The sequence below is a fragment of the Nesoenas mayeri genome (assembly GCF_963082525.1).
Source record: "Nesoenas mayeri genome assembly, chromosome: Z".
NCBI classification, from domain to species: Eukaryota; Metazoa; Chordata; class Aves; order Columbiformes; family Columbidae; genus Nesoenas; species Nesoenas mayeri.
In genome coordinates, this window is record NC_137542.1 from 40,669,151 (window position 1) to 40,911,257 (window position 242,107).

General features: G+C 38.1%; 1 protein-coding gene across 2 annotated transcripts; it reads right to left on the bottom strand.

The window, feature by feature from the left end:
* Positions 1-35,634: 35,634 nt before the first annotated feature.
* EFNA5 (ephrin A5) lies at positions 35,635-241,890 on the bottom strand (the record flags this gene model as incomplete). 2 transcript variants are annotated; one of them, XM_080362218.1, is made up of 5 exons in its annotated part: positions 241,550-241,890; positions 71,661-71,953; positions 40,927-40,992; positions 40,452-40,532; positions 35,635-35,756 (listed from the first exon to the last, which is right to left on the bottom strand). In XM_080362218.1, the coding sequence occupies exons 1-5, from the start codon at positions 241,672-241,674 to the stop codon at positions 35,635-35,637; spliced, it is 687 nt and encodes a 228-aa protein (XP_080218344.1). In that variant the 5' UTR covers positions 241,675-241,890. The 2 variants fall into 2 exon arrangements, with proteins under 2 accessions (XP_080218344.1, XP_080218345.1); XM_080362219.1 differs by lacking the exon at positions 40,452-40,532.
* Between the last annotated feature and the right edge of the window lie 217 nt (positions 241,891-242,107).

Below are 242,107 nucleotides of genomic sequence, written 5' to 3' on the forward strand. Positions count from 1 at the left end.
TTCATTTATTTCTACAATATTTTCTTTACTCCAGAAGCAGGAGGCAAGTATCTTCCACCCCCGTGTGAAGCAACCGGATGATTTATAAAAGATCAAGGGATCAATGATTTTTCAATCCACTGTTCCAGGTTTGAACCAGGTAGTGAACTGGGACTGTTGATACAGGAATGAACTGTTCATATTGAGTCATTATAACTTATTAATACAGCATTTAATTAATCTGCTTTACATTGCTCAGGGACAGTTAGGCATTGCTATTGCTATTCTAGAGAGACACAAAGAGCAGCTGCAAGATGATGACTTGCCCAGGGCACCCAGCAAGTCCAGTGACAAAACAGTAATCAGGACTTGGAAGCTTCTATCTCTCTGCTGCCAAGACCATACTGCCCCACGAACAACACTCTACACTGGTTTGCTTTTGTAAGGTTGTTCATTGCTCCAGATCCCTTCTGTTGAGGTTTTCTCTCTGCCACAGTAGAGAAAACAAAATTAGCTTATCATTGAGCATTTGAAAATGCAATGGACAAGCTGGTTGCTTTCAATAAGAAAAATGTGACCTGTTATACAGTGCTGAAAGCAGAAAGGTCACTTCAATTTCTTTAGCACCAAGAGCAGAAGAGCAGCTCTAATTTCCCCAGTAGTGATCAGCTAATACATCAGCAAATACATGTCCTTCAGACTGGTAGTTAATCACTTAGGAATTGGAACTGGATTATTACATAGTAAAGCAGGAGATTCGCTTATTGTCACTTAAATACCTTCATAATATTTTGTTTCAAATCAGTAAATAAACCATCACTACCAATTGTTGCTTTAAAACAATCTGCATGAAAAACATTCCAGTAATTTTCTGAAAATGTCTGCCAGAGAAAGCGACCTGGTTAAACTTATTTAATTTTAAGTTTGCTGCTTCAGGGTTACACTTTGTGTGAGTCAGTGTCCTAGTTTTGTTAAAAACAAGACCAGTTGTCTCTCAGTGATTTTTACTTTCAGATAAGTTCTTCTAAGTACCTTCTAAGTAGCTGCGTATTTTTTGAGATGTTGTTCAGTCTGGAACAGGCAAGATGGCAAAAGGAATGCAGAAGCAGCTCATGTTTAGATCTATTACTATGGTAACCAAGGTTAACTGATAACAGGACATATTTGCAAGGAGGGGCAGGACAGAACAGGTGACTAAAACTGACCAACTGAGTATTCCATTCCATATACGTCATACACCCTATAAAAGAGGGAGATCACGAGGGTCTCACTCACTTCAACCATGGCCAGCATCCAGAGAGGACCCTGCCATCCATTGCCTGTGATCCAAGGCCTGAGACCCTGCATCCCTGAATCCAGTTCCAGTTTGCTGTGAAGTCCCGCCCCGGACTTCTGGGTGCCTGCCCTGCAGCTGCAGGAGCCACACCAGTTCCCAGCTCTGTCACCCTTGGAGGCAGGCCAGCTTCACCTGGGAGAGGTTAAACGCTGCTCTACCATGAGACATTCAAGATTGGTTTTGTACATTTTTTATCATTTTCTCTATCTATTAGTAGCATTAGTAAAGCCTTTAAAACATTTCTAATTTGAAGTCTCTCTTCCTTCTTATTGCTTTTTCCTATCTAAGGGCAGGCTGAGTGAGGGAATAACAGAGAGCATCAGCCACGGTTTATTGTCACATTGCAATTACACCGTGACAGTCAGACAGTTTTTATGATTGGGGCTTTCTTTTTCTTTTTTCTTTTCTTTTCTTTTCTTTTCTTTTCTTTTCTTTTCTTTTCTTTTCTTTCTCTTCTTTTCTTTTCTTTTCTTTTCTTTTCTTTTCTTTTCTTTTCTTTTCTTTTCTTTTCTTTTCTTTTCTTTTCTTTTCTTTTCTTTTCTTTTCTTTTTTCTTTTTTTCTTTTCTTTTTTCTTTTTTTTTTCTTTCTCTTTTCTTTTTTTCTTTTCTCTTTTCTCTTTTCTTTTCTTTTCTTTTTTCTTTTCTTTTCTTTTCTTTTCTTTTCTTTTCTTTTCTTTTCTTTTCTTTTCTTTTCTTTTCTTTTCTTTTCTTTTCTTTTCTTTTCTTTTCTTTTCTTTTCTTTTCTTTTCTTTTCTTTTCTTTTCTTTTCTTTTCTTTTCTTTTCTTTTCTTTTCTTTTCTTTTCTTCTTTTCTTCTTTTCTTCCTTTCCTTTCCTTTCCTTTCCTTTCCTTTCCTTTCCTTTCCTTTCCTTTCCTTTCCTTTCCTTTCCTTTCCTTTCCTTTCCTTTCCTTTCCTTTCCTTTCCTTTCCTTTCCTTTCCTTCCTTTCCTTTCCTTCTTTTTTTCTTTCTTTTTTTTTCTTTTTTTATATTTTTTTTTCTTTTCTTTTTCTATTTTTTTTCTTTTCTTTTTTTATTGGTATCAGTCACACAGACATCCCACCAGAACAATATTTTAGGAAAGCAAAGATTTAAACATCATTACTTACCTGTCATCTTAGGTTTAGAAAGTGATTTTATGAAGACAAAAGTTCCTATTTCCTGTCTGGTTTTAAACTTTTTTTTCCTTCTATGAAACATGAAGAGTATATTTCACAGCAAGTCTGTACAAAACACAAAAGAGCTACAAACTATGTGAAGTATGGCTACATTTGGGCCAGACTTTTAACATTGTTTGGATAGAGAAATCTGGAGTATTTCGTCTTGATTGTAAAACCCCAAGGAATGCCCTGGGTGTTTCACAGAATCACAGAATGTTTCACTGCATGCTAGGAGAAGTGACAAGAGAAAACTGGTAGAGGTTATCTCTTCCCACCCAGTTTAACTGATTGAGACAGGATAATTTATTTGGAAGAGTCCGCTGGCAATCTGTATGTCTCAGCTTGCTCCTGTGTGCCTTGCTGAGGGAGAGAACTGTTGGAAGAGAATCAAGACATGAAACTTTCTCTACCCTAGTGGATGATCTCCAGGGTATTAATCCTTTCACCTTGGTAAATATGCAATGAACCTAAATGAAAGAAAAACAGAAGGACTCCTCCCTCCTCTTCTTCTTCTTCCTCCCTCTCCTCTTCCTCCCTCTGCAGCAGCACTGAGTCTTCCCAGGCTGTGCAGCAGTATCTGTCTCGCCAGTCTGCTGCAGCTACCCTGTAAAGCTCAAATTTGTATTAAAAAAAAAAAAAAAAAGGAAAAAGAGAGAGAATATGAGAATATTCCTCGGTCATTTCTCGACTAAGTTTTCAAACAAAAAGCCAGTACCTTGCCCAACCTGAACAAGTACAGGTTTAACAAAGCTGAATCAGTTCAAGCAGCCTCTTTTTTTACTGCTAATGACAGGCACCCATCATTCTCCTGATCGGCCTGCACCAGCTCCAGAAGTGAAACAGCTTGACTTTGAAAAGCACACCATTAGAGATTTTACTTATTCCTAAGGAGTTATTTAGCGGTGTTTATTTATTGACCAAATATTTTTTTACATTATATAAATAAACCTGTCTTACTGAGCTCAGAAGGCAATATGCAATCAAGATTTTCATTTGAGGCGTTGCCTTATTTACTTAATAACAGATACCCTTTGGAAATATAGGATCAGGTCTCTTTGTTCCACTAAGGACCAAATTGTGTCCACAAAAATAGTATTTTGTGTATATTCTCCTAAGGCTAAAGTGAAGCAAAAGGGCAGTGAAATTTACAAAAGCTTCAGTCAAGTATATTATATTTGGTCTTTAATCAATCACACAACACCTTTCTTCACTGGAGGTGTATCTCTTAGCTAACTGTCCCTTCCTGTTTAAGAGCCAATTCTAAGAGCTGCCAGTCCACTTTGCTCTGTTTTTTTTCTAAATCCATTGATTACTTAGAGAAGATGATTCAGTATCAGTTTTTTGCTGGAAATATGCTATAGACAAAGAAGACTAGATGTTCTGGCTTAAGTCACCATGGGCTGACTGTGATTGGAGGAAACTGAAGATCAGGCCCGAGAGTTCAGTGCCACATGAACAGGAGATGAGATGGAGAGTTGAATTAGCTTGAAATAAAATAATAAGTCATTGTCCAATATTTTACAGGATATCAGATCTATCACCTTTTTGTTCTTGGTATTAGTTAGTGGTAAACCATTGATTGTCATGGCTTAAGATAAATTCCTCCACACTCTGTTATTTTTCCTTAAAAAAGATGTGTCTCTGAGGGAGAAAGAAATGTTGCAAAACTACTACATTTATCTGCTTCATACTAAACCAGGTAGGTGGTTACACTGATGCAGCAGGCCAAATTTAGCAAAATCTGGCTGATGTATGGTAAGAGGCACTACTGTGCACCAGATGTATCCTGGTGAAAAGCTCTTCTCCTAATGTTCTGCTGACAGGGAGCCTGAGGAGCTGTAGGAGATTTCTGGTTTTCTGTTACAAGGGTCTGGTTAAGAGCAGTTTCAGATACTCTCTCATTATTCCCTTGCACCAGTCAATCCAATACAAGGATTTCATTATCCCACTGCTGTGGGACTATGTCACGTAGTGCAAATAATGAAGAACAAAAAATGGGGAGGCATGGATTACCCCCAGTCCCTACATATCTCACCTTTCACCTATGCTACAGGTAGGTTTAGCTGCCTCACATTGCTCCCTCAGTGCCATTTCCATGACTGGTAGTTTAGTCCAGAGTTTCAATCAAAAAGCATAGCCTGCTGTTTGAGAAATGTGCATGTGTTTTCCCCTTTAGATATTTAAAGAGTATAAATTTGCTGGTGCAGAAAGTTAGTAAGAAGTCCTGTCTCATCTGAACTTCATACGTGGAGTAACAGGTAAGAACAGGAAATACGTTCTCCATTCACCTGCACTACATATTTGGTTAGCTAGCACAGGTCAGTATTCACAGTATCACAGTATATTTGGGATTGGAAGGGACCTCAGAAGATCATTTAGTCCAATCCCCCTGCCAGAGCAGGAAGACCTAGATGAGGTCACACGGGAACATGTCCAGGTGGGTTTTGAATGTCTCCAGGGAAGGAGACTCCACAACCCCCCTGGGCAGCCTACTCCAGTGCTCCGTCACCCTCACTGAGAAGAAGTTTCTTCTCAAATTTAAGTGGAACCTCTTGTGTTCCAGCTTGATCCCATTACCCCTTGTCCTGCCATTGTTTGCCACTGAGAAGAGCCTGGCTCTGTCCTCATGGCACTCACCTTTTATATATTTATAGACATTAATAAGGTCCCCCCTTAGCTCCTCTTCTCCAAACTAAAGAGACCCAGCTCCCTCAGCCTTTCTTCGTAAGGGAGATGTTCCACTCCCTTCATCTTTGTTGCCCTATGCTGCACCCTCTCCAGCAGTTCCCTGTCCTTCTTGAACTGAGGGGCCCAGAACTGGACACTATATTCCAGATGGGGTCTCACCAGGGCGGAGTAGAGGGGAAGGAGGACCTCTCTCAATCTAGTAACCACCCCCCTTCTAATACACCCCAGGATGCCATTGGCTTTCCTGGCCACAAGGGCACAGTGCTGGCTCATGGTCATCCTGTTGTCCACCAGGACCCTCAGGTTCCTTTCCCCTACACTGCTTTCTAATCAGTCATTCCCCAGCCTATACTGGAATCTGGGGTTGTTCCTGCCCAGATGCAGGACTCTACACTTTCCCTTGTTAAATTTCATCAGGTTATTCCCTGCCCAACTCTCCAGCCTCTCCAGGTCCCGCTGGATGGCAGCACAGCCTTCTGGCGTGTCAGCCACTCCTCCCAGCTTAGTGTCATCAGCAAACTTGCTGATAGTACACTCATTTCCCTCGTCCAAATCATAAATGAATATATTGAATAATATTGGCCCCAGTACTGACCCCTGAGGCACTCCACTAGATATTGGCCTCCAACTAGACTCCGCACCATTGACTACCACTCTCTGACTTCTCTCCTTAAGCCGGTTTGCGATCCACCTCACTACTCTATTGTCCAGACCACATCTCCTCAACTTAACAACTAGGATGCTGTGGGAGACTGTGTCAAACGCTTTGCTGAAGTCAAGGTAGACCACATCCACCGCTCTGCCATCATCCATCCACCTTGTTACATTATCATAAGAGGCTATGAGGTTGGTCAAGCATGACTTACCCTTAGTAAAGCCATGCTGAATGCCCCTAATAATCCTCTTATCCTTGATATGCCTTGAGATGGCACAGAGGACAAGCTGTTCCATTACTTTCCCAGGGACAGAGGTGAGGCTGACCGGTCTATAATTACCCGGGTCCTCCTCTTTGCCCTTTTTGAAGACTGAAGTGACATTTGCTTTCCTCCAGTCCTTAGGCACCTCTCCTGTTTTCCAAGACTTGGCAAGGATGATGGAGAGCAGTCTAGCAATGACTTCAGCCAGCTCCCTCAGCACCTGCGGATGAATCCCATCTGGACCCATGGATTTATGGATGTCCAGACTATTTAATTGCTCCCTAACCCAGTCCTCACCGACTAAAGCAAAATCCTCCATTGACCTGGCTTTATCCGGGGTCTCAGGGGTACAGGGCTCCCCAGGACAGCCTCAAGCAGAGTATACAGAGACAAAAAAGGCATTCAGTAATTCTGCCTTCTCTGTATCTTCTGTCACCAGGGCACCCACCCCATTCATCAGTGGGCCTACATTGCCTCTGGTGTTAGTTCTATCCGCTATGTATTTGCAAAAGCTCTTTTTGCTGTCCTTGACCCCTTTCACCAGGTTTAATTCCAAGGAGGCCTTGGCTATCCTAGCTGCCTCCCTACATCCTCTAATAGCAGCCTTATATTCCTCCCAAGTGGCCAGCCCCTGCTTCCATGACCTGTAAACTCACCTCTTCTCCTTGAGCATACCCAACAGATCCCTATTTAACCACACAGGTCTCCTGGCTCCCTTCCTTCACTTCCTGCGTGTGGGGATGCTCTGATCCTGAGCTTGGAAGAAGAAATCTCTGAATGCAATCCAGCTATCTTGGGCCCCTTTACCTTCAAGCAGCCTTGCCCATGGGATTTCCCCCAGCATTTGCTTGAAAAGGCCAAAGTTAGCCCTGCTAAAGTCCAGGGTTGCAATTCTATTTATTGCCCTGGTCCTACTACACAAGATGCTGAACTCCACCATCTTGTGGTCACTGCAACCCAGGCAGCCCTCAACCTTTACCGCTTCGACCAGACACTCCTTGTTAGTGAGGATGAGATTGAGCATTGCTCCTCTCCTGGTCAGCTCCGCCACCATTTGCATGCAAAAGTTATTGTCAATGCACTGGAGGAATCCCCTGGACTGTGGCTGGCTGGCTGAATGGTCCTTCCAATAAACATCAGGGAAGTTAAAATCGCCCCCTACAACCAGGGCCTGAGACTGTGAGGCCACTCTCAGCTGCCCATAGAAGGCCTCATCAACTTCCTCAGTCTGATCTGGTGGCCTGTAATAGACACCTACAACAGTATCACCCCTGCCAGCCTGCCCCTTGGTCCCGACCCATATACTCTCAACTCACTCCTTATACGCTCCTGGGCAGAATTTAGTACACTGTAGCTGCTCTCTCACATAGAGAGCAACTCCACCACCATATCTGGCTGGCCTGTCTTTCCTGAAAAGGGCATAGCCATTCATGACCACATTCCAGTCATGTGAACTGTCCCATCATGTTTCTGCAATTGCCACTAGATCGTAACCTTCTGATCGAACACAGGATTCTAACTCCTCCTGCTTATTACCCATGCTGCATGCATTGGTATACAGGCATTTCAGGGAGCATGCCGAGCACACTGATTTCTCCCTAGGGGTACAGGAGGCCACCTGGAGAGAAGATCAGCCATATGGTTGCAGAACACAGTCACCAGGACTCTCCCCATAAGCAATCTTTCAGGAGCCCAAGTGGACAAGGCCCATAGCACAATCCCAGCCCCTACAGCCTGCTCTGCATTTCTTCTGCTGTGAGCCTTAATACAGTACAGCCATGCAAACCCTGTTGTTCCCTCATCTACACTAAAAGCAAACTAGCTACGTTTAAGAAGACTACTCTCTGGGTAGAATGATATAAACAAGCCACTGGTAGTTTTACAGCTAGTCACTCTATTTCAATGTGTACTTGAAAATATTTTTCTTGGTATACAGGGGCATGAAACCACAACAAAGCTACTCAACATTTAGTTGCAAAGCATATGTACACACAAAGAGCCTGAGACTCCCTCTTAGAACTGTGCTTAATCCAATCTGCATGCTATAATAACAAAGCATGCTTGGACTAGCTGAGAGAGGCAATTAGGAGTTTCCTCACTTTGTTGCTTTATCAAGCACCTTAGAGGAATTTAGCTTTTTTTTTTTTCCTCCTACAGAATGAAAGTGATTCTCAAAATTCATATAATTACCTGCTTTCAAGAAAAAAATGCAAAGAATCAGTTCTGGAACACAAAGAAATTTGTCTGCAAGTCATTTATAGGAAAATAGTCTGTGACATTACTATTACGATAATACTAATATTACAGTAGACAGAAGGGACTCCACCCATGATCTTACTTCAGGGCAGAGCACTAACACATAATTTTTTCAGTGTAACAGTGATCGTTTGTAATAGCTAACCAAAAGATTTTATTCGTTTCACTATACTTGGGGCAGGAAGAAGGATATATATTGTTCAAAGAACTGCATGGAAGCAAATGTTTCTTTAGTATTGAAGAATTAACTATTTAGATAAAGCTGTATTTAGTTAATAAAGATTTCATCTATCATATCAGAAAATTTAAGAACTTCCACATAAAAAATAGAAATGTGATTCATCTATTCAAGTATATTGTCTCTACAAGTGGTCAACATCAGAAGCTACAGAGGTAGGCAGCTGTCAGATTATCTTCCCCATGACAGAATATCTACTTCACGTCCTCCTGGCATTCAAGATTGTATTCTAATCTTGATACTCAGAGATAAACTCTAAGATTTTCTGTTAGTATTAAGTCTCTGGCTTTTGAATTGTATTTTATATCCTTATCAAATTAGTTATTCAATTCCAAATTGTCTCTGAATTCTAGTTCTCAACAATATTTGTGGTAATGAGTGATAACTGTGCGAGACAGAAAACAGTGTGCTTTTTCTGTGCTGAATTTGCTATTTTTGGGAGACATCAAGTGGTTCCCTGGTATTGTACCTTTATCAAGCCCCTTCAGATTTGACAATTTCCCCTCTCTTTTTACCCAAAGATTTCAGTATCTGAATCAAATGACAGACTTAGTGGTACAGTTAATGATCTGGAGCCTAGCAAATTAAAGAAGGAAAAACAGGGGCAGTATACCTATTTACTGCATCACAAATAGGAGTTGAAAGACAGCAAAACTGAGATGCCACTAAGTAGCAGAGAATTAAACAAAGTGCAGGCAAGGCAAGTTGATAGACAGCATATTGCCAGCAGGGGCAAAATAACTCCAGCCAAGGCATGGGCTCTTGCCTGCTTCACTTCTGCTGACAGAGGAGGTAGGCATGAGAGGAGATGCAGGAGTTCTCCCCCAGCCTGGAGAGCTACAGCTCTGCTTGAGTCAACATGCAAGGTGTCATCTATATCTTGAGCAAAAAATAGCAATAGTCAAAGCCAGCTGGTTCTCTACCAGTGGACCCTGGGGTCATGTGTTCTTCTATCAGAGACTGACCCTTACACATTGTACTTTTCCAGCACTCAGTTTTGCCTGCATCCCAGCAAACCTAGAGCAACTTTTGCTTGCCAGCATTCCCATTTAAAGACTCTACAGGATAGTCATAATGATGTATTACATAGCCTGCTCTAAATGTATTGTCATGATTTCATTTTTGCACAGAAATATAAAAACCCTTTTAAGTATTAAAACCATTATTTATATAAAAAGAAAGGTAATGGCTAGCCTAGATGACTTATCATTTTTCTAATTTGCATTGAAAGCAACAGTCAAGCTTTCAATATATTACTCTTCCTGCAGTACTCACTACAGTTCAAGCTAGCATTCATCAATGCTTCCAAATTACTGGGAAGGCTGTAGCTAATCATCCATTTGCTTATGTTTTTCAGCAGCCATGCCAAGATCATAAGTTGAAATAAGTCCCTTAAAACTACAGAACACGCTGCAACTAGCAGAAATTTTTCGGAAATCAGAGTTCAATTATCAGCTAAGAGACTGCAGTACAGACTATGTGCCAAAAGGAACCTCACATTTGAGTGTAATTGATGATGTGATGAAGGACAGCTCACAAATCATCTCTGAGGAACAATTTCCCTTCTACTGAAGTCAATTATAGCATAGGAAGGCATTTGAAGAATCCATTCCTTGCTCAGTCCAGTTTATGTAGTGGCAAAATTAATGTTCACCGTGTATTTTTGAAACCCCAAAAATGCAGACCAGGTACATTGATCACATGTCTGTTTACCCCGGGGCTCTCTGCTCCACCAGTCTGCACAAATATTTGCACATTGTGAAAGGTTGCTTACAGATGATAGCTCAATCAGCGCAGGTGTCACTCTCAGGCAATGTCGTCCACTGTGTGGGAAGGCTTGTGTGTCTCTTCTGAGCATATGTCTGTCCTCTGGCAGCATTCCTTCTGACAAACATGGAGGAGATATCTCACTGGCTTCTCTCTCAACAAGTCTGTCCCACCTCTGCTCATCTTCTTACCAGGAAGGGCACAGGGGGCATAGGAGAAGCCCTTCTTAACGATGTTGTATTGTGAAGGGCTACACAACCAACATTTTCCAAAGAATGAGAGGTTAAAACTTGAGTTCCCATAATTGTGTCCTGTAGATGGGTAAAATTACAATATTTAGATTTTTGATGGTGTAGATAGCGGTGTCTCAAGATTTTCAAATGCATATGGGTGTTCAGTTCCTCTTGATAACACACAGATATAAGCAGCAGGATGTTACTGAAAATTCTACTGCCTGTCTGTCTGCATGTTTAGCTGATAAGTACCTTTAAATTCTGGTTCTTAAGAACTAAAGCTAAAATCCTACCTCTATTTGAATCTGTGACAAATTCCCATTCACTTCCACAGTTTGAGGATTTCATCTTAAATCTGTATTCAAGCACCTAAATAAGTAGTCTGGTTTATTCAGTATTTAAATGCTTAACAGATCTCATATTTATGCAAATATGGGTCCTGAAGCCAAAGTGTAAACTTTGAAGTTTAACTTCGGACACATATTTTTAGAAATCTTGCCTCTAATTTTACATATGATCCTCTTCATTGTATTGCTCACTTTGAAGATATAGAATGCACAAATGAAGACTAGACTACCATCTTTGAAAATAAAAATATGCTCAAAATGCTGTGTGTTGTATTCCTGGGTATGTCATTTTTTCAATGGGTAATGTATGATAGAGAAAAATATGTGCTGCAGCAAAGCTGCATCTGCAGAGCCTTTGAAAGGTCCATTTTAGAACATACAGGGAAGAAAAACAACATGTCTGAGTGCAAGTATAAGAAACTTATCACCTGAGTAGCCAGAGTGTTATAGGCCAAATGTGAAAACATGTTGGCAATATTTTATCTAAATCTGAGGCAGTACAGGAAGACCTGGTTTTATAGCTCACATCACTTCTTTCTTAAGACAGTAAAACACTCCCACAATTAAAAAACAAACAAGCAAAATTATACACACACAAAACAACTGTGGAACATCTGAAACAACCAAGCTACTCCAGTAAATGGTTATTGCCATTTGTAAATTAATATGATTTTTTAATAACTGATTTTTTAAATTGCATTTGGTCTGAGACCTTGCAGTTTCTATCCAGATCAAATTTTGCAGCTGGAATAATTTCTGAAATACAGAGCTTATAACAGGGCCAGTGACACATTCTAAGCTCTAGCCCTTTGATCAGGTTCTACTATAAAGGAAAGTATATAACTCTCTAAGATTACTGCATTTTCCTTTGTTTACAGTCCTATACAAAACAAAAGCAGACAAACAAAACCACAAAACCAACAACAATAAAACATCAAAGCTAAATTCATTACTGTTGCATTCCTCTTGCAGAGTATTACTAGGCTTTAGAAATTAAATTCTTTTATTAATTTTATTAAGGCAAATTAAAATCCTAAGATTCCCACGAATAATGCAGATTAACATCATATCTTCAAAAGTCATAAGTAAAACATTGTTATACCTCAAAAGTCACTTACATTCTAACACAGGTTTGGTTTTCAATGACATTGATTTATACTTTTATAAAGCAAAATAATAAATAAAATAAATTGCCCCTGTATTTCCAGACCTCAGACAGTATAACACAACTGTTGTAGTTTTACATTTCCAGTGTGAAATATTTAATACATATATCAAAACAATGTTATTTTTCATCTGGAGCTGGAAACCAGTTTCTGAAACTGACAAATTCATTTTATGTAAAATGAATGTTTTTACTTTAGTAAAGAGATCTTTCCTGAGTCCACAACAGCTTTGAAAGAAAAAAAAATTGCATTCTACTATCCTGATTTGTTGGCTTCCCCATAACAGGCATTGAATCTTTCAAATGCAGTGACTAGAAGAACCTTCAAGTTTCTCAAAAGCATTGTCCTCTTCTCCTTGCCAGTATTCTCCTCTCTCTCTTTGCTCAAAGATCATTTTCTTCATGGTACACAGCCACATTGCTGCTAAGTTGATATTCTTCTTGGCTGAAATTCTTGGTAGGAGGTGTTTGTATACATGATATATCTATTTATGTATGTATGTGGGTATTTAATCACCTCTAAAAATAATTGTTTATCAAGAAGAATGTTAGGGAATAATAAGAACTACTCCAGTGAGATGCAGAGTTTCTAACACGTAAAAGCAGATTCAGTCATTTTAACACACATTTACTGTCTCAACTAGAAGTTTTATTGAAAGCTAGAAATACTGCTTTGCATCATTGTTTAAAAAAAAGTAAATCTAATTATATGGCATCATTATAACATTAACATAATTTTCAGCTCTTAGAGTGCTTAAACATTCAACCACAAAAAGCTTTCAAAAGAAGGGATCATACTCGAATACTAAAGAATCTCAGAATACTGCGAGAAAAGGCAAGAATGAAAAATAGAGTCTATCTGAGGCTGGACATAAGACAGTTCTGGAAACTTGAACCATATTATCAACTAAATGCTCTCTCCTGGGCCTTAGTTGAAACCTGTGACAGATCAAATTTTGGTAGCTTCTTTGTGTTGAATTCTGTTTGTTGTCTACACACATTAGCTTTTTCTTACTTGCATTTTAAGACAGTTCTATGTGCAGTAATTTTACACTAAAAGTACACATCAGCAACAATGTATGCAAGAAGCCTATCAAATAACACCTTTTGGAGTTCTGTCCTTGCATTTCCTTCCAATGAGATAATAGTGAATTTTCCTTGTACAATATATTCAGGAAGTATTCCAATGAATACAAAGAATAAAAGTTCATACAAGAATGTCTCTGTCACAAAACAGTTAAATGTTTTAGCTTGGACTTCATGTTGTTGTGGTTTATTTATTTATTTTTTTTTTAATTTCAGCCTGATTTCTTTAATTTTAAGAACTAAGGAAAAAAAAATCTGAAGCTCATCTAACCTGCTTGTGGAGTCATATATCACAACCATATGATAAGATCATGCAGGGTGTCCCATAACTGACCATTACCATGGCCTAGTTGCCTGGAACGCTGGTTAATAGCTTTCTGCAAGATGGCAATACACACAGAGAAGTCTTCTAAGTTAATATTTGTATTTTTATTTACCACTGCTAAGAAGATAGTGATAGGAAAACAAAACAAAACAAAACAAAACAAAACAAAACAAAACATAGAATAACATTGTTTTATTGAGTTTGCTACTTCAGAAAGCACTAGTATTGCCATTAACATAAATGCTTCTTCATGGTAATGTTACTTTTCTTATTGCAGTTTACTTCCTCAGTTTCAACAGCTCTGCTGCTAGCTGCATTCAAATTCTCAAGTTAGTATTACTCTTCACAATTGCGAACAGAACTTACAGGAAATTAACTTGTATTTGCAGCATTTCAGTATTAGGAGAGCAGATTATTCTCTTCCAGTTGGAATGACCAGGAGACAGAGACAACTGGACGTCACAAATTAATTAAACTCAGACAGCCAAGAACTTCATTACTGGTACCTGTAACTCTCTGTGTTCATTAAGAGCCAAATCTCAAGATCTTTCTTTGGCTCTCATTAAGACAAAAAATCACTGAGGTAACTATCAATTTTATATGATCAAGACCTATGGAAGAGTTTCAATATGTCATCTTGTGGTTTCAGTCCTTCAGCCAAACGCTTACAGTCTGACAAGGCAATGAATCTTGATACCATCCAGTTATTTTCAGACTAGTTTGATTTGACAAGATAGTTGGTATGAAATCTGGACTAAAACATAAAGAGCAATGCATAATATATACTGGCCAAGAAGTCTCTTTGTTCATAAATATTTCACCACTATTTAAAACTTTTTATTCTTCTGGAATCAAAGTGTTCAGTAAACCATGAGCAGCTTGCTTGCAGAAAATATTTAATGAATAACTATAGAAAACTATGACCTAATAGAGAAAAAAACGGATGCTGGCTATTAACTCTGGCAAATCCATCTTAAGCTAATATGAAAAGACATAGCCATTAACTTCAATTATGCAGTCTTGGACTCTTGCTGGATGATTCAAGGGAGTCAGGGATATCACAGGGGCTGAAAAAAGCCAAGCATTCACTGCCAAGGCAGACATGGGGCATGTAAACGACCTGAGAATCCAGGCTTTCACTGTCTTGGGTTTCTCTGCGTGCCATGAACTGTGTCCCTTTTCTGTCATTTCCCAGCAGCCCATCTCTAGAGAAAACATGACATTTTCTTTTACATAAAGAGAAAGTCTACCTCTACTAGTCAGCCATTACCTCACAAAAGCAGAAAGACAATGACAATGTAGAGGATAAAGTAAATGCATTGACAAAGAATCATATAGATTTATAACACCTTTAGTATCCTAAAATAAGTTGTCTAGTTGCTTCTAAATTCACCCAAGTGAATTTAGAAGCCCTCATGGTGAGGAGAGGAGAGGAGAGGAGAGGAGAGGAGAGGAGAGGAGAGGAGAGGAGAGGAGAGGAGAGGAGAGGAGAGGAGAGGAGAGGAGAGGAGAGGAGAGGAGAGGAGAGGAGAGGAGAGGAGAGGAGATCAAAGCTGATCGCAGGATATTTCACTAGGGAAGATATCCCAATGACGCAGCTCCAGAAGGTACACCTCTCTACCAGGACAGGCTGACATATTCTCTGAAAGCCTTATACCCACCATGCAGAGGGTGTTCTGTATCTCTCACAATGGCCCTGTCTTGTTAGGCATGTTGGTCATAAAACTAATTTAAACTAGCATGGACCAAGCTGCTGTGGTTTACAGAAAGGTGAGTGCAACCCAGATATAAGGAAGAATGAGTTATTGCACCATGTGGAATGGTGCCATGTGCCTTGACAAGTGACTTTGGTAGGGATGGACAAAAACCTATTTACTCTCGTGTACATATATCTTATATGCGTGACTAATATAGACAGATAGATAGATAGATAGACAGACAAACAGACAGACAGACCTATATAATATCAAGAAATCCATTACTAACATAAAAACACACAAAGGATAAAGTCTTACCTGAAGTTCCTCTTCATATGTTACTATGATCCCACTTTACCTGAAAAGAAGTCCTTTCTAGGGGTTGCATTTGTAAGCAGGGCTCAAGATGATTGCTTGTGAGATATCTGTTTTTGCCTTCAGACTTTTACACAGCTCTTACAGACTCCATTGGGTGATTCAGCTGTGAGTTTTTTCCTGTACAGGAATTGCCAACATCCAAGTGTACCGCTTTCACTTCAAGAAGTATGGTCTGTGCAATGTCCTCAACCAAGTGTTTTGCTGTACTGACCACATTTAGTCTTAGAATAAAGTTTCTTAAAATAATAATGTCCTTATTTCATCCATTAGATGAGTTAAAAATAAGGGGCCTAAATTCAAAGAAAGAAGGCATCTAGCTCCAGGAGGAGTGACAACTGAATGAGGCTTTTTGAATGAGGTTCAAGGCCCTTAGACGTCTGGTGCCATATCAGATGTGATGCTGTATCCCAATTGGGCTCCATCTGCCTCTCCAGAAAGCTGCAGGCCTCCTCATGTGTTGTATCTACACTTCAGGCAGATGTCTTACATACTTAAACACCTATGCTTACACAGCACAATAAACTCCCAAATTTTCAACTACATTCACTTAAGAGTGTGATTTGGCTCCAAGACATACAGTACTCAGAGCTAAATGTGAGCCACAGCTATGCAGGAGCCTTATTGTTGAGAATTCCATCAAAGTGAATGAGAATCTGATCAGCAGAGTCTAGAAAGCCACATACATACTTTAAAGTAGGCACCTACACTAGGTCTACTGTAGAAGAGCTACTGAAGATACCTAAATTCAGATATTTTAATCTGGATATTAATCCCATGCTAAATATTCAAAGAAAAAGACGCAAAGACAATAGAAACTGATGTACAGGAACCTAATCAGAAACATGAAACTAACTCATAAGAATTCAGAGCGCAGAAAAGATGAAGAGTGTGTCCAAAACCAAATGAATAACATTCAACCCAAAAATCATATGTGTTCAAAATTACTGAAGTAAACAAAACAAAACATGTGCCACTGGAGAATGAGAGAACACAAGAACAAAAAGCATGATCTGATATCCATCAAGTTCTCACCATGTTTCTCAACCATTTCTAGTTTGTGAACTTCAATGGTTTTGCTTCTGTAAGCCTATGAACGAACTGCTTTGATCTCTGCCTATAGATCGATTCCCACACTAACTATATAGGATATGTAACAATATCATTTCCTAATCATGACACAACATGAACTATTTCATTAACTAGGCGTAATCTGATTACCAAATAATGCTCACACCTATTTAGACAGAAACCTAAAACCATAATGAGGTGGAATGCTTTAAGGATTAAAAATGCAGATCTAAAGGGCTGTGAAGATTTTAAATTAGCAAGTGAGCATCTCACTGGTCTAAGGAACACAATGAATCACTGTGAATCACCTGGCAGAAACTACAACTCAATTTCAAAGCAAAAATTAGTGGCTTGGACCTCTGGGTGGAGGGAGTCATAAAACGGTAACATCAGCTTTTGTACACAGGAAGCTCATTAAAGAAAGCTAACCCTGCCCAGCATCTTGTACTACTAACCTAGGGACTCTTCTCACAACTCACCTTCTCTTCCTATGCTCTCTTTCGATGTAAATGCAAACACAACAGGTAACACTACTGTAGTATGTGAACACAGTTTCTCTCTCTGCAGCAATATTTCTGTTATTTGCTTTTTTCTCTGCAGCAGCTTTCTGAAAATTCCTGTTTTCAGGCACAGAAGTCCCAGAGGAGCTTTCCAAAAGTATTCTCTAGGATATTCTTCCCCTTCCTGCTATGTTCGGTCCTCTCATAATTTTAAACTATGAGCAACTGAGTTGAGTTCAAAAGATTCCCTGAGTTTGAGCCTATGAGAGGTGGACAAGGGGCACAAGGGCCTATGATAGGACAAGGGGCAATGGGATCAAGCTGGAACACAAGAGGTTCCACTTAAATTTGAGAAAAAACTTCTTCTCAGTAAGGGTGACAGAGTACTGGAACAGGCTGCCCAGGGGGGTTGTGGAGTCTCCTTCTTTGGAGACATTCAAGACCCACCTGGACATGTTCCTGTGCAACCTCACCTAGGCGTTCCTGCTCCAGCAGGGGGATTGGACTAGATGATCTTTTGAGGTCCCTTCCAATCCCAAACATACTGTGATACTGTGACATTTGGTGGAAAGCCACAGGAACTACCCACCTCTCCTACACCCTGCTCTTCTACTTGGTCTGCAAAGCAGTTTTTCTTCCACTGTGTCTTTTGGAGACCCAGTACTGAAACCAGGCTAGACGCAACCATACCACCTAGAAGCAACACAACTGATTTTAAAATATTTCTCCAAATATCAGAGAGCTAAACTTCTGTCTGCTACTAGACTTTTTTAGAACTCCGGCATGTGTAGGTTGAATCCTAAGGATGGTCTTAAGCACTTTATGTGGGAAACTGCAGTGGGTCTGTGGAATCCTTGACAGAAAATATGAGAGTAGAGATCAGCCTTGAGATATTAAGATTTACCCTTGAGAAGGATGGGAGTAAAGGAGTATCCGGAGAGAGGAGAGATGTACCCGTGGAAGAGAAGGGGATAGAAGAATAACATGGATGATAGAAAAATTAACCAATCAGATGTTAGTGCTGTAACTTGTAACCAATAGTGAAAAGACACATGAACTGGTAGAATTGTATAAAAATGCACTTGTAGCAATAAATGGCATCTATTACTTTCATCTTGAAAGAATTTGGTGCATGTCGTTTGTCTGTCTCAACTGCGACAACTTTACATTGTCAGAGTAACATGTTCAGGCCTTCAGTATAGATGAGAATCAGATCCAGGATCTCTCATCCCTGTATAACTCAGCTGTGGATATGTCTGCACTCACTAAGACTTAACTAAGAGTGAAATTGGTTGGAAAAGATACCTCCCTACTTGAAGAGAACTAATTAAAAATTGAATTCACAACAAATCAGCTAACTCATCTTAAAAGGCAGAGAAGCACAGTCCATGCAGGAGAAGCAGGCAAACTACTGCCATCCTCCCTCCAGGAAATGAAAGACATCTGTGAAAAGTCCTCCGATTTCTCCAGAATAACAAGTGCGGGAGTCAAGAAGACATTAATCACATTCCACCCTTTGTATCCAAGGAAAAAAAACCTCTGTGGGAGGAATAATATGACTGAGAAAAAACACCCAACTTTGGGATCAGGTTTCATAATGAAATATAACCACCTCTTTATTGGAGAGGTTTTGAATCCCTGAGTCTGTGTAAGTAGGAGGTTAGTTGTGTTTCTCTGTTTTACAGAGGGAAAAATTCCCATTGAATCTCTGTCTCAGAATACCTTCAGGCAAGGAAAGGGAAAATATACGCAGACTTCTTGCAGCCTGAGTATACTCTTAAGCTGTCATTTCAGACACTATGTAAATTCAGACCTTTTATGGTCAGTGCTGGTGACACCACCCAATTAGTGCCTATGTTATTAAGGCTCTCAGATGTGTGGGTGCTCTGTAATAATTTCATCTGAACACAACTAATATTCTTTACTTTCTAGTTCAAGCTGTTTTATTGTATTGCTTTGCACAAATAGTTGATGGTCCAGTGATGGCTAAAAATTGCATGGTAGGTGAACGGATTCATGCATATGTATTATGTCTCGAAAACACTTTGAGATCCTACAGGTTAAAAGAAATGCAAGTCATTACTAGCATCAATAAACTGGATGTTGGAGGCACAAAAGCCAAATTTGGATGCACAAACTGTTGTTGTTGTTGTTTAATTTTTATCTAAAAATATGGGAGATACACACCACAGTGCCTATGAAATTCTTCAAGGTGATTTTAATAACAGTAGTTATGTTTAAAAATGAGATTTCTGCTTGTGTCAGAGATGAACTGGGAAGAAATAAAGAAAGATAAGCAACTCCTGCAGCACCTTTGTGCCCTTCTAGAATTACTGTTCATCATTCTTTCTTTCAGTACTGCCCTTGCATCTTTTGAGCAAAAGGTACCACCATCTAATGAAACAATTAAGACCTGACAGTTTTAATATGCTATTCTGTTCTTTCCAAGCATAAGTGCCAGCCATCAAGACAAACTATATCCACTGCTTCACTATCAGCAGAGTCATTGTTATCTGAGATAGAGTGCCCTAAAAATAAAAGACATTCTGTAAGTGCAGCTTCATCAAGTCAGGTCATGTCAGCCCTGCAGGGCAGGCAGCACTGTACTAATTTTATTATTCTATTTTTAAACATGGCCTCCTTAGATGTTTTAGTGTGCCCTACATAACAATGCAGAATTGACAAATTTTACTAAGGTTCCTACTCCCAACCACCCCCAATTTCTGAATATCCCACACAGTCAGTATGTTTGCTGTCCAAAACAATGACAAAGTGGTCACATTTGGCTTAATGTCACCTGTTGTGCATTGCTTGGCTGTTCAGGGGTCATGAGATTGAATCAAAATCAGTATCTGCAAGACTGATCAGAGCTAACAATTTAGTGCACCAGGCACTATATTTCACAGAGGGTTCCATCCCCAAAAGCTGAATGGAATTTTACAAGCCCATGAACACAGTTGCAGTGTCATTCTGAATTACCTCAGTTACATTAATGGCTGGAAGCCACCCTATGATGGTCTCTCAGAGATAAAACAAAAATTCTCATATATTTTTGGTATATGTGAGGAATTTAGTTCCCAATAGCTGTCTTCACAAAACACCAGGGTCACTCAAGGTATCCGAGAGTTACAATGCTAGCCCAAACCACAGAAATAGAGGAAGAATTGACTATATTTTTCAAGGTGAATTGAAGGAACTCCATTGACTCACAGATTTACACCAGGCTGTGGTTCTTAGGTTACCTTTCATATATCAATTTTTTACACCAGTTAACACTGGACAGGTAAATACATTGTAAGGCAGCCTTTTAAAACCAAGAGTCAAACAAGAAAGTACTTTTCCTTCCCTTACACCTACTCCTGACAGCAATAAAAATAAAAAACCTATTTTAGTCACACTGAAACTTATAAAAATTCCTACCCTACACCTGCAATTTGGGAATTAGCACTTAGCCTGGTGTTGACTAGAAGCCTGAAGCAGTTTCAAACCAAGACATTGCAGTTGATGACATGGTGGTAGTTTTAGAAGATAACAAGAATCCATTCAGTGTTCAGTATGCACACAATAACAAATTACAAGGTCATACTCTAGAGAAAGATAAGGAAGAGGAACCATGATGTTTGGTTTAGCAAGTTCCTTAGATATTCAAATTGTCATTTTTATCATTATCAATTTAATATTCCCAAATGTCAGATAGGCACATCTTTTAGGAGCTTTAGACTGAATCTGTGGACAGCAAGCAGCTCTCAATACTCTGTCACAGTATGCCATGAAATAGTGATACACTTCCCTTGCAACGTTGACTGGTAATATCATCCTGAATATCTTCCGCACAAGATAATGAGATCATAGTATTTACCAGGTTCTTAGAAAGTTCTGATGTCTGCTGCACTGTATTACATGCCCAGGTTTCTTCAAAATTTGTAGGGTGCTGCATGGCTTTTTTCCCTTTCCTTTCCTTTCCTTTCCTTTCCTTTCCTTTCCTTTCCTTTCCTTTCCTTTCCTTTCCTTTCCTTTCCTTTCCTTTCCTTTCCTTTCCTTTCCTTTCCTTTCCTTTCCTTTCCTTTCCTTTCCCCTTTCTTTCCCTTTCTTTTCTTTTTTCTTTTTTCTTTTTTCTTTTTTCTTTTTTCTTTTTTCTTTTTTCTTTTTTCTTTTTTCTTTTTTCTTTTTTCTTTTTCTTTTCTTTTTTCTCTTTTCTTTTTTCTTTTTCTTTTCTTTTTTCTCTTTTCTTTTTCTTTTTCTTTTCTCTTCTTTTCTTTCTTTTCTCTTTTCTTTTCTTTTTCTTTTCTTTTCTTTTCTTTTCTTTTCTTTTCTTTTCTTTTCTTTTCTTTTCTTTTCTTTTCTTTTCTTTTCTTTTCTTTTCTTTCTTTTCTTTTCTTTTCTGCCTTTTCCTTTTCCTTTTCCTTTTCCTTTTTTTCTTTCTTTTCTTCCTTTTTTTTTTTTTTTCATTTTATGCACTTATTTTATGCACTTATTTGGAGATTGGGGGTTTTTTGTTTCTTTGATTTTTGTGGGTCTCAGCCAGGAAGGACTGAACATTGGCCCAATATTTGAACTGCAGATTGCAAATTATTATGGAATATCTCTCCCCACATACCTCATAAGCTAAGAAAACAGTACTGAAACAGAACTTAGAGGTGGTTCTCATCTCATCTACTTGACTACTTTGACAAAAATGTATATACCTTAGTACCTGTAAATGATCATCTAACACAGCCTTGTTCATATGGTTTAGAAAAACTTTTCTAATAGAATAAAATTGGCTTATTCCAAGAACAGTGGACTGTAAAGAACAAAGATCATGTCATTGTAGAAATACAATGTTGCGAAAAATCACCAAATCTAACTGTGTCCAGAACAGTTTTAAGCACTAGTATGTCTGTGTTAATACAGCATCCTGTCTGACACACTTGGCTCCCAAGACATCACAAAGGTTTTCTCAGGTGATATTTTTGCTACCCTAGCACAGCTATGCTGTTGCCATTATCCCAGTCAGCCAGATAGTGCAGAGGCCAGTGTCATACCACTCAAATATATCCACAGAGCCAGCGTTAACTGGTCAGATATAGAAATCTAAACGTGACAAAATATCTATGACCTACTGATTTATCTCAGTTGGTTGTTCTGTCTGTTTTTATTTTGTATTTTCTATCTGTCCCTTGAATTATAAAGGCGACAGTGAACAAAGGAGGATGAGAGACCCAGGTCTATGTTTATCAGAGGCAGTGTGAAAGACATGCAGCCTACGAAATGTTTCTCTCCATAGGAGGCAACCCTGATGTGTACTCCTGCCATCGGGCAGATGAACATGCCAGCTTCATACTTGTTTCACACAAAATTTTCTTAACTTCTCAGAGAAATGAAGAAGAGACACACCAAAATCTTCTCAGAAACACTTTCACAACTTCTCTTTTTAATGCATTTTGTAGGTGGGAAGAAGAAGGCTGAAGAACAGCAAGCTATGGAGAGGATAATAAATGTCTTTTTTTTGGAAATCTATATTAAAAGCTGAGCTCATGCAGAACACGTGAAACAGTGGAAGTTCCACACAAATCAAACTGATGAAAAAATATTTTTATCTGTCTCACCAATGTATGCTTATCCTTCATGTCCTGACAGGCTGAGATGCTTTCCCGACACAGTTTTTGGAGTTTGAAGCCTTCACACATGGTTTCCGAAAATTTTCTTCTGGCAATCCCCGTCAAGACATCTTTGCAGATGTAAGCTTTGAAACTATTGGTAACAGGTAATTCTACTGGAAAGCAGTGAGAGCTTAAATCCCCCCAAAATACAAGATGTAGTGTAATAATCTTTTCTTCTGTTTGTTCTGTTGTAGTGGTGTGTTAATACAATGATTTTCAGGCCTTGTAGCTTACTATTTCTGCAGGACGTTGGTATTCAGTGCCTTCTTTGTTTCTGAATGAATATGTAAAAAGAAAAGTGTGATGTTGTTTGACCAGATTTCTGGTCAGGCTCAATTTAGAACGGGAATGTGTTCACATAGTTGGCTATTTCAAACTATTAGTCACTCCAAAAGGTTTGCTTTGTTTAGTTAAGAGTCAAAAAACAGAGGCTGAGTGAGGCTAATTCTTGACGGGTGGAATTATCATGTGAAGTAGTGCTCTAAACTTGCAACAACGCAATGTCTCTTCATCTGGCTTGCACTTTTGGAACAAACAGCGCATGACTTAGTTTTCATACGCATCATATACTGAAGCCAAAGGGAAAAATAAAAGGAGACCCTAGTTTGTTATGACATGGCTATAAATGCAGACAGTAAATTAGAACAGTAAAACATTATGCAAATTACAGCTAATTTTAAAACATCCCAATCTGACTGCTTACAGAGTCAAGAATTATATAGGATTGCTCAAACTATTAGTTCATTTTTTATCCCTTTGAACCACTCCTATTCCTCCAAGTTTTTAGTTTTAAAAGCAAATGCAAAAGGATTTATATTGCCACATAAAAATAGCAGTGGGCAGAACGGTAAAGCACTCAGTTAAATTTTTTTTCTAATTAACTTTTCTGATTTGCTTCAGGTTGGAAGCTAGTCATTGTTTCTCCTTGTGGACACAGAGCTTCTGCTGTCCGCTCCTTTCCATGGTGTTAGATAGATTTACAAAGATGACATTTGGCAGAACATTTGAGAGACACTTGTTATAAGATGATTGTTTCTTGAGTGTGAGGCATCACAAGTGGTTTTTTAGCCTCCCAGCTGTGTTTCCCAGCAAATGGGGCCGGTAAAAGCTGCATGTGATGTGACAGCACAGAATTAAGTTTAAAACAACACTGAAAGAAAAAGTTTGAAGAACCAAACAAGGTTGCTGTCTGATGGAAATCACACTGGATAAACAAATTTAGCAAGAGGTCAATGAATTCTGGTTAAGAAAACAAACCAACATAAAACTGGTCTTTGGACTTGAAAGAGACAGTGCCTAGGAACCATTTAAAGAGACTGCACTACTTGTCACTGTCCTTTTCTAGCTCTGTCTGTCCTCTACTTCAGGCAACATATTACAAGGAGAGCATCCTGATTTGGGGAATATCTACTTGCCAGACAAAATGTTCCATCCTTCCCTTCACCCTCACAAAAGCCTGGCCAAGGCAGAGTTAATGACTATGTATAAAGAGTTTCAGAGAAACAGGCCTGGGTGAGGGGAGGACAAAGAACAGAAAAATTGTAGATTAAAAAAACTTCTTGGGAACCAGATAGGGAGCAATGCCAACCTCTGATCTTAAAGCTAAAATATGTTTGTCTTCAGGGTCTTTCCTCTCTCCCTGTTTCTGTGTGGAGGGCCAAATAGCATTCATAGGTGAAAATCTCAGGTTGGGATAAACTGGAAACTCAGCAGCCTCTGGAGTGCCTGTTGCCTCTGCCCTCACCATGTCAGCATGTCCCAAGTAGATCCACAGCCTATTGGAGTTTACACTGCCGGGCAAAATTGAACTCTATGCCCTCTGTTCAATAGCAAATCTCATCACAGTCTGACAATCTGTTTACAATATTCCTTAGGGTCTGGAGCATTCTTACTTATGAATATGTAGTTTATCATAGTCATGGTCACTTTCCTCTGTTAAAAATAGTATGTCATGTGAGTTTTTTCCAGTGCAAAGGCCTTTCAACCATATATATGTACCCACACCTAGGAGTCTGCCCAAACAAGTTTGTTGCAGTATCTCTCCTGGCCACCTACCCTACAGTACTAGGTAATGAAGGGAATGCTTTCAAATTTATTTACTAAGAAATGACTGGCTACTGGGCTTGGGCAAAATGGAGAGAGTACACTCTCTCACAAGGAAGGACCAATGTATTTCCTTAATTCTATTGTAGTTTCTTACCCATTCTTTCCCCCTGTCCACTCAACAACTGTGTTTCAAGAGATTCAACTTCTGCCCCAAGGTTTTAATTTTAATGCCTAATGGTGTAGTTACCAACTCCCTGAAAATAAATAAGCAAATTACATACAGCACAGTAGTGTGTATATTCGGTAGTAGCTGGACTAGGAGGACTAAGTACAAGATGCATTTTGTGTGATAATACCGAGTTTTAATTCCATTCTTTCCAGCATGTCCTTCAGATTGCTATTAGATATGCTACCTTCTCCTCTAATTTAGTTGGAGACAGACTAGAAATTAAAAGGCAGGGATCACAGCACATCACCAGGTGCCCAATTCATAAAGTTCCTCTCTGTTTATTGCTAGATGTCAAACACTTGCATTGTTTCTCACTTGCTCTTTTCAACTAAGAGTGGATACTCTGAGGGTAGATGAGAAATATTGGTTTCCAGGCTTGGTATCACTCACTCTGTATACGCAATAAGCAGTGTATTGTGTTGATGTAAACAGCTCCCAAATCCAGCATGTTAATGTTTATTACATATTTTTTCCAAATGGAAACTGCTTGCCCAGTGAGTCACTGCATGTTTACTCTGTTCTTCAGAAGACTCTTCTTTGGAGTCTCCATGCCCTGCCGCTTTACCACAAGAATGGCTTTCTTTTTTCATTACTCTGTAACATGCCCAATTAGGACATTTTTTTGCTTCATTGTGGTGTGTGTGTTGTGTTTTTTGTTGTTGTTGTTTGTTTGCTTGTTTGTTTTCCCTATCAAACTATATTGCAAGACTGAATGTATTTTATTTTCTCCATTTCTGAAAACATCATCTTTTTCAGTTCCTCAATGCCAGATTAAGTGTCTGGGATACATATTTTGAGGACTTGTCCTGGGTTAGATCTGACCCTGTTCCTGCAGATGCAACAGCTGCTTCACATGGCTGAGGTATGCGTTTTCATTGTAGTGTCTTTCACAGCAACGTCTTCAGACTTGACAATTTGTTGAGGAGAGGAAGGGGGAAATGCAGAGTTCTTGTACTCAGTCTCCTGAAGCACAAGCTGCTAGCAAGCTGCATTACTCTCTAAATAGAAGAGTTTTATTATTGTTCAGTGTATTAAAACACACATTTAGAACAGTTATCTGTTGCCTGAGAGACATGAAACCATGATAGTGGTATGATCTTTAGTTTATTCCTTTGTGATTTTCTTGTTTTAATTATGTTTGAAACAAAGTAATCAGTATTCATAGTTGCTTCTGGGACAAGTTTTCACTGGAAGTATGCAAAACAAGCAAACACTTGAACAGTAGCAAGATACCTAGATAATACTATCAGGGATGACTTGCTCCATGATACTGGTTGTGTGTCATGTATAAACACACAGAAAAGGATCTATCTGTTTCATAGTAAGATCATTACCCCTTGATGAAAGTTTTTTTAAAAAAGTTAAAACTCTGAAAGAGTTTTTCTTCTGATCTCTTTGACAATGATAAGATATAACACCAAATAAATTCCCATATAGAGAAGATGGCAAGAAAGTAACATAAGATCTATGTTGATTTATTTTAGGCTGTACTGAAGATCAAAAGTCTTATTTCCTTGAGTATGCATCCATGCAAATTAAATACATCTTTTATAAGCACTCAACTGTGACTTCTTTCAAGTCACTGTTTTATTTATTTTCTTTTTTAAGAAAAGTAGTTTTACTATAACAAGTTTGTATCATTTGCCTCAAATGCATGTGATGTCTGTTTCTGTGACTCACATAAACCTCCAGTGCCTAGCCCTGGGCAGCTTTTCCAATCCAGTTCTTACATGAAGCATCTTTTAGCTCCTACTTTGAGAGCTAGGCTGCTACCAATATCCCAGTTTGAGGCCTGATCTTCATCAGATGTGTAGCGAACTGTGACAGGCAACCTCAGCAATGAGCAGTGGGGCAGAGGCCTGAACATCAGCCTTGAGGGACAGGTTTGTCCAAAGGTCAAAATTCAGGCAAATGGGCTTTGGTATCTCCAACTGGAAAAAAATATAGAATTGGTAACAGCTGCCCAGGATCCAAACCAATCCCTGAACTGAGCATTTTTGCTGAAAGAGTGGCATCAGAGATGGCAATGAAACACTCTGACAACAGAACACTGTATGGAGGTGCTGGCTAAGAGTGAAAGGGTGAGCACACATGCCTTTTAAGTGGGTGTTTGTTTGCTTGTTTGACATCCGTTATCTACATGTAGTTTGCCTGACATCTGCTCCCACAGGTCCAGCACATGTAATTAACACGTGCTCTAAAATTCATCAGAGAGTAAAAGGCTCAGTGTCCCTTCTGAGCATACCCGTATCGTGACCTTACAACACCTCACTTGGACACTAAAGAGATCAGGCTTTTAGGAGTTGTGACTATAGACAAAGAGGGTTGTGGTCTTTAGGACCTTACAGCTTCCCTGTACCTCACCAAAGATGAAACCTTAAAACAATCTCCCTTCAGTATCAAGCAGCTGGAGGAAGGAGGAGAAGGGATTGCCCTTTCCTACCTCAGTTCAAGAAAACTGTGCTGCTTTGACTTACGGCCCCCTGTACCTTGTAAACACTTGTCAGTCACTTGCTCCCAGACTGACAAAGCAAAGAGGCAGCTTCAGACTCAAATGCAAACACTGCTGGAGAACATCTGAAATAAACATAGTGTTTAAAAGTGGAAGGTTCTTTTTTAGTTAAAAACCTTGAGCTTTCTCAAATGAAGCATGTAAGAGGTGGCTGTGGCACAAAGCATAGATAAAACACCTGCTTTCTGGAAAGCTATCTGGAAGATCTGTGTGTCCTATCAGGTTAATTTTGGTGCTAGAGGAAGGGGAGGGAGGCATGCACTGTCTGCTGCTCTCAATGGAGTCCCCATTGCTGTATTAACCACTTCACAGCTTTGTGCCAATCTCATTACCTGTTTTTGTTAAAATCTTTGTTATGCATGGATGCAAAAATCTCATCATTAAAACAGCATGAATATTCATACTGTGTACATTTAATTTAGCCACTTGGCAAAACTTCTCTGGAGTACAAGAGTTTTGAGGAAATCTTGCTAATGAGACCAGAGCACAGGAAGTGTGCACAGTTTTCCTTTCTTTTTACCTGTAAATAAATGCAGAATAACCAATTAAATAAACAACAACAAAAGGGGCTTGTCTTCACTAACAAGGGTTATATGCACACTTGTTTTGGCTTCTGTGTCAAGAGGTATACAGGTCTTTTGTAATGCAAATATGTGTGAGAATAGGATATTGTAAAACTAATGTGCAAACCTGATAAACATCACTGCATGGGTTCATCGAGCTTTGCCTCACATTTCATGTTTAACCATTAACATCATGCAAGATCCATGCTCTTGTTTAATTCCTTTCAAGGCAGAGCAGCCATTCTTCTGTTTGCAATCACCCTAAACCAAAATATAGCTGTATTCTGGTCCCTGAAAGTCAATTTATCTGTGCTTTGCACTCCTGATTCAGCTTCAGGATCTTTTTGATGGCAAATATAAAACAGCAACAAAAAAATTTACTCCCAAGGCCAAGTTTAAAAACTACCACTAAAGTATTCGCTACAAAGAGTGCTCAGCAATGGAGGGAGACCTCTCACAAAGGCCTGATCCTTCAAAATCCTGAGCTGCCAGCTCCATGTTGAACAGCTCCAGAGACAGCCTTCAGATTCCAAGTTTTTCCTGTTGTAGAATGGCAAGATGAGGTGTATGTTTTTAAACACTGTTGGGATTTCAAAACTGATGAATGGTTGGCCTACTTGAATGGTAAATCTTTCCCTGGCTTACACAAGCATAGTTCTTGACCAGAGGATGAATTCTAGAGAAAACAATCTGGTACTTTGCAGGTTTTCTAGTTTATGTTTCTATGAATTTCAACGAATAAGCAAGACATTTACACATGGACAGTTTACACCAGTACTTATTTCCTTCCTCAGCGCAAAATCTGCTGTACACTTCCTGCTGCTGCTTACCCCTTTGTGACTGAATGAGCTCTCTCTTCTCCACCCCTTCTGCAACCCAGTGTAGCAAACAGTAGCATGGGGATACATACATGCAGTGCTATGTAATGCACAGCATGCCAAGGTTTCCACTGAAGCTTACACCAGGTCAAGGGCCTAATTCCTCTGACCCTCCTCAGGTAAGGGCAGCTGCTGCAGGAACACAGCTGGTCATTTGCACTATGTAGCACTCCATTTATTCCCAAGTATAAAAGGATCAGAACTTCTGTAGCACATCAGGGTTGTGACTTCAGGCCTAAAGATGCTTTGCTTTCGTTGCAATGTCTAGACTGTTTATTCCTTTGTTTTGCAATAGGTAAAGTGACAGTGAAATTAAAAAAAACCAAAACAAAACAAAACTTGACCCTTCCTTCTACAAAGGAAAAAATCTTCCATTACTTCAGAATAAAAGGTAGACAAGCATCTAAAAATCACTCTACGCTGATCATTAATAGAGTGTATGTTTTAATAAAGTCATAGGCAAAAGAGAAAATTCTTTCCCTCCAGGTAGACATTTAGCTTGCTGTGCTGCTATTTCTTGTATTTGTATTCCTCCTTATACAACTAAATGACCTGAGAACTTGCTTAAAGAACCATCATAGGAAAGACAAGTGTTCCAAGATGTGCTGGTGGCTGCAAGAGTTGTGTTGTATTTTAAATTCTTCCAAATTAACTATTAACTATGACTGACAGTCTAAGTCAGCTAACAGATTTACCTGCAGGAGGGAGCCACCAAAATACCTTCTTAGCTCTTCAACATTTTTGCAATATCACTTCCATTTTGGTATTTCTTTAAAGGATTTTTTTGCATCTAACAAATCCTTTTCTAAAAAAGCTTCTATGCAGTCTAAGAGAAAATTTTAACAAAATTTTAAACTGGTGGTACTTCAGCTTGCTTTTATTTCTTGCAGCAAATCAAAATGCTAGTGAAAGCAGTCATAAAGAGCCATCTCATACAAGAGCCACCTGTACTGCAGCTGTTACGGCAAAGACTAAGTCTTGATCTGGACTCTTATGCATATACCTGTGAAACAAATTTAAATCATGTTTTAAACTAAACTTCCTAGAAAGGGCAAATGCTAACAAAGAGTTACCATGAAGGAGGCACTCTTCAATCCTGTGCTGTTAATGGCTGAAAAAAAAATTAAATTTCCTAGTTGGCTACCACATATATAACCTATACAAATCAAAGCTTTGTTTTGAATGAATAAACCACTTCAGCATATAACTATATCATAGTGTTATGATGCATGCCTGAATATCCCTAAGAATGTGAGCAGAATTATTCTCTGTGAGCAGAATTATTCTGCAGAAGGAAAGATGAAGGAGCATAAAGGCCCATTGTGCACACTAATGCAGAAAAATGAAATCAAATACCACTCTCAGCAAAAGCAGAGTGTCTTCTGAGCAAAGGCTATTAAGTGTGTCAGACTGCAGGATATTTTCTGGACATGGCTATTATGTTAAGACATACTGAATATGTGCCACTTATAACCCTGTCCTGGTTGTAACATCACAGCTCCAAAGGAAAAATGTCTGGTGCATCAATTCTTTGTATCACATACTCACACAAACACTTCTCACCAAGCTGTCACTTCTCATTTGTAAAGAAGGTTAGAGTAAGTTATAATTAGGACTTGCTGCCCTGTCAACTAATTAAATGTAATAAAAAGCTTTCAGTGAGTTTAATGCTAACATGGTATAATTACAGCTGAGCTCTGAATGCACAGTGCCTGTATTATAGGTTTTGGTATGTGTCCCACACCTTTAATGACCTAAATTCTCAGGTTAAACCTATCATATGATTAGTGAATGGGCACTGCCAAAGACAGCCACTTCAGATCTAAACACAAGTTGACTTCAATCCAGTCCTGTGCATTTTTAGAGGCATTACATCAGCTTCTCAGGGCAGGGCTGAAAGGAAGGAGGAAAACAGCCAGCCAGTTGCTTGCTTCCCTTCAGGAGGCACCCTTGCCCAAATACTTCCATCCATGAGGCTTCCACTGCTCTCAGCCCTTCTCCTCCCTTTTGTAAAGAAAAACATGACTGAGACTTCAAAACCAATCCCAGGTCACTGTCAGTCAGAGTAGCATCCTGGGTAGAGTTGCACAGTGTGCAACTGCCCTGTTTGCACACATCTGGGGCTGGCTCTATTCCTCAAGAAGCAAGAGTTATACTATACAACCACCTGTTAGCCAGGGGAGTAAGGAAAACTGTTTAGTAGGCCAAAGCAGGTCAAAAGTGATGATGCAAACCATGTAATGCTCCAGCACATGACTGACATAGTTCCTTAATCTCCTAAGTATTTGGAAGAGCTATGAACACATTAAAACAAGATGAAAAGTGAAAAGCCAGGCTTTAGACCAACCAGGATGTTGGTAATTACAGCTCTAGTCAGTCAGTCATTGTTCCCACTGCATTCTTCACACTTTCCCACTCACATTCCTCATTGGTTTCTGTTCCACACAAATATGTAAGGTAGGTACAAAATACCCCCAAGATAAAGACGCAATTCATTGAACAAAAATGAAGTCTAAGAGAACCAATTAAAATGATGAAAATCTTTAATTTTATTTAGGTATAATTGTACAGACACGTGTATATACAAATACAGACCTCATGGGGCAGGGATTTCGTGGAGGTTTTTTGGACATTTTCTTTTAGGTTCATATAATGTAAGCATTTCAAAAACAGCACTCAATGAATAAGTGCAAAGAAACTGCAAAGCAGGGCAGTACAAGCACAGGACCACACTGAGCTGGACTTTCATACCCAGATGCATACACAATGAGTGTCTTCAATGGGGTGTCAAGAGTAAGCATGGAAAGCAGATTTCGCAGACTCATGGGTAACCTCCAACATGCCAGCATCTATTAAACTGTACAGACAATGGCAGCAAGCCTATTGTAGGGAGATTTGTCTCACATCCGAGAAGCTCAAGGGTGAATACATGGGAAAAACTCAGTGATGCCAGACCAGAAACAGATCTGCCCATTCACAGCTCCAAATTAAAAAGGGAGAGGGGTGAGAGGAGGAAGGGCAGGAAGAGGGAAGAGAAGTGTGGAGAGTTGTACATTAAAACTGGAGATTACAAAATCTAAGTGTAATGAAAGGAGGGGAAGAGGTAACACTCTAAGCCTCTGAAAGTGACTGAACCATTGCTTGCAGAAGGCAATGGATCAAGTTCAGTTTTGAGAGTTAGGGGCAGGAATGAACAGGTACAAATACAAACATTTTCCTTCCACAATTATGTAGGAAAGGAAACAATCTACTCATCTGCTCTCAGTACCTTCCAAATTTGTTTCTAGTTCTTTTGGAATCAATACATACATATATCGCACATGACACTGGCAAGATCCTTTCCGGAAAAAAACTATTCATGGAAACAAAACCAGAAGGAAAACAGGAGGAAAACCAAAATGACACAAGGAAAAACAAACAAAATAACAGAAGAATTGTCATATCCCCAAAGCATTTTTAGAAACAAACATGATAAAAAAACTCAAAAAACAAAACTAACACAGAAATCACAGGGCTCCAACATCAGACCTTTAAACACTGAGGACAAAACATTGATCATTAAAAGTCATGTTGTTCCAGGTTTTGACATTGTGAAGTCTTGCAACAGATGAACGATTTTCAAAGATGAGTCCTGTATGCTGCAGTGTCATGGCCATTTGTCTCTCAGTTCTCAGCCATGATCACACTTGATGCTTCAAAGCTCTGTCTTGTAATTGACGCGTGACTTTAATATCCTGAAAGTCTATTGTTCTCACTTACAAAAAGACATAAGAATCAAATTAACACTTTTATTATCAAATACTATATACAACAGAGGTTGCTAATAATACAGAATTTAAAGAACATAGCTTTAAAGTTTTACTTGTCTTTCTTTTGCCATCCAAGTAAGTATAGTACAAAACAATATTCTAAACTAACACGAAATGTTACCTTGTCTATTAAAGGATACACAGTATCCACTAAACTGACTGATCCCTATTTTCCTTGCTTCACGTTGCAATACCCTCGGCAGCCAGGAGTGTAGCTCATGGGGGTGAGCCACCTAAGCTGAGGGAAAATCAGTCCCTCAGACTTGAGCTGGAGCAGACGAAGGGGAAGGGACCAGAAATCTCCTCAATTTGCACCGACAGCTGCATTGAAAGCATCCAGAGATTTGCAATGCAACACAAAGCCCATCAGCGTTTATCCGCTTGGTATGACTGGGATTGCCTGATTCCATAAAGTATCAAGCTGACAGCATTTGGTATGCTCCCAGCCACCCAGGCAGTGCAGGGACCTGCCTTGCAGGTGCATCACTTGTGTCATTCTTCGTCCACCCAGCAGGGGTCTGTGATAAAGTGAAGGGTTGAATTTCACCAGGAGTAACACCAGTGAAAAAAAATTGCTGTGGAAAAACATACATCCTGAACTCTGACATCATTCAGAGACAAAGGATGAAAAATGAAGTCACCATTTCTACCTGAAATTGGCACTACTGGTATGACTGCTTGCAACCGCTATGAGTCATTTTACTATGGTTACCTATCATGCAATACTAGCTGTAGTCTGGTTAATAATCCATTTGATAAGGTGCATTTTGATTAAGCTCACCTCATCCAAAGCTTTTTAATTCCCACCTACAGGAAGTATTAGTGTGTACCAAGCACATCCATATCAAAGAGAGAAAAGTACCAGATAGCCTGTAATGAGATGACGACTTCTTTTCACCGTTTGAACTGTGTATCTTTACTTTGTCCACTTCACACTAGAGGAAATTTCCTACATTCCTCCTATAAGCACAGGCCCTGCATTAATGATCATGTTGTATGATATCAGGCAAGCCCAGATCATAGTATAGCATGCATAAAACCTCCCTTTACATCTTAAATTTATTTCCCCCTTTCCTCCTTTTTCTGAACAGTGGGCTGCTTCAACTTCTGGAAAACTTTTCTTCATTAAAGCAATGCCCACAAAGCGCTGTCCATTAACAGTATTACCCAATTCTGTTGCGGCAGAAGTTTTCTTCAGAAACAATACAGAAAACCCTTGTTTCGTTTGAATGCGCTCTTATATTTTGTTCCACATTTAACATAATTATCACAGTTTTTGTTAGAAAAGCTCTGTTTCAGTCTTTGTCTGGTATTTCCCTGATTATACTTAGCAGGTCAAATCTCATGGTAGCCTAGTTAAAAAATACCCCACGGCTTGGACTTCCTGGCTAATGACATTCTAAAGTTCTATGTTAGACAAGGTTCATATTCCTTCAACAGGGTCACTCCTAATTCCATCAAACAAGACAGCCCCATTTCCTAATCGCATCAAGGGTTACCATTTCTCTCACATGTTTAAATAGGACAAGCATATATACTCACTCTCAGCATAAAGTATATCTAAATAATGTATTTTCTATTCTAGTGGATTCTTAAAAAAATAGTTTGTTAAGTCTTTGGGAGCCCATCTAGTTTACCTCCGGCTGATAAACATGTTTCCTCTACTCTTCAAACTGTGCTGGAAGGGGAAAAGATAAAAAAATTCAACACTTGAATTTGTGTTCCACACTTCTTTTCTTTCCCCTCACCACACAATGCTACTAGACTGTCCTGGCTTCTTCTACATGTGGTTTATTCCCATGATTGAGGAACTTGCAGGAGAGACAAATCAAGAGCACACTGGAAAACCCATGTTCCTAAAACTTTTCCTCTGGCCACTGATGTAATCTCTTTGCATGTTTTAACACTCAGAGCAGCATCCAAGGCTATCAGCTACTAAGTCAGTGTGGGGGAAGGTCACTTTGTTCTCGAAAGTGCCTCTGCATTTCAAGAAAAAAATTGTAGCACCACGGTGATTTGTTTTAAAATAAAATAATCCGGTGTGCATTATCCCCTTAAAACGAAATAACAGAGGCACTCACTACCCCAGTGAAGTTTCCTAAATTTGACTTCGCCTGCTGTGTGCTAACATTCCTAAAGACTAACTTCTTCCTCTCACCAAAGACAGTGTTTCTACTTGTGAGCACAAATTTTACTGTCATAGATGCTTCAAGACAGTCCTGTAAGAAACAATGTCTTTCACTTTCAGAAATCTGTTCATCAGAAACTCCAGGAGGAAATGGTGTTATATCTATTCTTACTATTTCCCCTTCAGTCCTGACATGGTGATACGATGCCTTGCATGATCATCTTACAGTGCTGAATGAAAAGGCATAAATATTGTATCGGAGAGAAAAACTCTCTCAGGCTTTCTCTCACTTTATCCTTCACTGACTGCATCTGTCACTATTCTTCCTTGTCCACATATGGATGACACAGTGAGCTAACAGAGGTGACTTCTTAAAGGAGAATGCAGAGGAAAATAAGAATCACTAGTGTCACTGTTACAGTTTGGCATTTTCATTTGGAGTCCTTTTATTTATATGGAGGGGTTTAGAAAGTCAAAGGGTAGGTAGGGATGGGTGCTGAAGCTAATTATCCCCTTCAAATTTTTGCTGAGTTCAGACTCAAAGGGAAAAGAAAAGGGAAAAAGAAAAAAATAACAATTTGACATCTGCAAAAAACAATAAAGTCCCTTTCCTGGGATGAGCAGTTAGGTGGATCTTTGATGTTCCAAGACCCTGATATTTTCTGCGACAGGTTGCCGGAGCATACTGTGCTATAATATCAAAAGCATTGCCAGGAGGAACAATAGAGTTGCCAAAAGCCAACTGGGTATCCTTGGTGTCTGTGCAGCATTCTCACCACGGGATGGCTCGGCTGACTCATGTACGGTATCATCTGTTCAAACAGAAAGCATACATTCCAATGAGATTTTGCATTCTTAATAAACTCTCACTGAGCCTACAGCTGTAAGTAGACTTCGGTGTCTTTATGAAATAGGGCAATGAACCTTGCACTGTCACTGACTTTCACAAGCGTGTCATACGTAATTATATAACCAACTTGCGGCCAAGTCCTGCATTTCTTACTGGCAAAACTCCCACTGAAGACCAGAGAGCAGAAACTAAGTCTGATATCAGCAGATTGAGGAATGAAAGATTCTTCCTACAATAAAACTGTGTAGTTCTAGCTTTGGATGGCTCATTAGATAGCAATGGCAATAGTGAGGCAGCTAAATAAAAACATTTTATTTTTGAAAGGGCTTGAAGTTGCACATGCTCAGAATTAATTTTGCAGTTAATCCCCTTAGTGAGTTAAAGATTTTGACTCCTGAATTTGAAACGACAGCCTGTAAGCCAAATCATATATTCCGCTTCCATACATAAAATTTCCACTGAAGTATATTGCAGCTGGGGAGATGCAGGGGATTTATGACCTGTCTCCCTTTCTTGAAACAGAATTTTAAATGCTAACATATGACAACCTCTAGTTTTGTGGAATATATACTCAACCTGGAAAGCCTCATAGGTAACAGACTACCTTTCATGGTACACAAATTACAGATTTACATATACACTGCTAAAACTAATGAAAAAAAAAAACAGCTGAGTTGGGAAAACATGCTTATGAATTAGTGGCAGAAGAGAAAACAGTAGAAAACACTGAATTTATGATACCGAATAAAGCTCTTGGTAGATTTTGTAAAGTAAAGATCAGCCTTAAAGCCACAGCTTGCACCATAAAAAAAAAGGGCAGCTAAAGTCAAACTTGACTTCAGTGTTGTTATCGGTGTTACATTTTTCTCTGCAGAGCCTTCCATATCCACAGCTATCCAATTTGGCTACTATAAAAGTAATTTGTCTGATGCTTGCCATAAAAAGGCAAAATTGGGTTTGAATATTCTTAGTAGTAAGTGAATGCTAAAACTTTTTAGAAAGAGTGAAGTGGCCTCAAAATGTATTAATAACTTCTTTTAGAGTGCCTAAGTCTCCAGGAAAATTAATAGTAACGCACCACTTAGTGTAATAAGCTCCCCCATTTTATGAGAGGTGTCACCATACCTATGATGAATCTGTCTCATAGTTCCCATCTCAACAAATTGCACTGCCAAGATTACACTTGGTGTGTGCTGTGCGATTCCAATTAAAGGCACTAAAGGAAGCAGGAGTCAGGACACTGGGATCATCGTGACATATCGGCATGGAGTCTTTAACGTTACTTAGCTTTAGCTAGAAAGAAGCTCCCTCCCCTTCATATCTTTGACAGCACATAAGCAGGTAGAGCACTTAGCATAATTTAAGTTAATAGGCTCTTCATCCCCAGTTCAGTTACACAGCAAGATGCACAGTAAACTGGTTTAGCAATCTATCATGTTTTTTTCCAACACTAATTGATGCTACAGTTGCATAAAGCCTATCAACAGTTTTTCAGTGCTGCTCAAGGTAAAAGTATCAAAAATAAGCACTGATCAACTGTAAATATCTTCACATCTGTATAAAAGGGACATCATCAGATGAAAGTCCCACTGATGTCAGTGGGAAAGATGGACTGGAATGACTTCATTTACAACTCCTCACCATGTATAGCAGGAAGACCCTCCCAGGTCCTAATATTTTTCATCCAGAATTATTCCAAAGGAATATAAGAATTTCAGTGAATGCAGACTGATGTGCATTACCTTCTACCTCTTGCATCATCAACAGAGTTGCAAATAAGCCTGAAACTGCAGTATTTCAAGTTAACAGTTTTGTCTTAATTACATCCATGAGTCAACATTAAAATACAATAGGGCAGAACTACTGTAGAGCAGTAATAAATCCCCATTCTCTTTGACTATCAGATACTGCCACAACTGGAACATTTGCTACTGGTAAGAAAACTTGACAAAAAAGCCCCAACCTAAGAAGACTATTTCTCTAAAATGAAAAACATGGAGATCTTCTATGATGTCATTTTTTAAAAATCATTCTTCACAGGAGAATTAATTTTCATGTAACATTAAAGGGTTCCTTTCAAGAAATCATCTGGGTTTTCTGTCAAAGCGGTCCCAAGGACTCTACTTGTATAATACAGCATACAATTCATCTGCAGTTCTCAAAATCAGTTTACAAATATGATTTTCCTTAGAGGTGCAGTTATGACACTGCACAATCTTTAATGCTTAGGAAAAAGGTTTTGCTATATTTTAAACACTGAAGGCAAGCGATGAAGAGGACATAATTTCTGAGTACAATCTGGAAGGTCACTGCTAAAGACTAAAGAGCAGTACTTAGAAAAAAAATATTTTGTCAGTCATGTATTTTCCAGATCACATAGCTTTACATCATATGCTTCAGGTATAATTTTTCCAGATATGCACAGCTACAATTCTTGTTTGGGGACTTTTTAGTTTTATTAATAATGACGAAGAGAAGGGAGGACAAGAACAGGACCAGTCAGCTTCTTCAATTCTGAAACAAGTGTGATTTCTATAGACCGTTTCCTACAAATTCTTGAACAAAACCAGTGAAATTACAAGGGTTCAAGAATGACACAAATGGTGATTTTTAAAAGAAAGGTGACAGTAAGCAATCTGCTGAACATGACCCTCCTGCCTCCCAGTTCTCCTGTCTACTGCGGAAGAAGACAGTGGCAGGTTACGGGAGAGCACAGAAGCAGCAGATGCACGCTATGGGCAGGTAAATTAGTACATGACACAAATCACATGCAGCAAGCTGTCTAACGGCCTAATGACAGAAAAGTGTGACAGCAGTTGGCAGATCTGGGAATGGCTGGGTGACTGGTGACTGGTCCAAATAATGCAAATATACACAGATGCTGGGAGTGGAAACTTTTTGGTACCAAAAATTCTCATTAAAGCTATTATTTCCTCTCAGTAACACACATAGTATTTCATCTCAGACTGCAGTATGCTCTTTGTATTAATTTGGTTCCCTGTTTTGCATGCTGCTTTATAACGATATGTTTCTGTGATGATTCTAGTTAGGTACAGCCATTGAACAGGAAGTGAGCAGCATGGCTGAAAAAGAAGCTCTCAGTGAGTTCACTAAAATCAGGCATTTATTACTCAGATGATCTCTTTTGCAAACCAGTAACAGGAGAAATATAAATTAAATAGTTTGTGTTCACCAAACCACAAAACATAAAAAAGTGCAATGAAGTTTCTAGATTCATAGGTTTCTAGAGACATGGAAAGATCATCCTAATGCTTTCTGTAGAAGCATACTGTTAATAAATATACAAATATATTTAATGTACATGCACTCTCCTTGCATCTAGATCTCCTTAGAGAACATCTTTGATTCTCAAGACCAAAATTTTCAGGAGAGTCCTGAAAATCCTCCTAAAGAACAATAATAAAATCTAGCATGTATCCACAGGTAAATCATTCAAACTGCATAATTTGTGAAAGCCTTTTTATGGTTCTGTATAAAGAAACTGCAAATAACACGGAACAAAACATTTTATGTTGCTTCATAGGATAAGGGAAGTCTCTTTCAAATAGCACAACGAAGACCAAAAAAGAGCTCTTGGTAATCTGTTGTTCAGGGTATGTACTGAATGATATGTGTGTAATTTTTTTCTGGTATAATTTGTTGATTTAACAGTCTATTTTAATTATTGAGGCTTGAATAGAACAATGTATGAGCAGTGTGTAGGTACGTATAAAAAAAGCAGGTAATACTAGCATTGCAAATACTTTTCCTACATACCCACCTAATCTTAATGTCATGAGCCATCCCATTGAAGTTAGTGGAATTACTCACACACCTAGAACTAAACATGGTTCTATCTGTCATAAACCTGAGCTGTACAAACAATATACATGTACTTTCCATATAAAGAAATATCAGTTTGATTGATGCTGGAGGTTAATGCAACTTTGCCCTAGGCAGATAAAAGGCTTATCACAGCAAGCATTATTCTTATTCTCAAGGCAGTGTTCGGGGGGGGGAAGGTGTCGGGGAACACAGAAAATCCCCTCCCTCAACTTAAATCTGCTTCAATAAAAATGGGATAGGAATTCATATATATGTGTGTGCGTGTACGTTCATCCATAAAAATATTTTGCCTAAACAAATATAAATACAAATGTATATAATTTCAAAGGACTAACTTCTTATTTAAACAATAGGTCTGTCAGTTGCATGCCTGTGTCATGCACTAACATTAAACAAACAGTGATTTTGTTTTTCTGGAAGTCTTTTAAAACCGCATAATAAATGACGTGTGCCCATTTACTTTATTTCTAAAACTTTGGGCCTATTTAGTAAACAGAGTGTCTTGCCAACATGTTGGGTGTTTGGCTTGGTTGGGCAAGTGACTTCAGAATATTGGTGAAAATTTTATACTGGCACACACTGTAATTTATTAAACTATGTCACCAAAAAAAAAGTAACATTGGTAATATTTTTCCTCTCCTGCATTAAACAAGGATACAGAAAATATACCACAAGAGATATTAGCACTGCTAGGAATGTGTAAAAGCAGAGCAGTTGTACCATGCAAAGCATGCAGACAGAAAAGGAGAAAAAGTATTGAAGCGCCAGAGATAGACGGATTTGTTAAAAGAGATTCTCTAAGCATACTAACCTGCTGGTTCTAATGAATTTTCTACTTTGTCGTTAACATCGAAAACACGATCATGAACACCTATAGTTTTCATACAGCTGTCTATAACAAAAATAGAGATAACAGCCAAATACGTTAGTGAGACACCCTTAAACTCCCCACTTTCCTTTGTTTCTCTCTTTTTTATCTCTATTTACTATATGTAATTAAGCATATTCATATTTTAAAGCCTGTGGCACTCGTCCAAATGACAGTATAGTCTTCCATTTGTACAACAGTTTAAGAAACAAGCTAGCAACTGCCATGTAATCAGAACAAAGCTTTATGAAAAATGATAAGAAAATACGATGAAAATCATAACACAAATGTTGCTGTACAACAGTTGCAAAAGATTTAACAGTAAAAAAATATATACATATTTACGGCTGTTTACTAGACCACACATTAAAGCATGTACTACAAAGCCACCCTCAAAAGCTTGATCTGAAGAACTTACTTGCTGGTCGCACAAAGACCTTGAGCTTTAGACAGGATCTCCTTCCATTCTCTGAGATTGCAGAAGCTATAAATGGAGAAGAAAGACAAGTGTAAGAGAATGAAAATGCAAATCATCTTTTGTGCTTAAATAAAATATCATGTATCTTCCCTTCATCTGAAGGCCTGGACATGTTTCAGCCTTTGCATGTAAGGACTTCAAGTGCACAAAGGACCTTGATTATGCAAAAGTGTGGAAAGAACTGTGGATTTTATTCTAATCTATTTTTTTATTACTTTACATGGAAGAAATGAAACACATGGTATGTTCAATGTTTCACTGTCTTCTTCCACCTTTCCACACCTTTTTCCTCAAGAGATTGTTGCATATGATTTCTGCTGTAATGCAGGTGTCTATCCTGAAAAACTACACTTCAGAATAACTAGTGAAAAGCTAGTCTTGAAACACTAGTTCATAGAATTCAGTAACTGAAAAAGGAATGAAAAAAACAAAACAACACTGAAGGTGACAATGCCAAAAATAGGACTACGTATCTACTCCCACAAAATCAGAAATACATACCATTAAATTCTACCGCAAAAGCAGCCTCCATATGCTCCAATACATTTGCTTTTGTTGAAAAAATACTTATCTTGCTTCAGTCAAATAATGATTTCCCTGTGTTATGTAACTAACAAACAAAAAACAGTTTATCCCTCCCTCATGATTTCCCATTCAAAGTATTACATTTTAAGAGTACTTACATATTAGCAGAAAAAGAATAAGTAGAAACATCTAGAACTAATGCAAATGATCATATATATAAGACCACTGTCAGCACCTACTTACTTCCCAGGAACAAGTGGTGCTGTGAAAACTTCCTCTTTAGAACTGCAGTTGCCCCAAAATACATGATCATAGGGAAATACACCTGCCTGTCACCACTGACTGGACTCCCTACTGTATTATCTGCCAATTTGAATGCATTGGTAACTTTTCTCAACGTCTTCAATTTTGAAATGGTACACTGGCCTGCAGTTCAACATGCACACTGGCAACCAAGCAACTTGACTTGGGCATCCAGATTTTCACCTGTAAAATACCATTTGCAGATACATATTTTTGGCCTCGCAAAAACCGTCAAAGGCTATAGCTGAAAACCATTGCCTGAAGAATTTCAAAGTAATTTTTATTTAATTGCCCAGTCTCCTTCATCATTCAAAAAGCTGTATGCTAGAGCAGGACAAGCTGCCTTATGCAGAAAATGGCAACTGTCCTGATTTACAAAAGAAGACTGGGCTGACAAAATATTAGTTTGTTCTATTTATTACTGTTTGATCCACTTCTATTAATTCTGTCCATGTTTTGACAAATAACTAAAATGATTTATACAGAGACATACGAATGCAGACTGTTTATCTTCATGCTAAGCTCACACTTGAAGGCCTCCTCAGTTAACTTGAAATTTATTCTGTTGGTCTTTGATGATGTGTTTCCAAAGCAAGTGTCAGATTTTTCCTAGAAGAACTTAACAAGAAGAGCTAGCAAATTCAGTACAAACACACAAAAAAGCAGAAAAGAGTCCAATCCAGCTAATACTGTGACTCTGCACCTGTTGGGAAGTGCTTGAAAAATTGTTTATCTCTTTAAATCAAAAGACAAAAGTGTGCAGAAATGATGCTCTCCCCTTCACAATGACAAGCAGTTAAGAAGTGTTAACAGCTGGCTTTGCTGTAGGTTCTTACTAAATCAAAGTCAGAAAAACTCCCTCTACTGACATTTACTGTAACTGGTGTAGTATTTAGGGCGTAATATTTGCACCCTGTGGTTATATTCAGGAAATTGTGTCCTTTCTGTGGCCCTCACTGAATATATGCAACTGACTAAATACTTTGCTCAGACTGAACAGGCAGTTGTAGATTTCTCGAAAGATAAGAATCCTATAGCCATTACCACATTGGAAATAACATTTCCAAATTAGCCACAATGGAGTCCATACAGTAATTTTATCACTAACAGATTTTTCCTCCTCAGAAACTATTTCAGAAGTGCATCACAACGCACATTTATGTAAAGAAAAGTTTTAGCTTTGATTCTCACACACTGCTGTTGATGTCTGTAACCTAAGCACATTTGGGCTTACTGCTGTTTATTAGAATACTCTTAGTAATGACTAAGTAGGATACCATTAACTACCTAGGATAGCTAGGAGCTAACAAAATTCTATCTGGAAAAAACAGTAAATTAATACTTTGTATATAAAAAAAATTATATGTGTACATAATATTTGCACACACTTCAGAGCAAACAACAGCTAGTGACTGACAATGTTTTTTAGGAGAAAAATACCAAAATCTGTTCCCTGCTTAAATGTTTTTCCACCAGTCCTCACACAGGTTTGCATACTATAGACATCATGAAATGCAGTCCTATTTTGACCATAGCAGTTGTATTTAACTCATAATCCCAGAAACGAAGGGCAACGAAGATGATTAAGGGAGTGGAACATCTCCCTTATGAAGAAAGGCTGAGGGAGCTGGGTCTCTTTAGCTTGGAGAAGAGGAGACTGAGGGGTGACCTCATTAATGTTTATAAATATATAAAGAGTGAGTGCCATGAGGATGGAGCCAGGCTCTTCTCGGTGGCAAACAATGATAGGACAAGGGGTAATGGGATCAAGCTGGAACACAAGAGGTTCCACTTAAATTTGAGAAAAAACTTCTTCTCAGTGAGGGTGACAGAACACTGGAACAGGCTGCCCAGGGGGGTTGTGGAGTCTCCTTCCCTGGAGACATTCAAAACCCACCTGGACACATTCCTGTGCGACCTCACCTAGGCATTCCTGCTCCAGCAGGGGGATTGGACTAGATGATCTTTTGAGGTCCCTTCCAATCCCTAACATCCTGTGAAACTGTGAAACTGATGCAGTCTTAGTGATAAGTATGAAAAGGTGCTTTTTTCTTTTAAAGGGAAATAGTGTACTGTCAATGTTCTCAGTAAACCCAGGAAGATTCCCCTTTTACCAGTGTTTTATTCATTCAGAAAGAATAATAATTAAAAAAAAAAAAAAATCCAGTGAGATATTGTTCTGCTCTCACATCTGCCTCAACAACAAAGAATAGGGTGGTAAAGTGATATACTGCAACATCTTTGGCCTTCCTGAATAATTAAGAACTCTGACAAACTGGGTGACTAATTCTTTTTTTTCTTTTCTTCTTCTCTCTCCCTCTCCTTTCTCCTTGTCATCTTAAAAGAAGAAACAGAGACCGGTTGCACTATTTGCCTTAAGACCAGGTGTATAACCCACAGGTAAGAGTCAGGTTGACTTGTATCATCTGTCCTCCTCTCACACACATTACAGTAGGTATATCATTATTGTTGTGTTCTCTTTACTGTCTTACTTATTCTGCAATATTTTCACCAGTATCCCATCAAAACGCTGCCTGCTGGATTAAGATGTCCAGCATATGATGGCAACAGCTGGGATGTTATTTTTTCCCCTCTTTCAGCAACAAGCTCAAGGAATTTTTTCCCTGAATGTTAGGCAGATCACACTTGCTGTCTTTTACGGAAAGACAAGAGTCTTCATTAAATTTGTTTGGTTTTGGTTTGTAAGTTAATGCCTCAAAGCCTGAACTAAAGTTGAAGTTTCAAGTCCAAGTGTTCTACATGAAAGTCATTTTAATGGCAAACTCTTGCTGAAGAGGATGAAACTACAAATCAGGGTGACTTATCAACCAACTTTTTGACTAACAGCTACAAACACCACATGACCAAAGCAACACAGTAGAAATGATAAACAGCACATATTAACATTTACTAAGAATAAATGCTAAACATGCTTTTTCTGGAGCAGAGGTAATGCTGCAGCTAGGACCTATCAAAAGCTTAGGCTTACAGATAAAATTCTGGGATATATTTGAAACAAATACCTCCTATTAAACTGCCTGTAACTGGAAAAATTCAAGTCTGACTTCAGGATCTCAGGGTAGGAAAGAGCAAAGTGTTAGCAGAAACTTGGGTGATTTTAAGATGTTTTACTGTCCAGGAGAGGTGGATTTCCAGTGCAGCAGAATCTTGCTAACACCCTGACACTGTTGCATGCTTGCAAGAGAGAAACATTGCTGAAGTCTGAAAAGGAGAAGGAACTGCTCTTTGTCAGGTGGGTTCTGTTAAAGTTGCTTCCCAGGTAAACTATCGCTATTGTTGCTACATTCTACTGAAATTAGCTATAGGATAAGAATATAAGTCCTTTCTATATGGTACAAAGAGAAATTTAATCCTCCTTTCTGCACAAAAATCACATTAGTTCCTAAGGCTTTGGTATAAGGCTTTTCTATTCACCTCTTTTAAAAGTGATATTAGCCATAAAACAGAGGCCAGTTCTGAGAGAAAGGGGCCTCTGATGCTAATGGAACCTGTCCCAAGCAACACTTTCCATTTAAAAAGCAAAAATTCCAAAAGAAAACAAAGGCAACTGAAAACTTGCTGCACAACAAAAAGAAACATTTGGAAAAATGATCCCAAGAGGATATAACAAGTGGTTATATCCTCTTTTTGCCATGAATTATCTTAGAACAGAAGGGTCTAACTGGTTTAGTTTGCATCAGTAAGAATCAAAATGAAATGCAGAAGTTGTTAGTTCCTATATTCTATTGCAATTCCTATGATACTCCACTCCTGCCCTGCCCTATCTCAGCTTTATCAACAACTTCATGACAATCTCCTGGGTCTCTCTTTTAAAGAACATGTTTTAGACTTCACAGTTACATAAAGACTTGGGGTTAGAAGGAAGTGCACACTAAAATCCCTCCGAAATGATAAGATATATGAAAACACTTCAATGATTCTAGAAGTAACTCGTTTGGTCTCTTCTTTAAAAAAAAAAAAAAAAAGAAAAATTCCATGAATCAAAAGAAATTCAAGTAATGATCTCTGTATTCTTGAGATGAAAATACCATCTCTAATAGTCAAACTAGTAAAAAATCAAAACAAAACATGCCATGAACAGCCCACAAAAACAAATTAGATGAGAAAACTTCTCTTCTTTGAATCACTTCTGGCTACCATTTTTATGCTCTGTAAGGAAAGGAAAGACAGTGAAGAAAATTATTTCCTCCTGCTCTAGAGCTAAACCATAAATATCTTAGTATTTGCTAGATATATTTAAATATGGGGGAAAAATAAACATGGCTCCCTATATCCTACTCTTAAGCAGCTCTCTGCTAGAAAACACATGGTACATTATTAATATATTAGATATAAAAATAACAGGTTAGGTCTTTCCTCAGCCTGGTAAAGCTTAGAAGAGTTACACAATGATTGCAGGAAGTCACAGATATAGAACAAAAAGTAACACACACAGAAAACACAGTGACTTTTTTCCTCAACAGTTTTGCAGTTGAATTTACTATGTTAAATCCCTAAAACTCCTTAAAGGAGTCACCAAGGTATGGTCCAATAAACCTAAAAAGTAAGCTAATTAAATAGTGTATGAAAAAAATGTATTAAAATTTCAAAAGTAACTTGGTTATCAGGACCTGCTAGTCACGTGACAAAAGCTGTAATTAAGTACTTTCTTTCCTGAAACATGCAGGAGTTTGGCTGGCAACTATCTGAGGCTCAGTTTCCAACCTAAGAGTGAGTTACTAGGATGGCGTATACAAAAAGTGTTTCAACCATTTTATTCACTGATATTCACATGTAATCAGTGGTTTCCTCTGCTTGTCTTTTCACTCATTCTTAGCTTTCTAATTACAGCATTGCACCTTTTCCTAAAATGCAAGTCCTGATACAAACAAACAAACAAAACCCCAAACCAAACAAACAAAAAACCCCACCACACAACATAAATGCAATTCAAATCCTCATTTAGCACCACAAATACATTTAATATTCAAAGCACAATCCACTATGGACCCTGTTAGCAAAACTGGAATTGCTCAGTGTACAAATAGCACTCCATTTCTCTAAGTCAGTCAGATGGCACCTTTGTTTTAGAATGAGGGAACACTGGTAAAAGAGTATCCTTTCCTTATGTAGGAACCCAATACTCCCCACTGTGTCTCTTCACAGCCCTGATATGCTGCAGATAATTCTCTTGCCATTTTGCATTTCTGGTTTCTATGATCATTCACTTGGAGTAGTCTCTAATTATAAAGGTTTGTGAAACACTGTGGACATAAGTCTGTTCTCAGTATATTTTTGAAAACTGTGATGAATGTTTTCTTCTGGTCTCTGCTAAGATGTCCAGCAAACATGATCTCCTTATAGAGAAGATCTGAGAAATCTCACCAGCATCTCACCTCAGTTTCTTGCAGATATACTACGGCCAGCACCCTCTATGTGTCACACAAATTCTGGCACTGCTAAGCGCTTTCCAACAAGAAGCACTGAACAGAAGTATCGGTTCAGACTGGGAAGCCAATAGAGAATTTCAAACTTCTCCCCAGCATACTAAATAGAGATGTCACCTGCATATAACTGGAGTAAACACTTAACATTGCTCAATCTAAATGGGTGAAATTGTAACTTCTGTAATCACCTGGAGAAACATCACAAAGAGAGAACCTACAGCAACCCCATACACGAGGTGCTGCATGTTCTAAATCAGAAATTCATGTTTATGCAGTCCTTCCACTCTCTTTAGGCCTCTTAGTTACAGACAATCTCTTCAGGAGAAAATATTTATAGCTGGGATTTCCCTTTAGCTCTTTCAGGCACAATACTACTCCCATTAGTAAAATCCAATATCCAGGTAATGTTATACAACCTGCAAATCACAATTCCACCAACCTGAAGTGTTTTAGCATCCAATATCCTGTAACAGCTACAGAGCTTTAAAAAGTTTTCTTTTTAAGAACAGTCATCTGCTTCCTTCTTTGTAAAGAAATGAGTATGTGTGAGAGCATTAAAAATGCAGTTTTCCATTATGTTTGCCACAGGCAATATTTCTCAATTTGTGCAAGTCAAAAGAAGAAAATACCCTATTAGTTGTTAGAAGAGCTGAGCCTTTTCCCTGCAGGTTTTCATGTGATTTACCATACAAAAATGTATGCAAATTAGCCAGGTAAATGCAGAATTAGTTATTAATATTCTTCTCACAGTTTAGATTGAAAAAAGTTACAAATTTGCATAAATGGTACAACTGAAAAAGTCAGCTAGAATTTAATGAATCAATAAAGCACTTCTTTGTCTGCATACATGAAGCAAGGCCCATACCTACAGACAATGAAGAGGTCTTAAAAACTACTAATCAAAAAAGAAGCTAATACTGTCTATGGCTAAATAGAGGCAAAAGTACTACGCATACTAGTAGTTCCAAATGAAGTTTTAAAATCCACAGTATTAAAAGGGCACTTAATATAAATGCATATTTCACTTTACTCCTGCATGTTCGACTAGATCTGTATAGGTGAATGTAAAAACAATAATATCATATTTCTGTACGATCACCATGTACATACATGTCTACACATATATAGACTTATATTCTGCACTTCATGCAAAATATAAATAACAAAGTGCACAGCAACGGAGAAAAAGACTTCATAAAAGCTGTGTGCACAACATCAAGTGGATTGTAAAATACTACTTTTATTTCCTAATGTCTTATACCTAATTTGCACTGCCTTGGCACTGTGTAAAAACACTGGATTATTATGGCCTATCTCACAAGTAACTGTATTTCTCAGATCCCCTAAAAATAGCCTAGTAAATGGAAAAGACTTGATGACAAATGCTATTTTAGTGAGAGTTCTTGGAAGAAAGTAATACATAGTTACTGTTTCTGCATTAGCACTTAATGGTGAATTAAGTGTCCTATTGCAACTGCTTGGCCAGGAAAAACATAATTTTTCTTGCAGTTTCTGATCTGCTGCAGCTAATATATCTGGTTGAAGGCTGCATGGAGGCTGTATAGATTCAAAGTAGGTTTCATATCAAAGTCATACAAAACAAAATCCTGTATGGTACAATAAGTTAACCATGGACTTCCAGTTTTATTAAGCCATTTGTCCATTACTTCCTCTGTAAGGGGACTTAATATTGTCTAGCCCTATATCTCTCTCAGATAGGACCCTTATCTGCTCTAGAGGGTGATTTAACGACAAGACTTCTCTGTTGTTGGCCTGGCTGGTATACTGGTGTCAGACTTTTTTAGTGCAGAACATCCAAAGACCAGTCCCTCACACTGCTGGGCACCTCCAGGTGAGCAGCAGCTGAGGCCTCATATGAGGCAGACAGCATCACTCTGGATCCAGTCCAGTTTACTGCAGCCATACTGTTATCATCTGTCCTCCCAAGTTGTCATATCCAGTTGAGTTCAGATAAACACAAAATTACCTCAGTGCAGAGCAGCTTCTACCCTTCACACCTTCAGGAGGACAACAAAGCAGACATTTTGGCTACAGAGAAACCAAATCCTGTCTTAGCAGTTCCTCTGAACCAGGCCCTGAACCAATATGAGAACTAAGCTCAGCTGTTCTTTGCAGAGACTTTTATTTTTCACAAAAGCAAGAACAGTTATGTTTGTTTAAGGACCAGGGCAAAGGTATCATCTAACTGCAGCCTGAGTTTCCCAGATAATCCATCTTGTGTCTATGGTGTTTGTTCTCATTAAAAAACAAACAAAGCTCAGCTGGAAAGAAATGAAAGGCATATCCTACTTTGAATGGACTTTCAGTTGCACGTAAGCTCCTGTGAAATATAAGGAGGTAGAGATGAAGAATAGATCATATAGTTGCTCCCATATGAAATATTTGCAGGCCTTTCCCTCATATGAGATGGTTTCCCTGTCATAAATTCAAACTGTATTACATATCACAAAATAACGGCTAACTTTTCTGCACTAGAGCAATATAAATGACTGATGTCATACTTTTCTATTGCAACAAAACAACACTTATTAACTAAAATGAAATAAAAACATCAGATCTCATTAAAGTTTTCAATGGCATTAACAAAACCAAATACAGTTATTGTACAACATTAAGACCGTATTAGAGTAAATTGCTAATAAAAGAAGTTAATACTATCAAATAGAGCACTCAGAGAAAAATATATCTTCCTCATACTCTTCATAAGCACTTCTGTTCTTTGATTTTCCCTTGGTATCACTAGAAATAAAATGTTTTTCTTCAAGCAGGCTATTCATTTCGCTAATTTCCATCTCTAAGAACTAGATATAAGTAAATCCTTTGAAGAGATGTTATAGTCTTGTTAATAATGACCTTCTCTTTTTGATCTTTAAAGCAACATGTTCACCCACATGGAATTTGTGGATATTGTATCATGCTACTAAACCTCATATACTTTAATGGACTTCATATTATCCATGTCTAGCTTTACCACTGCTGACATTATTATATAAAGCACAGGCAAACATTCCATTCAACTCAATTTTCATGGTCTGGCCACTATCTTTAAAATATTTAGAGACATTTCTAGCTTCCTACGCCATGCTTATAAATTCAGTCAGTTTACAAAAATACGTAAGTAATGATAAATGTTTTATTGTGCTAGGAGTGTGACATGGCATAGACATGAAAAGTTACTTCTGCTGACTCACCTAAGCAAAGCAATTAAATATCTTTTTCATGTCTTGTGGAGGAGGGAAAAGACATAAAGACAGGAAGAGATCTTCAAGAAGCTGCCTTAGAATCAGGAGAAATTTAGTAAAAAGCACAGAATGCAGACTGTATATTGTTGTTTTTTAAAATTAAGGCAAATAGTGAGAATAATGCAAGTTTGAATGTGTTTGAGTTCACATGCATGCCCAGAAGTCTGCAAATGCACTGCTTAAAGAGAATACTATTGCTCAAAAGATTTCTGAAGGACATTTTCTCTTGTCAAAGCTCTAAAAGCACCCTGACATAGTGTTTACAAAAAATGCCTTTATGCATAATCAGCTCTTACACAGATAAATCCAAACTTGAGCAGGATGGAAACCAGTTATGGTAAAATAGATATGGTAGAAAAGGTAAAGTTTGTAAAACACATCATAGTCTACTGTAACTCACACTCTGATACTGAGAAGATTCTCGGGGCAGAGACCTTCTGTTTCATTACACCTACTATGATAGGGTCTGAGGCCATGACTGAGCAGAGTACTAACACAGTAACAGATGCCAACACTATATTAATAACAGTGCATCTTTATCAGATGAATTCCCAGTTTGCTCAAGTCCTGTAAAAGCACTACTGAACCTTCAATCACTCTACCATACAAGTCAGAAATTTTTATCCAGTCCTTAGAAGGATTTTCTTAGCCCTTCAATTTGTCACCTTTATCATGAAAAATTCTGGAACACATCAAGCTGTAGTTTTCTCTTGGAGCAAAACTTGCCCAGTGTATCAGGTGTTGCAGTTTTATTTAAACTTCTAGATGACTGCTTTTTTCTTTCACTTGTCTAGCTTGTGTTCAGCATCGCAGGTTGCATTTATGCTTTGAAATCCATATATGAAAAAAGTCAACATATGTGAGAATAGCTGCAGCATCATCAAGGACAGCTGTTGCCTTGTCAGGAATTTGACACGTCTCACCTATGCCAGAAAAGGACTGTAGATTGTCATGACTGTAACTGTGGGAAAGTCCAAAAGATCCATAGGATAGCTAACTTCATTTTACTCTGCCACAAATTATTTCCTTCTGTGCTTCCCCTCCTTGCCCCCCCCCCCCCCGCCCCGCCCCGAGTAATGTATGCCACAGGATGTTTAGCCCTCTTTCCAGTGATCATTCCCAGACGAACTCAAAATTAGACAAATATGTGTACACTTTTCCATAACTAGGAGTCAAAAACTCTAGCGGTATGGAAACCATTTCTTAAAAGCAATGAATACCACATCAGACTGTTGCAACACACAGGTACCTCTAGAGCTTTTCTCTTCCTGAATGCTGTAACAATTATTCTCTCAAAACTGAAGCATTTCTCCCCATTCTTCTAGAAAAGTCCCTGTTTCATACTAACAATCTTCCCAAGCAGGCTGGGAAAATCTCATCTCTATTTTCTATCTGGTACTTTCTGACCTAAGCAAGCACCTGCCCAGTGCAAGTTTACTGCTCTATTCTGTACACATCAACCAGTCAAGGAACTCGTGTAGCCAAGTTGTAAGCAGCTTCCAGTGGTTCTTCCCATGAATATCTAAGATCATACATATGGAAAATAATATGAGATAAACCAAAACCACTTACTTGAAACCTCCTTGCTGATGCATATTTCACTTCAAGAGAGATGGACAAAAATGCTGTCAAATTAACTTCTCTCAACCACACAGTACCCATCACTACTTGATTTGAGTGCCTCTAACCAAATGTGCTGCCTCCACTCAACCATTAGAGACCCCAAGCCTAGTCATACTAACTTTGCCACTGAAGTGCACAATCTCTATTCTGTAATCATGAAGATCTACTTACATTTGTGTCTACGTTCCTGGCTAGTTCATATAATGAACATCTGCACTGGATATAGTTTTGGTAGTTGTATAGAACTGCATGACAGTGTGCATCAAATGCTTCTTTCCCCTCACATTTAAAAGCTGGTTCAGTGTACTGAGTTTCTTCAAAGAGGCCCAAATACACTCTGATTTACCTTAGCTAGGAAAAGAATCACCTGAAATACATGTATTTTCTCCTTGAATTACTGCAGCAAAACATGTGGGACTCAAAAAAAACCTCCCAACCAAACAAGAAAAAATCCAGTCTGAGATCAAATAATTCACTTTGTGGTGGGGGGAAGCATCAGTTCTGCAAATAAGTGTGTACTGTTTGATCTGGAGTCTCAAACAAGGGTCAAGGGTGCTTTCATACTTACCTATGAATTATATGACACGGTATTGCTAGCTGGAAGGCAAAAAAGACCCAGAGTATCTCCATATGGATGCTGCAGAAGCAGCTAAGGCAGGCTATACATGCCTGCTACTTGCTGATGCCACTCTCACAGCTGCCTACAGCACCAGCTGTCCTGCAGTATGGATACACATGGGGTCCAGCACACCCCAACAGGACTTCCAGCTGGGACAGCCATAAACCTGGGTGTGACTTGTGGCTTCTTTCAGCGACTGCATAGGCAGAACCAGTGACACAGAAGCATCCTTCTTGTTCTTTGTTTCTAGTTAATTTCTAACATCTCTATATACTTCCAGTTCACCTTTTAGGGATCACTGAATAATTCGTTCTTTAGCCAAGTAAAAGTGCTTGTGGTATACTTCTGCATTTTTCTGTTCTCCTGCAGAGACAATATTTTTTTTTCTTCAGTTAGGCTGGGGGTTGGTTTGTTTGTTTGTTTTGAAGCCCACAAGGTGTGTAATCAAAGCCAGCACCAGAGCATCCTAATTACAAAACCCAGCAAGGAACTTTTTGCACACATTTTTTGGACTTCACATTTCTGTTCACAGAATCTTCTTGCTGGGAAAGTAGAGATCATGAGAAAAGTTCAGGAGACAGAATCCAGACTGGCAATAAATAATTTTTCTCTTCTTCCTTTAATACCAAGATCAAATAAAGAAAAATTGACCCTGTATTTGTAACAAGTCATTCCATTTTTGTTTGAGAAAACATCCTGAGGAGGATGGTGGGGAGGAGATCAAGGTTTATGGTTTGGGGCTTCTGGAAAAAAAAAAAAAAAAAAGGCATCTTGAACTAGAGCTGAAGAAAAATAGCAGGTCTGAAGTGCTATCAAGTGCTAGCTGCTTTCTGCTGAGCTGAAGTGACCATTTTCAGATCCTTTCAATCTGTGGTGAAAAGATCATTACCATGCTGCTCCCAGGAAGTCAGTCCTCCTGCAAGTGAGCTCCTTTGTTATGAATATGGAACAGATGGAACCAAATCTATCTGCTCCATAGGAACAAAAACACTTACAACTTAGTTCTCTCTATTAAAGACTCTACTTAGCTCCTTTATAGCACTGGCTTTCTGTGCACTGCTGTGAGGTTTTGACTTTATAGAAAAAGGCACTTCATAAAAGCAATAGTTCTTACTCTTAAACCAAAAGCAGCCTAAGAACTGGAGAAGATGAATGCAGAGTTTAACCTGCATGGCTCCTTGGAGATATGCAAATTTTCAATTACTTTTTTTCTTCTTTATCTTTTTTTTAAGCTAGAGAAAGGATTATTTTTCTGAGGAGGAAATATGGCCATATGTTGCACTGTCTGTGCATCAATAGCAGTAAAGTACATAGATGGTAATAGACAGCTCACTCTAATAAGGGTGGATCTAACTATGTTACTGCAAGAAGGAACATAGATTTTATTTGTCCATATGTAAGTGTGGGTCAGGATAACACCTGGCGATAACTATAGCAGTCTTTCAAAAATTGACTTTTTTGGTAGGAACCCTCACCATGAACAAAAAAAAAGATATTTAATGCATCAATTTATCTCCAAATATTGCATCTTGTTGGGCATATTTCATAAGACTTTAACAGAAGCTACATTAATATTAGACCAATTGACTTTGCAAATTGAAAAGATGCATAAGCTGCAGCTGAAACTAACAGATGTGCTTACTGACTGCTCATTTTCAGCAGAGTTAAGCAGGTATGGGTAGAGTGTCTTTCACTTTTGCTACTACCAGAAAAATAACAAATGTTTATTCCTAGCCGCACATACACACAGATATGGTTTAAATCAGCTTCTCACAAAAACTCATATAACAGAAGTTAGCAACCTGCTTTACTCACTGTTTAATATGTTAATACATTTACCGTCTGGCTGCTTTTTCAGAAGTAATTGAAAAAAGGATTTTTGTGGCAGGATGCTTTGATTCTGACTAAATCAAGTCTTTAGGCAATTTCCCTCTGCCAGCAAAGGCACAGCTTGCCTGAAGTTGTAACCTTTGTTAGCGGAAGAGAACTGGCCTTGAAACAGATCATGAAGCAGATGTTTTATGCCAAATCAGAGCCTAGAGATATACAGGCTACTGCAAATAAAACTCTTCTCCTGTCTGTTCAATCATTTCAATTCCCTGCAGTGTGAAATATGAACTTGCCAACAAATGGCCAGTGTGCTAGGCAACACAGCAGGGACAGCAAGTGCCACAGATGAACCAAGGGCTGGAAAACTCCTTCATTAGGTCTGATTTTCAGCCCAAGCCTCAGCAGTGACATGTGGGAGACACCTTCAAAAGAAGGTAATGGCATTTGTAAAGGCAAATTTCCATCAGCTTCAATTATAGAAAGTGCATGCACTTGGGTGGTAGAAAATGAGGTTCATATGGCTGTATCTACAGTTCATAGTCATTAGTGGCTCATGACAAAGATGGTGGGTTTTTTAATTACTTTTCTTTAAAATTTTGCCAGCTGAGACATGAGTGTTGATAAAAAAAAATCCCATCAGCTTAATATCAGAGCTCTGCTACACAACTTATGATGAAAGCCCTACAGGAAATCCCATTGTTGAGTGGTGGGTAAAAGCCCCACTCCTACCACCTCTGAGGAGCATGGCAGGACTCTGGTGCTACCTGCGCAAAAGGGCAAGACAGTCCAATGCTACACTTCCATCTTTTATTGGTCTCCCCATCTATGTGTTTCCATCTGACTAAAGTATTACCCGTTTTAGAGACCCACATTCACTCTTGAAAGCTGTCTAAAACACCAGTTAAAGGTAAAAGAAACCCTGTACTTTCAAGTCACTTTCCATCCATGTCAACACTACAGTGACTCTCTCATGTGTTTCTAAGGTAACAGTTGCACTTTGTGTTAAAAGGAAGAGCTGACAATACCAGACTATTTTAGCCCTTGATTATGGGAGAGAGATTATCAGGCTCAAGTTGTTAAGAATATTGTATTTGCACTTAAAAAACAACAACAACAAAACCTGGTAAAACATAAACATACCATTAAAAATAACCTACTGACAAGCTTTCAAGATGTTTACAATCTGAAACAGAGATCACATTTTCAAAAGATGTCAGTGTTTCATGTGCAAAGCATTTTAGAAATCTGGCCAACTATTTGGATAGCTAAGTGACAGCTAACCACTTCTAAAATTATGACTCTAATTGGGAATGCTAAGCACTTCTGACATATAGCCTGTAATATGCAATCTATTTATTTCACCTACTTTTGGACTGAGATTAAGGAAGAACAAGACTGAAGAAGCATATGTGCAATTTACATAGAGTAAATTAGATAGATTGTATCTGCTCCAGGTTTAGGGGGATTGTGTTTTGTTTTGTTTTTTTTTTTTTTTTTTTTAAATTTGTGTGTTCAGGTGCATTTCAGATCAGTCCTGTAAAACCTAAATTAAGATTATACTCAAATGTAGATGCATCACAATCAGTGCTAGTTTCACTGATGTTCCAAATCCAAAAAGGCCACAATGACAAACTAATCTGGGTGTTTCTCAGATTTTTTTTTCAGAAGTCCAGTTAATCAAATCAATAATTTTTAGTATTCAATGTATATATGCAATCTCTACTTACTTTTCAAATCTAATGTAAAACCATGAATGGGAAATTTATGTCTATAAATCAAAATTCATTTTTCTCTATGAAATGGCACAGAAAAAAAATTACTGCTACTTTTATTCTTTTCCCACTGCCTCCCCTCACAGAAAGTTATTATTTGAGGGTCTTCTTTCTTCAGCCTAAAATACAGTTGCTGAAGATCTAGGGAAATGTCATGAGTCCTCCTCTGGCTGCTTTATTTGTGTGGGGTTTTTTGCTGACTTCATTGTAGAATGTACGTGTGCTTGTAAATTTACTTTGTATTTATATGTATGCAGTACAGATTTACATGCACATAATAGCACACAGAATAGCATATGTTGTTCACAAGCACTCTGTGGAATGGCTTACATCCTCTCATGAAAATACAGATGTACTCACACAGGTAGCGAAAGTGTAATTTTCATTTACTTTTCTAAAGCAAAATGTTCCTGATCCTCATAGTTGATACAGTTCAGAAGATTTTCTCTTCCTTTTCTATTTACAACTTGGATGTGCCATTAGGTTCCCCAAGAGATTTATTTTTGGCATAAGACTATTATTCACTAAAATGAAATATTTTCTAGTTCACTAAAATGAAAAAATTCTGGGCAGAAATATCTCTTCTCAAGCAGGCTAGAAATATTCTCCCTAGACAGTCCTTCATAAGGGTTTTTCCAAAGCTAATTCTTGAGGCACATCTTTTAGACCTCTGTAAAATCTAGAACAGATTATTGAATTTCCAAATTATCCCACAGTTTGGTTAGAAGCAATGCAATTGTTTCTGATGAGAACAAGTAGCTGGGTGTGGCTGAGTAGAGAGTGGTTCAAGGGTCTGAGAGTGCACAGCACATTCAACTCATTCCCTCACAGCAAACAGTGACTACTACAAAGAATTAGGTGCCAGGTAACTGCAAAGCTACTGGAAAAGGCAGTTCCTCCCTCAACTAAGAAGGCAACAATAGCATGGTATGACATATAGCTTGGAGCACTCCAATGAAATTGAACATTTTATGGTTTGCATACCAAAGATTTTGTTGGCAAATCAAAATGCTTATTTTCTGAAGAGTGGACGTATTTTCTTATGGAATCTGCAGTACATTTGTAGTGAATCGCTCCTTCGGCCATCTTCTGCAACAGGAGAGGTTTCAGTGGTAATGTTTCTCCTCTAATTTACATCCATTACCACAGTAGTTACCAGGAAGAAGGGGAAGGGAACTAAGCTCAGCAGAGAAGTAAATTTAACACCTCACATAGTCACACTTCTACCCTGAGAAGTATTGCAAGCAGTCCCTTGGGCTGAATAGGGCTGAATTTACCTTTAACCTCATTTTCACTTACAAAAGCATAAGCGATGTGTAATGGTCATAGCATGGTTATGCCACATTGAGGACAAGAAAGAACAACTGGTCAGCTTAGCCCATAGAGGAAAATAATTATGTAGTGAAAGTACAATAAAATGCCCAGAAGGCCCTTCACTGGGATTTTATATTACAAATATTTTATCTTTCAGTAGAGTTAAAATTATATTTACATTGACAAAATTAGCTTTTTTATAACCACAACAGCTAAAGCCTTTAAAACAAACAAATTTTTTTACAAAAAATTTAATCAATAAGTGGCTTTTTCATACTGTTATTTTACATACATTGTGTGTGTATGTGCACATATAACAGCATATAATCCATATACACACAAGTGCTAAATAAATACATGATAAGTACAAGAAAAAAAGGTCACTGAGTAGAGAAGCAACCATTGTTACAAACACTTTGTCATTTTTGAAAGAACAGTACTCTAACCCAACACTTGGCCTCAGGAAAAAGAAAACACACCCACAAACAAAATCCAACCAAACCAAACAGTAACAGATTCTTCACTAAACAGTTTCACTGCAAATTTCACATATGCTTGTATTAAGCCATGGATATTTTCAAGTTCTCAGACTTCACTGAATTCATCAGCTGCCCTGTACTGATTTTGGGGAAAGAGGGGTACATTAACTCTGTGCCACGGGACTTCCAAAACCTCCATGAAACAGAATCAGCCCCGCAGGTATCTCCTAAGTTTGATGCTGAACAAAAGCCTTCCCTGTTATAGTTTGAGTACTAGCCATAGTAAGTTTCTCAGGGGAATAACACTACCCCTACTGATTTTATCATGTCCCTTTCTTGTGAAATATTTCACTGAAAGTAATTGGAACCTAATGATGCTTCAGAGGAGTCTCCATATGACAGAATGATATAATAGGAAATGTTATGTTTGAGACTATACTTTCTTTTCACAGGATCCTTAGACATCCAATGGGAACTGTCAGAGCCATCAATCAATTAATTTTCTAATCTCTCTGTAATGAATTTTTTCTCCTTCGACCCTTGTTTGTCTCTTTTGTAGCAAACAGTTGATTTTTCACTTGTGTTTCGATTTCCTTTATTTTATACCACCCTAAAATACAAAGTGGAAGAAAAAAAAGGAGCTAGCCATAATGGAACAAAATATAGCATGTTCTGTTCTTTAATTCCTTGGAACATGATAAGCTCAAAAAGAGGTATGCTAGGAAATTGGTTTAGTCTGGTAAAAGCATGTCAAAGTGTGAAGCTCATGCTGGCAGTTTGCCTTGCATTGCTGTTAAACCGTGCAATATTTGTTTTGACCCCTTTCTCATAATTCTAGTCTTTTTCTTCACATAATGTACTGGGTTCATGGACTGCTGCTACAGGACTCCATAGAAGTACTTGCAGATGCACAGAACACGAAGTGGTCACCTGTACTTTTTCACAGAGATGTAAATAGGGCACATGAAGCTGTCTTGAGGAACAAAACAAAACAAAACAAAAAAAAGGAATGATGCGGGCAAAGAAAGAAGAAAGCATGAAGACAAAATGAAACAAAATGTGCTAAAACAGCAGTTGCGTGGGCATCTCACTTCTCCTATTGGAAATATGGACCCACCAAAAAATTAAGAAATGTGTGTCTGGTTTGCTTTTTAACCCCATTTTGCTTTGTTGATTAACCCATTTCTGTTCTTAAAATGAATTACACCATCTTGTACCTCCACTGTATAATTTTATCAAGGAGGCAACATGTCATGCTGGCAGTGACGGTCTGCATTGAAGTGAAATGTATAGTAAAATTCAGTTTTCCTCAAATGAATTCTTGAAACTGTTAATCGTTATCTAAATGCCCACAATAACTGTTTTATTCTCTGTGGCAGCTGGGAGAAAAAAATGTCTTCCAGGAAGCATTTTGGCAGCCAATATGCTCGTTAATAAAACCTGAAGAACATTTGTGATTAATATAAACTACTAATTCCACTCTTAATGCTTAAATGTGACAGTGACTAACTTACATAGTTTCACTTGAGCTGCCACTGAGTATTTCAAATGGGACTACAACCAAAAAATACTGTTGCATTGGTGTACATTTCTAAGCAAACCTACCACTAGTGCGGTGCTACACATGAGGAACCCTATCTCCGATAACAATTTCTAACCATACTGGCTAATAATTCTGCTTGAGCTGGGGGGGAAATGGTCAGCACTGAAAGCTACCTAACACCCTCTTATTATAAGGTAGAAGGAGCACATTTTGTACAGATGTTACAACAAACTGTGAGGTTGTGAGGCAGCTGTTGATTCTGCTACCTAGTTGGCAACATTTTTTTTGTGCTATGATGTGAGACAGCTAAAATCTTCACAGTTTAAGTTCAAAACTCAGTACTGCAGCAAAGCGTGTAGGCTGCAATGTCGGTGCTTCGCAGGACACTGCCAAGCAGCAGTCAAGCAGATGCTTGATTCCTCAGAGGTGATCTTGTGATTGCATAGATTACTACAGCGAGACCTAGGTAAAGAGATACAGCACTATCAATGGTGCAAAATAAATAGCATCCATATTTCAAGGCTTCAGACAATTGGTTTGACAACTAATACCTTTTTACGTTATAAACATGCTTTACATGTATTCTTACACATGATACTTTGAAACTCCAGTAGAGTTATAATTTGCTTGCTTATATTCAACAGCTAATAAAATAATTTTAGAAGTCTTGTGTAATGTAAGAAAATTCTAAAAAATAAATTGCTAAACAATAACCTATCTGTATCAGTTGCTTATGTCTGTGCAACGCTGTCAACAGCCTCACTGTAACATACCTTTACTTCTGAACAAACATATGCTTTCCTTTTGCAGAATGTCTTCTGCAAAACCTTAAAATACTACAGAGTAGTAGTCCACATGCAGTTTTTAATGCTACAGCCATCAAGATCTGGGAAGATGACTCAGTATTACTAAAAGTAGATGTGTCCAAAAAGCACACAAGAAATCCAAGCTCACATCTGTGCAATACCCCCACCTATAACTATTAAAACATAATGTACATTAAACCACTCTGGTGTAGTTTTCCCTGAATACATTTTAAATGCCACTACAGCTGAATTGTCAGTGTTTTTTAAATTGATTAATATACTGCGATTCTGAATATCTTTCAAAAATTAACATCATTTCACCCCCAGAAGATCAGCAACAGCAACCGTATTCCCCGCATCCATCATCAGGAGCCTGGTTACTTTTGTGCATAGAATGAGTTTCTGATACACCTTCAAGCCATTTCTAATTCACTAAAGTAGTGCTGTATCTAGCTGGCTGTATCACTTGATACTTTAAATATTAAATATCCATGATGTAAAATGGAAGACAGAGAGATTTTAGAGGCAGTAAAAATCTCATTTGGCCAATAATGTAGACCTAAGGATGACCTACTGCTTTCCTGAGGGAAAGTGGAAGCATTTGCAAGTCCAAAAAGATTTTTCTGTAATTTTTCAGAATAAAGAACTTCTGTGCATTTCTGAATACTCTGTAAAAATCTTATTCCATATGATTTATATTGACTTGTCAAGAATCTTGGAGATAGGAGTATTAACTGCATGTGCCACTTTGAGCCTAGAGTCTTGGCCATCTTGTCTGAATAGTAGGTACTGAGGAATAAAAAGTCATTGAGAATTTCACAGCATTCTCCTATTTTACAGCCTCCTCTAATATCAGAGGGTTAGAAAACTTAGAAACAATTTGTATCTTTTAAATCCAACTACTTATGAGACTACGGAGTTGAATGTTGAGTATTAATTTATGAGGCAAGATCAATTGCTTAACATGTGGAAGCATTTTTTCATGAAGGGAGTTTCGTTTTGGTCTATTGGTTGCAGGCATGCATATGTACACTCTGTATCATGACACTATCAGCAGAGAAAGTACTGCCTTCATGAATTACTCTGAAGAACAGAGCGACTTAACATGCTGATGACACAGAGGCAATGAAGTACAACACTGTTATTCCAAATGTCACTGCTACATTATTTCCACTTCTGCTGGCATCTGCTCCATGTTACAAAACACATACTTCCAATACAACAGCTCATTAAACAGGTTTCAGTTTGCTCAGAAATCAAATTAAGACAGTGTTACAGAGTTATAAGTCTTCAGATAATCATTAATAATGAATGCTCTCCACTTCTATGAGTTTTTTCATCGAAGGAATCTACATGCTTCACCTTATTAATCTCATACCATCCCAGTGAAGTACCACTGCAAAGAGCCTCACCTGCCACTGAAGTGCAGCCACCTCTGAGACGTTAAGTTGTAGCTGTTGAACACCAAAACTGATTTAAAGCAAGGAAGATGAATGGTCCATCAGGATTTAAAGGGCTGTATGCAACTCATTCAATTTTATTTCCAGCAGAACAGTGAAATTTAAATACTTTTAAGAAAGTTGCAACGGGATTTTTACAAGAATCACAGATGATAAAAATTACAGTAAGCAATAGCCACCAGTATGAAACATTTAATCACCATTTCCTTTAAAGGAGATAATGTCGCATACGGCCTTATAAAATTCCTAATGCTCCTTGGAGGTCTTCTATGCAAGGTATAACCAATCTATCTTTTTAATGTTTCTGATTTAATGATTACATAGCAACATTAACTACATGCTATAAAATGAACCGGCCTTTGTTGAGCATGTCAGAAGGAGAAAAAAGATAGAGGAAAGAAAATCCCATCCCTTATCCTTTCTGTCTGTGGGCACTCCCTCATTTTTCTAAAGTCCAAAATCAGTACTTCAATTGAAAGCAACACAAGGCACTGGTCTTCCCTACAGGGGTGAAGACATTATACAATATGCTCATGAGACAGTTTTTAAAGTTGCAGATACATAGCATATCCTCCCCCTTTTTATATTTCTGTTGCTATCAGGATCTTAATGGTACTTGAAACTTGAATTTTTGAAGCATATGAATCCAAAACATCTTCTTTCAACTTGTTATCTGAAAGACATTCATTCCCTTTGAAAAGTTCAAACAATAAAGACCAGCACTTCCGTGTGTTCTCTCTTCATTTTCTTACACGGATTTCTCCTGAGTCCCAAATATTCAACAGCTTTTAACACTCCCTTTGAGGATTCTAAAAACACTACCAATGTCAAAATCTATTAGACACTGTTTCTGCTTTCTTTTTAGCAGCACCAGCACTTAATTCTTCTGATGCTTTCTAACAGAAACAGTCTTTTAATCTACACACTAGGCTGAGCATGAATTCCCTTTTAAAGGTCACTTTCCTTGTCTGTCTAATGTTATCACATATTTTTTATTTTTTTTTTAAGTACACATTTATCAAACCCTTTCAATTACTTTGATTTCATTCAGAACAGCTGGAGTGGTTCTGGTAAACCAGTTATCAAAGCAGGATTTGTATAGAGTGGCATGTCTGAGTCCTCTGCTGTCAGAGCAGCATCAGTGTTTACGTTGATCAGATCTTGATTGAAAGGTTAACAGGGGACCTGGTAATAAATAATGTTTCCCCAAAAGAAAAGGGCAATTAACAGACTAAAATGTTTGTAATTCCCTCAGCATCCTTTAATAATGTTCTTTAGTTAACCTTCATTTTTCAGCTTCTGGTATGAACCAGGATGTCTGGAGAGAGAGTTCCAAAAGGGATCTTCTGACCTCATGTCTGCAAAAAGCAGTGAGAAAAAAAGAACACCAGCAGTACCTGCATTAACTAAAAGCTGCTGAATTGAACACAAACAGCCTTTTTTCACTTGCTGGAAGTCAAAATCAAACCTTCACTTTCAGAGCATAATATCTGCCATTAAGTCAACCATTTCCCTGAGTAGAAACAATTTTTTTAAAAGTTTAGCTTATGGAGAACACACAGTGCCTTCACTGCCCCCAGTAGTAAGCTGAATATGGCATGACCATCAAGCTGCTCAACTCATTTCTCTAGAGCTTGCAGAACTCTGTAAACCTAAAGTTCAAACTTTGCCCCAAGCCAAATCTTTGACTTTCAGTCCCAGTATTGAAAGATTCAAGGGGGGAATATATCCAAAACAGGCTTTCTATAGCATCAAAAATATCAATATGAGGGAAAAAACACAGCCAAATAGGGGGTTTGCTGAAATAACTTTTCATATAATTGCAGACTGTACTCAGTGGAAAAAGCAAAACAATCTGTTTTCATGTATGGATAGTCTTATTTTTTCCTACAGAAAAATCACCATGGGTATTGGTCAAGAAGCCAAACAGAGATTTAACCAAGGACTCTGTGAGACAAGTAGCACTAGAATTGTTCAAAATGACCAACTCCCTGAACAAGCAGATAGACAAGGTACGCAATATGGGGTTGGAAAAGATATCCAGTCTTTATTGTAACTACAAATGGAAGAACAGAAACTCCTAGAAATACAGAGTATTACTATTAAAATGGAAATTAATTTCTTCCCCCAAAACTGTGAGGATGCTCTGAAGAAGAATTAGTATTAGGTGCACTGGTGAACTGGTGAAATAATTCTCTTCTACATAAAGGCAACTTTAAAATCAGGCTGACAGTCTCTTTAGAGTTACATTGGTAAATGCACAGATAAAACACCCACTGTGCTTACGTCCACTGTGCTTTCTTTACATTTCCAAGACGGTATAATTTGCCACTTATGTCAAGGTCAGTTTTCTTGTTAAGACTGGTCTTTACCAGCATGACTGCTTAGAGAGAAACCAAATATTTTAAGTGTTGGATGAGCAAATATTACTGTGCTATCCCAGCTGTGATACAGTAACAGAAGTAGCTGACTTCTACTGTGAGGGTGACAGACACTGGAACAGGCTGCCCAGGAAGGTTGTGGAGTCTCCTTCGCTGGAGGCATTCAAAACCCGCCTGGACATGTTCCTGTGCAACCTCACCTAGGCGTTCCTGCTCCAGCAGGGGGATTAGACTAGATGATCTTTTGAGGTCCCTTCCAATCCCAAACGTACTGTGATATTGTGATACTGTGACTTCTTCAAAAAAAAGTAAGTAACCTAAACATTAGCCAAACTGTCTACAGTAACCCTTGATTGATTCTAATACTCCTCAGGATGCAACTGACTAGGTCACACTGGTTTCTTTATATTATCTCCTTTTCCAGGAGGAACTTCCTCAGACTCAAAACCTGAGAAATACTCTATTACGCCCTCAGACGGCACCTCCTACCAGTAGACCTACAGTCAGTGGTATAAACTGCTACGCTAACAACACCAACTGGTTCTGAAAAAAGCAGAATTTCCAGGTCTATAACAGGATGGAAAAGAGAGATCATTGTGTAGATTTTTAAGGTCTCACATTTACCTTTCCTGATAGGTCAAGATTACAGTTCACAGTCTTTCTGTTCTGTGCTCCCATTACATCAAACTAAAACCCTGGCAAACACGCAGAGATCCCTAAATCAAATAATCATCATATAGTGAATTGTGCCTGTTCATGAAAAACATTAATATGCACTAATATTAAGCTGGTGCTTGAGCAACAGTCATGAGCTCTATGCAGCTGTTTAATACCATTCTTTGAGCACATGAAAAATACCAAGTAACTATTAAGAAAATACAGTGGAAAGATTTCTCAGAATTTTTCTCCCATATAATATCACAGGCTAATCAACCTTGTGTCTGTGAAGTCCCCTTCCTTAATTTTTGCTATACCAAACCAAATCCTAAAAGAGCAGAAGCCAAGCTGGCATTCTCAGAAGCTATTCCAGGCTCTTAGTCATGGAAAGCTTTTGTTAGGTCTGTGTTAATTTCCATTAAAAACGGACAGTGCTCTTCCTATGCTCACTGCCGATTTGTACAGTTTGTACAGGACATGTACAGTTCCTCCCTGTGAGTTAGACTTCTAAACTCTGTCAATAATTCTTCATTAATAATCAAAAAACCTTAGAATGACCATCACCACCAAAGAGTGCTGGTTTCGTGTCCATACCCATCTCCAGGAATTCAGTGTCACTTGGAGAAAGTATTTCAGTACAGGTTCTAGGGAAGCATCCCAGTTGGAAAGGAAGGAACAGGAACAAAGCAACTTGATGATAATTTTAAAATATGCTTACAGCTTTGTCGCAAAAAAATAGTAGCCCTCCCAAAAATTAATCTGGTCATGAAACAAGGAATTGCACTGGACACAGAAACTGCTAGAGGATTGTAGGAGAGACTGAAGAAAAATAATCACACAGACAAATACTTAACACCTATACACGCACTCACAAAACATGGCAGAAAGGAGAAGAGAAAATAAATTCAGCTCAACTGTCATCAGAGACTGTTACTGCCTTAGCTAGAGATCTTATTCATAATATATCTACCTAAGTAACAGGCAGAAGACAAAAACAAGTGGACATACTATAAACACTTGTTTTCTACTACTGTTTTTTCCTTAAGATCCTTTGACTCAAATAAGACTCCAGAGGTACGCAGATGGTTGCAGAGAGATGGTCCAACTACCTGGCAGCTGTTAGGAAAAATGACAGCAGGATTCAAACAGTCACACAGTTTTTGGAACACGGTGAGGACAACCTCCTGTCAGAGACAGAACAAAATAAATGAAGAGAGACAATTTTACATTTGAAATCACGAAAACCACCATTTCTCCTATAGAAGCAGCAGCTAAGACCGTTAGGGTGGAATGTCATCTGAATAAAAGCCCTCAGGAGCTAAGAGTCAGAAATTTCAGAAAAATAAGGAATTAGTACAGACAAGCAAGGATGATGAGGGACAAAGGCAAACATTAAGAAAATAAAGGGAAGAGGTAACAGCATGTTCCCTGGGAATATATTCTAAGAGGAAAAGCTATACAGGAGAGCTAGATGTTATTAAGAAGTGTATGTACCACTGTAAGTACAACTTTACAAATTCAGTTCCTTAATTTAATCCCAAATTTAAGAACAATTAAAAATACTATTTATAACCACAATTAAATTCTCATGACAAAAGCATATTATCCTGGTGTGCTCAGGGGCAGTATGGTTACAATGAAAGCTTCCTAAAATTGACAGTCACAAGCTTCATGCAAATAAATGGTGACAACAAAGATACAGTGACAATGATACATCATTAAAGGTGATATAAAGAAACAGCATAAGTATGTTGAAATAAAATCAGAAAGACTCACGCAAGAGAAGACTAGAAAAAAACAGTAACACAAAAAGGTTACAGAAATAAGCCACAGGTAAAACAAGAGGAATTTTAGAAGATGAAAGGAGCTCTTTTCTCAATAAGAATGGAGAAAAAAAACAATTAAGCTTTGTTCAGAGAAATTATATGTAAAGCCTGCTAACTGCTAGCAAGCGCCTTCAAGATCTTGCAGAGAACAGCAAGAGGACTGTAAAGAAGAGCAAATCTATCTGGTCTCTCTAGGACAAATGTTGTTAGCATATATAACTGACAATATTCACAGTGATCAAACAACTAAATAGATAATGCATATGAAAATCTCAGACAATAACATCATAAAACCAGCACAGATTTCTTAAGGAGAAATAATGTCAAATACCAAATTATTTGATGGAATAATAGGACTGATCACTCAGAGAAAAACATATGCTACAGCTCAATATTAGTACAACTTCTAACACTACATATTCATTGATTTCAAGAAAAGAGCAATATGGTCTAGCTTAGCTGACACAGGAGCTTGGTTCAGAAACTGCAGTCAGGATTCTGCAGTAATCTGTACCAGTCTTGATTCTAGTAATGTCTTCATAGTTTTATTTCAACACCTGTGATGTTTATTTGACAGTTGTTACTATTATTTTATTCAATACTTAGCACATTAACAAAAATAAAACACCACTAAGTAAGGAAAATGATACCCTCATTTTGATTTATATCATTTTAGGAGCTTTTTTTTACCCCCCTTCCTTGCTTTTGTGTTCATCTATACTTGCACAATACTCCTTCTGTAACTTCCATATCCCAACTTATTTTCCCTTCCATATGACATTAAAATGTCATACCACTAAGAATTTTGATCTTGCTTTCTCTATATTTCATTTGCTTTTGTTTCAGTAGTAATACTATTTTGTCTGATTTTAGGTTAACATACACTAACCTGAGGTGAACACCTGCTAAAAAGTAAGTAAAAACTGAGACTTCAGGTCATGATCTGTTACTTACTTTCCCTAGCCTACCACTTTGCACTCCCTAATTAAAAAGAAGTTAATTTCCTGTAACTATTTAATAACTTTTTCTTTTTTTCAAAACTAAACTCAATCAGTACTTGCTGATTATGTCTGCAATGTTGAATTGCTTCTTCAATATGAATTTTGTATCAGAAGGACAGATTTTTTTTTTCCTTGTATTTTTCTAGAATGAACATGAAAAGAAGGGAGATCCAAGTTCATCTGAGCAATATAAGGTGGCAATGGCATAACAAAGGAAAGTGGCATTTTCAAAACCAACAGTTCAGAAAAAAAGAGACAATGACTGTTATAAAATGATTGCGTTCTCAGAAAATAATAGAAGCAAGAGAGGCAAGTCACATCCTTTAAAGGTAAACTGAAGATTTTCAAAAAAGCACCAAACAAGGCAGTAATTGCATTAAAGACTAAACCAACCACTTAAATTTCTGTCTTTCCAGATGTCTAGACCACATGACACATTTTGTAACCCTTAAAAAGAATATACCAGACCGGTGCTACATAGTCAGCCTTCCCCCTCTCCTGCAGAGAGGGCAAAGGTTTCATGTCTGCAGAGGAAAGGAAACCTTCCCTGGCAAAGCAATAATTTAACATGCAGATACAGAAAGGTAACAAAGGTGGTCTCTGTAGGCTGGACTAGAGCCTGCTTACAATTTTGATGTGGAAACAATGGGCAACATCTCACCATCTTGTTTCATCAGCAAAAACTAAGAGAAAAACATTCTAGGATGGAAAACTCTCCCCTGAGGTTTAGATTTATGTGTTAACTTAGTGCACAGTGCTTTCCTGCAACTGTTGCATTGCCAACCTTGCTACTGCCCTCAGCAGAGTGAAGGATGAATGCAAACGATACTTAAACTACAGAAAAGGAGGAAAAATACTTTTGTGTCTCTGAAACATGCCTAAAAATTTAATTTCTGTGAATAAGTTACGGGTGAATGAACATCTCTGCTGCTAAATTTTCGCTATTTTACTTTCATTAAAAAAAATTCTATCTAAACACAGTTGAGTATCATAAAGCTCAATTATTTTGAAAGAAGCCCTTGATGGTTAAATGACTCAGTTAAATGAATTTATAGAAGATACATAATGATTTTTAGTGAAATACTGAATTTAACCACAAATGGGGCAAGTCAGGCAGAAGCAACCTCGTGTACTTGAACAATAACGTGTTGCTTGAGAGTTTAATGGATTTTGTATGTTCTAACAATGAAACTATTAGCTGGACAGACCTAGGTGAGATTTTTTTTTTTTTTAAATTCACTTTTTGTTTGGTTTTCACCTTAAATATTTCTTTATTTTTTAATATTTATAAAGCTTTTGTTATTGTTTTTAATGCTTGCAGCTACTGATGCCATCCCCTGCGCTACATTTTATTGTGACGGTGCAATGGTAAAGACTGCATTCCTTAGCTTAAGTACTGCTGCTTGGTTTAGTGATGACGCTCAGGAACTGAATAAAAACCCAACCCAAACAACAACAACAACGAAAAACAAAACAAAAAAACTCCAAACAAACCCAACAACAATAACAACAAAAAAGCAAAACCCCCAAAACAACAAAAAAAATTCCATTGTTCCCAGGAAGCTTCATATCAGAGTTCTGAATGACACAAAACTCCTCTTGAAGTTAATGGCAAGTTTTTGTGAGTGATGCCAGCAGGACTGGGCCTACACAGTACAGATTTATTTATCCAAGAACACCATCCACTTAACTCTGATATCTTTATGTGATTTCTTATGACCATATTAAAAAGTTTTAAGTAACATCACTGCTTGCTTTTTAAATAATGTCGTTACTATTATTATGCTTCAGCACAAGAATAAACCTCTGTTATTCTGATGCTGAACAACCAGTCATTAGAGGTTTTTATTTGCTGGAATAAAAAGAAATGAACAGAACTATCCACTAGGAATCTATTTCCCTACAGATTTAGAAAGGGAAAAAAAATATCTCAATGCTGAAGAAATGAGGCTGAAAAACAGGGATCATGCATACTCAGTTCCTTTGGTGAAATGAGGTGGAATGAGTGTTTCACAGTAAAAAGGCCAGCTAAACATATGAAGACAATATCTACAGCCTGTTGAAAGATTTCAACTCTCTAGTCTAAAACCAAAAACAGAAAAAAAAAAAAAATTGCTGGAAAAGCCAAAACTTGTTAGGAACAGAAGATTCGGGAGAAGATTCGGGTACAAAACCAATTGATGAAATAAGATCTTTGTTGCAGAATTAAACAAATGAAGTCAGCTGAAGCAGTATCAACTCTACAGTGTGGCCAGGGAACAAGTTAGCTCAACCCACTGAATCACAGAATCACAGAATGTTAGGGATTGGAAGGGAATTCAAAAGGTCATCTAGTCTAATCCCCCTGCAGGAGCAGGAACGCCTAGATGAGGCTACACAGGAATGTGTCCAGGCAGGTTTTTAATGTCTCCACAGAAGGAGACTCCACAACATCCCTAGGTAGCCTGTTCCAGTGCTCTGTTACCCTTACCAAGAAGAAGTTTCTTCTCAAATTTAAGTGGAACCTCTTGTGTTCCAGTTTGAACCCATTATCCCTTGTCCTACCATTGGTTGTCACTGAGAAGAGCCTGGCTCCATCCTCATGACACTCACCCTTCATATATTTGCAAACATTAATAAGGTCACCCTTCAGTCTCCTCTTCTCCAGGCTAAGGAGACCCAGCTTCCTCAGCCTTTCCTCATAAGGGAGGTGCTCCACTCCCTTAATCATCTTTGTTGCCCCGCGCTGGACTCTCTCCAGCAGTTCCCTGTCCTTCTGGAACTGAGGGGCCCAGAACTGGACACAATATTCCAGATGCATCTCACCAGGGCAGAGTAGAGGGGAAAGAGAATTTGTCTCGACCTACTGACCACACCCCTTCTAATACACCCCAGGATGCCACTGGCCTTCTTGGCCACAAGGGCACAGTGCTGGCTCATGGTCATCCTGCTGTCCACCAGGACCCCCAGGTCCCTTTCCCCTATGCTGCCCTCTCATAAGTCATTCCCCATTCACTGTTTTTTAACTTCCTGATGTTATTACTTCCGTAGCCCCAGATGTTATTCTAGGCCTCCTCTGGTTGCCCAGGCCAGCTCCAGTGCAGGCCTCCATGAAGGTGACTGCAGAGCCTGAGGAGGCGCCCCCCACTGCTTCAGGGAGTGGGCGTGAAGGTGTGTGAGGCCATTCATGCTCCCCTGCATGCGACCTGCTCCCATGGTACCCCACATCACCCACACTGACAGAAACAGCTCATCTGAGAAAGAAGGAGAAAAAAAAAAAAAAAGGAAGGAATCAAAAAGGACCCACTTAGCTTCACGTTAGGAGTATTTACCCTAAGAAATTAAAACTGTAAATTCTGCTGGACTACTTGACATCAGGACCCATACCACTTACCAACTACACAGACTTCACTTTCCTTAGGTGATAAAATATTACAGAGACAAGATTATTTCATCTAAGCAAATAAGAAAACCAAAGAATTTCACATCCAAAGGATTAATTATTTTTCCTCATATTTGGGCACAGTTTCTACCATACCCTTCTTTCTCTCTCCTCCTCCTGCACCTCAGAGTGCTGGAATAAACATAATAGTGTGCTTTGCTTTAAAAGTCAGCCATAGTTCAGTGAACTGGCTGACAGGCTATTTCATGCGAGAAAAGAAGCTGTGATTTAATCTCATTTTCACTAGCTAGATTCCTAGCTAATGTTGTATCTGGGGGTAGTTAAGCCTGCATTCATTGTAAGACATCTGCATCGTATACCATTTGGTCCTCTGTATTTCCACAGAGCGTAGGTGAAAAATTAGCACTTGCTGTGTAACAGTGGTAAAATCTCTATATACTCACAGATGTAGAAATACTCCCGGCCTGGCCTGAACTCAAATCCTAGTGAGAACGGCGTGAAGAGCTGGAACTTTTCTGAGAACTTCAATGGTCCATTTGGGGAATGTGGCCGATTACACTCCCACCTCTTGAACCCTTTGGAGGTGTGATCGCAGGAGCTGTAGCCATCAAAGTTCACCATGTATAGAACGTAGCGTTCAGTCTTCTCTTCCGGCACTGAGTCTTCATAGTGAGGGCAGAACACATCCAGGTAGTCATTGATGCAGACGTCGATGTGATAGTCACCTCGCTGGAATCTGAAATCACAGGAAGAGTTCAAATGTAAGCACAGTTAACTCAAGGTGACCTTGTTGCAGAGTAACATTCTCATAAAAGAAGCATCACTAATGACACTTCAGGTTGTTCCAGTTTTGCACATTCAGTCTCAAAAACAACTCCTACAATTCAACAGAACTATCAGAGCCTGCTTATGCAGTACTATGATCCAACAGCCTTCTGGATAAAGGTATTGCTTTCTTCTCTTACAAAATGAGTCTCTTGCTAATGCACACCAAGTTACGGGCTACCCTTCCCTATGGTTTGTGGAATAAACAAAGAAAGTATCTGCTTTATTTGGTTGTGGTAATTTTTCTTCAACTGGAGAAGGAAGCAAGATGCAAAGCCAAAACTGCATCAGCCTCCCCAAATCAGTGTCTATACAAACATCTCAATATGCATGCAAATAAACAACCCAAACACATCCTTTCCTCTGAATTACACAGTAAACACCCCTGTGCTGAAAGCTGATTTGACTGCAAGTACTTATAGTTACTACAAGAGCACAAACAGCTTTACTCTTTCTTTTTGATTAGCAGCAGTTTGTCAAGATTCAAAGAAAAGCCTATATTGCTTTTTCTATATATATTTGAAAAGCAGTGCATCTCCTTTCCAAATATACATGGTGGAGACATTGCTCTGTTCAGATAAAAGATTCTGGGATAGGAATTACCAGCATTCAGGCTAACGTGATAGTCCTGAATGAGTGCCAGCTGAGAACTGCAGCGCAAGGTTATCAGCCCAGATGCACCGTATTATTACTATTATTATTACTGAGGAGCCCTTAGAGATGTGAGATTCTTGTTTTGTTGGGACTGGGAAGGTTGTCAGGTTTTTTTCCTCTCCATGCTTCACTTACATTACTTCTCTAATGCCTACCACAGTATCTGGAAGAAACCATGGAGACAAATTCACTGATGGCCTCCATGGGAGCTTATACTATGATGGATTTAATGATTACATATACCAGGTCTGTACATCTATCAAACTCCTTGGGGCAGCCAAAGAAACCAACCACTGACCTACTCCACTTCAGGCTGACAGGGCTACTTGTAGCTTCTCTCTTTCACGGCTGCAGTTGTCAAGTGTACCACAGAGCAATAAAAAGGCCATGACAGATTTAACTATAATACTTCTTTTTAGCCGAGGGGCATATTTTAAACACCTGATGGGCCTGAAATCTGCCATCTGGATCCTTCTATCTAATTTCAGAGAAAAAGCAATGATCTGCTGGCCCTCTAAGGATAAATTCAGAGCAAGCTACACCTTTCCATATCCCTACAATAATTTAACTTCAATAAAATAGCTTTTTAAAGGAGAAAAACTGAATACGCATCAAAGCATGACATATCTGTATAATTTCAGCCAGTGCACAGACTCATGGTTCCATTCTGTAACACAGAAAATACTCTCTGAGCCACAGGTCTTCCAGGAGAATTCACATTTATCTAAATCTTTAGTTAAAAATAAATTTTTGTACTCCAGTGGCTTCAAAACCAGTCACCTGAACAGACATCACAATAAATTTTCAAAAATGTATTGTTTTCAAATTGGGGTCTGTTCTCTGTAACAGTTAACAGTATGCCATTTCTTACAGGTAATGAAAAAGAGCATCTTATAAGGTATGAATAGGAAAGCCACATTCTGGCAATGATAGCTCTATTTTTTTCAATTACAGTTTTAGGTAGTAAAAATGAATATATATTTATTTATGTGTGTGTGTGTGTTTCTGCCTGCACACACTTTTTAAGCATGCAAGTGACAGACAATGCAGTTTTATCAAGAGAATCTCAAAGTTACTTTTTATATCAGCCTATGCCTTCATAATAGTGTCAAATTATGTTTCTGTGACAGAAGCTATATGCTTTCAGAACTACACTTAGGTAATGGTAGACATTCAGGATCAGAGTAGTCTCTTTAACTTTACTCTTGTAACAGCACCTTATGTGAACTGCTCCTCCATATTCTCTTTAAGACAGAGATAAAGAGGAACTTCCCTAGTCCATTCATCAGGCCTGCTTAGGCACAAGGTACACTACACAGCTATTTCTCTCCTTTAACCAAAAGGAGAGTCTAGACAGATATCTCCCAGATTAACAGCTATACTGTTAATTGCTGAATTTGAAGGAAAGAATCTGACGACACCGTTAATGATAATTGAGATAACAAATACATATAGATGGGTGACTAATTTTGAGATCACACCTTAAATCTGCATTAGCAATGAAATCCAACTTGTAATCTGCACCAGTGACCTGTTCTACCCAATACTGGAAACAAAGAGCTCATCTGACTCCCTTTTGGCAAGTCCTCTGTTGTATTCTTGTTAAATAAACAAAACCACAACACAGCCATCCTCTTTGATCACTGGTACTTTAGTAGATTCATTCTTATTTCTCCTTCCCTAAGTGCTGAAGCAGCTGAGTATCTTAATTTGTCTCAGCACACCCTTGCCTGTCAAAAAATGTAAAGTTACATGGAAAGTAAGAAGGAATGGCTGCATGCAAAGCAGGTCTGAGGGCGAAATACACATCCAAGTCTTTTTTATCCCAAACGCCTCAAAGCTATTGAAAGAAACACTTCAGAAAGACATATCCAAGGATTTTAAACCACATCCAGGAGGAAAACACTTAACATTTACAAGCTGAAAATCTCTTGGTAGTAGTGTAATGTCAGATACTAGACTGAAACATTGATCAATGTTTAGCCACTTACATATGTTGAGGAGCACAATATGTAGAGGGAAGGTGGAATCTGTTAGTAGATATATTTGTAGAAATAACAGGAATAGCAAATCTTCTGTTGACTGTATTTAAGGTTTAACAAGTTTGTCCCTTTTTCCAGTCCCATTTGGAATAAAAAGCATGCTTTCCTACACTCTCTGGTAATGCTACAGATGTTCATTTCTCAGTTAGGTCTTCAACCTGTTCTGGCATACCGTCATCTGGACTCCCATGCAGTAAACAAGAACCATGCAGTAATCAGGATTCTTTCTCTAAATCTCACTACTACAACCGGTCCTATTTAGATTTTATCTAACAGAACATTGTGGTGATGTAGAAAACAACCAAAAAGGCTTCTCTGAAACTGACAGGATCTACAAACCTTCTTGCAAATGATGTTATGTGTCTCCATGCTCTCTGGCTTACACACAGCAAAGCAGTGCTATTCTTCAAACATAATTAACCTATGTTTTGTGTTAGGTGGCATTCAAACCATGTCTTGGAAACCCACATACTACACAGCTATTAGTAGCAGGGCTATAAAAGCCATTTTGAAGACAGAGATAAATTGTAAGCTACCTTCTAAATCTAAACATTTCCATAACCAACAAACATAGGTTTGCTACACAAAACTTGCTTACTTCTTCCAGCAAAGACAGTCATATGAATGTTTCTGTGCTTGAGTGCCACTAATGAAACATTCAGGTATTCAGGATGCAGAGAAAGAACTCCATGGTAAGTTTAACCACATAAACACAAGACAAGCTAAACATTTTCGAAGTAATTAATGCTTTCTGTATCCTATTTCTCCATTAACACAAGTGAAAGTACACAGTCTATGGGCATATTTCTCTTTACAATTTTGCGTTCTGAAGCATTTGTGGCTCATCTAGAATTTAATAACTTTGCTGGTTACTGAAACAAGTAACAACTTATTTAAATAGATACTTTAAATGCAACAACAGTTTTGTTTGGTTTTGTTTGTTTCTTCCTTTCTTTCTTGGAATAAACACTATAAAAATCCAGTTTAAGAACAACACAAGTAACACTAATTGCCCATTATCATTTAGAAAGATAAAAAAATGCAATAGCTTCTGCTCGTTGCTTCCCATACAAATCTTACTAGTTATATTTTATCACTCTTCCTGTAAAATCAACACACTAGATGCTCTACTTCAAGGTAAGTGTACTGGAAAAAATTTTTGCTTTACTAGGTCAGCCTTCCTTTATTTGGAGACTGATCTGTCAAACGCATGTGGCAAGCCTTTGTTATAAAACAGAAGAGACTTCAAGTAGCTGCTCTAACAATTAATTATGAAATTGTGGTCTTCAGTTTGGTGTCAGAAGGGACCAAATACAAACGGCCCCAATTCTGCCACATGGAGTCTGCACAGACCGTTACACAAATGTGCAGAGGACACTGCCACTGCTGAATGCATTACACCACTTGCCTTCCCCTCAAGTGATAATCTGAAATGCAAAGCAACATCAACAAAATTCACTGAATAAATACAAACCATTATTACCCATAGTGCTTCAGAAACAGCACAGGAAGAAGTTATTTGTGTTTCCTATGGAAAAAAATACTTCTGCAAGCATCAGATGGAATACTACTATAACTGCTGGTCGCTCAGCTCCTCCTTTTTACTTTTCTTGCCACTAAGCCAGTTTTGACTAAATTTAATGGAGACAAAGAGGTCTCAGAGAAAAGTCCATTCCTACAAGTATAATGAAAAAGGCAGCCAGGTGAGAAGATCCCATAAGTATCCCAACAAAGGCTGAACCACCAGTAGATTAGTTGTTATCAGTCAACAGAAACAACTCTTACAAATACTCTAGACACAGGAAAATCTTCAACTGGAAAAATAAAGGAATGGGTTGAAAAAGTAAGTTTATTTCTATTAGCTAGTTATGAAACTATCTGCTTAAATTATTAACAACAGCTAAATGAGTATGAAGTAGGTATTTATATATGCAATAATACACAAATCCCCATCATTTTCTGGAAAACATTAGCATCTTTTGAAAAGACAACATTTTAATTGCTCTTAGGATATGATGATATCAGTTATTTATCATTGCACACTACTGAGCTTGCCTCTGTTTAGGTGGCAAGTGTAGTGCATTAGACCATCGCAAGCTCCACTCACATGCTGTGACTGTAACACAGCAGGCTAATCTGTGACTCATTATTCTTTTGGACAGCCCAAGCCTCCTCATATCAACTAACTTAAAGATGTTATGTGTGATGTGGGAAATCTTGTGGTTGTTAATTATCTGAGGGGTTGTGGGATTAAGTTTACCATTTTACTGCAGATAATTTTAAAGATGCTATCTCTGTGCTTTGTGAAAATAATCTCTTGAATACTTCTCTGCTCTTTTTACTGGCTTTGTCACAACATTTAATAAACTCCATTCCCATAGCTCTGCTGACATCGACAATGATTCTGATGCACAAACAATTAAGTAATCAAAGAGCTATTTTAATTTTAGCTCTATTCAAACCAAAAGAAAATTCAACATTTTCCAGATGCTAAGAGAAGTGGGTTTGCTACCAGTCACAAGCCAGTGACATTTTAGATCTCTAGCAGAATATTGCTACCCTGAGCAAGAAAACAAAATCCCAAAACCCACTGTAATATAAAGGAGGTGTCTATGACCTTTTTAGTCCTTAGGCTGCAATTTCACAAGTAAAGACAAGTTCAAAACACCACGAGAAAGCATTATGTAGGAAGCAAAATACTGACAAAACAAAGAGAAACAACTAATCAAGGCTGTTGTTCAAAAACACTGTATTCAAAATTTATGCCTAGAGAAGACTGTATGTTAAGTACACAATGCAGAAAGAAACTTATTCTCTTGTCATTAAGTCCTCTATTCAATTACCATTTATTGGAGCAATTAAACACTGGGAAAGGATGCCAGGCTAATTGTTAGATTATGATAATTACACAGCTTTGCTGTGCTACGGCTGATCAAAATAAGATGTGGTCACACACACTCAGCTAAAGCTTCTCTGCAATCATTTGGCTTCCATGGGAAACTTATTACTATAATAAGACTACTTATTACTAGTTCATTATCAATCAGGCAGAGAAACTTATTATTTGTAACTTTTGTTTTACTTTCCCACCCACTCTGCCAAAACCAGCCTCCCAAAAGGTTGTGTCCAGGTCTCTGCCTTCAGCTGTCTCCATTCCATCACAATTACACAGCTGAGCAGAATCAGATTCCTGCACTTGAAAGGGTTCATCAGACTTCAAATTACTGTTTCACAACCAGCTACAAGAGCCTATCACATTTCTTGAAAGAGTTGCATGATCTCCCTGCATTTCACTTCACATGTATCTGCCAGAGATCTACCTTTGCCTTTTATTCCTGCTCTGTCCGTCCCATCTGGGAGATTCTTCACACTGCTTGGATGGGTCCAAAAGCAAAACTTTAAACAAATGAAAATCAGAAAGAACAGAACTGTATTAAGCTGGACTTCATGACAAAAAGCATCAGATTTACATGGCTTGTCTCCCTGCAAAATCTTATGCCTTTACCCCTTAACAGCCAATGGTACAAGAGTGACATTGTGCCTTCCTATTTGAAGGGTTGGGCTTTTCTTCTTGTCAAATAACAGGATTCTGCTCAGTTACCATTGTATCTGGTACATCATACTGCCTACTTAAATGAGATAAACAAGTGATCTACCACAGGGACTGGAACATGTGAAGAAACATAAATCAGTTTGAGCTAGCATTTAGGCTTTTAATTAAAAGAACACATTAAGCAGTGAGTAATTCTGAAGAGTCAGAGAATGTTTGGGCAGAATAAAAGAAATTAACCCCAAAATACCACACTACTGATAATTGTTTTTATTCTATGCTGATACAAAACTTTGACCTTTTGAAATGTTAGAAGCACCTACCTCTGCATAGGCAATTGATCTGGAAACTATCCTTAGATAGGATAAGCCGAGGTTTACAGCACTAGTGAAGTAACTGCTGAAGCATCACTTTCTTCAGCTTAATTTCTGCCATGCTATGAAGTTTACAGGTATCTTGCAGGTGACCACTTGCAAACTTTTAATTCTCTTAACTTCCTGAACCAAGAAACCTCCTCAAAACCAGTCTGGTAAAAGCCTTTAACTTTCTGGAAAAAACCAAAACCCAACCAAACAAAAACAAAACCCAAACCCCGGACTTCGTTTGTGTTTTTGTTGTTGTTCTTTTATTTTGGTAGGTCTTTTGTGGTTTTGCTTGGTTGTTGTTTTTACTGTTGTTAATAAAACCTGATTGTTGAAGACTTCCTAATGTGCCTTGAATGAAACACATCCTTTGCAAAACAAAGCAAACCTTCATCCAAAAGGAGGCGGCTTCTATTAGCAGAATCATGACAAAAAGACCACAAAAACAAGGGGAACAGAGTATGTTTGAAGTGGGAATGGGATACATAATTTTTAAAATGTAAGAGTTCTTTGAATGACATGTGTAGATTACACTAATGTGAGAGACAGGAAATGCCCTTTTTTCCTGATTCTATTGCTGAACAAAAATTTCAGTTGCATCATAACAGTTAGCAATGACATTGAATTTAAATATAGACACATCTTTTATTTATTTTCATGTTTTAAAAGCTCTTTAAGAAATACATTGTGTAAAAATGTGTTTACTCCACTTACTGTTAATAATTTACCACTTACACTTATAACTGTGTTTATTTGTACAGCTGTGTCCTGTATTGACTGTTATAGCTAGCACTGCAAAAAGATACACGCACCAAGATAAAGCAAACTTTAAAAACCAGAAACTAATTCTTCTTCCCTGAGAAGATATGAGAGAGGGAAGGAATAAACAAATCAATATTTATTTCTCACCTACTGCAACACTGTCACCCACTTAACTTGCCATCATTCTGCACTTCCTATCTGATGAGGTGGACATTTTTCATTCTGTTTATTAAAACTGTATCCTCAGACCCTGCATTTGCAAAATTTGTTCAAAGCTGGCACACATGGCATTCACCTATTCTCTCACCATTTCTCCTTTGCTGCAACTTCTGAAGCACTCATTGCATCTTGAAGTCTTCAGTGACAGTCATGATGTGGATGATAAGGGTGATAAAAGGGTACAACATGTCTAAACATTGATCCCGAAGAGGTCAGGCTCACATTCTCAGATGTTCCAGCTCCAATAGCTTTAATCCTCATGACTACAGATTTTACTTGGCTACTGACTTTCCATTGCTGTGGGCATTTAACTTGCAGAGATGGATGAAGAGAAGAGGGAGAAGAAAATAAAGGTAGACCTACCATTCTGTGAAAGATATCACTTAGACATATAGGACAAATTTCAGTGTTGAAGACACTAGTAGTATAATCTGAAAGGTACCACACCCAACCAGACACTAAAGGCAGCCTGAGATTTGTGTTTGAAGCCTCTAAACACACCATGAATCCAAAATGTCTGGTCTGAAGCCAGTTGCTTTGTTAAGTTGATTTATGGACACAAATTCATTACTTGTGTTCACATTAGTACTACTCTGGAGTTCACCAGTAACATTTATCCTACTTTATCTGAGGTGGAAATAGGAGATCTGGTAATTACTACTCACATACTTTTAAATGGGGTCATCAATACATCTGCTTTGTTTCCCTAACTTTTCCCTTCATCAAGTGGAAAAATATCTTAATTGTTTTGTACACTAAATATGTCAAATGAAAGACAAATAATGGTTTTATATATATCATCAACAAGTTTTGTTTTATTTTGATGTTAACTTAAGTATGGTGTTGTATCTATCTTAGCTTTTAAATCAAAGAAAGCAAGCATCCTGAACCTTCCAAATCCTTTAAAGAAGGTTAACAGTTCCTTGGATTACAGGAAGAAATAAACTGACAGAAAACTGCTGCCTTTTGCTAAACTATTAGACTGGTTTTTTGCTGAGTTGTTCAATCAAGCTGTTTAACTGTTTGTGTATTTTTTTTTTCCATTTCATCAGTTATTTTGCTTTTGTTTATGAAATAGTTCTGTTAATGAGCAGCTTCTTCAGCTTTTCAGTGCATTTTCCCCCTTACTCACACCTTAGCATGTTTTAACTCAGGCATTTAAATGCACTTAAACATAAGTTAAGAGATCTTCTGTTAGGTTACAGAATGGTCTGAGTAACAGTGCATGAATATTTATTCTCTATTTAAATCATAGCTATGAATGATGTTAAACATGCTTCCTGACACAGTAGCTCCCAAGTTCCCAAAAAGTTACAGATATGTGACTATTAAGGTCCTCTGTTCTAATAAGCAGCTCTGTTCAAGGGCAATTAAGATGATGCTTTAGAATTAAGTGCATACTAAGCCAAAGGATTTAGGTAAATGGTTAAGTGCTTTCCTGAGCTGAGGTCTAACTATGCAGAAAGCATCCAACAAAGCATGGACTACACAGTGATGCAAAGTTATTGTTATGTTGATGTCAGAGGAAAACTACCTCAGCCAAAGAAGAACATGTGCACACAGCATTTTATGATATGAAACACGATAATGAATAACTTCATAATGAGAATCATTCATTACCAATATTATTATTACAGTAATTCCTCTTTATGACTTTCATTTAATTATTCTGTCTCCAGGAAACTGAACTACAGAAATCTTAGCAGTCAATACTTGACTCTTAATCCACCAAGGGAAAGAGTTAAAAAAGCTTTTACTTTAATGACCAGGCCCCTTTTATGGCATAAAAGAAAAAATTCTTACCAGGATTAGCATTTTAAATATGGTCCTTTGGTCCATTAAAAGGTCATGACAACACCACCACTATCCCCACACTAAGCAAGATAAAAAAGGATCTAAGACTTTATCAATATGCTACCATTGATTTTACCAGTAATCTGAACATAGGTGGCAGCACATAATTCTTGTATGTTCAAACATTAAAGACTAATTCATTTCACCTGTGTAATTTTCCAGCTTTTATGTGCTGAGACGATGCTCTTGATTAAATACCCAGACAGCAAAAGCCTACACCAACTCCACTGGTTAGTATTAGTTATGTATGTGTGTGTTGCACAGAAACACAGAGTCTGTTCAAATGTGTGTGCTAATAACACATGGGGTATGGAATATTTACTCTTGTTAATGCACTAGAAATTAGCAAACTTGCATTAAGGCTAATTGAAACCTGTTCTTCCTTTCAAAATAAATTATTTTAAGCTTCTCAACCTGAAACACAGAGATAATTTTCCAGTGAAGTAAAATAGAGAATATGACTTCTTAACATGTTGGGGTTGATTGGCTAAACATTGTTTCACTCACTTCTATACCCTTAAAATTACTATCGATTTTTATCTCCTGAACATTATTATTTAAATTCTTCAAAGTAGACAAAACTCAAGAATCTCCATACTGCTGTCTAACACTACAAAAAACAGCTCCTGTTCCCAAAATTTTGTTCAGTCACAGTGACAGCAAGATAACATAGCTGAAAAACAGCCGCTTATTGAGCTGAGTTCTTCCATCAACAAATACGTAAGACCCAGGTTGACATGACTAATTACTTCTAAGAATGGATTAAATTTGGTGTAAAACTCCCAGTTTTTACCAAGAAGCAATTTTTCTATTCAATAATAAATGAGGGAATCCGTATTGTGAAAAAACAAACAAACAAATTTTTCATCACTCCATACTGATTTGTGTGCTAGAAAAATGTTATTAAATTTATATTAATAGTACCAATAAGCTTCAGAGAGTCATGTGTTGAGGGGAATACCACTTCCATCACTTTCCATGCGCTGCTTTGCCTATGTAAGGTATAAGATAAACATGCTTTTTCTATTTTAAATACACTGGGCTTATTTAATTTTTTTTAACAATGGTAAATCACACACTATTAAAAAAGGAGACCAGAAGCTAAAGAGAGGCATTATTGAGTAATTAGGGGTTTTTAAGAATACAGCAGAGAAAGAGGACAACTAAGTTAATGTGACAGCTTGCAATTTACTTCAGTTATACACAATCTGTAGAGAAAAATGTCCACCCCACAAGAGCTACTGGATCAAGTTTCATCAGTTGCAGAGGGGCAAAATATGGAGCCTGGTTTCAGCATGTAAACACATGGGATGAAAAGGACAAAACCTGGCCTACTAATTATAATATTTAGTTCATTTAGATATCAGGTAGACCATTTAGGTACATAAACTCCAGCGAAGCAGAATAGCATCAGCTGTGTGCAAAAATAAGAGGGGAAATGAGAATTAATGACTGAAGCAGATTGCTGGCAGAAGGGGCATTGCTGCCATTCAATAACACAAAGGTTCATCACATGGCATGCCCAAGTTGTGTATTTGATTACATAGCCAACTGTTTAAATACATGTGTTTATGTATGAAAATAAATGTTACTGATAAAATACAGAATTAGGTACGTACTCGCTAACATACACACAGTATATCAAAATAATGTCTACAATTCTACACTACACACTAGAAACTTAAACTTCGTATCTCTTGTCTAGGCTAGCAAGCTTTTTCTTTTGAAGGACAGCTAATGCCTTACAGTATCATTGTAATATAAATAAACACACACACAATCAAGCACTTTAATAGAAGAAAAGAGGGTCTTAATGACAACAGGTGGAGCAAAACAGGTATTTCTCAAACACTTGTTGATAGGATTCAAGAGTGCTCAAGGCGATCTGATGCGTAGGGCCACAGGAGAAATCAGCAGAGACCTAACCTAGCTAATTGTCTCCCTTGATTGTGATGGTTCTGATTAGAAAAACAATCAGCTCAGCAGCCCTTAGGCAAAAATGACAACTGAGGGTGATTTTTTGTTTGTTTATTTGTTTGATGATGATGCATTGCAGAATGAATGCCAGGTCACATCATTAAACTACTCTTCCAAATATTAAAGGGATTTCTATATGAACAAAGTAAATAATTCCCTTCGTAATTAGCTTGAACATTCTCCTTCTGTCACTTTGAGACGGCTTTGATATAGACTAAAAAAACGTTGACCTCCAATTCTCCTTGGATATGGAGAACCAGTCACACTTTGTGACCAAAAAACAAGAATTGTGAAATTCCAGCAGTCTCTGGATCAGCAAAAGGTTATCTAATGGCAAGTTAAATTGTTAAGAGCTGGCTGTATGCGACACAAACTAATTTGAATTCCTTTTAGCAGTTTCTTGACTGGTATCATCTAAATATGTCCATCCACAATAAAACTTCCATTTTCCTTTCTGTAATTGACTACACCATCTCAGTTTTTTTCCAGCACATTATTTATGTTCCCTGTTACCAGTCAAGCCAGACATATTAAAAACATACTACGTTTTCTCCATACTGCTCTCTTCCGTATTGAGACTTTTAGTTTCCGACTAAAATAATTTCATCCTTCCATTAATTATTTGCTGCTGTGAAAAACTGAGTATTCATTTGAATGCAGAGTAAAATGTATTGACAATAACATTCCCAGGCTAGTAATTTTAAGAAGCACATCTTGTCACCATTTTTGCACCATGGTAGATTAGCTCATTTAATAACTTCCAAAACTGTTACACATATCACACACAAAAAAGCTCAACAGTAAAGGAACGAAGAAGCTCAAAACAGTTACTAGCTATCACACACATGGAAGGAAAGGCTTAGGAGCAGCTTTCACTGCTTAAGTTATGCAAGGTGATCTAGGCATCCTTCCACACGGTCAACTAAGAAAGCACACCACAAGCATGTCTTCAAAAGAATTATCCACAATGTGATACCGGCCATTTCATAAGGGAAAGTGAAGTCTGAAACAAAAAACAATCTTTCACGTTGTGCCTTTAAGAATCTCCACATTAATAAAAATTAAATACCTCACTGAAAGCAAGGTATAAAAGTCTGAACAGAAAAAAACAAACAAAAAAAAAATTAAATCAACAATCACTAAGTACATTTGACACTTGAAGGTAATTACATGTATGGGAATCCTGACAGAAGTGATTTCTTCCGTGTCCATTTTGAGCTATCTGTCTTCCAGAAAGTTCACCAAAAGAATGTGTCAAACCATCTATTACAGGGACAAACAAAAAAATGCAGTAAACACATCCATATTTTACCCTCTGACCCTTGAAAGCTGGCACATTTTTTACATTCTTCTTGTCAGGATAAGCAAGAATCAGCTAGCTATGCATATCTCTGCCCAGACCCGCTCACATTGCTAACAGGTCCTGTCTGGGGAGAGATGTAAGGGACCCTTACATTTACAGCTGTCAAGTGTGTTGCCAGAAATCATTTAACCAAAGAAGGAATGAGTAAATGTATGAAAGAGCTTACTGCAGGCCTAGTTTATAGAACCTCTATGTGTCAAGAGACCATATGTCTTTGCTAAATACAAATTTTCTTGAAACAATAACCATCTCATGATTTCAGAATGCTGTGCGAGTACTGAAAAACACTTTTTTTTCCCGAACTCCCTCCATTCAGGCAAATGTGGACTGACATAAGATCAGCTGTCTCTCCTCAACAGAGTTGTAGTTCATGTCAGAGCGTTCTAGAAATAGAAACTTTTTCAGATGGCTCAGTGTGAACTGCTTATTTCACCAAGACTGCTAATGAACTGTAAACCCAACGTTTTAGTTCAGTTAACATTGGCATCCCAGCTCCCATAATAGAAGACCACACCAACTTACTGAAGCAGAACCTTCCGTTTTAGGTCTTCAGCAGGTAGATTTCACCTGTATATTTTCAGTCAATTTTTAATGGTTATATACACATGCACCTCCTACACTTTACCTTGGTAAACATATATATATATATCCAACTACTCTTCAGATATAAAATCCAGCAAGGCACTCAACAAAACTAATTAAAAACAATGGCTAATTAGACCATCTTTTGATTGCACTGATTTTTTAAAATTTATTAACTTTGTTGATGCTTTCTGTTTTACATTGATGTGGCTGATAGCAGCAGTCAAGGGCTCCTACAAAGCTTGGCCACTGCCAGGATCTCAGCCACCCCACAATCTTATTCCTCTGCCTATCACCCCGCTCCCAGCCTCCACAGAGATGCTGGTGGACCTCTTCCAAAAAAGTGTTTGTAGCCCTCAACTCCAAAAATGGGTGTCTGGATTTAAGTCTTCCCCTATCCCTCAAAAGCAGTGTACAGTAGCAGGAGTAAAAAGACATACTACAGGCAGCAGAAAGCCAACTACTCTCAAAACTGCCGTGTAGCTAAGAAGGGTTTGTTTGAATAAGTAGAGCATGAATTTGCACTGCTTTGAAGGTTTGTAACAGTAGCAGAATGTAATCAATGTCCACTTCAGCTAAAAGACACATCCCAGACCTTTTAGTACCCATTAAGACTGCAAAAAATTTAAACAGCCTCTTGGAACTAATAGTAAAAATCTCAGTGTAAACAGGTGTTCCTGTGAGCTTAACCAAACCCCTGATGACCCAAAAGCAGTCTCATACAAGGGTCAGTGCAAAAGAGTTGCCTTCATCATTAACTTACTACACCTTCCAGAATAACTTTGATTCTTGCACTGTAAATCCCCCTGTCTGTAAGCCTTAGATTTACATCACTGATAAACATTCTGCAGAGATGGTTTGGATTGGGCTGGCAGAGTTACATCTAGCATCTATAAAATTGCTCTCATTTTTGTTTCTAGCCTACTCTTAAGGATTTTGTAGATCAGCATGAAACATTTTCATTGACACTAAATCATCAGAATATCTGTGTAGAGTTCTACTACTTCATTATTTACAGCTAGGAGCTTTGAAAATACTGTGTACAAATCTTAAGATAGCGAAAATAGTTCTATATTATTTTCTGTTCTGGTCTAAGGCTTCGGCAACTCAAGCCTGTGTTGTTTTCCATCCAGATGGCATTTGGAGGGCAGATCTCATTTGACTTTGTAAACAGAGTTCCCACATCAGGAAAGGTAAACAGCAGAAGACAGCTTTTAATGCTCAGCCCCTCTAAATTACCAACTGACAAAGTGCAAAGACAATGTTTCCCCCCACCTACAGACTTATCAGGAACTTGAATGCACTGAAGACTGCAGCTCCCAGCCATTTAACATCTGATTACTTATTACTCTGAGAGCCATCAGCTGATGAGCACAGAGTGTCACAGAACCATGAGGAGATTGTTACAACAGGGACTTCCTGTTACCTTGTTTTCTCCTTTGAAGAAACAAATTTCTGCAGTATTTTAACATAAAGAAAGAGCTCATCAAAGCATTCTGAAACTCTGGAAAGCGGGACGCATTAATAAATACATAAAGTTAGACCCTACTATGACTATCCACATTATCTCCTTAATATTAATCATTCTTGTTCATTATGGCTGCAACAAAAAGAAGGGTAGACAGCCTCCATGAGAGAAAACAAGGCATGGAGCAGTAGTTTAGGGACATGAGCAACTTAGTTCAGTGTTGGCTCAATAACAGATTTCCTGTATTCTGTATCCTACCTCAGGTTTTCCTTGGTAAAAACAGCAGTATTTCACTGCTGTGGGAAAATAACCACTGACAACCAAGTCATTTGGATACTGAGGCCACAGGAAGATGAGATGAGTGGTGCATCCAACTTTCAGATTTATCTGCTATTCCTGCAATTTCAACACCCAGCTCTGTTTTCTGCAATGAATTTCGAGCAGCTGTACAGGCAGACCTGCCAACACCAGGAGTAGCTTCTGCCACCTGAACTTCGCCCAAATCTCTTCATACAGTCATAAGATATAGGGGCTTTTAGAAGGTCATTTCCTCTCTGAAGCAGTCACCACAGGAATTAGCTGGAAGGGACTAGCTGTAGTGTGTAGGATGAATAAAAATGTAACCATTACTGCTGTGCAAGTAACTTTTGGTTCTGGGATATGGGAAAGTCTTAACTCTGATAATTTAATTAACACTTTTTAAAAATTATATTTTCTTTTTAAATGCCAAGTGACCATTTCACCTTTTGCAAATATTTTCTGTAAAACCACTCAATTAATTGAATGTGAGTTTTTGAATAGCATTAGTCCACCTGAATCTGATCTTTTAATAATTATTTTCTTGCAAAGAAAAACAGCTGAAAAATAGACCTCAATGAAACATACCATTTGATTTTCTTTCTCTCTCTCAGTAAATCTTAAACAGACACTTCAGGTGCCAAACATAAAAGAAGTCAGCTCCTTTCATAACAGGCAGAACTCCCTTGATACAAGTTGAGAATACAGGTGAGAATTTAATATGAGAAATAACAAAAAATATTAAAGATCCATCTTACTGGATCATAATACATAAAAGGAGCAATGAGAAGCTGGAACAAAGAATTATTTTAATAAAGGACTAGAACTTGCTGTGACAGATACAAGTTTCAGCTGAGCAAGCACTTAAAGGCCAAAAGGAGTCCAAAGCAACCTCCTTAAAACTGGAAGGAGCTGCTGACAACCTCAAGGGCAGAGAAGCCCTGCAGAGGGATCCGGACAAATTGGAGAACTGGGCAATCACCAACCACATGAAGTTCAACAAGAGCAAGTGCCAGATTTTGCACCTGGGACACGGCAACCACGGCTGTACATATAGACTGGGGAATGAGATGCTGGAGAGCAGTTCTCTCTGCAGAGAGAGGTCTGGGGGTTCTGGTCAACGGCAAGTTGAACATGGTGAGCCAACAGTGTGCCTTGGCAGCCAAGAGGGCAACCATGTCCTGTGTGCATCCAGCACAGCATTGCCAGCCAGGTGAGGGAGGTGATTGTCCCGCTCTGCTCTGCACTGGTGCAGCCTCACCTGGAGCACTGTGTGCAGTTCTGGGCAACACAGGATAAAAAAGATATAAAGTTACTGGAGAGTGTCCAGAAGAGGGCTACAAAGTTGGTGAAGGCTTTGGAGAGGAAGCCGTACATGGAGCATCTAAAATCACTTGTTTTGTTCAGCCTGGAGGAGACTGAGAGGAGACCTCATTGCGGTCTACAGCTTCCTCATAAGGGGAGGAGGAGGGGCAGGTGCTGATCTCTTCTCTCTGGTGACCAACGACAGAACCCAAGGGAATGGCAGGGGCATGTGCCAGGGGAGGTTTAGGTTGGACATTAGGAAAAGGTTCTTCCCCCAGAGGGTGGTGGAGCACTGGAACAGGCTCCTCCAGGAGGTGTGACGGCCCCAAGCCTGACAGTGTTCAAGAAGAGACTGGACAACACCCTCAGACACATGGTGTGAACTATGGGGTTGCCATATGCAGGGACAGGAGCTGGACCCGATGATCCTTGTGGGTCCAGCTCAGGACACTCTATGGTTCTATTATTCTATGATTTCTCCTCCTCTTTCTCAACGCCTGCTTCTTTACTGTGTTTCACCTCAGAAGTGATGCCTGGGGCTAGCCTCTACTACAGCTGTCTTGCTGCTGCATAGAGTTGTCTTGCTGCTCTATAGAGCAGTGGCATATGTCCCTCTGCTGCTCTCTCCGCACTCCCCGCTTTAGCACAATGGCTGAATTCAGCAAGTGGAACAGCACTGTTTGGTGGTCAGGATGAATCACAGGAGAATACTTGCTGCTTCCCTGCAGATTGCATCAGAACTCCAGGACGTGCTTGCCAAAATGATGCCCCATCCCTGGAGACATTCAAGGCCAGGCTGGATGAGATTCTGTGCAACCTGATCTAGTTGAAGATGTTCCTGCTCATTGCAGGGGGTTGGACTAGATGACCTTTGAAGGTCCCTTCCTACCCAAACTATTCTATGGTTCTGTGATTCTATGATGAATGCCTATCACCAGGAGGATGTTGCATGTGCAACTTCTGCCTAGAAACTTGGCGGGAAGAGTTAGCTCTATTTTAACCTGTTTTTTTACTATTATTTTATTTTTATTTTATTAACTGCATGTTTTCCTCAGTCACTTCACAGCCCTGCTGCAACACTGTAAAGCCTCAAGTGCGCACAGTGAGGTAATGCGTCAGGGAGCAGAACATGAGGTAACACTGGCTTTGTAATTTAATTTTCAGTGCATTTAGCACAGCTGAGAATTATAAATAAAATCTAACTTTTGGAAAGCAAGTTTCATCAGGCAGTGAGGGAAGAAAATAAAAACACCTTTTGTCTTTTAAATATGGGATAGTGAAGCCCGCTCCAAAGAAGGAAGGCATTAGCTCCAAGCATCAGTGAGGTGAGTGACAACTGACAGTGAAGGACTACATTGGAATTTGCACTCAGTGGATACAATTACAGCATCAGCTGCCAAAAGTCCATGACTGCACCTGTGTACTTTACAAGGAAAGCAAACAAGGAACATGCCAGAGAGAAACAGGAACTGCACTGCATCTACCTGCACTCATGCAACTGCAGAAGTCATTCCGACTTCCTTTTCTGGTTTGATTTAATATTCCGCCCTTTCATGTTTCTGTCTTACTTCCAGCGAGACAAAAAAATGTTTTTGAGATAAAAGAGGGAACAGAACTGGGCTGTAAGAATATGAAATTACCATAGAGTAAGCATTGCCCACTTCCTAAACATGTGCAACACACCACCAACTGACACCTTCTAGATTTCTTTTTCTCCTTATTTACTAAAGCTTGTAGCAACATGTTGCTCCTTGATTCACTCTATTAACTGCATCTCAGCAACACAAGAAATACTCTCTGTGTTGTTTTACACCAGTGTGGGCTCTGGCAAGACTGGCCTGCCATGTCAATGCCTTTGAACAGAATTACATCCAATAAGCAATTACAGCTAGGTATAGCCCTTTTCTGCCAATTGGACAAGATAGTGACCTTTCCCTACCCTCACTTAACTTTCTGCCTGTTACAATGTAAAAGGATTGATTTATAAAGAACTAGGAGTGCATCTGCTTTTTGAGTTAGCATCTGCTTTGTACATATTGATAAGATGGGAAAAAATCAGTGGATGAAAGAAGGATCTACCGCCACACAGAAAGAGGCTGTGGACTCCATGCATTTCTTCCTGTCTCCTACTATTGTCAGCTAACTATTATTGCTCATAAGGGAATGCAAACTATCCATATGCGCAAAATGGATACTGCACAAATTGATTTGGTAACATCACAGACATATTGTATGAAGAATGAGGTTCAGTTGCAGCCCGTCACACACAAAGCAAATCAGTGTAAATAATTTTCTGAAAAGTTGACTAGGTTACATTTAATTCACCAAAGGAAAAATAATAATAAAAAAAAAATACATCTGCTCTTGATAGAACTTTCCTTTGCACTTCGAAGAGATTATTTGCTGGAGTTGTGGTTTAACCGAAGCTAGCAATACAGCGACAATAGCCGCTCATTCACACTCTCCCCCGGCCCCCAATAGGGGAGAGAATCAAAAGAGAAGGAAGAAACTTGGACTGAGATAAACAAAATTTAATAAGATAAGAAAATACTAATATACTAGTAGTTAAATATACTAGTTATATTCAAGTTCCTCTGAAAGAACTTCTTCACTGGTTTGAAACACTCCAGAAAATGCAGTGGTTCCATCTGAGTATCTTCAGTCTTTGATTTCTGGTTATCTAGATCCTTTAAAGCTCCTTCTAAATGTAGACAAGGTCATTAATCAAAATGAGAATGGCAAGCAACATTACTTCCTTCTGACGAATTCACAGGCTATGCTCACTGGATACCAATTTAATCTCAATCAAGGATATAGTCCTTTTACATACTCATGGTAGGTATTTTCCTCTGACTAACCATTCAAGCTCTTCACTACAACTGGTCAAATATTGTCCTCTCTGAATTAACTAAGGTAAGAGGCAAGCAAGTGCTATGAGTAATACAAAAGCCTGGGTAACATAGGATATTTTACTTTAATATATTCACTTGGTTTCATAAAATTGCACTAGATATGCATTAGCATGGTTCTGTCAGCCGTGCACTGACTCCAGAGGCACTTTAGCAGGCATTTTATCAATCCCTTATATCTTAGTCACATTAGATAGACTTTAATGTAGAACAAGAGACTTTACACTAGCTTTCTTCCTCAGAAACATTGTTCACTTGAGAGCTCATGTTTGGAAGTACTCCCTAGCCCCTCTCCCTCTCCACTCCAGAAGGCAACCCGCAACCCAGTGGGGTGACAATGGCCCAGGGTAGCACAGCTCCTGATCAGCTTCCCTGTCCTGCAGCGCAGCACAGCTCTGCTGCTATCATGAACAGCTGATGGCACAGCACCATGAAACTAGCTTGACTGTGACCCACTAAGCTGCAACACCAAGAGAGCAGCTTCTCTCATTCAACTCCTGCACCAGTCGGAACCTCCCAGAAAAGAAGGGATGTCCCAGGAGCACGACAGCTACTTGCTGCTCAGCTAGGTGTCCATGCCAGCATGCAGGCAATTTGCACTGACTTCCTCATCATCCCATTGTATTAGCTGTCCCTGTAGCTAAGAAATGTAGTACTACTCGAAAGTGTAGTTACTGCTGATAGAATCAAGGCTGCCTTCACAGAAGACCAGAGTAATCATCAATATAAGGCACAATAGAAATTAAACAGATACAGCAATGATCTGATTAACTGATTTAATAAAGGTGATTTGTTAAAAAATTAATTATCTAATATAGGTAGTACATATAAATAACCATCTGTAACTTATGCAGTGGCTTCTTCAATACTACAGACTCAAAGAAAGCTAAAATGAGTTCTGAATTCCTCACCAAATACTTTCAGAGGTGTGCCAAAAGGCTTGAAAGGAAAAATGTACATTCTCCTTCAAGCTACATGAATTCCAATGTGTCCCACATACTGCAACCTCTCAGCAATTATTTCCCGCAACTTTTGAAAATGTTATTTTTTAGTTTTGCCTTGATATGCCTTGTATGTATCAGGCGATCATTGAAACTACAGTAATTGTACCTCATGCTGAAGATCTTAATTGCATGCAGTTACCTAACAGACTAAGACACAAGCATTTTAGATGCATGCAATGAGCTTCTGGCTGAAGCAGCAAGGCTTGTACTGAAAAATGCAGCAAATAAACAGATAATAAAACATCTACTCCACTGTTGAGTTGGCGTTAGTACTGTAAATTCAATTACAAACATACTTCCAAGCAAGCCACCCACAATGCTGTATAAGTGACAACAATTTAATTGTTTCCATTAATGTCACTAGGAATTCTATCACTATCTTAAATAAGATTCCACAAAATCTCTGTTTTGTGGCTACACGTTAAAAAAAAAATCAGCACAAGTGGCTTAAATTTTAGTCTGGTTTTTTGTTGTTTGTTTTTTTAATTATTTTCTGATTTGTCTCGTGTGCTTTAGAACTCTTTTTTTCTTGCATATTTAGAGTAGCCTCTGGTCACTTCACAGAATAGAAAACTTTTCTCTTTCCACTAAGACTGCTTGAAGAAAAGGAAAACAGAAAACCAACATAACACAAGGAGTTCATTCAAAACAGCTGGACACTAACACTGTGACTACAAAAAACAGTTTTGGTTTGGTTTGGTTTTCATTACAAATACAAGGAAGTATTCACATTGAATTGCTTCCATTAAAGAGCGATCCCCTTTCTGTATCTTTGAGACCTTATCACAGATTTTAATTCTATGACCTTTCTCTGAACAAACCCAAAAGCCTCTTCCCAGCCAAAAATTAGAAAAATTTATTGAATACCTCTTAAATCACTATGTAGAAAGGAAATAGATTAAGCTAAAAATATGTTCTCTAAAAAAGCATCCAGAAATAAAATCACTTGTGCTTAATAATGCAGACAGTGCAAGAACGTAATAAAGATATAACACAAATTGTAACCAATGGAATGACTCAATCTAGAGTATATGGTTGAGAAAACTCCTGCCAGAATTGATCTATGAATGATATATCTGGATATGTCTCCCCACACAACAGCTGAATATTACATTTTATACAGTTTTAAATAAATCCACAAACCCCCCCACATCCTATTTTCTCTTTCCTGTTGAGGAAGGGCGAGGGAAGCAACATTGAGAGAGTAAAGGGACCAAGAGGCTTTTAATCTGAAAATGCTACAACTGTACATGACTCATGATCTGTTCTAAAGGTATAAGGATGCAGTTATTGAGCTATATATCTGCGAATGAAGTGTTTAGCTGGCAAATCTCTTATAGGCGCAGCAGTTATTTTCCTATACAGGATCCACTTTCAGTAAGGCTGGAAGCAGGAGGGGGTTTAAGTGTGAAGGAAAGTTACTCAAAGCAATACATAAAATTTAAAGAGCACTGAAGAACTTAGAAGTATGAAAAGCTTTTAAGATACTGTAAAAGCAATTACTTGCTGATACAGCATCAGTATGAAATGTACTACATGCAGTTTCACTGAGAGACAAGTAAGAGGCACTTCCGCACTGGAGCAAGTTATCACAAAGTATTTTGGTTCTGGCATTGCCACTAAAATGTTGTAGCTTTCCATTTGCTGCCTGGCACATAATTCCACTTCTTGACTGAGACATTAGAGCAAGCCAATACAACTTGGGCTTCTACCACACTTTCAGCTGTCCTAAATTTGGAAAAAAAGCTGCTGCAGGTTTCGTCTTCTCAATCAAACTGAAACAAACTTCAGCTGAAATAAACTTCCTTCTTCAATTATTACTTGTTTCAGCAGAACCTGGGATTAAATCAAATACTGTACAGGGCAGGTAATTATCTCACACACAAAAGAAAGAATGTAAACCCAAGAGACAAACATCTGGAGAACAGTTCACTGCTTCTCATTTCAAGCTCTTCTATTTAACAGGGATGGGATGGCCTTTCATGGAGGCCTCTGCCCCCTGACTGAGGGACAATATCTGTCGGGAGTGTAAACCTCTTTTGTTTTGTCCTTGGTGTCAACTCATGGAACTGTGGGCAAAACAGTACCAAAAGGTTTTTACTTTTAACCCAAACATAGCTAACCCATGTTTTCTTCAACGATAGTTTTATAAGACACATTTTTGCTTTCCATCAGGCAGGCATTTTCACAGGATAAACAGGTGAGTATGTGTCCCCTAAAGAGAAACACAGCTGTCATCTACTGATTGCATTGCTTCTATAGGCTTATCATACTCTTTCATTGGCTTAAGAACTACACAGAAATGAACCAGGATTTCCATCTACCCCTATCTCTAGTCCCTTGGAAACTTCTTCAGCTTCTTTCTCATTTTTTAAAAAGTGAGAGGGAAATGCAACATATTTAAGATTCTTTTATGATAGCCAACTAAAACTGAAAACAAAACCTCTGGCTGAGAAAAAACATTGATATATTCTTTTTGCAAATAAGCTAGCCAAGCCAGACTGCTAACTGTCATGTCATGGTAACTATAGAAAGAATTCAGACCATTCTGGCTGAAAGAATATGAAGCAGATAATAAAAATACTTAGTAGACTGTGTCCCTAAGTAAATTCATCTTAGGTTGCAGAAAAAATCCACTGAACAGTTAATCATGTAGAGTTCCCATAAATTTATATTCTTAGTTTTCTAAGGGGATTTCCACTTAACAAAATGAGTTTGTCCAAACACATCAGCCTCACAGCTCAGGGACAGCAAAGAATGCAGAGAAAAACCAGACCAAGGTCATGGCAAAACAGTCCTCCCAGATTCCTAGGGAGGGAATGCGTAGCCATGCTCTTTATATCCCTTGCCTCCTACACCATCCTCTGGAGAAAGTCACACAGATAATATCACGTGTCTTATGACTATAATAACACTTACGAAACTGTAACAGGGGCCCAAAAAAGGAATTTGAGAGAGAGTGAATGAGCAACCATATGTATACGCATACATGCTATGCTAGAAAATCTCAGGTTGGACTCCCTATAGTTGTTGAAGAGTTCATACATATCTTGTCAGGGGCTGTGAACTAGCCTAAGCACAGCCAAAGTGCTCAACATCCCACTTAGATCTGTTAATCCAAATATGGAAAGTCAAAATGTGCTTGTACTGATCTTTATTTTTGAATATTTCTCAGTGGGGTTTAGTTCTTTTTTATGCTGTTTAGGATATATTGCACTCACATGGGCAGATACACAGCATATTCAACTAGCACTTGCTGTGACAATCACCTGCACAATCTTGAAGCCAGCACAAATTAAAATTTGCATGGATGTTAGCACAGAGTGTTCCAGCAGATGCAATAGTACAGCACAAATCATAGAGAATCAGGACAAAAAGAAATAAACACTTGTTTTACAGCAAGAGATTTGATTTTTTCCAGACTGCATATACTAGAGTAGAAGAGCACATATTACTAAAGCACTGAAGCTGGAAAAATGTACGGTGCCTGCTACTTAGATACTAACTCCATATCTCATGTGGTTAGCATCTACTATTCAACTTCTTTTACACATATTTTGTAAGAAATAGTTTGCTGGGTTGTTGGTATGGGAATATTTGCCTTGCCTGGCTTGAGAAGGATGTGTTTGACTATTTCTCTTTTGGTCTCTGCAGAATTTCAGTTGTGTTTGTCTTGAAACAGAAAATTAATATGCATGTCAGGTGCACACATAGTAGAGTAGATGGAACAAATATATCTAAATAAAATCTGTCTCGAATGATATTTAAAGGAGCATTAAAACACAGATGCTTATTTATTTAAGAAGGAGAATTCCTGAAAATATTTTTTTCTCCTGAAGCCTGAAAGTTGAAAACCAACTTATCATTATATAAAACGGGATCATAACACAGATTTAAACTGGCAAGACCTGTATCATCAAAAAAAACAAAGAATTAATTTTAAACAATCTTCCTTTGGCAGAGAAGAAAAAATTTGCATTTAATGGCAACATTTTTAGCATGTACTTTCAAGAAAAGGGGGGAGAAGGGGAGAAGTTGTTTATTAAAAATAAACTAATGATTGTATTACTATGAGAAAAGAAGAAAATTGATTTTATAGTTTCTAACCTGTCAGCAAACTACTTCATAAGATATCAGCTCCTGCTAGAAGTGATCCTTTCACAGACATTCCCGAACCATAATTGTGCCAATCAACATTATTTAGAAAAGCGAGCTCACTTTCCAAAGGTGTTTATGAAATACTCCAGTATTTAGTTACCACACTCCTACAATACAAGGAGTTCCCTGAGGTCCTACATAAATCCTCTCCTTCTACTCCCTTTTACACACACATGTATTTTGTTTTTAGGAACCAAGTTTGAATCAGTAGCTCTGACAGATCTAAGAACTGAAATTACATGCTAAAATTCACATGACTGAAGGTTAACCTTTTGTACTCCAAGAAAGGTGAACACAGCTTCAATGTGCTTTAGTGATTTAGTTAAAATGGACCTAACGTGAATTGCAGAAATACAACTGAATGCTAGAGATCTGCTCTTTTCACAGTTTTTCCATCTTGGACAATTATGGGAAAACCTCCTAGAGAAGGAAGTTTGAAGAAGCAACACGACAGAAGGGCACCACCTTCAGAGAACCTCTACAGCCAGTAGATAAGGCAATTCAAAGGGGAAGGAAGGAGTTTTTCCAGTCAAGAAATCTCCGAACAAGCTCTCTTTCCACTTACCTTTCTAGTCTTCTACAGCCCTCTCTCATGCTAGAGACAGACTCAAACTATATTCTTGACAAATTTTCTTTTAAAACATCAAATAGAAAAGGGAAACACCTGGTAAGCTGTACTTCCTGCTAGTTTGGCACTAATCTTCCACCCTAGTTGTTCTAAATGACAACAATACACAGTCTACAGACTGGCACAAAAGCATGAGGAATATACTGTTCCACTGCCATCTTCATAAATAATTTCTCTACTGTATTTAGGAAGCGGACTGTGTTAAATGTATGTTGCTTTGGTGTATACCTACTTATACTTGAAGTCTTTCACACTTTTTTTTTTCTCTTAACTCAGTCTCAACAGACAAAATGGCACTTGAACCATGCGGCCATCACGAAGTCAACGATAAGATAATGTTACTACTTTGAACTTCTTTAATGACAACAATCTTTCAATGCTTTCAAGGAAAGTATTTGCTTGTTATGACAAAGTGAAGGACATTTTGACCATTCCCTATTTTTCTACAGCACATCTGAATACATTGGTGCTCAGTGGACAGTCAAATCCACACCGAAAGGTTGTTTTCATAAGTAACTTGAGTCTGGTACAATGGAAAAAGCTGCAGCCATCTGGAAGGGGAAAATGGCAGACCACAACTGTCAGCTTGACCTAACCACAGTGTAATTTTTCTATCCTTACTAATATTTCTTCTGGCACAGGACAGAAAGTACAAACGAGATAAAGAAAGCCACCACCCTTCTCTGCCAGCGGACACCATTATAGTATTTATACCACTTTGGAGTTCCTCTTTCTGTACAATAAAAAACTTCGTCTGTGCAATTTAGCCTCTAAAAGAAGTTTGACTACACAAAAGACAACAGAAACAAATTTCAAGAAAATAAAGATATACTTCTAAATTATACTTTCCCAGCTAATGATATGCTGGTGATTCCAATTGCTCTTCCAATGTAAGAATGTTCTCTGGTGATGAAATATGAAGTGATGATTTCCTCAAACTAGGAGGACGTTAACAATTAAGTGTCAATGTGAACATTGTTACAGTAAGGCAATTATAACTGTATTCCATGAAGAGCAATAGGAAATAATTACTCTTATTCTCAAGTGACAGATCTAAGAGAATGAGATTCCCAATCTTAAATTCATTAGATGGGCAGCTCTCATTTCCTAATCTAAGAATCAGTCTGTCTTTATTGGAGAAGTATCTCCTATCTTTCACTACTGAAGTGTGCATGCACCTTCACTTCTGTTTGATAACATCAAGCAGCGAGCTAAAGATATAAAAGATATACAGGCCTGTCAGCACCTGAAGGGGGCCTACAAGAACAGTGGAGATGGACTTTTTACAAGGTCCTGTAGTGACAGAACAAGGATTAATGGCTTCAAACTGAAAGAGGGTTGATTTAGATTAGATACAGGGAAGAAATTCTTCACCATGAAGGTGTTGAGGCACTGGAACAGGTTGCCCAGAGAGGTTATGGATGCATCGTCCCTGGAAGTGTTCAAGACTAGGTTGGATGGGGCTTTGAGCAACTTGGTCTAGTGGACAGTGTCCCGACCCATGGCACAGGTGGTTCCAACTAGATGATCCTTAATGTCCCTTCCAAGCCAAACCATTCTCTCATTCTATGATTCTATATCCATCTATCTTCAGGTGCAGGTGCAATGTCCTCCTCACCTCCAAGACCTCTTCAGGATATCTCTAAATGCAAAGCTCACCCAGAACCAAGAACTCATGCTCATTTAGCACAAGAGTCTCCTCATGTATATGCAAGTACTCTGCAACTGATGGTTGTCTGACCCAGTCTGAGGGAAAACCTTATGCAGGGACAGGTGAAAATGCACCACATATCATAATCATCACTTAGAATCAGCAATGCAAAGAAGTTGGCCTGTAGCAACTTGCATGCCAATGCTTGGCTGTCAATGATCTTTACAATCTAAACCTCCCAAAAAAGCAAGAATATCATAGTCCTTCCCGTTGGTTATTAAGCTTTGATAAATTACTAGGGCAGTGTGTGTGTCTGTAATCTTATTTGTAATTTTAAACAGCAAAGGAAGCCCAAGTGCACTTTTGGTGCAAAGCAAAACAGAATGCAGAAAAAAAATGAAATCAGCCATAATGGTAGTACCAATGACTCCGACCACAAAACAGATACAGAAACCCTTCAGTCCTCAGAACTCTGCATTCTTTGCTGACTTTTAGACGCTATCACTCCACACTCTCCATATTAAACACAGAGGTACTGCTTGGCTGTTATAATTAAGAAAGCTTGACAAAAATTTGTTAGCACAAGGAATGCATCAGGTGACAGAACAGTCCTCCAAGGACTCTGAGACCTGTCAACCTCTGTAACTATATACTCCTGGCCTGTCACAGTAGAGTTAATTAGAAACATCTGTAGCATAGAGATCAAGCAGAGGCACTGGCAGCAGCTTATTTGCACAAGAAAAGTACAACTCATGTGGGAGGTAAAGAGGGCAGAATCACAAACAGATACAGATCAGTTACACGAACCTGATCACTTATCTGAGTTATATGCACTTCTGAAATGAAAATACCTAAGTAAAGCAAATGCAAGACTGATAAAAGCCTTAATTGTAACACTGGCAAATGGACTTACTAGAGTCTTCACAGTGAGAACAAGTCTCCAATGACATGCAAAACACCATTCATCTGTTCAGACATTATGGCATAGGCTGCTCCACACATTCCTTTGAAAAGGAAACTATGTTGCCTTCACCTAATATTTTTGCTAAAGACATTAGGACAAGCTAAAAATACTAATTTGTTTAATCACAGTTCCTGCTCCTGAAGTTCATGCCAAGCAGATACTTTTAAATGTGAATTCCTTCCTCCCTCCCAAAACGAGATGTACTTTAGGAAAAGTCCCTGTTACAGGTCAAATTAGAATTACGATTTCTCCCATTCCCAAAGCACTGATCTTTCAGGCTATCCAATACACTACAATTTGGGGCTGGATGATTGAGTATTATACACCAAACAGAATTCAAGAAATTCAAATGATAAAATTAGTTTATCACCGGAAAATATGTTGGTGGTAGAGTTGTGCACTTGCATAAATAAAACTCCTCCTACATCCTCATTAGAAACCAAGAGCTTTCAATAAATCAGTACGAGATAGCTGCAGACTTTAAGGCTTATCTCTTATCTTTCCAACCATACATAGAACTTCCATGCCTGAGTACATTAAAACTTGCCAGAGAATAAAACCAAAGTGGAAAAAAAAAAAAAGAAGAATCAATTTTGTTTAATCTGTAAGATATATGATTTTAAAAAACAGCATGCAGAGTCCTCAAAGTGAGCATGAAGAATTGCATAAGGAAATCACGATTGAAACATAAATCTGTAAACAATTTTTGACAGGCATGTTCTGAAGCACTTATTATCTACCTAATTTTAATGTGATATGTTGCTGACCCGTGGGGTTCCAGCTCATGCTCCCCAAAGAAATGGTTGCAGCTGTTTACGTGATTGTTGCCCTAGCACAAGCTGCCTGTTACCATGAAAGTAGTGGCATACAGAAACACTTGCCCACAAATCAGTAGGTCCACACTTTGGGCATGCCTGTCCATAATCTTAGCACAAGCAGATTTCATGGTCTGCCTAACAGGATAAGCCAGAGTTCTAGGGCATGGGTACCTTCTCCCACCTCCACTGCTGCGCCAGGATTGGCAGCAAAGTATGTCGGCCTGTTGTAACAGCAAGACCTCAAATGATCAAAGCTACATTTGTTGAAGGTAATTTCTTAGAAATAGTAATTTCTCTGAGGACTTTTGTGAAAAAAAAGATCACCCCTGAACTACCAGAGGAAAGCCTCATTGCTGACTGGAGTCCTCCTCCCTTACTCTGGTGTCCAGCAGTGTCACTTCAGAGAATCTTCTCTTTCGAAGCTCCAGATGTCCCAGCTCGTCTTTAGTCTACTTGTACCTACTCCTCACACTGCTCTTTTTTTCTTTCAATCCCAATTTCTTCCACTCAACATCTTGGAAATGTAGAAAGATTTGTATTACCACATAGCACATTGCCAAGGAACGATTTGTAGTCATAGTATTTAAACAACTAATTACCAGATTTTGACATATATACACTCTTAAAAAAAGAGACTATTTATTTATTTATTTATTTATTAAGATATTAAAAAAGCTTTCAGCACTTAAGAGCAATACACAGAGCTGCATGAAACAACAGCTGGAAGTAACCACATTAGTGCTCAATAAAGCTGGGGAGCTAATAAGCCAAGACTACAAAGATTTACACACTTTGGTTACTGATAACTCCAAGTGTGAACATTACTGAATTCTGTAGCACAGCTTGCAGCAATGCAAAACTGCAGAATGGTTGAGCAGAACACAAAGATTATGATTTTCACCCACAAAAAGTCATCAGCAGTTTTTTATGGGTAAAATCTCACTAGTTTATTAAAATTTGGAGTCTGTGGCCCTAAAATTCCTGGCAAGGAATCAAGAGTCAAGGAGTCAAGAAGGGCCTCAGTATTCAGACACTCCTTAAAATTCTATTAGATGCAAGATAAATCCTGGAAGAAATCAAATAACCTTTGCTGAAATGGAATAATACTTTCTTTTTCCAGATCACTTTTGCTGATCTGAAATGCGTGCAACATACACCACTACAGAAATACTTAAATCAACAAGGATATCAATGTGTGACTTAATAAGGTATCTAAACAAGACACTTGCCAACACACAGGCTACTTAAAGCAAATACATGCAAAAGAAGGAATAGATTTTTCAGTTTTTTTTGTTTGATTGGTTGGTTTGGTTTGGTCTGGTTTAGGCTTTTTTGGTATCTCCTTTCAGCAAAAAAAATGTGTTTCTTATGGAAGGAAAATCTCTTTTCTTTCAAACCACCGGAGACTGCTGGCTGTTTCAGCTGCTTTCAAAACCACACATGTGCAATTACAGAAAAAAAGAACTGTTGTTAATGTCTTCTTTAACAGTCGTTAGAAAGTAAGCATATATAAATCATCTTCAAAACATGCAGGTACAGGATGAATTCCTGACCAAAAGAAGAATTAAAATTTTGTCAAGTATTCAATTACACAGATTTCTAATTACAAGAAAGTTATCTAGACATAGCCATGGTGCCTAAACCTTTCCAAATCCATACTCTCTGTGTCAAGTTACAGCTGTGTCCACACAGTGTAGGCTGAGCTCCCCGTGGCTTCCTAATTCAGTTTAACAAGCCATCAATTAAAGGCAGATATTTAGAGGAAGCAAAACTGATTGGTTGCAGAGGGATTTCTGGACATTTTAACTGATACCCACTGAAAATACATGAGAAGGATTTCAAACTCAGAAAAAAATGACTGCCAAAAGCCCTTACAGATATATAATGCCATGACAGAAATACTACACATTATGTCATATCTAATAAACCACTTGTGCCACATTACACAGCTGGTTCTGTTACACTGCAGTGTCAAATACAAAGTCTATTCTCTTTCCATCTTCCTCATTGAAAATTAACAAAGAACAAAATTAAATGAGCAGTTTTGTGGACACCACCTCTATGCAGAGCATAAGTTTTATCCTAATGTGAAGTCACAAATATGAGGTCAGTAATCTTCCTGAAATGCAATTTTATTTGCTTTCCCAAACTCATTAATAAAGGGCCTGATTCCCACAGGTTTACCCAGAGTAATTATCAGCAACAAACACTAGTAGGATTTGAGTGTGCAGGTCAGCCTATGGGATTAGTCGCAAAGGTTTTGTAAATTTCAGAAGATATCTACAGAGATGTCTAGGGAAAAACAAACAAACAAACAAAAAACCCAAACCGTAACACTACATAACGGGTGCAGCCAGAACCATAAAGTAGTTTAGAATTTCTAAGACTCACACAACCAATAAATTTTATGGAAAAAGTAATGAAAGTCAGATGGTAAAAAAATATATAGCATAAAAGTTGCAAACTTCTAGACAGCTTTTAAAACAGTGGTAATGCAAGAGGGAAATGGTAAACACACTAACAGGAGTTCATCAGTCTTAATAAATAGGACATAGTCACATATGCTCACTTCTGGAACCTATAAAGGTCCCTAAGTATCTAATTATTTCTGAAAAAAAGTCTGAGGTTTTATTCCTTCTGCTCCTCAACAGATTAGCTCATACCTCATCAGATACCATTTTAAACTGAAATATAGTCCTTTTAGGAAGCTACGGTTTGTTTCTTACTGACCTAATAGAATACTATGTACAGTATGTTCTTCCAAGGGAGTATTACTAACCAGTATGAAACACTACATCCTAATGGAAGTAACACAAAATGTGTTTCATAGGAGAAATACATAACACAATTGGTCATGGCATCAGGCCATACAGTAGTTTCAGATTCTGAAGAAAATGTCGGATTAAGATCAACAGGTTTCACTTCTAAATTCCTACTTTACTGCAGACTACAAAATTGTCTTTTCTATCACCTTTCCAGAGGAAAAACAGGGCTATATTGTCACCTTTATAATGAGGTAATCATCCTCCTCACTAGGCAGATCATTAGTTCGTTGGACCTGATACATAATTGTCAAGTGTTGCTTGTTCATCTTTTTGTGAACAGTGATTTTATAGTGTTGCTTAGATTGGTATCTTCAGAAATCATACGTAACAAATGTTACCTTTGTGACCAACAAAAACAAATAATGAATAATGCATCTGTAACTGCAAGGTGTATATGTAAGCAAATGCAGTGTAAGGGTAATAAAAATAGTACTTTGTTCTTACTGTGGTGCTAATTAGAATCTAATTTGCCTGTTTGAAAGTCATAATTGAGCAGAACCCATGCTACCAAGACTCCCATGCTGGTTTCACTTTTTAGGAGGTAATGCACCGACCTTAACAGCTGAAAAACAAAAGAGCAAGTGGGAGTAAGAGCTCTGTAAATGTACCCCTGCCCTAGGTTTCTTTGGCCAAATAATGATTCATGTTCAAGTGAGGTGCTTTTTTGCTGAAGATGTCACTGCAGAACTGGCTAGGTACTCCTGCTGCCAAACAGGGCATTACCAGAGAGCTTTAGAAAGTAGGACATGACACACTAATTGATTTAGAGAATGTCTTTCCCTCCTGCCTTCCTTTCCCTGGTTACTTTTTTCCCTTTCCAAACCCATCACTTTGTTTTTTGAGCTCCAAATCTGTATTTCATCGTAGCATAATTAAGAAATTAAACCTCAAATACAGCAGATAATTACTACCTAAGACACACAATTTGCAAAAATACTTGTGTTCACTAAAAATGGAACAAAAAACCCCTTTAGAAATACAGATTTATTTTCAAAAATAATAGTGTAAATGTCAGCAATTCCCAAGTTTTTCATTGGTTACATACAACAGAATGCCACATGTATCCCATGGATAAAAAATGTCATTACGAAACCCAGAGGAAAAATCAAACCTCCTCCTACCCTCACCTTCAGAAAACAAGTGATGAGGCCTTAGCTAAATGATGTATCCACTATGTCCTTATTACGTTATTCCAGCTACATATTCAGTGCCCCTCAGATATTACTTAAAACCCCTTGGGCTATTGTCTAAATTGAAATGTTCGCTATCCTCAATATTTCAGTACTATTAAAAATACAACCTGAAGTCATAATGAGATTTCTCGCTCTTTACTTTCTCTAAGCAAATTTTTTCTTATACTTGTGCAGGCACCCCAAGCACTACTCCCTGACGTTCTCATCTGATCTGAAAGTTTATCTAGGGTTCCATATGATCATGTCCTACATACTGCTATATATATTTTTTTAAAGTCAAAAAAGAGGAATCTATATTGCTGTATTTCTGTAGAGTGGCAAAATCCTGGGTATTCTGTCCAATATCAAGAAACAGGAATTTCTTACAAACCTGACAATAGTGGACATCTGATCAAGTTTTTAGGTATACTGCAGAACAAAAATAATAATTTATCAAACTAAATATAATTTATCAAGTTATATTGATAAAATTATAATGAAAAATTATTACATTTATTAAAGCTACTGGCTTCCTAAAGGAAAGTCACTTCCGTACATAGACAAATGTGTGTTCTAGAGAGTATCTGGAACATTTGCATGGCTTAGCATGTTACCCAATTTGTCTGTCAACTGACAGACAAAGACAAAAATCCAAAACTGCTGAAACACTTACCATGCCTAACACCTGTCATTACTATTCCCTCGCCCAGCCAACCTCCTGCAACGCACTCCATCAAAGCCCGTGCAGCATCCCTGTTTGCCTGCCTCCCCCCCAGTCACCTCAATGCTGTGTGAGCTAATTAGCAACTTGTCAGCTCACTTGTGCACAGCTTAGCATGGAGTTGGGCACAGGACAACAACAGAGACATCATTTGCGCAGTGTAGCCTGTGATAGCAGAAAATGAAGCTGGTATTTAAACACAGGCATTAGAAGGGGGCCCTCCTGTATCAGGCTTAAGATGACAAAATGTCAGCTTCAATCATCTGACAGGCTTTGGTCTCCCTCTGTAACCTCTTTCTTTTTGGCTGCTCTTTTTTTATATACACATATGACACTAACAGAAAAATAAATTGAAAAGAGCACTGAGGCAGAGTGTATTTCACGCACTGGTGCCAATGTTTCATATCTCATGAACCTCGGGAAAACAATTCATCGAACTAATTAGTTTACAGTGTTTAAGCAGCTTGTTTCCCATCTTTAATCTTCTTTATGTAATACTGCAAACAAAGCCATATTATATTCTGATTTTTTTTCTTATACAGTTTAACAAATATAATCTTTTTTCTCCTACACATTATTTCATTTAGACATCAAACTACCCTACTCCCCTTTACTATTTTTATTCTTGGGGAGAACAATATAAACAGCACTGATTCATTTGTTTTTCAAAGATCTTCAAGATTATGCTATGCTTTTTCTTCTTTTTTTTTTTTTAAATCTTATCCCATTCATTTAATTTCTCACTTTTAGCTATCCCTCTGAAAGCAAATGTGTTTGTCCCTTTCTGAAAATAAAATGACTGCTCTTCTCCCTCAGGGCTCCTAGTAATCAAAGAGTGTCTCCAGCTTACAATCTTCATTCATTTTCCTGGTGAGGCCGAATCTGGAGCACTGTGTCCAGCTCTGGGCTCCCCAGTTCAAGAAGAACAAGGAATTACTGGAGGGAGTCCATCAGAGGACAACAAAAATGATTAGGGGTCTGGAGCATCTTTCTTATGAGGAAAGTCTAAGAGAACTGGGTCTATTCAGCCTGGAGAAGAGAAGGCTGAGAGGGGACCTCATCAATGCTTATAAATAACATAAGGGTGGGTGTCAAGAGGATGGGACCAGACTCCTTTCAGTGGTGCCCAACAACAGGATGAGGGCAACAGGCACAAACTGAAGCACAGAAGGTTCTATCTGAATATGAGGAGAAACTTCTTTACTTTGAGGGTGCCAAAGCACTGGAACAGGCTGCCCAGAGAGGCTGTGGAGTCTCCTTCTCTAGAGACATTCAAAACACACCTGGACACATTCCTGTGTGATCTGCTCTGGGTGAACCTCTTTTAGAAAGTGTGTTGGACTACATGATCTCCAGAGGTCCCTTCTAACCCCAATCATTGTGTGATTCTGTGCTTCATTCAAGTACTGGAAAAGCTAATAATAACTAGTTTAAAATAAACCAAGTAAACCTTTAAATCTGAAACAGGTTAATCTATTCATTTATATAAGCAATTATTTACTTGAATTAGAATAAAAACTATATATAAACAACCAAACCAAGTAACTCCTATTCAGGAGCCTGGAAGCATGTTTATTTCCTAATTTCCTTAGAAGTGGCTTTGATGATGTCCAGGGCCGTGAGCATGTCTGGAGCTGGCTCAATCCCAGCAGGTGACTACCACTCCTCCTATTTCACACCAGGGTCCAAAAACGTGAGCAAGTCCTTTGAAAGGCATGACCCAGCAGGGACATAGTATGAAACCTGCAGGTGGCCAAGACATTATTGTCCCTACCTGGGAACATGTTTGTTGTCATTACCATGCGATCAAAAAATTCAGCAAAAAACAGCCAGGTGCGTCAAGGCAGTCAGGCTAACTTCAGTGTTGAAGATGGGTTAAATAAACCCATACTGAAAGGTTAGATTTTGTCAGAGAGTTAGTTAGATTTTCAAGTCAAAACATATGCTGTGCTCAAGCATATTAATGGACAGCTAGAGATAGCAGCTTTTAAAGTGACTCCAACCCCGATCATGGGAGGATTGTCATTTATATCCAACACATACAGCTAGGATGGGATTTTTTGCAACACACAGTCATTGCCACTGTTTTTTGAAGTATGGAAAGGGAGATTATAGTTCCATAGTTTAGTGGCATGTTAATAGAATTAATGGAATAACTTCTGGTTTTATACAAAGGCTGCTTGATGTAAAATGCACAAATTACCCTGGAAACAGGAAATGAATACTGTAGCCACAAGGTGAGAGAGAAAAAATATTCTTCTGGACTTCTTAATCGTCTTTATCTCTATGCAAGATGCCAGATATCTCAGTGTTTACTTGGTAAGTGCCTAAACATTTTCTTTGATATCACTCTCTCACAAGGAGGAATACTCTCTCACAAGGAGGAGTCATGTGTGAACAGTGACCAAGTCCTCTACTTGGACACTTACCTCATGAAGATTGTCGAAGCCCACATGGTCAACATTATTTTCCTTTCTGATTCTTTGTTTGCTTTCGAACTGTTTACTGTCCCCACATTCTTATCTACGTTGAAGTATATGCTGTTCTTAGTTGTCAGATTTCCTCTTAATTACTGCAGAGAAGTGACATAGTTGTGGTTTCAGGAGCACAAAAACACGAGCAAGAGCTCCGCCCTGCTCTGCTCAAGGGACTTCTCCTTTCTCCCCCAAGGTTAATGCCTGTAACTCCTCTGGGAGCTGAAGGCTGCTTAACTGAAGATACCTGAAATCTCCCAGCCACTTGGGGATTTAGCAGTGACTGCAGACAGCTTGCGTTACTACTCAGTGTCTGAAAAGCTACAGGAACAAACACTGTAAATGAGTAAAAAGAATGGAAAATATTAATGCTGTTTTAACATTCATTAACCTTCAATTTACAACCTAAACTGCCGGATTAAAACTTTATGGGTTTAATTTTTTCTTAAAAATTTTCTCTTTAAGAATACATGCAATCCCAGAACTGATTAATGTTAAATATACGCAAGCTTTTCTACTGAACACAGACTGGTACCAGTAAATAAGCTGGGAGGAAGGAAAGATGAGAAATGGCAAAGCCTTATAAACACATAAATCTTTAACCATTTTAGTCACAGAATGATTTTGCAAGCTTCTTAATTTGTCTCCTTATTTCATGGTTTAGTTTTGGATTAATTTAATGAGGATCAGAGAGGGACGAAAGATATCTGATTATTCCCACTTACTTTCATTTAAAGCAAAAAGCATGTATTTTTTCAACTTATATCTAATACTTGGCAACATACAAACCAAACCCGTTATGAATCTTAATATAATCCAGCAATGTTGCCCAACATTCTATAGAAAGTTTTAACTTATTTCACAAGGGAAGAGTTTTCTTACTAGAAAACACAGTGTGACTCATGGGAGCTGATGAAACAGGCCAAGTTTTTATGTTTGCCGTACTTTTTAAGAGAATTAGCTGCATACGCTAAGACTGGATAAGGCCAGATTGGCAAGAATTTATTTTCTGGTCAGCAGGAAAATTCATTCTACAGCAGAGAAGTCAAGTCTCTGTAGGCTCATCTTCACAGATGAGTCTTTTAACTTTTTTTTTCAGATTTTTCTGAACCTATTATTGTGACTGACAAAAGATGACAAAGTGTCATACTAAATGTATTCAAGTGCATGAAATAGTCTTATACAATATTTCATATTTTATTTCTCATTTTCATCACATCATATTCCTGATTTTTTTTAACATAAAAGTAAATACCTACATGATTTACCATGGCTAGATAACATCTACGCATATCCAGAAGAGTTCACATGTTCTTCCTTTTCTTCAGTTAAAGTCTATAAACGAGACTTCTCATTAAATAACCCTGTGACAGAAATCCATCCAACTAAATGCAGCCCCTTGACATACCTACTTTGTCATCAACCAAAAATACCACTCAATCAATATCTGTCTCACTTGCATTATTTTTTTTTTTAAATCACTAGCCAAAACCTGACAAGATTCCACACGTATGATGTGTGAGGTCCCCCTTTTCTCTGAGTATTTTTCTATGCATGGGATTTTTGTTGGTTTTTGTTTGTATGGGGTTCTTGTGGTTTTTTGTTTGTTTGTTTGTTTTTTAAATGCACAGTTTGTGTTTTGTTTCTGATGACTGCTTGCTCTGACTGCATCTGCTATCACAGTTTGAATCATAGCGCATGCACTATATCTGGAACTCTCATAGGCCAGCAGTATCCACTGCTGAGACCTCCTCACTTGACTTGACAGTGGTCTGCTTTAAGACTGACCCCAGTAAGAATTGCTAACAAAGACCTACAAATACAGGTGAAGCCCAGAAATTATATTCCAAAGACAGTTGTTATTATTAAAAATGTATCCACCCACAACTATTTTACCTACTCTTATTCAATGCACAAATTCAGGAAATACAACATAAATTGAATGATGGAGAAAACAATTACCAAAAGGAAGGATTTCAGCCATGATTACACTTGAAAAAACTCCACCAGGTTTTTTTCCCTAAGAAATTCTTAGGACGCCTCTGTGTTACAGATGTTGTGTTATAGTTGCTCTTTCCCAAAGGAATTCTCACTTTCTCTTCATGCACTGACATACGGACATCTCTGCCTGAAAGTGCAAATGCGACAAGCTCTGTCTGCCCTTCACTGGAGAAAACCTGCCCGCAGCACTGCAGGACTGTTGCACTATGCACATCAGCAGGTGAGCCTCCTGCTGCCAGTTTCAGCTCTGAAGGGTTTCTTATACAAGCTTTATGCACACATCAATAAATCCCTAAGGATTTAAGGAACTGTTGTCCTCTCTTACTGCAGTTTTATCATAAAGCAACACCACTGGGGTTTGCACTCTGTGTTTATGGGCATCAGATTGTTAATTGCTAATCAAGCTGGTTCACAAGTATTAGTCAAAGGTGTTCGTTGAATACTAATAAATATTGGACACTCTAACAGTCTTCAGCTTATTACAGTTTTACTTACAAGAAAAAATAGATGTCACACACTTTCCCCAAAGGACTACAGAAGTAAAAAGTGTTGCAAGATGTTTTAAAATCAGCTTATTTAATTTGAACACTCAAATTTTCTATCTACTGCTGTTTGTTACCTACCTCTGCAGCCTCATTTCAGCATTTCACTTTGTGTTTGAAAACTTTTTGCTTTTTACCAAGAGAAGAGTACTCCTACAGTAAAGCTTGCTTCTCAAAGCTATATTTTGGTCTTTAAAAACATTACCAAATTCATCCCACCTGCATTTTCAGTAAAATACTGATTTTTTTTTTTTCTTTTCCATAAGGTCTCTGTTGAAAAACATTACCACAAAGAAAAAGTGCAGGACTGTATTCAGATGTGTACACATTCTCTCCAAAGCTGAGAGACCAAAAGATAATGAATTAGACTGAAGTTGCTGCTGTAAGTTGTCTTTCTGGCTGAGTTTATGCTCTGAGATTTTTCAAACTATTCCAAATAAGTGATGGCTGGTACTCTTCCTACCTTGGTAAGAAGAAAACTGTTAGGTCATAACACCAGTGGTGGCTGATGTAGGATATAATGCGTGAAACTGATTACTTTTAACAGCTCATGTAGTAATTACTGTAGCTAAAAAAGATACTGTAGGTCTCAGGAATAAAAGGAACATAACCTAAAACTGCATAGAGAAATAAAGAAGGTTTATCTAAAAAAACCACTAAGCAATTATATGTCAGACACCCTCACATTTGTATTCATGTGAATAAGACCAGTCTTAAAAAGGTTTAAGAACTATATGAATGGAAATACAGAAGAAATAAGCACTTTCTTTACTTGATATGCTTGACAGGATAAATTTAATCAGACTAATGGTGTTACAATATAGTATTATTCCTTATTTTGCCAATGAGTAAGTCACAAGAACAATTATATCCCTACTAGTAGTTATCTATGGATTTAGTCAGTGATAACCATGATCAGAAATAATAATTTTACCTTAACAATCTATGAGGTATAACGCGTAATAATCCAATACTTATTTAGATATGGATACACTTCTAGTGTTTTCTTATACTAAAACCTCTATTGTACATAAAAAAGGTTAAAAAAAAAAAAAGTAAAATATATTTTGTCAATCAGATTAGGATATTGTGAATTTTTTTATAACAGCACCACACTATGAGTTGCTAATTCGGTGTAAAATATTTGATCAGAAAAATTCTGAAGTAGTAATTCTGTAAACTTATTTTCTAACACATAGACTGTATCAACTACAGCCTTTTCTCCAGTATTTCCCCTTCTTGTCTGAGAGTAATAAAAAAAAAAAGTATCAGTATATGAACATGCTCTTTCCTTGTTATTACAGATCCTTTTGACTTAATGGCATATTCTGATCTTTCACCTTCTTTATGTCACAATATGAATTTGAAAGATTCAGCTTGACTTCAATATTCTGTCTCTCTCTTAGTATTTCATGTGATTGAATCCGAACCATATCTCATACATACGACAGACAGCTGAGAAAGAATTTCATCTTTTGAAAGCACCCAATAAGCGTCCTCTCCTTAGAATAAATTAGAACACTCACAACACAATTTAATTTTCAAGTTAACTTTCCAATTATCTGGACTATCTCACTCAAAGGCACTCTAATGATACAGAAAAAATATTTTGGCTCAGCATGTGAATCAGCTGTAAGGTAGTTTTGAAAAATTCCAATTTTATATTTTCGTACGTGTTTCAAGGCCTTTCACAGAAAACCTGAACAGCATGCATACTTAACAAGTGTTTCTACCAGAAGCCAGTCCTGTACTTAGAAGGGAAGAGGTGATCGTTATACCTCAGCCATCATCAGTAGGAAGAAACCGCTGTATGAATGAAAATTTAGCCATAGAAACATTTGTGCATTTTTACTGTGAATGCATAGGTTCTTTTGACAGCAGAAACTTTGAAATAAATGTTAAAACCTTGTTACCTTTGATAAATGCCAGAAAATAATTCAGCTCTTCTCTGGTCCTGCCTGTGTTTGCAAAACTGAAGGCTGGGAGAGCAGATGCACTTAAGTGGACTGCAATACCAAAGAAGATGTGCTTTTCTTTCTAAGTGCAGCTGCACTTCTTAAATAAGCACAACTTACAAAACTACACAAAGAGGAAACAAGGGACATGAAAAATGGTAAAGAAGCAGCCACCACATGCAAAATGGTGGGTGAAAAGGGCCAGCTGAGTGATTTACACTTACTAACCTGTATTGTCTTTCTAGAACCTAAGTACTCCAACAGCCCTGTAAAAGAAAAAGTATCTCAACTCTCCAAGAGAGGTAAAGAGAGAGTTCTCTACGTGGTAGATTAATAAATTACCTAACTGCTTGTTAATTACATCCTTCTACCACTCATCACCCCAAGTACCCCTACACTACCACAAGCATCATCTCATCATGTAAAAAACAAAGATTACATGATCACTATAATCATTATTTTCCAACAATAATGACAAAAAAAGCTAGGTAAGTACTCTTATTTGAAGCCATCAATGTGCAGAGAATCATAATTAATCTTTATGTAGCATTCCAATTTTTCCCCTACTACTTAAGTATCATCATAATTGCAGGTCCAAAACAGGAACCTCTTGGTTTTGCTTAATGATTCTCCATACGCTCTTCTCCCAAGACAAGGCTCTGATCTGAGAACAGAGTTGTGGAACAAAATTAATACGAATGAGAGCGAGAGCAGAGCATGTCCTAATGTACTGTCCGGAGTGGAAACGACAAAAAAACCTCTGGTGTCGTTCCCCTCTCCCCCATTCTTCTTGTTGAGGATCTACTTTATCTACAGAATTGTTATCTTAAATAAATAACTGAGAAGAAAAATAAAAGGGCTCAGCAGTAGTAATTGGACCCCAGCTCCCACACCTTTGTCTCTCTACAAAATCTCCTCTGTCTGCCTCTCTGCTAAAGCAATCCACTCTGAATATCAGCCACAGCTGAGGTTGGAAATCACTGTAGGAAAAAATAAATAATAACAGTATTAAAAAACAAACAAACAAACAACACACACACACAAAAAAAAAAAAAAACAAAAAACAAACAACCAACCAAAAACAAACAAACAAACAAAAAGAAACATAGCCTCCCAATAAAACCTACACCACATTTCCAAGGGCATAATTTTCTCTGGTTTCAACTACTAATTCATTCCTTCATAGATCTATTAAAACCTTCTGATTTACAGCAAATTTGCTTTGCATCAACTCAGAGGTAAGCACCTATGAACATCCTCTCAAAAAGCATCTCTCTCGCAAGACAGCCAACTGATACGTTAATATTTAGCAGGATATACTATTGATCTCAGATATATATATATATTTTTTTTAAAGGAATCCAAAGCAAGTTTCCACAATATGGAAGACTTTTCCAGTTACACAATCCAGAACTCCAGAAACCTACTCCATAATCTTTAGATAGAATTCTCACTGAATTTCTCCATAAAGAATTGGGTACATCTTACCTATCCCAGCTTGTTAAATAAGGGAGAGATCTAGCAGGAAAAAAGAGAACCCCATGGCTCATAAAAAGCTCTGTTTCAGACGATTACATTTGGAGCTTACGAGTTCTTCTCTGGTCTGTGCTTAGATCAATACTTATGAAGTATCTGTCCTGCATGAAGTATTCTGCAAAGAAATATCTTCCTAATCGCATGGCTAAACTGAGCAGCTGCTTCTATCTTCCTTGGGTCTTGTCTACATGGAAAAATTATTCCCAAATACAACAGGCTATGAGTTTGAAGTGCAATAGCTGTTCCAAAATAGCCACCCATAGAACACAGTTACTGCAGACAAAGAACATTTGGCAGGGGGGTGTTTGTTTTTTTTTTTTTTTTTTTCTTGGCAGGGGGGCCTTTTTTTTTTCCCCCTCCTTTGCAGAAGAAGGGGAAAGAAAAGGTAAATTAAAACAACCTTTAGACTGTAAAGATTGTTCATGTTCGCTTCTGAGTGCCCCCAGTAAGAAGCTTTCTCAAGAAAAAAAAGTGTTGCAATATTTCTTTTTCTGAAATCCATGTCCACTCAACTAGACTGTCATAATCAAGTGTTATAAACTAAGGTAGCCATTCCAATGGGATATACTTCCAAATATATACCAAAAAAGACTAATTGCATATTCTTTGCCGCTGTGTTCTTCAGGGTTTGGAGGAGAAAAACTCTTCTGTCCTTTTCTGCTGGAATATGTGAATTGTTTTACCAGAAAAATCATGCATAACACTTAATGTTCAGGCTTTCCAGTTGCTCCACAAAAAAAATATTAGAACAGCCATTCCAGTTCTGTAGCATTTTATCCAGGTAATGACTTCACCCTGCAGGCTCTTCAGTAACAGTTTAATGCCTGGACCTACTTTAAATAAATAATCATACAGGTTATACTTCAGAATACCTGCTGACTGAAAATAGTATAGAGTCAGTCCTAATCTAAATCCCATGACAAAAATCACATGCTGTTAGTGTTGAAAAACTTTTTTCTCACCCACAACCTACCATTCACTTAGAGGGTCAAGAAGGATGCTGTTAGGGAGCACTCAGCAGCATCCAGATTGATTCATATTAAAAAGATACGGTATATCTGCAACCAGTAGTTCATATTTAGCAAGCAAATATAAACCTCTTTGCTTATTTTCTATCAGTACTTGTTTGTACTTCTCTTATTCAGAGGCATTTTCTCCACATGTTCATATCACCCTTACTTTATGCCTTTTGTGCCATAAAAATCCTGACATGTTTTCACCCCGAAGCTGTGATCATCGTCTTTTGAAACTAACAGACACAGACAATGACAAAAAGCCCATAAACCCTAATACTTGAAGTAAATGCCTGGCAAGAGTTTTAGCCCAGATGTATGCTAAATATAGCAGTATCAACTAATGACTACACCAGAATAAAATATTTTTTTCTGTTTTTAATTAAAGCTGCCATAACAGTGAGCTTGTTTCTTTCACACTCACTCCTTCCCTGCCAGTGTTAGCCATTTTATTGTAATGCTTTATTTCAACATGGGAGGAAAGATATGAATGCCCTAAGGTAGAAGTATTACCAACACAGATGGCTCAATCTTCCAAGCACTGAATGATCCAGAGATTGCAAAGCAGGTAAACCAAACAGAGTATCTGGAGAAAGCTAAGTAAATAAAATCAGGTCAGTGACTCAGTTCTGTGGTGCTCTACAGCCACTCTGGTAGAGATAATTTGTCCAGTACTGATCAATAGCTCCAAGGCAGCTGTGACTTGGCTCTGTGACAGTCTATTGACTAGAGCCTTTTTTTTTTTCTCTTAATCCAAGTGCCATACTTCTGCAGTCTGACCCAGGCTGCAAGGTCCCATCAGCAGATGTTGACATTATCTCCTCCTAATTGTAACAGCTCATCAAAAACAACTAGTTTGCTTTTTGAGCTTTGTTTTGGTTGGGTTCTTTGAAAAAAAGACCACATAGGGGAATAGCTAGGGGGAAGAGAAATTATAATTCGTAATTTGGTATGGAATGTATGTTGGCACTTCTATCATGTGTTTCCATTATGATGAAAATGACAAGATGTCAATAAACTTGTATTTTCCTACCCGACCAAGTGTCGTTATGCCCTATTGTATTAATATATTGCCATTTCATTTAACAGACCACCTAAGAAATGTCAAAAAAAAAAAAAAAGGGGGCTTGTGCTGCTGTTGTCTAGTTACATTTCTGAAAGTATCTCTCTTTTCTTTTTTGTATCATACTGCCAGGCATAAAAGCTGAACTCAAATATGTAGATCTTCACCCACGCTTAAGGTCAATGACGCATGCATTGTTTCACTGCTTTGCACTGTTGAACAGACGAGAATTTGAGAAGTGGTCCTGTGTTCCAATCACAATCTTTAAATATGTCAAGGTAAGGGCCTTGCTGCACCATGTAACCTTGACACTAGCATATCAGAAAAGAAGACTTAACTGTTACTCATGGATCACCAAACCAGATGCAGCAGCAGCAGAACAGAGTACCACTGAAACTCTCTCATGAACAGCCAGCTGCCATGACCTGGAAAAAACAATTCCTTTTGATTCAGCTAAGAGACTTTTCAAGCATGGGTTGGTGCACAAATTTATTCAAATGGTTTTATGATTCAGGCTCTTGAGCTACTGAGCGCCATTTCATGAGGATCATTAGCTAGAACTGACCTGAAATGCCAGAGTTAAATCTACAAAGAGCTCAAGACCAGCTTCATCCAAAAATCAGGTGGATTTTTTGTATTGATGTCAATGAAATCAAAGTGGGATTAGTGGGGAAATACAAACCCAGCTAACAGTCACACATATAAATGCCTTGTTTTGGAGTCAGTGAGCAGTTGCACTGTCAGAATCTGGTACCCAGAATTAAGATGAAGAGCCCTACTAGAGGCATTTTGATTATTCATCTAGCTGCTTGAGGTGCAATCTGATAGGAAAGGCACATAATCTGGCAAACTGGCCACTAGATTCAATGTAGTCATCTATTTCTAAAGCCCAGCTTGATTGGTAACATTCTGTATGACCCTGGATAAGATGCTGCTTTACATCTCTGTTTCCTCACATTTTTTTGTGCTTCTCCTGCACATTGCCCACTTCTTAGTTCAATGCAGCACACTCACCACAAATGAACCCTACTTATGATTCCAAAGGATACTGTTACACATATAATTGCTATGATTTGTAGAAACAGTTTCAGTTTGACTTTTGTTTTTAGAATCACTGGCTAACATAACTAAATGTAAGATTTGACTACATTTAGAAAAAATGAAATAGCTATTGAAGAATGAGCTCCAATTCACACATTTAACTTTTGTCTCACTTCTCTTGTGCACTCTATACACTGGTGCAGTTTCTGCATGGAATTATACCTTGTACTGTGGTGCTATGTCAGCAACTGTGGTCATTTTCTGGACTAGAGCAATCATCACTGAAGATTAAACCTTGCATTTGTTAAATTCCAGCATCATGAATGTCTCAGGCTATTCAGAAACCTCAAGTACTTTCACTTCTTATTCTCCTTCAAGAAGGCAAAACACTCAATACTGAGCTAGTGGCAGATGAATACATATCAGCAATCTTCACTCCTTAGTCACCCATTTTACATCAAATATGAAGTCATAGCATTTTGTCATAAAACTAAATAAAATACACGTTCATTAAGTCATTAATTCAGGATTCCAGGAACTTCAGGTAGCAGAAAAGACTTAGTGACTCCCACTACTTTGCTTTTGATTGAACCAGGATACATGGATGTTAAATGTATGCAGTGAGTATAATACAAGAAGATTTTGAGGGATGCACGATTTCTTTCTTGTATCTTTCCCTTGCCTTTCATGGTTCACAGAAGTCAAGAGCTAATGGAAGTGCCCAGATTGTATGGTTCACCAACAGAAACACAGATCAAGTGGAGCCTCCACAGCAGACCCTGCTATCTGAGCAGGACTAACAACACTATCTGGACTGGTAAATTCTCTCTCTACCCTTGCTGACTCAGAAAGGAAATTTAAATGAAGCTGTTTTCTGAGTCTCCTTGCAAAAGAAAGCTGCTGCTCACAGTGAACTGAAGGGAAAAAAAACCTCCAAAACAAACAATCAAGACAAAACCAAAAAAACCCACCACACCAGCAGCAGCCTTAGTGACAGCACCCTTAACAGTCAGCAACAAGCAGCTACAAATTCTCCAGCATGTCAAGGATGGATTTCCTAAACATGACTCCCTAAAATGGTAAAATGGCATATTTCATCTGGCATCTTTTTCATCCAGCATCTTTTTCATCCAAAGTAAATTAACTAGCAGGAACCTCAGTAGTGGAAATGGAATTAAAATAACCTAATCCTGACACTTTGGAGTTTACTCGTTTTGTTACGAATTGCAATGAATAGCAGCTGTATCCTGTTATTTGTGATGCGGGTCTTTTGACAGCCCACTGCTGAAAAGCACACCCATGGTCATGCACAAGTTGGGGAAGAGCACAGAAAAAAAAAAATCCGCCTTTTTTTTCTGTTCACATACAAAACTGTGCCTTCAGAAATCCTCTCCATCAAACCCCAGCAGAAATACTTGATGAATGGGCCCTGAGAGAGCACTTCTTGCCTTCAGCTGCAATGGCTTGCAGGCATAGAGACACTCCATCAATACCGAGATCTGGCAGCTTGAAAGGCGGGAAGCATGCATCTGCTTACTAACAGTATTGGTGCTCCACTCCTTTTCCCATTCATTGCCTGCAGGAATGACTCCATTGAGAGGCTCACTATCAACAGATGGTCCCAGGCTAAGGTGTAATCAGGAGCAGCTTGCTAAATTTAACCCAAATAGAATTACAGGCTTTTGCTGAATCTGAACTGAACTGAGAACTTGGGTGGCACAGAGAGTGTTAACACAAATACATCCCAAACTGATGATCTAAAGTTGTCAGCGAAAATCAGCTCTGCCCTGAAGTTGCATATTTATACTCATGCTGCTTATTGTCTCAGTTCACACAATAGATGCTTATTCTGAGAGAATTTTTAGCTGCCTCCTAATTAAGTAATTTACCTCCTACAGTCCTCTTTTCCCCTCAGGATTTACTCTGCTAAAAAATGTTTTCATGCAAAATCTACACTTTCATCACCTTCAACTTCTGAGTATTTCAATATGTTGACTTTTTACTCCATTAAGAAAATAAAAACTACTACTAAAATTGAAAAAGCATTTACCAAGACAGAAAACGATTTTGTAACATAGGATTGGATGTGTATATGCCTTGAAAGCATCATTACCTTGAAGTTATTTGCAGTTTTGTTGAATGCAACGTTTAAGTTTGGAATCATGCCCTGTTACAATTTACTAATAGCATTTCCAAGCAGAAGCAAAAGAAAGAAAAGTTTGAAATGAAAGTTCTGTATCAAGATTTAATATTAGAATTTACATTCACTGGGCAGAAAACAAATGTTTTCTTTTTAAACAAAAGTTTATACAACATCACCTTATTGGACAACATATCTTATTGCCAGAGTTGTTAAGAACTATCTTCTGACTCTAATGACAAAAATAAGATTTTAAATATGCTAATCTCTTGTAGTCATTTAAACTGATTTAATAAAAATAACAGCCTCTATCTGCTTTAAGAGAATCCTTTAGAAAATTGTACCAGAGAAAAATCAGTTATCTTAGATAGACTGGCATACACACATAAAATAATACCTAGCGTGCAAGTCTGCTGAACTAGTATAACTGCAGATCTAACTTCATCAATGAATTTCATACAGTAATTGTATGCAAAATAATGTGCATTTCTGTGTCAGTGATTAAACAAATTTTATTTATAGCAAAACGAACCACTGTCTTACGTACTAATTTGATCACTTGAAGGGCAAGTTTCCAGGTGACAAAAAAACATGGAATACCAAAGCCATGAGTCTCACTGCTGAAGGTGACATGCCAGTGCTGCTCTGTCATTAAGAACTATATACATGAAATGTAGCATTACCCCATTTTATGTGATACTACCACATTCAGACAGCAAAACCTGGCTTAACAGTGAAAGCTAAATAAAAGCTAATTTCTTTAAACTAACTTTGAAATAATTCAGTACCTTTATTTACCATGTAAAATTTAGGCCATTTACAGTACTGATGAAAACAGCCTCTTGAGGCTGCAGTTCTTCAGTAACACAAGGTTTCCGGCACTGTTATTCAACTAAAGGAGTCCCTAAACTTCTGTCTCAGGGCAATGTACTGCCCTCTAACTGTGTCAAGCAACTGCTTTTGGTGCTAGCTACTGAGGTGGACCCTGATATGTGAAGTGATTTGGTTAAAATAACAACAGGAGGCCCATAGTTATTTTTTATCTTGATCAATTCCTTGATCAATTTCATAGTGTGCAAGCTGTCAGCACAACTGAGAATGATGAATGCAAAACTACAGGGATATCTCAGCAGTCAGCCGAAGAGCAAGAAATGAGACCTAAAACCAGCTGATCTGCCAAAACCCTTCACTCCATGGAACTGTGGCTTAGAAAAGAACATTCGGGGCTGGGTCGTACATCACAGTATCAGCCTTGAAGTTCATACCTCCATTTATGCAGTCACCTGCTTAGCTCCTTTTTAGCACTGAATGCTAAACATCAAGAACTCCTTCACAGTTACTATTTCTACCATGGTCAGAGCTTACTGCCTGTATGGACCAGAAATTCTCCTGTGTAATTACAATCTAGTACGTCAAGTTGATACACGTAACCACACTGCAGATGATTACAACTATGGATTTTTTTTTCAAGCAACCAAAGGTCATTTTTAATCCTCACCAAGATCACAGCTACATTCTTTTTCAGTTCAGTTATATAACAAAGACTGGCTTTGATCTAAATATTTGTCAATGTCAGAAATATTTTTTTTAATCAAATCAGAAGTGGCACCCAGTGCAAGACTTCTTTTTATCTCATAAGTTTTTGTTTTGTTTTGTTTTAAAAAAGGTAGTTACAGATACTCATCCTTAAAAACCCACCAAGGTCTAAGTGCTATGATTTAGCTGAGAATTAATGCTTATCAGCTTATAATGGAAAGTCTGGCAAACGCTTAAGTACTGTGATAGAAAAGGAGAGCTACATGCCAAATCCTTCACATAGCCTGTGGTCCTTCATGAATATTAGTGGATATCATGAATATTAGTGAATATCAGCGAATATTATACCCAATATCTTCTAGTGAGCTATGGAAAAAGAGATGCTTCCAGGAGTAGTCTCCCGATGGGCAACAACTGCCATCTCCAGTTACCCCAGTAGCTTCACCAAGAGCTAAAGCTGAGTTGCTCTGGATTGAAAGCTACACTTGAACCATTCAAGAGGTGCAGACAAGTTGTCAACTAAGTACAACACATGGCCAAATACAATTGAAGATCTGGGTAATATAACACAACCCTCTGTGTAAAAGCAAAAAGTTTTCTACTCATTTCAGTAGCATTATTAAGTTACCACGATGCTAATATCCAGTGACAAAGGCAGCCCAAGTGAATGAAAAGGAACCAGAAAAGAGATACTGTAGGAATGTTACAGCAACGCTTTTCAAAATAGAACATATATATTCCAGAATAATAGAAAATAAGGCTGAGAAGTACCTCTTCCCTGCAAGATATCTGTTTCAGATCTATATTCATTACTGTATAAATTTTTGTGCATTTATCATATATACTTTATAACTAGAATTAATGTTCTATTTTTAGAGCAAAATTCATTTTGTATTAAGAGAACTGGTGAATACTTAGACTTGGAGAAGACTCAGCAAGCTGATGTCTGCCTCCAAAACACCAGCATTATCATATAAATTTAATGGAGCAGAGTAAAAAGACTAAGCTATAAGTCTGACCACTTACATGGAAAAAGGTGATAAAATAATAACTTCAAGACTGCTTAGAGCAGCCTGAGATGTATGCTGTGTAAATTGCAGATCATGTACAAAATCCACTAAAGGTATGTGTAATTTGTAAATGCAAAACCTACCATCCATCTATCTGATCACAAAATCTAGATGATAAAGGTGTTTTATAAATGAGTCCGAGGTGGCTTTTTCTGTAACTTGTACTTTTTTCCCGTTTCTAAGTCAAAAGAGGAAATGAAAGTGTCCTTCGTGGTATTTACTAAATTTGGCAGTGAATAATTTTCTCTCTTTTAACTTTGTAAATCTGTAAGGTTACGAAGACTATGTAAGCACTTTACTGTTTGACTGAAGTGTGTGCCAACATATAGAAGCCAGAAAAATCACATGAAGTCACCTACTCAAAAGTTTTCTATTTGAAGAACTTACTAAGGAAGCAGGTTTCTTTTCTGGGGACTATGGCTTGGATTTCTAGCCCTGGATAAGGAGACTTCTCAACTTAAGGTGCTCTGCTATGCTGCTGATGATAGACAATCTGCCCACCTGAAGTAAAACGAGAATTATCCTGGTAGGTGGATCTGCCAGCAACACACACAGCCTCTGGCAAGTTCAAAAGGACACTTCCAGTTTTAAGGGTGCAGAGGTTTTCCTTTGCCCATTCTTAAGTCCCTGATAGCTGGTATTTAGGAAGATAAGGAATTGCCTAATGAGAGTCCAATCTTCGGTTCCTTTAGTTGTGGGATCAGTTAAGAATTTTTCAGATGACCTCTCCCTGTTTGCAGTCCCTGAAGTCTCACATATAACTGTACCCACCAAAAGGCATGCAGGACCACAGCAGAGGTGCTTCTTTCTATCACTCTCTGCGATCTCTCCTCAGTCCCCCAGCCTGGCCCCGTTCTTTTGCATGCCACAAAGCCAGGCTGCTTTGTAACAGTGCACTAAATGAAGTGCCTCTGCGGGTCCTTAGAAGGTACCTCTGGCTATGTCAGTGGTGCTTTGCAGAGCAGGTAAGAGGACGCTGCCATCTGGGAGGAGATGTCCTCCCTGGAGCCCTCTGCCGCAGGAGGCTTCCCTCTGTGGCCACCTTGCTTCTGCTGCGGCTTGGAAGCCTCCCAGCCACAAAGCACTGCGCAGCAGCCATTTTGCTTCAGCAAGCAACAAGCAGAGGCTTTACTTTGTGTTCTTTATTATCCTGACGTCAATGTGAAATAGAGGTAATTTAGGCTCAGGTTATAAGCAATATAAAAACAGAAGGAGGAAGCTGGCAGCAGCAGCCTGACTTCAGGCTTCAGAAAGTCTGAGAGAGCCTGCCAAAACATAATCTTAGCAAAGAGCATTAGCACATCTGAGCCCCCCCTCCCGAGATGCCTAAAAACAAAAGCAAAACAAAGCTGAAAATGCTCTCTAGCAATGCCACCGTCTCCACCTCCTGGTAAGGGGAGAAGCAGAGCCTATACACGGGTTTTGGCTGAGAATCTAGAAGAGACCAGAAACTACTTTCCCTGATGAAACTATGTATGACAAGTTCTGCCTGCAGCAAGTTTGTGCAGCCAAGTTATAAATCCCTCAAATAGAGTCTCATAATGAAAATGTGAACACTGTCCTACTAGATGGCACCTTGACCTGACAGAAATTTGGCCTCCATTCCTCTGCCAAAGAAGCTTTCAGAGACAGAAACGAGCAGTCTCTCCCCTACCTAGGATGGGTGGAGAGGGAGAAGGGGGCTGATGGATGTTTTTGTAGACAAAAGAGAGAGGGATGAGGAATAAACTGCAAATTGATATGTGCAGCAGAATAAAAGCAGGATGTGGCAAGGTAGACCCAGGTCAGTGTCACACAGGTGTAAGCCTTGGAATGAGTTTCCTGAACATCTGCAGCAAACATAAAAAACAACTGCCAATACCAAGGAGGCAGAAAAAAATAACACATCTCACATTTCATGGAGCAAACCAAACAACAAAACAAAACAAAGGATGAAAAAAAAAAAGTTGTTTGTTTGTTTTCTATGACCATCGCATTCAGTGGCCATTCTGTTCCTAATTTCCTGGTTTAAGCTGTGTGTTTTGCCACATCATTAAAGAAAATAATAATCCTTCTGCTTTCCCTGAAACTGTCTGGAAACATCCCCCTGTTGAGACTTTAACAGAGCCAGTGTTCCAGACCTAAACAAAGGAGGACCATTGCACAGGGCTTCTAGCATGCCCCATCCTCATTTCCCCACGCTGCGGAGTACTTCAGACTAAAAACAAATTGGAGGCTCGTCCTAGGAATCCACAAAGATCCATCTTAACAAAATGTCCAAGTACGTGATAGGCAAGGAGTCATTTGTATGTTTTTCTTTGCCTAAGAGAACGTCTGGAAGAAGAAGAAAAGGTTACTGTTTTGCCCATAATTACTTCCCCTCCCCCTTTCATCTTTTTTTTTTTTTCCCAGGCTAAGCAGACAAAACGTCATACCAGCACCCCAATCTGAATTCATTTACAAACCTTTAATTTTTTACTTAGCTGTGTACAAAGCAAAGGTACTGAGGAATGACTGTTCACACGTGAAGGACTAAATTAATTTGCCCAAGAATGTGAGTGCCTTCAGCACTTAGAAAAACAACCTAAACAAGAGATTCTCTTACCTTGTCAGGAAAACAAACTTCTTGCTCAAAAAAAATGAAACAAATAAGTATATACCCTAAAGATTCTTCAAACCTGTTTATGGAACCTGTTGTTTTTTAAGTGATTGATTGCTTATTAATGGGTCAGAACATTTTTTTTTACTACTTAGACTTAAAAAAAATTTTTATTGACTTCCCACTCATATGGCTGCTATTGCCTTCCTTAATCTTTTGTGATAAGTGAAAAAAACTACCTCAGCTAGGGACATCACAAAATCCATTAATAAGTATTTATTAAAATTACATATTTTAAAAAACAAAACACCTCCCAAAAGGCTCTATTTTGACAAAATGAAAGGATTCCCACAAAGTCACATTTTCAAAACATCAATATGGCTTAGCTTTCTAACAGAAACTGTGAGAAAAAGATGTGTACATTATTTACTATAAAACAAACAAAGATGAAAGAAGGAAGCACTAGGAATAAAATAACTATATTGTGGGAGGAGACCAAGAGGAAGAGTTATACAAGTGACCTAGTGGTTTGGGGACCTGGTATCTTTTCTCCCTCGAGATAAAATCCTGGGCACAAAACAACTTGCAATAGTTCACAGTTGCCCCTGAACACAAGCAATTTTTTGAGCAATACGGAAAATGTCAGGGAAAGAGCATAAAAAATTAACAAATCCTGCTCCATTCATCTCTTGATAGATGACCTGAAAGATACAACAAAGGCTACTTTTTTTTCTACAGGCACATCACCTCCACAAACAATAGCATACTTTGTAGGGTTCATCTCCCCGGCTTGGTGCAAGTCTCTTCCCCACCTGCCCACAGCCTATAACTGCAGCACTCCTGAAGTGTGAGGGAAGTTCTTCAAACAGCTGTCCTCTTCCTATGGAAGCTGTAAACTTTTATACACTTGCAAAAATACGTGTGCTAGAGGCAGACACAGGTTAACACACTAGCTAATTTGATGGACACCACAGCATATTTGCACATTTTTGCCAAGGACCAGAGAGTCCTTTTGACTCTCATGTTCATTATTCAAGACAACTGAAATTAAAATGATAAGAAGGCAGCACAGGCGTTACTGATGCTGTAAGAAATCCAGCACTGCTAACATACTGCAGTTAATGAGTCTTCTGTCTCCCCTGCAACTGACAATGTGACACTGGTACTACTGCTGACAAAGTGACACTTAGAGAAATCTGCAATAGCTCGAACAGTGCAGTATGTCTGAGCAGACCAGTTCAGGTGGACAGGTATCTCTTCCTTCCTGCAGCCAGAACTGGCTCAGACATCTTACTGCATCACACAGAGCAAGCGAACGGGGACGAGAGGTCACTTTGGAAAGAGAGGCAACAGAAGCTTCACTTCACACTGTGTTGTGCCTCCTGCTTCCCAGTTTTATCCCTTCTAACAATCTCTCTTGTATGAAAGACATTTATCTAGGAACAATAAAAGAGCTGTGGAAAGGTTTGTAGTAGCAGTCTGGAGGAAGGATAGAAGGAAGACTGGAGATGGTGGGGAACTTTTGCATCCTTGCCTCTTAGTAAGTAAAGCCAGGGGATACTTCATGCTGAATTCAAACCTGGGAGTCATGTAGTGCTAGGATTCGTCTTAATTTGCTCTGTGTCTTTATTTGTTTTGTTTTGTTTTATTTTGGTGGGAGAAAGTGACTAGATGGTTGCTTTTATTTAATAAAATTTAACTAACTAGAATGCAAAAAATGAGTACAATCTGGATAAAAGACTTTTTAATGAAGGTGCCGCAAATGACATTTTCCCTCTACTTTAAAATACTGCAAATAGCAAAGTAGCATACTTTGGAGTGGAATTTCTGCTGCAGGAGAGATGAAAGGTTAACTGTCTAAAGAGTAAAGAATATGTTTGACATCTATTTAGAAAAGAAAGAGTCTTCTAATAAAAGCAGAGGCCCCACTTGATGCCCCTAATTCTCCTTCAGTGTTTGCATACACTTTCAAATAATTAGAGAAACTCACTCCAAAAAGCCTGACTGAAAAACAAAACAAAACAAAAATTAAAATAAAAACAACAAAAACCACTGCAGACCTCAATGCCTTGTTTGCTGGGCTTGTTAGAGGGCTCTGGAGGTCACAGTGATTGACAAGCCTTTGGTGCCTGTAGGAGGGCTGCTAATGCATACACATCGCTTGAGAGGCAAGCTCTGAGTACTGACCATGCCTAGTGAGCAAAGGTCAGCCAGGAGGCTGAACAAAGCAGCAAGCAAACCCTCATGAACTAAAGGTGGCTGAAACACTGCAAATTGTATCCTCCATCAATTAGTACCAATTAGAAAGCAGGATGGTATGGTATATCATGCAAATAAAGATCTCCCCCCACCCCAAGGCATTTTCATAAAGCTACCTTTGTTGCCACTTCTTAGCATGCACCTTACTGCTGCGTACACATGCCTGGGCTCCCACAAGGGAATTTGCTGTAGGTGTTACTAGAGCAGTAAAGTTGTTCAGAAAAGCTATTTGAGCCAGGGCACACAAGCTTGAGTTTCTACATCCTACTACAACCTAAGCACTAAGACTGGGGTTTCATAAGGTGTGAGAGAGACAGGAAACCATGGCCTCAAGCCAGACAAGGCTCCTTCCAAATGGGTTCCCCCCAGAGCAGGCACTGCAGCCTCGCACAAAAACCGCCCAGCACACCGCCAGATGGGCAGCAGTTCTCAGTGGCACCCCGTTCAGTCTCTAGTTTTCACTCAAGCAGCATCAAGGAGGAAAAACACAACCAGGGAAATGGATGATGACTCTCCCTTTTTCTAACTCCTTCTAAACCAGGTCTTGTGAAGTTCATGTGTTTGTTCTATGTATGGTTAAAGATATCAAACTGCTTCCACAGGTGTGCTTGTAATGGTAGTTTATGATGTGACTCCAAAAATTTGTCCTCCTGTGTATGTGCTTGACTACTTCTGCAGCTGTTTTAACTTTTCGTTGCTGTTTTGAAGGCATGGTGTAACTCATTAAGGTTACACCTCAAACCACATCTAACTTCAGCTAGCATTTTAACGACAGCTGTGTCTGTTTAGCAAAGGAAAAACAGCCCTATTATGTGTTTAAATGTATACCTTCAATGAACAGAACTATTGACTGATAATATTGACTATGTTTTTCAAGCTTTACTGAATCTCTGCATAGGCTAGAGGAATAATAATATAAATGTGATTAAACTTTCAACAACAGTAAGTAGCAAGAAAAAAAGAATCACTGTGATTTTACTTCACTGAAGTCACCTTAGGCACCACACTTGTAATAAGAGTAATGCTTTGATCTTAGCACTTTTCACTACTAAAACTCAATAGTATTTTACAAAGGAAGTCGGCATCGCCATTTACATATAGGGTACCATTAATGCACAAAGAACTACTACTGTTCATTTCTTGGCTCATGCACTTTTTCCAATGATATTATGATAAACTGAAAAAAAAAAAATCTAGTAAAAATCACAGAGCCTTGGCTCAGTTATCTTTCAAAGACCTGCTGGGCCTTCATCTTTTTCCCATTCACAAACAGCTGGTGTTTTCTATCCAGAAAGGATCTGAGGCTTGGTCCAGTACTGGATACAATGGGAGCACTGCTGTTGTGCAACTGAGTGCAGTGGGTAGGGCTGGGCTTTTGATGTATTTAATTTCACCTTTTGTTGTGAAAGCCTAGTGTGCAGTTCAAGTGTGATATGAAAACAAGACAGAGATAAGTGCAGCAATGAAGTTCCATGGAAAAAAATAGTACATTCAACACTACAAGAAAATTTATGCCAGAGCCAGCAAAAGTCCATTCTTTTTTATACCTTTTTTTTTTTTTTTTAAGATATTGTTAGAAAGCTTGGCTGAGTAATTATTTTTGGCAAAACACAGGCATTCCTGGAAAGGCATGTAACACAAAAAAATAATTTAATACGAGTGTACATCTTAAATGTGAAATTAAGATCTTAAATAAGCGCCACAGTTATTTCACAGACTTGCTAAAAATGCTTGGGCTTAAAGAAAAATGGAGTCTTGGTTCAACAATTTCATTTGGATATTTTCTTTGAAAGCAAAAACAAACAAAAAAGGCCATGCACACATTTGAGACACATTTTAATATTTCAGCAGGTCTGGAACTGAAACTAAATGATACCAGAGTAAGGATCGGTTTTCTCCTTTGAACCATAAATGCTGCACAGCTTGTGTCAGGTGTGATAAAATGACTGCAACCGTGACAAAACACAGTGACTCACTTTGCCACTCTCTTGCAATTTCTCATTCATAGCTTGGTTTATCCTGCTTGGAAAGAAGGAGGGGCCTTCCATTCATTTCCAACAGGGGCAGAGAAGTATTTCAGGAGGTAGAGGGACAGGATATCGCCAGAACAACACAAGCACAGAAGACAGATACAAAGAACAGACTTCTTCAGTGGCATGTTTCTTGGATGTTTCATAAATCACAGTGTCACTCTATTACAACAATAACCACTCTCTTGTAATGTACTCTGGTTTATCCCTCTCTGTATGGGTTAGTTGATATAGTTTGCAAATACCACAGCTGGCTTGTCACTAACTACTATAAATGGAACAAACCAAGAGATTGTTCCTCAGTTCTTGATATGCTGTGTTACAGACAGCTTTCACAAAGACCACATGAGGTATTACTAGCCCAGATTACCAGGTTCAAGATAACAGCTCAAATGACACGACCCTCAAGAGGGCACAAACGCCTGTTTCGTCAGTGCGCTCCACACCATAGCAACTGTGCCGTGGCACCACCATGAGCGCTCCCTGCCAAGGTCACCACTCAGTCTGTTCATTTTCAAGTGTTATAATACACTTTCTTTTGCTACATAATTTCATCCAATTTAATGTAGTTTGACAGTGATGAAGGATGGGTGCGGTCTTTGTGGTACTTCTGAAAATTCACTTTTATTCCAGCTCCGTGGCACAAGTAATTATCAGCTACCACAGGCTATTTATACAGTCACACCTAGAGCCTTAAAGTTTGTGAGTAGGGCCTTGGTTTCCCCTCTTCCAAAGTCTCTGGCCTACACCATGGAACACAATCCAAAATATTTAACTATATTTAACTGGTAAGCCAATTGGAAAACAATAGTCTGAAGGAGAGCTTACCTAAACATATTGACACAATGCCGGAGAAGAAATTAGGTAATAAAAGAAACCCTCTCTAAAATCCTTCCCATATTGCAGCAACAAATGATGCAGCCACTTTGGGGCAAGTTTATGAAAAACAAAGGACCTCCACCTATTTCTGCAAATTGCATTTTCTAGTCTATTTCTACTACACTTGTGCTGTTCTCCAAGTCTTGGTTGTTTATTTATTCACATGCACACATACAAGGTGGTCACATGTGTGCAGTAAATTGGATTCACCATTCATTTCTGAATACTTAATTTTTGGCCTGCCCATTAATCCCCGCTGTTCTATCTTTCCCTAAATTTCAAGTCTTTGAGTACCTTCAAACTACCAGAGAAATTTGTCCTTATTTCCAAATAAGAAAAAGATCTATTCCAAATTACTCAAGTGCTGAGCCAGCATGACTTTGTCCTGCAAATGCAACAGATTTAAAGATCTGATTTCTTGTAACTCTTTGCAGCTAGAAATTTCTATGGCATAGGAAAAACATAACTTTCTAATCCCTGGATATTTTAAAGATGAGAGGCCTTTTTTTTTTTTCCCCTCTTTTTCAATTTGCACATGTATTTTATCAGATATTTAAAGAAGGTGGACCAGCTGAAGTAGAATACCAACATCATCTATGAAGATGACTTATCACTGCTCTTCTGAAAAATAAAGACTGCAAAGCCACATATTAATCTGCTCAGATCACTTAACAGATGTTGGTCTGAGAACCTAAAAAGAACAGCAACTGACAGCCTGTCACCATTTTCAAACTGAACAAATACTTGTAACACAACAGGAGGTATGCACGTATATTTTTAGGCTATGTGTTAAATGTCTAAATTAACTTTGAAATAGCTCTAAACTTTTGTGATGCACTTCCACTGAACATCTTTGACAGTCCTTCCTTTTCTTAGACCCTCTGGCTATGTACCAACATTTTTAATAATAGGTCCTGTACAGCCGTTACCCAAGCACATCCCCTCATAAGACACCATCCATTTTGAAAACACAAAATGTTAAAGTCAGGTCACCCCTTCACAAATGCAACATTGCATTTTTCTCCTTCCACAATTGGAAATAAAAAATAACTTTCTATGCAGGGATGTGAACAGGCAAGGAAGATGGATTATCAAAATTTTTTTTTGAGCTTGAAATTTAGATTTTTGGAGCTATGCTCATCCTACCATAACCGAGTCAGTTATAGGGGAGAAGTAGTTAGGGGAAAGGCTCCTTGCATGGGCCAATTGCAGCGTATCTGGTTTTGGCAAGTTAGAGGAGGTGATTTAGGTTAGCTCAGATACTGCATTTCTAAGACTATGACACAGTCAAAAGGCAGTTGCATGACTTTCCCTTTTTTGTAAAGATGAAGACGTCAGACGTTTTATCAGTTGCTTAAATCTGCCTACCACATAGAGAGCTCTGCAATGAAGAAATCTCTTCCAAGGCCCAAACTGAGATGCAACATAAAAATTATAAATAAATAAACAAATAAACAAATAAATAAATAAATAAATAAAAAATAACTAACTAAATAAATAAATAAATACCACAAAACAAACCAAACACACAAAAACTGAAAGTGTTCACGTGTATGTGTAAATGTGAAACATGCGCCATGGATTATGTCACATGAAGCAGCATGTCATTGTTTTTGAAGGTAAGCAGAAGTAAATCTCAGTGGTGCACCTGCAGACCAGGGTTTCTGCAAGGACTGATCTTCCAGAGAAGCATGAAAGGAGAGCACAGGCCAGGCCACATCACATTTTCTCAGCAAAGCTCTATCACTGACAAAGAAGGCAAAGCTTATCATGCTTGGTGCCCATATTCTACAAGCTTGCTGTAATGCTCAAAGAGCTTAAGTGCCCTTATCTGCCAACCCCCTGTTTCATTTCTTCATTGAAATAAATCCTTTGTAATAACAAACGAGACTTGCTACTTAGACTGTATGCAGATGAGGAGGGACAGAGCTGCTTTTACATCTGGCTGGCAAAAGACAATCCATAGAGGTAGTGTGAACTGTTTAGGGATTACAGACAAAATTAACTAAACTAAATGGATCTCTGTTTCCCCCCCGCCCCCACTAAGTTCTTTAACCTTTCTTATTATAATGAAGTAATACCAATGCACAGTGCCTTAAAGGTACAGCTTTCTACATAATTTTGGCGACTGTAGTTTTATTTAGATTATTTTTAAATTAGTGATGTTTAATAACACATTCCCAGACTTGGAGTGGGCAGAAACAAGGAACAAGGGGAGTGGTTTCAGATCATTTATACAGTGTCAGTTCCTGTAGTCCCGTCACAGACTTTCAAAGGCATAAGTCACTTACAGAGTTCAGGATATCCTACAGCTCAACAGCTTAGGAATGCTTTTAAAAATTGGCTATAAAGAGGAATACAGATGTACATTGTAGTTATTAGAAATAAAAGGAAGGGGGGGGTGACCAAAAGGTTATTCTAGAAAAAGGATTTCCTGAATGTATTTACACATTCCTTAGATGGCAATTTATAAATTACCTGTTTTTCAGTAAGCATAGAAATTAGAAAGTAACAAAAAAAATATTGGACTAATTTTAAAATATATTTAAAGTTACAGAAATAGCCTGAGATTTCATTCGGCAAGGGCAGAGAGGTCTTGACTGCATCTGTGATTTCTATCATGTGGGGCTGAAGACAAAGAGGACATTCACACGAGTAAAGACGATAAAGGATTAGTTCCAAAATGCTGAATTGTCCATTATAAAACAAATTACACAAGTTTCCTATGCAAATTATAAGCCTTAATGTTTTACACATCAACAACTCAAAATCAGTACGTCACTCTGCACAATCTATGCATGCTCAGAACTAAATAAACTCAAAAGCACCATAATGAAGGAAAAAATAAACTGAAGAGATAAATATGGCTTTACCTTCCTTCTCTTGAGCATTTAGTAAGTATTTATATGAAGACTTAAAATCTGAAACATAGATCCATACACAGAAACAACAAAGGGGTCAGTAAAGGCTCCAGGCCATAAGTACCTTTGGAATTTTCTAAAAACAGAAACAAAACCCCCCACACCCTGTATGTTGATTCTAATACCCTAATGTTATTCTTACAATATAAATATACTCTGCCTACAGAATTTAAAAATAAATGAGGTCTTCATGCAGGTTATCAACACAAGTTTGCATTTTGGAATTTCTTTCCATTCCTTTCTTCTCCTACAACAGCACTCTTATTTATTACCATATTTATGTGAAATAAAAACATAAAATTTTTAGTTTATTGTTCCTGCTTTCTTTAGTAGAGTTCCTACCCTGTCCTTCAGTGCACTGACAGCGTAACAACCTTCCTCTCTGCAAGAGATCATAAGCACTAAAAATATTTAAAGCATTTTCTTTTTCTTCTTCTGTGCCACAATTGGAAGAAACTTCACGTTCTATGTAATTTCAGGCTTTGTTATTTCTACTTGCTAGGCTACTGAGTTGTGATTGCAGAGACTCATGCAAACACCCTGTAATCAAGAGACATCCAGTTTCTGGAGAACAGAACTGGACAGGTGGAGAAGCGGGATGCAGAACTGATTTCTGGAAGAAACTGCTGCTCCTTTTACACATACCAGTATCACTGAAATCAATACTTACCTATCTATGAAAAAATCAGCATGTTAATTGAGCTTTAAGATACCATTTCATGTATTCTACAAGGACATAGATGCAAAATAAGTTTAATTCTCAAAACAACTTTTTTTTTTTTTTTAATTGGGTAAAGGACTATGTAATCAAATTGGATTTTGTCAAGCTTCACATGGATACTCTTAAAATGAAAAATATAATATCATTCAATGGTGGGCTACAATGTTTATACATTTTCTTTCAGTTAAAATAGCATATAAAATCTTATGAACACAGTTTACAAACCCAACTAGCATACAGAAACACACTCGTAGCAAGGCAGACAGCATATAGTCCTTTATATTTCCCTGACCATCTCTAACACCTTTGAGGGAGTTTTAGGGATCTCAAGTGAAGAACAACTAAACAAAGTAATAATCAAATTAAAAGTTCCTGAACTGTGTTTTTCTAGTGCCCTGAACTCACAGAGATTTGCTGCATATGACAGATATACACTGCTCTTAGTTTTTAAACATGCTACGAACAAGTTATACAGAAAAGTTTTATTTCTCTCTCCAAACAATCTTTGGAGAAACACTGGAAGTTTTGGGTTTTTTTAATTTTATAAAAGGAAAAGAAAGCATATGCAAGCTGCATAATTGTTTCATTAATATTGTTGTGGTGAACAGACCACGTAAATGATGAGCAGTTCAAGCTGAGACATATGATAAAGAAGACACTTCATGCAGTCTCTGCTTCTAGCTCTCTGCCACAGAAGACCTTCCCCTCCAGCATTCTAGCATAAACCTATGTGTAGCCAGCCATTAATTCCTCAGTATCATCTGGGTTACTTTATACACTTAGTAGCATTTTAAAAAATAAACAGACAGGACCAGGTTGGAGTGTAGCCACACATGCAGACATGTCAGCAGCACAATTAGAAGCAATAAGCCCTTTAAGCTCAATCAGGTGCAGATGGAACAGCAAACCTAACCTACCTTCCATCCACGCTATCTAGAGTTGAATGCATTAATGTATTTCCTTCCTTCCGTACACCTGTGATTCCTAAAAAAGTTCTGGTCAATCACATTTTATATTCTCCAGTTTGACATCTGCACCTACAGGTACTACTGGACAGTTTGAATATTGAGCACATTGCACCTGGAAAGAGTTTAGAGAATTACATTGGTGATCCCTTCCCTCTATGATCAGCTGAAATTATAGTTTGATGAAAATACTCATCTGCATAATTATCTAACACCCAGCACAGCCTACAAACTTTCCAAAAAATGCAAACATTTTTCCGAGCATACAGATCACTGTCAGAAAGAAATTCCGGGGTCCAAATGCTAGTCATATTCTGACATCAAGACTTGGGAGTATGCAAGTAATGTACGATTGCCGTTAGCATAGGTATTTTGATAGATGCATACAACAAGTGCCCTCTTCTCTACATCCATTTCTTCATCTTGCAAGAAACATAACAAACATTATCTCTAGAATTAAATGGTTGATATATATAGACTAACTGCAAAAATATTCCCAGTCATTCTTCACCAGAAGAAAATACTGTTCCATGCCAGTAACATTTATCTCTCAAAAATAAACCAAACACTGTGGACTAAAATATCAGTGAATCTGCTTGAGGAGTTAATGTTGCTAACATTACTCAAATAAGATATATTTGGGCACTGCATTTTTCCTAATGATATTTTTAGTAAATCTGTTTACCTGCTCAGCATTTACAGTCTATAGAGTGATATCTATCTAAGAAAGGCATATTACTGTGAATCATCTCAATTACAGTATTCTAATGCACAGATTTAGTAACAGGTCTGAGAATTTCACTCATTGTCTTCAGTCAAACTCAGACTGTTCATGTAAGAACTCACGTGTTTACAGAGTAGGTGAATTAGGCCCATAGCCATTAGTCTAAAAGTAACAGACAGATAATTTTTTATACTAAAGAGTGCATTTTAAAAAGCTATTATATGTTTCTAGACTGGAAACATCTCGTTAGAATGTGATGTTTGGGGCTGTCCTAGAATTTTAGTTTGTAAGAGCTCAGACATGAAAGCAATCAAGCCTGTGCTGCTGTATAATAGGTTTCCACTGTGAATATTAACAGACTCTGAACTGTGACACAAATTGGTAATGTGTATTTTAAATCTGTACTCTGATGAAATTTCTCAGTACAGCAAACTTTCTGTTGGGCTGAAGGATGTGACTGAAGCTGTAAAACCAGTGCAGCCTGGACTCCCTGCCTCCTAGTAGGGGTGGTGGAAGGCCACTAGGGGTACTTTTGCTCAAGGAACTCTTTCTGGCCCCCTGAAATATCACCAGCATCCAGCTCTTCCTCAAAGCAGCACATACTTGGGAGCCTCTTTCTCACTTTAAAAGGCAAAGGTTCATTGTGTGTGTTGCAGAGACTGGAGAAAATAATATTTTGAATTAACAGGCATGCCTTTCTCAGGTGTCTTCTTTACACAGGAGGTCTTACAATTTAATTGTATCATCACTGAGACAAATGAGTTAGTTCGTAACTCAATGACAGACTTCAGCAAAGACTACTGCATTGAGAGTAACACTCAGGCAAGATGAGCTTTTTCACAGTCATGAGGGGCAAATGTAAACATAGGATGCCAGAAACTTGGACCCTCAGAATACATCTGCTGTGCTTATGCCTTAGTCTAGCCTAAAATAAACCTTCTGAGATTAAGAAAAGGATGTTAGCCGATTTATTTTAAAAAAAAAAATCAAATCAGAAAATCCAACCATCCTACCCCTCAAAAAATTTCCATGAGCTCAGTATGTACTGGCAAAATTAATAATTAATCTGCATTTGGTGCTGGGGGCACAGGTGGCAATAGCCAGGCTGTTCTGACAGACCTGCAGACATCTAAAAGTCTTAGACACTTTTTTGCTCAGTTTATGACCTTTTACTATACAAATAGCAAGTCTAAAATTCTCTGGACATTTTTTTGTCCTCCTGTAGCTAGCTGTGTTCTCAGAGTTTTTGTCACCTCCCTTTACGGAACACTGCTTTAAGCTATAGCATAGCTATTGTTAAAGATTTCCTTCTGCTTTTACTTTTTCCCAAAGTGGTGTGCCATGCACTCAGAAGGTAAAAAATCAGTAGCACATGACATAGAAGTTAAACCCTGGAGTTAGCACATGCAACTGGTAGGTCAGATATGTTGAACCGGAACTCCTAAGAACTCCACCTGGAAAAGTCATTAATCATTAAGCATGTCCTGCACAAAACAGACAGAGTAAACACTTGTCACATTCTGGAGGAAAACTTGCCCACCTCCATCAGCATGAGTATCATCTTTCCAACAACAGCAAAAATCTTCTACTCCAGCAAGTGACCTCGCACATTATCAGAACACCCTAGGCTTCACAGTCACCAGCAGGATTAAGTTCCCTAAAATGTACCCAATGTTGACACTGATGACACCTGCAGTATGATTTTTTGAGTCATGTTTCTTATTCTTCCTCTGCCAAAGTTAAACTCCATAAAACAGCCCATATTATGCTAAATATTTATGGACAGTCCAATTTTTTTCTTTTAAAACTAAGAACAAAAATTAAAAGTCAAAATAAGATAAATGGAACAGCATTATTTCTCAGAAGAACATAATCAAATGAGGAAACCTTGAACAGAACAAAAATACTGGAATCAAAACAGGAATTCTTAAAAGTTAACCTGTGAAATGTGTATGTTCTGAAGGATCATGATCAGAGCTACTTTATGCTATTTTAGAAAATATTCTTATAACCCAATAAAACTGTCTGACCCAAAGTGGCTACTGTCACCCAATAAAATGTCAAGTCCTCACTACAGGGAGAATGCTTTAAAAAGGGATAACACAAGGTCTCTCACAGTAAAGTCCTGAATTTTAAGTAGAGTCTTTACTTGCTATGGGAAGCTACAGATAAACAGGAACATAGATAACTGCAGCATTCCATAAATTACAGAATATATTGAACAGTGTGGCAAGGCAAAAATACTGACATGTCATAATTTTCATACTATATGCTGCATGGGGCAAGTGTGCTCTGCAAGGTAAACAAAAAACTTTGTGTTTTTTTTCTCAATTTGCACTGCAGTCATCACTAAGTGAATTTATCTGCAGCCTGTTCTAAGTGCACTTCCAGAAGAATATCACACAAATGCTAGAAAAGCTTGCATCGAAAATGCTTAGCTGTAATAAAACTATAATAATGGTTTTATTTTGCAGCTGAGCTAAGGAAAGTTGGAATGCAGGCATATAAATCTAAATTGAATTTTTAAATACTTGTATTCTTTTGGAAATTCACAACGAAAAAAAAAGTCTGAATTCCCAATATGGAGATTTTATGCTTTTATTAGCCATATTTTTATTTCCTCTTCTGACATAAATTTGATTTTACCTATATAAATAGATTCTTATAATACAAGCGGGGTTCCATTTAAACTTGTTAATTGTCTTTTAGAAAATACATTCTGTAGTACACACAAGGATCAGTAATAGTTCCCATGGAAATATAAAAAACAGAAGTTTAATATTTGCCATAAATATTATTATTGTAAGAAACACTTTTCCTGTATGCTTAAAATAGCACACAAGACAGTATTACATACAATCATTTAAACATACATATATATACTGCTGACATGTAAAATCCTAGTTTTATATATATAATATGGTCCATATATATAACACGGATTTATTACTTGTATGCTTCTTTATTTTCTAGCTGACAATGTATTTGCATGCTGAAGCCTTTTTCTAGTGTACAAATTCTATGAGGCATATTTATAAGGGCAGTACTGCAGAAGTAGGTGTATATTAACTGGAAAACAGCAATGTACTCAGCTGAAAAATATACTGTAGTTCAGCTGAAAAACAGGCGAAAACCATATACCCAAGTATCACTTTTATTACTCTTTCTTTATCCTCCACTGAATCCACATGCTTAACCATATGGAAAAGCAGTTTTTACTGGATATCACATGCTTTTAATGAAGAAAGTCAATGTAAGGATTCATAGAATCATAGAATCATTTTGTTTGGAAGAGACCACAAGATCATTGAGTCCAACTATAACCTAACTCTGGCACTAAACCATTTCCCTGAGAACCTCACCTCCACATCTTCTGAACACCTCCACGGATGGTGACTCCACCACTTCCCTGGGCAGACTGTTCCAATGCCTGACAACCCCTTCCGTGAATAAATCTTTCCTGTTACCCAGTCTAAACCTCACCTGGCACATATTCGAGTATGACCTTAGCACCATTTCTTCTTTTTATTATGAAATCATGGCAGGAGCTCGAATTCCAAGACAAGTTTAGCCTAAAATTTATTTTTCTTCATTTTTTTTAGCAAGAATAATTGTTTGGATTTTACTAGCCCCATTTAAGATACCTGGGTGGGTAAGGGAGGGAGTTGGCGGGGATTGCTTGTTTGTTATATGTTTTAAATCAAGACGCTTCGTATTTTAAAATTCACAGGCTCTGGTTCAGAACTGCAGTGTACAGCTTAGTGCTGTGGGAAAAGAGATGCAGTTTTGCTGGGACTCTCTTCAGGATCTCAGTATTTAAGGTCAACTGGGTATCTAGATATCTCCAGTGCCATATTTAGCATTCAACTATCACAAGCATCTATAAACTGTCCCACCCTACTGGTGGAAACAAGAATTAAAATCACTTCTGTTTTACCAGACAGAGAACTGAGGAACAGAAAAACTGACTTATCCAAGGTTACACAGCAAGTCTGCTACAGAATACAAAGCAAAATAAATTATTTTCAACACTGTCCCAGCCACAGGACCCACACCACCATCCTTCTGTTCCCTTTGAATGTAAACAGTTTTGAAAATGAGAGTTTAATATGCACCGTTCATATCAAGTGTACACAACTGCATGCTGCAGCATAAGTAAGCAAGAGAAAAATTACAAGAAGGTTGTCTTTCCAGAGTGTACTTTGACATAATTCCTGACTTTAAGGGCACACCAGAGGAAAGATCTCCCAGAGTTCTGTAAGGTCTCAAAAATCCATACAAAACCTAAATCTGTTATGCTAGGAAACCTATTTTGTTAATACGATTATTTTCCTCTTTTTTTTTTTTCCCTTATGGTGTCAGTCCTAAATAAATGTCAACCAAATGGGCAAGGGAACAGCACATTTGGATAAGGTGAATAACACTGGGCAGTGATGCTCCTCAATCTAAGGGACAGGTAAGAAATATACTGATTGCAAACAGGCAGCCCTTAGAAAAGAAAAGTATGTACACCAATTAGGCTCAGGACATGGAGCTTAATGGAGTATGGGGAGAGCTTTGTTTTATGGATCCTGCTGAAGATAAATCATTATAGAGAGGAGCATAAGGAATTCTCTAGAACATAAGCTTAAAAGACGAAGCAACAGACTGTAAACACTACATGGGCCAATTACAGGTGAAGATCCCTATCTGAAAGTAACCAGCCTATTGGGATACATAGGACATTTGATAGGTAAAATCACTCTTGCTATTTGGGTCAGGATCTCATTAACAGTCAAACAGCAGTGCTGAAAATTAATGACCTGCATCTGACTGCCCAGTGAAAATCCACTTTTCACAACAATATTTACATTTGAGAATGGGTTTAGAAGGTAGCAGTTACTGTAGACTATTTGAGAATTAATAAATTTTAACTAAAAAGCATTAAAGTGGAAGAAATAAAAATTACATTCTGTGTACTTCATAATTTGCAAGGCAGAAAGTGGAAGGATTTAGGCAGAGATGCAAGCATAAAGCTCATGAAAGCTCTTAGACGCAGCTTCTCAGTGCAGAACACAGAAAATCATGTACCATGTTCGATGCCTTATACACTGATGAGTACCAGCTAATCTGTAAACAACTATGTGGAGGCCTTTACAGCACATCAGTGATAAAGTACACAGCAAACTGGATGCTCTACGTCAAAATGTACCAGAAAGCATGAGGGAAATGTGAACAACATATTACATTAAACACAAAACCACTAACCACATCTCTTTGGCATTATGCTGACAGTAAACTATTTAAACTGCTCACAGTTCAAGGGTAGCATATAATTATTCACCTACAGGTAAGCATTTTTTAATGTAATCATAAAGTTAATACATTCAGATAAAGTACAATTCAAAGTGAATAAATAAACCAATAGTCAGTATAGCAGAATTATTTTCCAATAACTGCATGCTGTGTTCTCAGACTAACCTACCTTTGCTTCAGCTGATCCCTCTAACATGGATTTTCCAGCTAATGAACAGCAGCAGAAATGTCCTCAAACAAAAAGTCTCTAGTAGAATGCGCTGATGCAGAAAAATTAGAGAAATGGGAAAACAGAGGTAGCAAAAAACTTGATAAAAATAAAGTAAATCTAATTTTTCAAGTATTTTCTCTGACTCAAACTAAATCTTTATCCCATTGAATTCAATTAGGGAAACAAAAAAGTTTAGCCTCTAGTTCCAAAAAAGAGTAGGAACATCTCAGTCCTTATCCTTGATCCTTTTCCCTCCCTTTTTCCTAATTTGTATCAACGTCATACTTGCAATGTTATGAGAGCGTCATCTCTGCCTCTGGGGTTATTTCTGAAATGGTTTCTTATATATGAACACAGTAGTATGGGGCTAACTGTGGCTATATCAGACAAAGATGGCATGATAACATGAAGGATGATAGATGAAAAGAACTATGAAATAAAGAAAGCGAGGAGTAAAGAAAGTACAACAAAGGTTCTAGTTGAAGTGAAGTTTTGACTCTTCACTGTTACACAGCTGATTTTATTCCACTTCCTTCACCATTTATCATCTGAAGATTAAACACCACCACCTTAAAAATAAGGTTTACCCCAATAGCTAAGTAATAACCTCCTAACAAAACCCTACCATTTTGGCCTTGGAGTTTACTTCAGAGAAAGATTTGAACTCGAGACAATAATCAGCAGAGGAACAGTTACCACATGCAAAAAGAAGTCTCTCCAAAATGGCAAGAAAACATGTAGTGACAGTAATCCAAATCCACTCCCACTTAAGTATTAAAAATATTTCCTTTCTAAATGTAAATATATTTAAACTTTTACCTACATATTTTAGCTCCCTTTGCTTCCAGCTTTTCTTAAAACTTCTTTTTCTCACATGCTACAGGATCTTTTGGACTGTTGCAGATTTGCCACCCAATTTAGACAAAACAGACCACACCCTCGTGTCCTAATTTCTGAAATGGGAGGGCATTCTTCCATTTGCTCTGCTTAGTAAGATCTGGAAAGTGGAATATTTCCGGTTCTTGCCTTCCCTATAGTGGGAGAGCAACTACAGGAAAGCCATTTATGGAATATATTGATCCGAGAAATTAACAATGACACAGGAGAGCAGCAGTAGCATGTTGAATGGAAACACAGGGGACATAGAGGAAAGGATCAAGATTGAAAGTAGTATTGCACTCTGAAGGGGAAGGGGAGTAAAAGAAAGTAAATTACAGGAGTGGTCCTATTATGTATGAAAGCAGAAATAAAGGCACATGTGAATGACTAAAAAGCCTGTAAAAAGGAGCAGACAATGAGACAATCCCACCATACAAAACTAAAAAGAAGTGACCCGGGATGGAGAGATACGGAGATGTTTTCTCATTTCAAAAGCTCTCAGTTGTCTGCCAGGCAAATCTTTGTCCTGTGAGATCTTGATTACCTAACTGTACAGAAGCATAGGCTTTTGGAAGATCTCCCAGAGACAGGGAGTGTCAGCCCAGAAGACCTCTGTTATGCAGTCTTCTGCTTGGAGCTTGTGTGCAGTCCAAAGGGGCCATGAAGAGTGCAGCTCCAGAAAACCTGGCCATTCACAGACAGGGAACGATTTGTGTGATGATCATCAGAAAAGATTAATTATAGAGGCAATCTCAATGTCATTGACTTATATACTTCACAAAAGTGATAATGAAAGCCCAATAGGCAAAACTTGGCAGGAATTAGCCACCCTTGAACACAATGGAACTTCTGATCAATCACTAGAATCTGTCGTACTAGTTACTCACAACTGCTTTGAGAGGATAAAGCTATTTATTAGTCTTCTTAAAGAAAACAGTTCTTTCTTCAGCCACAGGGGAAATGGAGAGCCATTGCTCTTATTGAACAAAATAAGCATGATGGTCTTCCTAACATGTATGTGAACACATCCTTATTTCAAGAAAAGAATGCTGTTTCCAAGCAAAGGACAGTTTAAACAAACAAACCATCCAAAAAACCAAAAAACAAAACACAAACAACAAACAACAACAAAAAAAACAAACAAACAAAAAAAAACCAAAAACCAAAAACCAACCCCACAACAAAACAAACAAACAAACAAAACCAAAACAAAACAAAAAACTCTAATAAATTTAGCAAAAGTGAGTTTCCACCATCTCAAAGACAGAGCTCCTGAGATTTACCTCTATATATCAGGGGTATAGAGCAATGTTTCTTGTATTGGATCGTTCATGGTTTGTAGATCTATGGGGACACATCTCAACTGAATTCTTTAGAAGCTGATATGACAGAAATGTCCATTACCCAAATGGACAGCACTCTTCATTGATCAGTACTCCACTTAGCAATCCCATTTGTCACTCTCCTGTCTCTGGCCTTATCTGCACTAGATAAAAAGAAGTAAATTAATCAGGCTCTAAAATAGTTAATCCACCTATAAGGCACAATGAGCAATTAAAACACCTACAGCACAGACCTCTTAGAACATCTACCTCAAAACCAGACATACTGAGTTTCAGACTGAGTTTCTTTGTGCCTTTCCATATGGCAGGCAGGGAGAACTGAGAAGCAGCCTTGGTATCAAAAAGAGGCTAAAGAAATGCTGCAGTCGCTACAAACTCTAGTTATGTAAAGTACCATGTTCCCTTCACAGCTTCTTTATGAAATGTTTGTTTCTCCCAACATATAGTAGGGGGAAAAAAAACGCCAAAACCCCAAGGAAATAAGACTAACTACCTAATCAAGCAGTCAATCACCAGGGGAGATGCAACTGCAATTAACTGGATTTATCCAGTTAGACTGCAGTCATCCCGTATTCCCATTCACATAGTGTGTTTTTTACATAGTTCTCTTATGATGGATTAAATTAGCATGAGAAAAGCAATACTGAAACATTTAGTGTTCTCCCTCTTAGTTCACATAAACACTCAAGTCACGGAGACAGAATCTTTTTTATTCCTTCACCAAATGCAATAACAGAAATAATTAAACACCTTGCAGACCTGCACTGCATAGTCATTAGCCAACAGTCAATGACTTGAACCACCACTAGGGCTCAAATTGCATTTTGCCCAGGCTTTTCAACCCATTTCCATTCGGAAAGCCTCCCATATCCAATTTCCCCTGAGAAATGTTTTATGATTCTATAAAGACTGTCAAGCAGAGACGAGAGCTCCTCGGCACCTGAGCCACAGACAGAACTATCAAATAGCACTTAATTGCTGGATGACACTAGGTGGCTGGGCTTGAATTCTGATCTCCAAATATTATCCATGCAACTGTCTGCAGAGATAAGACTGTTATGATAGCAGCAGATAAAACCCATTAAAATGGGGAACAGTGAGCATATCAACACCCCGACTTTCACCATAAATACAGTTTAACATACATGTACTTGTGCTCTCTGCTACTTCAAGAACACAGCCTAGGACCTAACTCTTCTGCACTGGAAGGAGGCATATGCATAGCTGAGGGAATAGCAGCACAGTGTGAGTGAAGGAGAACACTGCATATTCAGGACTAAACACAGTAGCTGTTAAAGACTTTTATAAACACTGCTGGAGTGCAAATGCTGATACTAATAGTAGAGATAGGTTCATTTTAAATTTAGGAAGATGTTTACAGCTTCAGCCCCCAGCATGAATATTCCAAGGGAACTACAGGGCATTTTTTGTTTGTTTTTTTCCTCACATCTGAGCAAATTCTGCTTTCCAGTTCATGCAATTCCATTACCATCTCTGATATCATTCATACCCTCATTTACTTCATAATTTATCTCTCAGTGTTGCGGCCAAAACCCTCCAATAAGGCCGTAAGATTCACTCAACAACTAAGTAATACAGCAAAGATGTTGAACATAAAAGAGACAGCAAATACGAATTCCTTAATAAGTGGATAAAATTTTATTCATTTGGCAGCGAAAGGCAGGACCACAGGAAGAGAGCAAAATAGGAGGGTTGATATCAAAGCTAACTAATGGATCCCACAGTGCACAACCACAGCTGACTGCTGGGAACCATTGTTAATAAGAAGAATGTGGTTAAATGAATCACAGACATTAAGAAATAATATTTCAACTTTAACAAAAAAAAATTAAAACAGCAGCATGCAACAGTGTTGCTTAGAACACCTTCCCCTCCCCCATAATTTATATAAACATTCAGTTAGACATTTAGAATTGATAAGTCATTAGAAAAGGTGTTCATCTCATCTTAGTTCACCAGTGGGGGAAAAAAAAATTATCCATACAATATTTTATTAGTGTTACAAATCTCTAACTGTGACCTCTCCATATAAAAATGTATTAACAATACCAGAACTAAAAGTAGAACGAAGTCATGACTCTCTGATTTTTCCCCCTTTTTAATACTGCCTTGCTGTGGAGTTATTTAAACCTTGCAAAGGGAATACTCCAAGTGACATTATGTAGACAATCTCTTGCGTACTGTTTCAGTCAACTTCAGATGAAGTTTGCTCACATTAGAAAGCAACCTCACAACCACCTTTGCAAATAACCTAAACAAAAACAAAAAAAAAATCCCAACCCTCCCACAAATAACTTATCTTTTTTTCTACAGCTAAAGATTTTGTTTGTCCAAGCCTGGCCACAAGGACCTCTGCTGCATCCTTCATATTCTGCCTCGCTGTCTCTCACTTCATAAGCGTAACTCAGAACAGAAAGGGGAAAAAAACGTGATTAAGCATGTTATAACTGGCCTCAAAAATACAAATGAGAATGTTTTTAAAACTGATTATATTGCTTAAAGAGTGTTCCTGAAATCCCAGTCATGTCTTCCTACAACTTCTTTTTAGCCTTTGATGAGCACCGTGTTTTAACTTTAATTATCTGCATTCTCATTGAGCCCACAGAAATCAAAACACAGATAAGAAATGAACAAAAGATTAACAGAACTACAATCTATTTGCAAATGCATCTCACATTTGGGCTATGATTCTACTATTTAGTAAAGTTGATTTATAATGTTTTCAGGCATTTTTAGGCCATTTATAAAAATCTGATTTTCCTTAAGCATGTGCTTCTATCTTAATCAAAATAATAGCATTGTATCTGTCTTTATTGGTATAATTTCTGTATCACCATGCTTTGCTTTTTTAGTTTGTTTGGATCCTCTGTTCTTCTTCATTTGAATCAGTAAGTAATTCTTAGATTGCTACCCCTTTTCCAAACATATGGCCTGCAGAAAGGCATAGTGTCCTGTTGCAACTACTTATTTTATTATTGCAGTTTTGCTCATTTAACTACAAAAATACACCTGGTACTAGATATATGTAGTGCAATCTTGTGAGCAACACGCTATTTCAGATATGTATACTGCATCTCTTCAGCATTCAAACCATTTCCTCTGCATCTTATTGAGATCAATGTCTTGCTGTTCTTCACCTCTTCAGAGAGAATTAAATACTCCCTTCAGAGCAAGACATGTTTCAGGAATGAAGATAGTTTTCCTGCTAATGCTTCCATATTACTCTCTTATGGGGCAAGGCGGGGGAGACACAACTCAGTTTGTCTGTACAGAGTTTTACTTCTCTGTAACATAATTGCAGTTTTTGCACCTTTTCTGTTTACATTCACTTTGAAGTTTTCTCCTTTCCGGCTTCTCCCCTCCCTGCCCTCTTCTCACTTGTTTTGATATGGCTTGCACATTTCCTGCTATTACAATTAACAATGCATGTACAGAAACAATAGCCACTGTCACAACATTCACAGCTTCAAAGCTTGCTCCAGCTTGCAAGCCATAATACACAGAGAGGACACTAATGAAAAGGCTGAATTTAAAATCCCATTTATCCTGAAAAGGTCATGCCACATTGAGATGTCCTTGGGAGATTGCTGGGAGACACTGGGCTCTTTGAATGTTGTCGTGATCATTTTCTCAGCAAGATAACTATGCTTTACATGTCTGGACTGTTTAGCGGCACAACACATGCTAATTTAATTTATGTTATTAGGGGAGCTGGAGCTTTTACAGAGAAAATGCAAGGGGCTATAGTTTGCACTGCACACACAAGGGATTATGCCCATCTTTCAAGAGCTAATGGCAGAGCTGCAAGAGGCAGCAATGAACATCAGTTCAGTTTCCTGGGAGTGTTCTTAATTCATGATGACTGTCTTGCAAAGAAGCTACATTCATACACAAAAGGGATTTAAGAAAAATCCTCCTGGGCTTTATAAAGATTTTGAGAAGATTTGAACCATTCATATTCTAAATAATTAGGCAAACCCATACTGAGTGCAGTTATATTACAACAGGCAATGGCTGTGCTACGTTTGCTATTCGAACAGCTTCATGCCATGAGCGTTCAAAACAACCTCTAAAAAAATTAGTCTGCAGCTTTAGTCACTTAGTACACTTAGAGCAGGTACCAGCCACAGCTATTACATGGCATTTCACACTAAAAGACTCATTAGCTGTCTCACAGTCATGACTATTTGTCCCAGACTATTTTAGGAAGGCTAGGAAATTCTGTGCATTGAGACAGATGGCCTAACAGACTGAGATAAAACAGAAACAAGAGAATTTCTAGCCACTTCTTATACTACAAAATATTGCCTGTGTTGAAATATGATGCCTATGTGTGTGAATATAAGCAGAACTACAATCACACACTATCAATGAACTACTCTTTTCAATTACAATCCCGAAAATCACAGGTGTAATAATCAAATGAGGATAATAAATCCTTCCAAGCTACATCTTGAAACAGAAGACTGATTTGACAAATTGAGTATATTCTTGAAGTTTCATTATTTTATTTTTATTGCCTTCCTAGGTTTGAATAAAACAGTTTTGTATAACCCAGTTTACAGCTAAATCTCAGGGTTATTATCGTCTAGGTTTTCATTACACAAATCTCAGTACAATGTTAGGCATGTGAAGACTGGTGTAAATGATGTCCAGTAATGAGGACTATGAGTTAATGTGACTTCACCATACTCAATGTTACATTTTCCACTTTTATTGACAATCCTCTTTGGTCTACACTATTTTATCAGTTATCTTCACAGGTTCTTGCCTCAACTAGATATTAGTCAGAGGCCCTGGACAACTCGTTACTGAAAGTACGAAAGAAAAAAGAAACACAGTAGGAGTGTATATTTTATATCTTAATTCTTCTATTTTCTTAACTATTTTCTTCTGAAAGAGCAGTTTTGTCTATATTTTTGCTTTATGACTGGAGGACACTTGTAAGAAGCAATGACAAAGGGCCTCAGGAGGTAAGTAAAAAATACTTTGACAAAATACTATCACGGTACTGACAAAGAGGACTGAATGTAAAATATTGGTTTTTTAAGCAGCCCTTTAGGCACATCAGGAGTTTGCTGTGCAGAGGACCTGGAGTCTCTGTACCCACAGGAGGTTTTTAAAAAAAAAAAAAAAAAAAAGGATGCAGATTTGCAGATTTCAGCACCTGGTCTAGTGAAGACAGGAATGCTAAACTCAATATGTAAAAAGCCCACAGCATGCAAGCAGATAGAAAAAGGCATGCCTTCTCTACTTTTATCAAACAGCATTTATGAATGCTTGACCAAGGAAACAGAATCTGTGTTCTTGCGACTACCAGACAACACGATTCAAAAACACTTGACATATTAATGCAGCAAGACTAAGAAACTCCATGTAGCACTTTAGAAAATACTTAAGATATCTCAGTTTCATGTCATTAACAGGCACTTTTGATCCAATTCAAATACATATCATTTCCCCCTAAGAGCAGAAAGATAGCATTCTGTACTGTTGGTATTCAGGACTAAAGGGCTGAATTCAAATTGTCTTCCCTGCTCCCTTCACTCTTTCTCCCTCAGTCAGATCCCACAAAGGCTTGTGAGTTTGTCCACGTAAGAACTCATATAGAAAATGAAGTCAGTTAAGCTGACACATAAACATTGGAGGAACTGAGGCTTAAGAAAATTTGAAGGGATACTAGTGGGCAAATTTAATTGTTAGTTGCTGTACCTCATACCAAATTAACAACAACAACAAAAAAGCTTAAAGCACGCTGACATCTGGCAGTTTCTTCTCAGGAGAGGTCCAAGATGAAGACAGCTGGGGTTCTACAGAATCAGTGTGCACTGGCAAAGGTGCAAAGGTGTTTTTCAACACAGGTGTTCTCCATCTCTCACTTTCACAAGTACAAAACTAACTTGCACATATGGAAATAGAATACAGGACAGAAAAAAAACAAAAAAACAAACAACAATTTGTCTTACACTGCAATCGCTTGCAAGTAGCATCAGCAACTCTGTAATTAATGTATCTGCTTTCTATTAAAAAAAAAAAAAAGTGCTATTCTTCACTTTTATTTTTGCATCTACATGGTGATTGGGAGGTGGAAGAATGAGATTTTAAACAGCTTTGCCAAGAATTTTGTTTGGAAAATGTACATGGTTTTCTGGTATATTAAGTGCTATGCATTCTGCCTATTTTTTTCAAATTTAGGAACATATACATTTGAGCATAGTCTTTCTCAGTAATTTAAGTCCAAAAACAACAAGCTAAATAACATGAGAAACACATCTGCTTCGATAATGGGAGGTCAGATACTATTCTGCAGATGAGAGCACGACATCTGGGATTTCTGTTGATTTCTTTATTCATTTTTTTACTTACTATTACTACAGTCCCAGTACCAGGACTGAGCAACAGCATATAGAACAAACTACTGCAACTGAGAAATACATTGGGTCTTTCAGCAGAGACATTTACATTGAAAATAACACTGGAAGCAACATCAATGAAGATAATCCAGTGTTTCCCATTTATAAAATCTAATTTTTCATATAATTTTTATTTTGCTCAACTTTCCACTACTGGAGCATTTCTGCTGGGTATTTTAAATGGGAAAAAAAGAATGACACAGGACAATGTAAATGAGAAGGCAGAAGGAAGGACAGTAGCATCTGTGTCCATTAGAAAATGGTTCCCTATAGAACCTGGCATGGAGATTCCCAGCTCCCACCACAACCTTGGTGTTAGAAGATATCAAAGCCCATCAGCAAATCCCTCCGTGCTGCTATTACCTTTTCTTCAGGTAATTCAAATAGCAGAGAACTATGGGGTGAATTACAAATTCCAGCATTCCAAATGATCTCTGACAGTTTGATTTGTTATGAAAAAGGATTCGCTCGCTCACTTAGGAAGTGTTAAAAACACTCAAGTTTTTCCAATTAGGAAATGCTAAAAAGTTGGCATTTTATCTCAGTCTCAGTTTGAATCTACTATAATACAGTTTGTAAGTACATGATTGTAGTACTATTTGTTCTATAGCATCCCTGCCTCATTCAGTGAGAGTGAGAAGAGTATTCAAGGAACAGTTAACTTTTTTTAAGTACACAACATTTCAATTAACAGAACTGAGCTATTTTTTTTCCCTATTTAAAAAACAGTCTTGCAAAAAAAAAAACCAAAACAAACAACAAAACCTCAGAATCTTATAATTGCCTCTTACTGAAGTATTTACTTTGGTTGCAAATATTGACAAACCTTAAATTTTAACACTTCTGTCAGCTGAAGGGTATTATTAACTGTACTGCACAAGAGATGGAATTGAGGCAGAAAAAGGTTAATGCCAAGAGTGACCAACAATTTGGGCCCCCTGATATGCAGTGGTTCAGGGTGCTTAGCACTTTGTCACTCATTTTCAAAGCATAGTTTCTACTGACTACAAGTGCACCTGTGAGAGTTGAGCACTTTTGCAGATCAGATCCCACAATTCCAACTCAAGTCACCCAGAAAATGAGGAACATGCAGTTAGTAATCATCTGTGAAAAGTCTAGGTTAAGCCATTTGCCTAAAACCAGACAGAAACTCTTCTTAAAAAGTATACTTCATTCAATAAATCATATTCTTCCTGTGGCCTGTTAATTTTGAGCACTAGGTAAGAATTAGATCCTAGAGACAAAGTAGCTTATTACCGTAAGATAAACTGTAACACTTTCTGTCTAAGAAGATGCCATTGCAACTAATTCTACTTTGTAAAGGAAATCAATAAAATAATAAACCACTCAACAACAAAATTTCTAATCAATGCAGCATTTTTACTTTGAAGAGAAGGACCCAAGAATCCTTCAGATAACCCCAAGCACTTAGCTATGACTATTAATCTTCCATGAAAAGTCCTCATATAGTAAGGTGAAGAAGAACAATAAAAAAAAAAAAAAGACATAAGATAGCTAAGACATACAGTAAGGAATACAGAGAGATAATTTGGTTGGATGACTAATTTATTTTCTCTTTAAACAGGTCAACCTAACTAATGAAAGGTAAGAGGCAGAAGGGAAAAAAACAGCAAGAACTCCTATCAGCATTTATATGGCACTTCACACGTGTAAATTACTTTTAAAAATTAACTAATTAATCCTCACAACCCCATATTCCCATCTGATGCAGTCAAGTATTATAAACCTGCATTTTAAAAGAGGAAAGTAGGACACAGAGATTAAGAGCTGTATTTCCAAAGTGTCCATTAATTCTGTGCATCAGTCTGGGGTGCTCAACTTGAGATACTGAAAAAGAGGCCATGAAATATTCTTAAGACCCTCAGCTCTTGAGAAAGCCAGCACCAGTCATAAAAAAGTCATCTGAGAAAAATATCTGAAGTTTGGCACTGTGATAAAAACATAAAAGCATTAGAATTTAGAAACATTTTTTGAAGGAATTGCTATTGGTACACGAGTCAGAGACAGAGCTGGGCCTGATATTAATTTCAAGTTGAATACAAGACACTGAGTTTAATATTCTTTCATTTAAGGAATGACAGCTAGCACTGAAAGAAACCTCTGAATGAACCCTCTGTGCTAGACAACTAAAATAATTTAGGGAACAGAGGAAGAGGTCCACGGGGAAATGGAGAGCGCTAAGTCATGGCCAGTCAGTACAGTTCAGCCAGTGCAGACAGAATCTGGTATTTATTGAGTTAGAAAGGCAAGCAAGGGAGAAAACCGCAGTGCTTGTACATACAAGAGGCCTTTCTGCCTCTAAAGAGCATAGCAACAAGCAGCATCCACCTCCTGAAATCTTGCCTCCACGGCAGCCTCCCAGAGCCCCTGCTGCTGGTCAGACCACAGATGAGCTTCTTTCCCTGCGACCTGTGTGAGTGCCAAACCACATCCCACCTTCTCACCATGTGAAAAAGTCTGTTCCTCAAAGACTGCTGTGATTGCTTGCAGAACTCCAGGTTTTAAAGCACAAGAAGTGCTTGGAAAAACACCAAATATTGGATTTTTGTGAACTTCAAAAGTAATTATTTTTTCTGAAAACTGAACTGCAGATCAAGACAGCAGGAAAACTTTTTGAAGGACCCTATTTTACTGTGGACAGACACAATTCTTAAAAGTCGCACCTAAAAAGTGATAATCTACTCTTAAACTGTGGCTTCACATAAGCCTACCTATGATATTTACTATTTGCAATGAATGCACTTCAATACAGTGCTAACAAAGGTAGCAGACAGCGTGCAGCAACTCAGAGCTGAACGACAGGCTTGGAACATCTGTTCTTCCCTGCTGTCGAAATCCTTTCCTCACTCCCCAGTAAATGAGGAAATAAAAACTATGTATTGAACCTCTCATGTTTCTTAACACATCAAATACACATATTTCACAAACACTACCTGTCTGTCAAGACATCAGGTCTTGGCAGGCCAGACAGTGCATGCATTTTGTGATCTCAGCTGCTAGCCATATATATTTATGCCATCAGCTGCTGTATCAAAAGCCTTATGTTTGTGCATCTTCAGTAGAACATACAACATTACTAGTACCAAAGAGGTTAAGCAGTTCACCTCCCCTTTTTAGCATAAATGAAGAAAACAATAATGAAATAAAAACCCCATGCTGCAGAAAATATTCAGACCTATATTAAATACAGAACTACGTACAGGATTTTCAGTTTCTAAAGGAAAAATATCCAATTTTTTTCTAAGCACGTTTCTTATAGTAGCCTTGTTTGTAGGGCACTGAACACAATGTGCTCCCTCATCCACCATTCTTACCAGGACATTTGACAGTAACCCCACTCCTCCCCCCAGCCTCACTCCATTTACAAAGGTTACAGAGAACTCCATTTCTGCTCTCAGTTCTAAATAAAAAAGAATGTCTGCTTCCAAACCTTTCCATTTTCTGAACAAGGACAGGTATTTTTTCCCACCAGTTCTCAGTGAGTACTGCATCATTCCAGAGGCTATTGTTAATTACTTAAGGCTAGGGTCAGAAACCTGTGGTTTGAAAGCCACATGTAGCTCTTCGGCAGCATGTGTTTAGCTCTTCAATCCTCTGGCACCAGCCCACAATTTTCAACAGCAGACAAGCACAAAAGCAGGGGTTTTTTGGTGAGAAAGGTCCTTAATACCTGTGTAATCAACACAGCTCCAGCAGTTATTTTCTCTATCTGCTCAGAGCAAATCAAACTTTTGAAAGTCAGTTTTGACAAGTAACATGTTATCTCTTGCTTCCCATCAGCTCCGCTGAAACACTGATAAGCACAAAAAGACAAACAACTGAAGTAAATTACTAAAGCAACAGCTTTATAAAACAGCAAGCAATACTTCCTAAACTGTTATAATTGAGTACTTTGCATGCTAGGGATTTTGTTTTGTTTTCTTAAAGAAGACCAGCAATACTAAATGTTGCTTTCCCTGATAGCACTAAAGATTGGTTTGCATCAGAGACATTTCAGTACAGACTCAGTCTTTGCCTTCTTTTTATCTTGCACTGGAGAGTGTTTAACCAAATAAAAACAAACTTGTACACACACACATGAATGAGGTTTTTCTTTACTCCTGTAACTTTCTGCAGGGCACTTAATGACTGAAAATAAGAGGAAGATGGAAGGGCCAGAACAGGACAGAGATATAGTTTGTAAAGGCTGCCCTCCATCATTGGTACTGCTGTTCAGTTCACCCTTTTGATCAATTCGGTTGTCTCCAGAACATCTGCTCACAAGCTGACAAATGATGAATCCCATCTCAGAATCCATAAGCCGAGAAACAGCAGCCTGATAAACAGCTAACAGAAGAAATATATGCACCTTTCATAAGGAAGACAAATCACACATTCTCACTAAGTGCTTCCAACAGGAACACTAATTTTGTATTTATTTGCAGAGCATATGTACTGTGTCCGAAGCAGTGCATTAAAGAAGATCTCTGGCAGCCAATTGGTTTGATTACATTACTCTTTCTCGGTGTAACAACAGCTCTGAAACTATAAAAGAGCCTCTACAGAAAGAAAACCCTTCAGCAATATTTTGTGGGGTTTTTTTTGGTTCTTGTTTTGGGCGCATGTGTGAGAGGAGTATTATTTTGAACACTTGTCTGCTAGATACTTCCACGAAATACAAAGTTCCCCCCAGAAAGGCTTTCATGCACCTTCCCTTCAACACGGCAGTTATAGTTATTAATAACTCCAAGAATTATTGCAGGATTCTCTTTGGTTTAGATCTGGTCATGTGATTTTCCTGACACTAGGAGACACGGGGTAAATTGTAATGCTCTTCCAAGCATAAGAATAGTCTATTTTAAAGCTAGGATGTTGATGAATTGTTATTTGCCAAGGCCTAAGCAAGCACAGAACACTGTATCTGTTCCTCCTTCTGTGCTCTCAGAAACGATGAATGGAAAAAGGAGTCAGGAAAAGAGTTGGAGACCAGTCTGAGCTGACAGCCTAGTAGATATAAGCGGGATTGTTTTAATCAAACTGTGAGAAAAAGCAGCTCTCTGTATTATTCCTCTAGTCTTCTGCTATTATTACAAACAGAAGGCATGGGAAACACTGCACCAATTTCTCTGTCTGACAGCTGTAACACTTTGAAAATAACACAAATGGTCACCCCCAAACCCTGAGACACAAGAAAGATTCTTTCAACAAAGCTAGCTTCATGTAAATCCTGACTTATGAGTTATGACCTGCTTATAATGCCAACAGAAATGCTGGGGTCCACGTGGATTCATTACATTGTAAGTGAAAAGTAATATTTTCCTCTCCTAGAGTAGCTGGATGACTTATATCCTACCATCTTGTGCCTGCACCATACATATTCCACACCATAATAATATTTACTCACGGATCATAGGTAACAGAAAGCCGTTATCAGATATGCAAGTTTTAATGAATTTAACAGGAATATCTAATAAGATCCAGTTAGCTGTTTCCCCAGACATGGATTGCACTCTCCACTAAACATATGCACCCCTCTAATTCTAATGGGGATTCAGGTAGGCTTGGAGATGAGTTTGGAATGCCATTCAGAGGGACTCGGACAAGAACAAGAAGTGGGCCCATGTGAACCTCATGGGGTTCAACAAGGCCAAGTACAAGATCCTACACCTGGATCAGGGCAACCCCCAGTATCAAAACAGGCTGGGGGATGAAGGGGTTGAGAGCAGCCCTGCGGAAAAGGACTTGGGAGTACTGGTGGATGAGAAACTGGACAGGAGGCAGCAATGTGCACTTGCAGCTGAGAAGGCCAATTTTATCTTGGGCTTCATCAAAAGGAGCGTGGCCAGCAAGTCAAGGGAGGTGATTCTGCCCCCTCTACTCCAGATCGGTGAGACCCCACCTAGAGTCCTGCATCCAGCTCTGGAGCCCTCAGTACAGAAAAGACATGGATCTGTTGGAGGTGGTCCAGAGGAAGCCACAAAAATGATCGGAGGGCTGGAACAGCGCTGCTGTGAGGACAGACTGAGAGAGCTGGGGTCGTTCAGCCTGAAGAAGAGAAGGCTCTGGGGGTATCTTGTTGCAGCCTTTCAATACTTAAATAGGGCTTATAAGAAAGACAGGGACAGACTTCTTAGTGGGGCCTGTAGCAATAGGACAAGGGGTAATGGTATTAAACTAAAACAGAGAAGATTCAGACTAGATGTAAGGAAGAAATTTTTTACAGTGAGGGTGGTAAAACACTGGAACAGGTTGCCCCATCCCTGGAGACATTCCAGGCCAGGCTGGAATGCCCCTGCTCATTGCAGGGGGGGTGGCACCAGATGAATTTTAAACATCCCTTTCAACCCAGACTACTCTGAGGGAGGAGGAAGATCCCAAAGGGAGGGTCAGACCTGGAGAAGGGAAGCTGTTTTAGCTGCCATGGAGGCAATTCTGTGATATTTAGCCTTTAGCTTCTTGCATTCACTGAAACTTGCAGTCAGTGCAATCCAAGCATATCTAGCCAACATTTTCTTTGACAGTGAGACAAATCCACTGTGTTCCTGAGAAGAGGTGGAACATACAGAGTAAAAACACAGTTAATGGGATGCAGGAGGGCTCAGAGATGGAGTAATCTCTAGGCACTGGATCTGCTAACTAAATGAAGTATGGCTAGAAATATAGGCTACTGACCCATACAAAACTCATCAGGAATTTCAATCTTATTCTGACTCACAAGGAACTGAACACATGGCACAGAAAGAAACCAATCCACCAGGCACAGAAAAATAAAAAATCAAGAAGTAGCATTAATTGTTATCTTTATAAGACAACTTTGCCGAGCAACAGAAGACAGAACGAACCTACAGGCTGAGCTTTCTTCACTGGCTGCATAGCCTGTACTTCTAGCAACCTGTGCTGCACAGTGAGCCTGGGATGACATCCTGCAAGATCAGCTGCAGACCATGGACTGGAGTGAGTGCTGCAGCAGCATGCACTGCACAAACCAGGCAGAGAGCCACCACAAATACAATAAGGCATAATCTCCAGGGCTATTCTGTGTTATTCTTGTCTACTGCATGTGCTTGTAAATATATATCATATACATAAATATATATGAAAGAGAAGAAATAAATAAAATTAATGACTTCTTCATTCCAAGATTCTTCTTAGGCAAAAGGACTTAACAGTGGTAATGCCCAGAAATGCTATAGGTACCTACTTCCCCTAAAGGTATTACAAGGGTATTTTTAGCCTTGAAGTTTCTTGAAATGTGAGACTAAGGAAAAAATAAACTTCTTAGCTGCTATAACAGCTCAGAAGTGATACAGAAGTGCTTAGATGGAACATAAAATGTCTTCAAGGAGTTCCTCAAGTATGGTGACAAAACTCTTAACATCTCCTATCAGCTGGTGTACTTTAGTAACTATAGGAATTAAGTTGGTGGTCTTCATCCATGCAGACAGGTACCAATGCACAGGAGCTACCGTTACTTTTGAAATAGTTTTAAGTGTTGCTAATAGTATCCTGCAAAGAACTCAAGACATGAATAAATTGATCTCCCACTTCCCTCATTAAAATAAGTGTTTTAAAACAGACGGGAAAGCTGTGCAGTGAGCTGAACCTTTTGTTTCAGTATTTGAGATAAACATGGTCTGTGGATAAAAGGTAGAATTCAAGAATGTCTCTTGCAGTTTCATCTAAACCCATCAGTGAACTTCAGAGGGACTTCTAGAAATATGCCAACTGTTAACATACTTGACTGTACACATAATCTACATCAGACAAAAATAGTAAACAATTTTTTCCTGTCCTGACAGAAGTCCTGGCTGCAAGTTGGGCATACAATTTTATATAATGGAGCTCCAAAATCCTAGCAGAGAAGTGAGGTTTAGATGGTAGAGCAATTAGATGCATTTAAAAAGACAGCTCAGCAGACAAGGAAACCATTAAATTCTTTACAATCTGCCTGTGCATTTTAGCATTGACCACTATCAACCACATAGTTCAGTGTTCTTCCATATCAATTCAAATGTGAATTACTGAAATAAGTTAATTCAAAGTCATTAAAAGAGAAGTGATACATTCTCTTTATTTAGTGAGGATGTATCAAGCTGTAGCCCTATATGTAGTAGTAAGTTCTGCATAGTTAGAGTTATCTTCAATTACAATTACAACTGGAATTTCCATTACATAGATGATGCTTTCTTAAAATGGCATTTATACTTTGTTTTTCTTTCCACCCTAACCTTCTGCCTATATTTTAGTCCTCAAATAAAATGTTTTCAGATTTGGTTTGGTTTGGTTGGTTGTTTTTTTCCTACCATGAACATAATATCGGTTTTCCTCAGATAATTTCTTGCTGGCCTGGTTTTGCTAAAAACAAGACAAGTTTCTATTTCAGTGAATTTTTCTTTCAGTTATGCCATTCTTAGTAACTGCACTTTTCTGAAGCTGGATAAATGTTTTGGTAGACATAGCAAAGGAATGCAAGGTTGCTGATAAGGATGCACGTCCCGTGAGAGGGGCAAGGAGGAGCAAACTGATCAAGTGACTAAAACTGACCAACTAAGTATTGCATCCCATTCATGTGATATTTCATATAAAAGCGGGCTATCACAAGGGTCTCATCTCTTTTTCCCTTCGGCTATGGCCGACATCTGAGAAAGACCCTGCCTGCCGTCCTTGCAAATCTGAGGCCTAGTGACAGACCCTGCATCCTTGAATCCAGTTCCGGTTTGCTGCAGAGCCCAACCCAGGACTTCTGTGTGTCTGCCCTGCTGCCGCTGGAGTTACCAGGACTTTCAAGATTGGTTTTGTATAGTTTGTGTTATTTTCTCTATTAGTAGCATTAGTAAAACATTTTTAACTTTTTACAACTCTCTCTCTCTTTGTCTCTCTTTGCTCTTCTATCACCTGTACTTGGCGGGTTGGGGGAGGAGGACCTGCGGAAGGCTGGGATGGAGAGGGGCTTAACAAAGCATCTGCCATGGTTTATTGTCGCCCTGCAATCAAACCTTGACACTTGCACACAAATTTCTCAAAATTTTAAAAATTACTGTGGAGGGAAAACAGGACTTTTACAGAACCGCTCAGAGGTTTGAGAATCCCTGGAAAAATCTTAAATTGTTTTTCTTTCTTTTCTAAAACACGGAAGTTCAAGGGTTTCTTTTAAAAGGCAGATTTAAGGAATCACTATTCATTTTAGTGAAGAACAAAAAAAGGACAGAGATATTATCTGGGCTTTGGCTGTGGTTAAAATACAAACAAAAAGCACAGCAGACATTATTTTGGCTTTCTCCTACCTCACTACATTTATCACATTTCACTATGGTGGGATTCTGTTCCCGTGATCACTGTGCCACAAAGGCACCTGAAGTCATTATTCACTCTGTTAATCACTAATATGTATGGGGAAGAAGGGCCAGAACCTTTTCACATTATAGTCTCATATTGCTCAGGGGGAAATAAACAATGCAAGTGTTGAAAGAACATGATATATAAAAAGCCCTCCTTATAAACTTAACTTAAATGTAAAGCTGCCACTTTTTTCTAAACTCTAGCTACCCTTGAATGCTACATTATCTGTGGTCTGTTATACTTGCATAGTACGCATTACTAAATATTTCCATTGTTTTCCAAAGCCTGTAGATATGATAAAGTTCTTAAATACCATTCTAAGAGTCAAATTTAAGCACTGTGGCTTCCCCGAGCTTAGCATCATTGTTCATGCAAGTCAGAGGAGTAAAATTTGACCTTAAGAAAGCAATTCAGTTTATTTTCTACAAGGTGCAGCAATTCAAAGAGCTTCTTCCTCTTTAGCTTCCAAATAAACGAGGTAAAGGAAAACAATGCAATGGTAAAAACATGAAAGTAAAAATACTTGCATCTGTGTTCCATGTGCTTACAGCACAGTTCTTGCCTTTGTTGCAGCCCAGGAATTCTGGTTTCATCTCTTCTACTGGGCAATGTAAAAAACATTGTGCAGTTCGATAACCCTGTTTCAGTGACAAAATTTTCACAGCTGCCCAGGAGGCAAAAACCTGAAATTTCTTCCACAATTAAGGAAGATAATACATTGCATCAATTTCATTCAGGGAGAACTGATAATATAATAGACTCCTATGTTCTTGCAGGACAAGAGTAAGACCCATGCCCACCGGTTTCAGAATAACCATACCAAACTGATCTATAAAACTACAGCTTAAAGCATGCTGTTCACACATGCAGAGTATCAAGTTTGTGCCAGACATACTGCCGTCACTTTTCACTACAACTAACAGGAACCATTATTCTTACTAGCAATGTTTCTCTCTTTCTATTGTGTAGCCAAAAGTTGCTCCCTCAGTACAAATTAATAGCACACTTGGGATAGGAAGGTCTTTAGGAGACCATTACAGGATTTTGACGCTATTTGTGTCATCACTGTGTGGCGCCTCTTTTACAAAAGGGTAGGGCAGCAGGTTGTGCAGTGTGCTTGCAAGACCATAATGCTGGAGATTTTGTTTGTATATCCAGATAGAGGAAACATTTGCTTTTACTGGCTTTAAAAAGGTCAGTGTTTGATTTAATAAATTCCCTGCCAAAAAAGCAGACTCTATTCTCAAACGTTTAATACTAGCACTCGCTGGGTGGCTGGGTGTCTCAGGGCATTGCCGGCAAGCTACAAAGGCTTCCATATCTGTGGATTTCCTCAGTTCGAAACCAGACCAGTTCAGTATTTTCTGTACTTAGTCTTACTAAATACATAAGAGATGAGTTTGGAAAGCCTCTGTGCCAGCTCTGCATTACAAACACATCACAACATCCTGCAAATTCAGTGGTTAAAAAAATCTATGGGGAAATGTACATTTTAAATTAAAGTAAATAAACCTGTCTTCCTTGTGTCTGTAAAGCACATGGCAGTTCTGCTGCTTAAGTTAGGCATGCCCAAACCTTTGCCCCTACAAGCAGTCCTATTGACTCATTTTAAATAAATGACTCATATGAGTTCAGCTATACATGTGCTTATGCATTTGCATGATTGGACCAAAATGAGTAAATGTGAAGCAGACTGTCAAAATAACTTAAAACTTAAGTGCATAAACGCTGCATGCAACTGAATAAAAAGTTGAAGGAAAAACCTTATGCTGTCAAGGAAAATTGATTTAATAAATGCTACAGCAATAATAACAATAACAATAGCTACACTAGTATACTACTTTCTAACTTCAGAACATCACTGTAACAACAAATCATAGTGATAAGAGACAGCATCTATGTAGGGTAGGTATTTGTTTCTAAGTCAGTTCAATGGAAGTGTCAGAGTCTCTCTTTTTCCCCAACTTTTCTGGGCAGAGAAATTAAAGGAGATTATGGCCCTTAATAATGTATTCAAATTATGCACAGATGGTAGCCTTTTGTCACTGTCCCACGAATTCTGAAAAAGAAATAATTAGTAAATAATGCAAACAATGCATGCATTACATTTGCAGTGTTTCATTCAGTCAGATCTAACTAAAGACTGCCACAAAATTTAGATTCAAATTTGTGTGCTGGCTCTATTTTCATGAACTTATTTTCAAATGTTATTTCCTCAGTGATACTTTGTGTCCTAAGGATGCTCCATGCAAAAAGGAAAAATCAAGACAGATTTTACCTATGAAAAATAACAACACTCTGCATGTACTCAGATATCACTGCACTGATTTAATATTTTAACACTGCTCTCTGTCTCACATCTGTTAAGAGATCTGTCTCCTGGTTGTCCTACCAGTCAGGCTATCACCAGCATGCAAGATGAGGAACATGACAGAATTTGTGCTCCCTCTGTTGGCTACCTTGCTCTTTGGTAGGAAAAACAGCAGCCATTTCACATAAAAGGAAAAAAAAATCTTACTAGGAGGGAACACTTTTAATTTTTTTGATAGCACATGAAAAATTATTTCCTATGAAACAGAGAATGAATTTAGAAAGAGAGCAAACACACAAGCTGTTAAATGTCTGAACTCCGACTGGGACTTGACTGGACCTTGAATTTTGCAAGCATAAATATCTTTTCTCCAGAGTTTTCTGGCTGTAACAAATCAGTGACACATATTACTGAAATCATCAGGCTTAGGCATGTGAACAAGTATTTAGATTTTAAATTATGGACATATCAAAGCACAGAAAGTGCTATGAAAAACTGTGCAGCTGCTTGTAAATGCCAACGTTTAGCCACAAACGTAGATTTGCAAAATACCGGACTATATGTGCATATTCATAGTATGTCATACCAAAAAACGTAAATCAAAGTTTCAGATTTGGATGGTAAGAAATCTCCTTTTAAAAGGCTTTAAAAGAATTCCTGCTTTACAGAAATGAATGCCAATAGCTATTTGGTTCAGTAACACAAATCAAGCTATGATATAGCCTTAGTAATTATAAAGTCTCAAAGTGGTGATACTGGTCATAATATTGACTCTACTTTCTAGATAGGTAATTAACTTTTATGATGTCAACAGTTCAGACCTCCTTACTCAGTAACACCATCAAACAAGTGTATCGCAAGCACATAAGAAATTCACATGCATCTCCTTCCCAGAGCCTTCACTCGCAAGCTTGTGAACCCAGGAGAGCTCTGAGGCAGGTGAAAAAGAATAAAACAGGGAGAGACTCCAATGTAAACAGGGATCTCCTCTGAGGCCCCAAGTTGTTAAACAAAAAACATATTAGGTAATAACAAGGTATTAGTCAACACATGGGTGCGTGGCTGGCTGGAATTCCCAAATCATATCGTCTGCCAGGCAGTCAGTTCCATTACTCTGCTCTGATAAAACCTACAAAACCTTCAGACAGCTATCCTCCCCGATCATCTGACAGGACATCCAGAAAGCAGATCTGTGTGGTCCCAGGAGAAGGGGTATATTCTCTCTGAGCCTTCTAGCTGTTTTTATTCTGACTTATTTCTTTGTCTTTCCCACCCATAATAAACTAAACTTCAGCCAGCAGAGCTGCTGCGGTGGTTTACTGGTTGACATCCTTGCCACAAAAACAAAACAAAGGTGCTGCTTGGAGCATTATTGTGACAGTGTATTTAAAGTGAGTATCAACAGCTTAAAGCCTTTCTACTTCATCTTACCAGGTTCAGTCATTTTAACGTATTTTGTCTGCTAAGCATTGTACAAATTGTAAAGAAACTGAGCTATAGTTTTTGCCTGCTAAGGAACTGGTGTGTACAGAGCACTGCTGAGGAGTGGATGTGAAATATGAACATGTATAGATACTACGTATTTTTCTCTTGAGACCTGAGAAGTGAAGATACCCTGGTCTCTACATTGCAGACAAAATGTTACTAGATCCCAGTTAAGACTAATGGTTAGAAAAGCTTGTCCTCATTCTGTAACCTGCAGAGATGAAGATCATGCATGTCCTAGACACTAATCAGGTTAACACATTCCCTCATCTTCCCTTTTCTTTAAGGAAATAAGAAAAAAAAACCCCACCATATTCTATTCCTATATGAATATTCCTCTGCCTTCAGCAAGACTCAGAAAACAACAGCTGCATCATTTCTGTTCTGTGGAGCATACGCCTTGGATTTCTAAGCTAAAATCCTCATAGCCACTCACGATCTTGAGATGCCAAAAGAGATGAGAGTTGCCTTAAGCAGACCTTGCAGTATGTATTACTCTGGCAGAGTACCTCAAGAGCAGCAGAAAGCAGCACAGTAACTTCTCTTTGAAAAGTGTTCTGCCTGTGGGACTAAGCAACCTTACAGGAATCCAGGCTGAGAGCTGCAAGTGGACATCAGTCCCATGTGAAAATATTTCAGGGAATTACGGAAGAAGGCTAGGAAAATATCCAGAACCCCATTAGGATGACAAATAGCTTGTAGCTTACTCCTTATTTCTAATGACTCCTCAGCTCTGAGTTTTGAATTTGCAAGCTTCTTGAAAAAATACAAGCACAGCATTTTAGACAACAGGTAGAAAGAAAACTCAAGGCCATCTACCTGTCCACCCATCCTATTTCCCATATGGAGTAGGACTTTTCTGCAAAAAGTTCTTGAAGAGTTAGCCAGCTAAGACAGTAGTCCATCAAATATGCAGAAACCTGGCATAAAAATACTATGTATGACAGTCATTTTGAATCTGGGAAGCCATGATATTAGACAGTGAATACCCCTACACACTCCCTTCTTTTATTAAAGAAATGAAATAATATAGTAACGTTGTTTTCAAAATGGAAAAAAATACGGCATTTAGAGGAAATGAGAAGGTCAAATGTAGTTGTGTGGGTTCTGCTCCATAGAGTTTTAATAAGGAGAATCAATGTTTCCGAAGATTTATGAAATGAAATGTGACTAAGTACTTGTCCTATACAACCATTGGTTAAAGGATATTTAAAAACAAAGGTAGAAAGACGGTTCCAGTGCTATCTGTCCTTTTCAGAAAACACATGTACAGTGAATTCTTCAACTCCTTAGTGTAAAACCTAGTAATAATCTGTGGTGCTGCTGATCTATCTGTGACTAAATGAAGAGTGACTGTCTCTCAAGGATTTCATCAGCATGTACATTGAGTTAAAGAACATACAGAGTAGAAAGAATATTTTCTTTCAAAGCAGGCAAAATAAATTATTGAAAATAATTTTTTTTAAAAAAAAAACATCTCTCTCTCTTGCTGAAAAGGGAGGGTTCTGTAGAGATCTCTGCAGTATAATGAGTGGAATTACTAAGAGAGAATGTCAGTCACATTATAACTCAAACATAAACAGCTAAGATAGTTGCTGATACATCTGGAAAACCCATTATCCTTTAGAAAATAAACATATAGAATTGCAGCTTCAAAATAGAAAAATCCAAAATGCTTTAAACTGAACTGCATATATATATATATATAACTTACTACAACATACATATTGAAATTTACAAGATAAGTAGACTAGCTTTTGACATAATGTATTCAGTTTGGTTCTAGCCAGGAACCAGTCATTGGGAAGTACAATGAGATACAAAAAAATCTGAAAGACACTATATACAGTTTACTTTAAATTCCTTAGATTCCTACCACTGAGGTTTTAAGTTCCTTGCACTTAACTTTGAGGTTTTTTAAAGATTTTTCTTAAATTATAAAATGAATTACAGTACAAATCTATACATAATCCAGCACATAAGAAATTTTGAATAACGGACAACAGGAGAGAATCATGTATTCAGTTTACATGCTGTGTAAGTTCTTATTATACAGACCTGGTTTAACACAGCAGCATGGAGACGTCTTACTGATGAATAGAGTTCTGCTGAGTTTGAGAGCACACTTCTGAAGATCTGTACTACCTCCAGACCTATGTAATCTACAAGACCCAAATATACTTCTATAAAAGCTATAATCATTGACAGTTAACAAAAATATCAATAAATATAACTATACAAATGCAAGTTGTTGTGAAACAACATTTCAGTTTTAACTAAATTTAAAAAATACATACACAGCAATAAAACACCTGTCAGGATATAAAAAATTACTGTCCACTGACAGTAATTACATATTTGATACATTTTCCCTAACTATACTTAAACAGACAAACAAAACCAAACCAAAAAGAATGCAACAACAATTAAAAAACCACTAAACAAGTGTTTTAGAATGTACCAAATTCTGAAGTTTCAACAAGGGGGTGTTGAAGTAACAAACATTCTTCTTTTCCTGCCTTTGAGATCATGCTGGACTATTTTGGTAGCTATTCTATTTACACCTTTGCTACAGAGACAGCTTGACTTACAATATAGGTTCACAATCCCTTTGAACTGGCATAGATCCACACTGCTGCAAAGAGATGTTTCTGCTGACACAAAGGAAGAGATAATGAGAAGGGAGAAGAAGGGGGAAGCGAGGGTAGCTTTTTGCAATACCAAAACCACTTTATAGTGAACATTTTACTACAGAATTACTTTACCATTTACTTTGCTGGACTACACCATATTATTAATAAGATACTGCATAACTATTTAGTGAGTGGCAGATCTTCCAGAATCTTCCAGATTCTTCTTTTCACAGGTGTCCAAAAAGACGAGACACTGGATACTGCTCTGACACATCAACAACATTTTTGACCTGTCAAGGATTCTTTCAGGACGGAAGGCGGTAACAGTTTCCATGTTTGTTTATTAGTCTTAAGGAGCAGTAATTACAGTTCATCAGTGACCAAGACAGTATTTCATCCCATTAGAGTAGAATCAGGGTCTCCACATAGTTTTCTGAATACTATGATTTCCTGACAAGAAGTGATAAGGAGACTAATAAGAGCTTGTGATAATATGAGTGGTCGAAAATCAGTTATGAATAGAAAGCAAGCATCAGCTGTCAACAGCTCTGAAGATGTAAGCAGTGAAGAACTTGTTCTGGTGACAGGAGCATCTAATAGTAGTTGTTATCATACTGCTAACTCGATCTAAATCCATGCTAACTCCATGCTAAATCATCCTTTCCCCACTTTGACTCTTATACGCCTCCTTGAAATGATACTGCATTTTAATTTGGGCTTAAAATTATGTACCTACAAAAGTGGTGGTTCAGAGCTGACCCGGTTTCAGAAATCTTTCAGTTAGTTCTGGAGTACCTGCAAGGCATGCTTTTCTAGCATTTTCATGTTTCAGACAACAGTGCTGCTCACTTCATTATACAGGAGTTTCTACAAGCTATTTTCAGACAGAGAGGAAAAAAAAAAAACATAGACAAATTTCTAAATAACATCCATGAGTAACAAGCCACCAAGTCTCTGCAATTCTTTTATTTCCTTATTTTTTTGCAACTTCCTACAGGGTGCTTCTTGAATATCAAGTTATTAATATAGTGGGGACAAGTAATGTGAGCCAGCTATTTGTTTAACAGGGCTAAGCCCAAGCCACTAGTGCTTGCACAAGCTGTTAAGCTCTGTCATTATATCAGAGCTTCCCAGAGGCCAAGTGCAGAAGGGTCATCTCTTTGAGAAACTGTATACCCTTTACTTCGTGTTTTACTCTCTGGGGTTAGTTGTAATGTGACCTTCAGAGTGACTCGAAGCTTGAAGTTGGAAAAGTACAGATGCTGCAGCAGATCTGAAGGGCGGCAATGGTGTGAGAGTAGTTCCAAGGCTAAGCCGTGAAGGAAGTCCATGATGGGACTAAATGACGCTGCATAGGAGACACGTGGCCCCCCATGTCTCACTGCAGGCTCTGTCTGCTTTCCATGCACAGAAAAGGAAAGAAGGAAGAGAAGTACATGACACAAAAAACAAGCCTTGTGAAGATTTAAGAAAGAAAACAATACAAAACCCGCAGCCCAAGAACTGAGGCTGCACACTAGAAATTATTTGCAATTTAGCTAGTATGTTCAGGTGATCAGAAAAGATAGAAGAAGTGTGCATGCTTGATGCTTTGTATTTATTATAATCTTTATGTAAATGTCACGGTCTCTTTTATTTTCTTTCCGAATAAGATTTCTGGCCTTCCACAGTTAAGTTTGTGTTTGTCAAAAGTACACTTTCTGTTAGACAAAATTCTTTAGCACCTCAGGGGAAATGTTTAAACAAAAGACTAGGGAAAACAGCATTCAAATGCAGTTTTTTGATAAGATAAGCAACACATTTTTAACACAACATTTAAAAAGTTGTCCTTTAGCTACCATTTCAGTTCATGTTCAGCCCTGTTATCATAAACTATAAATATAATAATTACGTGTATGTTCTGACAGTGGCTGGTATGTGTCTGCTTTCATGCATGCACCTAAATAGAAACCATTTCTGATCCAAAGAAGTTGTGCTCCAAGAATCCGGTGAAACAAAGGGCTCAAAATTTTTCCATCTATCTTGCTTTTATGTCCATGGGACTTGAGGAGAAGGGAGGGAAAAGACATCAATACCCTTTGCTTCAGGCTCAGCATTACAAGCACATCCCAAAGAAACATAGTAATTATTTTTGCCTGTACTCTTGACTTGGTTGTTGGGTGTTTTTGGTTTTCTTGCCCTCTCCTAAATTACAAGAGGAGAATGAGTCAAAATCACCTCAGTTTTCAGATAGAAAACACAAAAGAGAAAAAGAAAGACAAGATCAGAATGCATAATGCTGGCCATTCATCGATACCTTTTAAGGAATTCTTATGCACAAATGGGTATGGAGAAAAAAGGTTAATTATAAATGACACTGTATAATTCCTATCTAAGAATCCTGAGTTTTGCAAAAGGAAAGGTTATCCCAAAGTCTAATAAAACATTATGCCTGAATGTCCCTTTCTCACACAGCAAAGGGCACTGCTATTGTTCCCCAGCAAGGCAGACAGCTGGCACTGCACTCTGAGCGCCAACCCAGCCACAGCCAGCAGCTCATTTACGACCCCAGTATCAGTCAGTGAAAGCAGATTATTTAGCAGAAAACCTCCCAGGCTGGTCGTCTTCCCATCCTTCACTCCCCCCACATGGTAGCAGGCAGGTCCAGTCAGGCTGCACAATTCCCTGGCCTTCAAAAGCCCAACATTTTTCACGTTCATTTGAGAGGTTCTTTCCCTTGGATTCAAAGCTGCTTTCACAAATGTGTTAGTGGGTGAGAGCTTTCTATTCTCGCGCTAGATGTGATTAATTTGTGGCATTCATGTTGCTAGTTCTGCTCAGACAATGGGAATGGACTGGCTCACACCCCATCTACAAGCAATTTATGCCACAGAAGTTCAGGCTTAAAGAAAAAAGGCTTTAACAGTAGCAAGTTTCTTGCTTGTTATGGATGGCGCCGAGTGGACCACAATAAAATATTTCTGTGAAAAGAAGGTAGCTCTATTACCATTAACACTGATTATTATTAAGACAGTAGATAGAGACAGAAGAATCTTTTTCTCATAGCTGCACAGATGACAACAAATAATTAAAAAAGCAAAACCTGATTCTTAAGTTTTCTTTCATTCATCCAGCAAACAATATGTGCTAAGGAAATAGTGACATGAAACTCAAACAAAAATATCTGCTTTAACTCAAATATTCAGACCTCTCTCTTCCATTTACAATTAAAATTGCAGAAGATTTAAGTTAATAAATCACAAGAGGAATATTTGTTGAATTCTATTCTCTTGGTCTATTGTTTTGGCTAAAGCCCTAAATGACAGTCCTGTCCAATGCTGTAATCAGTCTTAGCTTACCTTTGACAGACTTGGTAAAAAGTCGAGAGCATCTGCAATCATCTGTGTTAAAGAATGCTCAAACTTTCTTTATTGCAGTCTCCCTTTTGTACAGGTGTTGAACATCACCTCTCAGTCCTCCTGAATAAGTTCATTTGTACCATAAATCAGAAAGACACAGTGACTCAAATTTACACATAGATATGACAGTACATTAAACCGAGATTTTACTTCCTATATATACGTATTTGCTGGCCTAACAAAATATATAAAGTGCATTATCAGATGCATGTGGTAAACATGCACTCATTCTACCCTCAGTGTTATTCAGAAAACAGGGTTTTGCAATTCTTCTCAATGTCTGACATAAGCTAATGACATTCTACACAGCACTCTATCATTCTACAGAGCTGCCTATCATTATTTTAAGTATTTGTTTGCTGCCTCTCTGGTAGAGTTTAAGAGAAAATTAAAAGGTACAGTTCAGGAGAGCAAAAATCAGACAAACTGTAATGGATGTCTACTTAACCATATACTGGCTTGTGTTTAAAACTAATCGGACCAAACTGCAAAGAAGAAGCCAGTGCAGTGTGCTGGTATTCTGAAATGCAATGCCAGTAAATGGAAGGTTCCCTTAATTTCTGTCAATTAACCCACTACCTTAAAGTCAGTAATTACATACAGAAGCACGCCCTGCACTGGCCTTGAATTTGTTTCATAGCCAATGCATATAATTAGTCCTGATTAATGTCCCACATTGCACATCAACAGTATCAGCAAACCCAAATGATCTACACTGCTGCTGCCACAGGAAGCCTTAGTAGTCTGATTGGTGCCTTTATCAAAGCACTCTGCCCAAATGGGATCAGGGTCTGATTTGGCACCCATACTGCCTGATTTATTAAGAAAGAAACTCCACTGCCTTCCACATAATCATCTTAATCCCTTGCATCAACTAATTAAAACACAGGCAAAGCTTTCACTTACGTGTAAGCCATTATAAGTTCCTGGTTGATGTCCAAATGGATTCATGACATTAATTTCTGAACAATAAAACCTCATGTATTAGGGAATTTTAATAGGTGACTTTACATACAGTACACACATTTTCATTGTGAGCACAATAGGAAGCAATAGGTGTGAAGCTTGCCCAGCCTTAATAGTGTTCACAAGCCTATTTCCAAAGGCAAAAAAAAAAAAAAAGGCAAAATAAATTTGCAACAACAATATACACAAAAACTGACCAAAAAAAACCACTGCAAGAGTAACTGTCTGCAGCATGTAATTTCAACTGCTCCACCAGTATGTACATTTTGTTAACATTACCTTTTTGGATTGGATTTGTCTCTAAGTGAAACCGAGTGACTACTATTAGAACTGGTAGCAGCTGTTATTGGGGATCATTCCCAGTTACAGAGAAAGTGGTCTGTGCAAAAAGCTTCATCAAAAGCTGTGCAACCTGCTGCGTGGCTTCTGTTCTTCTGGTTTGCCTCGGTTAGAATGGGAAGCACTCCAGCATCACGGATGTGCATAATCTGACATGGGGGATAGTGTGTGAGAACCCACTGGGTCAGTCATTCAAGCCAAGGCACTCAGTGATAAAGCAACACATTGTGGTTACAAGCTCAAAGCACACAACCAAGTGAACTTTTTACTGTGCAGATGGCTTGCTGTCTTGGTACAGCCTAACACACTTTCTATTTTGACTTTTTAAATTTTATTTCACTTTTTTAAGTGTTACTCACATTTTGAGAGGATAATGCTAAGTTATGCCACTGCAATGTGAGAAATTTACATCTGCCAATTAAAATGTAAAAGCAAACAGATCTACATGAGCCCTTTGCTTTCTGAATTAAAATTGTACCACAACTAATAATCCACATTCCCTTCCAGGCTACAAGAAAAAATTCAGTGGGATTCTACTGCTAAAACTTCTAGCATGTTTCAAATGCAAGGGCCATGAATCATTCTCATACTGACAGGGTAGTGTACATACACCCTTGTATGTGGAGAAATACACAGCAGAGAAACAAGCTCTCCTTACTCCAGAGAAATGAAAGCCTTGACATGTTTTAGCAACCACATAACATAATTTGGGAATATTACTGTCTGAAAAGTAATGACTGTTCCCTAAAGATGATGTTTATTATTCATACACAGCAAATTCCCTACAGCCCAGCAAAATCTCTGTGAGAGCAATACAATAGAGAACCTGCCTACTGAAATGCATTTTGAACAGGCACAGGACACTAAATATTATAAAGAATGCACAATGCCCTGGCTTCTGTCAAGAGCAAAACAGTATCACTGGGTTTTGAGTGGGGGGAGGTGGAAGGGGTGGGAAATATGGAGAAAAAAATCTCAAATTGCTTCAGTGCTGACTGATTTAGTGAAAGGGGAGAAGTTTGAATTGTGTGAACTCCTCCTCTCTCTGCTGATCCAGAACCCTTCTCACATCTGCCTTTAATTGCCCAGGGCACCTCCTGCTGTCTTCCTCAACATGGGCTCTTCTTTTTGCCAGAGAGATCCTCAACCTGATTGGCTGTATCCTGACCAACAGTGTAATGCAAGATCTTACCAGGGGATAAAAGGAAAGAAATGGCTTAGCAAAATAACAGACCTTAAGCCACAGTACTTTTCTAGCCCCAACTCCCTTCAAAGCCATTGCAACCAAAGCTGGCATCAGCAAGTGGCTGGCAGTGCTATGGCTCTGCACCCTAGCAGTGTTGAAACACACACATTTCCTTTGCTGAAAGTCAAAGCAAATGCTGAAGTTTTATAAGCAAATATTTATGAGGCGCAGTCATAAAATTTCGTCCATCTAGTCAACACTAGGGCACATTATTTGGAGTTATTGTAATGTAACTAAGAGCTCTATATAGCAACTGAATGTAAAGAGTTTTGTATCTCTCACCCTTCTATCAAGGCCCTGTTCTTCATCCCACCTTTGCACTTAATTCAACCATCCCTTTTCACTTTGTTTTGTTACCAGAGTTGGACAAAGGTATTTTGTAGTAACAGTTTTCTGCATCGCTAGAGTGGAGCCCCTTTTGTCAATGACCCTGTAGTACCTCAATGTTTTGACAGAAAATCCTGTGTAATACAGGCAGCGAGCTTGTCTGTGAGCACATTCCCATCATCATCAATTGGAAACGCTTACTTAAGAAAATCTGCCAATATGTTCCACTCAGCTCTGTCCACTCCAATGGCAACTTACTGTGAGGGCAGCTGCTGCTGCTGCCACCCCTGAAAATTTCCCGTCTTAGCTACCCTACCTCAGATGTGCTATCCCAGGTGTCCTGGGTTTGGCTGGGATAGAGTTAATTTTCACAGGAGGCTGGGAGGGGACACAGCCAGGACAGCTGACCAAAATTAGCCAAAGGTATATTTCATACCAGGTGACATCATGCTCAATATATAACTGGGGGGACTGGCCAGGAGAGGGAATTGCTGCTCATTTTTCTGGGTGGTGAGTGATTGCAATGTGTAACCCTTGCTTTGTATATTCTTTTATTGTTACTGTTGTTCATCTTTTCCTTTGCTGTTCCATTAAACTCTTTTTATCCCAGCTCACAAGTTTTATGTTTTTTCCTGACTGTCTTCCCCATCCTACCTGGTTGGGGGAAAGGGAGGAGTCAGTGAGCAGCTGTGTGGTCCTAGTTGCTAGCTGGGGCTAAACCATGACACCAGGATAAAAAACAAACAAACAAACAAACAAAACCACACAACAAAAAAAACACCACCGCACACACAGAGAAAAAACAACCTCCTATTTGTCACCTGTGGGACAACAACCTGCCCCAGGTTGAGAATGGGTTGGCTGCCCCGAGGACCTCTGCCCTGCACCTGTTCCCATCTCTCTCCTCCAAACTTCCTGAAGAAAAGGAGGGATCTATGAGTGAGCAGAGACATAATGACTAAAAAAAAATCAGCAGTTATAACAAACTTTAATTTGTCTGGCCTTGTTTTACTGTTCTGCTTTAGATAAGACACTAATCAAGTGTGAAGGGGGGAAGAAGGAAGTACTAGCAAAAGCAAATGTGCTATTCCCTCCCAAACTTCTGGCAAAATATTCTGGGTATGAAGTGTCTGTCAATAAAACATTATGGTTTCCTCCTACTGGCCATTAATTTCAGCATGCAACATGAAAGTCTGTTTTCTGCAATAACACGTCTTAGAGGGTTTCACTGGTGCAATGTTTTAGCCTATCAAAAGGTCTAAAACAGAGCTCATAGTTTCTTTTTTATTTGGGGATAGGAAGGAAGCTGTAAAATATTTTAGAAAATAAAAAATAAAAAAAATACATATCAACTTTGGTAACAGCAGCTGTTAGCAAGTGTTTCTTCTTTGAATAAAGCTGTCAATATAGCTAAGAACTTAAGGGCCAATTTCCAGAGAGAGTTACCTTCCCAGACTAAAAAATTAATGGTTATAAACATTCTTTATTTGTTTCTGCCCCATCCTCACACTCTTTGTTTTCCTGTGGTAATCAGCAGAGGCAAGCTGTCACTTCTATGTGCATGTTGTGAGCACAAAGAAGGGGAATGTGATGTGATGGCAACCCTACTCCTCCCAGCCTGCCTGCTCATAAAACAAACAAGCAAACAAACAAAAAGCAACAACAAACACCATGCTAAATCCTTCAGGGGAGGGGAAAAAACCCTTTAATTTGATGGATTGTGCTTAAGGCTGTGGAGGAACCATCCATAAATAACTACCACACTGGATCCTGGCACACATTCAGAAATTAGAAGCACTAGGATTATATATGGTGGCATGTGTCAGGCCATCTCACTGAACCTAACAGTTGTCTCCAGCTTCATTTCAAGCTAATTAGCTGCAAAAGTCACTTGAGAAAATTCTCTCCTTCATGGGGATTTCACATAAAGGGCTCTAAAAAACCATCACCACTTACTAGAGAACTGAGCAACTGGGAAAGACTAGAAAATTCTAATTCTGTGCTAAACAGAGAGATGACCAACATGTATCAAAAAATCAGTCAATGCTATCAAGTACTAATAAGACAGAATCAAAATTAAAGGGAAAAAAAAAAGAAATCAATAAATTAGCTCTGGCTAATGACAAACGTCGTGGGTTTAACTTGATATGCCATTAATATGAAAAGAATTTGACAGTTTACATAAGGGATGTGACCTAGTGCCAACAACCTCTGGCTTCTACATTTTCCAGATGGCAAGAGATTAGGCTAAAGTCTTTATTCTCATAAGAAGATTTTTTTCCTCCATGGAAAAACTATAAAGGACGATTCTGTTCCAAACTTCAAGTCTCCTCCACAAATGTCCACTCAATTCCAGGCCTTAACTAATGTGTATTAAAAGAAGCATTTGGATGTGAAGCTGTGAAGAAAAAGAAAGAATTAAAAAAAATAATAAAGAAAAGACTAAGGCAAACCCAAGTTTAATGCTTGCCTTTAAAACATATATTGACAAAAGTAGTGAGGAGAGTTTTGGCTATCATTAACTTAAAGGAAAAGGTTGGCAAGTTTCAATTGTGGATGTGAACATCTGCTTGAGTATAATCTTGATGGACTTAAGACTGGGGAAAAGTTAAGCCTACTTACATATTAAAAAATGCAGTTATGTTAAATTCAGTATGTACCATTTTTCTCACTTTGATTTATGCCCATCATTGACAAAGTCTTTGAAGGACTTTCCTGTTTAATATGGTAAAGAGCCACAGCATACGGCACTGTCTTTACTTTGCAAATGTTAATATGAAAAACTGTCCCTTGACAAAGCGTGGCACTATTTCCCATTAATCCCTGAAATACAGCAAAGAGGGAAACTAGTGTCTTTCATTGCTTCTCATGCAGGGGAAGACATGGGTGATTAATCAAAGTGGACCATAATGTGAAAATATACTGTGTGGAACATAACTCCTGCAGACAGAAATTCGTAACTGGTTAATCAGATTAAACATTAAAAAAAAACCCCAAAACATATTCTTTAGTGCCCAGGGTATCAAAAAAGTCATCTGTGAGAATTGTTCACTTCTCCCTTCAACCATCACAAAGTATTACCTCATTTCTTGCTTTACTGGCATCACCATAGTAACCTTTCCCCTGCAAGAAATACTCCCTAAGTGCCACCACCCCCTCCAGCATATGCCTTCAACACCTCATATGCTGTGCCGTATAAATTGACTTGTCTCTGAAGATTCACAGTAAATTTACACGTTCAATGCACACCAGACCTCAGCCATTAAAGGATCATCTCAAAATGTAAGCTTAACAAGTGCTCTACATGGAACAGATTTTAAAGTGATCGACATTTTGGCTCAGACCAAGATATGAAGAAACAGAGCAACTATTATAGTGACACTGTTTCCTTAACTTCCTCTCCCCACCACATTTGATAAGTCATTTTATACATGATCATTTTTCATTCTCAAACATATAAACTAGTAAAGGTAAGTTTAAAGTGCTTTCCACATAACAATTGTGTCACTCAGACTCACATGCTGGAACAATCTTGCAATCATATAACTTTAGCATGTTTTTTAAGGAAGTGAACTAAGAGGATTACATCATAGCACTGTATTTTCCTGGACTGTCCAAAAAGAAAAGAGGAGGAAAAAATCTGGATAATAGACTTCCCTCTGAAAGGAGTAAAATCTGCAGTGTTTTTTGCAAAATATTTTGGGCAACAGTGAAATATTAGCATTAGTGGTAAGGTTCAGGGATGTAAAAATATTTGCCATAAGTGGTCTCTTACAAAAGACAGGAGGTTTGTTTCCAAAGAAGGTATTTTACCATTTTTCACCAATTCTGGAACCTTCTGTGACTATCAAATTAGAAAACCAGAGGGGTTTGACACACTCCTAGATGACACATTTTCAGTCCCTCCCTTGGCCAGTCTCCTGCTGCATTGATCTCATCCAGCAGGTGGGGACAGTAAATCCTCCCAAACTCCCTTCCCACCTCCTCACTAGCAGAAGACTGTTCCTTACCAAGTTAAGAAGGGTAAATAGGCTTCATGATGATTCAGAAACAAAGTCTCTCAAACTCTTTGCCCGCTTTGCCCACACTGCTGCTCTGGGTGACAGCCCCTCTGCTACTCCCACCAACTAACCCACACCAGCTCTGTTGCTTCTGCAACACGGCCTGGTATGGCCCCAGTAACTCAGGGTAAGTTTCTACACCTTTACAGGTAGCATTTTGTTTTAAACCTGGACCATTAAAACCACAGCCCTTATATTAGCATTTATTCCAAAAACTCTGTGGCAGCAGTACCTTCTGTGAGAGCACTGAAGTGGCAAAAAGCAACTAGCAGAGCAATCTCTTCAGCTTGTTGAGCTTTAGCTAAAAACAAGCCGTGAAGTTTTCAATATTTCTCAAATGCTCAGAGAGGATTTGATTTGTTTAATGAATAAGGAAAATTTAGAAGAAGGTTAATTTGGCACAGTAGAGGACAGAAGAAAGCCATGTGGATCCAACTGAGTTTTGATGTTCAGTTTACTTAATCTGGATAGCTTCTTTTTCTGCTTTCAACAATGTATCAACTGCCCAGTATTTCTCAGTGTCCTTTAAAAAGATAAATTTCTCCAGAGTCTCATGAAAAGTAAGCTCCATCTGTTTAAGTGTACTTTAAGCTCTTCCCCTTTATTTTAGAATATATTCCTCAGTTTCTACACATTCAGTTTTGTTTTTTCTTTAGTTACATTGTACCGCATTTCTACTCTGTTCCCTAATTTATAATTTTTTATTTCATGCCTGCCAGGCATACTCAGCAGAGAAGTGCAAAAATAACAGAAGGAGAGCCTAAATTACTCCATGTCTGTAAGGAATTTTACAGGGAGAAAAATCTGATATTTGACTGCTGTTGGGGGACCACTACATTCTAGAAGTGAGTGAGACACCTGCCTCAGATATATTCTGCCTTCCAGTTCCAAAAAGCTAGTCTCTTACAGGATTAAATTAGGTTCTTTCTCAACAGGATGAGCTATAGATTTGTTTGTCAAAAAACTTAAAGGAAAACTGAAACTAAAGTTCTACAAAAAACAATAGCAGTGTAAGTATAGTCTAAGAAAGGAACCTTGATAACTCAGTTTATTCAATTAACTAATATACAGTTTCATACAAGATTCAAATTCAATTCCTGTGCAGTCCAGACAGCAGTGCACACATTATCAATAACAACTAAAACTAAGTATTTTTACGAGTAGCAAACCTCAATTTTTCTTTGCTAACTTGTAGTGCTCCTTTTAAAAAAAGAAGCTCTATAAGTATCTAAAACAAGTTTCTGTTTTAGCATTTTTTGGAGGGTGGAAGCTAAGGGTGAGGCAGGGGGAGGCATTTTAAAGTCCTGGTAGTAGATTATAATACAGATATGACTAGTATATCCTTGTATTCTAGTATCCAGTGGCTGGAATAGCTTTGTGTTGTATCTTGCAGATGTACGATTCTAGTCCTTTAATCAAAATGAGACTGAACAGATTCAAAAGCAACAGAAACTCAGGTGCATTTGGACACTGTTCTTGGTTTGTCTACTTCCTCTCTGTGCCAGTAGAAGACACTTTCCCCAGATGGTATGCTAAATTGTGTTCACAGATCAAAAAGACCACAGGCCAATCAAACAGGTTTTCACCTTTCATTGCCAGTACTTATTTTTAGGTCACAAAACCTAAGCCAAGATTCTCACTTTCAAAGCAGCAAGCAGTATTCCCATTTCTTATGTCCTTCAGAGTTCACCTGAAGCCATCATTCATATTTGGTTATTGTTTTCTTGAACAACTGAATCACAAATATATGAACAGCACACCCCTGGGATTCTGGCAAAAGGTTTGTTTTGTATTTTTACATAGATGCTGCTTATACAGCAGTGTTTTCAGTACAGGAAAAAAAAGCACATCTGCCTTTGTCTCAAAGATGGTGACCCTATCTGTTAAACCCCCAAGAGATAATGTTGACAGAACCAGAGTTGCAATTTACACTTGGAAACTAGAGCAGCTCCTCACAACAGTGTGCTGTTTCTATGATGCACCTAACATTCCAGATGGACTGCATCCAAAATCCACTTGTCCAACACAGAACGAGAAGGAATATCATTATAAAATACAAAAAGAGATCAGCTTGGCCTCTCCTTACTTAGAAGAAATCTGGGCAGTGTTTTGCCAAGTCTTGGAAAGGCAAAGATGATTTTATTTTAAATCACTGAGCTCCATAAAGAGCTGCTTTCATAGAGACCTAAAAAGAGAGATTAGTTGGGTGATCCTCAAATGTAAAATGTGTCCCTCAGTAGCTTCAGCCACAGACCTCATCTCTCCTTTCTGAACAAATCCATATACTTTGCCAAAAGTTAAATTATATCATTGGTGGAAATCACAGATCTTATTTACCATCCAAAAACTGAGAAAAAAAAATGTCAGCATGCTGGAGCTATAAACAATCTAAAGGCCCCATTTCAAACTTGCAGGCTATGCTTTTCAATTGGGGTTTGGCTGGAGTAGGGGGTGGGGACACCTCCTTATAACTGCAGACTTTAGGTATGCCTTTATTAGAAAAGTGTTGTTTTCTTTGAACATAAAAATACTTCATTTTAAAAGGAAAAATAAAAAAAAAGGACTACTCCATCTTGCTTAGCAGAAATCTGTGCTAAACATGTCATAAAACTTTGGTCAGGCAATAGGCAATCTTCAAACTGGGAAGAAGCAAGGAAATTGATTTTGCACTAGTACGAACAAACCTGTAAACACACTAAGGCAGAGTGCTTAGTTACACCAACTTCACAGCTAATCCAAGGGGAAGCTAAGGTTCTCAGTTCAATGGGTGAGCTGTCTGTGAGAGAGTAACGGGCAGCCCTCCTACCTTCAACGACAACCAAAGCAAAATGTTTTGTTCAAGGTCAGCTCATTTTCAAGCTTTCTCTGTGCTCAAATGGCTCAGCTGCTCCCATGCATATCTTTGAAAGATCCCTGCAGTGAGCTGCAAAAGTCCTTCAAATCCTTACTAGACTAAAACTGGAAACTCAGGATGAGGGGAAATTGAAAAGGAGCAACAGCAAGCCCCAGGAGTCTACTGGAGCACCAGCTGCACTCCACCTATCTGTTTTAAAAAACATAGTTTGCGATCTCTGACATTGCATGTGAGACTGTATTAAGTCCTAATTTTGTTGTTGCTTTGTTCGATAATTTTGTATGGTGGTTGTTTTCCTTCTTCCCTACTTACAGCAACTGTAACTTGTTAGGAAGATAATGTGTTACCAATTAAACAACACAATGTTCATTCTTAAAGTCTCTGTTAATAATCTTTTCATGAGCTTAAAGTATATCATTGACTATATGGAACATAAAAACTGATCTTACATGCTGGGGACAAGAAGTACAGCAATATCTCAGTCCTGTCAAAAAGACAACATATTAGTCAGTTATGTGATCACATTCTCAAAGCTCTGAGAAAGCATATTTAATCCACACAACAGCTTCTGACAGCCACACAGCAGCCAGAGTGCTGCTTACTACTGAACGTCCATAGATTTAAAAACAAAAAATTACCCATATAAATACTTTCCAAGTGTATTAATCTCTGGGTCTACTTTGTACCCAAGTTCTATGGCCCAGCTGTTTTAATCTCACAATGACATTTATAAAAATAGAATCATAGAATGTTCTGAGTTGGAAGGGATCCACAAGGATCATTGAGTTCAACTCCTGTCGTGCATATGACAACTCCACAGTTCACACCATGCGTCTCAGCATGTTGTCCAGTTTCATCTTGAACACTGTCAGGCTTGAGGCTGTGACACCTCCCTGAGGAGCCTGTTCCAGTGCTCCACCACCCTCTGGGGGAAGAACTTTTTCCTAATGTCCAACCTAAACCTTCCCTGGCAACATTGGTTTCTGTCATTGGTCACCAGAGAGAAGAGATCAGCACCTGCCCCTCCTCTTCTCATTATGAGGAAGCTGTAGACCACAATGAGGTCTCCTCTTAGTCTCCTCCAGGCTGAAAAAACCCAGTGATCTCAGCTGCTCCTTTTACAGTTCCCCTCCAAACCCTTCACCAACCTCATGGCCCTGAATAGCATTTTAAATATATAATCTGCTTTTACTATTTTTCTATGCTTTTTGAATGATGTTAAGATCTTCAGTTTCAGAAATTTTATTGCCACTGAAATATCAGAATCCATCTACTAAAAGGTGTTTTCAAACAATGCAGCATTTTTTCTGAGACCAAAACATGCATTGGTGAGGTGAACAATTCATATTCCCACTCCTAAATAAAACACGATATATGAAATGATTTATGGAAGACTCTGCATAGACACAGCAAAACACATGGGAAGAGTCAAATTTTTCACTAGAGCTGTGGATGTTTTTTCCAGTTTTTAACTCCTTACAACCTATGAGCAACTAAAAGAATGATTTTGTGCAATTTTAGTCCATCAGCAGTACTCCCAGAAGGAGTATGCAGCACTGTTCCCACTCAAAGAAACACAGTGGCTGTTCAAAATCACAAAAAGTTAAAATGCTTCCAGAACTGATTTTTAACCAACATTTTAACTGAATCTCCATTTCATTTCTTTTCTTATTCTAAGCTGTCAACTGCCAAAAACCAGGCTAGTACAGCAAAGAAATATATTCATTTATATTTGCTACATTTTCGAAACTTTCTTAGAAACCTTCAATATTTTTACTACCAGAATCAAAAACAGAGTCAATACTGCTGCTTTTACGATCCAAACTACTATGTACACACTCAAAAAAAAAAAAAAAAAAAATTCTCTGTGAAAGCATAAAGCATCAACACCATTTCATCCGCAGTTAGAAACAGATGCTTAATGACTCCTTCCTTGCAAGTTTATAAAACTTGCAAAGCACTTGCAGTAATGCCAGGTGCGTAAGTACAGACCAAAATTAGCAACAGAAGACAGCAAGCTGTTGTTACCAATTTTGCATAACACTAGAGTAGCAAGAAAAGACCTAGGCTGCTCTGAGCTCCTTTGAGAGACCTCTGTGATATCCATTCCAGTGCAACACTTTCCTACCTTTACCAAGAGTCATGCTCAGGACTTAAATTAGACAGTTTGCTCCCCAGCTCAGTTCAAAGAGACTATTTACCACTGAATTGGAAATTTTACTGCTTATGGTGCATACACTCAATTCTAAAACGACAACAAGCTTAACTGCTTGAGAGATTCTGCTCTAAAAAAAAAAAAATAATTCCTGTAAAATCACTGCTTCTTTGCTTCCATATTACAACAGAGAATTACTTTACAGCCACAGTTTGCTGTGTTAAAGAAGTATGAGAGACACAAAACAAAACAAAGCTCATAAACAGCCATCCAGTAATTTTGAACAACAGACAATGAGAATGTTGGCTTTTTGGACAGAGAGCTTAAATAACTTAGAGCCATGATTCCTTCAGTGGTTTCAAAGGAGTCCCCCATGCTGTATTTACCCCACCATAGGAAAGTACTTGGGTACTTCATGAGGTGCATGGTAGTTACTTCATATTTTATATACATATTTTATTACTTTATATTTTACATACTTCGGTGGAGGAAAGGAGGTACAGAAAAGAGTTTATCATGCTCTTTTCACAGCTCTTCATTATTTGTGTAAACGTATCACATCACACATCACATCACACCCTAACATTCTGTGATTCTGTGATCTTTAGGAAATAAAATGGAAACAACAGCTGAACCACAACTTTTCAGCTTGCCAAGATCTACAATGTGTGACAGAAGATTAAAATGAAATAGGGTTAGTAAAGCTAGAAGCTTATCTAAAATATTACAGCAGAAATGCCTCATTTCTTGGTTTGCATTCATTGTTACAGAAAAAAAAAAAAAAAAGAATGAAAAATGTGGGACGGTTTACATTTGCAAATAGGAGCAAAATGAAAGCAACAGTTAGAAAGAAGGGCTAAGGAGAATCTCCACACTCTAGTGGATGAGGGGGGAAAATAATGACAGAGGATGAGGGAAAGGCTGAGGTAATTTATGTCCTTTGCTTCAGCCTTTAATAGTCAGACCACTTGTGCTACAGGTACACAGGCCACTGATCTGGCAAACATGGACAGGAAGCAAAATGAAGCCCCCATAATCCAAGGGGAAATGGCTAGTGACCTGCTACATCACTTGGACACCCACAAGTCTACGGGGCCAGACGGGATCCATCCAAGGGTGCTTTCACAGAAATCTCTGCAGATTCAAATATGTGGATGCTGTTGGCTGAACCTGCTTAGAAAACATTGCCAATCAACATGCAGTTCCCCAGCAAAAAGAGTCCTTCTTCCAGAAATATTTAATCTCAAGAGAAACACCCTCCATAGCACAGCCCAGAAGAAACTATGTACTAACAATGAGTAGGAAGTGGAATCTGGAAACACAGCACTTTGAATAGGAAGGATGACATTAGTTAAGTAATAAATCAACATAAGATCGTACATAATATGAAACACATTTATGCTATCCTAAATTACATAGCTTAAGAGTAAGCTGATCCAGTAACATACTTTATGCTTTTCAGTGAGCTGCTGCAAGTTGAGACAACCACATCATTACCTCAAAACTCCTAGAGAAAGCTTTGCCTCTTACTGCTCTATTGTCACTGAAGGCAAAACCCCAGCTATCACTCCCAAGATGGAAATCACAATGAAATTTCTGTGGGTTTCTTTTTCTTCATCAGTTCAGATATGCAAGACCTCAACTTATAGCTTCATTCTCACATAATTTTAGCAGGTCATTTAAAAAAATCCACATCTGAGAGAAGTACTAAGAATGAGTAAGCTGTTTGTAAACCCCATTAAAAAATATTTCCAAGGTAAATTGTGCTTTTTACTGTTTTCATGGATAAAGATTATTTGCAGGAGGAAAATATTCAGATACACTACATACTTGACAGAATAAAAAGGTCCTATTAAATCAGCATTGGGCTTCAAACCTGCAGCAGAAACCCATTCAACCACATAGCATGTCTTGGACTATCATAATATGAGTGTAAAAGGTAAGATAAAGTCAAAAGTTAGTCACATAATGAGCTTCTTGCTGCTCAGCCAGGTTCTCAAGAGTAAATGTGCAATACATATATGTTTCTATAGAAGTCCATTGTGGTTTAAATGGGTAGGCAGCTAAACACCACACAGCTATTCACTCACCCCCACCCCAGTGGGATAGGGGAGAGAATCAGGAAAAAAAATGGTAAGCCTCATGGGTTAAGAGAAAATTTAATAGGCCAGAAATGAGGAGTTATTATTGGAATTATTATCGGTATTATCATCATCATCATCATCATTATCATTATAAACTAGTTATTCACAATGCAATTGCTCATCATCTGTTAACCGATACTCAGCCAGGTCCAAAACACGGGTTAACCCAACCAGCTTCCCCCTAAATATACAGTTAGCATGAAAAATTCCTTTGGTCAGTTAAGGTCAGCCGTTCTAGCTGTGCCCCCTTCCAACTCCTTGTACACCTGGCATCGTGTGAGAAGCTTAAAAGTTCTTGAATACTTAGCAACAACTAAAGCATTGGTGTATTACCAACATTATTCTAGTTCTAAATCCAAAACACAGCACTATACCAGCTACTAGGAAGAAAATTAACTATATCACAGACGAAAACAGGACAAACTCACTGATACAAGTTGAGTAGCAGCTCCTGGGACCTCTCCCAAGCGCCAAAAAGAACACCCACACCCTAAGCAAAAGGCTAGTTACAGGATGGACTCCTAAGCAAACATGGTCTCTGCAGGTGCCCAGATATGCCAGGCTTAAGGACTCTGCCAGAGTAGCTGGTACAAATCTCCTCAAAACATCTAAGTCCTTTTTTTCTTTAAAATATATCTTCCTCCGTCTGGACACCAAAACACTTAAAGAAAGAAAAATTGGTTAAAATAAGACAGTAAACAGAGGCAGCACCTGGGAATAGTATCAGGAACAGAAACCTGTTGATTTGGACCTGCAGGCTTGCAGATCAAGACGAGAGAGCAGCCAGCATTACGCTCTGTTCGCCTGTGCAGGAGGCCAGCTTTCCCTTTGTTTTTTTGTCTTGTTGTATTGCCTGACCCTTAAATCACAAAAGGCTCATGAGACAGGACAAGAATATTTTAGAGCTGGGGGGACTCAGGAAGGGAAACGATCCCATGCAGATTTCAGATTTTTCTTTTTTCACAAGTGACGCTCAAGTTCTCTCCATATTCATACTTCCCTTATCCTGTTTTCACTGCACTGACACTAATCTGCCTTGAAATTGGCTGATTCTGCCCAAGCCACGTTTACACAGAAGCAAGTTTCATCTGGTTGTCCTCATTCAGAGACCAGTTTCTGCTCTGTGGCAGAAGAGATTATTAAAAACCGTATATTAGAAGCACATGCTTTAAAGTGACTGAGCTTAGAAAGATAACTGTATTATATCAGCTTTCCACTCCCTAGGTCACGAAGAGGGAGAGGAAGCAGTAAAAATCTCAAATGAAAATTGCTTCCCAAATATATTATCCTCCATAAAAGCCATTTAGCAACTGCTAGCACCCACAAGACAAAGGAAAAAGATGAAAAGTATATGTCACAGGACAGAACAGGGAGAGGTACGGACGACTCATTTGCATTATCACACTGAACATCATCACAAGAAGGAAAAAAAACAAATGCTCCCTGTTTTGCCCAAACATCAATTATATCCAGCAATTTCACTGATCACTCTTGTGGAGCAGGTGCTTTGCCTCTCTGGCAAAGCACAAATACATACACCATTCTGGCTTTTACAGTCCAGGCAGCACTTCATTGACTGGCTCTGCATCACAATTCCCCTTCCTTGGGGGCAAGGGGAAAAATTTTTTTCTTCTCCTACGATCAGCAATACATGCAGTCTCACATGAGGCATTAAGCTATTCACACTACATAAACCTGCTGGCATATTTTATGCCGGAGAATACATAATGATTTTATATAAGTACATGTTAGTGCAGCACAAACACACTTTTCTACCTGGTTTGTGTGTAACGCTTTCTCACCTTACGAGAACTGCAGTGGAAGGAAGGAGCGACACTTCCATTTGTTAGGCCATCAGTTAAGTCCATTTGCTGCTGTTTCCTCATCATTTTTCTAAAATATTCAAAAATGATCAGCCTTTAACCCCTCGTTTATTCATTGCTTCAGCAACTGCTATTAATCTCAAGAGAGCAGGATTACATCTAAACACCACCAGTCACCTCTGCTGTGGGTCATTCCAACCACCATTCCTCCAGTAAATAAGCCAAAAATTATATTAGTCTTTCCTAGTTGCTAATTCCTAATTCTGTACATCTATGAGCCATGCCACAAAAAAGAAGTGCTACTGGTTTGCTTTCCATCCATTCATCTTACACAAAAATAGGGAAGACAACACCTGCACATGAGGGAGTGTTAATCTACACTCCCTTATATGTTACATTTCAAATAAGATCTAAATTGCTATTATTTTCAATACCAAATAAAAGGTATCCAAATTAAAAAAAAAAAAAAAAAGTATTCCTTTATGAGTTCAACAGTTTTGCAGCCTCCTAAGACACAGAGCTGAAAATTCTATGAAAAAAAAAACAAAACCAAAACCAAACAAAAACAAACAAACAAACAACAACAACAAAAACTTGTAGTTGCTACAGTAGCATCTTGAATTCAAAAAGAAATACAAAGTCATCAGCTGCTTAAATACACACGCACTGAACTGCTGTCCGGGTAGAGTTGCTCGGCTCAGTAGAATAACCAAAGCAGCTCCTCACCAAATTCTGGAATAACAACCACAAACTAGAGATGGAAGACACACAGCAAAATCCAAATCCTGAGAATAAATGCAATTAAGGTGACGTAAGGTGGCTGAGGTACTTCCTTTTTATTCCCCGCCCACCAAGAGATATTTTCTAAAATTATTGCAATTCCAAGAGGTCCTTAAAGACAATAAGAGACAATGGAAGTAAGGATGAATGCAGTCAACTTGCCAAGAGGTCAGCAACAGACACTTTTGATTAATCTGCAAACAGGATCCATATATACTCTGTCTCCTGAGGACAGAAGGACGGACAGATATTACCCACTCACAAAAGGCCTTCGGGGAAAAAATATGTTGGACAATAACCACATATTTCATCAAGCTTAAAAAAAAAAAAAAAATCAGACACAAAGAGTGTTACCAATGCCTAAATATATTCAAGCCTCACAAATGCAAACAGAATTTGACTCTTCTCCTGGGATGAATTTCTTTTCTGAAATCTCAATCTCTAAGGGCAACACTGGAAAGGATGGGATTCTTGAAGTGCTTGAAGAAATACATTCAAATGCCTGCTAGATAAAGGTAATTTATAGCTCAGCGTCAAATATTCATGTCCCAGGGCTCTCTTTGGGAGTACAATTTATGCTACACAAACAAATCTAATGAGGAGATGCCCACAGCTTCTTTACCATTAGCAACAGACTCAAAAAAAATCCAGTCACCAAAAGCTGGAATTAAATGTGGTCTCATTTTTAGCTCACATAATATATTTCTACTTCCTAAAATAAATGTCAGTATGTAAATTATACAGTTGTGCACGCTTTCCCAGCTACATCAAGAGTTAATTAAATGGCAACACAGCTAAGATTATTTTTCCAGTACCTCAGTATTTGAATGGACTGTCAGTTCTAGCACACAAACTGACCCAGTCTGCACACCATGTGCACACTCTTCATATTGGTTTTCAGTCTGCAGACAGCAATAAGTATATTACTGCCTGTCACTGTCAAGAACATGGCAGGCAGCAACCAAGATGTAAGGTAGAGAAGAATCAAGAGTGCACCATTTTCAACTACAAAAAGAGTATTAACAGTGATTAATGAACATTTAACCCATTTTGCTTAAGAGCTCCCTGGCCATTCTCAAATAACATGAAGACAAAACCTCTGAAATAGATCCAAACAAGAACACAGGCAGGGGCTGACCACTGTAATTCACCACTGCAGGCAGGGAAAAAATTACTACCTTCGTAACAAAGGACTGAGGGCACTGACAGATGTCTGTGGCAAACCATGCTGGGACAGCTGAATACCAGCTGCCTGCCCCTCCATCACTGAGTGACCTCTCAGCCATCTTCACCCACAGACCAGTGCACTCACTCTCCTCAGCAGCTCAGACTAATGCACTGACCTGTGAAGGGGGGGGAAGGCACATGCTCCCTTTTAGCACGTCGGTACAAAGCTGGTAACCTCTGGCAGAGGGTTAAGTGAATACATCAAACTGAAGAGGCAGTAATTTTCAGTGAAGGGGTGAAGCAGGTTGCCAGGGGAAGTGAGCTATTAAAATTCACTAGAGAAGAACTGTTGGATCTTAGTACTCAGACCCCCAAATCTCTGATTTGCAGGAATTGCCTGATACTCATGCCAAAGATAATGTCATGTTGCCTGTTCATTCAGATTGATCTAGGAGCACAGTGTATCGCACAGTACTGCAGATTGTGAGGCAAAAGAGAAGCCAGGGCAGAAACAAAGACAACCATCCACCAGATGAGGTGAGGAATCAGCCACAAGACAAGATGAGGAATCGATTTCTAGCAGCTGATTTCAGATAGTGATCATACTAATTAGATATCAGTGGAATAATGAGGTACTCCGTAAAGAAAGGGATTATGTCAAGCAAGCAATCCAGAGATGTCTTTGTTTCTTTTCTTCTTGTAAACATACTATAATTTAAAATATAACAAGTGTAGGCCTAGATCAGAAGGAATGGATGTCTGGGAAGCAGATGAAAGCAAGCATTACTTACAGGTACTTGCTACAAACTGAGAACACGGGAAAGAAAAGCAGAGAAAGGTAAGAAGAGATGCGCACATGTAGGGTGAGAGAGAAAGAGAATTTAACCTTGTGCCAAACTGCAATATGATCATCTTGTAGCTGCAGGTCTTGTATCTGATGTGACACACACATTAAGATCAAATCCCCAGTGCCCTTTGGCCCTTATGGAAAAATAAATCATCACTCAGCTCTCACATAGCATTCACCTTGATCTATCAGGCTTTCTTTTCCGATTTCTTGAAACAGAAAGCCAAGGCTGTTCATGCCAAATACGCTCTCAACTAAAAAGTCAGTATATATTCTTAAGCGTTCAACTTAAAATAGTGAGCAACAAGATACTGAGCACTATAGATTTAGAGCAAGACAGAATACTAAAAAGATTTTTATCAAGAGCTATGGATATTTGGACATTTTGTGTTTGGAAGCTCTAGTTTGTATGAGTTTTACTGAAATACAGACACACTTCTCTTGGCAGGGTGGCACGTTTCTGCTACAAGACAACAGAAAAGCATTTGCTGGACTTGCCTCACACAATCAGCTTCCCTACCACTGACAGCAAAACGTATACTGAATGAGGCATAATAGAAGAACTTGGCTTTAAAATTGTTGTTAAAGTTCTCTTACACAGTTGGGCGATTTTATGAATATGGTAATAACTATAACCTTTAGAATTCAAGACAGGAACAGCAGATAGAACCTAATTAAGAGAGAAAAATATTAATTCGTCTTCATAAGGAGTGGGAAAGGCAGCAACTCTTTACAAAAGGAGGTCCTCTGTGTCATTTAATAAATGCAAAAATAACTAGACCAGGGACTTCTTGAGAAATAGCTCACACAGGAGGCCGAGATCTACTACTTGCAGCTTAAGACACTGAATAAACAGGAAACAACAGCAAATAGTGGCAGTTTCTTTCACCATACATGACTACTGTAGTTTGCATCCTCAGCTTTAGCATACAAAGAAAGAACATGCAGAAAATTATATTTCTTTCAAGCTTTTTCCAGTTACCTTCACTCCAAATTCATGAAAATCTCTGAAGAACTTGCATCACTCTGTCCTTCTAAAAAATACTGCAAGGCAGTAGACATGGACTGACTTTCCCTCACACAGCTTAGGGTACAAGAGAGAGTAGGAGGCAGAATAAGGCTTTTTAAGAACTTGGGAAGGAGGGGCATTTTTATTCTTTCTGTTGGAGAGAAGGATTTGGGATGGAGTAGGGCATAAATACCATCTGAGAAAAATCTAAATAACAAATCCAAAGAAAAGATCTCAGCAAATATTCTGTTTTCTTCTTAAGCTTCTGACATGTCAAGAATGGAACTCAGAGTATGCTTTATTTGTAAAAATGTTAAGATAGTTCAATTAAAAACAAACAAACAAACAAAACCAAAAAAGGGGGGGGGGGGGGGGGGGGGGGACAAAAACAACAAAAAAAACCCACTATTGAGCAAAAGGTCTGATTCACGACTAAGTCTCTCGCATTCATCTTTCCAAAAATCAGCTGCCAGTATCTGTAACTGATCCTCTTCTCTCTTCCCATGCTTTAGCATAGAAATCAGCAAATCTGCAAAGATACAGCTGATTATTCCTCTTATCCAGCAGTGCTGGGTTTACTTCTAAGGCAACTCAAGAGAAGGTAGTAATGCAACTGAAGTAAAAGCATGTAAAAACAGGTGAGAGATGACAGCCACATACCGCCCTTCCTCCATTCCAGACAATATTCTTCTAATTGCTGTCTCACAGAGAGACAGAGACAGATAGACTCAAAACAGTGAAGCTAAATACATACACAAACACACACATACAAACCACGCAGCTTCTGCTTCTGTTTATATAGTCCTTATCCAGGCCCATTAAACAGCATTAGCTGGAGATGAAAGGAATGTTTTGTAGGAAACAAGTATGTATTGGTGCCAGCATTAAAAATCCCACAAACTGTGCATCGTTGATACTTAGTTCATCAACACCTACCCCTGTCAAAGAAACATAAATATACACCACCCCGTCACAGTAGCATAAACTTAAGCATTTGCATACACACATATTGTGCGCATGTAGTCTGTACGCTGCTTTCTCTTTCTGGCACAAACTACTAATTCACGTCTGCCTCCTTATTTCCACTCTAGCTCCCAGCTACTGCAGAGGACACCTCTCCTTCTTCCTACCGCTCTCACCAGTCCTGCCCCCTCCCAATCACATTTCCTTTAGCTCTTCAGCAAAAACTATAACTAGGGAAATTAACATAGAGTTCACAACACTTAGACATAAACTGCCAACAGAAATACTTTCTCAGCTGAGCCACCTGGTTACTGGAAGCTTTTTCTAACTCCTGTTCTCTGGGGTTTTTTCTCTATAACTGAACTTTTCTTGGTGTATGTGCTGATAGGCTCTCTGAAACAATATGCCACATCCTCTCTCCAAAGCACAAAACCAAATCAGAGTATACACAGACACTCATTTTTTATAGTAAAATGGCAGACTGAAAAATAGCCCAGCACTTATGTTAAGTAAAAGTGATAAAATGAAACCACAACCTCAGGAAGAGCAACTCTGGACCTACTGTTGCTTGTCCACAAGATACACATCAGGCATAACAGGATACATTTCAACAATTGTAAACAAGAAATTTGCTATGGGATAAGGAGACATAGATATATATGTTCTATTTTTACAACGGCTAAAGCAGCAGAAAACTGGAGATACCATATTTCTGATAAGGTGTGGACTGAGCTCATGCCTCAACAAAATTTTAAAAATAAGAATAATCAGAATGTGTGTATATACACACTTTTCTCTAGAATGACACTGCATAGGAACTGGTCTTTCATTTACCTAACTTTCATTTACCTAACTCTACCAAAACTCCACTTCTGTACTTTATCAAGCACTTGAGACAGTTGCAAAATATTGGGAGGGCAGGAATTTGGTGTTATTTTTACTTAGATAAAAATTTACACAGATGTCATGGCAACATGGTAACTGAAATATATACCATAAATGCTATGAAATAGGCTAACTTTACCAGTCACCCCAAACATAAAAAGCCCAAACTCCTTGTTATGAAAAAAAAAAAAAAAAGAGAGAGCAAAACTAAAAAATTGTACTGTTAACAGTGAGCATCATATAGATAGCACACCTACTATCTATATTGCACTACAGCCCAACACCTCAGCTGCCTCCACCCTGAAGACAGCTGTATTTCCCCTACGCTGAGCCTCCCACTGGTATCCCAGCAGCAGTCATCACATGCACAGACATCTATGTTTCCCTGACATTCCACTACCCAGCCCTGCAATTTCATGAAAAAACACATATGTGGCACCTAATGCCACCTACAGGTTCTACTGCTTTCTTTCTCTGAAATTCAGTGTTCATTTAAGCTTGCCTCCACCATCTGTTCCCAAGCTTGGCTGAGACCAAGCTCCAAACCTCCCTCCAAGAGTCTTCTCAGAGGTGTCCTGACCCCAGCTTCCCTCTAACCTGCCTCTAACTTGCCTGTTCCCTCTCACAAGGCCTGACTGATCCCAGGGTCCATTTCTGTCACACAGTTCTCACTTTCAGCAGATCTGATTTTTTCTGACAAGCACATTCAAGCCCTCACTACGTTGCTTTTGTACAGGACTACTGCAAGGACCAGAACTTATTTTACCTTTCAGAAGGTAAAATAATACCTCTCTCTCTCCTTTGGATCCCACTTGTCCCTGAAGTTCAGATCAAGCCAATAGGACTACTTGCTTGGGAAAGAATCAGGTGTGCAAAGCCATTTGCATTATTCTTTATCATTAGAGAATGTAACTTCAACATAATAGAAAAAGATAAAAGCAAAATTAAGAAACATAGCTCACTTTCTTCTAATGGTTCACTTTTTTTGAGAAATGGGAGAACCTGCCAAACAACGCACTAAACCCTGAAAGCTGCATTACACAAATGCGCCACATACCATTATAGCAGGAATAAACCTTCTGAAAATCATTCTCACACAAGCTGTACACTAGATGGAAAAAAACTCAACCAGTCCTCCTTCTCATTCTCCACTCAACCCTTATTCTGCACTACCCCACACAAAAGAAAAACAAACAAAAAAATACACAAACACACACACACAAAAGGAAAAGACAAACAAACAAAACCCAAACAAAAGCAACAACAAAACCCACAACCCAGGCCATCAAAGCGTGGAAATGACAGGAAGGGTCTATGTAGACATACTTCCAAATTTCAGCAGAAGCAAAGCTTCAATAATAAAGCTAGGTTTTTGCATACAGACCCAGACAGCTGGCAAGATAGGTGTTACTCCAATACTGTAAAGCAGAGCCAATAGTGACCTGCAGGCAACTAGCTCCAATGGCATTTCTTTTGGAGACCTCAATATAAAGTGCATTATTATGGCATCAGTTCTTGGTTTGGGTGGGGTTTTTTTTGGAGGAAACGCCAGGTGAATCCTTTAGATCTTTCCTCAACACAGACTGAAGAAGTTTTCAAGTGACATGATAAATGACTTTACTGAGTTTTACAGGCATGATAAGCAATTTGTACTTCGAAGAGATTAACGTAACTGGACAAGCAGGAGAAAGCTGGCCTGACATGCTCAATACATCTCTAAGAGAAAGGTGGGTTATCTTTCTCTCCTGCTCCTAGAGACTCCTTTATCTAAAAGGAAAAAATAAGCAAACAAAAGCAGAATCACCATATTTGGCAGCTAAAATGTTTGCATACTCCAATAAATCCCTGTGAAAAGGGTCTTGAGATCCCATGAAATACTACTAAAGTGTTGAGATTTTTGCTTTGAGTCATGTAGCCTCTGTATTTTTAATCTAGAAGGCTTTTTACATGAAGACATTTGTACACATATTAACGAAACGAAATCAGCAGTCCTACAATTTATCTCCTGGACAAACTGTGACCACATTGTCTCAAGCAGACTTGACCTGGAAATACTTTTCTGGTCCACAAAGGCATCAGGTTTCAGCCGTATTTTCCTCTCTTAGCTTCGAAATAATATGCCCTCTTCTTCCTGTCCAAGACACCTGAAAGGTGATGGTCCATTGACAGCTGCCTGAACTGGTTTATTCTTTGTTAACTGTTTACTTTGGATCAAATGAAAGCAAAAAGGAAATAGAGAACAGCCCCACTGGGAGAAGACTCATGTGGGACAAATTAAGAGCCACTGTAAGATTTAAAAGTCAGGGAAAAACAGGACTAACTGGAGGCAGCTGTAAGGATGTGTTTCTTCTGTTTATATTCTTCTCCTTCTCACCCTTAACCCCTTACGGATATTATGAGAGAATGTAAGCATGTGTATGTGTGTATGCACAAGCAAGAGAGAGTAAGAAAGCATGTGGCGTTGACCCCTCTTCCCCTTACAGAACTCATGAGAATATGATATAATTTGCAGGAGAGAGGCAACCTGGTAATAGAAATAAAAACAACTGGTAGAGTAACTTATTTAAGAAAAAACTATCTTTTCTCCTATCCAAGTATCACGACATGCTGTAAAATTGCAATTTTAGAACATTAGTTCTAATTGTTAAGTGAGCTGCACTCCGGAACTAGAGATCTAATGCTCCACTTTGGTTTTGTGAATGGCAGTCCTGTTGCTGGATCAAACTTTCCTTGTACTCCCTCATCCACCTCCTCTTCTAAATACCAAAACACCAACTGTTAACAAGGCACATGACCATGTACAGAAGAAGTGTTCCTTATTCACTAAAAGAAAAAGAAAAAAAAAAGAAAAGGAAAAAGGAACCTCAGTAGTTTGAGTTTTAACTTCAACATACATTAGTAATGCATACACAATGCCAAAAATACAAGGTATAAAAAGAAAATTTCATCCCCTGGAGGAATTCTTCCCTTTCACATCTTCCTGTGAATGCCTTCCCACTTACTACTGTAATAATCCGCATAATGGTCTCAAGGAGAACAAATTCAATAGCTACTGTTAACTAACAGCTAAATCAGTACTCCTGGGGATATCAGCCTCCCACCCCTGACCACAACCTTCACCTTCATGTCATATCAGTTCAGGTCATTTTAGGGTGAGATGAACACCAAAGTCACAGATAAACAGAAGAGGAGCCAGAAGGAATGAATGAATGGGACACAGCACAGGCTGCTTGTTCCAAACCACTGAGCAGCTGAAAATCCTCAAAGATAGTTCTGCCTCTTCTCATTTTTATTCTCCACCTTTCCCATGCCTCTTGTTTCTCCCTCCTTGCTTATTCCACCTATAAAGCCACAAAGGAAAGGGCAAATATCATCTGGATTTCAAACCTCCATGCAAATCAGAATTGCACAGAAACCAAATTATACAAGAGTCAAAGAAGTCCCCCTCATTCTTTTTGTTCCTCTTAAGAAGGAATACATCAAAAAAGCTGATCTGACTCCATGGGTGATCAACATATTTAGAGGCAAAGGAGCATAAAAAGTTTTAAGTGCAATCACAGAAAAACAAAACACAATTGCTTGGTCGAAGCTGACAGATGCAATCAAGAATGATTTTCCTTTAACCATTCAAACAGTTTGACTTTTCCTGCTGGGTGAATGAATCAGAGATAGCTTAGTAGCAGGCATGTGCCTTTCACAGTCCACATTTTCTGTGTAATTATGCGCTTTGGTCCTTGTTTTTCAGTGTGTTATTGCATTAAATGCCTCAACAGGTGATGCTAACAAAGACAATACTCTAACAATATGCCTTTCTGCAGGCTAGCCATCCCCTAAAAGTAGGCTCTCAGTTTGCTATAAACACTTCCACAAGTCATATGAACAAAACAAAACAAAAAAACAACAACAAAGTTTTGTGCTTCAGACACACTAGGATAAAGTTCTAAATCCAATATTGCCACAGCAAGCTACCAGGACCCCAGTCACAGGCTGCACACTGTTAGTTACTGTCTGTGATTAAAGATATTCTCATTTCTTTTGAAACAAATGATCATGCCTTTCAGTTCAATCCTCAGAAACAAAATTTTAAAGAAAAAAAAAAGACGAAACCATTCAGTTTACGAAGGGTGAAAAAGAAAAGTTGGAAAGATTTTTTTCCGAATGTGTGCTTTCATGACCTTCGCAACAAACAACAGATCTAATGATTGCATTTTATCCTCCCAGCTTCCGATTTCTTGAGAAAGTTAACTCAGGATCCCACCATAACACCCTTAATGACTTTAGGCAGGAAAGGTATTTCTCCTTGCTAAGAACACACGTAACAGAAAAGACTGTTTTCCACATAAGCACCATTCCTACTGTTATTTTTATGACACGAGAGTAATTCTAAAAGATCTAAATGTGTTTTTTGAACTACCACTCTAAAGCGACACTTAATAACCTCTGCAAAAAAAGAGGAGCATTTTCTACATTCTCATACACTATGCCTTCTCAGTCTTTTTAACTACGTGTATTTATATGAACAGATTCACCATCACAGGGTGCAATGTTCAGCAAAGCACTCTCCCACACATGTAATGAAAACCGAACTAAGAGTCCCAAAACACAGAATGAGAGCTATGCCACTGAGTTATGCCTATCACCCTCACAGAAAAAGAAAAAAAAAAAAAAGGCAAAAAACCCAAAAAACCCTCACACAACAAAACAAAAACCTCATAGTTGTTTTGGCATTTTTGTCACATATATTTATTCTCCCATATGTTCACAGGCAGCTAAATAGGCTGAAACCCGAAAAGACCTTGTCTTCTGACAAAGCAAACTTAATTTTTTCTAGACAGCTGTGCCCATTTGTTGTTACATTAAAGTCATCAATTGTTCCTTGTCTGCATGAGATTAATCAAAAAGAAAGAAATATTAGCTACTTTCACTGAAAGAAGATGCAAAGGAGTGAGAAAAACAAACATTTTTTAGGTGCATATGAATAGCTTTTAAATGGCAGTAACCTAGAGCAGGCTTGACCTACTAAACATGTCCTGCATCACTTCCCATCTCAAAAAGGACCAAAGCAGACTGATTGGGAGGTTCCCACTATCTTTAGTCCTGTATTCCTCAGATTCTGTGCTGGTTGGAAGGGAAGGGAGAAATGGAGGACAGGGAAACAGAAGATGGGCAGGAATAATAGAAAACCTCCTAAATAACTAACTCCAAAAATGGACCAGGGAAGAGCATCAGAGCAACCAAAGCAGATGTTAGTACCCCTTCTTCATTTAATAAAATATCTGGTGCATTTGCCATTGTGATTGGCAAACACTGGTCAATGTCTGACGAGCTACATCTTATGTTAGAGATGCAGGGATCAGACACTGCAACAGTTAACACTCTTGTTTTTATTACCAAAGTGTCATTCAGTAAATCTGTCCCTCTGCTCACCAAAAGTTAATCTGGCAAGAGCCCAAGAATCAAAAATGGCTTGCTCCACACAGACCACATCCAAGCACACTGTCTCCCTCCTGAACAGACTTCTCCTTGCAAGGGACATTTTTGAGCCATGGCCGAGCTGTTTTACAGGCTGCACAGCACCAGGCTGCCCTCCCTCAGCACACACCCCATACCACACGATGCCCTTCAGTCCCATGCTCTGAAATGTGACTCTCAACACCACTCTTACTAGATGGCCTCCCAAATACGGTGCTGATGGCTAAATTCAAATCTATATAGTTAATTCAGAGGCATGTTATTTTATTTAAAATCCATTTATTTCCATAGTGATTTTATCAGTCAACACAGTGCCACAGTATGGGAGGAGAGTAGCACTCAACGCCTACCCCAGACAAAAACTGCAGGGATGCATCTACTGGCTGCTTACTGTGAGCTGGAAGGAAAAAAAAAAAAAAAAAAAGTGCCAACCCTGCTTGTCAGTGAAATAAAGCTGCAACGTTTTGCTTTACTGCCATACTGTGGAAAACACAGCACAGCATCCAAGCCAGGCGTCTTTTTCCACAGCGTGGCAGTAAAGAGAAGCAGCACGACTGCAACCCACCTTGAGATCCAGAATGACAGAATGGAAACAACTGGACTACTTTTAATAATACTCAAACAACAAAGACACAGTTCAAAAGGAAACTGATCATGTCACTTACTGGAGAGAAGGGAAGATAAGGCCTGCTAATTAAAGGCAAGGATCTCCATCTTCTTCCAAAGAATGCAGCTCTTCCTCCTTGCCATCCATTTCTGGTTTTGGCTCTGACCAAAACGTTCACTACACTGAAAATGTAAACAGCAGACCTATGCACAATAGCATCTGGGACAAATCAGGGCAAAACCAAGTACTTCTCTTTGTTCGATGTTAATCTAAAACAGTTATTAAAATCATTTTGGCTAAAACTTTGCTCCTCCACAGTAGGTCCTTCAAGCGCTTGGTACATATATTACAGAAAGGCCTTCTCTTTGGTATTTTCTGTGGACTCAGCCCTGTGACAACTCATGGTACTCAGCATGGCACCTGAGTCCTCCTGTTCATCAGGTGGGATGCCAGCAGCCTTGCTCAGGTTGTTTTCAGAACTGGGATAGGGCTCCAAGCCTGCATAAAAAAACCTATTATTCTTAAACCATCATTATTTATCATTGCGAATACTTACTTAACTCACACAATTTCCATTACTAAAGCACTCCTCTAGATTAAAGAAATAATAATCCTAACGATTAAAATTAATAGCTTTTTGTGCCAGTGAGGACTGCCCTACTTCCCTCTTCCTGGGGCTCTGACTCCTTTGATCTGTCCATCTCGGTTACAAACATGAGCTGCAGGAGTAGCAGGTTCAAGCAGGAATGAAGCAAATTATTCCTGAGTGGAATGAAGCCGAAACTGGCAAGAAGCCGAGATGCCAGCCTGAACTGTTCAGAAAAATAACAGTAATAACAATAACAGTTTTTGTAGTTAGTTCTCCATATAATCCCAACGAAATGTATGGCTGGCAGATTCCGCATCATGCTGAATCACTGGCAAAACAGCTTTCTGTCAGCATACAGTCAACCACAGCTAATATTGAACAATCACAAGAAACATTATTTTTTTAAAAAAAGGTTTTAAAAATTTATTACATTTGTACGTAACCTTCCAGACAATAGAATATTTGTGTGTGAAACTAGCCTATGTTTTACTTTTTCCTTATTTCCACAGTCAACAGCTAATTAAAAAAACATGACTAAGTCGAACATGTCAGAAGATTACAGTAACATATCAAATTTACTATAGTCAAAAGAAAAAAAGTTAAAACATGAATAAGAGCAAAGTAACAATTTTTTTAAAATGAACATTACCACTAAGGACAGTGAGAATAAAGGACAGGTAACAGCCAAAACGATGGCAACAAAAAAGGAGGGAAAAAATAACCAAAAACAACACAACAAAACAAAATAAACCCCCACATTTCTTGGTTTAAATAGACAGATTGATAAGGGTTTGAAACACCACACAGCACTGCAATTTTTTGTAGAGGGTAACAACATACTTAGACAATGTTTGGTTGAGGAAAAAAAACAGTATAGTACTTTGTGCCAACTATGAAGAATTTTAGAGGGTTTTTTTTTTGTTTCATTACAACACTGTGTTATAGGATTCTCACATTCTTGAACATAAAAAGACAATACAATACAGAGAATTTCTGCTGAGTACAAGTTTTAGGAAGTATAACCTATTTTTTTTTTTTAGGTTCAGAGGTTACAATACCCATTTCAGACAAGTTGGTGAACAGTGCATCGTTGGTATTTCCATATTGCCAAACAATGAAGCTTTGAAAGCCTCAACAGTGTAAGAAATGCATGAACTGGCTTCAGCGTTCAAAGACAGTCTTTGTAACGAAGTCTTACTAACAAATCCAGGTAGAGAGCAAACAACCCCTCAACAGCTGAGCTTCTACCTTTTACATCTTATCAAGAAAAAATGCTGAACCACTCCCTTTCCTCGTTGTTCCACGGGTGCTTCTTACACAGTGTTTTGGGTTTCACTTTGCTGAGAGCTGCACAGAGGATAAAAACCACATATGGCTGCCAGAGAGCTATGCTAAGTCTTAGTGGGAGTTTCACAAAAAACGGCTGGCTGCCATTTTCAATGCAGCACACAGGTTTCAGGCACCCAATCTAAGACTATTAAGAAACAACTGCAACAAAACACTATTACGTGATGGACTGCTGCCGCCGCCCAGTTTATCACTGTGTTGCTTGGCACTTTTACAGCGACCCTGATGCCGTCACCCAGGGGGTGTTCCCTCTCCCTGGGAGGTAGGAGGGCTGGACTTTGGAGAGAAATTTCTGGAAGGGCAGATTTGGGCTGGCACTGCCTCTGCTGCACTCCCCAGAGCATTGCGTGCCACGAAGAGCAGAGGAGCATGAGGGAGGTGCTGGCGTGGGTGATGCATCAGGCAGTCACAAGTCTGCAGCACCAAGCCTCGCGTCCGCTCCCACTCTGTCTCCAGTCATTTCCATACCCACAGAAGCATGAAAGAGGGGCAGTGACAGACACGAAACCTTGCACAACACACCGTGGAGGAGCTCCTGTCTAGTATTAATTGGAAATTAACTCCTTACTAACTTACATGACATTCAAACAAAGCAGAAAAAAAAAGGGGGAAGGCGGAGGGGCTGATGACGGGGCATGAGCCATAAATCAGACTCAAACCCAGCGTGGGGTGAATGGCAAACACTGGTATTGAACTGCACTCAAAAAACGTGGAGGAAAAGAAAACATAATCTCTTCTTTGGTTGTAAAGTGAAATGAAATTTTCTCCACTCGATGGCTCACTCATCCCAAGCCTTTGTTCAGGATACCACTTAGCTATCAAAAGACAAAGTGGAAAAAAACAAAACATCTGCTCATTCAAGAAGTGCCATTCCTCCTCTTCTGCACAAAATGTTCTCTCTGCATTTTGGCTACAACTGAAGTGGAGGATAATCAAAATAAAGATCGTTAAACGGTGTGGTGTAAGCTCTTCTACTTCCTCCCTCTGAAATGCGGCCATATAAGCAGTGAAAATTAATTATGTTTTACAAATAATTTGTATATTTATGTGCAAATGACATTTATTTAAACTCAATGTCATTGCCATGCTAGAAGAAACAAATTACTTTAATTTGGTTTCGTTTGGAAAGAATATATACATATACACACAGAACAGAAGAGAGGCACACATACACTCGGACAGACATCTATATGTATATATTTATCTGTACAATGTACAGATCATAAAACCATGTTATTAACCATGAATTCAGGAAAGGAAATAAATTAGTCATACATTTATTTTAAAAACTAAAGAAAATACTTGATCTTATAAAGAACACTCAAATATTTTGTCGTGTAGTCATATTTTAATATCATTTAAACTTTGCTAGACTGGTTTGTATGCATTTTTGCTCTGCTCACATTCACGTTGTCTTCTAATTTGATATTTACTGAGATTTAAGTATCACATAGTTAATACTAATAACTGTGCCACATCATGAATGCAAATTAAAGTATAACTAAAAAAATGGGAGAAAAAGCCACCTGGCATAATGCCAAATATCCTTTCATCAAATGAAGGACTATATATCTTCAAGATCACACTTTACTGAACAATCCTTACATCACATTTCCAAATTATTTGGTCTATTCCAAGACTGTTAGTTGATAATAGGGGAAGGTTTCTTTTTGCTAGAAAGGGCGTATTACAGGCCAGTGATCCAGATAAGCACAAGAAAGGCACACAATGAGGTAAAAAAAGCTTCTTTTGAAGCAAACTGATGTATGATCAACGTACTTTTAAATCAGGCTTCCGTATTTCTACCTGAAGTAAAACCTTTCCCCCTCTTTCAAGGTCCCTTCCAATCCCTAACATTCTGTGATTCTGTGATTCCTCAGTACACGTCAAGTCTGAAGAGAAAGAGATAAAAGGAAGACGAAAACAAAATGTTTAAAAAAAAAAAAAGAAGAAAAAATAAAAGAAGTAAAAAAAAAAAAAAGATAAAAAAAAGATAAAAGATAAAGGGAAAAAGGAAAAAAGGAAAAAAGAAAAAGTAGGGGAAAGAAGATGGGGCAGAGAAGCAATGATAAAAGAGTAAAAAACTAAAAACTTCTGCAGCTGCACAGAAGAGAAGCTGCCAACCGTACGGCAAAGCACAATGCTGTACAGAGCTGACGCGCACCTTCGGTGGAACTGCAACTACTGGTGTTTGTATCAGTCATGGTATTAATACAATGGAGTAACTGCTAAGTGAAAGGAGCTCCTAAGAAACTTTCTGTTTACTATCTTTTAAAATCTACACTACGCTGCCAGTATCCTCTTTGAGAGAAAGCCGCTGAAGAAATGAACCTTCAAGCACACACCATCAGGCAAAAGACAATGAGGAACCAAACAATCACCCAGATGAAACCACTAAAAAGACGCATTTTGCTAGTTCACAAGCTGCAAAACAAGCCTCATTTTCTTCATCAAGTCATAAAAGAACATAAAACCAGTAAAGAAAATTTCCATTACTATATAACCTTAACAATTTCTTCTGCAATAAAAAAAAATAAATAGTAATAATGGAAAGGCTTGGGAAATGTAGAGATTTTATTAGTTTTATTAACTCAACAATATAAACTTGAATTATCTCAGTTTGTTTATTTGCTAGTTACTCATTTCAAAGTGCCTCAGTGCTAATGAAAATAAAATCTCAAGTGCTTTATAAAAGAAATGGGCTTGGCTGAAATTACTAGAAATTTTTATTTTATTTATGGTAAGATGTTTTCTCCTCATTTAGTAAGTGAATTGATAATTTAGGAAACAGTATTTACATTTTTATATATCCTGTATTAGGAATGCCATCAAAATAATCAAAGCCAAACAAACTAAAAAAAAAAAAAAGTATTAAAGTAAATATTATTTGAGCAATTACTGTTATTTATTGTCACTAGATATTTATTAATACCACAGTGCTAGAAAGGGGTATATTTAATCTTTTTGCCCCATCTCTAAATTATTTAACTGTATGGCACAGTGTGACTATTTATGCTTAATCTCCTTTTTCCTCCTTCATCTATTTGTTTTCCTGTCAGTTTGTACTCCCAGCCTGAACTAAATTAAAAAACTATTTTCAACTAATTCAGAGCTATTTAAACTTATTACTCCTTCAAGGATATTTTTACTTGAAGCACTTCAGGAGTTAAATTGCAAAGTTAAAATCAAAGTAATGACCCCAAGCAGAGATTACTGAGTTGCAGAGTGAATTCATATAAATAAAATGGGACTGAAAGGCATTTCCCGCTGAATGATAGTGTCTCGATTAAATATTTTACTGGCACTAAGCATGCCTTGTGGTTCTAACAGCTCATCACTTGCATTAAGCCTATCTCAAAGTGAATGAATACCAAACAAACCCAATCAGAACTTTGCCCTCAAAGCTGTGAAAGCCTCCAATTTCCTAATATTTCCAGACCACTTGAATGACTGCCTCGCAAAACAAAAGGATAATTAAACTGACATGAAACAACTGCCCTGTTTAAATCCTGGGGGCAGTTTGTCTAACCTTCTGATCCCAGGGGAACCTACAGCCACTGAAGCACCTGTCTGTGGTCACTATTTGACAACCTTCACAAAAATACCCGTGCTGGTGTATGGGACCATCTACCACATCCACTAACATGATGCATAGTTTACTCTCATTTATGAGATCCAGAAAATGCAAATCTTACTCTCATCTGAAAAACGTAAAGCAATTTTGTTACGGTTCATCAGCATCCTCTACCTTAAAAAAAACAAAAACAAATACTCCAACCAAGTCACAACATCTGATACTTCTTTATAAATCACCTCACTTTTAAATTATCAAGGCTCACAGAAACAATAATCAGCAAAGCAAAAATTAGGTATGTGTGACTTGACTTAAAAAAAAAAAAGCTTGGGATTATTAGAGGTTAAATCAATTTTTATTCTCAGAAAGATCATCTTCCTGATTTTACTTAAAGCAATGACAGCTTTTTCCACTGACTTCAATGAGTTCATAAATGAGACTTAAAAATTGCAAAATAACGTATCTCATAATTTATTATCCACACTTGCTGCTGGAGTTCTACCTTAGAAAGAAAAAAAATCATTGTTACACATTCTAAATTATTCACTTTTCTAATTCTGTTCTTAACTGTGGTTACCAATTTCAAATACATTCACATGTTTCATAAAAGGCAATTTCCTTCTGTCATCTTGCTACTCCATAGCATACAGGTTTCTAGGGACAAAAACCATTTTGTTCACTATTCAATTGTAAAAGAAGTTGCTGAATCTAGGAGGACCTCCATCAGTATCTTAAGGACCCCAGTCTCTATCTGCATTATGAGATAAAACAACTACAAAGTCAGCTGTCTGAAGGACAGTGACAAAAACAACTCAGATACCTTTAAAAAAGAATCTGCAAGTAGCATTACTTTTCCCTTATTAAGAAACAAAAACAAAACAAACCCACCAAAACCAACTGAACAAATAAACACCAAACACTCCCTTCTGCCTGTTTTTCCTGCAAATAAAATAATTTACATTTTGACTATTCCAGCGTCATGATTTCTAATTCCTTTCAATTTAGGACCAACTGAAAAGCTCCTCCTCAGGAGTTTTCTCAAGGAAAAAAAACATAACCTTTCATCTGTCTAAGATCAACTTGTCTGAGAAATGGTTTGGCAAGACTCTAGTGTGCATCTTCCAAACACTGATAACATTTGCATGTAGTCCCATTTTATTCTAAAAATCAGTTTGTTTATAGGTATCTTTCTGAAACTTGAAAATGACTTGGCAATCTCAGAAAGGATTTCAAAGGGTCAATTGATTTCCCTCTCACAGTACATTTGCAATATTAACCACTCTTAGCATAAGACCATCAAGGGCCTCAGTTTTATTATTTCCATGTACCCTCCAGGGCTTCCATTTTCATCCTCAGAGCTCAATCACAGTTTTTCAGGCACTGCTACTGTCCAAGGATAGATCAGTGCTTACCTTTTTATTTTTCTTGTCTTTTAAGCTATATATTCAGATGAGTGTCAAGTGCTGATTGAGAACACATTCCATGATGATCCCTATTTTCAGTTAAAATACACACTTGCAGTTTTAGATTTAACTCCCTGCCTTTTTCAGTCAGAGTCATTTAGCCAGAGTGAATCAAGCGTGTGATTAGAAATAATAACTCACAAGCAACGAATTCAAAAGATTAGATCTTCACCAAACTGTGTAAGTGTGGCAAACTGCTACCTCTCCTCTTATACTTGTAAAGAAGATAGTAAAAATATGCTTCAATAGACATATTTCATGGACTTTAAACACTGCCCTTGTGACTTACAACACTTAAAATCTAAATTCTGACCTTCCATAAAGTGCAATCAATATAGGTGTGGTTTCTCTTGGGTGGATACCTCTTATTAGCAACATTGTTGAATAAGACACAACCAGAAACAAAAAATGTGAGGAGATTTCCAGACACTTAAAAAAAATTTCTACAAGGCAGAAAGTGACTTCTTTTCAAGTAAAAATCTACTGCTAATGATCTAAAATATAAAACTATATGTTAATGGCATTAATGCTATCTTAGTTAATCTTCGATTACCCTCTTTTAGAAATGACTCATCACTGGAAAGTATATTTGTCAAAAATAGCAGAGCAGATCTTCAAAAATGGCCTCTTTAAGGAGGGGCTCTCTCCCTCCAAAACCAAAGGTCAAAAAATGGTCTTTTATGTTGTTGTTTTACTTAATGAAATGAAGAGCCAAATTCCAGTGTCTAGCACGCAGATTTCAGAATATTCAGACATTACTCCACCTTGTTTGTATTAACAGCCTCCAAAGAATTATTTGCTTTTAGAAAAATCTACTGTGCTCAGATTAACCTTAACAGGTCTCTGCCTTCGCCCATCTCCTTTACTATCTATTTCCCACTCTTTTAACTGATACCACAACACAAATACAGGATTTTAATATGATTATTTGGCAGCAGCTCTCAAGAACTGTATAAAGTCTTGCTTTTAATGTCAGTTTTTATAGTTGAGATTCCTGGCAGAGAGAAATTCAAGTGACTGGCATTTACGTAGCGTCTTCTCATCACAACACCTGGAGGTCCTCACAGTTTAATGACGTTACTAACTTGCTCACAATCCCAATATATTGACCTACTAATACATTTAAATATTGTCCTTTCTGAGATTTGCTCTAATACATGTGTCCTTTTCAGTTTCCAAAGATGGAAATCATACAATTTGCCATGTAGTCCTGCTCCCCAACTGCTATTCTACATCAGCAATGGCAGTACCTATATGTCTCAAGCCAGCTGCCTGAGCAATCAAAATAAGCTAACATCAGATTAAGTAAGCTTTGAAATGTATCTGAAAAACATCTTACATCTCAATGTCAAAACTTTAGATTAACATTGGATACAAAGAAGGATTCACCACTACCTACCAACTAATAAAAAAACAGTACTTAAATGAAAAACTGCAGCATTTTGCTGCATTTCCCATATAAAAGGAAAAAAACTGCTACACAACTGCTCTAAAAAATTACATACTGGCTTCCTAGAACAGCCCTTTAAATCAGAAATGGCACTGAAAACATCCAGTTAAAATAAAGGAGGATGAGCCATATATGGGATATCTTTCAAATCAGCATTTCAAATCAGTTGCTTTGCTGTTTTGCTTTTTGTCCTCTGAGACTGGCCTGAAAGCAATAAACAGTATGTTCATGAGAAAATAAGAAGAGAGTCTGTGTTCTTGTTTAGTGTATCATATAAAATGGCTTTAAAAATATTTATGAGGACAACAGTCAGAAAACACTTTAATTATGAATACATGTAAAGGTAACTACTGTACTTCAATAATAGAATTCCTGTTGTAAGATCCCACTAATAATTTTGTCATATAATTTATGACCAGTGAAACATCTATCTCTCATATGATTTCTTCATAGGAATTTACATTCTGTCTGTAACTTTTTTTGTCTTCACAGGAGGTATAGATAGATCATAAGCACTGCAATTTTAATATTCATCAAATCAGAAAACAAACAAACAAACAAAAACAACACAAAACCAAACCAAACAAAAAATATAGGATATTCCTTCAAGTTCCTACTACCCTACAAAAGGGACAGGGGGACAGGGTGCAGTATTTTTTAAAAGTCCTCTCAGCACACTGGGGTCTCCTCAAAAGCACTTAACCACAACAACCTTCCCGCTCCACAAAATCCCAGTCATGCAAAACTACAGAGCTATCACTTGCTTTCAGATATACATGCACAGAAAAAGAATCCATTTTTTTTTAAAGTACCTTATTTAAAATACTGTTAGCAAAGCATGCTTATTACTTAAGTGAGCTGTTCATACACAATTATCAATCAGTACTATTTTTAGTTGTAATCTATTACCCACAGCTCTTACATTTATAAAAGCAAGTGCAATGAAAGACTATTTTTACGGGATGAAGGGAGGACAACCTGACATGTTCAAGATAAAAAGTAGTCAAAGCAGCCAGATTTCTTTACCTAAAACTCAACTGAAATCCAAGAATATAAGGAGAACAATTCATTCTAGAGCTTGACAGATATTTTATGCAAATTTGGAAAATAATCAGGACAAAAGAAATTGGATTATTTCATCTGCCACCCAATCTGCCCCCTTCACAGACTTAAAAAAGAGAATCTCTTTCAAATAGGTACAAACTGCTTTTCCCCTTCAGTTAAATATACAAAGCAAATGAATTTTAGGCTCAACTGCAAAATCCATAGACTAGTAAAATAATTATTTTTTCACTTCAAAAAGTATCAGTGAAGTCAAAGAATAATGACTAAACAGATTGTTTTCATGACTAAGCCTTTAATTAAGTTTGGTTGGTATGTTCTATTGTTAGAAGCACCATTGAATAACACTGGAGAATAAAAAATAATATCTGAGTTCCTTTTATAGGTAAAAGGTTTTTCTATCCAATTTAATTGTCATGCTATTAATTATAGCAATTACAATATTCCCATTTGTTGTCCATGAGTTAACAAACGTATACACACCCTTCTGCTAATTTCTTATAACAAAAAGCAGAAAAACAATAAAAACACCAAAAAGTAGTTAAACCTTAATGCAGAATTAAGAACCATTACAGATGCTGGGCATATCCTGCCACACCATTTGTGGACCTCTAGTTTGGGGAAAAACAAAGAAAAAAAAAAGATGAAAAGACTGTGAGATTAAGTAAATCATATGAAATATATGGCAATGCACTCTTTTTATTAGTCTTTATTGGTAATTTATTGCTGCAGGACATTTGTAAATTTAGCAGGCCATCAAAGCATTTGAGAGGACTCAGTCCTAAGTACTCATTAAGTGAAATTAAACATAACTTTCAATAAAGTATTATGCAGTGTGAATGGGTGGGCAAGCTTGTGAGCAGCTACCACTATAATAATTTATAGTTTGTAATCCTGCCTTATTACTTCCAAAAGCATTTAAAAAAACAGCATTTGGCAGCTACAAAAAATACTTAGTCCATGCTGTAAACTACTCTGGCAGAAAATTCTTCTGCGTCCCTGAAGGATGCACTAATTCTTGCTTCTCCAATGGAAAAAGATAAGCTAAATAGAGAAATACACCCCTTCCTTTCATGTGCAGGACAGTACTCCCTGCACGTTTTTTCTCCCTAGCTGTTTATATTCTCACCACAAGGACAAGTCTGTAAGAATTCAGGTAAACACCATAGAGCTATCCAGACCATCTAGATATGCAGTTCCCTAGAAGCAAGTCTATACACTTCTGTAATGTCTTCCCCTTGAAGACACCTCTCTCCCCAAAAACTCAAGCACAGAATTACATGGTTGGGCACAAGAAGAAAAAACCACAAGGATCAAGAAAGAGAGGAAAACTACATGTGACACAAGGTACCCCTTCAAATGCACATCTTAGACGCAAGTTCCTGAGATACCTAGTATCATTTAAAAAGCAGCCAAAAAGGCAACTGGCAGCTTTTGTAATTTTGCCTGCTTCTGGAAATACCTGTCATGATTGTAAAAAAAAAAAAAAAAATTGTGAGCTGGCTAATTGTGAGACCAGCAGTGCTGGGTTAATTTCTTCCTTGGGTGCCCGTAGCTCACTCCCTCTGCAGTGATAGCGTGCAAGAGGGCAAGCCCTGCACTCACAGAAAGATGCTTGAATGATTCTGAGACATTGAAATAGCAGTCAGGAGGTGGAGGCATCATCTTAGAAATACAACCCCGGCCCCCCCTGATTCAGAGGAACAGATGAGTCATTTGGACACCCGGCACAGACCCCTCTGGGCACAGCACTATAAGGTCTTGGAGTTTATGTATGCTATATGTAATTCTCTCATGTATTATTGCTCCAGATTAGACTGGAGTGAATTGAGTTGGAGGCCACAGAGACCACCATGGCTGGAGCACAGGCCCTGCAAAAAGAGAGCTGGGCCTGTCCACTGGGAGCAGGGATGGCTTCAGGGGCAGCTGGCAGCACTGGAGACCTCCTGAGGTCTCTTCCAGCCAGGATCGTCCTGTGATCTGAGATCTGACTGTCATCCTTTAGACAGAAAGCTCATTGGTCATCTATCACCACGTCCCAGGCGGGACTCTCACCAGCCACCCCAAAGCACACCTCTCCAACCAAACTAAAAATGGCAGATTTCACAACATTCCCCAGTGTTAACTCTACTCATAAATATCGGCTACTATTTACTAAGTAGTAAACATGATTAACAGTTTAATTTTGGATCTATAAGAAATGTAGTTCTACAAAACAGATTCATTATAATTTAGTGCTAATTAACGATTACAACAAAGTATTAAAGGATCAGAGCCTTCTCTTTACAGTCTAACAAAGAATATGGCTGACAGATTTGAGGAAACAGAGCCCATCTTTATTTTTGGAGTGGTAGTAAGGAGACTCTTTAATTTCATATCTTTACATATTTATAGCTACTAAATATATAGCTATCTTACAAATATATATAACATATATGCATATATATAATTTTATATTACAAATTACATATATAGCTGTCTTACAAAAAGTATCCCAGAAACAGAAGACAGCTTAAAAATAAGACACAAAACCTTGGAGTGCTGAAGTCCTGGGACATACATGATCCATTAAGAAACCCACACATATTAGTGGCCCATACCTGAAGACATTTCCTAGATTAATATATTAAATTTTAAGAATTTTTGATTGAGTGTGTAACTTCTTAAGTTGCAACTACTTATATTTGCTGACTCACTAAGCTGTATAATACACAAGAAACAGTAACTGCACTTTGAGATATTATATCAAAGCAGACTATATATCTGGATTTTTAAAGTACTGGCATGTGAGAAGTTCCCTGAAACAACCTTTAAAATTCAGCCTGTCACCATTGCCATTACACCTCTGCATCTGGGATATGAATTTCTGCCAGTACTAAATCCTTCACTCACATAGAACACTACAAATCTTTTTCTTTAAAGTAGTTATTTTGAATAACGAATTAAAAGATGGAAGCCAAGAAAGAACAGACTCCAATTCATACCACAAAGTCTTTTCCTCCTCTTCCTCTCCTGAAGTTAAAGCTAGGTTGGAATCTTGATATTCATACATTTCTGGTACAGAATGAGTCTACAAAAATGTTTGTATAGTAATTATATGTATACAAACTCATGATCATGTATCTACACAAATAGATATAAACATATAAATGGTATGTACCTATCTGAAAACACTGATTTATGTATTCTGGAACACAAAAGTGATATCCAGTGTGCAAATCACTTTGACAAAATAAAATTCTTCAAAATGTTTTTCTAATTTAAAAAATGCGCTTCTTAATATCATATCCTTACAGCTCTTGTTCAACCCAGTGCCAAGCAAAAAGGTTGCTTAAAGATTTTTCTTCCTCAGTGTCTAATTACTTTTCTCTCTGTTTTTCCCTCCCTAATATTTCAGCACAGGACTTTGTTATGGTCATTACTTTCAACAGGACATAGGTTCCTTTCTTCACAGCTTATTAGAGTATTTTATAGCACCATAAACAAAGAAGCTCTAAGGATTTGTGTTGCTTCATTAAATGTTACAAGACTGCGTTTTCTATGAGAAATATAATTTTGTACATTTTTGTCATTTTTATTGTCATAATAATATTTGCAAGATTTCCTTCATGTATCTTCTTTCTTTTGCTGATTGTTTGTTTGGGTCTTTTTAGCAGAATTAATAGAGGAAATATTAATGAGACAAGCTTATTAAAGCATAGGGATGAAATTATTTGCGATCTCTGCATTATTCTTAACAATGAATGGGGATGAAACATGCATTTTCTCTGCTCAGAAAGAATAATAAAAGTTATTAGCCACTTTATCACCTGAAGAATCATCACAGAGTGAGGATTTAGCATGCAAATGCCAGCATTAGCACTACCTCTTTGTATGAAGGTAATATAAGCAGGGGTTTAGTTAAACAGTGCATGGTCATTTACAACAGGCACACAAGAAAGTGTGTTACTTATTATGAAAAGTTCAAGTGCAGTAAAACACTGTGTTTGTGCCAAGGGCTCCAACAACCAGAAGCACATAGATTTCTATCAAAATAAAAGCGAGGTGCACAAACGTTTCATTATTTCAGCCATGCATCCCTTGTCACAATATGTCAATTTCAGCTATACCGGTGGTGTTTACAGAAGCTGCAGCCCTTGTTTTGCAGGAGTGGAGAAAGTCCTGCTCATTAGCATTATTCATTGCCAGTTACACAAGAGGTCTACTTGAAACTACAATATGTGGCTTAAGACTATTATAGTTGCCTCAAAGAAAAATACTGCTACCAAAAAAAAAAAAAAAAAAAAAAAAAAAATCAGTGTACCTAGAGACCAATAATACAAACCACAACAACTTCCTGACTAACTTATTTTGTTACTCTGACCATCTTCCTTGCTTCCGTAGTAAAATACCATTTTTATCCTGATGGTAACAACCACAGAATGCTGGGGGTTTTGGTGATCAGGACATTCATCTAGAAAAACTAGCAACAAAGGAATTGCTCCTGTTCCAAAATAATTTACTACTAAACTTTTACTTGCTTAACAGTACAGGCCAAAACTCAAAACAATAATCATTAGTATTCAATAAAAAGCATATTTTTTATATTAGAGAAGCAAACATTCCTCCTCTGTCATAAAACGGGATGAGGTGCATTACCACAAAAGACACACGTGTAACATACCGGAGAGACAGAAAAACAAAACTGCTGACTTACAACTTTAAAAAAGGCCAACAAAGGAAAGGGAAGGCAGAGCTGAACATTTAAAATGAGCTCATATTTGTGAATCACATACTTTCTTTACAAAATATTTCAACATTCATGTCAGAATTGAAATATTAAAGCACTTTCTAAATTAGCAGAAGCTTCTGGAAATAACATAACTGATATTTTCAAATAATTGGGTGTATTCTATATTGTACTAGTTTGCATCCAAGACAGCCAGAATATTACAGAAGTCATTCCAAAATAGGGCAGGCAGTCTTTGGCTTATTTTTGTGTGAGAAACTCCTGTGTATGATAAAATTGTAGAGTTTCTGAAGGTCTGTAGCCTTTATAAAATATTCCTGGTTATACAATTATTAATAGAATGACTAGGGCATTCCAACCCTTTCACCATCCATTGATACCTGTCATCCCAACATTCAAAATCTTGCAGGATTCACTGTAAACTACCCCTTTTTGAGAAAACAGACTTCTAATTCATCTGAAAGCTTTACAGAAGTGGTTTACAACAACCTACTAACAATTTCAAGTCCTTGCTAGTCACATGGCTCAGCTGAAGAAATCCTTTCCCCCTCAAATGCCAAATCAAGCCCCTGACACGATGCCTGGTCCTGGCCCGTTACTCTGCCTTCTCCAGCAGGAGCGGCCTCACTCAACTTTCACATCACATTATTTCTGCTTTTCTAACTTTTCCACTACTGAGCACCATCAATTATGCACTAGAATAACAGAGAGTTGGCTCAGCAATGTAACATAAAGGCCGATTATGAGTGTAAATAATTTAAACACCTGCGTGCCATGTTTTTTCAGCAGTGATATGCAGCCAGCGGATGCAATGCACTCACAGGGAAGTCTCAGCCTTTTAATGTACTGACAACTCCCCTGTTCAGATGATGGGAGGGCCTGCTGCAATGCTGCTGTTGTTCTAACAACAGAGAGGGTTAAAAACAGTTTCTTAATTAGAAAAGAGAATCATTGAGAGTCACCCATGAGAAGATGCAACTTTCAAAGTCTATGGTCCAGAGGAGCTGGCAGACTGCTTACGTTGTTAGTACATAGACACCCTCACCTCTAACTCATTCAAAGGAAAGGTTAAAATGGTTTTCAGGCAGGGAATGCAATGTTAAAGTTATAAAAGACATCTATAAAACAACCTTAGGCTACTTTAGAGTGGAGGAGAAACCTACCTTTTTTAACAGCATATTAGGTAAATTGATTCTGTTCTCTTAACTATAGAAAGTCTCTTCTTCTGCTAGGCCTTTCAGTACATTGGTGCTGCCACATAGACACTGATACCAAATTTTCAAACTTCTATTTTGGAAAGTTTAATTTTACCCCAAGTATGTAACTCAGAACTATCTCACAAACAGACAAAGATCAAGCACCTGATATTTCCTTCAGAATACATAAAGGTCAAAATGGCGGCCTGCCTAGACAAAAACAGCTAAGGAACAAGTTTGCAGTATCTGGATTAGGTTAAGTATGCTCAGAGTTTTGTATAATGTCCTTTGCATGATTCAGCATTTCTGTCACCAGCCTTCACAGTAATAAAATGTGGGACAGCTCTACATATGCTATTTTAAAACAACCAGAGGAGTATTCAAAAATCCTGCAGTTGAGAGAGATGGCTTTAAATTACATTTTTTGTTTGCTTTGAAAATCCACTAATAATTTTGACATTGTAATGTAGGATACATGGAATATTTCCACTTGAAAAAGAGTCCACACTCCAGTTAAATGAGTTTTGAACCAAAAGCACACGTACAATAACACACTTCATGGTTTCACATCTGAACTGAGGGTCATGCTACACAGAAAAACTCTAAAATACAAAGGGTGGGAATGGCCAAGGGGACAGAATTAAGAAACATGAAACCATTACATGTATAACTGAAATACACAATCTTTCAAACTGTGGTTTCAAAACTGTGTTGGGATTTGATCATGTCAATTGAAAGAAAGGGGTGAAAGGGGGCAGTGGGTGTTGTTGCTTAAAACAGCAAACCTTAATAGCATCCATATGATTTAGCAAATCAATGTGGCCAAAGTCAATAAATAATCATGCAGTTATTTTCTGAAACAATTTCATTACTTGCTTTGAGCTAACCATTGGTAATTGAGGAAAAGTGTTTTCATATTTCCTCCTGTTAGATGCATCTTTGCTAAGTTCCCTTAAAATAAAGAGAAGGATTTGCACCTTTATTGTTGTATGAATATTTCAAAGCAACTTCTTTGGAAAGTTACTAGGTTGTTACTGCATACTTTTTCCAGTATTGATCGACAGTAAATAGTCTTGCTTAACTCCTTCTGCACCATTTTCTCCCAGGGCCAGCACATTTATTTGTAACACACTAGTAAGTCCCACCAGACTGTAGGAGTGCCACTAAGTTGCTCTGTGGTAAAGACTGCGTATGTTAAATTGGTCCTGTACCACAGCCAGACAACTTGGAAATCTCCTTCATCAAAAAATGTGCAAATGAAACCAAGTATAATGTCTATTCATTTATTTTTTACCCAGGAGTTTTATTTTATGCTGACTGGTATGCAGCACACAATCTTCACAGAGCAGTTCTTTCCAGCCAAGCACTTTATGTGCCATAATGAGGGGCATTTTATAGACACAGTTAATTATAATGGATTTTAGGGCTTAGATAGGTGACAGCCTCATAGTGGGAGATTTCCCTACAGTTAAGATAAAGTTTCTCATTAAGTAATATAGATACATTTCAGTTGGTTCCACAAAGGAAGGCTGACAGATAAGGCCAAACTTGTAAAACCAACCATCCATGGCCTGAAAGGTCTCAGCAGTGAGCCAATGTGTAAAGTAATTTTAATACAGAAAAATAGCCATGGACAACATCTCTCTATAGGACAGTTACCATTCATGTAGTATTATACAGTATTAAGAACATCAGTCAACACTATAGAAATCCTTCTCCGACCATCTCATTATATATGTAATGACAGTATGCTATTATGTAAGCACATATACAAAGTACACATATCTACAAAAAATGATAAATGAAGATAGATTATATGCTCAACCCTTTACATTTTAGCCACCCCACAGTATCCCAAAGTATTTTACTTTCCCAAGTGGACTCATTTACTACTCTCCTTCCCAACTGTAATTAATCTGTTCTACTGATGAAAACGAGAGCAGTATATCCACACCCTCTCATTTTCAGGGGCACGTCTTGCAGGTTCCACAGTCTCAGGAATGCTAGATTGGGAGAGCTCATTACAATTAGTGATGTTTACTGTGTTTATGAAATGGTTTAAGTAGCCACAGTCAATGGAAGGATTAGCAAGTACTTATGGTCCAGAGACACTTACAAAAATAATTAAAAGAATTAATTCAAAACCATGTGGATGGAGTGTCCTTGTACATGGGAGGGAAATATTACCAGCAACCATGAATACATCTCCTGAATTCAGGAAATCTATTGATGCCTCTACCTCAGTCAGCCCCCCACGTCCATGTGCGTGCGAAAGTTTGCCTGCCCTGCTCATCTGTGAGATCGCAAACAGCCTTTAATATTTCATTCGGCCCAAAGCACAGAGCGTGCTGAAATTCAATACAAGGAAATGCTTTATCTCTTTCTTCACAGACTAATAATCCGACAAAACCAGAAGCAACAGGGAGTCATGGCAAGTTGTGAGGAAATGACGTGCAGACACTTCTGAACACTTTTATTCCTGTTTACTGTTTGAGATACTTGGAGTGAATAAACACCAATTAAGAGACTTTTGTTCACTGATGCATAAAAATAGACCCAATATACAGGGCCCGACTGGTCACCAGAGTACTTTGACTAATTCTCTGAAACATTTCCACCTTCTAGCTTTGTAGATGTTATTAAAAATTATTTTCCTCATATTTTTCAAGAAGAAACAGGTTTAATTCATGAAATGGAAAAAAACCTGCTAATTCAAAAAATCAACCCTAACATACAAATGGGAAAATATTACATATCCATAGAATGCTTTGAAAAATATTGCTATTAAGAGCTAAATTTCACTGTATTTTTAGGATTGCCTTGATTTTCCCACATGCTGAGACTAACACTATCATCTCATTTCACTAAAGGACACCTAAAAATATCAGTCCTTTACAGTGTATCAGACTGTGTTGCAGGGCAGTACTTTGAACAGTGTGCTCTGGACCTGCTCATGGAGACATTTAGATAGCAACACCCTTCTCTGTTAACAGAGATCTGAAAACAAAGACCTCAGTAAAGACATGAGTCCAAAATTGGCGAAGTTCTGAAGCAAATTACTTAATATTTTACTACTTACACAATGTGACTCTGTAGTTGACAGAACAATAGTTGAAGGAAATACATGTCAATAAAATAATTTATTTTTGAATGTTAAATATTACTTCCACTAGATGGAGATTCAAAATTGCTGGTTAAGTTTATAAATAGTGTCTACAGATTATGGTGATGGCCTATCAACCAGCTTTTAACTGTTTTTATTTTATCCAGCTGATCTAAGCATATTAGAAGTATTGAGGAATATTCCAACTATAGAGGAATAAAAACATAGAGAAGGATGGTCAACATTGTTGATAAAATAAAGGAAAACATTTTTTCAGATACCTGCCTTATGATACTAGGATCCAGTAATTGTTTCATGGCACGTATTATTAACTGGGAAAAATGTACAAATTCTAATTAATGTTTGTACCTTTTTTAAAACAAAAACTGGAAATAATCCATTCAGACTGTAAGAGTCCTTAGCTAAACACCCATGACATTTAGAATGACAAGCACTATAATGCTGTTCCATGATTTCATCAGGCTTCTAGACCTGGCAGCAGTAGACACTGTCAGGTAAATTACTGCACATACACTGTCTGCTGACACTGAAATAAAAAAATTGTGAAAAGCCTAAAATCAGACACATCATGCTGGAAGATGCAGGAAAGGGAATAAAAATATTCCATCCCTATATGCTTTTACATGTTACAAATAGGTCTTCAGAGATGGTATCTGTTTTTGAAGTCCCGTCTTTGCATGTATCTCTAGCATTCTTTGCTATTAACAAAGAATCCTGATAGAAGACAGTGAGTGAGAAATTAATTTCTTAATTGTATTAAAAATCAGGCATATCTTAGTTTAGGGAAAAAACAGAAGACAAAAAAGAAAAATTGGCAAATCCTTGTACATTGAAAAGAAGCCTAGATGGTGAACATGGTCTGAGGAAACATAGGTCTTCCATACAAAATACCACACAGCAGCTTAAATACTTATTTTGATCAATATTGGACATTGCAGCAATGCTCAGATGTGAGGGGATGCATATAGCACTAACTTAAAGACCAGAAGTCCTTCAGAAAACACACCATTCCTGACACAAATCACACATACCAGAAACCAGAAATATCTTGAAATTATCCAAAATTATGATCAAAACCAAGAGTCCATAAAGCAACTTTAATGTTACATTGACACACAGAAACACTGTACCTTTAAATAGTTCTGCACATCGTAGCTGAAGTTTTTAAGTTGTTTTATCATGACACTCTTAGTCCAGTCTTCCATTCACCCAATTCTACAACAATCAGCGAATCTCATTGATGTTCTTGCAGAGCACGATTGCTACTATATGTAATATATAATATAATGTTGGACTCCATCTTAAAGGTCTTTTCCAAGCAAAACCACTCTATGATTACATTTGTATCTGTTATCAAAATAAAAGCCTAGATGTTCCAGCATGAAACTACGTATCCTACAACTCATAGCTGATATTCAGCAGTACATACACTGGATGTTCTCAGAAGTGTTAGGCCATAGTCCAGACTGTTGGAAGTACTGTTTATATTTACACAAGAAATCTCTAGGTGAAGTTTTCCAGTCTCACCCATTCAAATTGAACGGAAGACTCAAGTTTCAATATTAAATACATTCTTCTAATTTAGAATGCTGTCTCTCATGCAAGTACACATTGAGGACGCAAAATATAATAACTAAAATGGCATTATTTCTTAAAACTGCACATATTTCACTCACTTTATCCACTTCAATGATTATCCCAAGTATTTCAATGAGTCTACTCATCAAAGTATAGCAAGCAGAATTTGTTTCAATACCTTTAACACTCTGAAACTGCTGCAAGCATTGCACTGTCTAGCTGACTTGGCCACTGATACCAGAGGTGTTAACATGTCAGCAACCTGCATCCATTACTAAAGTCAAGGCCTCTCTGATTTATGAATGTTTTATTTCTTTCTTTTTATTATCCTAGTAACACTTCAGTGCAAGGGAAAAAAGGGTCTGATGGTACTGCAGGAGAGAAACAGAGCTTGTAATTCAGTTTCATTTTGGGAGTATATCCAAGCAACAATGCTTACCAGTTTGAAAGGAGCTAATGAAACATCACCCTCCTGTGAGCTGTATTCCTGTATCACTTTTGTGTTAAAAATGATTTCTTAAGAACAGAGGTGTCCCTCAACACAGCTACTCTACTTGAGAAGTCTGAATGTTCAGAGGATAGAGGAAGAGGACCTGTTTCTGTGCCCTAGCTATCACCATACATTCTAGAGTAAGAACTTATCCCACTTTAATTTGGTGTATTTCTTCGACATCAACCATTTATGAAGCAGAGCTGTTTATATACACATTATCAGAATGCAAAATTCTACCAGCAATTTGTATCTATTTTTTTTCTTGGAGAGCAATCAAATAACTGTTTTTAAAGTTCGAATTGGAATTTCAGCCATTCCACAAATTAACTTGCTACAGCTTACTGGGATACGGGAGAAGAAACCTCAAGATCAATACCTACAGAATTAGTCCCATTCATCCAAACTATTCAGCCGTAAAACAGTCCAGCTGTATGCTTTTTATTTAAGGCAATTCCTCTCTTTTATGACATGATGCATTTTATTTTCTTATTAAATATGATTTAAAAGAATGAAGTGTTCATTGTAGAAATAAAAAGCAAATGGTCAGCAACTCAGCTCTGTATCACAAATATTAACTTTAATGTGAAGAGGCACAAATTGGCTTTTCTGCCATCAGGGGGTCCAAGGATTAAAAAATTAATGTCTGTCCATCCAGAGAACAGCTGTTCAGAAAATAAGCCACATTTGCCACTTTTTGCACAGGATTGCAAGACCAAAAAGCTCTGTCTGTACTAAAATGAGTTTTGCAAGCACTTAGGTCACTAAGGAGTGCTCCTTGCAAAAGTAACTGCAACATTTCCCTCTTAAGCCCTGTACTTCCTGTATTTCAGTAGATAAGATTTAATCCAAGGAAAATATCTTTTCAGAAGGCCACCACTTCATTTCCCTGTGCTTCATCTGGAAGCCATGCCATACTGCAGGTAAAGGCAAACCTATATGAGCAATTCCTTCTAGCTAAACAGTTGCCCACTGTTAACCTGCTGGTTTTTCCAGACTTTCAAGACTGGCCCAGATATCCACAGCTACCAATCAGTTCTGCCTGCAATTTTTGCCCTGTTCACAGCACTAAAGTAAGAAGAGATCTCATTCTAGCCCTTTGCAGGTTATTTCTTCTGTGGTGTCAGCTAAGAAATGCTCCTCATAATCAGGGGTATTGTATTTTTAAATTACAAAGTGCAGCTGCCTTACAGTGAATGGGGATATGTAACCTCAAATTGCAGTTCTTAAAGAGGTCACAGTTTAAATCTCGTTATGTATAGGAGGATGAGCAAACTTAGCTTTGATTAGTTGTAAAGTGATAGAACCACCTTATTCACCTCCTTTCCTCCCTCTCTCCACTCCTCACCCTCACCAAAGAAAAAAGAAAAAAAAAAAAAAAAGAAACACTCTCTCTCTTTGCTCCAGTGATCTGTTGTTTGGAGAATGCGATCTGCCCATGCGCACAGTCCCTTGGCCATCTGGGCCATGAAGGGCCCTCAATCCCAGCCCTGAATGGTAATTGTCTCAGAGAGCACCCTCACAGGCATTTCAGGCAGTGGGGCTTATTAAAATCCTGAAGGGCAGTAATCCCTGAATGCCACTAAAAAGATCTCCAGCTGCTACCGTTTATGAAGTGGGCTTGACAAGACAGAGCAGAGGGAGCTGGGGGGGCAGGGAAGGGAAAAGAAGAATTTAGAAGAGGCAAGCTATCCAAACAGGGCCCCCATCAGAAGAGTCACGTTTTATCAGCTTAGGCTTTCTTGTCTCAATTCTCAAAGGTATCTCCACCCCAAACCCGCATTAAGTCTTCCTTGTTCCTGAAGGGGGTGGGGAAGGGGAGGAATACCTCGTGAACAAATGTTTACAGAAGACCTAAAATTAGACAGGAAAGTGAAATGAGGAAGGCAGGTGAGGGAGGCAGAAGCACAACTGAGGTCTGCCCTTTCCCAGCTGGTATGAAGAAAATTTCTTAATGTGAAAGCATTCAAAACCAGTTTTCTCTGTATGTGCATGTCTCTCCCCCTGTAATTCTGAAAAGGTTTTTTCATCTCATTAAGTTAAGCTGATTAATAAAAATTCAGCAGTTTGCCCATTGCTTCTTCAGAAGTGGTGAAGCAAGTTGAAAGATGCAGGCGGAAGGTTTTTGTGTTGGAGACAATAAATGGGATGACTTCTTAAATCCTTCGTTGTCATCCTCCATTAGAGATAAATAGACACCTTGGCTCAAATTCTTCAAACAAATACTACTTTGCTACACTTCTTTATTTTCTATCAACCTTCATGAAAAGCTTTAACCCTTCCAAAGTGCAGGGATTTGTGTGTGTGTTTTCTAATTCACCAAGTAAGTGAAAACTTTCATTTCAGTAATTATTTAGAAACGCTGTCGAAAAGGCATTATTAAACACTTCTCTGGAAAACAGAGGCTGTGGAAAATGAAGAATATGAGCTGATCAATTCCTCTGTTTTAGTACTAAAACACACTCATAACTGAAGTTGTATGTGCAATTTCCACATCTCCAGAAACCGCTATAACTTCAACATGGTTTTAAAGAATATTCTAGAGAACAGTACTTAAAAATTCTGCATTAACAATGTTGAAAGCCATTACATGTATTTTTTTAAAATACTATGAATGAATGTAATTAATCTTCTAAAGCCCTAAGGATAAAATGATATATCTGTTCTCTAGCTGAAAATTATAAATTGGGTATTTTGAGGTGTTATATTTGCAAAATCCGTTTCTGAAAATATTTTTTTTCTCAATATATCAGAACTTGACTGCTCAAATGAAAGACCAGGTTGAAAAATCAAATAACTTCTACCTGTTTCCTCACCATTTATGAGCCCATTATAAGTTTCTTTAAACTGTTTTATGCACAAACATCACAGTATCTTAATTAATACAAATAAAACCAGCTTTCCACAATGTCATGCTTTTCTAAAATGCTACAATGTCCCTGTATTTTAGAGAGGTGTTTGATCAGAAAGGCACTTATATGACATGTTGAAAGTGTTTTTACTGATATTAGACCAGAATTTCAGGATATATTTTTTAAAAGTGACCAGTAAGAGTAGCTCTCCTGTATAAATGAACATATATGAGTCTGTATAATTTTCTTTATTCTACATTAAGTCAGAGTACTAGACTGGATATCATGAATCTTATCTACTGATACTTGCACAGATCATTGTAAAACATGTGCTGATTTTGATATTCCATGAGGCAGAGTTACTGCAGCTTTCAGCAAGCATCCTTGTGTCAAACCAGTGACTATCCTCTCCAGGCATTTGCTTTTTAAGGGCAATTTGGGCTTGTATCTAACATCCACCAAGATTAAATGCGCATTTTCATGTTCTGTTTAAAAAATGACATGTTGTTCTGAACTTTTAGTTCAGATAGGAGTATAAACTACAATGGACCTTCAGGAACCTGCTGGGTTCATACTTTGTTATGCCCTGTTTGGTAAAACCACTCTTACACTTTATGATAAGTAATTATACAAAAGAAAATGTCCATGCATGTTGTGGACTCTGTACTCTAAATAAGCAAATTTTAATGTTGAAGAAAGAACTTTCACTGATGCATCCTGAATTTTCCTGGTTGTAGAATGCCAGTCATACTACTAAAAACCATTATGTCAGAAGAGAAATAAGGAAGCAAGACATACATATATATGTGAAGAATACAGAAAACCAGAAGGAAATCGCCTTTGACATAACAGTTTGGTAAGAACTGTTTTTATTTAATTGGTGTAATTATCAACTGTTTTTTTCATAGACATATTAACTATATGCAGGATATATACGTATATCCTCAGTGTGGGCAAAAGCAGCAATTGCAGTAATCCTTCCCAAGAATAACTGAAATGTGTCATAATAAAAATATACACCTGTATATTGTCCTGAATTTCATGTCCTAAATTATCCTCTCATTACAACTAAAATATAGCAATGAAAACCAGTATTGGATTGTCAAGAAATAAAATTATGTTGCCCAGTTACGGTACCATTGTTTGGTATTGTTTCTGACCAATCAAGCCATGTTAAATTTAGTTCTGCTAAACCTCAACTTTTACATTTCTTCTTAGTAACAAATGAACTCCTCGATGCAGAATCTGGCTAACAGACAAATACAGAAGAACATAAAATTTTAACTCCTTCCTGACCCAAAACACAGAAGCAAAGACATAAACTGTGTTCAGTTAGCAGGTTATGTACGTCCCTGATTAATCCACCTAGAGCAACAGACTGGGTGTGCACAAACCCCATTTTCTAGGAGAACAGCTTTTATCATGTTTTATGACTTCAATTAATTCATTGAAAGGCCACAGTGCCATAGGAAATTAGCTGTACCAGTCAAACCAGGACACTAATTACAGTACCTGCACAGATGATGATGGTTTTCCTTCCCTTTGTTCTCATGCAGATCTTTTTCAATGTGAAAGGTGTAAAAGCTTAGCAGTGCACTAGGCACTGTAACTCTACGTTGCCACCTCCCCTGCATCCTTTTCTTCAGTCTTCATGGAAACATGCCTAACAGGTCTTCATACAATTTTGTTTTGTTCTTTGTAGACTCCTAGTGTAAGATAAAACACTCCTCTTGAGAAGAGTGTCGAAGAAATTCCACTCATGTTGGCCATTGCGACATTTTAGTTCTTTAACTTATTTTAAGAAAACACTGGTAGAATTAGATTTAAATTTAAAAAAAAAAAAAGGCAATAAACCCATTCAGTTGTGTGATAATATTTGTCCATCATAAAATTTTGTTATTAGACAATAACAAAGATAAATTTAGAACTTCTAAGAGAAACAGTGGGCATAACTGCATATGGGGGAGAGTATTTTGCATTAATACCATACAATTATTGTACTCATTTGATATCTGCATAAATATTCACAGAATAAAAGAATGAAAAAATCTGAAGAAAACAGATGCAACTCAGTGCGCAGTCATAAATACCAAAAAATACCTGCTTTTCAAACTGACTTCTGTTAAAATGAAAACAGCTGTTTAGGATGTTAGCCTACAAAATAAAACTGCATGATGGAGCTGTCAGGCAAACACAACATTACAGAAATGAAAACAAACAAACAAACAAAAAGAGAAGGTAAGACCATGTTTCTAACAAGGCTTATAAACTTTCTAAAAAACCCATGGTTACAGTTGAAATATCAGCTACAGTAGTGAAGAAACACTTTTTTTTTTTTTTTTTTAGCATGCAACTGAAGAAAAAGAGCACATAAATACATTAAAATTTAGGTTGGCATTTTTTTAAAATAAAGGCCAGGCAATTCACAACTAAGTGTAATTTAAAACAGTTGATGTTGCAAGTACAAAGAAGGGACAAAGGAAAGAAGGGAAGACAAGAATCTGGTTACTTGTTGCCTTACACTGACTTTATTGAAAGTCACTCTGTATTTGAGGCATACACAAAAATTTTCTAATGATGTTTAACTTTTTCAAACTGATGTTTTTGATGCAGTGGTTTTCAGTAAAATGTATTTTGCAGCTGTTGTTTTAAACTCCAAGACAAAATACAAGTAACAGTTAAATTTGGAAAACTGATAAGGTGTAAACCTGTTATGTGTTTAAAATACTAGTTCAAAGGAAAATAGATTCACCACACGAAAAAAAACCGCATAAACCTTCCTTTTCTGTATCACAACTACAAATGCCTCACTCTGCATTTCTGTCTTCAGAGCAGATAAAGGAACTTGAATAGGATCTGGTGATCAGCACACAATGTTTATATAGAATATTCTTCTTATTAGGAGGAGGAAAAAAAAAAGGAAAAAATAGGGGGGGCAGGAGGGTAGAATTTACTTCAGCATAACAGATTTTACATTCTAAAGTGTTCCACACACAAAACCAGCTGATCTCAAGCAAAATGGAAATCCTGGTTAACTAAAATTCAATCACATTGCTCCATAGCAATTTATAATAATGTGTTACCTACTTATCAAAAGGGGGGTTTTTTTTGGCTTTGAAATAGTACTGCTTTCTATAAGCTTGAAAACCAATGCTTTTGCTAGCTTTAATCCACTGTACTTGAAATTTTTTATCCGCAGTATATTCATATTTCAGGTAATTCTCATCCTTGTTTCAACTTCTCCAACCCAACCCTTGAAGCCTGGGTTTCTTCCCACTCTAAGTGCTGCTAAGGGGTGCAAGCAAAGCACAGTGCAAACTCATTGTTATTACCATGATGTCAAGCACTTCTTCCTAGATAAAGGACCAGTGCAGTAACAAGACAATCCTATTCCCAACTGAGGAGAGTAAACAGAATTTGCTTTTATACAGCTCCTTTCATATTCAAAATATCCCAATATGCTTTACAATAATGAGATAGATACACTGTCATTTCTGTAATCTTAAACGCAGAGGGCAAGGTTCTGTCTTATGAGTACGAAGAAAAGGAGGTCATGGATCCTTTGAAGTTTCTTTACATCATTTAGACTAAAGGACAGGAGGGAATGGAGAACATAGCTGAGACAAAATAGAAAGGTATGAGGACAGCTGACCATTGTGAAATGTGTGAGACACATCTCTTTCATCACATTCAAGGAACACCTATCTCGAAGCAAAAATGAATCAGCAGGAAAGAATTTTTTTTTAAGACTGGCAGCGGGTACAATGCTAATCATATTTTTCTTTGAAGGCTTTTCTTGGATGGGAAGAGAGGGAGGGAGCTAGGAAGCCTGGTGATACGAATTTCACTTTCATCACAGCAAGTCAGGGATCTATACATACACAGAGACGCAGTTCAGGTGAATGTAATGTAGTAGGCTGTGTTACCCACCCAGTCAACAAAAGTAGTCATCCTATAAAGAGGTGAAATATCCTGGTGAACAAGAGTTTGAAAAGAACTTAGGAAAAAACACTCCCAAGGAAAACAGAAAGGGGACAGAAGGGTACAAACAGATGAGACCACTGGCTGGTAGAAGCTTCTCCAACAAGGATGTACTGGCCAAGGAAAGCACAACAGTCTGCAGTTTGTTTTATTGCCATGCTGTGTTCCCACATGAATTAATAAAAAGTGGTGGCCTAATTAAACTACATACCCTGCATCTTGTCTTCCTTCTGCACAGCAAATATAACAGCTAAATGGAACAGAGCAGCAGTCGTTGAACTCTCCAAAATACTTCATCCATCGCTACTCTGATTAGAGCCTCAAACAGTGAGGGAGAGAGAATTGCCCAAGAATCCACCTTCATTGCCTCGCTGTTCACAAAGGAATGCAAAATCCTTTGCAGGAAAAAGTTGCTAACCCTTCTCCACACCTCACCTAAATCATTCTAAGGCTATGCTCATCTGGCACCTCACACAGAAAGAGGATGGATGGTCACAGGCACTTCACTTCTGCAAAGTTTTATGCAACCCAGAATGAGTCCTTGCCCCCTTTTTGTTGGAGGCTTCCTTTTCCTCTGCACTGAGCAGTTATGCCCTCAGCTGTGTTCACTGTTTAATTTCCCCAACTCCCTTTCTTCTTCTTCTAAAACATGCATACTTCGGCCTTGGTTATGGCGTGCTGACTGAGAAGAAACAATAGGAGCCTTTCAAGTCTTCAGAGTGAGCTTTGAGCAAGGCTCAACCCAGAGACCCAGTCAATATTTACTGCAGTTTGAAGCCACTGTTTCATGGCTCCTTCCAAGCAGAACACACAAGTCAAGAACCCCGAGACCTTACACCATTTTCTTTCAACAAGGTAAAAAGAAGGGGGGAAACAGGTTACAACCAAAACCACCTTTTCTTGGAAATACTCATGGTCACAGAAGAAAAAGAACAAAGGGAAGGGGAACAGGAAAGGTATAGAGGAAACTGAACAATACTAGAACCTACGTTTGAAGAGTAATCAGCAGCTTATAATTAAGAAAGTATTTTTTTCCCCTGAAGATGATTAGCAAAATTTTAAAATCACACACCAGACAGCTACTAGATGCAAATCCATTTAAAGTTACCCAAGCAAGTGAACTTTGCAAAGAAACCCACCTCATCAACTATTTAAAGCTCTCATTCTCTTTGCAACACCTAGGGCAAAGCATGACCACAGATTGTAGCATGACCATAGATTATAGCAATGCACCTTTTTGCACAGATAAAACCGTCTGATGTTTAAAAACCATAAGTAACACACTTTCAGCTTATTGAGAGAAAAAAGTATAGGAAAATGGTTAAGAAATGACATTTTTCACTTTAAAGAACTAGGTCATGGGCAAGATGTAATTATGCCTATGATCTATTTCCAGAACCTTGCAGAACTGCAGCAAAACCAACAAAATCAAAAGAAGTGTCTTGGAAGACAACTGAGGTTGTAATTTGTAGAAACTCCTCCCCTCCTTCTTCAGCGTCTTTCCTTGCTCCCCATAACCATCCACATTATACAAAAAAAAAAAAAAAAAAAAAAAAAAGTCTTCCCAAAACCACATTTCTGACAGTGAAGTACAACTGGATTGACAATCATTATTTACCTGTTAAAGCTGAAAGGCAGCTGCATGGGTTTTTTTGTTTAGAGTGGTTGGACTCCTGTCTGAATATGCTTTCTCATATTAGACTCCACTGAAAGTTTTGAGTCAAAGAGTCTGACAAGACATGGTTAAAACAGGAAATAATATGGCTTTACTTTCAGATGTGTCAGGTTCTTTTGAAAAACACATTTTTTGTCAGCCCTGGTGTTAAAGGGCATGCAACAGCAGAACAGATGCACCTTTCCACCTCATATGTTCAATTTTCAGAGGCATGGAGTTTTGATTATTTGAGTTGCTTTATTTGAGAATGTTGGATTATTGTCATGGCATTTGTTTGATCTTTAAAATTCGGTAACATCAGATGGGATTCCCAGCTACTCTCCATTCCACTCCTCTCACTTTAAGGGAACACAGGAGAGCTGATAAGCATCAAAAGATAGGTAGAAAGAACCAGTATCATTAAAGACACAAATACATCTGCAACAGAGGCAAGACTCCCAAGTACCTGAGAAATGCTTGTTTCCAAAGAGTTCAAAAGAATAAAGTTGAGTTTGCCCAGTCCTAAGGAAATAAGTACAGGCTCCTTCACACTAAGATCAGTTTGTAAGAGATTTCTCTTACCCATCTTTGGTCATTTTTAAAGTATTACCTCCTAAAAGCACAGGAGGAAGCAATTCCAAAATGCCAAAAATCTAGAAGAGGAGGGAAAAAAGCAGCTTGGTTGAGCAGGGATCTTCTTCTTGTAATATGGGAAAAAGAGAAATTACACGGTCAGTGGAAGCAAGGTCAGGCAACATGGGAGAACTACAGAGATGCTGCTCGCCGCTGTAGGGAGGAAATTCGCACTGTCAAAGCTCAATTAGAGTTGGAGCTGGCCAGTACTGTGCAGGAGTAAAAAGGCTTTTTAAAATATATTGATGACAAAACACAAACTAGAAATAACATTGGCCCACTACTCAATGAGCATGATTGCCTTATTAACAGGGACATAGACAAAGCTGAGATGTTTAATGCCTTCTTCACCTTGGTCTTCAACACAGAAGATGGACCTGGGTGCCCCCATAGCCCTGGGTTAGAAAACCTTAGCTGCATGAACAATAAACCTCAACCAATCTGGAGCCTGCATGGGATTTGCTGCTCCAGCTAGATCCCTACAAGTTGATGGGGTCTGATGGGATTCATCCAAAGGTGCCTAAAGAGCTGGCTGATGTCATAGCAAGACCTCTCTCTGCGATTTTTCAACACCCCGGGGAATCTGGAAGCTGGCTGACTAGAAGCTGGCAAATGTTGTCCCACTCTACACAAAGGGCAACAGGGATGACCCTGGCAACTACAGGTCCTTCAGCCTCACTTCTGTGACTGTCAAAATCACAGAGAAGATTATTCTGGGAGTTATCGAAAAACATCTGAACAACAATGCAAGCCAGCACACGTTCATGAGGGGAAACTCCTGATTAACCAACTTAATTTCTTTCTACAACAAGGTTACCTACTCAGTTGATCAGGGGAAGCCTGTCAATGTGATCTTTTTGGATTTCAGGAAAGCCTTTGATACTGCCTCTCACAGTATCCTCCTGGACAAGATGTCCAGCACACAGCTGGGTAAACACACAATACAGTGCATGAGCAATTGGCTGAAGGGCCGGGCTCAAAGGGTTCTAGTAAATGGGGTTATGTCGGGCTGGGGATCAGTCACTAGCGGGTTCCACAGGGATCCATTTTAGGGCCAGGTTTCTTCAATGTCTTTATAAATAACTTAGACACAGGACTTGATGCAATACTAAGTTCACTGATGACATAAAATTGGGAGGAGCTGTTGGCACTCTCGAGGGCAGAGAGGCCCTGCAGAGGGATCTGGACAAATTGGAGAACTGGGCAATCACCAACCACATGAAGTTCAACAAGGGCAAGTGTCAGATTTTGAACCTGGGACACAGCAACCCTGGCTGTACATACAGACTGGGGAATGAGATGCTGGAGAGCAGCAGAGGGATCTGGGGGTTCTGGTTGACGGCAAGTTGAGCATGAGCCAACAGTGCCCTGGCAGCCAAGAGGGCAACCGTGTCCTGTGTGCATCCAGCACAGCATTGCCAGCCGGGCGAGGGAGGTGATTGTCCCGCTCTGCTCTGCACTGGTGCGGCCTCACCTGGAGCCCTGTGTGTGGTTCTGGGCAACACAGGATAAAGAGGATATTAAGCTACTGGATAGTGTACAGAAAAGGGCTACGAAGTTGTTGAAGGATTTGGACGGGAAGCCATATGAGGAGCAGCTAAAGTCACTTGGTTTGTTCAGCTTGCAGAAGAGAAGACTGAGAGGAGACCTCATTGCAGTCTACAGCTTCCTCACAAGGGGAGGAGGAGGGGCAGGCGCCAGGGGAGGTTTAGGTTGGACATTAGGAAAAGGTTCTTCAGCCAGAGGGTGGTGGAGCACAGGAACAGGCTCCCCAGAAAGGCAGTCACGGCCCCAAGCCTGGTGGTATTCAAGAAAAGACTGGACAATACTCTCAGATGCATGGTGTGAACCGTGGGGTTGTCATATGCATGTATAGGAGCTGAACTCGATGATCCTTATCGATACCTTCCAACTCAGGATATTCTATGATTCTATGATCTTTCATATTACCGTCTCCTAACTCCATGTGCAGGGTGAGAATGCTAATATATGGATAAATAAGTTGAAGCAAGCACCTAAAAAATAAATATGTAACAATGCCTGAAACAATATCTAAGATGGAACCAAAGTTTTTTAGAGGAAAAAACAATCAGTAAACAACAACCAAAATAAAATGTAAAATGGGCTTTCCAGAACTGGTAAATGTTAAATACATTTTTAGAGAGATTTAACAGTGTTGTTTTTTTAAATAGCTTAGCATTACTAATAATGGTTTTGAAATGTAAAGAGGAGCAAAAGGGAATGTAGAGAGGAGCACAGTGAAGTACTGTTGACTGAATAGGCAATACTTGCCTCATTCTCTTCTAGTACTGCAACTTAGTAAATAGAATAATATCACAATGATTCAGTAAAGTGAATGGGAATTTCATGCAAACATAGCACAGCATCTGGTCAGTGTATGTTAACACACTATTTCCTTCACTCTTGGTTAAATAAATATTGCAGAATATTTCTTACAATCTATTCTTGATCACTTATTATGGAATACTGCAGAAAAGGTAACTAGTAACCCCACACTATCATAAATCAGGATATTCTGTGTTACTCAGGTAATTTCTCAACTGACAACCCATATTTGTGTAAGCACTACTCTTGCTTCTGACATATTATTTAAATAAGAATATTTCTGCAGTGATGTGGACCACTATAAGTAGAGTGAAGGAAAAGTTCTCTCTAAAACTTACAAATTTATTTTTAAAAATATAATTATTTCTTTTCTGTCTCAAAGCTGGGAATGTTTCTCAGATCAAACCCATGAGGAACACCATCATTAAAAGGAATCACAGATAACAATACTATCTCTAGCACGTTTAACTGAAAATCACAGAACTTTTTCACCCATGTACATCACCATACTTCTAGGCCTAAGACACCACCAAGACTTGGTTTGTCTCTGACATGTTCATTACAGTGTGGAAAGTAGAGGATATTTTGTCTTAAGGGTAGGGCTGAATATGAAAGAAAACAGATAATTCAAGAACATGGGGTTAAACCCACCTGATACTAATTCTGATCTAAAAATGAAGTCTAGGCATCCACTATACTATTTTTATAAGGAAAATAACCACACAAATACAAAGAAGATGCAACCATTCCTTTGTCGTACATAAGAAAATAACAGTACAGAAATCCTAATTGGGCACTGCAACAGTCTGATTTACTCACAAAGGCAGAATTGCTTTCATCAGTAATAATATATTAGCTCCAAACTCTACACCTAAAATAAAGTGCTTATGAAACGCTTCCAAATGCTTTGTTCTGAAGAAGGCCATTATATCAGCACTAAATCAAGAGAGCTGGTATGAAAAATGGAAAACGGAGATTTCTTTTTACAGTAAGCTATAAAATGTAGTTCAATCAGAGACATGGTCTAAAAAAGTAACATTAAAGTGATGCTGTAAATCACTAAGAAAACTTATTTTTTAGAAAAAAAAAAAAAGAAAAAGAACCAACTATTGTGCTTCAGACTAGAAACAGAGAATATGGAGGTTTTTTTCATAGAGTGTTATCCGCACATGAGTTTTATATAATTGAGATACAGAGAAAGGATTTGCTCAGAATTTGGATGCAATGAATAGCCAAGATATAATAAGAAACAAGTATGATCTACCTCTCTAATTAATTTTGCTTCTTCACCCACACTGTCACTTGTTATGATAATGTGAATCTTAACCTTAATGAGAAATTTTATAACACCTTGATTACAGATACTGCAAATAACAAGACTCTTTTTATTTTGTTTTTATTTTAATGAAGAATCTCTTTATACTCTTGGAACACTTAACAAATGTACGGAATTTCTGCTAGTGAAGTTTCAATCTACAATACAACTTTTGTACTAATTGTTAAGAGACTGATGTATATTTCAGTTTTTAAGTGAGGATTATGCTAATAAGCCTGTTACAACATGATCATGTTCTCTGCAGTAAGTGTTCCTAGTATTTTTGTAGATTTATTTTGTTCTGAGGACTGTTTAAGACCCACATTCTACGCAAAATTGTGGAGTCATTCCTTTACAGCATTTGTGAACTCTACATTAAAAGCTATTAAACATTTACAGGACATTTTGGAAATATATTTTTAAAATTAACTTCACAGAAGATTTCAAAGATTTCAGGAACCTTGCAGGCAACTCTCTACAAATACATACAAGTAACATGAAACTGGGCTCAGTATCATACAACTGGATATACCAACACAGAGACTACAAAACGTGTTCAAATTTCAAATGTATGCACAATGGATATAATTAAAGAATTAGAACTTGATTTTTTTTGTGAGACTCAATTTAAAGAAAAAGAGGTTTATTTCACCACCATCTGTCTTCTCAATATGTGCCATATTTCCTGAAAGATGTGTCTTCCTCTCATTATATTGTACCTCATAGCCACTAGATATTATCAAGTCCACTAAAATAAAGAAACATTTAATACTGGGTACTCCATTAAAAAAAAGATGCTTCAAGAAAAATTGCTTTATCATACTCCCAGCAACCTCAAAATACACTGACACACCACACGACAAGAATTTCTGCTCACCATTTTGGTGAAAAGGTAAAATTACATGGTATATCTATTGAACAGTTTACCTTTACAAAGAGAAGCAGCATTTTACAGCAAAGTAGGGACTTCTTTTTTGAAGACTATTTCTCTGTTTTCTAGAAAACAAAGACTTCTTTCCTGAATACAGCGTTTCAATTATTTCAGTGAGGAAACAATTCTATCCTAGGATCACAGGATCCATCTTGTCTTTAACAGATATCTTATCTAAAAGAGCACAGTATATTGCATATAATGCTTTGGAAAATACATAACCTGTATCCCAGTGGTATACTACTATATCTGATTAATTTTACCTTTATGATCTTAAATAATTGACTTTTTTTTTGGCACATATCAAATTGTTCTCCACTGTATAAGGCATCCAACACCTCAGAGTTTCATCAATGCCTATTTGCTGACAGCAAAGCAACTACTACTTAAACTTTGGCACCCCTCAGCCCCCAAAAGGTGAAGGTCGAAACTTTGCAAAAACTGTTAAAAAAATCTTAGTGTAGGACTTATTTGGATCCAATCAGACAAGCACCCACAGGGATATATAATCCCATGCTGCTGTGACCTCTCACTAGATGCAATGCATGCAGATCGCGTGGCCTCACAAAAACCAGCAAGACTAACTACTGAAACTCTTATTCATTAACTACACCATAAAGTCATCAATCCAAGACCTAAATCAACTCCCATCCGAAGCACTGGGAGAATCTTTCCTATTTCAAGAGAGTTGGATCTGAACACTGCCAAAAATACTCCAAAAAAAAGCATCAAAAGATGGTATATTAAAAAAAAAAAGAAAAAAAAAACTAAACTAAAATTAGATCCTGTAGTATCAATTGAGGCATATAATTCAAATAAATAGACGGACTTCCATTCCTCATTAGTACACATGAACTCTTACTGACATCAGCACCTTTTAAAAACTAGGATATTTATTCAAACTACGTTCCTTAATCAGCTTTAGGGATTATTTTTTGAAAAGTGTTTGAGTACCTAAGGGTATAAAAAAGCAAAAATAAAATCTAAGACAGTTAGGCACCAAGCAGTCTCAAAAATCCCACAGGGGTCATGTCTGCAAATCTAGGTACCTAAATATATTCAAAATTCTGGTTCTGAGGATCTACTCTTTTTTTTTTTTTTTTTTTAATCAGTGGACTAAAAAAAAATGCTTAAAGAAATTGTACAGGCTACAAAAAAATCAGTAAATACTGCTGTGAAGGTATAACTTCACTCCTTCAATGTCTTTAAGGAGAGCATTCACAATCATTCACTCTGCAATTATGCACTTATGCTTGCATTTGGAAATACATGTGCACTGATAAATAGAACTGGCATACATTTCACCAAAGCTGCTATTTCAGTACTCAAATATCTTAACCTGATTTCACTGAAGATGACCTGCACACCATGGGCTGAGAACAGAAAAAAGGTGAACATGCAAACTAGATGCTTTCATTCAGCTTTTTTTAAACCCAGTTTACTATGCAGGACACAAGTAAAAGCATACAAAGGATAAGATGATTTGCACCCACTTAATAAATGCAGGCAAATACCAGCTTTGATCCCAGCAATTTTATTGGAAGACTCAGTTCACCAGAAAGTGCATAAGACAGAAAGAGAGAAAGGCAAAAGTGACTGAAATGCAAAGGGAAAAGTGTATGGAACTTAGGCATAAGTGAAGGGAAAAATACAATCCTAGAATTAAGATCTTTTGAAAGCAGGAATAATAAACTTCCAAGTAAATGTCACTTCACTACGACTGAGTTTCCCCAACTGGGTATTGTATATATGTAATTTTATATATATAATTATTAGGCACACACTTTCCATGTTCTTTCCCCCCAAAAGCAGAGCTGACAATGGTGACAGCAGAGTGTGTAATTAGTTTTTATTGTTCCCCTGACAGCCATAGCTCTGCAAGGACCGCTTGCCTTTTCCATTGTAAATGTTATGGAAAAATACACTAATGACAGGCATTTAATTATGGGCACAGCGACCATGATGGGAGCTGTGCCAAAAGTGATTGGCAGCTTTGGATACCAGATATTCACAGCAATGGTTCTTTATCTCCTATACCTTGTAACCCAGATGACTAAAGGTGTGAGTTTTTAAAACTATCTTTTCTAAAGTTTTGCTTCTTGACTATAGATATTATTTATTATTAATGAGCACCACCTTGAAAACAGACAGAAAAAAATAAATAGACAAAATGGTAAATTTTTTTTGTTCAAGAGTAGCATGAGGTTTTTTGAAAGATGTCTATCCACTGACAATATCATCAACCTAAAAAAAAATCCCCAGCAACTCTGGCACATAGTTGCCTTTTATTTTAATACATAGCTAAAATAAAAAAAATACTATGCTCCCTTAACATGTCTTTGTTCCATATTTACATTAAGCTGTCCCACATTCTACTGTAGTTGCTGAGGTGCTTTTTCGCCTGATTAATTAGCAATTGGGAGACACACTTTTTGGCAGCTTTTACATCCCTATTATTTCTTCTGGTTTGGCACAAAACCTCCCTTTTGGAGCACAAGTATTTGTACTGTACCCTGCTTAGTGATGGATCACTAATTTTTAATAAACTAAGCCCCAAGAGAACTGCAAAAAGATGTGTAAGTGTATTGGAACAATAACTGTAAACAAATTAAAAAAAAAAAAAAAAGGCAGGGAAAAGTGGGCAGAGCACTTGCAGTACATAAATATTAGGTCTTTTCCAGACTACACATAGAGAGGCTATCCAGGAGGTCAGATGTAATCTCAAGGCACAGGTCTGAATTGGCTTTTAACTATTTGATCTGAATCTCCACCTTCATCTTTAAAATTCTTTAAAAAGCTGACTAGCTAATGTGGATGCACATTTTCCTTAAAGAATGCTATATCTGAATGTCCCTTTACTGTTTCTCATCCCTCCCCCACCACCAAATGAATGAAATTACTCTGTGAAGCAGATCTCTATGAAGAATGACCATACAATTCTGGACCAAACCGTTCTAAGTCTATGTAGCTGTCACAAATCCCTGGCTAAGCTGAACAAAGCAACATTATTCCTAAGTGGTAAGTTTGGGAATATAAAAGTGAAGTTGTCTGGCTCTAAAGTAGTAACTTGCAAATAGCTGCAGAATCAATGTTGACTCTCCATCCCCCATCCAGCTGGCTCTCATATCAGTAACTTCAAAAATGCAGTTTGCCATTATGGTGGCTTAAGGCACTTTATGTGACCATGCTGTGTGTGCATGTCAGAAGGTCAATACTTTCAAATTCCAGAGTCTCTCTTTATTTCCTTCTTTTCTGGAAACAATAGGAAAGAGAGCAGGATTGATAGCTCCTACTTTGTTAACTTCTGCTCACCAAATGCCTTGTCTGTATGAATAAATAACTATTTTTTTAAAATCTGATTAGACATCAACTAAAGGGAAAAAAAAAAAAAAGTCAGCTGGTTTTTCTGCTCATTAACAACATTAATTAGCAACTTTCCTTGCAACAATTTCTAACAATTCCAGAGGACTCAACATCATTAAAGCTGCAAGCAGTCTTTACCTAACGCAGATAAACTAGCGTTGCAGACTGATAACTGCACTACAAAGATCATTATCAAATCTACCAGTAAGTAAAGTAAAATACTTACTTCTTCTGTCTCCTCATAAAAAAATACATCTTTATTTTATTTACATTACACAGCACTACCAAAACAATAAAATATTAGACATTGAGAAAATTGGTAATTTTTGTTTAGTTTTGATTAAATTATTTAGAGTATATCCAGCTCCAGTTTCAAAGGCACAGACTGAGATAAGATACTCAATTTTATTTACTAAATCAAAACAAATGTAAAAATGAAAATTAAAAAAACATGTGCAGCATTAGTATAATAATAAAAATAATATATATATTTATTAGCAATTCCCTGTGTGGAAAGATAATGTGATTTCAGTGTCTGTAGAGAGAAGGAATTTCTCCTGAACTGTAATATGAATATGAAAAATACTATTTTAAAGTTACAAAAGAAAAAAAAAAGTAGTGCTTTATTGCTACCCACTAGGGAAAGGCCATAGCGCTCAGGTACTACTGGTGAAGAACTCACACAATGTGTATATGCTTGTCACTGGCCAGCATCAACCTTCAAGCAAAAAAATAAAATAATTTTGGAGAGAAAAAACTGTACTATTTCAACAAATAAAGAATGTTAGGGCTACACAGCTAACATTAATTATGGAAAAAAAAATTATGTTAAAATTTGCAAGGCCAAATTTGTCTTCAAGAATGGAATAAAGATACTTCAGCAGAGGATGATCAGAGTCAAAGTGAATGTATCTCCTACTCTTTTCTTTTGCCTCACTAGATGATTCACAAGCAAATTACTCCTTCCTTCTCTACACTCCAGAACCGTTTAATAATTGTCATCAAAAACTAAAAATGGTGTCTATCAAATAAGATGGTCCTTCAAGAGTTCAGAGAAAACAAACAAAAATACAAAGTTATTCAGTGACGAACATGAAGTAAAATTTTATATTGCAGGTATTACTGTAGAATAGTTCTTCCTTAGATTAATATGCTGATTTAATGATGGATAAGAAAATGAACAAAGTAAAAATTACTAATACTCTACCTACAGGTTTTGTCAGCCTGAGATCCCTTTTTCCACACCACACATTAGCCTGGACAGGTAAATACTTCCACCAGATTACAATGCAAGTGAAAATATTAATTGTTATTTTCGAGGCTTTTCAAGTAAAAAGTGTTGAACCTGAAGAATTTGCTATAAATTGGTATTAGCAATTCAAGCAGATCTTGCTAATTAACAGGGCTCTTGTGTATCTTGTTAGCTGATTTTTCTTTTGACAGCATTTTAGTGGTCATGCATCTAATAAGAAAAAAGGCCATAAAATGCATAGCATACCAGCTAAGAGAAACATGGGCATCAAGCAATTTCTCTACATTTTGCAGCAGTCAAAAATAAACAATTTTTTTTTTCTCCATAAAACTAGGACCTAACAATGTATTTTCATCAACCTGTCAACAGTAAAATATGAAGGATGTTTCCTCAGATGAAGAAATAGAGGAAGAACAGAAAAGTGGGGAATGTATTTTATTGGAAACCTTGGCATTCTACAGGAGTGAAATACAATCTCAGTCCTCACAAAACAGCATCCTTTTTCATATATTTTCAAATACTTTACTTTAACAAAAATTATTAAAAAAAAAAACAAAGTGTAGGACTGGGAATTTCTGGTTTTGTAATGTAAGAATCTCTGCTCAGTTTCTTAAAAAAAAAAAAAAAGAGGATTTCAGACATCTATACATGTTTGCATACTATAAAATAATACCCACCATTTAAAATGAGCTCAACTATAATCTAGCCTGTAGAGACTACAATGAATAGGGAGAATGTAAAAATGCAGGGAAGACTTAACACGTGAAGGATTCTGTTCCTCCATTCAGCTATGCTGAAGTACACTACAGTAGGGCTTACTCACAATAACTGTAATACCACCAGAAAGCAATTTCAGTAACGTGTCTGTTTATTTTAAACCAAATGTTTCCATTTCATTACGTTGGTGTGCTGCTGACTAAATTTTAAGCACAAGTTCAACGAAAACTTAACTAAAACAGGGCCCTTTATTCTCAACAGTGAATTACACCATTCAGAAACACTGGAAGATTAGATTACTCATGAGACTAAAGACATTTTTTTCAAAGACAATGCTCAGAAGTGGACAGCTGAGCAAGAAGTGTTATTGGAAGAAAATCCCAGTTCCAAAATACTTCTAATTGCATTTTAAAAAATTGGAAAAGGAAAGAAAAAAACAAACATCACACTAAAACAAAAACAAAAAACCACCAGTGAACCAAAGCAAGTGAGGTATATCTTACAGCTATGGATAAACTGCTGTCTACTCATGCTTTTTCCAGGAAAGGTTGCGTCTTTGCATCTTCTCTAAGTCGATCCAAAGTACTAGCCTTCTTTAGGCACATTCTTAGTGTCTGATATTTCAACAATACACTACTCCGCCCAGCAACAGTCTGGTTTATGAAGAAGCAGTAACAAGGTACTCTAATAAGCTCAGAGAGTTCTCAAAGCATATCCCTGTAATTTTCTCTGTTGCATTATACATTTGTGTGCCTGAATGCTTGCTTATCAACCTGCTTACCTACTGATACAGGTCCTACAAGCGTGCAAAGAAACAGCACAATGTGAAGATGGCCAAGAACTAAACCACAGATTCTATTTTTTTTTTTTTAATTACTATTTTCAATTTTAAAACAAAATATCTTAGCTGGAAGATGTGACCCAGGAATTAGTGTGTAAAGCTAATCATTCTCTAAGCAGTTAATAGTTCAGCAATTACAAAATTTCATTTTCAGAGATTTTTTTTCTTCTCACACAAGCTTCACAATTTACTGTGTATCAAGCCACCTTCTAATGACACACTTCAATGCATACATATATATGTATATATGTGCATATATATACATAAGTCTACATACACATACATCGAAACGCATACATATTTGCATACCAATGTATATATATTACATATCCCTCCCTATATGACCACAAAAACCATGACTCCTGAAGGACTAATTGCATTCATTCATTTTCTTTCCCCAGCATGAAGCTGGTAGATTGCTGGGATCATAGCAACAGGGGAGAGAAAGGAAGGCTCATCTTTATCTGTCCCTCTCTAAAAGGACATAGGGCTAGCAGAAAGAATGCAGTTAAGTGTCGTCACTATGCGCATTTAGGAACGATTTAATAAGGCATTTCGTGAAGACCATGTACCACTTAACAAGGTGCCTTTCATACTGGGGAGGACACCAGTGAAACTATTGTTCTTTGTGTAGTTTTTCCATAGCATGTCTCAAACTGTTTCAAACCCCATCCACTTTTAAAATAAACACCAATATTGGTTTGGAGACACAAGGTGTTAGTGAAATAATTAAAAGCACAAAAAATAGATGTAAGAAATTGAAGGCTCTACTACTGATCTTTTAATTACAAGAGATCAGTCGGAGATTTCTTCGGCTTTCAGAGCAGTGTGTAACTGCCTTCTTCCTATTACAACCATTTCTGCATGTTTTCCTTCATCACTATGCACAGGCAGAACTATTTCTGGATGGCAAAAAAAAAAAAAAAGAAAAGAAAAAAAGAGAAAAGCCAAACCAAACAAAAAACAGCCACGACTTCAACATATATAACCAACATGCCCTGGTGAAATCTGCAAACCCATATAAACGAATAGTTGGACACTCAGACACCCAGCCAGCCAGTGTACTCCTGAGAAGTGCCAGGTGTGCACAAGCAGCCACTGTCAGAGCTTCGCAAAACTAAGTCTATGCATTTGTCTGGTTCAGGGAGGCACTTAAGTACACATCCATTCATCCACACATCTGTAACAGAACTTAAGTTTGTCAGTATGCACTTCAGGGAAGTCAGATGCTTCTCTGAATCAGTGCCTAAATACTCAGCTACAAAATTCACCTACATCTAAGACATCTAGATTGTGAAAATCTCGTCTATGCATAGAATTTTCAGAAGCATCTATTCATTTTTCAGTTCACTGCTCCCAAGTGTCTATCTTAAAAAAAAAACCTCTATCAATATTGATCAAATTGTGGTATCCATCTTAATTATGGGAACTCATCAGTTGAAGTTGAAATTATTTTTCAGTATCTAAATTCTCTATCATCTGATTTCTTGATTGTATTATCCACATAAATACACAAATAGAAAAAATATCAGCATCCTGTGTCTTTGTAACAATTCTCTTGTAGATGTAACCTTATACAAAATTTTCTTGTATAAGATACAGCCAAATCCAATAATACTCCTAGTAAAAAAAATTTGCTTTCATGAGACTACAGGGTTTGGCCTCTATATATGAACAGAGACTAGACTTGAAATGCAAGTATTTTTAACCACCTTGAAACTAGTAACAATTTATGAAGCTACACAACCTGCCACTGAAAAACTTACAGAGAAATATTAATGCCTAGATATAAACCACAATCTTGAAGCACAAGATTGTAAGCAGAAAAATGTAGCAATTATTACCTCAAGCAGCTCAGCTTGAACTGACAAGATTAAAAGCAGTAGCAAGCACTAAGCAAGTAGACCGCTTCAAAATTTGGCCCAGGTACACGACATTTTGGCTGAATTCTAATTACAAGTACACTAGTAGTCAGGATTTAACGAATATACTCCATTACAAAACAACCTCCCCAAACTATTTTAAGTGTTGGATTCAGAATATTATTCTTTGACAATAATCCGTTTCTGTCCATATAAGAACACATATGCAAACAGTGCTGAAAGACTAATGCACTTTAAGGTGATAATTAGAATGTATGTACAATTAATTCTAAGTGTACATAAATAACGAAAATATTAGAACACATTTTCAAGCTTACTTGAACATAAAAAAGGAACAGAAAACCTTATTTTGTTATCCTTCAAAATCCTAATACTTAAACATATTCTCATGTAGAATTAGACTACAGCATTTATGGTATTTCATATATGTTGATAATTAAATACAAAACAAAAATAAGGCACATGAATACTTAAAAAAATTCTAAGAACAGACTTAGGCTCTGTAAGAATGTACAACTTTGTTACTCATACATACTAATAATAATGATCATAGAACGTTTTTAATTGTTCTAGCAGAACTCTGGCAACTAACCAAGAAATGTAATATGAACTCATAGGATTTTTTTATTTACCAAAATATTGTTCACCCTAGGAGCACTTATCAATTGGAACACCCATCTATTTACTAATGAGTCTTTTAATACAGATGACATCTTTATGTATTTCAATAAATTGCTGGAGTTTTATACTAAAAACATAAACACCACCATATCTGAGAGTACAGTCATTATCAAATTCTTCAGTTTTTTTAATGAAACCTTAAGAGTGCCTTTAGTCACTGTCAAAATTATTAACATTTCATTTTTAAAGTGAATTAATTAGTTCTACAACAGTTTGTTAATTCTGAATCAATACAATAAAGGCGTAAACAAAAGCACAATGGTGTCGTTTGTGTTTAAATAATTATATTTTGTCTTCTAATTTCAAATGATTATCACCAAGTAAGAATCCCTACTTACTTTTACGTGTATGAAAAACAGATTGTTAATCTCCTAAGTCTATCTCTGGAAGCACATAAATCACTGCAAAGTTACTCCTGAAATGTTGTTAACTGCTGTAAAAATTTTGATAACCAAAGTGAATTTTGCCTTTAGCTTAGATTCTGACAAAACAAATCCAAAACAGAAGTGTTTTCTTTTCTTTGGGTCTCTTACACCTACCATTCAGGTGTTTGCCTGTTTTTCTGTAATGATCGTGTAACTTGGAAAGCACACAAAAACTGGCACACTGTATAAATCAAAGGAGAAATACATCTGCACCCTACTCTTTCTCATATTTTTAACTCATAGATAAATATCACATGTCCGAATAGATATTTTCATTGTGAGAACACAGTGAATATTTTAAGAAAAGAAGTAATGTTTGTTTTTAAATGCGAACGTTTAGAAACATGTCACGATTAACTCCTCCTGCAGTGTGTGCAAAAATAACAAAAATAAGTTTTCTTTGCAGTCTGCTGATGTTTAATGTTGGACTATGAAGAGATTTCATTAACAGTAATAAAATAAAATTAAATTTCCTAGAATTCTTACAAATCCATTCAGTGCGCAATACCTACTGGCTAGCTAAGTGTTGCTTGTACCTGCAACTGTCTTTACCCATGTGCAGCTATTGTGTTAGCTTACCACACACAAGAGAACAGAAGTGAAAAATCTTGAATGTAAGATTATTTTTGAAGTATTTTAGCTGTTATGCCAGCAACATGCACATTTAATTAAACCTATTTATTTCAACAATCCTCCTTCTGACCAGTGGGATTTGCGAATATCACTTTATATATATATATATATATATATTTTTTTTTTTTTTTCCTAGCAGTGAGATTTCATTTTGCCTAACAAAAAAGAGAAAAAACTCTGGATTTGAGAGACAGGCAAATTTTTGGGACATGTGTTCTTTGATGGGTGACGTGAGATGCAACTTTTCTTCTTATTTATGCTGAGCAGTTTTTTTCAAGTTACACATGTAGAAAGAAGAAAATGTAGAGATAGGCATTTAAAAATTACAGATGTTCTAATTCCCAAGCATGATTGTTACTGTGTATAAATCCTCTTTGTCTCATACTTTTTGTGCCAACTATTTATTGCTGAAGCATTGTTACCAGAAACACAATATTGAAGTGCTGGACAGACTAGCTAACTCTGGGCACTTTAAAATTCTGCCCGTTAACTTCTGCATCACCTATTTTGAAGCCGCTCTGGAATACCGAGTAGAGGAGTTTTCTGCAGCCAATACAGATCTATTAAAAAACATGACCTGTGACAAAAATCAATGTGCTAATCTCAGACCAAACAGCAGTATCAGAAGCATAAAAAAGAGATAACCTAAGATAAAATGTCCCCAAATTTACTTAGACCAGCTTGACAGGATTTTTTAAAAAAAGTAAGTCCGCTCAAACGCACTTTAACAAGGCAAAAAATTTAATACCAGATGACTTTTTATCCAAACACATGGATACCATTTGGAACAAAGCTGAAATGTGCTGATGTTAAACACGATGGAAAACTCCAGAAAAATTAAATGAAACCTTCCCTTCCAGTGGAAGGTTCGTTCAAGTGCATGCAAAGCCTACTGTCAGAAACCCTCTGGCGCGCCTCGGCGCGAGGGAAGCGGGGAGGCTGTGTCCCCGCTCAGCCCCGACGGGGACACGGGCAACTTGCCGTCCTGTCCCCGCTGGCACCCGCATGCCCTCCGCCCGGGACGGCGTACCTACCTCGCCTCGTCAAGGCTGCCTCTGGCCTGCCCGGGAGAGCCCCCCGCCGGGCAGGCATTGCAGGGCAAGGCAAGGTAGGGTACGGCAAGGGGAAAGACACCCCTCCGCCGCGGCTATCGCCGACAACGATCCCTCCTAGGGCTGCCGCGAATCCGGGACCGGCCTCCCCGCTCCATCCCGCCGGGGAATGAGACCCCCGCCTCTCTGCCCAGGCCCGGATCCCCGCTACCGGCGGGCGGCTAGGGGCCGCGCCCGCCTGCCGCAGGAGCCTGCCGGGGCACAGCCGGGGGCCGCTACCTGTGGCCCCTCATCCCACCCAAACTCCTGGAGCAGGCTCGGCGGTGGGTCGCCGCACTGCGAGAGGAGCCCACGCCGCACCGAGGGTGCATCCGCCCGGCGCCCACGGACGGCGGTGGCCTAGCCCGGGGAAGCGTCTAGCCTGGTGCAGCGCTGGGCTGGGGAGGGCGAGAAAAATACCACCCGCCACGCCGTCGCTGCCTATAGCCCTAACCCTCCAAAAAATGAAGTTTTCCACCCCACCTTGCAGCCGAGGGAGTTCTACAGGCGCTAGGCAAGAGACGCCAGCGCTAGGGCGCTGCTCCCCGCCCGCCGAGCCCCCAGCCTGCCGCCGGTGAGCACCCGCGGCCGCCCTGCGTACCTGGGGTTGGTGCTGTTCCAGTAGACGGCGTAGCGGTCGGCCACCGCCTTGGCGCCGGGCTCCTGCCCGCGCACGCACACCCACAGCGCCGCGACCGCCAGCAGCAGCATCTCCACGTGCAGCATCGCGCCCGGCCGGCGGTGAGACGGGATGCAGAAAAAATTAAGAAAGGTGGAAGAAAAAAAAAAAGGGGGGAGCAATCGGGACCGAGCCGCGGCGCGGGAGGTGTGGGGATAAATAAATAGCGAGGCGCAGAGGCGGGTGGGCTCCGCGGCGTGCCGCGCTGCAGCGAACGGAGGGCGCCTGCCGCCGCAGACGGGCAGCCGGCAGTGAGGCGCAATCCGCGGTCCCTCAGAGAGCCTCACCCCGGCAGGGGTGGGTGGGGGCCGAGGCGGGCAGCGGCGGCAAGCGGCGGGCGGTGCGCATTCACTGAGAGTCCCGTGCGGAGCCCACGGCACGACATACACCGGCCCGCCGGCGCGGCGGGCGAAGGGCGCCGCTCCTCCGCCCCCTGCAAGCGGCCGCGGCGGCGCTGGCTGCGCGAGCCCGCGGCTCAGT